We start from the raw sequence: 279,104 nt of genomic DNA, 5'->3' as shown, positions 1-279,104 counted from the left end.
AACATGAGTGCCTCTGGAGTTGGCCACTGCAGCTGGCCAGTTCAGCTGCAGGACTTTCAGGATGCAGCATGACTTTTTTGGTGAAAGAATGATGCAATTATCTCCTAAAGGGTAACGCTCTGAAATCACCCTTTGAAGCTAATTGGAGGGGGTATGCTGAGCTATTGAAAAGAGCAGAGCGTGGCCATATTTAAGGCAACACAGATTTTAAAAAATTCTTTCTCTCTCTCTAGCATTAATGATCAACAAAAAGTTACTCATGCAAATATTTTTTTTTACCTAGTATGCAAGTTGCTTGCTTGTTTATTCTTATGCAAAACTCATTTAGCTAAGAACAGAACTGCTGGGTGCTTTTTTATTAAACATCTGTTCTCAAATAGCCATATTTAGCCTAGTATTCTTATTTAGCTGATGGAAACTAAGTTTAGAAACTGCTTTGCCACTGCTTTTTTTGTCCCTCCCAGCATGAGCTGTATTGCAGTGATGGTGTTGAAAACCAAGGTGCAATTCTTTTGACAATAAAATGGCTGGTATGTTTACTGATGCTGTAATTCCTCTCACTGCGGTTACTATAATGTATTGTTAATGTAAAAACACTACAATGAACTTACTATTCTTTAAAGAACTATCAAGCTTACACACTGAAAAAAGTATGGAATATGGAGAATAAGATAGCATCTGAAATATAATGTCTCTTAAAATTTCAGTCTGGTTTGGGGCAAGGAGGAAGCATTTTAGAAAGATCCAAGGTACACTAACCACATAAGCTGCCTGAATCCATGTGTTGTCTATAGCAACATCAGCTTAAAAAACCCCAAGCCCACACATTTATGTAGAAGCATACAGAATACAGTAGATAGCTTAACTGACAGCTTGGCAGACCCGTGCATTCCAGCTTGTATGCCAGAAATGGAAAACTGAACATGGAAAAAGGGGGCAAAGACATAGCCCTAAAACTTCTGTGGACACCCAGAAAAACATTTTTTTCCACGTTCCAAACTAGTTCTGCAGTACATCCATGCCCAGTTTGTTGAAAATGGTTTGGAGAGAGTATATAAGGCCATGTTTTCCAAACCTTGATACCCTGCATTAGGACAGGTTATTAACTGTTTGAAAGTGAAGTAAAGGTATAGATTCCAATGAGATGCTAGAGAAAAGAGGAAAGAAATCTGCATTATGACTTTCTCTGCTTTTGGGTGGGTGCCAACGTTAAGGAAATTGGTCAGTTGAAAACTGATCCTGTTTAAAACACTAGGATTCTTTTTTCTCCCAAGTAGGTACTGAACTAATCTGTATTTTTTTATGTTCTGTATTTTTTTTATGTCTTGGACAATACAGAATGATTGTTTTGGTCTTGAAGTTTCATCATTGCATTTGATTTCTGACAGCAAACTAAACCTTCCGCTCTTTAATTTCTTAGCAGCATGACCACCATAGGCTAAAGCAGCTCTAATCAATTCTGGGTATCTGAAGTTGCTGTGCATGTCTAGAGTCTTGCTGGTGTTACTCAGTTATGACGTCTCCATAATGTAGATATTTTAACTTTCTCTGAGCAAAAAGTGAAACTTTTCTACTCTAATGGTTTAGGGAAAAAGCCCTGTGAATATTTTCAGTAAGTAACAAAACCCCTATTATTTTGAACTAGAAACATTCTAATACCGAAGCAAGAAGAGTTAATATTTACAAGGCAGGAGGGAATGAAAGATAAGCGCTAATAACGTGGTGATGTACGAAAGACCTTGCATCAGCAGATGTGATACACTGATTGAGTGCCTTTTGATACTATCAAGTGGCATTTTATTTAAGTGCAAAGAAGAAAACACGTACTTTTTATCAATCATGTTTCTTGTAATTCAATAAATAGCATTTCCAAAGAAAGGTACTTTCTGTAAAGAGAACTAGGAATTTCAGACTGAGCAGTGAAACAGTAACTTCTTTTTCAGAGGGATGCAAAACCACAAATCCCATAATGCTGTCCTCTGACTGTGCAAAAGTATGTAGAAAAACGTTGAAGAGAAACTTCACGTGCGCTGTGTGCACCTACCTGGGCAAATAAGTTGCTTGAATTAAAAGGGGTTTTTTCCATGTTCTTATTGTAAATGAAACATCTCTCCGATTCCTGTATCTTAAAGAAACTGGGTCAGTTGAGGTACTGAGTATATATGGGCATACAGGGGTACACCCCTCCCCTGGTGCACTGATACGCTGTCACACAGGGATTTATCGTGGTTGGCTTATGAATGACTGTCAGAAAGGTAACTTCCACTTTTCACCACCAAACGGACAAGGATGAATACCGTTTTTTTTGTGGAAAAAAACCCCTGAACTTGAGAAGACAACAGCAAACTAGTCATAGGGAAACCTGAGGATGAAATGTTTAAATGGGAGCAAGAAATCTCCCCAACTTTTATGATAGGAAAGATGTTTTTAAAAGCCAGTTGTGCTATTTTGCAGCTGCAAAAACATGGAAACTAGAGGAAAGGGTGGCCTTTCTTAATGGTGCTTGCTAGGAAAAGCCATGATCGGCATGTGAGGTTCTATTCCCAAATTTCTAATTTGAAAGGACAAATAGTAGACTCTGCCTGTTTTAGTGCAGTTTGATCTAAGACAATAGCAGACTTGAAGCAGTTTTGTATTACAAAAAGAACAAAACCTTCTCAAGTCACAATTTCCTGGGTAAAGGACTTTCCCTTGGACTTGCTGTATTTTCAGTGCTCCCTGGAATAACAGATAGATAGTAATTAATTTCCTGGCACATGAAACACAGAGACTGGCAGGAAAGGCTTCTAAAGCAAGAAGCTTGCTGTATAGTCATATTCAAGCTAACGTAACAATGAAGTTGTGGTAGTGGTATGATTAAGACCGACTGTAGACTGTAGACTGTAGTAACAATCCAGGCCTGAGTGGTGACCCCTGGCATGTATAAGAAAGGGAAATACATGCTCTAGAGCACTTCAATGAAATGCTGAGAATAAATTCGGACTGCATCTTTAAATACCTTACTAAATGATGTGGAAGTTACTGTTCATTAATTGGTTTTGTACTGAAAGATAGTCATACGGCAAATGAACCCTGGGTATCTTGGAAATGCAGGGTGATTTAGACTGTTTTTAAAATACCTTTAATCCAGAAGTAATAGGATTCTTCCACACTGGCCTCTGAGCAGACCCTTCCTGACAATTTTTAACTGGTTAAATGGCTCAAAGAAAAGTAACATAAGTGAATGCTCTGGTTTTAGTTTTAGATTTTTCTACAAACCTGAAAATTTTATAAACAGCTGTTCTATATTATTTACATAATATATTGGTCTGTATATTTTTTGACACCTAAAGTAGGCTGGCAGCTGTTAGTCACAAAGTATTTGTGGAAGGAAACCCACCTCCGGCTTACTGGCAGTGACCAAGGATTTTAAAGATTGAATGGACTCAAAAACTTGTCTTATCTTCACTGCCTATATTGAGCACAGCTCCTATTTAGATTAAGACAGTCTAACCACTGGTGAAATAAAGAAGATTCACTGTCATATCTGGCAACTGCTTTCAAGATACTTTTCTTAGTATTTGCTACCACTCTGGGTTTCTGTAACAGCTTTACATGGCATCTATTTTCTATGACCCTCAAGAAAGTATTTTCTCATACTGCCAGATAATGTTAGACATCTACCCGTACAAGCCTGAAGATGGTCATAAAGCAGTCTTCTAACAGTGAGGAACCATACTCGGAAAAGCACCATTTTCTTTCTGTTAATGCAAGTAGTTTGGGTTGTCTGCCTTAGCCTTTAAAGAAGGGAAAACTTTACCAAAGATTTGCTCATTGGTCTGCCTGTGTTCTTGAGTACGTTCTGTTCTTTTCTATTGCAGACGTTCTAAAGTGCTCAGTGAGAGTGTACCAGCAGGCTAGAACTGAACACAGCTGCGTGCAAAGGGGTGGAAGGAACCTGGCTGGATTTCAGACTAGAGGTGTCTGTCCTTGAATGCCACCCACAGATTACCAGGAAACCTGAACTGGTGGGAGGGAAAGCAAAGGTAATTAGATTGAAGGTTTATTGTTGCCTAAGTTCATATATAGTAAAACTCCATTTAGAAAGACAGAGCATTAGCTTAACCAAACATTTTAAAATCTCCTCTGAATGACTGGCTTGGGTTAAGCTTGTTTGCTAGATGGGACTAATGAAGTATCAGCCAGGGGCGAGAGCAGCAGTATTGAGAATCTGTGTCCTGATTACAGGGTGAGACTGCAGGCTACTGGATTTTGAAAGTCAAGCTTTGCTACTGCGTGCTGTCAAGTCTTTTCAACCAGCTTTCCTTCATAAAAAAGGCAGTGATACTGAACTGATCCTACAGATTTAGTTCAGTTCCATGCCTGAAAACCTCTCCCTCCCTCCTTAAGAGGGAAGTGCTAGTTTACACATATAGTGATACTGACAGTGGTTTGACTCTCAGATTCAAACTGGATTCTAGGAAGGTAGGAATGCTTTGCTGTGCTGCACAGAACACCCTGCATGGCATATGTTGCCTTTATTTCAGGGCATGAAATTGGTGATTCTGGCTATTTTGCTGTATGAATGCGAAAGCGGGCACTTCAGACGGGTATCATTTAAGCTTTGGCTGTTTTACTCATAAGAACACAATGCAGCATGCTCAAATACTGATGTTTATAAATTGTATGAAACATGAGCATGGCATTTTTATTAACTTCCTCTAAAATTTAACTAAAAATTTTCTGTCTGAAAATGAGATGAGATGGTCAGTAGGTAGAAAGATGACTTGAGACAAGACCTAAAGCAATGACTGGAGTGTTGCTGTTGGCACTTGCTAAGAAAGGTGGCAGAAAGCAAAACTGGAGAAACGTGGTAAAAGAATGGGAGAAGAAATAAAGAATGAAAATAGCTTATCTGAAGTTTTATAAGTGAGGACCAGCAATATGCTGCGAAAGTCAGAAGCCACATTAGGGGATAGAAGAAGATGATCAGTGTATGGCACAGTTACAGCGTTATGCAAATGCACGGCTAGAGAGAAAGACATTGTTAGGCCTTAGGAAACCCCTAAACATGAAGGGGAAGGTAGAGGAAACAGATCACAGTCTTAAAAGGGAGGAAGTTTCATACAGGAGAAAAATATGGACAAGAAGTGTGGCCTACTGAGGTTAGTAGGTAGCAGTGCTAGTAAATACTGGTCTGTAACAGTCAGAATCTGCACAGGTCATTCTGCTTTTTCGGGGTGGAGATGATCTGTGATGGCTGTTAGCTATGGCTCTGTCAACACCATTAAGGTCCAGAGGTCACTTTAAATGTACACTGGCTTTCCCCAACACAGTGAGGCTGGAAGCAAGAAATTCTCTAATAATATACCTTTCCCAAGATCAAGTATTCCTTCTGCCAGAGGGTTGCTTACACGGGTTAATACCTCCTGCAGCTGTCTCCAGAGTTATTTGGTTCCTATTTAGGTCTGATAATTAAAACTCTGAGCCGACTGAAAAGCCATTTAGCCAAAACCTGCAAGCTGAGAGTAGAATACCAAAGCCAATGAAATACCACCTCTTAATCTCACCATGCATCAAACCAAAATGCAGAAAGACTTAGTATTGAGCACAGTCACATTTCTATACTATATACAGCTTGAACTTGGCAGGCGGCTTATGCAAAACTAAAGCATGGCAAATTTGAAGAAAATATAATACAGACTTGAAAGCAGCTGTTCCTCTGAAGCACCAGATTTAACCAGGTCAGCTCAATTTCTTCCTTCACGTCAGTGTCTGGCATGACTTTAAGAAATGCTATTATGACTGAATACTAGGAATGAAAGAAAGGAAGAATAGCTTGAAATTGAGGAAAGCAAACACCTGGAAGGGAGAACCAGGCCGTGTATCTTCCCATAAAGGCTTTGATTAACTTCCTGGGTTTTTTTCAGACATATTGTAGAAGATGCACAGGCAGCTTCCTTACTATCACGAATGACTGTCTTGAAATACCTCTCCTAAAACAGCTTTGGGCCTCTCTACAGCCAGAAAACGCAGACAATCTTCAAGCAGAAGCTTGCTTTCTTGTCTTTCAGCTATTTCCCATTGAGATTATCCGATACTGTCTGATAGTAACACCAGACTTTTCCTTCTTTTGTGATTGTATAAACCTTTGAGTGCTCTTGGTAAGTATGATCCAGCCTCTCTGGTTGTCTTGTCCTGTGACCCAGTTGGCTATTCCTTCTGTAAACTCTTTTAATAGCACTCAAATCAAAGCCACTCCCTTAATACTGAAGCAGATTCCTGCAGCTGTGTCCCTCCTGCTAACCTAGTAAAGGTAGAAGTGCTTAACGCAGTCTGAAGGCAAAGTTGATGATAGCTTTGCACCTGGTATTATCTCCTTTGATTCACGGTGAACTGATCTTCAAAGCAGTTGAGCACTCTTTTGCTATCTGTACTGTTTTTCTCCTCTTAAGTGTAAGCAGTGTCCAGCTAGACCAGGTTTACACAAAACCAACCCAGCCAGTTGAGAAAAAGGCCATGCCTTTCCCTATAGTGAACTAAACCACTTAATGACCTATTCGTCCTATCCACAATGGCACTTTCTAGTATGCATCTGCTTTGCAATATGGTTCTACAAGCACTTCATTTAGAGATGTAAGCCTGTGGAAGTCTCAGATTTGTACCGTGATCACTGTGTTCTTCTGTTAGCAGGCAGTTACTAAGACTCAAAATGAGGCTGCTGGAACTGTAAGAGCCTAGAAAAGTCTCAATATGCCTCAGTGTCCCCTAAGATTGTGGGTTTTGACTTATTACAAGTTAATATGCAAGCTGTATGTACACCTGGCATTCAGTTACATCAAAGGAGCTATAGCAAAAAACATGTAACAATCTGGCATCCATAACATTAACCATGACACAGATGTGAAGTAGATTTTGCAAGTCTTTCAGAATTCAGAAGCCATTTAGTATCAAAAGGAGATTAATAATTTTTTATATATATTTTTATATATATGTATATAAATAAATATAAACTTAACTTTTCTACAAACATATTATAGATGACCATAGTTCTTGATCACACAGTCAAACTTCTTCAATTTATAGCTCTTCAGTCTGCATGTACTGGAGTTATGATCAAGAATAACTCAATGAAACAAGAGTTTATAGAATTACTTTATAAGAGAACTTTTATTTAACAGTAGACAGTCTCAGTAAATTAGGTTGATAGGAGCAACCAATTTCAGCATTAATGGAGCCAAGTACCTGGTGAGCTCATGACTTGACTTCAGTTTCTTCTACTTGAGGTAGTGTATCCCAAACCGGTTCTCGAATGTGTTCAGGTATCTTCTCTATCTTAGTCTAAAAGGAAAGCAAAGCAACCATTTATTATACCAACTAGTTAGCACCTAACTACCTCGCTTTCTTTAGTCTGAGATATTTATCAGATTAAAAATGCCACCTAGTGGCGTTTTCAAGCAATACAGCCTCTTTACCGTTTAGTACGTTAGAAACCATTCCTTCCAAACTACACACACCTCCTCTGCTGACTTTCTTCTAAAGACTTTTGTAGTTATTGGTACTTGCATCAGGATTTAGTCTCATGACAGTTAATAACATGAGATGGAAACTTACCTTTTTAACTTCCATGGCAACCCCTTCAGGTAAGTTTCGTTGAACATACTCCAAGTAAACTGCAGCAGTACTGCTTGTTAGGTATTTTAACTAAAACAGAAATAATGTTATTTTAATGAACTACTATTAATAATACTTCAAACAGAATACAAAAAAAATGAATTTGCCCTAGCTTCTCTAGCTCTTGCTGTGGGACCAAACATTCTAGAGGAAGGCAGCTTCCATAACACTGAACAGACAGCTAAGCTGTACGCAACTCTCATGCAAGTATAAAGTATTTCACTCCACAGAACTGCACATACTGCCTGTGATCACATGCATGAATTATGATGGAAGTGGTGGATCTTAACACTGCAGGTATCAGATGAAATTAATTACAGGTAATACAAGAATTAACAGCTTTTATACACTCTCCAAGTTCAACCTTGTTATAAATCCTGCAACTCCAAAATTCCATTGAATTTTGGTTTTCTACCTTCTCCTGGATGGCAAAAACAGTGCTTATGGTCTGTGGGCAGCCATTTGTACTGCACTGATATCTGGGGACTTAAAGCAAAGTCCCATTTTGCTAAGCACTGTGCAAATATACAGTAAGACACCCAGGAGACACAAAATGCTGGCAGTAAACCTTTCTTCTAAGAAAGTTAACCACAGCTGCATTCTAAACCATACAGAAGTCTGTGTCATCAGCCAAGAGCTAGTGGTCTGTATACACTTCCTTTCTTGTATTTCCCCCACGCAGTTTTAGTTTGCCACATGATGTTACATAGGGCAAAAGTACGTGTGTTCAAAAACGTCAGACAAGCTCACAAAGAACAGAACCCTTAGTGACTGGTAATGAGAATGACTTAGCTGCATCGCCCTCCCTTCCTGAAAAAGCTTCTATCCCACTGATTCTTGGAAACCAAGAGCATAAAATATATAAAGATAGCCCTCAATTCTACCTTAATCCCTCTTTCAGCTGTTAAGGTGATGGTCAAAACCAGCCTTCTAATTCAAAAATGATGTATGCTGTACATTCAGAATAACTTGTGGCACATTTGATGTACCTAGCTCAGCTGTTTTCTGTGATTCTCTGCACTCTCCTTCCCAATCCAAGTAAACAGGAAGTTTGTGTTCACTCCTGAACTAACATCGACTAACGTCTCTGAATTGTGCAGCTAGATCATACCTTTTCTTTTTATATCTTTCTTACCTCCAAACACACGTAATGTGTTCTCATTTCATACTGAACTCTGTGCTTCTTGTAAATGTGTACAGATTTTAAAAGTGTCAATCGTTCTATTGTCTTTGGAGGTTTATATCTGAACAAAGCACAAAAAGAAAATTTCGTTTTATATAAAGCATGGTAATACAAATTATCTGAAAGAGTATGCCGAAATCCCCATTCTTATTTGACATTTAGAAGATCTACAAGGAAGTATTAAACACTGGTACAGTTTATTATTAACCCACACGGGCATGGTTCATACTCAGGTATTACTGAGCATTAGTTCAGGGAAGCTAGAGCATTGACAAGTGTACTTAGAGATTGTCGATTTCCTTCGTGTAGTTCAAATGCACTTCTGCTATGGCAGCGCTGAGTGTAGAACTGCTGCTGCTTTCTCATCACTGTGCTGCCATCTAAGAAGTGTTAGATTTATAATCTGAGAAAAAATGCCAGATTACACCTGTTTCTTCCGAAAAAGAGAAAATACTTCTAAGCCCAGAACCTGAATTACAGTAGATGACATAAGAAGTATCTGACACCACATCACTCTACAGATCAGTTACTTACACTTTTTCAACAGAGATGCCAAGTTCTTCAGCTGCAAGCACTGCGAAATATTCATAGCTGTCCAACACAGCTTTATCGTGGCCTTTAACTAGAAGAGACAACCTCTTGTACAGTGTTTCTGGCTCATCTGAAATAGATACCTGCATTTTTAAAGAAAGATCAAGCGTTACCACTCCATGTTCTCCTTAATGCATGCACTGCATATTTTCTTAGCCTGTGCACCCCATTTGTAAGAGAGGAAAAACCCACACACTGTTAGCTGCTTATTTTAGTTTATCTGCACGAGGCTGACAGTATTACTTTGATTGACAGTTCTCACTTATCAGGGAAGGCAAAAGTGTGAAGAGATACCTAACTTCTGAAGATTTAGGTAAAACTTCTTGATAGGAAAAGGAAAGTGAATGCTGGATAAATATAAGGAGAACAACAGCAAAGGCAAGAATGAAGCGCATTGTCAAAGCAAGTCTGGAGCAGCAATATTTGTATTTTAAATAGCAGTGTGAGAATACATGAAATTCTCAGACTTCACTTGGATATGGACAGTAACCAGAACATTATGGACAGTAACCAGAATTCTCTCTTTACTATGTCAGTTATAAGGCTACTTTAAACAGAGCAGGCGTCCCAAGCATACTGTCCTTTACGTTTGACCAGGTACAAGTTTACAGCTTTCATTTACAACTTTGTGACTTCCAGTTCAAGCTTCAATTTCTGATGACCTGGGCTCACTGATCATCTGAAAAGCCCTGATGTGTCCAGGAAGCACAGGTTTACTCTGGGCAGTTTAGCACAGTAAGTCCAGCATGCACCAGACAGGGCAGGAAGGCTGTGTCTGCACTGTAGATCTAATACTGACCGTAAGATTTTGGCTTGCTTGCATGTATTGTACAGATTGAGCATGTGTTCCTCACATGCTCCTGCAGTCCTAGTCAAAATGAAGGCATTCAGAATCTAAAAGCAAGATACCCACCACATGCCTTCATGAACTCCCCACCTCATCAGCCCTGGGCTCCCAGCTTTCAAACCAGAGACAAAGGCCTTTGGCTGGTTAAGCTGGTGCAGGCACTGAACTGAGTGTAGCCAAAAAGATGGTATTTCATGGAGTCACAGTTGCATAGAGAAGGAAGAAAACAATTAAGAGGCAACTATGGGTGATAGAAATTTGCTGAAAAAAACCCCTTAAATACCAATAATCTAAATTCTTTCTTTCTCTATGGCAAATTTGACATCATTAAGACAGAACTTAAAAAAGCTGCAACAAAGGAATTCAAGATTTTCTGTACACCCTCTTTATTACTAAGACAATATATAAACTACCATTCTAATAACACTTACCAAAGGATTAGTCTTAGGCTCCTGTGTATCAACATGGGATCCAGTCAGCCGTGCTCCCATCAAGTCAGTGGTTCTAGAAATGTGGTAATGGAGAAAGCATAAAAGAAGTTGTTAAAGTTGGATTTTTTTTAGGGAGTGTGGAGGAGAAGTGGAAAGAAGGAGGGCCTTTTATACTTACGGAAAAAACCACTGCTTTTGCAGAATTCTGCTTGCATAATTGACAGAAAAAGCTGATCCCTGTATAAAACAAATAGGTTATGGGTTGTTTTTCCCCAAACTGGAAAGTAGCCAGTTAATACAGGTTTATTAAAGGTTACTTTTTTGCACACCAGAACATAACACACTCCTAGGCATTGATCTGCCAAACTACAAAGTTTGTTCTATTGGAAAACCGAGAAAAACAGAAGCATAGAAATGTATTTTAGTATACAACTGCACCTAAAAAGAGAACCACATTAAGGCAACAATGTAACAGTATGCACTTGTTATTAATAAGGCACCTGAATAGCAACCACAAAGCATTTTTTAGCAGAAATATGTATTTTGTTTGGTGTCAGATACCATTTCCCTATATAATATTTTCTCTTTTAGTTTTACTTTCACAGTACAATATATATCAGTTTTGTCAACTGACAAGCCTAAGTAGGACTTGCTGTTGTAAAAGCAATTGAAAACAGTATCCTATAAATGCAAAATTTCAACTTCTGAATTTGACTGAAAATTTTCCATTTTTTCAGCAACAAGTTCCTTATGATTTTGAATACTTGTTCTTTTGAAGAGAACGTTTAAATATAAATACTTCTAACAAGTAAATGGACTTTATTTAAAACATAAAATGGTTTTCCTGTGTTAAAAAGGGAATACAACTCTTAATTAAGGTGTAGCATTACTGTCTTTCATATTTGAATAACACTCCCTTCTGAACATTATGTGGCTTCTACCTTCCTTTCACTAATTCTCAATTTGGCAAAGTTATAGACTACTTGAGGAGAGAAAAAAAAAAAAAAGAAGCCAGAACTCTCGCTTAAGAGGAGCTCAGGGCTGCAGCTGAATGCTCTTATTTAACAGGTGCTGGAGTCATAGCTTTAAGAGAGAAGACAGATACCCCACACACCAGTTATGTAGGTGACTGTATAATCAAAACATCAGAAAACTGCCAGAATTTACACTTTTCCAGGTAATCTTAATTTAGTTGCTAAATATGCACAACTAACCATATGATGCTCTCAGGTTCCTAACCTTCTCCAGTATGCATTACATATTAGTTACAGATCAGCAGTGAATGAAGCTGTTTTCTGAAGTAATTCTGCCTCATTCGCTATTTACCCTACAACTTTTGCATCCAGTAAGGAAGATGACTGCAGGAAGAGGCAGGAGAGTTTCTGGTTTACAAAACTGACTGTTGTTTGGAGAGCACAGCTGAACGTCTCCCCTTAGGCAAGCCTTTCAAATCCAGGTGTTCAAGGAGGAGCAGCAGTGTTACATTAAGTGCATGACACAATAAGCAACTTTAAGAGCACCGAATATTTTCTACTACAGTTGATGACCATTCAGAATGTTTCAAAGTTCATGCTCGGAACTACCTGAGCCTTAATACCAAAAATGAGAAAAATGCATCTGATAAAATTATCTTTTTCTTTGCACCTCAGTTCTCTATCTCTGAAGTCAGAATACTGCCTCCCTTTCATTCAACGCCAATATGAAGCACACTAACACCACCACCTGACATCGCATCAGGGAGTATACAGGCCCATGAGTGTAAAAGACTGTATTCAGTGCAGGGCTTAAACCGTGCGTGCAAGCATATGGCAAAGAATCTGACCCCAGATGACAAATATAAGACTAGAATTGTAACTACAAGCTGTATCTGGTTTGGGGTTTTTTGTGCGTATGCAGCCTCTGCTATGCATTATTTTACTTCTAACTGCTTGACCTTGTAATACAGATTTATTACTTGTATGCAAATATATGTATGACCACAGCATATTGTTATGTGGTTTTGGATAAAGAAATTTCAGTCTTCATGTAGTAAAGATGAATAAAACAAAACATCATGCAACAGTAGAGTTCTATCCCACATACTAAGCTCTGCAGCCTTTACAATATTCTATGCTTGTGCACATTATTCCCACCACGTGTTGTCTCCTTTTGTCACTAATTTTTCGTAAAATAAAAGGTGCTCTGTGCAAATTCAGACAAAATGATATGCTGAGTACCCCAGGTAGTAAAGATGGCATTCAGCCGGCAGTAAAGTATACTTTAACAGCTTCCTTCGTTCTCTGATTTAAATGTACTTGATGCACTCCGGCCAGCATAGAAGGTAGAAAAAGACACTCAGACTGCAACACAACAGAATTCAATTTCCTGTGTAAACCAAGGCCTTGCACAAAACAAAATTATCCCTTTTCTAATGCAAAATAGCCTTCATTTTGTTTGGATGAGAGACTCCGAAGTACTCAGGAGATGGATACCTGAAATGTAAGCAAGTTCAGAACACAGCACATACACAGAAGAACCGTTTAGGGCTTCAGAAAATGAATAGGAAACCCCCAACATCGAATTTTCTCAACTTGAGAGAAAGCAATCACTCTTTATAATTCAAAACCAGCAGAAAACATCGGTAGTGTAAAAGTTTTGCTATTTGTTTACGTTATAATTTCAAGATTTGAAACAGGCTTGGGGCACGACCACCAAATCCAAACCATTTATCTGTCATCCCCTACACCCAGAGTTACCGCCACAAAAACAGGACCGCAGGAGAGTTTTGAGGGCCCGCTACGCCGATGTCGACGGGCAGAGACACAGCTGCTAAACCCCAACCCTCCCCGAAGCCAGAAAGAAGCCACCTGCGATCTCCCTCGCCCGCGGGAGCCCACCGAGGAGGGCGGGCCGGCTCCAATATAGCTCGCACCGGGGACGCGATGCCGGGGTTTACACAGCGCCGAGCATCGGCCCTCAGGCGTGCGGCCGAGCCCGCGCGGCGAGCGCTGCTCTAGCTGCCTTTTCCTTCTCCCCTCAGGCGTGAAGACGCCGAAGGAACGAAAGAGGAGGAGGAGGAGAACGGGGCGTACCCATCCCCTCTCCCGCCACACACCCCACCTGACACAGCCGCCGCCACAGCCACCCGGCCGCCATTTTGTCTCCGCCCCAATCCGCCGACCATAGCGCTCGGCCCGGAAGGAGAAGAGCGGCCTCATCCGCCACCCGCCCACCCCCCCCCCGAAGACTCAGGCGACCGAAGAGCGCCCTCGCCGCCATGGCGGAGCGAGCACCCGCGGTGAGGCGGGGGCACTGCGGAACGGTCGGGTAGGGCCGCGATCGGGGGTGGGAGAGGAGTTGGGAGCTCGTATGGCTCGTATACGAGCTCCCAACTCGTCTCCCACCCCCGTCCCCGCCTCCCCCGAGCGTTGTCTCAGCGAAGGATGCCCAGACCGTTTGCCGACAACGGTTGCCCCCCTTTCCCCTCACACACGCCTCTCCGTCCCGTTTTCTCCACTGGCGGAGGGAAGAAAGCGAGAATTGTTAATTTTTGCGATCCCGAGGCAAGGCAGGTGAGATTTATTTTTTTTGCTTAAGGGGAGAGGTAAAGGAGGTTTCTTCAGCTTTCTCCCCCTTTCCGAGAACGCTTTTTACCACACTCGTTCTTGCCAAGAGTACTCCTGTCAACCCGCACCTGTATAGAGGTGACTACATGGAATATTTCTTCTGGAACCATTCAGAAATCCTTTGAAAAATAATTACATGTGAACCTAGTTTCCAACCTTCTCCCCCTTAAAAATACTTTTTCTTTTAAAAAAAGGTATACAAGCCTATTAGCAAAACCCAGCCAACTACGTTTTACCAAAGTATAAAAGTGTCTGGAAATGTCATATAAACCCCTTTCTTCTTACACATTTACGTAGCAGTTAATGTAACAACACCGGTTCTGATCAGTACCAAACATTTAGGGTGTGTGTGCGTAAACAAGTACTAATTCATGCACTAAGCCATCTTAATACACACATCCAGTTAGGCAGTAACCTTAAATTAAGCTGTGTGCAAGTCAAATGCTAACAGCAGGAACCTGAAACCAGCATAGATCACAAGCTATATCAAATGTATATTTTTTTATTTTGTTACTTCCTCTGCCACCTAAAATTACAGTCTGCTTTTTACACTAAAGCACCTAAAATATTTACAACCATCTTCTAATAAAATAACAGTTAAATATTGAAAATAAGATTTTTCTCATAAAATATGTTTTCTATATGTACAGGTTTTATCAAAGACGACTAAGTTCAACAGTGAACAGTTTTCCATCAACCATCAGCAAAAAAACAAGTTTTCTGAAATAAAACTATGTCCGACTTATGTACAAATAGGCAGAACAGCATCTGTTTAACATTAGCCAATGCAACACTTAATAATGAAGTCGATGTTTGAGGCCTTAATCATGTACTGCTTAAGAAATGTGCATTTCTTTTTTTCCTTTATGAGTAACTTCTTTGGTTATCGTTGTTCTGTTATCTTCTTGGCCGTACAATAAAACAGCACCCCATTTACGTTACAGAACCAGGCATATATATATGTATGTGTATATATATTCATATATACTAAGTTTAGCACAGATACCTGTCCAATTGTTGCTATAAAAGTTCCACTGTAGATTCTTTAACACAGAGCTGCTCTTCAGAATCAAGCCCACAAGTTTCCACTATCTTTCACTCCATTCTTCAAGCAGAACTCTGACTTCAATTATCACCTTGCTTAAACGCTCAATTTTTTTCCCCACCATTAACAAGGGAATCTGAAAACATGTTTCCATTTACCAGTGTAGTAGCCCTTCCCAAAGATCCTTAAAAGTTCAAAATGATCCAGTGTGGAAGAGAGACTAGACTCTGCCAGGTTGTTTCTAACACTGGCTCCTAAAATCCAACACAAGTTACCGCTCACAAAAGCCTCCACTTGCAAACCACTAAGACTTGCACAAGCGTTATCAGTGGATCTAGTTGGCTGCAGCTGAACACCCAGTCTGCAGAGCCTGGGTTATGGGGCCACTGTAAAAGTAACATGTCACAGCATGGACAGGAACTGCTGGGGAGTTTGCCAACTGGCAGTTTGGGAAATAAAAGTAAAGAAGGCTGCTGCCTGATCTCCTGAAACTCACAGGTACAGTAATTGAGAACATCATCCCTTATGTAGGCAAGAGGGAGTGAAATTCCACCCGCTGGTCCAAACCAACTAAGAAAACCTTTGGAACAACCTCAAAAAACACTAAAACAAGCCACATACACAGGAACTTCACTAACAGGAAACTGAGAAGGGATTTCCATTCTCCTGAAGGGTTGTTCTTTAGTATCAGAACATTCGACCTTAAGTAAAAACTTCAGGTCATTTGGCTTCACATACGTGGCTTTGACAGAGAAGGCACCTCTCTGCCGATGAGTCCCACTGGTTTTGAACTTGTGTGGTCCAGTACTCCAGTACAAAAGTGCCGTGATTTACCCTCATTTTGCATAGTTATACAAGGAAGACAGTAGAAGGTAAGATCCACTATCTCTCAGATTCTGCTTAAGATGTTAGGAATGTGACAAAAAACCCCACTAAAATAAAACCCAACCCATAAAAAAACCTCAAACAACTCTGAAATCTGGAAGATCTAAAATCAGTCTTATAAAATACTTTATAAAGTTAGCAATACTCTTCTACTGTGCAAAATTCACAAGAAAACCAGTGCTGCTACCTGTGAAAGCTCTAAAATCAGTATTCATATTCTGTTATTAAAGCTCCACTCAACCTAACGCCAATTCATCCTTAATTCTTTAATTCTTCAATTCTTTTGAGATCCTATTTATTGAGAGAACCAAATCTAATTTTATATAGACATCCAGCATGTAGATCTGAACCTAAGGAGGAGAAACAGTAATTTAACAGCAATGTCAACTCACCTTTGGAGTATGTTTTACTAAATAAATAACATTTGAATTTGATGTAATGAGGAGGACTGAAAACGGCACCAGAATAACATTTCACGCCTACAAGTAATAACTAACATGTGCTGAAGGCATATACTCCCTCAGTCTCTGTTCCACGGGCAAGAACGTCTCCCTGTATTTGCCTGGTGGGAGAGCAAGCTCCTGCATTGCTCAAGCATACACTCTCCTAAAAACACTGAGATGGCTATTCAACAGTGTGATTTATTGTCAGAGCAAAATATATTTCCAGTGCAATCTGATTACCAAGGTGGTGTTCCTGATTCAGTGTTCCCATCAGATGATGTGAACGACAGTACAATCATCTCCTTTCTTCAACCCTTGAATTAGGTCATTTAAAAATCAGCAGATCAAAACCTTGCTAAAATGGAAGCTCTAAAATGTACAGTGTAACCAATGCTTTTACAAACTGCCCAACATGTATGCATTAAGGCAAGACAGAACTGAAAAAGTACTGCAATACTACAGATGATACAGTCACTCCTGTAACTATTTCACAGTTAAATCAGATTTTTTTTTTCCTCCACCTCCCTTAAAATGACAGCACAAAGACAAAGAACGTAATCATCTCCTTGACAGAGATGACATTTAGTCTCTAGAAGATGCTGGAAGTGATCCAGTACAGGCAAAAAAAAAAATGTTCCATTAGAAGTGTGTGAAGATCATTCTTGTAATTAGGCTAAAATGAAACTTGGAAGAGTTAAAGACTAAAGATCCTACCAGGATCATCTGGAGGGAAGTGATAGCAGAACCATGAACTTCTGTAATTAGTAGCCTTGGAAGTCATCAGCAAAATGAGCTCAGATAAAAACACCTTATAAGAATATTTGTACCAATTATTTATTTTTTCCCCCAAAACACAAATTAATTAAAAAAAGGGAAAAAAGCAGATTTCTTTCTTTTTCTAGACCTGGATAAAAGAATTATAATTTTAAACAGGTAGTTTACAATCAGTGGGGAATAAACGAGCAGTCCAGGTTTCCTGACTGATCCATTCAGGGTGCGCTCAGTAGCTGTCTTTATCAAACAACTTTATTTACAACTCAGCATCATCCTGCAGTAAATCTGCATCTTCATCATCTAATAAAAGGTCAGCATCCATGACTTCATTCTCTTCCATGACATCACCCAGCTCCTGAACAACATCGTCATCAATGTCACCAACATTTTCAACATGTTTAACCAAACTCATGTGATCCAGAGGGATCAAACTATGCCCAACTGGCCCAGTAGTTCTTGCAATAGTGGCTGCCATTTCTGCTGCCACAGCAGCTTTCTGAGCCTTCTGCCTTTGCTGTTCTTCTTGTTGTCTGTGAGTCTTCATATGAGCATTGCGGCTTTTGATTTTGAAAAATACCCTAAATTTTAAAGGAAAAAAAAAAAAACACAGATAAAAATGCATTGCTTTCGATGAAGTGAGCCAAAAAAGACTCAACAACCTATCAGTACATTTGCTTCCTTGTCCTGAAATAGAAGTCAGTGAAGTCTGCAATGCCACAGTGAGAATTTCAGGGACAGACTAACAGATTTATACATCCTGACAGTATCAAAATGGCCTCAGACTCTGCCAGAGGTATTTTGTAGCTCCCACAGGTGGTTCAGTATCTCTGCACATCCTAATTCTCCTGTACTTAGTTTCACTACAACCTTGCACAACAGGGAAAAGGTGAAGGAATCCCATATTAGGATGGACAAACTCAAGCACAGAAACAGAGAAAGTTGCCAACTGTCGCATGCAAGTCTGTGATGAAGCAGGAAGCTGGACTGTCAGATGTAGGAATTCTAGCAGGTAAATGGATTCAGTAAAACTGGAATAAATACTGCAGGGGAAACATCCAAAATATCATGCAAACCAGTCTCTGAAGGTCCTGGTAGGAGGACATGTCATCTAAAGGGAAACTTCTTTTGAGACCATCAGAGCAAAGTAAGAGTTTGTCACAACTCTATTCATCTGGAATACAAATAGGCAGATGTGATGCAATACTGCAGTCATATTCACTTACTTGCCACACTCCTTGCAAGGAAAAATTGTTGTTGGGTCGGTCTCGCCGCTTGTTGTGCTGTGGGCAGGTGAACTCTTGATGGAGCAGTATCCGCTCTGCGTACCAGATTTCTGCTTAGTGCCTGGAATGGTGCATCGTGTTTTTGTCACCTGATTCGTACCTCCATGAATGCGAGCATGGCCATTTAGCGCTTGTCGGGAACTGAACACCTGATGGGAAATGGAGTGGAGGGAAGGAAAAAAGTAAGAACCAAGAAATACTGCACTGGAACAGAAATTGCAGAAAGAAGTATGCCGAATGCGTTTTACAACAGAACAACTGTACATGTCTAATATGCACAATCTACTTGGTCAAATGCTGCTTGCTCTCAGTTATATTCCATTAGCATCAAAGAAACTTAGTCATAATAAAACAAACCCGTGAGCAAAAGGTAACAAAAAGGTAACCAAAGCTGTTACCATATAGTATTTCTAATTGATACAACACCTCAGAATTCAGTTTTATGTACAGATCAGCGTATTGCCTGTGTTTTGTGAGGTGGTAATTAAAAACAGGGAAAATGATTTGTCCAAAGATATCTAGAAGATATCACTAGATATCTAGGAGATACCACTGGCCAGGAATAGTCTAAAACCCTGACTTCCAAAATCACGATTCACTAGCATACACACATCCCCCCCCCCCCCGCTATTAAAGATACCAAACACACACGTACAGCGCCACAGTTTGGCATTTCACAGATGAAGGAGGACGAAGAAAGTGAAAGACTCTGAAGGGCAGGCAGATCTATTGGTCCAACAAGAGGGATAGCTGGTGGGTCAGGAGACTTCTGCATTTCCCTTTCTTCCTTTCTGTCTTCTTCAATCTCCTCATCTTCCTCTAACACTTCCTCTTCTCCACTTGTCTGAAACAGCACATTTAAGAAATACTAGAAATATGGTCAAAGACAGACAGTACTGGATAGTAGGACATAGACAGTACTGGAACAGCATGCCACTTAGTCAAGTCTGCTTCCAGGTTTCAGTATTTCTCCCCCATCCTGAATGAACTTCTGGGTCTTGCTGGAACTACTACCCTTAATAGACAAGCTACAGCTTCACTGCAGTGCTCAAAACAAGCCCCCATCTGTATGATATGTATCATATGCAGAGCTGTGGCTCCAAGAATCTACAGATGGCAAGGTGCAAAACCCTTCCCCAGGTGTTAGAATGGCAGTGTACACTATATTCACAGTCAAATTAAATGACTTGTTTAAAAAAACCCGAACAAACACAAAAAATTACCCACACGTCCTAAGACTACTTGGACTACTGGTAATACAGACCTTGCACACAAAGAACTGCATTGCCAGTCTGTGTAAATGGTATTTGTACTAAAATATTAGAGCACCCTTTAGGAACACACAGGTACAGGCATAATTTTCAGATGTTTACCTGCTTCATTAGTAGCAAAAGCCATAATTGCCAGACTATGGTTAGACTGAGACATCACACTAGTCAAAACACTTTTATTCCATTACAATCCAGGAACACAAAATCTCGGTAAAGCTGAGGTCACTGAATGCTCATCCAGAGTATAATTTAGTAATGGAATGATTTTGGTTGGAAGAGACCTACGTCATCTAGTTCAACCTCCTCCTCAAAACAGGACAAAAATAAAAATTATCAAGTGTTAAACTTTCTCATACTCTTTTAGACTTACCAGGCATTCCTCTCTTTTTTTCTCTAAACGTGTTCTGTGTTTCCGTCCCAAACGCAAGATTTTCTTCCAGGTATAGTAGTATTCCACACATTGTGCAACCGTCTTAGACTTAACCTGTAGTTAAGTAATTGCAGAAATAGTCCAATCTCAATTTTTTGCTTTCATTCAACACAATTTTAATACATTCCAAGAGGTAGGCTTTATTTCTCAAACATTCAGATGGAGGAAAAGACAGTTTGTCTACAACAGGAATACTTCTGTAAATTTTTTTTTTTAGTTATTGTTTTTTAGTCAAATTTGTGTTGACTATTTCAGCTTCAGTACAGTTCTCTGGGACTCTCTAGTCAGAAAATACTACTGAGAAAATACTTTTGTAACTCAAGTGTACAATACCACCAAGAGATCTAGGAATTAAGATTTGGGTCCCATAAACGCAGATGTTTTTCAACATTTGAGCTAACAAGTAAGGTATTCTGCCCTGAGATGTATACACCTTGTCTTTTCTGCTTTGTAGCAAAACATGAAAATTAGGCCCAAACACGTTCTGTCTTTATTAACAGGTTTCAACCCTTTCTGGTGCAAGGCTCAATGCCAGTGACTCTGGTACCTTTTAACAAACTGCCAGAGAACACCCAGAGGATAGCAGAGCACCATACTTGCCCCACACATGGAATGACATGACTTGGATTCCAGGTGTGAAAACATCTACATGTAATACCAAGAGGAACTGATTTTGTTTATTTATTTTTAACTGTTTTTTTATTCCTGCTGCAGTTGCATGCATAGGTACACCAAATGAAATATACCACTTCTACCGGCGTTCTCGTAACTACTGCTGGCTCTATACATGCAATAAGCTGGTCTGGCACTGGAAGGAAGATGACAGGGAATGGAATACAGCAAATGGAAAAAGTGATTAACAGAACAGAAATAACCTTACCATTTTCTGTACAAATATGAAATCTTTGCTGTAGGTGGACAGTGCCTCTTTGAACAGCCTCCTTTCTTGATGTGTCCATTTGTCCGACCCTTAAAAAAAGAATAAATTCATTATAAATGCTAAAAACCTACCACCTTTATGTTACTGTAGTATCTGAAACAAAGAGTGGGAAATCTCAAGCACATGCTAGTGATTGCTGCTACCCAAATACAAGTATGGCTGTACTGACTCAGACCTCAAGTCCATCTAACCAGTATTCGGTCTCCAGCAGCGGTCACAGGCAGTTGCCTAGGAAACTGCCTGTGATCAGGGCAAGCAAATACAATGCCTCTCCCTAATTTTTCCTAACCTCTGACCACTTTCGGCACAGGGGATTTCCTGAATCTGTTGCAATTTGCTTATTTAGTAACTACCCTTGTGAGTGCTGACCAACTCTTCCTCTCAACCAGTTAAACTTCTTGCACACAAAACATCCTCTGCTGAGGAGTTTCACAGATCAGTAGGCCCTGTGCATGAAGAGCCACCTCCTTTTCTTTGTTTCCTGGCTCACAGTAAGCTTCACTGGATGACCCTTTGTTCTTCAAGTGGAAGAGAAAGTGAATCCAATCTCGACCATCATCTCCATGCTATTCAGGATTGTATGTCCTTTCTGTCACTCCCACACCTTTGGTCATTACAGCTGTCCCTCTCTGAACATTTTCCAGTACTAAAACATTCCTATAGGGATGAACGGACCAGAAAGGCACACAATAGTCAACATATTAGCAATTCACAGACTTGCACAGTGGCATCACCATGTTCGCTATCCTCTTCGCATTTGACTTGGGTTTTTTTAGAGGTTGTAAAATACAGAGCTGATGCTTTCACAGAACTAGCATTGTAATCCCGAGGTCTCGTTTTAAATGAGAAGTAACAGTATTGTATTGCTTATTCCCATATATGCCACTTTACATTCAAGTACACAGAAGTTCATAATTTTGTTCTCCAGCCAACTCCTATAAGGTCCTTTTGCAGGTCTTCACTTGTATGGCTTAAGGAAAGAAACTCAAATCCTCTGTGACAGCAGTCACAAGTAGAGATTGTAGCAATGTGCAGTGCGCACAAAGTGCCTTCTGGTCATTTAATGGAAGCTGTATATAAAGCTTTCAAATATTGTTATTCTGTGTTTGCTTCACCAGCCTAACTGGCCATGAAAATGTAAAATCAACATTTGAATTGAAATGAATTTGTGCTTCCTCAGTATTAGTCAAACAGAAGGAACAGAGGATTGCTCTACTGCATCAAAGCAGTGTTCTGTTTGTAAGAGTGGGCAGCATTACATACATTAAAGGAAGGATATGCAAGAAGCCATAAAGCAGATGCCTTTGAAATGACTTACATTATAAGAAGATTCTGCTTCAGTCTGAGAGTTTCTGAAATATCTAAAACTTTTATCAAAAGAAACCCCTAATATTCCTGTCAATGTTACCATTCTCCATAGAAATGCTTGCCTCTGCACTGAATTCAATTAACTTGGGTTTGGCACCATGCATGGTATTGAACTCTACAGGTTACTTATGTCTATAAAAAAATATATAGATCTTTTTATTAACTGCAAGTGTTTTGCTTTTCAGTGTCAACTCCCAGGCTCACAAGCTTAGAGCAGGTATCTCACTGCTCCTTCATGTGCTGAAAACCACAAAATTAACTTTTCTGCAGCCTGTTTTCTGCAGGCTTTTCCAGTACTTGATATAAGCATGCTTTAGTTATTTCCACAGAGATTTACACTAAATCTCTCTTAAGCATCAGAGAAAGGCACTGGCTTCAAGCCACGAGTTTTATTTATTCTGTTATCACCCAAAGATCTTTTTGCTGACACACTGCCTTGCCATCTTTCCCACCCTGAACCAGCGTCATTCCCTTCTTACACAACTTGCCAGTCATTTGCATTTAGCCTCCCTTTGGGCAGGGGTAAATGCACTGATTCAGTCCAGGGGCCTGCTCTACTATGCCAAAATATAACTTTAAAAAGCATGACAACACCAAAGAAGAGATTTTAGTTTTTGACAAACCTCTCTAGTCATGCTCTCCTGCCTCCACCCCACCCTCCTGGAAAGAAAAAATATAGAATCACTTCCATGAAGTAATTTTATTGTACACCTACGAAGGATTCAGGCCTTACAGAGTTTCCCCAATAGCTGTGGTATTAGCAGAGACCCTTATAAGATTATGCGGGTTAATTGAAAGTAACCTAATTAATAGAATAAATCCTGTGTAGGAAAAGAAACAGAAGAAAAGCTGTTTTTAACTCTGGTTGCTGGGAAACCGCTTTTGCTCTTGTTAGCTTGAGGGAGATATAGAGAACGTGTATAGAGAGAGATCTGCAATGCAGCAAGAAGGAATTTTGGACTTTGGAATACAGATACAATTTTAAAGCTGATCTTTATGTTTAGACATTTATTCTACATTTTGTTTTACCTGCCATATTGTTTATGCACTGATTAACTGACAATAAATATCTTCTACAAATGTGGGGGCTTTGGGCCCAACCTGTGGGTTTCGAGGGGGCTACACCTACACCCAGGGAGCTCCCCTGAGCGGTGGCTCAAATCCATTACATACAGCCTATGCTGGGTCTGATCCACACTTATCACAGTACATACAAGAAGTTTCCAGACTGCCCAAAGCACGTTATTTCGGAGACCCTCTCTCTTGCAATTCTCACTGCAGCAGAACTTGAGACCTGAGAAATTCCACTGTTCAAATGAAAAAAATTCAAGTGTTTCCAACAGCGCTCCTCTTGTATAGCTATGTGTTCCCCCTCTCTTCCCTAAAACACCATTCTGACAGATGGCAAAGTACTGGGACAGAAATATCAGGTTGTTGTTCCAAGCAGCCCTGGGTCAGCATGCCCAGCTCTCTTGGCACACAACAGAAAAGCCTCAAGTTTTACAACTTGCTTCCCTGACAAGCCAACAGGTTTCAAACATGAGCTATTTGCTTGTACCTTCATTCAAAGGCAATGCTACGGATGAATTTAGATATTTATTGTTTGTGGTATCAGTTAATTCTCATGAGCCAGTGCCATGCTCTGTTTCAGTCTATTCCACCTTTAAATGCGGTGGTGCCTGAAAGCTGTGATTTCTGAGTATGGAGCAGAAAGCCCAGAGGGTTAACCCAAACAAATGCCATTTGAAGTTGTATTAAGCTATTCGTGTACTAGATTGTGAGAAATTTCCATATGCCTCAAATGGCTGGTTATCAACCACAAATAAGGCATTACTCAAGAGATGCTGCATGGTGCTAGAGCATGGCTGTCAATACAAGTTGCAATCACATGTTGCATTCAAGAGCATCAGTAAATAATGCTTTGTCTTGTTATTTTATGGTACTTAAATCCAGACTGGTGAGCTTTAGTTTCATGCTGCGATAAGCAGAATCAAACTTCCTTTCCTGCTTAAGAAATAGGGATACACTGATGTCCACAGGTCTCAGTGTTAGTTAACAAGAATTAGTGTCATCTCACATGAAAGACTAAACAAAACAGTCTCTCCTGGCTCCTCCCTGCATCACAATAAAACACTTTCTGAAATTACTGTGAAGTTGCTTCATAGAGACTGTTCCTCCTCCTCTGCCACACAGGCAGAAATTTCTTATCTGCTCTGCTAATTAGATCGCTCACTAAGGATGAGGCTGCTGGGGTATCTCCTCATCTTCCAGCTCTCACGCCCTGGACTGTCTCACACATACGATCTAGTGTCATCTCTTCAGAGAAGAGACCCTGGTCAAAGTTCCTGGCCAACATCCTCCTTCTCCATCCACCCCCATGTCCACCCTCTGGACTGCAACAGAGCTGTTATCAAAGGCACTAAGCATCTCCACCAGACAAGACTCAAAACCTGATCTTCACATTTAATCACTCTTATCATCAGCTGCCATCAAACATGTTTCTGTTCTTGTTCTCAGGCCAAGGGGTTAAGGAGTTGCTTACAAAAGAGTCCCTGTTACTTGGGAGTCTTTCCAGTGAACTGCTACAGCCAGGAAGCAGCTCGCTTCTAGTACTTACGTCGCACAAGGACTGTAACTGGAAATGAGTAGATGACCCCAGACACTGTGACTGACTGACCACCAGAAGATTCTTGGCTTGTTTCCTGTTGAGCCTAAACTAGTAATAAAGTCTTGAATCTCTTACGTAAAACCCCATTCTGTGTGTCCAAGTAGTTGTTAGCCACTACGATGCATTAAGCAGTAACATCAAGGGCTGCAGAGAAGAGACATTTGCCACCTATGCTTAGGTGACATACCATCTAATGGCTTAACATCACCTTCTATTTCACATCTGCTTCCTCACCAAAATGCGGTTCTTGCTGTGTTCGTTAATGAAGTCATCATCCCAGACCTGTTTCTTTTTGGCTAGATCCATGCAAAGAGAGGCTCTGCATTCAGTACTAAGACACTAGTGAGAGTTACAACACTACCTCTTTGGAAGGATGCTTATGATTATCATATTCATTTATCATGCACCATCACATCAGAAAAGGAAGGCATGATGACAGACATTTACATACCAGAAAATGAAGACCTTACTGCTAGTAAATTATAATCTACGATAGCAGCAGTTTTAAAAGTAGATCAACAAATTAAATTTTGGTTTAAGAGAGGAAAGAAATTACTCAAGGCAGTTTTAAATCTGTAGAACCCTGCACAGCAACATGGATGCAAAGTTTCTGTACATCGTCAGTCTGGCAAAAAACTGCCAAACTTGTAACAAGTCTCTGGAAGTACCACTCGGCACATCACCTGTATTAGATGCTGCCATCCCTGCAACAGACAGCAGAGAGTGCAGCGCGATCCCACGCTCCAGCCTGGGATGCCAGCCTTGGACTATAGATACCAACAGCTACAGAGATCGCAAGAAAACCTACCCGCGTAGTGGTAATTTGCCAAAGGATGACACTTCAATCTCACTGGCTTTCTCAACAGCAGCTTCTCAAGAGCAACCTAAATGAAAAAGTAGGGAAAAACAGAATTAGCAAATGCAGTCAGCTACTGCATTTACAAGACTATTTGGTACAAGGATATGAATTAATTTTCTCTCTTTTTTCTTTTCTGTCATAGGAAATCACATCAAATTACTCCAAGGCCCATTAACACTGCACCTAATGCACACCTGTCCTGCCTTAATTAGCACAAATGTGGCTATTACTTAGCAACTTCCAGCTCTTCCCTCCCTTCTGCTTGCCACATACAAATATGTTTATAGTGTTTGATTTGATAGTGTTAATTAATACTAATATTTAACGGTTGGTTTGACAGCATTAATATTTATAGCGTGAAGTCTTTTAAAATATCTGTTTAGGTCAACATCTGTCAGGAACGACAGCAAGTATAGTTAATCCTCCTTTGGATCAGGGAGACAGATGATTTGTGGATCCCTAAAATTTCCCCCCTGACAATGCAGAGCCCCCCCCGTATAGAAAATTTCGTGTCCTGACAGTAAGTTTCGTCACATGTCTCAGACCCCTCAGATACAGCTAACAGAGCCTAAGGAAACTGGGACACAAGCTAAAACACACTGTATTAGACAACCCTGTGAGATTCGTTCCAGCCCCATGTTCTGTCGCATTTTGTTTTAAATTGGCTTTCCAGGAACTGGTGCGGGGCCTTGTCTTTCCCTAACACTGGGCAAAATGGATGTTTTGCCCTAGTTAATAACATTCCCATCACTAAACTAATGCAAATATTTGAAATGCATTATTTATATGAGAACTGTGTGCAATTACCTCACAGTTCTGAGCAAGTAAGTGGATATGATTGCTGCTACAAAAAAGGGTTTTTATAAAGGGCTAGAAGAGGGCTAAGCTTTCTGTGACCAAATATAAAGCTTCTGAAATATCAGGGCTGGAGCAAGCACTGGGAGACATTCAAAGCCCCAAGGCTATAAAGTAAGTAATCTTATCTATATGAAATATACAGTAAGCCTTCAGAGAGGCACTGCTTTGAAATTTAAATTTATTAAAGAATGAAAGGGAAAAGTCATTCCCAAAAAATGTTACAGGATGTTTAAAGCATCACTGCAAATCAATCAGAAATCTCTTTTTTATATAACCATATCTAAATCCATTTAATAAAGCATGCTAATTTATCTGCAGAAGAGGATCATATCTCCCCTTTCAGTTTCTTATCTTACCATAATATCTCCTTTCGCTTCAAAGAGAGAGTGCAAAGCATATTCTGAGTTAGTTCCTCCACCAGGTAACACACTGGAACAGCTCATGTTTAAAAGGTCTTCCACTGTCAGAAACAAGTTATCCTGTCAGTTAAACATCCAGAGCCAAGGATTCTGTAATGCCACTCAAAGACAGTGTAGTTCAGGGCAGCAGCTTTCATACTCTCTCTCCCCAGCATCTCATCTCCTGGTTTTAGGATCACTCACCGAAAAGGGGATGTGATGGGATTTGCAGAGCACATCCTTGGTATGGGACAGGCTACTGCAGAGCCAGAGGCAGAAATCTGGCTGTGAGGCAGTGGCTTGCACAAGCCAGTGATGTTGCTGTGCCAAGAAGGCTCCAGCCGACACAGAGAAACAGAAATGAACCGTGCTGGAAGCAGGAACAAACTCTGCTCAGGACTGGTAGAAGCCACTGAGCCCGTCATTTCCTCTCAGTTATGGTCACAGGACAGGCCCAGGAACCACCAGCTGCCTCTCATCTGTGACCTCTGACCTTACCAGGCAGTTCAGTATCTCCCCAAAAAACCCACTTCCCAGCAAAACCACTTCCCATCTTTCCCCCTTGGCTGCCAGAAAGCAGTTAACCCAGACTTCACTTGAAGTACCACTATATAATGTTGTTACTCTGAACCTGTAACATGCAGTTCTGGTCTCTTGCTCTGCATTCTCAGTAATTAATGCTCTCTTGAATGTTTTGTACAGTATACACATGAGAAACCAATGCGAAATTCTTCAACAGGCACAGGCTGATGTATGAACTTCTAAAACAGCAAGTCATTGTACCTCTTTGTTGGAAGACTTTGTTCTCCAGTTCTGGCCATGGTTTCCAAACCAAAGTAGCCTTATGTACATCTTTCTCCATTAGCAATCTGTCCTGCAGCTCTGGAATATCAGCCTGAAACCTGGACCCGATATTGATTCGTCTATAAAGACAAATAAATAAGTACTCAACTACACAATGTGCAGAAAAAACAGAAGTCACATTAGTGTTCAATGTTTGTTTCCAGCAAAACTTTTATTACACTGGAGTGGCAGGAAATTGTGTCAGATTCCTTTACGCAATGCTTTACTCTCAGTGGGATAAGTGTCTTGAATATTAGAGAGAACCAATCTCTTGGGGGGAAACAAAAATTTCAATACACAATTTAAACTATATTGAGACATCATACCTTATGGAGAGGCCAAGCTAGTCTGTATGCGTGCTAACTAGCAAAGAGGCTAGATGCTGGAAACAGTAAGTTTCTGTTCCATAAAGAAAGGCACTCTTCAGCAGAGAGCAGAAAGAGATGTTACTGCTGAGGCACGATCCTGTTTGCAGTCTGGAACCTATCAGGTAACACCTCTCCAAAGCTCCACAGTTTATATATATATATTATATATATATATAGGTAAAAGCAAAAGTACTGGATCAGCATACGTTTTCCTCACAGCCCTCTTCCCAGCCATCACAAACTCTTGATTCACCTTCAGTGGCTCTCACCAAGCCTCTCCTAGCATTTTTGAGCCATGACATCTACATCTCCCAGAGCCATTTTGCTCCCAATGTCCTCAGCCACCACTCAGAGCAACCTTAAACGCATCCAGTCCAACATGATTTCAGGCAGTTGAACACTATCTGCCCAGTACGAAGCACTTCAGACCACATGCTCTAGGCTGGAACTAGTCTATAAAAGCAGTGACAAAAACAATATTGTTTTTCTTACGGTTCAACAGTCTGTTCTCCAGGCCCAGGTGTCACTGGAATGACACTTCCATCAATACTATCTGAAACAGAGATTGAAGTTTGAGTTTAAAAAGGGTATTTTGGCAACAACCATGTATCACTGCTGATGCTCCACCTCCCAGGCTGCATTGCCATCTCCCTATTAACATCTACATTACTCCAAGTCTATTAAGCGAAAATTACCCTTCATCAACACTTAGATAGAAACAGTCTAAATTGTTATAGGTAACAAAAATGTTCTACCTTGCAGAGGTTTCTACTGCCCTGATCATCTATGATTAGTCACCTTGTCTTGCAAAGCACTGAACAACAAATACTTAAAATGAACCCCATGTCTCAAACCAGGTCTTTTCTCTCCACTTCAGAGAGCCCAGATGTAACGAGAGGCATGGTGGTCCTTGAGGCTGACCACACTGAAAGGTCACAGCCTTACTCGCTGGTTCGGCTCCGCTAATCACTTCATGCTTTAACACCACCTCTACAAAATCCAAGGCAAAAATCCTGGTAAGGATGGACTTTTCTTGTGAGGTAGCAGAACTAGCCATGCATGTGAGCACACAAAATTCATCAATGTGGTAACACCAGAAGAGAGGACAGGGGTATTTACTACGTACTGCCACTCTGTAAATGTAATACTTACTAGACCGACACAGGAGCACCCGTGGAGTAGGTGTCAGTGGAGTAAGTGGCAGCTGAGTGTGCGAGGTGCTATGAGATGATGTGATAACACTGCTGAAGAGACCAGACCCTTGCCGAACTGGACTAAGCATCGGTGGCGGAGTGTAGGGGGGGAGCTCATGCGTCCGGTCTAGCAGATGATCTCCGAGGACACGGGGAGAGCGAAGCTGACTCTGGTACAGAGTGGCACCAGAGTGGGACATGCTGAAGTTGAAGGAAGGAGGAGGTATGAAGAGAGGTTCGGGTCTGTGCCGATACTTCTTCTTGTCCTGCAATGGTTTGAAGTTTTCTTCCAATTTTACAGCACTTTGATGAGGTTTTTTGCTAATTTCCTAAATGAAAACACGCACAACTTTAATGTTTAGGGATGCTTAAATGTGGTTTGCACACAGTCTCCTACAGCTTAGGGCAATAGCCACAGAAAAGCTGTTACCACTAGGCAGTTATTCAGGTACCACCATAATAAGCCTGGTCAGTACAGTGTCTGGTGCTACACAGAAACCTCAGGTGAGTGAGAAAAAACAGGACAAATTACCCTCAGCAAGCCCTCTGGGTCAAGGTAGGGCTGAGCCATACGCACAGGCACAGAGAGGCTGCTGCCAGCTTTTGAAGGTGCAGGGAATGGCTCTCCCAGGCCATGAGTCTCCCACACCCTTCTCCACCTCCACGTGAACACCCTGGGCACTTCTATTTGCACTGAACACATACAGGCTGTTGGGAGTTACTTTATTACCCCGTCACATTTTATTAGAAACTTTATGTGAGATGTTTTCCAATGCATTTATTTTGTTTGACTAGGAAGGACTCATGAGCTCAGTTAAATTACTGCAGTACTCAGCAGCAGGAAAGGAAGAAAAATGTAATAAATTCAAATTCTTTGCCTCTTATCACTACATTCCCATCAGCTTGAGTACAGTCCAGCTGCAACAAATCTTGAACTTAACTCTCTCCTCTTTCCTTGGAGGAAAAAAAAAAAAAAAAAAGAGTAGTAGATGACCATTTGGGAAATTCACACACTGTAACATGCCTAGAACTGCACAGAATTCATGCAAACCTGGAATCTGGATTTCTGGGGGGTGGGGGTAAGGTGGGAAGAAACAAGTTCTCAGGTTGTGCTTTAAGAACACACAGAAGCTGGTAAATGAACATGGTATTAAATATACTGCTTTCAGGTGTTCAGATTATAGATCATCTTTAGGATAAACTTGGAAAGCAGAAGCAAAGTTCTGACAGAGAGGGTTACTCCAGAATGTCTGCATCATCTGGTAAATTCTACTACTACATAAAGTAAATTACTACAATGTATGTTTAGACAACACACATCTTTACACCATGGGTGGTTCTTGAGAATCACATTCACCCAATAAAAATCATGTTAAAGAAGCATTAGCACTGTCACCCTTTATCCCTCATGTTAATATGTTCCAGCTTGTGGAAATGTTTTTGATTACAAAGGTCCTGTCCTCTGTTAGATCATGACTGTATCCTCTCCAACAGCTGTTGACATTTTTTCTCTCCAAAAAAATTGAGTTTTGGAAGAGTTTTTCTTTTGCAGAAAAAAAAAAAAAAAAGCAGCTTTACAGATAATTTTGTTGATAATGGACATTCAGAAGAGCGATGGTTACCTGTAACCACAGACATAGTCCATCACAATGGTGAACATTTAGTGTTCAAAAGGAGAAAGGGGAAAAAAAACCCTAAACTCAAGGAACAGAAAAAACCAAAAAACCAAAAAAACCCCACCCCAAAACCTAAAAAAACCCAGAAGGCCAAATCCAAGTCTTTGACTAAGGGCTCATTTTGTTCTGGTCTTTAAATGTAAAGGAGCTGGTACTCCTTTCTCACTAGTGTAAAGCAAACTAACCAAGGCAACATCTTAGAAGTCCTATACACCTCCATCTCCTATGCTGCTTCACCTACAGTATATCTTAGCCTCAGTGTGGTTATGCCAACGCTACTTCCGAAAAAGATCACACTGAATATTAAAGGAGATTGTAATGTCCATGGGGCTCTCAATGCAGAATCACCCTAATACTTTTCTGAAGCTCCAGGAACTGACTCCCCATTATCCAAGATTGAATGCATCCTTGTGGGCCCTGCTGCCACACCATGACAGATCCACTATGGGTAGATCCTGATGGACCTCACTTGACTGCTAGTTTCAGCTCACCATCCCGTAGCCTTGCTGAGTATTTAGCTACCTTCTGCTGTTTAATTTTACTGGTTCCATGACCTTTGTGGGAGCTGCTCTGGACAGCTCATAGCACAATATAAATAAATGAAACACAGTTCCAGTTCTTTGGTATTAAAAGTCTCTAATGGCACAATCTCTTTACAGAAGAGGGAACTGTAATCTTTTGATCTTTGAGCGTTTCCAATGCTGCTGCTTATATAAAAGATAGGATCCAGAGAGGAAACTGCGCAAGTTTAGTTTGCTTGAGCAATAACAAGGAGTGCAAGCATAATTTTGAGTGAATGAATGTGCATTTAGCCAAACGCTGGCAGATTTAATCACAGTCACTTTACATACGTTGCAGAAATACACAAGCCCAAGCCACCTACTCTGGTGTCTCTAGAGAAGATCTCCCACTCAGAGCTCAAGGATTGAGAAAAGACTGTCCCTTTTCTCTCCAGAAACTAGAAATAGAAAAGAAAAATTGTACTGCTGAGTTACAAGCTAAGTATTGTGAGACGCTGGCTTCCACAGTAAAGTGGAAGTTTATGTGTAAAACCTCTGTCTGAAAGGAAGAGAGTATAAGATTTTATGTATATTTAAAATTAGTGTGTATGTCTGAGTGAAGGGTCAGGAGAGGAGGTGATAAACACACAAATATCATACGGAGCCACCCACAATGGTATATACTGTCCCCTTGTTTGGCCATCAGCTTCAGGAGGAGAAGGAAAAAAAAAAAAATCACAAGAGCATTTCTCTGCATTATACAGATAATACTATATACACTTGTACTCCCCAGTAATCTCTTATCATGGCGTACTCTGCAACCATGGATTTGAAGGAACAAGCAGCATCTATTCCTACACTGGCACATGAAATAAATACTGCTTGCTCCAGGACTCTTTCAGGAAAACAATAAAGAGCATTCTCACATCTCACTCAAGCATTCAATTCCTCATGCCTGACAATTTCAGTTTTATGAGCAAAATGAAAGCACTAAGCTATTTTTCCTACATCAGAATTCTCAGTGATTAACCCTTAGATCTGATGCATGCAGATAAAAAGGGAAAAATGACTTCATTGCAAAACTCTGAGTCGGCAAGCTTCATATTGGCTTAGAGCACACACTGTAAGCACTGCACAGTGTCCTCCTATCTTCAGCTGAAATGAGAAGCACATATATCTGACTTTAAAAAACAGGAAGAAGTAAAACTGCTGAATTTAAGCAATAACATAAAAACAAAGCAGCCTGAAAAGGAAAAACAAAAACAGTAAAAAGATACTAAATCCCTTTGTTCTAGTGGGATAAAAGAATATCACATTCCAATTTCAAATGATTTATTTTCAACTGAGGTCTTGATTCCCCAGCAAAGGGAAAATTAATGTTTTCAGTTGACTAAGGAAGAAATGCTGTGATGCTACAGGCCTTTTTTGTTTATTAGGCATCATTAAGAATCCGGAAAATATTCTAAAATACGGACATTTTAGAAAGTAGTAGCACTATAAGCAAAGGGATTTAACAAGCACAGCACAGTTAGTTGCAAGAAAGGCAGCACTCACAGAGGATGAGCAGGGGTTGGCCACTTTTGGACTGCACGGTGGAGAGTAAGTCATCTTCACGAGAACAGGCATCTCATCATCTGACACAGAGTTGGCAGGCTTGTCTTTGACTGTGGCAGTGCTGGCAGAGGGCTGTGTGCTGGGCTCGGGTGACAGAAGCTTTACAGGGACAGACACTGGCATGACGATGGGCGCGAGGCTATCCACCTCTTTAGGCAGCGGCTGCTGTGGTGGTTTCTCTCCTTCATCCTGTACAGACAATTAAAGGCTTTCAGCCCAAGGGAGGGAGGGCTACTTCTGGATTGATACACTATGCAACGTATGCACTGTGGCTGAAAAGAAGTGGCCAGGGTTACAAAACACACAACAGCGTTGCTTCCTGGACTCTATTTGCCTTGAACAAAGTTGTCAGATTACTTATGACTCCTACATAGGATTCGGCCTCAGTGATAAGTAACCACATTAAGCATCTTTATAAGATAACTTGCGGAGGGTGGGGAGGAAGGGGTGAGATAAACACGTGCTCTTTTTGTCACTATAAAGACAGAATTCTCCGTCACCCACCTAAAAAAAAAAAAGACACAGATGGTGTAATCTGTTAGCTCTTTGCCTTCCTGTGATACTCCTCATTAGGCCAGAAATTCTAAAATATCAGGACAGAGAAAGACTGACTGACAGGGCAAGTTATTTTTATGCAGAACAATTCAATCCCACATTCTTGGTTTAGTATTTGTTGATACCTATAGAACTGAAACACTTGGGAAGAAAGCTGTCAAAGATTCAACAATCCTGCTCCTTCAATTAAAGCCTGGGAAGGCTTCCAATAAACATCCCTTAGTCATCCAAGTAGTCCAAATGAAAATAAGGAAGACTTGATGTTCCTGATATTTCTAATATAATAAACAAACATGAGGGGAAAAAAAATTATACACTCCTGACACAACTTTGTAGGGTGTTTTTGTAACGTACAGAGAGGGACAAACGCTGTTCTGTCCTCCACCACTGCCTCTGACTTTAAAGCAAGACTTCCGGCCTATGAACCAGCAGAATTATGTGCATTTCTATTTACACAGGGTATGACATAACAAAACAGTGCTGAGATGAACAAGTTTTGACAGCAAAGCAAAGCATGGCAAAGCAAGCAAACATCAACATGGAAAGGAGAGTGCCAAATACTGAAGTAAAATGAACTGCTACCTGTTTGAAGTTAGGAGATGCTCTCACTCCTCCATGTGACCTCATGTGACCATTTAGAGCAGGCAAACTCTTAAACTCCTTCAAGCATATTGAACACATTAGCTTGTTCTTCGCATCAGCTCTCTCAGGAAGTGTTTCTCTGTTCTGCCCACTATTTTTATTTTCATTTTTTTTTAGCATGGAACAGAAGAAGAGACATTAGTTTGGCATGTTCCCTTTGTTGCAGAGGAAGCTTTTTAGTCAAGGAAGTCAATAAAATTTTACAGCTAGATGGTTATAAAGCCACAAATAAGCATGGGGTGAGTGCTGTGGAATATGTGGGCAATAACCTAGATCAGCTGCTCCCAAGATGGAGAGAAGGAAAGTTTTGAGTAGGACATGCTCATCAAAACATGACCCTCGGTATGGAAAAGGCTGAGAACCGCAAGATCTATAGACAGACCTGTATTTCCCCACTCATGACAGCAGTTAGCAAGTACTTGGACACAATGGCCCCTACCTATGGTAGACAACCTGCTGGAGGACACCTCAGCCCTTCAGAGGTGAGACCTTAAGAAAAACAGAAGATCCCTGTTGCCAAAAGATACAAATCCAAACCACACATTGTCCACTCTCTTGCAAAGGCAACACCTAGAGCACACTGCTCTCCTGTTTTTGCCTTTTTTTGTGGTTTTCTTTTTCTTTTCTTGAAAGACAAAGCATTGCTTTGATTTTATTGCTGGTGAGGGAGGGTGAAAATCATGCAAACTTAAATTCACAAAGCACTAAAGATGTTTCTGGAAGAGCAACAACTATTACCTGCCCAAAATGCATTCCTCTCCCTCTAAACTGCAGCACTCCTTTGTATTTCCCATGTTTAAATTTTTTAATTTAAAGACAAATTAAAGGGAAAAAAATTAAATAGCTAAAGAAAAAAATCTTTTAAAAATACCTTTGCTCTGGGGACAGTGGCTGCAGTCTGCTATCTGACAGTTGCACCTGCTATCAAAGGAGGAGAGGGGAAAAGAGGGGAAAAAAGAGAAAATAATTTTTCAGGAAACATTAATGCATAAATGAAGGTCTTCACAGCATTATGTTTGCATTTTGCATATGATTTTACTAATATTAAAAGCCTTTGAGTTGAGAGCCTTACATGGCTCTACCAAATCAGTGCATCTGTGACCACAACTAGTGCAAGTTTCCTTACGCATACCTGCTGTTGGAAGCCTTTGCTCTGACCCAGAAGTATTACTTTTGGAAACAGGGAGTTCACCAACTCCTCCTGAGCAACCGAGCCCTCAGGTGTTGAAAAATTAGCAAAAGCACTTTGTTGTAACCAAATGCCTCCTCACCAGAAACTGAGGCAGAACTTGTCAAGGCCTCTCGTGAGGGAAGCAGCAGCCCTGCAGCAGCAGTAGCTCTGTGCTGCCGCCAGCCTGGCCCAAAGCCAGCCCAGCAATGTAGGCAGAAGTCTGTTAGCACAGGTCCCCAAAACATCCCAGTGACACCCGCCGCTCACATCCTAATCTTCCGGCTCTCCTGCAACTGTTTTGTTTCCACACCTCGCTACTCTTCTGCAAAACAAGTCTGGCTGAGCACAGACCTAAAAATTACCTACCTGAGGCCATGCAGCGCTGGGAGAGTCTTGCTGAGAACTTTTGTTGTTCAGATGAACTCCCGAGGGTGGCAAAAGTGTTCGATGAGGAACAGCATTACCTACAGAATTAATCTCCTGCCGTGCGGGATCCTCTGCGGTCTCTGGTGGAGTGAGGCCAACATGGGAGTTCAGAGATGGCGCCCTGCCCTCACTCGGGTATTGCTTCTGCTGATCTTGCTGCTGCTGCAGTAAACTCTGTGGGTACAAGTGCCTGTACTGTTCATGGGGATCTTGGTAGCAATATTGAGGCACTGCTCCCAACTGGATAAGCTGCACAGGATGACTTGGATCCTGAGAGTACTGATGTGGTTCATGCATAGTCTTTGGATCGGGTTCCCTGTGATATGGAGGAAGCGGCAATTGCATCTGTTGCTGCTGTTGCTGTAACTGCTGCATGACAGGTTGTGTTTGGTAATACTGAGCTATTTGCATTGGACACTGCCGCTGCTGCTGCTGCCGAGTGGGCTGTTGCTGCTGGATCTCCTGTATCGCGAGCCGCTGATGTCCCTGCTGCGGCTGAGTGTAGTATTGAGTCTGCTGCAAGTGCTGCATCTGTTGTGGTAAGAGCTGCTGGGACTGCATTTGTTGAACGTGCGTCTGTCCTTGCTGAAACGCAGAATGCATCTGCATTTGCGATAAATGCTGCTGGTAGTCATAGTACAACTGTTGGTGCTGCATGACTTGCATTTGTTGCTTTTGCTGTGTGCTTGCAAAATTCTGGTGCGTTTGCTGTGGCAGTGGTTGGTATCTTTGTACACTGGAAGTTACAGGCTGTTGCTCAACTGCTGGCTTCTGGGACAGCAGCTGCCTGAGTGCACTATCACCAGAATTATCCACCATTGAAGACTCGGTGTGCAAAACCTGAGCCATATTGTTGACTTGAATTCTCAGATTTTGGTTAGCAAATACTTGTGTAAAGGAGTCCAATTTATGCAGGACCCCACTGGTAATTTTTTGCGATCGATTTTCACTGGGTTGAGAGTAAGAATATTGGTATCCATCATGGGACTCCCCCTGCCCGAGGGGGCTCCACATTGCACTTTGATTATTCAAATTGTTCCTCACTGGGACATGGTTTCCTGAGCCAGAATGTGTCCAGCTGGTTTGTCTAGATGTATCCATTGACCCAAGACTTTTTGAACCTACAGGCAAAGCTATACTGTCTCTTGAATCTTGGGGAAACTGGGGGGAGAGAGGGGATGCCTGGGCAGCATCCATAACAGATGACCCATAGCTATGATTTAGAGATGGAAGGGAGTTCATTTGGTGTTGTTGGTAGTACAAGTTCTCATTGCTGTTGGCAGTATGATTAGTTTTATACAATTGCTGGTCCCCCATTTTTGGTCACTTCTGTTCCAAACTTACAGGCACACAAACCATTGAAATCTCTATGAACCCTGAGATAGCTGAGGGGAAGGGAGGGGAGGGGAAAAGAAGCTAGAATTACTTATAATTCAGCATGTCCATGTGCATCACAAGGACTAAGATTTCCTCCAGTCTGTCAGTAATTCCAATCTCAGACTCGACGTTGCTTCACATCTTCAATAAATGGACCACAGCACAAATTCTACACAGATCAACAGGTTCAGCGTGCCAGGCACCTGCAGAATAAGAGAAAGACAAGGTAAGCGCTGGCTCTCTGCATAAACTGTTACTGCCTCAAAGGAAACTGTAAAATCTCCTAGTTTGAAATACATAATCAGATGCAAAATTGTACCAGCTGGGCTATTGCAGAGCAGTTAGATTCTGCTCATCCCATTATCCTGCCCTCTTCTCTAGTGCTCTGATAAAAATCATTCTGCCAAACCAATAAAGGCTTATTCTTCAAAACTGCGTATGAACATTCAAGCAGTTTTAGCTGGCCACATATTGTTCTCTCATGAATAGTTTTAGCCAGACAGTTGACTATCAATCCAAGTCACTTTCCTAGTGCTACAGCCTTCCTGTCAGAAGCAACACACCCATTTTATAACACAAAATAAAGTATTGTGGACACCACGGCTGCCTCCACAAAGGCCTGAAAAGGCAGGTAAAAGAAAACCATGGCTTTGAACAAAGCTTATCACACTCCGGTATCAGCATCGAAAAGAATATACAGAAAAGTTAACTGCAATCTGGGATTTGCACAGAGCCTTCCACAGCTTCTCACAACTTCCAGGGTATCTACAGAAGGTGTCCACTGGTGGTATGAAAATAGAGCCTCACTGAAGAATAAGATACAATACTAATGCTCATTGCTGTGACAAATAAAAAAAAAAATTAAAAAAAATTACAAGCACAGTTACCCAACTGCATCTGTGCACGTAGATTTGCTTGCTACATCTATGTGGAATCTAATTAATGCTAAGACCAAACCAGTCCATAGAAACCTTTTCTGATCACTCACCTTACATCAGGAGTGCTGAATTCCAATTTGCGTTTAGCCTCTCACCCTTCCTGCTTCACTTTGCATTATTTTAATGGACTAATTTATACTGAACGCAATCTTTTATCATTTTTACTGTATGAACTGTAATTCAAAGTAACACTTTACAGATGTCTGTACTGTTTTCAATGAATAAAACAAAATACACAGGCACATTATAGCGTTGTTTTACTGTTCCACAGAATGAAGCAATCACTGTCTACAATCACACACATGCACAGAGGTACAATATGCCTACACACATATAAATACGTTTTAACATAAAAGTCGATTCTGAACTTTAACAAGAGCACAAAGATATTAGACCACAACCTTAACTCTGCCTTCTTTACATCTGCCTTTCCAAATGTAATGCTTTCCACCAAAGACTCCTGCATACTGACGTCCTTACCTTTTTAAACTTAGGAGAATCCTTGATCTAGATGGATAAATGTGAAGTCACTGATGGAGAAAATTTTAACCATTGCCAGATGCATATTAACGAGGTCTGTGCTAGCAACAGCAAATAAGGATAATACATAGCTGCAGGCAGAAAAAAACCCTTTTCCGTTCTAGCATAATGTATGACAGAAAACCATAGCTCCCAATGAAGAGGGCTTTCAGTGTGTACAGTTTTTGTGTAAACCATCTGCAGCCATTAGCATGTAACATTTTCACGTGACAAATAATGGCTAAGAATAATCGCAAGTTTATTTCCCTTTTCCAGAAATATACATTGCTTCATAGTTTCTCTGAACACCCTCCCTTCCAGATTTTTATAGCCGCACAATTAAAAAAAGATAGGAGTCAACAATGAATAGTTGGGCTGCCAACAAGATTTTTCAGCTACAATCCAACTTCAAAGCCTTCCTATTAAAAATTATGAAGGGAAGCTAAACAAAGCCTCCACAAAACATTCAAAGGGCATAAAAATAAACACCGTGTGATATTTCACACTGAAAGGCCATCACCTTTTAGAGGAAGAGGGGGATCCTACACAGGAATATGCATCTCCTCTTATGCCTGCCAAGTTAAGAAAGTTCAGCAGAGATGCTCTGAACACATCTTCCCATGAAAACAGGGTGCTATTGCATCTGTCAACACACCTTTTGTATAGGAGGTATGTTCCATTTCACCTATTAACAGTGCTGTAATTTACACCAAGTTCCTTGGTTTTGGCCCTTCTTTTTAAAGTCTGAAGTGACAAGTATTAGTCAAAGGATGAGAAAGAACAGTAATACAAACCCAGTGAATAAATGTCTCCAGAAGACAATTAAAAGACCGCAAGAATTTTGGGAGTCAGGACAGTAAGAGCACTTACTCTTAAGGCAGCAAAAAACATTATTTCAGTATAAAAATGAATCAAGCAACCAGCCAGGCCTCTGACTCCCTATGCTTCTCACAAGCAGAAGCACCATGGTGGCAGATGGTACTGTCTGTACCAGCAGCCACAGCTAGTTTTGTGGTCACCGGAGAAAATGTCAGCCCTCGGACATGCACCAAATTCTACTTACTGCACCCTTTCACCTAGGGGTTACCTCTCACAGTTCTCAAGGTACTGGAAAAGAGTCAAGAAGGTTTTATATCCGAGGCATTAGCACAAACCACTCTCTTCCCCTCTCAGAAGGAAAAAAAAAAAAAAAAAAAAAAAAGCTCATAGAAATTTCATCTCCAGCAGCTCCAGCATCCCTAACTCACCTCCAGTTTGGAAGTTGGGACATACTGCTGTTAGGTAGATTACAGAGTTATCACCACAGTTACACAGAAATACTTGTAAAAAACTGAAAAGATTATAATGGAATATTATATTAAAATACCAATCAAGCCACAAAAGGACTGGAAAGTTCAGTCACTGAGAATCACATTTGAAAAAATCTGCATTGTTTTCAAGCACCCATTCCACCCTCCCCCTGCCAAAGAAAAAGAAAAAAGAAAGATGAAAACATTCTTTTCAAAAAGCATCACTGATCTGGAGGGAGAAAAGTGCAAATGTTTAAACAGCATTGTTATTCTACCTTCAGGTAACATAGAAAAAAACCAGACAGGCACACTGATAAAAGCATAATCAGTAATAAACCAGTCCCTTAGATACCAGATTTTCTTTTAGTACTTGAACAGGCTTAAATTCAAGGGCTTGATGCTGTATACACTGAGCATTTGCTATCAGCTTTAACAAAATGCTAACAGTATACATTTCTTGTCGTATTAAAATCTAACAGAGTATTTCAGTGCTGTACACATCATCATTAAGGCTTTAGGGGCACCAAAGTTAGGCTCTGGCCAACTAAGAAGCCATTGGCAGCATACTGAGTGATTTCTATTTCTTTCAATGATAGAAATAAAAGCGTGCTTTTTCTTCTTCTTGTTTAGCAATCCCGCTTAAACACCCATCACTGCAATTTATCACAACAACTCTAACTACTAAATGGTTAAATCAAACTAAAAACAGCAGGAGTTTTAAAGCAACAATGGTTCTGCAGTTCTGTGCTTCTTCTCTTTCCAACAGTCATTTATGCTACTTAACCTATTACATTTCTGACATTACAGATATATCCCAATTATGCAATCATTACAAAGAAACATGAAAACAAATGCAAAAGGACAGAAACATTTCTGTATACTGTCTAGAAAGAGAAATACCCTACTTAAGTTTATGGATGGAATCTGGACTCTAATGGGAGTTCAATTGATTTCAACAGAGAAAAGGTTTTGCTCCAACTCTTTTCTCATCATTTCAGCGTGGTCCCCTGCACAGGTCCCTTCTCTACACTGAAAGCCAGGGACATGCCAAGCTGGCTGAAATGCCTTTACACACTCCAACTGTCTCCCTCTTCAAACACAAGCAACTGTAAGGCAATATAAGCACTAGTCTCTCCTAGAAGCAAGCCGCAACTTAATTCTGGTAAACATGAAATGGAAGAATATTCCAGCATTATCAGTCTTCAATAAAGGTGATCTGATTTTCCTCCTTCATAAACTATATCACTGGAGAGTCAGAAGAACTTAGAGAAGACAGGCAGTGAAATATCAAGGAGATGGTAGTTCTAACATAAAAAACCCACTCCCAGCTCCATCACACACCACAGAAGCTGAAACGTGCAGAATTTTTCAACTCTAGTAAACAACAGATCAAGCCACAGTCATGCTATCGAAGTGCCTAAATCCACATGAATTTCAGAGCAAGACGTCCACTCCAAATAAGTCGGTGCATGAAAGTTGGGGTGGATGTGGGCTGCAAAACCAGGACTGAATGCCAGCCAGTGCCAGTTTCAGAACTGAGTTAATGGAGAGGGATGACAAAAGACTGTAGGAGAGCAGATGCTGAAGGAAGCAGACTCATTAAAAAGCCATAAAGTTATTACAGCACTGATCTAAGTCGTCTCAGTAGGTTGCATAGCTGTGTATCAAAAGGGAAGTGGATCCTATGGTTTTTCCAACTTATTTAAAGATTTTCAGCTGTCACTTTACACAAAAATCTACATGCTTTTATAGATTAGTTACTAGTTAGCCTGAAAAAAGATGACTGGATAAAACAGCAGATGCAAAAAAGACCTCCGTGTTCAACCAGCTTCTGCAGGTCAGAGCACTTGCAGCTACTCATAAGCAACAGTATCAGCAGATGCTCATTTGCTGGGGCACCATCCCTCCTCATGTCCCTCCCTCCAGGACGGTAACACGTCAGTTAAAGCAAGTTTAACCACCACTCTTAGCAGTCTAAACTGTTTTTTATAACACTTAACTCAAGGCATGGCTGCTTACAGAAATGTGTCACTGCTATGTGTTCTCCCAACACTGCAGACACATTTTAGTCGTGCCTTACCGCCCTTCAGTCGCACAGGCTGAGACAGACCTTTCTCAAGCGGCTGTCTTTTTGCTATTAGAATATAAGCTTCTTTTTTAACTGTGGATAAGATGAAATCCAAAACCAGAAGTTCTCTGTTCCCTTCCTTCCTTTCAATTCCCCCCCCCCCCCCACCCCGCTTCAATAGAAACAAAACAGGATTTATCCTATTCAATTTTTAGTCTTTTTTATGAGAATGTTTTTATTGGTCTATTTTGTTGTTCAGAACTGTGAGATCTTCTGCTAAGCAGCTATACCTAAATCAAGACAGCTATCATTCACATCGTCTTGCTCTCTGGTTTCTTTTAGGACAGACACAGGAATATACAGCAGTTCCTTCCCTGATAGCCTCCGTTCTGCTAACACTGATGCTACCAGCAGCCCCTGCTACATGGGCTGACTATAACCCAGTCTTTAAAGCAATAGCACAGACAGGCATGATTGAGGGGGGCATGCTGGGCACTACTGACGTACAACCACCACCAAGAACCCACAGAGAAGAGCAGCTTTAAAAACCAAGAGCGCCCTACCTAAGAACAGACGCACCTGCATTACTCAAACCCAGCTCTCAGGAGCAGAGCTGGCACTACCTCTACGTCTTCAGATCTGACGACTGCGGTAATGCTGGATGGCTGAAAAGCACAGAATTGGGAGAGGAAGAGTGGCATATTTCAGAGACCTCTGTGCTCTTACAGGCTGCTTAGATACCAGGTTTACCTCTAACTCTTTGTGTAGCCACAGTTCAAGGCCCAGCTCCAGTTTTTTTGGCACAGGAAATAAGCATGTGAAAAAAAGCAGCACAGCACTGAAACAGAATGAATAATTTCTAACGCCAAGCACCGTGGCTGGGTGAACTAGCAGAGACAGAAGGGGAAAGAGAGGTGAGAAGATAATTCAAAGATCTACCTTTATTTTTTTAAATTATCTATAGAAACCCTGAAGACATCTGATATAGCAATAAAGAGAGACAGAGACTGAAAACAAGGGTGAAAAGGTATCAGGATCATGGCTATTTTGGTTAGAACAGACACCAAAATAGCAATATGGATTTCAAGGACCAACAATAATTTTCTATAGAATATTTTATGTCTCAAGGACAAATTCTTATAGGGGTGAAAACCTTTTCATCCCAATCCTGGATACAACTGCTTGCATGTTTTCTACTGCACTTCAATTTTGGCTTTCTTTGAATGGCAGAGATCTCAAATCTGCTCCCATATCTGCATACAAACCCCAAGGCTGGCATTACTCAGCAAAATCACAACAACAAAAACCCCACTTCAGTATATGAGTACATAAGCAAATAAAATCATTGCAAAAGTGAAAAGAGGATGGAAAGGAAGCAAAATATTTAGTACACTGATTTTATAGCAAGCATAGTAAGAAAGCTATAAACTCTTAAAACAGAAGGGGAAAAACAGATTAGCTGCTTTTTAATATTAATGCCCGTAATTCTTCAACAGTTGCACAAATCCTTCAAAAATTATCATTCCCTTTGCAGCTGAGCTCCTTCTGCAGTGCAGTTGGAAAGGCTGCTGAGTCTCATGTGGCTGCTCATTTAAGCTGTTCCCATTTCCACTCTTAAGAGAGACTAGAATGTCCTAATTCAGTTTAATAAGGAACACATTGGACTTGGGGGAGGGGAGAGCAATGATGGCATTGGGAGGGGAACCAAGCAATTTCTCTACTTCAATGAAGTTTAAAAAAAATGGCAACAGAAAAACCAACAGCAAAACCAACAGTTGATCATCTCAAGAAAGTCTCTAGAAAAGGGGGGAGGAGAAAGGAAGGCAAACAAGCAGAAACATTTTCCTCTCCTTTTGATCTAAGTTATAAGTTGAAAACACATTCTGAGGCGTTTGAATGAAAACTTTTTTTCCCAAAACTAACAGAATTCTGCATATTCAAGAAGAGGAGGCTGATTTTTAAATAAAGCCATTAACTCAGTTTAGTTTAAGGGATATACAGTTCCATGAGTCCCAAAGAAATGAAGAAGGTTGCTTCAGCAAACCTGATTATCTTTGCTGTCAGTGAATTGGCGTTACAGTTTTGAGGTACTTTGAAGGGTTCGGAGAACTGCAACTGAAGCAGGTATCACATTACTTCATAGAAACAGCAAATGTAAAATGATGTGATCTCCTCACAATACTGATTTAAAATAAAAATAAAATGCAAACCTTGACGAAGGCCAGAAGGGCACTTGAATTGCCTATTCCACAACTAAGCGTACAGAAGACAGCATTAAAGGGGCTGATCACCTGTGATAAACACAATGATTTTTTTAAATATTCACCAATACATTACTGCATCTTTGATCAAGGCTGAAGTTGTCTACGAAACTTGATTTGAAATCTCGTCAGTCAATCTGGGTTTACTGACTGCTTAGATGAAATAAATTGTAGTACCTTCTGCTGAGTCCTACATCAAGGGAAATACTCTCAAATGCTTCCTGGAAAATAAACACGTCCTATTACCAAAATTGCCCTCAATTTCATATTTTAGTTTACTTCTATTACTGAACTGAGTGACTTGTTTTTCCCCAGAAAGATCCTAGTTCTGCAGGTATGACAGGACCCTGGCATGAAGATATTAGGACAGAGAGGTTAGACTTTGTCCCTTTATCATATGTGACCACGTTACCACCTCTGGTCACTGCTGTTGATTTGGGGGAGGAGGGGAAATTTTTACACCTTTCCACTCAAACATCAATCTATCGGCTATTGTTGTGACTACAGCCATGACAAGCATACAGTTTTAGTATAAGGTGAGCATCCTTATAATGCACTTAACCAGTTTCTTCCTGACCTCTACAGTGTTTACGCTCTGAGGCTTGTAATGTGATTGCCTTTTTCTGTAACTGTAAATGCTGTGAAACAGTCAGAGAACATATGCTAGGATTTGCAAAAACAGGCAAGAAGGAAATATCCTGAGACAGATAAACAATTAAAAAAAAAAACAGGCAAAAGTAGTAGTATGTGGAAAATAGCATATGGCTAAGCTTTCAGTAGGGAAGGAACAGCTATTCTGAGCCCAATGTCTCCCCCAAAGCAGGCAGTTTTCAGAAATGCAGCTGCAGGAGCCTCTGAAAAGTCAATCCCTCTAAAATACATCATGTTGGTACCTAGCAATGGAGACAAGTAAAATTCAATGGCTATGCAGAACTGACCACCATAGCTGCTTTTCTTTTTTTTTTTTTTTTCCTTTTAAATTAAGGTAATACTGTGGTACATTAAATGTTTTACAGGACACAAAACCAACACACAACTAGCCATATTTGAGAAGTCCATTAATAAAGCCACAGAGACTCAGAAGCCCAAATTTTGGAAAAAAGTCAAAAAGCACTGAGCCTCATGAAACAAGCCAGCCTTATAGAAAGTGGACATATGATGCTATAACATTACCTGACTTTTGAGGATTTGTGAGACTCCTGTATCTTGCTGTGCTGTCTTTGCCATAACATTTCATGCTGCTTTCATTCTGTGATCTCAGAGTGATGTATCTAAACATAAAGCAAGAGAATGGAAATCAGTTTTTCCGCCCACTGTGATTGTCTTATAAAATATCACCAGCTTGCCCCAAACCATGAGGAGACCCACAAGAATGAGTTTCCTATCGTAACACAACCAAATACTCACTTCTATTCAATATAGTATTTCTATGCTACTCTGTTCTTCAAGTCACTATTGCAGAGGACATCTATCAGCACTGTTAACTCCCTTAAAGACAACCGAGAACCTCTTTCCCATTTCAATAGCGAACGACTGCTTCATTGTCAAATCTCTGGGATTGATACATCCATGGTCCTTCAAATTACAGACTAAAATACAAGTAAATTCATCTTTTCTTCTTACTCAGCTTGGTACCTACTGCAAAATGAGGAATTTTTGTTATGTCGATGCAATAAATAAAACAAGATTGTGCCTCTACTGCAGAGACTGCGAAGATTTCACAGCATCTTACGCTGCTTTGACAGAACCCAAAGACAGGCTGGATGTTCTCACAGAGAGATTTGCTGGGCCAGAGCTTGCAACCTACATGACAAGCATCACGCAAACAAGAGAAGGTATAGCAATCAGGAAGGGAGGGATTAATGAAAGTTAAAGATGCGGGAGATACAATCAGGTTGTCACCCAGTGCAGAGGAGATATCTAGACAAGGCATCTTAAATTATTTAAATGAAAACAACACATTTGTTTTTGTAGATGCTGCTGCCAAGACAGCTTTTAGGAAAGGCCCTGAACACATGAGGGTGTTAAGAGAGCTTTCTGAGGTTGTTGTGAGGCCACTCTCCATAATCTTTGAGAAGCCGTGGAGATCAGGCAATGTCCCAGAAGAGCGGAAGAAGGCTAATGTCACCCCCATCTACAAGAAGGGCTTAAAGGAGGATCCAGGAAGTTATAGGCCCATCAGTCTTACTTCAGTCCCTGGGAAAGCTATGGAACAAATCCTCCTGGAGGCTATCACAAGTCAAATGAAGCATGTGATTGGGAAAAGCCAGCATGGATTCACCAAGGGCAAATCATGCTTGACAAACCTGATCGCCTTCTACAACAAAGTGACCTGCTCGGTTGATGTGGGATGAGTGGTGGACATTGTCTACCTGGATTTCTCCAAGGCTTCTGACACGGTTCTTCACAGCCTCATACTAGAGAAAATTGATGCATTATGGTCTAGACAAGTGATCTGTCCAGTGGGTGGGGAACTGGCTGACAGGCCGCACCCAGGGGGTGGTAGGAAACAGCTCCTTTTCAAACTGGCAACCTGTCACAAGTGGGGTCCCCTGGGGATTGATGTTGGGTCAATGCTGTTTAATAAGTGATCTGGATAATGGGATCAAGTGTACCCTGATGAAGTTTGCCGATGATACCAAACTGAGTGGAGAAATGGACACTTAAGAAGAGAGACACACCCTGCAGGAAGACCTGGATGGGCTGGGAGAGTGGGCTAACAAGAACCTCATGAAGTTCAACAAAGACACATGTAAGGTCTTGCACCTGGGAAAACATAATCCAGGAGTGCAGCACAGGCTGGCATGTATCCAGCTAGGGAGCAGCTCTGTGGAAAGGGACCTGGGGGTCCTGGTGGACAACAAGCTCAATATGAGTGAGCAGTGTGCTCCAGCAGCAATGAAAGGCAACAGGATGCTGGGTTGCACCAACAAGGGCATCACCAGCAGAGATAAAGAAGTCATATTCCCACTCTACCCAGTGCTTCTCAGGCCACACCTGGAATACTGTGTTCAGTTTTGGTCCCACTGTACAAAAAAAAGATGTGTACAGGCTGGAGAGGGTCCAGAGGAGGGTCACAAAGACGATCAAAGGACTGGGAAGTCTGCTGTGTGAGGACAGGCTGAGAGATTTGGGTTTGTTCAGCCTTGGGAAAAGAAGGTTTAGGGGAGACCTTATCACCATGTTGCAGCATTTAAAGGGTGGCTACAAAGAAGATGGAGACTCCCTTTTTACAAGGAGTCACATGGAAAAGATGAGGGATAATGGGTACAAGTTACACCTGGGAAGATTCCAATTGGACATAAGGGGAAAATTTTTCACAATGAGAACAATTGCCCACTGGAATAATCTCCTCAGGGAAGTGGTGGATTCCCCAACACTGGACACTTAAGATTCAGCTGGACAGGATGCAGGGCCACCTTGTCTAGACCGTGCTTTTGCCAAGAAAGGTTGGACTAGATGATCCTTGAGGTCCCTTCCAACCTACTATTCTATGATTCTGTGAAACAAGCCTGGAAGCTTAAGGTGCAATTCACAGCTCACTGATGTCAATGGGAAACCCTTATATGCATGGACCCCTGCAAGGTTTTGGGAAGTTATTCCAAGCTTAAGAAGAAACTGTATAAATGACTGCTTGTGGGAGAAGGGCACGAATAACCTCAGTGACCTCGATGAGCATTTTCCTCCTCTCACCTTCTCGCTGGATTCACTTGTTTAAATTATTCTTTAAAAGTCTCTGATAATAGGTCCCAAGCATTGTGACTCTACTACATACAGCAAGAAGCCATCCCCCAAGTCCAGCAGTTCCTTGCACAGAACAAGCCCACCAACAAGCTGGGGAAAGCAAACTCATGCAGCTCCCTTGCCCTGCCCAATGCCAGCCTCTGCTTCCCCCTTCACATTCCCCCAAGCCCACAGGAAACAGACGGGTCCACAGCACAATCCAGACACAAACCCACTCCAAAACACATGCCACAGGAGACAGCAGAGCTCCTTACAAAGCCTGACCTGCCCAAAAGGTCTATCTTTGACAGAACATCTCAGCTGATGGTGAATGTTGGTAGCATCGCACAGGGACACATGGATTTTCTTGCATCCACGTGAGTTTTTACTTACAACGTTATTGCTTTGAGTCCCAGTAACTAAAACCTGTGCATGTCCATGTCTTGATACAAATGTGAACTGAAATGCTACAAACACCTCAAAAGCAAACCATTTGTTCACCTGCTTGCATCCTATCTGCTGACGGCTTTTCTCGCAAATCTCATGAATTTGCCTCTTCCTTGAAATAAGACAGGTTTTAATAAAGCATTAAGTACATGTGGGTTTATCTAAGTTGTTATCTATACAGGTATTTAACACCTTTAGGTCTGTAACAGGCATATTGAATCTTCTAGATGACTGACATGTGAATACCATCACTTTGTAACAGGAAATATTTAGACACAGGGAAAACCTGAGGTTAACATCAGTGGAGCCAAAAAAGAAAACTTTTTTTGTTGTTTTTTTTTTTCTTCTTCCCAGTTTAACACAGCTGTTTAGAACCTACGAAGATGTTTAAATTTCATTTAAAAAAATAATTGCTATATCATAAGCAGGGACTAAAGTCACAGTATATAGTTTTCCTTTCTTTTCCATTTACCCTTCTGCTCTGGAACAATGAATGCTAGTATTAAACCTAAAAATGCTGAAGTATTCTGCAGACAAACCAACACTGGCAGCTTCCTACAGAGGCCAGGCTGATGGACACTGGGAAAAGCAACAACAGGAATGCCCAGGAAAATGCTTTTCCTGTTTTTCTCATTTGTTTCAGCTGCTTTTCCCACTATATCATCAGAGCTACAATACCACCCATATGCACAGAACTACAATACCACGCACCACTATCTCATACGTGGTATGATAGTTAAAGAATAAAACCGTGGGCATTTTGGAGCCAGAGGTAGTGAGCTGATGGCTAATAAATACTAAAAACAGTCCCAGTGTAATTAACACAGGACCAAACCACAAAAGTACATAAAATTCACAAATAAGGTTTTAATTCCTTTCATTAAATTTTAATCAGCATCTCATTTTTTGAGGTTTAGATTAAAAAGCAATCTACCTTTATATTCCTTTGCCATATTCTTCAGTTTTGCTCCCAGCCCAGCGCCTAGATTTTGCATGTAAGTGAAGCACAGTAAGGAGACGCTGAGAAGCGAAGCCTACAGCAACATTTACAAATTAAGAGCTAAATCAGAGATCAGCTATCCCATACACACAATATAAATTTTTGTTCTCCTCTCCATTAGGATTGATGACACTGCTGGAAAATAAGGAGCACATAATACCTTTTATGGGAACGTAAAGCACAGACAAATTAGCAGAGAGAGAATGCAGCTAAATCAATTTCTCATCTCAAGATAGTAATGGAGGCAATTTCTTGAACTTTACTATGCTTGTAACGTATTGATCAGCAAAGCTTCACACAAAGTTAAACTAGGTATTTTTCCAGGAATAAAATGGAGGATGGCAGTAAAACTCTAGGCAACACACCGAAGAACAGGGATTTTCTCCAGCCAGGTTACAGGTCAGAAACTCAAAGCTTTCACACACCTGCAAGTTAATGCAACACATGAGAGGATGACTTCTAGATGAAGACTGAATTAGTCCTGCAGAAGCCTTCACAAGGCAGATGTAAGGAGAAGCAGAAAGACACAGTGCTGCTCTAGGAGCAGCGGCACAAACACCAGAACCGGTTACACTACCTGTGCCATGAGGCTACAGCAGCAGCTTGGGGGCAGCATTTTTGTTGCAACATTTCAGCTCCCCTTGGCTGCAGGTCACCATAAAGAGCTATTTTCCAGAGGTCTTACAGCCTCCACTGTGACTACATTGTGTTCCAAGATGCTGATCTTCTTCCCAAACTTCTGCTACTGCTCTGACTCCTAACAGCAGGTTAGGACGAGGAGAACCTTTTTCTGGCCAATGAAGATAACCCACTCAACCACCATGAAGAGCAGTGACACCAAAGAAGGCCACACACATGCTCCACGGGCTGGTCAAGTGTGCCTGACACAGGCCACGTGCTTCCAAGGACAACGCTACAGCTGCAAGGCAGATTTTAGATATTAAAAAGAACGAGACAGATCAAAGATGAGGATACACATATCCTCTATTGAAGTAAAGTGAAATGTTGGACATATACCCTTCTAGAATAGCTATATTCACTTTAACAGGATGGACTTTTCTATCATTTGACATTAAGAATTTAACTGAAGTGTTAAAATTGGGAACTCAGACTTCCTATAGATCATCATCAGAGCATCTAAAATGGGACACTGAGAGAATATATCAAAAAAAAAAGGTAATTTGGAATTTCTCTTCCCCTACCCAGTGGCCACCTACCTAACCATACACAAACACCAGCTGATAACCCTCCCATGAAATGAATAAACCTAATCTACTTTAAAACAATGAAACACAAGAGTTTTCTCCACTGTATTTGTCATTATTTCTATTACAACAAGGGTGACTGAGAGCATCCTGTTACCTAAACTGGTTGGTCATGATTAAACAGTATTTAATTATTTTTGGAGCAGAAAAGGGGAAAGTAAGCCACCTTAAAATAAGAAACATAACAACAACAACAGAGTACGTGTATTAAACAAGCAATACCAACAAAGACTGTAATATCAACTGGCAAAACCAGCAACAAAAAAGTTGACAGTACCAGAACTATCATCATCAATCATGTACCATTACTTTGGTTCACTTAACTACATCAGAGCACAGTCTTTCCCTACATGCTGGAAGTCCTCTCTTAACCATTAACTTCATGATTTTGTTGCCCTCCTGAGGTCCATGTTCAGCTTTCTGGTTGCATTTTCCTAGAAAAACTCTAGGGATTCAAATGCTCTGCTAAGGACAGGATTCTTCATGCACGCAAAATTATTTTTATATGCTCATTTCTACATCTTTGAAATTCTTCAGGAATACTGTATGACGTTTATTTCCGGACAAAATCTCTTAGACAAATGGAGCATCTTACAGATGAGATGTTATGGCACAGACAGATTATGAATTCCAAAATCTATTAGTTTTTCACATGTAGGGTCCAACTGTTCAGATAACAGATGCTGTACAATGCTAGATTATGTTTAAAGCAGTTTTGACTCGAGCTACTGGTCAGATGCCTACCATTCACACAAAGCAAACAGGTGCTCACACTAGAGGAGACCACCACAGGTGTAACCAGTGACTACCCAGGAGATGCCTGCCTTGAGTGACTACATCAAGCAGCTGCTCTGTGGCACTGGTGAGAATATAATCTAGTTCCCTCAGGCAGGGCTCAGCTTGTCCCACCCAGGAGAAAATACTCTTTCTTGTAATTCTTTGCATCTTTCATTACATAACTTCAAACAATTGCAGCAAATGAATCGTGGATCCAACACAGCCTCCCTCTACAGGAGTTTTAATTTATCTTCACAGCAAATCCATCACACGCACCAAGCTAAACAGGAGGGGGGGGGGGGGGGGAAATGCAGTTTACAGTTTTCTCATTAAATGTATTTATGTAAAACAATGCTAAAATGAAGTTATAAAAGCATATTTTCATTCTGGCATTTAATCTGAAAGAGGTTGGCTTAATATCTTATCTATGTGGTGTCATTTAAAAAGGATATTCCATTACATGGTATTGTCTAAAAGTTGGAATGGTTCTTCTATCAGTTGAACACAGCCTCTACACAGACCAGTCAAGCTGAATAAAGTAAAATTATGGCAGTGACCAGCTGTCACCCACTGGGGGAAGGCATGCTAGCAGGATGCTCATCCTAGTTGGAGAGGTATTTGCCAACAACAGAACCTCTGACAATGCTGTCTCCATCCCCACCTTGTAAGCCAGCGTGTTTGGGTAAGCAGAGGTTTGCCTGCCCATTCCTACAACTCCAGCACTTGTCTGCTTCTTCCCTTTCTCTTCTTTCCCTAAGCCAGTCCCTTCTCCAGAACTGACTCCTTTTCCAAGAAGCATTTTCTTCTCCTCTGTCATGCCAGGCATCACTCCTCTGGACCTAGCCAGTCTCCTCTCCTCAGCTCTCTTCCCTCAGGTCCATGACCTATATACTTCCTGCCACTATTTCTTGTCCTCTCCTTACTGAAGTCAGATAATATCCTGGCTGGCAGTACAAGCTTGACAGCCCCAGAGCTGCCAGAAAAGCCATCACCATCCCCTTCACAGCTCTCACACGCCTATTTCATCCTCATCTCCTGCAAAGGACACTGCACACTCACTCCCCATCTCCTTCATGACATTCATCATTTTTGCAGATCGCTTCCATGTCAAGTACTTTCCAGACCAAGGACTCCTGGTAGCTCTTTGTCACCCCATACTTTTGATTTTTCTTCTTTACAACAATTTGTGGACTGGGGGAGGTGAGATGGAAGACAGGGAGGACCAGAGCTGCACACAGTATTGAAGACAGGGAAGCACCACACATTTACACAGGGACACATTTATGCTTTCTGTTTTGTTTTCTGTTCCTTCACTAATGAGTACTGACACTTGTTTTACCAATCACTACGCTGCCATTTTTTACAGGACGACCACAGAGTCTCCTTCCAGAGCAGTAACACTGGTGCAGCACTCATCAGGGCACATTGTGACCCCCCTCCTCCTCTCGCACACATTACTTTCGTTTATCTACAAGCAATTTCCTCTGGCATTTTATCATCCAATCATTCAGTACAAGGAGTTCTGCAACACATTTCAGCTAGCCCTTCTTTTCGTTATTCTTAATACCCTAAGCCTACACTCTTGCAAAATTTCAGTTCCTTAAACTATGAGGTGACTGAAACTGTTCAAACAAAATCATCGCCAAAAATGACGTCAATAAACAACCCTGCTTCCTTGAAAAACCCTCAAACTATTCTTTCCCTTCACAAAATTACTGGAAAACAGCCACTCTCCTAAATGAAATTCCCCAATCACTCAAAAAAAAATTTCTTCAAGCAGGCACTCCCCATAATGAACTTTAGCCCCAGTTGTTTCAGTTTGGCAGAGAACACTTCACAGCAAGATCTTCTGTCAAGAGCCCGATAACCTAACGCTTGGACCTCTCATACTATGCTAGTGTGCCATCCCTGCCCTGAGAAGATGGAGCAGGAGCTTCACAGCTCAGGAAACAGCACTGCCAGGCCAAAAAAAACTCCAACCCCAAACAAATAAGCAGACAAACCTAAAAGTCTAACAGCTACTGCTTGGCTCTAGCTCTTCCATGCAGAAGGTAGGAGGGAAAAAAAGAAAAAAAAAAACATCCCAGCCCTCTGCAGACAGACTCCTATGCAGTGCCAAGATTATTTTGAAAGACACAAGATGTATAATAACTTTTCAACTGAATATTCATTTCTGAATTGAAGGGAAACATCTTAAGGGCGAGTGGGCGTAGGGAACGATTCCTTCTCAGCACCGCCGCGCTATTTATTAAAGGCTGTGAATACCCACAAGAATTCAGCTTTGGCCTTCACACTGTACACTAACAAGCTTAGTTTACCGACATTCACAGAGCATATGGAGCTCTGCTTCAAATGATCCCTTTGAAAGGGACAATTAAATCAGACAACTGGAGATTGAACGACTAACAGAGCTAATTAAATTCTTAAGTCCTGTTTGCATATTTATCCAAATCTTTCTCACCATTCTTGCTAAGAAGGGGAATGGGTTGGCTTAGGAGGTCGATGGAACAAAAGTATGCCTTTTTTTTTTTCCCCCTCCCCTCCATAGTTACAGATCTGTTTGGAACAAAACTTGACACACAAAATCAATGCAGCCAGTGGTGGAATTCATCTTATTGTGACAGAAATATTCCATTTTCCCTAGCTTATATTTTAAATTGCTTTCTGGTATAGCAGGTTATTATTTTCTTAGCCCCTTTGGTTCCTTACATAATTAAATGCCACGCCATTCAGCTTTTACAATTACTTTTACCATTTTCAGAGGAACATTGACAGTCAGCAGCTTTCTCAACTTTCTGTGAAGAATTTATTCCCCACAAGTGTTAGCTCCACTGAGTATTTTCTTCATTACATTAAAAGCTCTTAGCCATCCCTATAGAAATCTTTTCCCTTGTACAGACTTTTCTGTAGAGTAGGTAGTATTTGCCGATCCTCAGTTTCTCTTCCTAGTATTCCATGTAACCAGAAGTAGCACAGGAAAGGGGAAAAGGATGAAGCTTTTTAATACCATGGTGCCTTCAGCTTGAAGGCAAGGGAGAATGGGTAAGCACAACATTGTTTGTAACAAATTCAGATTTTGCATTTAATGCTTGCAAAAATAACAACAATGCTCCCAAAAGGTCTCCTAGCTAAGCTATGAACATTTTGCCTAATTACTCTACAGGTACAGATACACAGCCTCTGAAGCTCTGAGAACTGGCTTCTATGATTTCTCTTCGAAGAGTGCCTGAAATTTGGAACATGCATGTTCCCAGCCCCTCTAACTTCACTTCCAAGGTATTGACCACACTAAACACAGGTCCAGCAGCACAATACTCTCTCCAATTTTGCCAACTTGTGACAAAGCACACAGCACACCTTACAAAAGGTACTTCATTGATATACAAGTGACAAAGTAAACTCATATCAATCTGCAAGGAGCAAGTTCATCCTGCTTAACGCTTACCTGAGAGAAATATAAACAGAGAAACACAGATTAGGGTAATGTCTCCCTTCCCAGGTAGGCTAAGGAGAATTATTTGGCCAGTGAGGCTTTTTTGGGGTTTTTTTTTGTGTTGGTTTTTTTTGTGGGGTTTTGTTTTGGTTGGTTTTTCATGGTTTGCTTGGTTTTTTGTTTGCTTGTTATTTAATTTTGTGGACAACTGAGGGGAAAAAAAAAAACCACAACAAAAGAGCATCTTAAGGAAATGGCCTTTTAAATAAATTAATGGCTAAAGGTTATTTCTGACAAAATTGCCAGCTTGTTTCTCAGCAGAACAATAGGAAGGAGTTTCCACAGAGCACCTGACAAGCACCAGGGTGGAAGCCTTCTCTACAGCAGGCCCAGTACAACACCATAGGATCTTCTCCTGGGAATTAATTACAAGTATGAAACACTTTCAAGAAGGTAATAAACTGTCTTGTCATCTATGGCTCTACCTTACCTACCAGTTGACCAAGTCATCCTTCAGAGTTACTGGAATGTTACCAAGCATCAGACTTCCAACTGAAAGCAATGTATGCCTGACCATTTCATATAATTCTCAGCTCTATCACAGATATAGCTTGAATTATTGTCCCATACAAGAACCAAAAGGCTCTGCCCACATTTCCCCACAACCCAACTGGCATCCTGGCATGGTGCTTTGCATGAACGTGAAGGAACTGGGGGCTCAGCAACAGGAAGCCCAAGGATAATTTCTCATTTCAAGTCCCAATTTTGTCTGAGGTCACAGTGACCTGAATCTAGCATGAATTATGCATAATCGCCCTCCAAGCAAGTGGATCTGCACCAGCTGAACCTCATAAAAGTTTTGGTTGCTAGGAGGTAGCAGTGGACATATTCTAAAGTCCTGTTTACTCGAGCTGTTGAGGTTCCCCTCTGGAATAACCTTCCACAGTCTGCTCACTAGTTTCTCCTTCTCTTCTTGAGACATCACACTTCTGCTAAAATCTGTGATTTCCCATCTGCTGTCATCTAGAGAAGCCTCTATGAATTATCTCTCCAAACAGTCTGCAAAAGACCTCCAACATCTTCAGAATAAGCTCATATCTTTAAGCAAACTAGATAACATGCCTAGCATAAATTCTGCTCAGACAAGTCTTGCATTCAGACATGGTGTTGTTTAGATGCCCACGTATCAAGTTCTGAGTCGCAAACTCCACAAGCCAGCACAGCAGACAGAACCTCAGTACCACTTTAGAGAGCTTGCCTTAGCTTTTCAGCCTGCTCTCTCTCTCTCTCTCTAAAAGACTGTTATCTCAAATGGATACACAATATTTTTACATCAACATTTTTCATCAATTGTTTTACGTGGATATTAAGTTTCAGAGTGTGCTATCTGAAAATCTAGGCTGCTCCAGATCATGCTTTTAAAGACATACTCTATAATTCTCCTACCAGTTTGTAGGAGATGCATTTTTATCCTCTGATTTAGAAATGCGTAAAAGGATTTTCCAGGGTTATCTTAGCTAAGATTGGACTTAGAGTATTTATTTAGTGCATTGTTTACATGTACTGTGAGCCACCCGATGACGAAATGGAGAAATAAAAATAAAAACAACCTCCTCCTTTAGACCACATCGTTTCTGACACCATTTCTACTTAGAGATCAGCTCAGTTTTGTTTGTTTTATGGAGGAAGAGAGTAAGCAAACACAGACTTCAGTTTTTCATTATTTACTGAACCTATGGCATACAGGCTCATTTATCATCAAGCCCTAGACTCAAGCCGAAATGCTAATTACAGACAGAAAGAAAAGGTAATGTTTTTTCAATAATTAGTAAGCAAGCAATTCTCAGAACAGTGTTATCTGATCTATCACAGGATTCTGGAAAGAAGATGGTGGTGCTGACACACTCATGGTTTCCCTTCTGTTCACTTTTCACTTACAGCAGATTCAAGCCTCTCTGGAGTACCTATTTGAGAGATCTGAGCGAAAAAGTGATTTGTAACTCTGAGCAGGATGGACGCTAACCTCCCCACCGATGCATCCTTGGGAATTGCCCAAGGAACAGTGGCTACAAGCAATGTGACCAGAGGATTGAAAAGTAATGCCATGAACCTCAGGTATTTTTAGTTCCGATTGTGGACTTCATGACTAAAATATCCAACTGATAATGCCATTTCTAAAAACCCTCATCACCGCAAATACCAGCAAACATAACTTGGGGCTGTAGAAGGGGAGTGAGGAGGGATTCTGAGTTGATTTAAAAAACACAATTAAAACAGGAGGTAAAAACAACTGTAGCAGAAATGAAAGGTGAGAGACATCACAAACATGCTGAGCAAGTCGGAAGCAAAAGCAACTCATGCAATACCAGACAAACCTGAGCAGGCAGTGCTTCAGCCTCTCTTACCCAGAGTAAGCAGCTAAAGATCTCCCCAAAGCTTCAACACAGCCAGGCACAAGGGAAGGTAGAGCAGGGGCACCTGTCTCCAAGATCCCATCCCATGATGAAAAATATTCCCCCTTAGAAAGCATGGTGGCACGCTTCTGGAGTGAAGGCTGGTGTAAGCACTGCATGGCCTGAAGTGCTTGAAGAGACGCTAAGCCTTGCCCTTCTTTCCCAGCACTTGGCTCCAATGACACAACACTAGCATTCTTGTTAAGGAAGCATCATTTTTCCCCTTGGTCAAACCTCATGGTCCTTAACTTAGGTGCAGGCTGTAAAACTCTCTCTTTAGAGTGTTGGGGTTGTTGGGGAGGAGGGGTTGTGTTGGTGGTGTTTGTGGTTTGGTTGGGGCTTTTTTAGCATTCATATAAGTCACAGTAGCACAAGAAAGGCATCTCAGAAATTATTTGAATTAATTGAACAGTTGTTATTGAATATGGATACTGAAATTTGATATAATGTTACTTTTCTTGAAAACCGATATAATATTACTGAAAAATAAAAAATTATCTTTTAAAAGCATAGTAGTTGCATGTACTACACTGCACTATTTGGGAGTCAGGACTCACCAACAAACAGCAAGGTTGACAGTCAGTGTACAGTGGCTGAACCCAGCACAGCGCTGGGACATTCCAGAACAGCCTTCCCCCAAGACAACATTAAAAGGAGGAAAGCATCGACCTGCATGAACATAAGGCAGGTGTTCAAATAGCAGTCTCATCTGACAAAGATCTCAAGCAGAGACCTCATGGAAGGACTACATTATTATTAAAGAATTTTCTTCAATGTATGTACAACCTTACAATTGTTCCTTTATCTTGCAATGGAGACATTACCATGCTTCAGTTAAAAGACAGTAAGAAGGATGAATAATATGTAATGAAGGTACTGCACATATGAGTTAAAGTTGCCTCCAAATACCTAACGTACAAACATTTATTTTCCTTCAGATGCCAAGAATCAGGCCAGAACAACAGTAATGTGATTTTGGCTTGTGCAAAACAATGCTTTCTTTTTTAATAAGCAATGGTCCTACCTAAAAAAATAATTTTTATTTAAATCTGAATCTTCCATAAGGACAATTTGAGACAAGCCTTCTGGATAAGAAGTAACTACATGAGACAAAAGATAATCAAGAGAGTACTGTTTTCTGCCATGTTCTTCACATTCCTGGACTGCAAATCCAAGCTACAGAAAAAAGTCTGTATATCAGATGCTGTACCAGATCATATAACAACATCAATGTCTAAAGATTATGTTTGAAAAGTGAAGAGTTGCAGTAAGCCTAATTTTTTAAATTTTTTAAATATTGAGATCCCTGCTATAGATTTGATTTTCATTTTAGTTTTTCTAAAGGACATTAGCCTAGAGGAAGCCCATCTTACAGAAAAACCTTAAGGCATTTTTTAACTCATCTTCCCCTGCATTAATGGCTCTGGTAATGCAGGGCTCAAATAAGTCTATGTGGTCTCACACTGCCCTGCTGGTATATTTTCCACTAATCCCTAGCTATGTCAAGAGCTGTATCTCTCTCTTCATCTTCTACATACGAGTTTTACCCAGGTCTAGACTCAGTAGAGTACTGAAATTCCTTTGCACACTGAACGTTTCAGTTGTCATCTCATTAACTCCAGGCACTGAGTTCTGCAAAGCTGAAATGGTCTGAATGGACCATCTGTAATGTCCCATTCCTTTGAGATCTCCTGCCCTTACTAGAAAGACGGATGGTTACAAAGTTGTCTTCCATCACAGGGAGACCTGTGATTGAATTATCAAACTTTTTGACACTGTCTGAAGCCCTGCACGTCTGCACCATCATTCCTCAGAGACCTTCTCTTGAGCAAGCCCACTGACACACAGATCATAAAAATCACAGAATGGTTTGGGTTGGAAGGGACCTTAAAGATCATCTAGTTCAACCCCCTGCCATGGGCAGGGACACCTTCCACTAGACCAGGTTGCTCTGGCCTTGAACACTTCCAGGGAGGGGGCAGCCACAACTGCTCTGGGCAACCTGTTCCAGTGTCTCACCACCCTCACAATAAAGAATTTCTTCCTTATATCTCATCTAAATCTACCCTCTTTCAGTTTAAAAGATCTTTCAGATACCTTATCTTTCAGACAAGATAACGGTCTTTTCTCAAATACTATTACAGGGGTTTTGCACAACGCAAACAACTGTTGAAAACAGAGGAGTGCCAGTCTGATATGCCTTACTTCTAGCCAGCTCCAGCTTTCTCTTTTTGTCCCTCACGTACCAGCAGAAGCCACAACCCAGAGGCTACTCTTCCATTCAGATGCCTTTTGGAGCACTCTCCTTCCAGACATGACCTATTGCAGGCCACAAATACATCAGGAGCTGATGATGAATGTAGACAATTTTTCTGTGTTTGTACAAGAGGAGAAACATCTCTCTGGTACTTGTGCACAGCTAAAAGCAGACAGTACTGAGGCAGCTGGTGATGCCTCTCAATGTTCACCAGCATACCAGGGTACAATTACAGACCATGGTCCTGGAGATCCATCTCATAAATTATTATATATTTCCAATAGATACGCCCATTCCTGTCAGGAAAACCTGAAGATGAGATTCTGATGATTTATTCACTAGTCTGAACTATGAAGTCCTGAACAGAAAAGTATTTCTTACAATAAAACATACATCCCTAGCAATTTTCTCTGGACAACATAGGACTACTTAAGACATGAAAACCTGAGATGGATAAACCTTAGACCTCTCTAATTTGAGGCTTCCGACGAGTTTGTTGAGGAAAATGAGATCTGGAAATGCTCACTGGTCTTCACTCTTTTCAAAGTGCAAAGAATAGCGAGTGCAGTCTACACAACTTCTTCACTGGTAGCAGACATATAGCTCCACTCTACAATCTGTGGTTGATCACTATTTTTACTTCTTTAGGGAGTTACACAGTCCATGCAACCTGGGAAAAAAATGGTAGCATAACTCTGTGGACATGACTTTACAGGTCTGCTGTCCAAAGTATAGATCTTTCACACAAGCAAGAGACTGGCACATTTTATATGCCCCCAAGTATAAGATACCAAGTCAGCAAGACGTTTCTGGTTCATATTACCTGAACATTTTCAGATACCATCTTCTATGTCTAGATCTCACTTCTATTTCTCAGATTATAGGCTTTTAACAAAAAGATGATGCTCAATAAAAATAAAATACTTAGCAAGACAGTAGGCTGGTTCCTATTTTCATTTTAGCCATATCCTCAAACAGACAAACTGTCTCCTGAGTGTCAGGTTAGTATCAGAAGGAACTTGCTCTGGACTTGAGAATGTCACAATTTCCTGTGGGTTCCTGTCTTTTGGAAAGTCCTAAACTGAAAGACTTTATGCAAGATGGAAAATCTTGACACAATTCAGGCTTTTCACTCCATTCCCATGCCTAAAGGGCCACCACAGATGGCCAGTTCTGGCTTCACAGGGCTGTTAGCATCTGTTTTGTTTCTAATAAGCAGGGGGAAGGAAAGATCCTCATAGCTCCTACTCCTAAATCTGGTGAAATAGTAAGAAAAGAGTTCTCCCCCTCCCCCCTCAGGTGCTTTAAAAAATGAAAAATCATTCATGTGAATCAAATAACTTGCTGAATGATTCATGACTGTCATATCTGAACAAAAAAGTACCATGTCAATAAACAGAATCAGAAAATTTAAAATTATAACTGCAGATGTTTAGAGCGAAGCACATGAGTATTAAGAATTCTGAATCTTAAAAATGGATGACATATCTACTGCATCTCCTTAACATGGGGAGAAAAAAAAATTTAAATCTATTTAGTGGCATGGCACCAGCCTTTGCAAAAAGGGTAAAAATAACATTCATCACAAGAGGCAGGAATCCAACACATTAGATAGTCTTTGATGAGAATTTTATGAATAAGCCAGATAATATAAAATTAGCTAGCTAAAACCCCAACAAAACAGCTGTTTACAGATAAAAAGAATACTTGCCTATGAGTCTCCAAATTAACAACCAACTGGAATTATATGTATTTGCTGTTTTAAAACAACCAAAGAACCAGATACACAAAAAAATCTGGATTTGCCCACCCTCAGACACACTGGGTTTTAACATTTATGGAGTACTGAAGAAAACACCCCACCTCTTTTCTCTTGATTTGATGTTACATTTGGCACAAAACTTTCATGTTCAGAAAGAGATTTGGCTAGACAGCAGATGGAGTATTCCATTAAAACATGAGTGGCAAAATGTGCCCACCCTCCCAGTCAAAAGCAGCAAACCACTTCTCAGTAACATCTGCCTGCAGATCACAAGATTCTCACATGGATGCTTTCCCACAAAATACCTTTTCTTTACTCCTATCTAAAAGTGTTCTCCTCTGTACATGATTTTTTTTTTTTTTTAAATTACAGAAAAGGCAAAAAAGCAGCCTCAGGTGTTCTTCCTAGCACCATTCACTTACCCAGAAGAGCGTACAGAAACACTTAACAGCATCAGAGGTAGGCACACCTGCAGAAGGCTATAAATGTCAGACAGAGGTCTGGAGCACTTGGTTCAGCAAGAAGTGACTATTTCTAGTTAAGCATAACTAGGAGGAAGAGAAACTTGGTTCACTTTATAAAAAAAGATATGTGGTATTATCAGGGAAAAAAAAAAAGAGAAAAAACAGAGGGTACATTAATTGTAATGGTTCTGTGGTTCTCCTGCATTTCAATTAGAAACCACTTTATTTACAACTCTTGGCTCAGCAGCAGGCAACCCAAGAAGAACATTTTTCATGGTACAATTTCTAATGCAAATAAAAGTAAAGGTAACCCTAGAGTGGTTTGTTAACTTATATAATGAGACAGGAAACAAATGGTACAAGTGAGTAACGATCATGTCAAATGCACTCAGAAAGACCACACGACTCAAATAGTAAATTCTTTGACAAGTACTTTTACCTCAGATAACTACCTAAAATAGCTCTTTTTTCCATAAATACATAAACATTTTTCCTAAGAGATCACTTTAATAGTAATTTAAATATACATTCCATCAAAATATGAAGTTAAACCCAGGCTCTCCACCCTCAAAACCAAGAATTGACCACTAGAGATAGAAATCTGTCTTTTCTGCTCAGCAAGTCCACATTTACTGGTTTCGGACAGAGTGAAGAAGAGCCCTAAGAGTCAATGCTGGGGTCTGCCCAGGCAGCCCCTTTTGTACTAATCACAGCTAGAACAGCATACAGGAGGTGAATGGGAGGAATGGAGAAGACAAAGGGAAAAATGCGTATGTGGGAGAAACTAGTGTACACAAACAGGCAATATGCCATTATGGTCTCCCAACCATAGCTGAAACGTCTCCCTGAAACCAGGGCAGGTTCACCAAGGACTGGCCTTGCATGTTTGACCCTCAAATTTGCCACTGAATTAAGTTTGGTGACAGGGTTAAGACGCAGCCCCCCACGGATGGCACCATACACTCCTCATATAACAACAGCACAGGCTGAGGTTACACCACCTGCATCCTCTCCCCTCAGTTTATAGTTTACAGCCATAAATGACCAACTCCAGTACCAAACAGCAGATGTGCTTGTTCAGCAAAAGGGGTCATACAGACTTGCACCACACTATTTGTCCCAATATTCCCCTACGAGGACAGACTCATACTTCCACCAGTCAGCTACCAGCCCTGTCCAGTTGTTACCTTTTTACTCAAAAATGTAACATCATAGGGGAAAAACTCTTACAGCAAATTTTCATTTCATTTTTAAAATGAAAACAAAACAAGCTTTGTCCAGCTTAACAGCACTTTTCCAAATCATGCCAGATACAAAATTTTCCATTTTTTCAGATTCACAAGGTTCCGTCAAACACTCACATGCTCTCTCAAATGCTCTTCTTCTGTCTGGCTTATCACTTAGGAAAGAAATACCTACAAGAGCATTTGGGGCTTCCGTTCAGCAGAATGTTTTGAAGCAGTTTCTAATATCATAGAAAATGCCTATCAGCAGCTGTTAACAGCACAGGAGGGATCTGTCTGTATACAGATGCTCATATGCTAGCAAGCACTTCACTGAAAGGAGTAAATGATGCGTGTTACTTTCTGCAACCCATTTGACTATGGGTAGTTTCAATTTGTATTTTGCTCTTAACAGTGAGGATTCAGAAGCTGATCACAAGATCCAATTCACGATGGCCTACTGCATTTAGAAAAGCAAGAAACGCAGGTATATATATATTTCTTCAAGAAGTAAGCATTCCTTCAAGGCTGTAAAAAGCATTTTGCACTGGGCAAAGTATTTAAACAGGACTTCAGACCAATGCCTTCATTATCACCCTCCAAAGATGTCTTACTTGACAATTGTGGGTGCAACTCTGCAACTGATACCACTGCCAGCTTGGCTGGCTCATCTCTCCAGGTTGCCTATACAGGCAATAAAAAAAAGGAGGGAAAAAATAAGAAAAGAAATAAGAAAAAATAAAGTTTCCAGAAAAGAAGGTGACCCAGAGCACTGAAATTCAGTTCCTGTTGAGGTGCCCTAAAGAAAAGGTCCTCTGTCTTTACTGATTGCAAAGAGGCCTAATGAAGTCAGGAGCCTAATGACATCAACTGATCCAGTCAGAAAACTAAACTTAGGACAACTCAGATCATCCCATTATTAATACTGCTGTCTTTTGCAGTTTATATCATAAACTGCAACAGGAATAAGTTCAGTTAAACCTTTTTTATAACTAACCAGTACCAGCTTTTTAGGGACCAGCCGTCATTTGCTTTGTAGATAGGCTGCAATGCATTGCTAACGAAGACAAGGTTACAACAAAGCAGGCTGCGACAAGGCAGGTGCAATGGTACAAAACACAGAGGAGGGAAAACTTTCTGCAAGGCAAACATCAAAGATTCAACACTCTTCCACTGTTACGCTGGAGAACCACGGGAGAGCCACCTCTGGAATTGTATTCAACACTAAAACAAACCAAAGCCACCCATCCAGCTGAAAACCCCCCAGACACATAGAGCTGCCCACCCACCCACACCAAACCACCCCTAAGAACCACCTAAATCAGAACAACTGCTGAACGTACCGAAGCGCCGCATGTGCTGTTAGACCACCGTGGCAGCAAAAGCCGAACAGCACGTAGCAAATGCCCGAGCTGCACCTCCTGCACCACTTACAAGCCACCAAAATGGACAGCACCGTAAGGAAGAAATTTTGTGAGAATCTCAGCAGCCCTTAAAGCTGCTGTCGTGTGTCTGGGGGAAAAAAAAAAAAAATAAATCCTCACACACAGTACCACTCCCACCAAAAAGGGATAGAGCTTGTTCTTATATAAGTATGTATATTATTTAACACTCAAAAACAACAGTTCCATCACATCTATGCAAAACCAGAAGTGCTGAGGAGCTGAGGGAAAAAAAAAAAAAAAAAGAATTCCTACTCTATTGTATCTATCCATCTTGTTTATTTGCCTCAGGGCAAGTCAAGGGCCCTCAACATACTGCAGAACAAGGACCACTATCCATTTTCTTTCTGTTCCTTTGTTGTAGCACAAGGTGACTGATGCGAGTACAATTCACACAGTATTTGCATCTATTAGCTACTATCTCCTAGGAAATTATCTTTTGGATCTGGGAAAAAGTGATTACAAAACACCTTAAAGGTGAGATAAACAAATGTATGCCATCATCTTCTCCAGCAAACAATTGTTCCTGCTTTTGCAGTCATCTGAATGAGTTTTGCTCTTCCTTAGATTAAACAAACACATGCCGCTGAGATGCATGCATTGCTTCTGAGGTAGATGTGAAGGAGAAAGCCTAGGTGACAAAAATAACTTTCAGATAGATGTTCGTATATTCACATTGCAAAGAACATAAAAGGAGGCAGGAAGCAGGGGAGGGAAGTGTCTCTCTCATATCATATTTAAGTGACAGTACAAGTAGCAGTGACTTTTTCTCCCTGAACTGCTCACAGATATGGGACCATTGCATAATCTTGCAGTAATCTTGTAAATTCTATTCACATTTTTTCTGAACATTACAGGAATTCACAGAATTAAGAGCAAAAATCATGACTTTTTTTTTCCACTCATCACTCAAAAGAAACATGCAAAATAGAGCAAGTTTTCCTGTAAAAACAGCTTCGTCCTACTTTATGAACTAGTTATTCCTAACTGTAACCACCTCCCCTCTCACAGAATATTATGTAGTGCTAAGAAGCTCCTCCAGTCTCTACAAACCAGCCACGATAAACAAGTTCATTTATGGCAAACAGAAATCCATACACACACAGAGGAGTGTAACAGCTGGCTGATGGAAGCAGATGTGCCTGCGTATCCCAATCCTAAACTCATCTGGACATGTAGCACTAGGAAAGGACACTCAAGGGAAGGGAGAAGAGGCACAACTTGGCATAGAACTGGAAAAAAGAGGGTGAAGGGAATAAATGCATACATTTTTTGAGATTTCGCCCTGGTAAAATCTTGGACTAAGATAAATTTCACTGACATTTCTGCAGATACAGGGATAAAAATCTCAAGAGATTCAATGTGAAAAGTTATTTAAAACATGCACAAACTTAATTTGATAGTCAGCCTTTCAGTCAACCTGTTTTCTGCACTTCAGTGAGGGCAACAGGGGAAAAAGATTTAAATCTTGTAAAATAATATGGAGAAACGCATTTTCCATTTCAGAACATATTATTTTTAGGACCACATGGAAAATATCATTCAAGGACACCATCCCTTGGTGGCATCTTAGATGGCCTGCATGACAAGCATGTATCCAATAAGCAGGTAACTCAATGTCAACAATATAAAGACAAAAGCAAGTAAAAAATCGATTTTACTTAAAGATGTGGCTTTCTAAAATACCACAGAGGAAAAAAGGCATTTCTGCAGTAAAAAGACATTTGGGGTTTGCACGGCTTACTTCAAGAGCAGCAACATATAGCCTTTGTTACACTGAAAACCAAAAACATTTTGCTTGAACCTTTTCCAGATCATCTTTGTTCTCTGTCGGTTTTTCTCTACCTGATGTCTTTCCTAGTTTTTCATTCACATTCTTGATGGCTTTTGACAGTTTCAGAACATCACCCCAGAGTACTTTTTAAAAAAACCCAAGATTCGAATCAACGTACTCCTTAGTCCATCTCCAGGTCCCTTTGCTATTTATCATACCGGTACTGCCTCATCCCAAGCAGTCTCTGCAGCACATGCAACATGCTTCTCCATCCAGCTGCATTTTGCAGCTGGCAGTCCTGTAAGGGTCCTCTCTAACAGAAATCATGATTTTCACTTTAATTTAACTTCCTCTGAAGTGCCTAATGTGTATTTCGTAATCAGTTTTCCTTACCTCGCCTATGCTAATCCACTATAATCTATTGTACAAATTTCTGAGCCTACGTTTAGTAAGTCTGTGAGGCCATTAAATACACCAATTGCAGCAATATGTTTTCCTGATTCAAGATAATATCCAGGAACTAGTTAACCATCTTGCGAAATTTAGAAGAAACTTTCTTGAAATTTTGTAGAAAAGCATACTGCATCTTTTCTGTGTGAGGGATTTGTAATTTAGAAATAACGTTCACTGGAAAAATGTATTTTGAATATGTCTGAGTACACTTTTGAACACATAAAGTAGATGATACATTACAAAAGCATGGTACTTTGTGATTTCTGAAGGTAAATACACAGTGTTAGACAGTCTCCAGACAGACAAACTTCATGTCCCCTCCACAATCTTACCCCCCTTGCCACCCCAGGCTTTCAAAGCTGAACTCACAGTGCTGTTCGGGTGTGCGCGCGCACATGTGTGCGCATCCCTGAACATCTGCGTAGCATCATTTTCAAAGCACCTCTGGGGAGGCATGTCACTTTTTCTCAGGGAAAGCCACAGACTGGAAAGAATAAGCTCTTGAAGTATTAAGTTATTTAATACTTCAATACTGTAACAGATTAAAAAAATAAACAAAAAACAAACCTTGTACAAAGACCTTTTCCCACAGTGGTTTTAAGGCAGAACCAAAATTGATTTACATCAATGAAGCCCTCTAAGTGAAATCTACATAAATGGGTCAGAAATTGTGTCTTGGGAAGAAAAGTTGCTACTCCTTAACTCCTGAGCTCCAAAGAAACTTTAGGAAAGTTTCTTTGTAATGTTCCCTTCAACAGATCTCAAATCATCCTCAGATACTGCCATCTTACACTAATCCAAACAGAATGGGTGAAGGTGAATCAAACCTGCCCTAGCAACCACTTTGTAGTATTTACTTGAAAAAGTTAAACTGGCATTACTCAGTAAACTTAGTTCTAGTCAAAAGCCTGGTAAACCCCACTTTAGTGTCAGGAGAGAAACATACATTTACAAGCTAGGGTAAAACAGCATCTGTGTCAAACACCAGAAGGGTTGAAGTCTCTGTCTTGACAACAGAATAACAGCATGGCTGACAGCAAGATGGAAGAACTATGACATTTCTTCTAGGGTTCCATTATCTTTATAATCAGTCTTTAAAACATATGCAGATGTCCTGACTTCAGGTAACATGTACAGAAAGGGAACCTTTTCAGCAGAATGCAAGGGTGGAAAAGCTGAGGGACCTGCTATGAGAACCAAAATCCCCTCAATAAACCCAAACCATAATCCTTCTCCAGGTAGAAGAATAATAAGGCAGGACAATTACTGTCCCTGGAAATAGTCCGAAAGACAGTTCTCTGCATTCAAAACAGACTGATCCTAAATGAAGCATTAGGATATAACAACAAGCAATGCAAACAAAGGCTGGACCATCAGTGTCTTGAAGGTGGAAGAACTATAGACTTGGTGCACATAATTCACATATTTCTGACAGGATACAATTTTCCAAGCCTAATTTCTCCAACAGATACACACACACTTTCAAACTTTTCTCTTTGCTGTTCATGAGTATTTTTGGCTTGTCAATATAAGTATGGATTTAAAAAGACTGGGAAATTGGGCTTGCAAACAATATTTGACAAAATCCTTTTATGCTATTAAGAAAATTGAGGTTTATTAGGAACAGCATTTATGCAGATTAGAAAGCAGCAGAGACACACAGAAAATACATGAGAACAAAAGAAACAGCTTTCAATAAGGCAAAAAAAAAAAATCAAGGAAGAGATGCCCTCAGCTCTATACTGGGATAGCAATGTTTCATATATTCTTGAACAAACTGGAAAGACAGGAAGGCAACACCTCCTCTCCCCTCCCCCCAAAAAACTTGAACAGCTAAAATCCACAGATGGCAAAATTATTTACAGTTGGTCAAAACCAGAGAAGACTGGAAAGAATTCCAGATGAACCATGCAAGGCCAGGCCAAGGGGCAAATTAAATCCACTGCAGATCAATACAAAGCAAAGTGCATTTAAATGAAAAATGTGAAGCACTCAAAACTGATTGTTGGGTTTAACAGTTCTGCAGTAATTCAATATTTGAATCAAGTCTTCAGCAAATAAGTGGAAAACACTGCTAGATATGCAAAGATACAACTTAGAAATATTCTGGGTTTTCCCCATTTTAAAGATGAAAGTATTCACATGATTATCTAAAGGATAAGACCGACAACACTGTTGTACCATAGCATAAATCAGGAGCATGTTCTCCATCCGAGTACTGTGTTCAGCTCTTATCATCTGATCTCTTCTTGAGATAGCAGATGTAGTAAAAGGTTCAGAAAATGGGGACAAGAATAATTCAGGACAGACACAGATTTCTGTACAAAAAGATGAATAAGTCCGAAGAAACCACACTAACGGGAGATGGATAAATTATAAAGGATATAAAAAAAGAATTGTGGAAAGACTACAGTGCTTCTATACACTCTCCTCATGCAGAAGCAAGGGCATCTTTGAAACAGCAATACACTTAAAGCTGCTAAAAGGAAATGTGTGTTTGTTTAGTTGGTTTGGTTCTGTGGCAGTGCTCCATTGTTATTTTTTATTTTAATTCAGTGCTTATTTTGCACAATATTTTGCCACAAGCTATAATGAAGACCTCGGAAAGATTCAGAAAAAGACTACAGTTTATATAGCTCATGACAACGAGTAATTTACTTTACGTAGGGGAAAGATCAGAAACACTCACCTGCCCTCTCTGTATTTGCAAGATGTAAAATTTTCACAGTGCAGGACCAAAATAACAGAAAAGGTTCAGAATTTCCTCTTTGGGACTTTAACCTAACTGTCTACCTTAGGACAAAGGACATGTTAAAGTATTGGGTACAGCCCTTGCAAACAGTGAAGGACACACACACAGGTTGCAGATCTGGTCCACTGAGATACCTAATCCTCTGCAGAAGTGCGGAGCATTATGTCCACACAGTAAGGCAAAGGAAGCTGGGAACAAGGGATCATATAAAGCTTTGTTACGAGGCTTCAGCCTATGGATGCTAGATACAGGGTAGCTGCCCTCTCTGTTCAGAAATGGTCTCTGCAATGTTTAGAACAAGAAACTGAACTAATTTTCTCATGAGAGGGCTGACACACTGAAGTAGCTGCTGGGTTGCATCAGGGCAGTGCCATCGCAGTGGTCCGACACAAACCACATCCTTCAGACACCATCCCCTCGCAGTGTTCGCAGAAGTGCTCATACACCAAGTATTTATAACAGGAGCAAGGTATTTTTGCCATTAGTACTACAGTATGCACTCTTCACCAACTTATTCCTGAGTGTATGAGCCCTGTGTTATGCATGACAGCATGAGAGATTTTTTGCATCTAGAAACCACCCCAGAACTAGGTTAGCCTGGCAGGCTTGCAGCTCTTCATTTACATATGAGTCAATCCTTCTGCAATACAAACATTAGTGATGCATTCCCCACTGTCCTTCTATTTATACTCACTATTTAACCTGCAGGCATCCCGAGTTAATTAAGCAAATCAATCCCATTGAGATAATTGTGTCTCAAGCAAATTAACACAATTAGCCTTTTAAAAAGGAAATCCAAGTGCTACCTGCTATATTTCTTTATATAAATCATGCATGTATTCCTCTGACTCTAGGTTCACAGCTATCTAGGAATCTCCGTTAAAATGAAAAGTATAATGACACATGAGACTGGCTGACCTATGATTGTTACAGCCAGCAGCTTCTCTGCATCATTCACTTCCACTGAAGTCAGAGGGACCCAGAAGAAATAAGTGTCCTTAGAGGAGAAAGAAGCAAGGAAGGATCCCACTGCACTGAACACTTCACAGTTGTATGACTCTGAGGACGGTCCCTGCTCCAAGACAGTACATTACACTGGCACTTTCAACCACGGTGAGATAAGCAGTGAGCTAGTTAACTGGATATTCCAGGGGTTAGAAGCATTCTTAATCCTTTCTTCTCCAGCTCAAGTTTACAGAAACCCCTCTGGAACAAAACTGATGTTCTACAAATGGTATCTTGGTACACACCCTCTTCTGGAGACGCATACCTCCATCCCTCATGTGCACTGAAGCCACTGTGGCAGTTTAACAGACACCATCATCCTTGGCTACCCACTGTGTTTTCGGGGTGTTTTTGCTCCCTGGGGCAGCGTCAGATTAACTCAACACACCTTAGCCTCCCTGCTCACAGCTCTCCCTCCCTCCAAGCTCTCAACCATCCTGCACAAGCATGGCCAAGGCAGGGGCAGGCATCCTTTTCTACCAGTCCTGGTAACAGAAGAGGCCACAACTTTTGGCCGAAAGCTGGAGATGTCTCCAGCTACCACAGGAAGATTGAGCAGAGCCACTCTGTCAGAGCCTGCGAGGAAAAGTGGTGAGAAGCGCCGAGCACCCTGCAACTAAAAATGGAAAAAACTTAAGAGGCCAATGTGCAAAACCACGATCTCATCACCTGAAGCATTTAACCAACCCCACTCTTTCAAGAGATGTTAAAACATCCATGCAGTACACTTGTGATGCTGCAGACTAAAACCTTGTAGTTGCCCATGACAGTTACTGTGTTATTTTGTGTGAGCCGGTGAACAGCGAGGGTCGTGTGAATGCGGGAGACTCCATTTCACAGCTCGTGAGAAACTGCTGAGCAGAGGCAGGTAAGAGAGTGTGTGAGCGTGCAGGAAAGACTGGGGGGGGAAGATGTTAAGGAACCCAACCAGTAATAACTGCCTTCTCCTTTCTCTCAGCAGATGATTCAAGGAGGAGCGAGCCACTCCTCTCGTGCCTCCCGCCAGCTGCTAGGCAACGGCAGCAGCCGCGCAGGGGCAGGCGGGCATCCAGCATTCACTTCTTTCGCTTTTTGAGGGAATTAAAAAGGGCTTACTAGTACATTAGCCGCAAAACTGGTAACTGGTACTAAGTTCCTGACAGTAATTAAGGGGTAAAAAAAGAGGAAGAGCAATGATGGGGGGAGAGAGGAGGACAGCAGGGGACCAGGCTGGCACGCTGCTGCCTGGATACCATGCACCGAGTAGGGAGGGTATGCGGGAGGTAATTTAATGGAAGACTCCCCATCCTCTGTAAAAGGAAAAATACAGCATTTCTTTGGGCTTTTTAGCACACCAAAACTAAAGCATTTTTTCCTCTTGGCACATTTCTCATCTATGTGGCACTGTAACCACTGTATCACATCGGCTCAGCAAACATGGCTAAAATGGTAATGGTGCTGCTCCCTCTGCATTTGCTCCAAACACGCCTCTGGACCATGCTGGCCAGCAACCAGGTCGGCCAGCCTCCCACCTTGCCCAGGGCTCTGCTGCCAATCTGCCCTGCAGAGGTCCCAGCCTTGACCCCAGCCAGCTGCCCCCTCACTGAGCTAGCAGGACCCAGCCATGAACCACATGGAAAAAGACGCTACTGAAACAGGCTGGGTGACAAACTAGCCTTTTCCTTGCAGAAGATTATTTTTCCAACTTGGATCTTTTCAGTGGCTTGGTTCACTGGTCAGTGGCGCAAGTGGGTCGGGTCAGCACAGACAAGGTCGACCCCTTCAGCCACCCACTGGTGGGCCACGAATCTGCGGTCCTCCAAGGTGGCAGCTTCTCCTGCACCACCAAAATGGTCCCCATGCTCACGCAGGAGATGGCAGGCAGGAGCGGGTAAAGCAGCCTCTTCCACAACCCTGTGGCAAGAAGCAACTAGGTGGGATTGTTGAAGGGCGCTATTAACATTTTGCAGAGGATACGCAGTTTACACTCAGTGTTGCCACTGACTATCCTAAAGAGTCGGAGAAGTTTCACTAGTGTCCTGTTAAGGAATGCACTGTAGCAGGGTCCTACACAAATCAAGCCTTCAAGTGAGTCCTACTCAAACTGCACAGACAAGCAAGGGAAGAGGGTAGCCCTAAAGTCATGTACTGGGCCAAAGAGGCAATCATCCCTCATTTCTTGTATGACCATTCTGAATTGCACACTGCACTTAGCATTTTCATTACCTCTACAAACCAGTGGCATAACCAGAAACTAATTCTGATTAATTAAAAAACTAAGTACTGTCTTACAAAAATATGTACTCTTCAGCAGAGTTAGAAGTAACAAGCAGTTTATATGGCACATCAGTCTTTCACTAACCTGATTTTACACAGCACAAAAATCAGAAGGCTTACCTATAAAGATACCTACTTCTTATAATAAAATTAACACCATATCAGCTCACAACACCACAAACTTTTACATATGTACCTATCTATTTATCACTTAAGAGTCAGAGTCAAAATGAGTAACAGATATAGCAGAAATACAAAAGTACTTCATTACAGTGCAGCCTGGGAAAAGGGATAGGTATCTTAGCATAAAGTATATTTAGAGAGCCAGTTCTGTGACACAGGATCCACAGACACAGATGTCCTGTCATAAAGAATTCATTATTTACAGATATACTACAGAACACTCCATTTGCAATGAAGTACCATAAATAATTCACACTCAATACGTGTCAGAAGTGAAGACAATGGCATTTTCTCCACGTCCTCACAGAGCTCCCCATACTCAGTGACACAAAGCTTTGCCGTAACATTGCAAACACAAGTACACTGAATTTTCATTAAAACACAACATTTCATTCTCCACAACAGGTCTCCCCACTAACACAATTTAGATAGAGACTTCTACACAAGCACTGCCACTGTGGGGACAAGTGCAATTCATTCTGTTTCAAGACATTAAATGACACATGAATTCTATTTTCACCCTGGTAACTAAATCGACTTGCCAACTTGGGCCCACTGCCCAGGTGCAGCGGTGTTGCATAGCTCTGCCTTGTGTCCTCTGCTCCGGCCCAAAGAGGCAAATCCAGAGGTAGGCAAGACACTGAACAAGTGTGACCTCCATCAATACTTATTGCAAAAAGTGTGCTAGAAGTTCGACACGGCAATGGAAACATGTCTCTATTTGAAATTACATTAAGAAAAACTATATTTTATATGGGTCAATAGTCACCATAAAAAAAAAAAAAAAAAAGAGTCCAGTTGCTTCTGATATGGAATGAATCTGGAACACCTACCTAACGGTGGAGGGTCCCTAGTGCGTTAGCTTTTAATTTTCCATGACCCACACAAATTCACCTATTGCCCAAAAGATCAAGCAAAAATTGCATAAAAACCTCGATCATAAGTTAATTTTCCTCTCTATTCTACTTGTACCATTCTTTATTCCAGCAGCATACCTGCATGGATACAAAACTTCGTTTGTCTGACTCCTTTCATCTTCCTAAAAAAAAACAAAAACAAAAAACCACCAATCCCCAATTACTGAAAAAAAACCAAACAAGAGCCCCTCAGAACTCTCCCTGCTCTAACTACAGATGTCCCTCTCCACATGGATGGGTAGGCAGGACTTAAATTTGGTTTTCTCCCTTTTGAGTCATGAATCAAAAACCAGCAGATTTGTCAAAGAGAAAAGAAACAACAAAACAGAAAACCTCGCCAGCCTACTAGAGATGGTACTGGGAGTAAATACGAGCACAAACACCAGACTTAGCTGGAACATCATTTCACAGCATTGGGTGGTCTCTATTCACCTCCAACAGACCCAGAGAACAGACCATTGTGAGTCTCTGTCTGACCTTCACCCAAGGTGTGCCACAGACCTACATGCAGATGTATTACTTGTTAAAGTCCAGAACATATATATATATCAGCAATAGTCTCCCTTGCTAAAAACTGTGGTCCTAATGCACAAGCAAGTGATCAAGAATCCACCACATCCAAATGGAGTTGTTTCAGTGAGTAATTTATCCTACTTAATAATTTGTGTGTTACAACTAGCCCAGATTCATCTGGTTTCAACTTTCGGCTATTCAATCTCATTACACCTCCTCCTACTAAACTGAAGAGCTTTGTACTTCCTTTCCTCTATACATATTTGCAAAATACAACTCAGCCACTTCATGTAAAGTAAGCATGCTAGGCTTTAAAAAAAAAAAAAAAATTCTAACAGTAGAACAGGTTTTCCAACTGTAATCGATCTCTCAGCTCTTTAAAGACTTTTTTTTTTCCTAAGGCTTTTTTTCTAAAGCAGGCATGTAAGGACTGGACTCCATGTTCCCGTAATGATCCTGTGCCATCATACACTGGTAAAATACTATATATTCCTACAGGACATGTTTGCCTTTTGCATCCAAAGATCATATTCATTCTTTTAGTAGCGCTGCAAGGACTGTTTATTTTGGTAGCTTTTTACCATCACCCCAGTTCCCTTCCAATGTAAATTGCTCTCCAGAATGTAGCAAGCCCTTCCCTCTGCATAATGTACATAAGTGGACTGGCCTGTGCTAACATTCGTACTACTCAAACAAGTCCGTACCAAAAGGAAATTAATCCCCTGTGTGACAAAGGACATGTCATTATTTGCCATATCCCTGATTTTTGGTGGCATTTTCAAATTTAAAAAGAAATAACTTTGTTCAGTGTAATTATCAGTGGTCTTGAAATAAAATTATCTCAGTTCTACCAGCTAAAGGCTTGTAGTTACTTCTCCCTTTCCTTTCCAAATAATCATATTGTCTCGTTGCCCATTTATACTCGCTGCCATTATTTCTCTATTTGCTTCATACACAGACACACGTAAATGTGACAGAAGTCCCAGTATAAAATGTGTTCCTCTTTGCAGAACAGTGCTGAAGAGCACTGGGTGTATATTTGATGTCATCACAAGCAACAGCATGGCATACTGGTCCATTTTGAGCACTAGATGCAGTATTCTTAAATGTAACCTTCACCTTCTCCTCACAGAAAAGCTTCATGAGTTAAAACATATCCTGGTTAAGTGAATGCAGGATTGCAGTTTGTTGTTTTGGGTTTTTTAAAATGTAGTATCTAATAAAGCATCAGCAACATTAACATTATGGTTATTAGTTTACTTAATATGATGATGTTCCATTAGACAAAAGATAATGCAATTGTAGGCTGGAAATTAACTATGGAAACATGTTGATATGGTTATATGGAGTCATGAAACTTTTTCAAACGCAGGAGCACTGTGTCTACAATAAAGTTTAAACAAGTTAACTTATTTTAACTGTATATGCATAATAAACTTCTGCTCTACGCTGTCACATCAGATACTCATTCTTCCAACGCACAAATGTTTTTGTTTTGTTTTTTATATATAATGAACCATTTAATGACTATTAAAAAAACTGTGGTTGAAGTCAAGTCAGAACAACTTGTCAGAACATAGTGCTTCTTGTGCTTTCAGCTCAAAAAGGAGAATTCCTATCATTATCAAATAGCAGTAATATTTATAGACAGAAGTACCAATTTAGTTGTACTACTTTTGCTTTTCTAGAGTAAGATAACTTTATCTTTTAGACAAATGGCACGAGCATTGCAATAGTATGCTAGAAAAGTAACACGCATAAAGAGGAGCAGGGGCAGAAGAGCCTGAACCCACCGTCACAATGGAGCTGGATGTCAACTGATGTTACAGCCTGTATGAGAGGACTCCCTTGAAAAGCAGGGGTCTAGACGCCAAACCCAAGTACCTAGGGCAGCTCTGCCCACATGGATTTATTTAGGGGACAGAAACACCATAATGTAGACCTAAAGGTGTTTTTTTCCTAGGCTAAAGTTTAATAGAGCTTTAACTTTTTAACAAAGGTCAAAGAAGTTTCAACACATCTCCTCACGTTAGCACTGCTTAAGTAAAACCAGTGCAGCCATTTGTTGAACACTAGTTCAACAGCAGAATTAATTACCAGAATTAATTACTAGCCACAAAGCCTTCCCTAGGATATTTAAGTGATTAGCTAAGAACATATCTACCAGAGCTCATTTAAAAATAAAATGTTTCATTGGTCAGAACTAATAAATGAGGGCCAACTTGCCCAATCAGAAGAATGGCCTGATCATCACGTAGCTGTTCCTTAAGAGACAAGCTGACGACTTGCTTCTCTGAATAGGAGGGGTTTGGGGTTTTTTTGTGTTTTGACCTCCATCACAAAGTTAAAGGGTAGCAGTTTCCTCATTTCTGAGCATGCTAGTATCCCAAGCAAGGGAGAGGCAGGGCTTTCACTTCTCACCTGCTCACAGGAAGTTCACACCTCACTGTTACCAACTAAAATAACTCAAATACAGCAAGAAGCTCCAGTCATCTGAGACGAGGTGAATCTTTCCCGTTCTCTGCGAGCTGGCTTCAAGTGAACTAGGTGATTTTTGTAAGCCCAGATCAAGCCTGTGGAGAGGAGAAGTGAAGCCTGGGCAAGGCAGACAGAGGCACTGAAGCCGGGGTCAGCTCGGACAGGACAGCAAAAATCCCCCCCACTAGGAAGAGTGCCGGCATCTCAGTGTGACACCCAGCAGAGAAAATAAAGGCATCACGTGAAAGGACAATCCTACTGTGGACATGCCACTAATTGTTATTCTGCTGGCAGGCTGCGTATTGGCCTTTTTTTTCAGCTTTTGAAGTATGATCCAAATGGCAAAGGAGGCCGAGAGACCATTTCTTGTAACTTCAGATTTCTAATATAGGTTCCAGCCAGTCACTTAGCTCTGCGTTTGTGTCTTGTGGTTGCATGTATTTCCTATTTAAGAGAAGGACTATAGCAGTTCCTGGTTTGTCACATTTTCTTCAAATAAAGAGTTTGAGCAGCAGCTTCCTCTGCCTTGCATTACTCTGCATTGGTGAACACTCTCTTCCCTCTCACCCTGCTCAGAAACACTCAACCACCTACAAAGCTGATTTACAGACACGAGACAACAAGATGAGGGATTTCAAAACCACATCCATGCTGACAGTCCATGGGATTTTTTTCCTCCATACCTAAATTTCAGTCCTCCCTTCTCCATCTGTACTTTCCAGATCTTTCAAAATAACGAGCAAATGTTTCTCCAGCTTCACAGATCTGGCACATTTCATTTTCCTTGTCATTTAAGAGATACACACAAACTATTTGGTATTAATAGTAAGAACACTGTGCACTTTGTAAAGCTTTATTCAAAGCATCCTGTGATCTTCCACTGAAAGCATTAATTTAGCACCTTCCCAGTACTTCTGAGGCACATATTATAATTCATCTCACACAGGTGGAAACTCAAGAGGCACACTCAGGCTAAAGTGACTTGCTGATGGGCTAAACACCAGAACTCGTGTCACACCTCCCGAAATTCATTTTGTATTTCAGCATTTCTGGCCAACACTTGCTCCAGCACTTTCTGTCCCACATCTAACTTCAGAAGAAGTCATCCCTTCCCTCCTCTATTACCACACCTATGTAAATCCCTGGCAGAACTTCCCAGACATCTTTTTTTCCCCAAGGATTTCCTGAGATTAAGCAATTAAATCATTAAGGAAGAAGCCGATCACCTGCTAAGGAAACTACTTAGACAAACAACATTCTCACCAACAGCAACCTGTATGGCTGTGTTTCTATGTCCCATATATCAGACACACTGGCTGAAAGCAAAAAGCTGATGTTAACCCCTTCCAAATGAAAAGAATACTCCCAGGGTCTGGTCTTTAAAAATAATTTCCCTGGACAAGTGAGAGACTGCTAGTAAAATATCACATAAGTCTCAATCTGTTTTAAACAGGAGGAAAAGAACATAAGTCAGTCTTTTCCTCCCCTTCAACTTATTCTTCAGATACACTTTTATGTAACTGTATAATAGTATTTCTTTATTAAGAAGTAAATATAAGCATATACAGAAGAGGACAAGCAACCAGAAAAGGATTAACACTTTAATATTACGGCAACATCTGAAAATATAAGGAAATAATTTCAAATTTAATCAGTAGTGAAAACCAAAATCATGTATGAGAAGAAGGCAGGCTAAGCAAATGTGAATTTTCCTGCATGACAGACAGCATAGGAGCTCCTAACTGTACATGACTCACTAGTGCTTAAAAAGCATTACTTGTTTTGATTCTTGCATCAGGATCCATCAATATGACATCTGGACACACTGCCCTCTTTCTTGTTTTATTAAAAGTACTTTAATAGGGCAAAAAAATACCTTGTCATTAACCACTGCCAGCTATGGTTTTGCTGAACAGTGGCCATTGCTACTTTTACTCAAACCTCATGCAGTAACAGGTCTCAACAGAAACCAATGACAGAACTTCAGATTATCCTACAGATGACCCTGCTGAAATCTAAATTGAACAATAGTTTTCACCTCCTTTTGTGTCTCAAGTAGTCAGAGCCACAAAGCATGCCAAGATTCCACTCTTCACTAGGGTATTCAGAGCATGCCATTCGTTCCCTCTCACCATGTCTGGAAACTGGAGAAACAAGAACACACCCTCATCTAGCTCCAACCCTCAAACCAGAACTGAGGAACAACAGCTGGTTTCTCTGAGTAAGTGACACATGGAGGTCGCATCTATCAATTGCTAGGGAGATAACCCAGGTATCCCCTGATGGCTCTCCAACAGCCTCTCTTGGTAGAAATGGGAAGTTTTCTAGGCAGCATGGTCCATCCAAAAGATCATCAAAGTAAAAAGTTACACAGCAAGCTGCACAGGTACAACCCAAGCACCTTTTTCATGTTTTTCCATCAGTAAAAGTTGCTGGGTATCCTCCCAGCATTGTGTCAAAAAGCTCTAATTCAATTGAGCTTTGTTAGTGGGATTGATGGTGTAACTAGTTCAGCTTCAGAGAACGCTTCTAGTGAAGACTTCATCATCACCCCCTCTTAAGGCTACAAAAGGGGATGATATTTTAAGCTGCAAACCAGCAGAAGAAAGCAGAGAGGAAAAGGACAGGAGATAATCTGTTCCTCCAAGCTGTTGATTCAAGAAGTCCAGAGGAAGTTTAAGTGGGACACAGTCAAGTCTACTCATTTGCCTGTCTTTTTAGTACCACAGACCAGGATAAGAGCCAGAAAGTGTACACTTTTCCTTTGTGTAAGAAAAAGCACACAATCGTTAGAGTAACACTCAAGCTTTCAAACTAGCAATGCACAGGATCAAAGTGACACCACTAGTATTTATTAGAATCAAAATTCACCTGAGTCTATGACAGACAGACCAGAGTATTCCGTAACCATCAGAAGACGGCTTTGGTGGGAGGGTACCACTACTCCAGTCCCCCCAGGCTTCCCACACTGCCCTAAACAGTTTACTCAAGTCACTTCAGAAATAGGCAGTGAGATGCATAAAATAAGGCTGTGTACAACATCCCTATGGAAGTAAAGGTCTTGACCTCCTTAAATCTTGAAGACGTGTGTTCAAATACTATACTCACAGTCAACTGTAATAATAAATCATGAAAGCAGTATACTGTTAAAGCTCAGCATTTGAAAGCAAAGGGCTAATGAAGTACTAAAGCAACAAGCTTTTTTTCCTCCTGATAAAATGGAGGAGGAAAACCAAACCCAACCCTGTTGGCACACTTTGTAGACAAATTCCTTTTGACAACTTACGAACTTTTTTCTTCCTCCTGTTTAACAAAATTACTTCAACAGTATAAAAAGTTGGCAACATAGCTATCTCAGAAGAGGAAAGTTGCTCTGTTCCTTATTGGTAAGCAGTGCACACACACACAAAAAAACCCCACCCACAGGAAATTGAGAGCTATTCATTTAGTTTTAGCCAAGTCTTTGCGAGACTGTACCTTTTGACTATTAGTTCATGGTAAATGTGCAACTGTCTGGTACTTAATCTCATATAAGAACTAGACCAAAAAAGGTATCAACATTAAATTTTACCTTCAAAAAAAGAACACAAGTGGTATGAATGCAATTCTCTAGAAAAATGCTACTTAGCAAAAACAAAACAACTACTCCCCCACATACATGCAGTATTTAAAAGAAAAAATTCAAAGCTGTAATTATGTTCACACAAACACAAACTGCAAAGTACAAGAAGTTCAATTCAGGGATTCCAAATTTTGTGTTATCTCTAATGACACCATGTACCCCACTTCCTCTCATATTTTTTCTTTGGTATTTTGGGGGCCTGATGGGATGCTGTCCATTGCCATTACCAGAGATCTGAAAGAAAATATGAAATCACTTCTTGTCATCTGCACAGAACATGAAACCTGGAGCAATGGTAAGCAAAAACCGAATCAGGTTACTTTCTGGTAAAGTATATTTTTTGCTTGGTATAGTTTATCTGAACAACAGCTGGTTTTAATACAGCAATAACACAAAGTTACAAACTCCTAGGAATAAAAAAAAAAAAAAAAAAAGAACTGAGTTACCCTTGGGGAATTGCATTTGGGAAGGCAACGATACTGTAAAAAAGACTGGGGGTCATGGCAGACACAATCTAAACGCTAAACTTCCTGCACGAGTCTGCAGCTAAGCAAGGAAGTGTAGCCTCTGGATGGATAAGAACATTATTTTGTATAAGGCAAGGCAGGGAGGGAGAGTATTATCTAAAGAACAACAACAGCAAGGGCAACATGCATTTCTGGTCTATTCACTTCAGAAAAGTAAATACCACAAGAACAGCTGAAGATTCAGAAAACACATCTTACATCGAGAGTTTTCAAAGTCTGCATATTTGGCTTATCAAAGAGGATAATGGTTATCAGTGACTTACCAGCAAAATGGCTAAATGCCTCTACCAAAATTTACTCAGAAGATAAAGAATACATTAGCCACAACTGGGCCCCAAAGAGACACTGCCGGGCAGAGGAAATTGAAGAGTTCAGAATTAGTCTCCTCTGCCTGACTGTACATATTTACAGTCAATTGATATGTTTAGTATGCTCAGAAACTCCTTGACAGCAAACTCGCAAAATGCGGTATCCACAAGGACCACTTTCTATCTTATCCAGCTGACTAAAACCCCATACAATTCCTCTGGTGTTTACATCTTCCCAGCTTTGCAGCAATGCTATCCATTCAGAAATACAGACCTCTGCATTTAGGTAACTCCAACCAGTATGGCTCTTGGAACACATCTCTTCAGAAGCACTGGCTGCTCCCTATGCACTATCAGAATATTAAAATCAAAGTTTGCCTTCAAAGTGCTCCATAGCCTCAGTTCAGGGTATTCAAGGCTCTTCCCAGAGCTCCAAGACAGACTGAGATCCACTGTTCTGCTGATGATGTTAATTGGTGCTGGAGACTCACATTTTTGTGTGGCTTAAATGAGGTACGTGAAGTGATTCCCAAGGAGAAATCCCATGGCAGATCTGAGCACCAAAGCTTATGATATCCAGATCCTCCCCTTCACTTTTTAACTCATAGCAACTTGTACTAAACAAAAACACCTGGGTGATGCATCCCTATTATTACATCCCTCCATGGATAAACAAAAGAAGTTTGCTATACTAGCACTACAATCATGAACAAAATACGTAAGAATTTCTATAGCACAAAATAGAATTGCCTAAAATTCTTCCAGACACCGGGATGTGTCTCCTTCTGTCATTTAGAGTCATGAGTGGGCATCTCTAAAGTAACAACAGAAGTTATGGACTCACTCTAGAAATTACTGAGAGTTCATGATCTGCACTAGTAAGACAGGATGAACAGGTACCAGAGGCTCATTCTGGGGACAGAAGTCTATGAATGTATTTCACAGAATATGTTTTCTAAACCTAAAGCCCATTCCTTAGAGTTTATGAAGTCCACAAGTCATGAGTAGCCCCTGTAATTTCAAGGCACACTGGCTAAGCATCAAGGGGGCGACCAGAGAGTAAACAAGAGTTGCTTTGCTTCTTGGGCTGCAGACAGGCACCCACCCACCCAGCAGGAACACCAACAGCTGCCCACTCCATACAACCCCACCACCCAAATGGGTGGCCCAGGGCAAGCCCCCAGCTCCTTCACAAAGGAGCAGGAAGTTACCACCTGCAGCTGGAGGTCAATCCTGAACCAAGAGAGCACATTTTATGTGGGAGATTAACAAGCAAACAAGCTTCTGCTGTTCTCAGAGCTCTGTCTGGGTACCCTATTATCTTCCTTTAATTCAAATATCTAGGGTTTTTTAAGTTAAATTTAGTTTAATCTTATATGTGAATCTTGCAACTTTTCACTCACTGGACTACCCCCAACATTTTTTTTAGGTTTTTTTTTTAAAAAAAAAAAAAAACAGCAAGTTACTGGCATATCTCAGGTTGGCAACCAAGCCAGAGCCTGGAGACTGCACAGCCTCCACGTGGAATGGGTTTCAGAGAATAAGGCAGAACATCTCTCTATCTCGCTATGCCAGCGGCAAACCCTTAGCCTCACTGCTAGGATTTCACCTTCAGCCTCAACTAAAATTTCCCTTTTAACTCTATCTGGCACCCTGTCTTGAATTCACTTGGGAAACGTTTGATACAGAGAGTGGACAGTCAAGAAGGGAGCTGCAGAGAGGAAGGAAATAGGGAGGAGAGGGGTCCAAGATTCAAATGGTCAGTGGTGGTGGTTAGCACTTCAGTACTGAAAGTCAATCTGATCTGTTTCATAAGTAAACAGGAAAAAAGCCTAAAACAAAATAGCCCCCACAACCTGTTTTGTTCTTGGAGGCAGGGTTTCTGAACAAAAGCCAAGAGGCCTTTCCATACCCATGGTAACAATACAGAGCAGGACCTTGACATCTGAAGCACAATAATTAATCATTTCAACAGTAAGTTACAAAGGAGTATCATCCCCCTTTTTACTGACAGGGGAGCTGACTCAAAGACAACCAAGGGAGTTGCCCAAAACCACAACAGTAGTCATTAGCAGAGCTGCAGTTAGAAGTTCCTGGCTGCCAGCACTGTTTTCAAGCACTGAAATCGGCGGCCACACTGCAGCCACAGAGCTGGTATCCTGCATGCTCAGCAGGTAGAGGGTCACCTGCTCCCCACGCCATGTCTCCGAGCTCCAGTCACACCACCACCACCAGAGAAGGAAGAGAGAAGGGCGCATCCAGCCATGGTGGTGGGCTCTGTGATGAGCAGCAGCAGTGATGCCCACATCAACCTGCTGACCTGCTCCGGCAGACACCCACCCCAAAGCGGCAGCTGCAACCCCCAGGGTCTGCCCTGATGCTCCCCTCGTGCCTGTGTGCCCGTTGGAGCCCAGAGAACTTGGGTCAGGAAAACAACCCTGAGGAGAAGTCAGAACTAGTAGTTTTGCGAGGTTTAGTACCCTGCATTGGCTCACTGAGTGGGGTGGGGTAAAAGGTGGGCAACATGCATCCCAGAGACTGCAACGCTAAACTGCACCTCATCGTGTTTGTGCTTTATGTACTCCAAGGGGAACTTCAGATCAGTTCACTTCACAAGCAAAAGCTAAAATGGCTCTTTCCATCTTAGCCCTATAGCTTTAATGTGCATTTTACAGTACTGATTTTAGTTTCTCTTAATTGCTTAGTCAAGAGCATAAAGTTACTTACATTTTACAGAACCAGCCAGCTCACAATGAGGATATTCTACAGCTAGAGATGGCCTTTTTTGTAAGGGTAGTTTGAAAAGTATTACATTGGCTAATTTTCCATCTCAGGATTTATGGAAGCAGCAAAAGTCTTATAACAAGCAGCTTGGGAAACACAGTGTGACAGAGATGGGGAGGGGAAACTGAGTATCTCACTTTTACATTAAAAGCAGAACCACAGAAATTCACTTTTCCTAACATGATTAGTCTTAATTTATATATAAACTTACATCTAGGCCTCTGTTATATTAGATGAATGTATTCCCCTACTTTCTATATTCTGCCTGGTACCTGCCTATACTGAGTTCTCCAGACATTCCTTCCAACTCACTTGATCCTTTGAAGCTGACAGTTATCTACACATTCAGGCACTGAAGTAATTTATTCTTTTAGAAGTGTTAAGCATTTACAACTTGCAACATCAGATTGTGAAAATATTCAAATTTTCTGGAAGAAAAAGAAAAGGAAAAAGCATTTACCTTGATGTCTACATTTACGTAGATATTTTCTCCCCCACCCCAAACTTTGTTATCTAGAGTCTTTTCCTTATGCATGAGAGATTTCCCATTTTTCTCCCTGTGCTTTCCAGGTACTTTCCACATATTGTGACAAAACAGCTAAATATCACAAGAAAAGGAACTCAAATTACTCGTTACAGTTTTATTCAAATTAGCTTTCTTATTTTGAAAGTTCTTCTAAGATGGCTTCTGTGGAGACAAAAATATTCATAGGCAATGTCAAAGCAAGTTATTAAAACTCATCTAACAGTGATGCAAGAGTTTTGCACTGATGTGCACTAACACAAGGAGAAACCACAATGTACCAGTTTAGACAGAAATCGTTCCTGGACTTTGCCTCAGTTTGGTCTCATCAAAATCAAGTGCTACTCCCAGTAAAAGACAATAACAAAAACACCCAAAATGCAAAAAAACACAAATACTTCAACAAGTTACTGTAGTTCTGCATGTGTTAAACCAGGGTTTTCACTGCCAAGACTCATTAAAAAAGAACAACCAGAAAATGTCTGCAAAACAGATTGCTATTATAAAGTGCATTAACAGCTATTAATAATAGAATATACATCAACCTACTGATTTTCAAATAATCAATATTAATTGGCAACCTAATTTGGAACTGTTAAGACAAGCGACCTTGGAGCTAAGTCTAAGCTAACGGCGGGTGAAAATAGGCCTGATAACAGTTACTTCCTTGTCATTTCCTTCCAAAAATGACACAATGCCGTTTCAGCGATTAAAGAAATTTATATCTCATAAACGTATCTCTGAAAATAGATTAGGCCTTGTAGAACGATTTTATATTTATGATCTGAGCTATTGGGCAGACCTCACGTGAAACTTGACTTGCAGTTCACAAGGGCCCTGGGTTCTTTGGAAGGAAGCAAGATAAAGGCACAGGGAAATATGGGGAAGGAAATGAAAATATTGGGTGAGAGGTCTGGCACCTATCAACATCGCTGCAAGTTCGCCAAGTCTCATAATTTCATCGTTAGGCTTCAGGCATATTAAAAGAGCTATTATTCATTGTTTTTATTCGACCCCATCACGTAATCAACAGGATGGATGCCAAAAGCCAGCCATTACAAGGAAGTCACCATGACTAGGACTAAAACAAGATTACTCCCTGCACAGACTGGACCATCTCTCGTTGCTTTAAATGGGACTAAAAGATAGCAACCCTTTTAATTGCAATGGCAGCAAAAAACACACAAGTGCTTCAGAAGTACTCCCCCAGAAGAAGAAACAGCAGGGAACCAGTCAGGAAATTTCCATGAAAACTGTAAGCAACCAAGGTAAAAAAAAACATGGACAGGAGGCACAGACAGGACCTGAGAGTACATTTGGGGCAAGAGCCAGATGCCTGTCTGGAAAAATGGAAACCCAAATGTAAATGGGGAGAGGGAATGCATAAAGGGAGCAGGAGGTTAAAAAATAAAAGAAATAAAACAACACTGATGCCATAGTAGTAAAGGATAGTTGAAAGAATTGAGGGACACCTGACAACTGCAGCCTTGAGAAGGAACATGACCAGGACAGCTGCTTCTTGTGACACAGGAGGACTGCGAGTGCGACAGTGGCATTTCTCCAGCCCAGGCTGCTGGGGAAGGCATAAAAGAAGCCCTCTCAGAGAAAGCAAAATAAGATACACACATTCACAGTTTGGGATTAATTCCAATCCTGAGGAAGTAACACACAAAACGAGGACAGAGTATTTTCTTCTGGAGGCAAAAGACAAGAGCCAGTGGAAAGTGCTACTTCTTCCTCCCAGAATCTCATTTTAAAGCCAGTCCTGCAGTTGCTAGGGATCTGGCTCACATACGTGCCTGAGGCTGGCAATAAAGCTGTGGTGAGAGAAGGTGTTGTGGCCTGAAGCTGCAGAACTTGCTAGAAAGAGAGCCTCCTCGGTGGTTGTTTTATGAGAAAAGGGGAAAGCAAGCTTGCCCCAGGAGAGCTGGTACAACCAACAGCAGCCAGCTGTGTGTCGCAAGAGCTGCCCATGTTACAGCACACAGATTTATCAATATCCACTTCACAGAAAAAGAACAGTACTTGAAATTAAACAGTATAATATATATACACTATATAATATACTTATAATACATGAGGAGTAATGTCTTCGGAAAACACTAGCAGCTGAATGAGCACAACTGAAGTGCTGCCCCACGTGCATGCCAAAGACGTCCCCGATGTTGCACTGACATCAGACAAATACACTTCTCAGTCAACTGAATGTGCTAGAACAAACCAGCCTGAACACAAGCATTTCCACTTATCCCATCCTGCCCATGCTGCTTTTTGATGAGCCGGTGGCGATGCCACGGTGGGCGCTGCACAGCCTCCAGCCGCAGCCATGCTGGTGGCAGGCGTGCGATGGGATGGCAGCTGAACCGCCTGCGTGCGGGGGGATGCCAGCACAGGTCGGGTTGAACACGCTCTAAGAAGTCCTGAAAGCAATTTTAATTATCCATTCTTGGAGCATAGGTAGACTGGTTCCAACACGTGCAAGTGAAGAAGCTCGTTTACATAACAAACGAGGTATGCATGTGAGATGCTTTGTATAATAGCACTGCAGACTGCAAGACCTCTCACCTGAAGAGCTGGATTTTACCAACTATACACATACAAGACCACCTTCGGGTAGAGAGTAAGCTATTAAAATATTCGTAACCATTCAACAGTGGCATGAAAGAAGGTAGTCTGAATGGACAAAACGCCTAACACTTGCAAAAAAAATCTAAGCAGCATTCTTGCATACTCCACACAGTGCCACGAGCCATTCAAAGTTTTCCATTCTTGCTTGGGCAGCCACCCTCCAAAGGGTAACTCTTCTTAGCAAATAAAACTTTAATGAAGAAAAAACAAAACCACCAGAAAAGCCCCCAAAATGTCAAGACTGTCTACAACAGGTAAATCTCTGAATCCAAGGAAGAAGTCATTTAGTCCTGGTCCTTATACAATGACATCATACCTTTAGCTGTTTCCACTACATTTTCCAATCAAAGGCCAAAAAGAACAATAGGGATTTTTGAGGCCTGTAAATGGCACAGAGCTCAGGAAAACAGAGGAGACAAAAAGAAACACTTAAGTGATAGAGCTGGATAGCTGCAGGGTAGATCATAGGATGAAAGACAGTGACAATCACTATGTAATACTTCTACTGTGCTTGGCTATTTGTTGTTTGAATGTGGTTATCCCAACACCTAAGAGTTTTAAAGACATCTACTCCTCTCTATCAGTGGAACCCTCTGAACCAGAAACCGAAAGAAAAAAAATAAAGTATCTAAGCACTGCCTTTTAAAAACATTGCTATTAAAAAAAAAAAAAACAAACCCCAAAACATCGAACCTATGGCTTCCTCCAGCACACTAGTGACAGCAAACACTAATTTCAAACTCAAACCTAGAGATTTTCTACTCATATACCCTGTGTCCTAATAAAACCAATTAAATTAGAAAATAATGCAACAGGAAAAACAAGTTTTAAAGCATAGAAGTTGAAAGAGCTCAAAGATATTTTTACCTTTCAAATGTCGGGGGGGGGGGGGGCAATATCTCAAAACTGAACAAGAACTCTTCTACCTCATCTGTTACTTTATATTATATAAAGCTCTAAAATATTAGGATAAGTATGACTTATCTTGCTAACCCCCATTCCTGGAAAGGCATACATTTTTGTCTTCCGGACTTAGTACATCAGTTCATCGGGAGAAAGGACTGGGACAGAAGTTGTACAGAACAGCGGTGGTCTCTGCTTAGAGGCTCAGAGGCACATGTAACTTAAAAATAAGTATCTCAATTATTTGCAGGGTTCTGTCACGGAAAGAAACAGTTGTCTTCAACCCGAACAATTAACCAGTGAGACTGTTTTGCATAGGAACATGTTTATCTTACCCTCTCTCTTACCTTATCAGACACATCTCCTTGTCCTATTCAGAATCCAGCAAGTCATAAAATTCCATCTGTAACAAAAGGAAAAGTCCATTAATACCTCCTCATAACCTTACAACAAAAGGCTAATAAACAGTTCAAGATTTTTAAAAAGTTAAACTTCTCCTGCCATTCCAGTATAATCTACACCCCAGGCAAGTCGCCCTCCTGTCTGCAGCAATCTGGGAAACCTGGATATAAAGGTATTAAAGATGTTGTAACATGTTCTGTAAGAAGCACGCTTTTCCTCCTTCAGCAAGGATAACAGAGGTGGCCAAAGCGTACAGGTTGCCCAGCCGAGTCATAAATAAGTCTGCAGCATCCTCTCATTAAATTAAATGAGCATCAAATTACATAATGTGAATGGTTGTAAAATGAGACCAGTCGTAATGGCTAGAAATAATCACAGCGGTGTTATACATCGTGGAGACAATTTTCCATCAGTGTATCAAACCTGGGTAGGCAGCACCTTTTATCTCCAGGCCAAGAAACTGTCAGCATGCAGCCTTTCTTAAATACAGTAAAGCATGCAAGAAACAGATGGAACAAAGCTCTCATGCATTAATTTAAATGACGCCTATCCTGAACAAGTACATTTAATTTCTTAACACCTTTACAAACCAACCTTTCAATGCAACGAAGTTGTTTCTATAATATAGGTAAACATGACGCAGTCTGGCATACCTGGGATCAGCGGAAAGAGTACCATGCACCTAAACAACAAAACTGCAACGTTGGAATTGTCAATAAAATTTACAGTCACGATAGACTCAGGCATGAACAAACACTTTTCCATGGCACTATTAGGAAAAGGAGATGGGACCTGCAATCTAGCCAGTCCGTGAGTCACAAGGGCAGAAGACAGACCTCCTGTCTCGCAACTTTGAAAAGCTTAAGAACCTGCCTTAAGTGAGAAATGTGAATCAAGGATTTAAAAAAACAAACTAATCCCTCCACACACCTTTTTAGTTTTCAGCATCCTGCCCACAAGACCTAGAAGCCTGTTAGTCCAGTGCCAGGCTGGAGGCTGGAAAAGGCCAGAAATGTGTAAGAGTGAAATGGCACACTGTATGAGAGAATACTATTAAAATTTTTTTTAAAAAGTAAGAACAACCAACCCTTATTTTTTCAATCCAGTTATCCTGGGGAGATACGGCAGGAATGGAAGGATTTGAAGCAAACAGTTTTCATGTTTACTTACTTTTCCTGTAGTGATGCTACTAAGGCATCCCTGTGTCTAGAGTACAAAACCAGATGCAGAGAAAACTTTGTGTTTTAGTGGTGCGATGTCCCCGATTTGCACCTTTGCTTCATTTTCCTTGGACACTGCGCAGCCGCAATGCCAAGAGACCCCAGCGTTCAGAACCACAGGTGCTCGGCACCACAGGAAGGTGACATCCTTCACCACGCTGTGCTGCCATTTCCCTGCCAGCAAAGCAGGCACAGCAGCACATGGGTCTCCAGCCAGGAGGGTTGCCAGGGAGCCAGGGTCCAAACTGCCTGCTCCGGGATGCTTCTCTTTTTCCCCTTTAAGGATACATTAGTGTACACTTTAAGTGCTAAAAATAAATTCACTTTCATCCAGTGAATACCATTTTCTTATCTTCTACTGATGATAATTTATTTTTTGGCATTACCAGAATAATATGACAACATACTTCCACCACAATGGGGTTCTTTTGGATACTTTTGTTTTGTTTTTTCTATGAAGAAATCTTTTGTCCATGTGACAAAGATTTGAACAGAATAGAGCCACTGACCAAGAGCCCACTTGAGTATCCCTACCCCTCCCACTCCTCTGCCAACCCAGTAAAGTTTCTCAGAGCACAACCTCTTCCTGGCTATTTTCAGAGAAATTGAAGCAATCATACAAGAACAATGGGGAAGTTTGTTTTACTCAAAGAGTAAATGTTTTGCTGCTTCCAATGTAAATATTTTAATTAATGGATTTTTTTTTTTTTAACTCTCTACTGCCTTACTTGTGGCCACATTCACACAGAGCTATCAGGACAGAAGCAGCACTCGACTCCTCTAACAAGGAAGAACACAGAGATACAACACAGAAAAGTGACACGACTTCAGAAAAAGCACCTTCATAAGCAAATCAAAACTCAATGGACATTTGCCGGGGGAGATCTGGGACAAAAAGAACTAAAGAAAAAGGAGTCTGCTCATTTCCTGCGTCTGGCTGAGGGCTCATGTTAGTTCCCATCGAGATAGTGGGCCTATTTTAATAGCCAACTTGCAGAAAACCACAACCTAATCCGTTTCCAGAACAACATTACACCCAATTACCAGGCTACAAGGAAAAAGTGAGGACTATGTTTTTGCCTCAGCCATTAATACGATGGCTGCTAACCATCCCATCACTCTGCATCCACTTCACAGAAATGCTCAAATCTCCTCTCAATGATCCATAAACCAAGCGTTGTGGACTCTGTCAGCAGGATGGCACTCAGATTTGCTCTCTCTGGGCAGGACTGTTTTGGTACTACAGAAGGCAGCTGGACAGAGATGCCAAGCCATCCTGCCCCTCTGGTGGTTTCTGGGTCCAGCAGCACCCCCAGGTGCAGGCAGCTCTTCCACTCTGAACGGTGCCTCTCCCCGCAGAAACCATCTCCCTCCTCTGCCCCCAGATACAGGGATAGAGTTTCGATGCGATATCAGCAGATGGCTGGCATTCAAGTTTTTTTTAATTTTCTTTTTCAAATGAAGTGGGACACAGATGGTGCTGTTCCTGCTTTCCCAAAGCCTGACTGGAACGTGAACGTAGACCTGTCTGAGCTGGGAAGCTCAACTCCATAGTGTGTTCCTGAAGAGCTGCAGAAACTACTGCACGGACCAGTTTAGCCTGAACCAGTCCCACACGTGGCAGTGTTTCCCTTCCCCTGCTTTTATCTGAATAGGAGGTTTTGTTCCTCTTGTACTGACCTCACCACACTTGATGCCTGTTAGCAACATCCTTCCAGAAGTTCAACAAGCAGCTCTGTAAAAATTCCCTGCTGCTGTCAGCAATATGCATGCTACCCCAGGTAAAATCCTCACCATGTACTCTTCCATCACCCCATGCAACATGTTGGTTGTGTGCGCGTAAGACTTCCCAGATTCTGCAATTCTTGTGACCACCATCCACACCAGCAGCTCCGTCACCTCCAGGTAACCATGGCGGTGACACTTGGCTTGTCACATCCTGCTAAGCAGTGGCCAGCGCTGGAAAGGATGGGAAGAGGCCCACTGCCCTCTTCCCTTGCAGGGGCTACTAACTGAAGGAAAAGCAAGACCTCCTGATTGAAGTTCATTGAGAACAAACCTTCCACAGTCCTACATTAGTAAATGCTACCTATCAACTACTCCCCATTAGGATGGGGGCTGGTGGGGAGAAAGAATGCCTGGCTGTCAATTGAGAGAGATCCTCTAATTTGGTAGCAGCAGGAAATGCTGGGGACAACAAGGCAATTGCTGTTTCTGCACAGTCAGCCTGAGGCTGGTGCTCATGCAGAAGGAAGTGGACGCAAGCAAATACATCACCCTCTCATGGCGTATACCCACCTCTGTACCTGTCTCCTGTGAAGGATAAACGGATTTCAAAGGGCAATGCCAGCTGAGAGCTCACCATGTGGTAGGGTGATTTGGAAACATGTCTCTGCAAGACCTTTCCTGTCCCTGCTAATGCCACAAAATGAAACTACATCTCCCGAACCTGCATTTGAGTGTTACCAACCACTGCTATGATTGTACACACATGTGCGATATCAGCTCTAGCTTCCACACCAGCAAAGACTTGCTTTTTAAAAAACATTTATTTCCCTATATTCCTGCCTATATACACAACATTAAAACAACAAGTAAGAATCAAAGAAGTAAATATCTCTGCTCAAAACAGAGCTCTTGCAAAATAAACTCATACCACTTTTCATGAAAGACCCAAGTGAGAAGGCAGACTCTGCATTAAGCTGTCAATGTGCATGGACTCTGTAGGAGGAATCTCTTAGCAAGTGAGCAACCTAAGGCTTAGGCCAGTCCTTACATCTTCCTCTCTGATCTCTTGTAGGGAGTCACTGCACTCGGCTTCTTCATGTGCCCATTTAATCAGCAACGTGAAACTCGCACACCTTACCGGTGTCTCTGTGGTCTTCTCATCAGGGCAACGAGTAGAAACGTTCCCCAAAGCTGCAGCACATTCATAAGTCACCCATGCCCACGGGATGGAAAGAGAGAGAGGAGAGAACAGATGAATGTTAATCTCTCCTCCTTGCCTCCAGCAGCAGTTTGTACTCTCCCACGCAGAGAAAAGGGAGGCTGTACAATTTGTGGAGGCCAAACTGTCTGGAAAAATGTAGAGAGAGAAGTGATGTCAAATTCTCTTCTCTATCGATTCTCTTACTGTAAGAAAAGTGAAAGTCAGTCATTGAGTTGCTGATGGAAGATGAGACCACAGGATCTTTAAGGGGCTGTTTTTATGTAAATCGCAGAGCTGGAGTACTCAGGATTGTATCAGTTCAACATATTCACTACCTAAAATATTCTGCTCACACACTGCTTGCACCACATGAACTTCTTATGGGGATTACTTTTATTTGCAGATTACATTTTTTGTCTGATCATAGGAGCACACAAAAACTACCCAAGACCACTCTATTATGGATGTTAATTCACAAATGTAGGACTCCTCTCTAGCCCACATGACTCCAAACACCTACTTCCTAACCATGAGTAGGTAGCCAGTAAGCACATGAAATACCAAGCTTGGAGAAGTCCTACCACACACACTTCTTTAACTGATTCATGTCTCAAAAGTGTCCGTCAGCACGCAGTACTGTACATGCGCCAAATGAGAGCATGAGGGAGAAACTCTAAGCAGGAAACAGAAGCTCGTCTTAGATTTAGTGCAGCTCACTCAAGTACAGTGCTATGCTCAGATTTGGTTTTAATCTGCAAACCTTGCTGTCATTGGCCAAAAGGATGTTTGAAGTTTTGTTAAAAAAAGCCAGAAAGCTAAAACCAACACACAAATGAAGTTGCCCTGGCAGCAATCAGTACCTTTGAAACCTATGTAATATGCACCTTTCTCAGCCCCTGTTTTACAGCATCCTGCTTCTTGCTTTCCCATCTTCCCTTCCAGCTGAAGGCAGCTGCTCTGACGGGCACCTCCCAGGTCTCCAGCACATCATGTGCAAAAGCATGCAGCAGAGAGAGCAAAAAGAGCATCTCCCCACTGCAGGGGCCTGAGACAACACCAGCCACCTTTGAGCTCAAGAGTCCCTCCCCACCACCCCCGAATCCCTACAAGAGGAGCACTTTGTTGCCTGTTGAGATGTCTTACAAATAAGCAGCAAAGTCCAACACCAACTTCACTCTGAGGAAATTTTAAATGGCACCTTGATGGGCTGGCAGCAGGCTTCCAGCTCTCACCATTAATTCCAAAATTTAACAGACCTGGAGTCATCACATTGCCTGAAGATGGAAAATCCTACCCTCAAACACACGTGCGCCAGCAACTGCAGCCACAGTTTCAATTGCATTAATACCTGCCCAGTAGGAACCACTCTGAAAGAGTTCACTTGTTTACCCTAACTCATGACAAATCACTAGTTGCAGTACGTCTCTGCTACCAGAACTTGATCAAGAGCAAGGTGAAAATTTTTCTCCAGGTAATCTAATCTAGAGAAGAAATCTGAGTGTTAAAGGGAAAACTTAAATGAAGATTGAAGGGGGTAAAAAGCCTATTTAATGTTAGTATTTATTAATATTTGGGCTTCAACTGTGGATAAACAAGACAAGAATCTCTCTGCCCATGCACATATTTAAGACTGTTTACACATGAAGTCCAAAAGGATGTCCTCATTTTATAAATAATTTGATCCGATGACTACAGCAGAAAAAAGTGCAACTTGAGGCTACATACAGAGGCAAAACACTTGGCTACTGATGTCTAAACAGGGGGGATAAAGACTAAACATCAGAGTCACTAAAATTCAGCAAATGGTTTATAGTTGAAGCTAAGCACATTAATATACTGCACATTCAACACACCAAACCATGACTCTTCTTAAACTTTTAAACCTGTGCTTACCCACAAGTCATTTTAAGTATTCAACATAAGATTCTCCTAAATGTAAACACTCCATCTGTTACTTATACCTGACCACATAAGCCATCCGGCAACGCCTTACTCCTCCGATGTGGCAGGCACAACAAGTCGGAAAGAGTACTTGTGAAGTCACAGGGCCAGGTAACACACAGGCAGCACTAGGACAAGTCTCTCCCAGGAATGAGGACAAAAGGTTCCTGAAAAATTTACTGGTGGAGCTCAAACCGTGCGTTTTTGTTTTCCTTTGTCACATGTATGTGCACGTATATGGTTGTAGTTACAAGTGTATGTAATTTGCTTAAGATCAATCACTTTGCATGCCAGGGCAGCAGGGGAAACAGAAACCCTGCACACAAGAAACTCATTACCCTATGAAGAAATACTATCTCCAGCTAAAATTTGCTCTTGAGTTTGGTCAAATGCACAAACTCAGTTTCTTTTCAGTTTTTTCAACCGAGAACCTGTGAATAGCAACATAAGAATACCACAAGCTGTCTCAAAAGATGGTCAAAGATGTATTTTCTACCCAAAATTTTGGGTAGACTTCCTAAATTGAGCAAATGATGTTTTTATTGTGATGTTCCATATTGTGTGCTGCAAGCCATAATGCCAGGTCATAGTCCGAATACATTGCTCAAGGGCATGCTTTGAGTTTCAAGCGAGAGAAAATCAAGAGGTCGCTATGCAGAGGGAAGGAATAGAGGCTCCTTAGCTTTAAAAAGTATGCATGTATAGCATACACATAATTTTGGTGTATAGCTACTGATTCTGTATACACAGTATCTGATATACAGGTTCAGTAGACAGTATCTGATATACATTATCAGTAAGAAAAATCTGACAATAAAGTAGAAGTCTGTGCTTTTAAGAAGACCTACATTTTTGACCCAGAGGAGCAAGGAGGACTGCATTTAACTTAAAATCAGTGACCACATGTGGTAAGAAAGGCTTGCCAGGATGTGATCCTTAATTATGACTTCATCTTGCACAGCTCCCTTGAAAAAGGAACAGCTGAGACATCTTGCCCAAAGCAGCTCCTACAGAGTACAGCCCAAGCAAAGAGGAGACCAGGGTGCCAAAAATAACAATAAAAAAGTTTTCCCCTCAAATAATGAGGTATCCCTTATAATTCAGCCCTATAAAACCAGATTTGTCAAGTTCTAAATTGGGTTTCAGCATATTTCATTACAGCATAAATCTTCCTTACACCCTAGTAAAGATGCCTAATAATTTAATATGCTATAATATTTTTTTTAATCTTGAACTCGTCAAAAATTGCCTGAAATAGGCATCTCTTTTACAGTCCATTTTCCATAGAGGTATAGATTCCAAAATGTAACTGGTTCACATTCTGGAAAAACATTTGCAAAGTGCATTTACATGTAGACTAAGAAAGGTTGTAATTAACTCTCTTGGGTTTCTTAGGTAGGTCAGTGCACATCCTACAAAGGCTTCTGCATTATCCCATGATATTCATTGAGCATCATTTTTTTCTGAAAGCAGCAGAACCTCTTGAAAAGAATTACACCAAGTAAAAATTTCACAAGAAAGAAGTGGGATTCCAGAGCCAGAACTTTTAGAACTTTTTTTTGTTTGACTTTTTATTAAAAGTTTCACAGCCCTTTTTTTGCTGAAATGGATTACTACACAAAATGCTGAATTACAACTGTCTCACATACTACTATTTCAGTGGATAACATGCACAGACTTCACATAAAAAGAAACAAAAGGAAGGAGAAGATATTTAAATGGATAGGGAAGGAAAAAAAAAAAGATACTGCCAGTACTTGTTGTTATTAAAATTTGTAATTCCATTTCCTCCTAACTAATCAGGTCTGTAATAAAACAAACACCATTTCAAAGCAGTTACCATGTCTGTATAAACCACCACTGTAAAAAGTTAAGAATACGACCACATCAAGCACTACAGAATACATTTTTCTTCATGAAATAGATATGATGAAAACAGCTACATAAATTTAAGATTGCTCAAAGTCTGAAAAAATAGTGATGTCATTATTTTCCTGCTGCCTCTGAGAAGTAAGTACAGTTTACATCCTCGCTTCCTGCTGTCCTGCTTTACTTTTCTTAACCCACGAATCACAGGACTAGCACCGCAGCACTTCGGTGCTGGAATCATCCAAGGAAGTTGGGATAAGCCCGTTTCACATCTTGCCAAGCTTCTTCTAAGAGCAATTCGATAAAACCTGCACTGCCAGGAGTTAAAATAAAAGGTGAACTGCGCTCCTATTTACTATGTCTCTATGAGCATGTATGCTATTTTTTTTCTTTACTCTGTTCAGCCAAGCGTCACCCTCAGTGTATGGAGAAGCTAATTGACGGTCCCAATCCTGCAAAACCCTGCTAAGAGAAGGCCCCGGAAAGCATCTAAATATCTAAATCGAGTATGCAGCAATTAAGACGTGTTTGACTAGTCTGCTTATCGGATGATTGCACTCCCTGGAGTGGAGTCCTGATACAGGCTTGAGTCAAGATAGTGAGTGTCACAACCATTTCACAGCCTGCTGTCAGATCTTTGAGATGAGTTTAAAGAAGGAGGAAGAAAGGGGTGGGGGGGGGGAAGGTGGGTTGTTTTTTTTTTTTTTAAGCTTCAAATATTTTACAATGGGGCAAGGTTTTAACAAAAATGTTACTTTAGGTAACTGACTCTCTGGCTAAAGAGCCAGGCAATCTAAAAGCAGTTCCCTGCAAAAAAACTGGGTTCATACCAGCCAAGGAAGTTCCTAACTCTGTTTTTAGACTAACATACAGCCAACCCTGTTGCTTCTCTCTTGGTTCCCACAGTGAAACAGTGGGAACTTGACTTTCCTCTTTACTTCATTTACCAAACCACCAAGTTTTCTGTGCTCCAGACTCCCCTCAGGGGTGCTCAGGCTGGGGTGGCCGCAGGAGGGCAGAGGCTGTGTGCAGGGCTCAGGCAGGCTTCTGAGAGGCTGCAGGGGGTGTCTGTATTTCGCTTTTTTGGAGTCAAACACTGGGACTAAGACTGCTGACAGGAAACTCCTTAGTTAACCATTTCTCCCAGCATTCCTAGGAAACAATCTGTCTGAAAAAGATTATTTTTTTTTCCAATTAAAACAAAACACAAAAAATCCCCAACAACACAAGAACCCACTTGTCTAACATTAATGCCCAGCAAGTTTCCCAGTTTTTAAGAACTGGGTTAGCTTTTCCAGCCGAGGAGGAAGTCAGGCTAGACTCTGAGAACTGTCGGGCTGATGCCGATCTGCAGAAACTCCATGGAGCTCAGTAAAATTATTCTGCATTTATTTACAGCTCCAACAATAAATGCAAAACCTGGTAAAAATGGTTTTCAGATATTGAAACTGTACTAGCCTTAAAAATTTACTTCTAGCTGATAACTGACTTTAGAACTGCTGATAAAGGAAGGACCTGTCCCAATTCCTGTCTTTCTAAATTCACTTCCCTAGGCATCTCAGTTAATTCAGTGCATCTACTACAATTAGAGCTTACTTCTGTTCTACTCTGTGCTTTGTATTTTACAACATCTGCAGTCATATATATACATGAAATGCATACTAGAATTTGTTTGTTTTTAAACAAGTGGCAGACAATAAGTAATATAAATATCTGACCTTACATTACCAAATCACCAATACTTCAAGCAAGGGTTTTTATTCAGTTGGCATTCTTCTTTAGAAAACACACACATCCCAAAGAAAAACCACACAACACAACAAAACACAAAATAGTTCTCCCTAGTACTTACTTGCTGCGAAAAGTTAATATTTTCCTTAACTGGAACATTTTTATAGCTGGGAAAACAATGCATAAAGAAATGGCTAAGTTCACATGCTTGTACATATATTAGTTAAAATATTTCTCCAAGGAAGTTTAAGCAACAGAGTTATGTCTAACACACATAGTCACATAAATAGTGCTGTCCACAAAATACTACCAACAAAAATATCAGTATAAACAGCAGAAGATAGACATGGTAGTGTTTATTACACAGGTGGATCATCTGTATACACTTTTAACTGTTACAGCCTTGGTTAGTCTTTGTACCTGGCAGAGTTTGCATCTACTACTTCCAACGCACTTAGCCTTGATTTTGAAATCAAGGTACACCAATTAAATTATTAAAATCCTCACATTCACTACTGCCCTCCCTTTCTTCAAATCACAGAAAAAATAACAACCAAAAAACTCAACCCATCTCCAACACCTTTTCCCACAAGTATGCTTTCTAGGTTTTCATGCACAAAAGAGGTTGGAACTTGCCCCAGCTGATCTGTGCAACTTTGATAGCTGCATTTTCAAAATAAAAGCCAGGAAATCAGTCATGATAGAGTAGCATCTCTAGGGGACAGTTTGGGTGGCCATCAGCAAGATGCGCGTGGAAGGATGTGTGAGAGAGGAAGATTGGTATCTACCACTTCCTCCGTTGTGCCAAAAAAAAATTAGAAGAGGCAAGAGAGTTCTTCCTCACTTCCTCGCTCAGCCCCAGGCACACGAGAGGGCCAATACCAGTGTTCATGCACCGCCTGAACAAGGGGCAAGACCAACAGATTTGGTGGGAAATTCCTCAAAGCCAAAACCACATGGTTTCACCCGTTTGGTTAAACAGTGATTCCTTGAAGTGTCTCAGAGAGAAGTTGTTACAAAAATAAGACCACAAACCTGTAAGGAATCAGGCCACCAGGACAGTCCTTCCCAGTCACCAGCACCTACATGGTACAGTTCATCTCAGGAAGGTCATCAGAACATCCACACCCATAAAAAACCAGAGCAGCCTAAAACACACCACCTCCTGCCTATGGCAAACCCACAAAAAGAGCTCCTTTTTTTCCCCCCCTTCCACATAAAGAAAGGGGGACATCACCATGTCCCAGATCACCATAATAGGAAAAAATCACTAGGTGGAACAGGCGATTTCTTTAAGTGCTAGTCCATGCCCCAACCCCAGCGCAAAGAAATATAAGTGTCTGACTGGACTCACCCCACAGGCAGCCAGCAAAAGGCAGCACTCTCCCCAAAGAAATTTTAGATGCTAAAGCAATCAGCAACTACCCCTTTGACAAACCTGAGCAGCTTTATTTTGGGGATGACCCTGAGCCAAATCAGAGCAGTTCAGCTCTAATCCAAGAGATTTTACCAGTTACACAAAGTACGTGCTGGCTGTTTGCAGTGCCACCTTGGCACACCTTGCAAGTCTGCTGTCCTCAAGGACAGCACCAATGCTCAACAGCAACAACAAAAATTTTACCACTACCTGCAAAAGGTCAATGTTGCAGGCAAGGAGACAAGCATCAAGTTTTCCTCCAGAGGCCACTTTGTTTGCCCTGCCAGATCCGTCCAGCTTTCCAACATGACCATACCTTACAGATGGTGGGGTTTTGGGCCTCAGAGGCTGCCGAGATTCTCTGCAGCCAACGGGTCCCACATCCTCCACCACATGTCCCATCACTGAGAACAGAGACGCTACCAACATGGGCACGGAAGGAAAAGGAGGAGTGACAGCAACCCAGAATCTAGCCCTCGCTGCTGAAAGATGAGGACCTGAGCAAAGGAGTGGCTGTTACCAAGAGGGACCCACTCTTAGCACACTCCTGGAGCAGCCGCACACCACACATTGCCATATGTAGGGCCCAGCAGCCATATCCTAGTGGAAATGTTTAATAAAACCCCAATTTTCCCCACACTTCCACATCACTCAGGATAACAAAGGAGTAAAAAAAGACCCCTGAGAAACACAGGGAAAACCATGCAGAAAGGCCTTCTGCTAGGCCAAGAAGATGCCAATCTCTTGAGAGCACGAGGAGAAATGGAAACCAGCAGACTGGTTACAGAGCAGAATTACAGAGCGTTAAAAGCTTGGCAGACAGCTGCTCTGCCAATGGAGATATAGTCAGGGAGTAACTTCCACAACAGCTCTGAGGGCTCCAGGATGGCTAAAGGAGAGGAGACCCTCAATCTCCTTCAAAGACATCACAGTTCCTAAATTACCTTGAGCAACCTCAACACCACTGACCTAAACAAATGCCTTCCAAAGACCTCAGCCTAATGCACTAGCCTACATTACCTTCTTTCATTTGTCTCTTCCCACACCTCCCATCCAACTTCCCTCCCTACCTTTTGGCTTTTTACATAGGTCCGGGCACAGCAGCACTGCACAACACCAAGAGATGAGGGAGCCAATTTGCTCCTTCCCAAGCCACAGCAAACCCAGGAGAAGGAGGAGGAGGAAGAAAGAGGGGCCCTAAGCAGAAGAGCCCAGCAGGGATGCCAACATCAGCTGGCAACAATCACAATTTGGTCAAACCTGATTAACCCACCCACAACCCAGGTTTCTGGCAGACTGTTGACTCCAGATTATGAAGGCTTCACAGGAAACTCCCTCTTCCTGACTGATGTTCTACTCCTTTATCCTCATTAACATCACTTGTTTATTTTTATCATTCCTGCTCAGAGCTCTGTAACACAACTAAGTCTCCACTTTCCAAGCACTAGTGTGAGTTTTCCACAGTTTTAACCACACAGTAATTACATAGGTCCGTTTCTCTGAAACTTCAAATGTTAATTAACAGTGAAAGGTCCATGTTAATAGCTTTGCTTTTTTTAAGCTTTCTGGGATTATTACTTTACTCCAACTTCATACAGCCAGGAAAAGGGAAAACATACAAGCAATGACGGCAAGAAGTAAGGTAGAACTAGACTGTGAATTAGTAAGAAACGGAAAAAGTAATGGATGAATAATGTGGGAATGATGGACTGGGTTATTCAGTTGCATGCAGGGATATGACTATGTGACAGGGCACATATATCACACACAAATGTTTAGTGAATTGGAGTTTCTCTTTTGCCTTCTCTCATGTTCATTTATGTAGCCTGCTCCCACAGCCTCCACCAACAGCCATACTCTCCAATGGTCTGTGCTGTCTCCTAGAGATGGAAAAGCCTGCTTTTGGGTCAGTTCCACGCAGTTTCCTCATCTTTCAAGTTATACATGCTTCCATCAGAGACCATAAAACAAACCCCCCAACACACAGACCATTTCTTGCCCAAATAAGAGTTTACTTTTTTTTTGGAAGTAAATAAAGGGTATTTCCATTGGAAATAATTCTCCTCACCCCAGCATAAAAGAGGATACAACACAAAACCATATAATGCCATTTGTATTTGTAACTCGTTTCAAGATCAATCCTCTTCAGCTATTTAAAACAGGTCAGAAAGATACTGGGGGGAGGCAAAGCTTACACTTCAGGTACACTGCTTCTGGTATTTCAGAGGTTTAATACAGATACTATCCCATAAACTCTTCAGCATCGCATTTATGAGCAGAAGGACACATTTATTTCTTTGTATAGGAAAGATGGAGTAGATGACCATCACGTCACTGGTGTAAACTGCTATGTCATAAAATAACCTACAGCCATCTGAATTTGTAAGTTACCCTAACGAGGTAGCACGTGCCAAGCCAGGCAATCCTGATGAATTACATTAGAGGCCTATAGACATCTCAGAAATAATTAATCTTCTCAGAGCTGCATCTGCACAAAGGCATACGTACACTCACACTTCTGAAGGAAAATAAATTGACTTCTTACATCCACATATTTTCACTTGAGCATAAACCTGTAAGATTATTAACTATAATAAACCTCTAAAATGGATGCTAAAATGGTATTTGAGGGCAGCATCAGACATTCCAAAAACATATATAAGCTGAATTCTAGTGTATATAAAGGCAAGTTTCAACTAGAAAGCTTTACTGTGATTTGTGGTACTTTAAAAGCACTCTTGTAACAATTTTAATAGTTTAAAATATTGGACCTTAGTCCCAAAGAGATGTAGCTAGCGCTAAACTACCATTTTAATGGAATTTTTGCACCCTCTCTCCATGCTCTACTTTATAAATAAACCTCTAGAATTCTTATTGATTTTTTTAACATGACAGATTGAGCCTCTCTAGCAGAGAGGGCCAAAGAACAGCACATGAAAAATTGCAGGTTCAGAGTTTGTGAAAGGGACAACAATAACAAAACCCCCAAAGGAAAACAATTGCAACATAATGCATATATGCCTGTGTTCATTGCTTTTCAGATCTGCACTCTCTGTGTGTATATGTATCTCTTTCAAGACCTCTTTATTAAATTTACTGTCAGAAACAATTAAAAAAATATACAGTTATATCACTTTCTGTACCTCTTTCTCGGTTACAAAGCATAAACTTGACTTCAGTGTGTGACTTGAATGCACTTGCTCTGAAGTGGTATAGGACATGCCGTCAACATTATCTCAAAAAGTTCTGCAGTACTTCAAGGTCTAGGTTCTGGAGATGCGGAAATAAAAACATTCAAGAAAGTTTTTTTATGGTATATATAGCAAGAGCTAGCACAAGTTAATACAGTGAGCTGGTCTTACGGGGTCCTGTGCCAGACAGCTCATCAGGATACTGTCCCACTGACCCAAATTCTGTAACCAGCTCTGCCTGTGTGAACATCACCAAGTGCATTTGTGGTCAAGCTGTGAGATCACTACTCATCCTGCAATCCAGCTCAGAAACATACTACAGAAACACAGAGTGGCAGAATTAAAACTTACTACCCATGTGTATGGATACAAGTGTAATGGATTCATAACCCACCCACACAAAAGACACTGTTTTCTGACACAGAGAGGGACCTACTTTGGTTGTGTGATCCAATTTTCAGTTACCAACATTTTGTAAGGGATAAGCAAAACAGCCGATACCACAGGTTTCTTTCTTACACAGGGAAGAACCATGAAGGACAACAAAAAAAAAAAAGGAAACACAACAGAATGCCAGTAGCAAATCCTAAACTTAATAAATAAAGTCATAGATATTTAGCAGTCTTTTGTCTTTATCCCATTTGGTTCATCTCTCCTTACTGGAATATATATTTTTTTAAAATCTGGATCTGTTCACTATATATGTGACTGGATTAAAAAGACTCCTTGAACACATGACTGTGCAATATCGTTTGAATTCTTTGCAGGATCTTGCAAACTCCTGTGTGTTTAATTTTAGAAACAAGGACAACAAAAAAAAATTCAAAAACCCAACAACGTCTGCCATTTCCATATGTGCTCTATATTTTACTAGTTCTTTACCAGAAAAGAAAAAAAAAAAACAACTAACAAACCCCACACAAAAAGAATGTTAGGGGCATTATGTCTTCCCTGACACTCTGAAATGTAAGATACTTCTGAATTGTCAGTCTCCTAGAAATCTGTTACATCCAGCTATAAAGTTCCCCAACTGATACGCAGAAGGAATGGCAATTTATAGAGCCATTTGTGGGGGTGTGAAGATGATATGACAGCAGTATCAGGGATACTGGGGGATTCTGGCCATGCAGTGCCCTGAAATGATTTTCAGTGTACACAGCTGCATCGTTCCAAGTCCAGAGTAACTACGAGTCTCCCCACATCTTCATCTTGGTGGTTGTTCTTCAGATGATGAAAGGAGATGCAAGATCAACAATTACTATCACAGTAGTAAACAATGGGTACTTAATACATATGCATGCAATGCAACGGCAACCAGTAATACAACCAGAACAGCTCACGGGTCTCGACAAACATACAGGGAAAGGTGGGGTCAAAGAGTGGGAGAAACCAATCTAGAGATTTCATGTCACATCTCCAACCAGCCCATACCACCTAAGTCACCAAGCAGGTGCGCCACAGTCCAACACAGTGCCTGTGGGCTGGTGCACGTATCAGAAGGGCTGGTGCTTTTTCCTCTATTCAGCCAAGCCAGATAGACAAGACCCAAAACTAGACCTCCTGACTCCTTCTCGAAGGTCACACCTCTGCAGGTGAACTGTGGAGCTGAAGGACCAGCAGTGCTACGAACTGTGCTGTTGCTCTGCAAGGAATACAACCTTCAGAGGCCAACGGTTTCAACCTGGCTTTTTTGCTGGCACTAAACTCACATGATTCTTTATCCCCATTAAGAGTCTGATTTTTAAATACTGCTCCGCCTCAGCTCTCAGGCACCTGCTACTGACAATTATCAGAGAACATATGTAAGAAAAAAGAATAGCATATGGCTGTACAAATAACTACAGCGACGAAGTGCTCCTTGCAAGCTCTAAAAGGGACTAGTAATTTCACCAGCGCTTTTCAGCAGGCCACCTCCACGGCTTCTGTGAGCACCCACCACTCAAACACACGCACATGGGGTAACACCAACACGTGCCCTCCCAGGGCACCCCTCAGCACTTCCCTCTCCATCCCCTCCTCCTCGACTGCTACAGAAGAGCTGAGCCAGAAGAGACATAAAAACCAAAAGACAAAGCGTTCAAATGGATATCCATAGCTTTCATGTGCCAAGAGCCCGATCCAAAGCTGTTCCTGCAAACCTTCCTGCTGAAGGCACCCAGAGGCCTCCTCGCCTTTCTCCCAAGGCAGAGGGTGTCTGATGCAAGGCGGGACGAGAAGGGAAATCTCTCCACGTCCACTGCGGTGATGGGTGGGTTTGCTTTGCTGTATTTTTTTTGAATTGGGATCAGTCCTACACTGTCTCAGACCTCCCAAAATTGTAAAGATAAAAAAACCATTCTGCATATAGGACATTATGGCTGGAAATTTAGCAAGAGTAGAGTCAGGACATTTGTTATCTTTTTCTTTGTCTCTGTGTACATTTGGTACCACTACCATCACAGTACCAAGTCTGCTACATTCAAATGCATAAATTCCACGTCACATTTCCCCCTTTTCTTAATGTATTTATTTTTCCTCTGGGAAGTGACTTACTTTAAAAATTGCTTTATGATTAAAAAAGGCAGCAATCAACTTTTCAAAATGTCAACTTTAATTTGATTTCTGCTTCCCTCCCCCCAGCTCCTAAGGTTCTCACAGGAAACCCCCATGCCTCCATGTTACACTTTGCCACAGCTGCAGCTCTAGAGTCAACCCCAGAAGGGCAGCCCCAAAACCCTGGTGTTTCTGCTAGAGATGAGGCACTCTATTCCCTGCCACGGAGTTCAGGTTTGCATATGGGACATATCAGGCACAACCTAAGAGCTTTAGTTCAAAAACCTACTCAGCCTCAGAAGGGCAGGGGGTTTAAACCTGCACAGCTGAGGGGACATACCCGTGTGACGATGCACTGTAGCAAACTTCAGACCTGGTCACTGACAGATCCAGCAGAAGACAACGTGCCATCCCTCGCTTGTTTACACTGCACTGACGCTCCCAGGAACAACATGGCATTAGGAGGTCACCCAGTCCGGCTGCATGCACAGCAGTGCAAAAAAGTTACATTCCCACCAATTTCAAAGGGCTTTAGACCAGGTCTTTAGTTCTCTTCATTGTAAATGCCCTGAATTTTGTATGATGAAGTTATTGTACCACAGTCAGCAAGAGAAGACTCACAGCATAGAGCTAATACTCAGTTAATAACACAACAGGGAGGAGAAAAACCTCTGAATTTAGCATGGCTGACATAAGCTGTGATGTCATTTCCACACAAAGGCTAGTGAAAAAAAAAAAAAAATCTTTTTTTCAGATCCAAGATACAGAGATATGCAAATTGCTTGGCCTCCATTTCAAATAAACAGTGTGAGATAAAGCATTATTAAGTTTTTGAGTTCAGCCTTCATTCCTGCTCATCAGAGGACTCGAAGCCTATGACAGGATCAGATCACTGGGAGAGCAACGAGTCAAACCACTTGTACAGGCACGCAGTCTCAGCGCCGTCCCACCCAGCTGTGCCAGGAGAGTCTGGTTCTCACTCTTCAACAAGTTGTTTGGGGGTTTTTTTATTTTGGAGGAAGTAATTTTAAACAAACTACCAAAAAAAAAAAAAACCAACACCAGCTTGCTGTAACAACTCTAAAGGACTTTTGGTATGATTATGGCTGAAATTAATAATTTTCTAAGGACAGATTAAAAAAACTAAGCAAGCCAGGTGAAGATCAGAGAGAAAGGGTATCTAAGCATTATAAAAAATGCCCAGCTAAATTGCTAAATTAACAAAAAAATAAACTTCAGCCAAACAGAGAAGAAACCACTGAAAGAAGAGTTTAAAAGTACAAAAAAAAACCCCAACCTACTGAATTTGGGTAACTCAGAAAAGGCTGCAAAATAATTTTACCATTTTTACAAAATTTTTTTTAATTAAAAAAACCCCCCACTTTTCCCCCCAAAAAAGTAACTCCTTAATACAAACTTTGCTTTAACTGCTATGCCTACCTATTATGCCAGTAAATAATTTTAGAACTAGAGAACATATATGAGAAAATTCAACCTGGAGGGTACTTTTCCTGAAGTTTCTGCTGGGCAAATGAAAAGTTTTTCAACAGATGAATATCCTTCCCTGTAATTGTTATTCTGTTACCATCATGCAAATTATTTTACACAAATGCAGCTTGAAATGAAAAAAATAAACCAAAAATCAAACCAACCTGCACAGGACAGGGCAGAACAGCACTAATAACATGTAAGCACAGGTTTCTAAATAATAAAAAAAAACACCACCTTATTGCATAATTTATTCACTTTCCTACGAGTTTCACAGATTAAGATAGCAGCACCATGAGATAACTGAAAGACTTCTTTTGCCTTTAGCTCAGTCATTTACAAGTCTTCAGGTCTCAGTGGGTCTTGATGTTGTTGTTGAGTGGGAAAATACTGTGGAAATAACATTTACCTGCATTCCCAGTCTACAAAGCTCACTAACTGTAGCTTGATAGAGGCACATGCCTACCAAGCACCATAAAGAAAGATTTACAGTAAGTGGTGACTAATCTTTACAGCGTATACTGTATGCATATCACTGAGTCAGCTTGAAAGTTTGTTCATTCACTCGAACACCGCTTCTTCCATTCTCCTTCCTCTCTGATCTGCAGGCAGATCTGAAATCTGCCTTCCCTTCATTCAAGGAGAGCTTCTTATTGCCTTAATAGGCAATAGGTGCAGGTACAAAAACTATTGTACGGGATTGACCTAGAAAACACAGACTTGCCTACACAAAAGCATAAAAACAAACAAATAGACCAAAAAAAAAAAAAAAAGCCCTACATTTTCTTTCAGTGAGAAACTTCTGTGTATGCAAGGAAGGAGCCCTGCAGGAAGGGACTCTCTAGGGGGCATAAGCTGACCCTGCTACTGGAAAAACTTCCCAGCTCTAACATTTGGCAATCTGATCGTACAAAGCCTGCGAGAAATGCCCAGTTTAAGTGATCTGGTTTACTAGTAACAAAAGCAGTAGCAGAATAACACAGTCACATACTATAGATAGCTGGAATGGCCACATATGACTTTGCATTTGCTGAAGCCTAAAATAAGATGCCCCGCTCTTGGTTCTCTTTTTTCGTTTCTTGCAATTTACATAATTAGCAGTACGGATTTTCCAGAAATAACCTGAAAGTAAAAGTTCTACCTGGAAAAACAAAAAAAAAAAAGCTGTTTATGCTAAGGATAGTGTGGGGCTTAAATGTAAGGATTTTCTGTACATAATTGAACCCTATCATCCACTTTGTAATTACGATTCTTCAAGTAGAAGAATACAATTATTACAGAGTAAAGTAATTACAGCAAAGAGTTGCATTCATATACAGATCCAACCTTGCACCTTCTTTCAAAGTCACACAGGTAGCTCAACTGACTACAATATAAGCAGGCGTTGCTACAGATGACTAAAAATTGAGAAATTTGGCCCAATACTGAGCACACTTCATCCAACGGACATCTCTCCATCAACCAGCTTTATGTAGTAATCTATGCGCCACTGCCACAACGTCTGCACAGCAACCTTATTACTTTTGGACCATCGCCTACTTAAAACCAGATGAGCCCATGTTATTTTAATGAACCCCTACTTTAACTAACGATCAAGTATTTAGCCTAGGGATTGTATGCTGACAGACTTCCAGCATGAAAGTATAACTTCTTTCATAAATTATTGTAATTCTGTGGTATTAGTCTATCGTTTATATATTTGCATTCAACATCCAGATTAAAATTTCTTCTGAAAGTTGGAAATGGTTGAAATAAAAGTCTGCTAGGACCTTATTTTATCATCCCTGCTCATGTTAAGCAGTACCTTACTATGCAGGCAGCTACATTTGGCTTAACTTACGTTCTTTTCATTAACAAAACAGCACTTAACCCAGTGTCTTTTTTCTGTGCACCTCCCTTTTCAGGCATATTATTTCTTTAAATCTAAAGCTGTTTTTAACTTCAAAGACTAATTTTTTACTACGAGCAAAATGAAGGGTAAAATTCATCTTCTGCAATGCATCTTTGGTTTTCAAGCATATAAATGGCGAAGTCTTTTTTCGTTTTACCTGCAAGGCATATTCTCTTATTCATGCTTTTTCATTATAATAGCAGCAACTTTTTAAAAGTATTAAAGTTCATTATGAACCAGCTCTTTCAAAATTTCATAGTCCTAAAAAAACCACTTTTCCTCACTTCAGAAAAATTTTGCTTCTCATTTTCTACTTTTACCAAACACATGCAGGCAGCAGCAATACTTTTTCATCATGATCCATGCAGCTTAAATACCAATTTACTGAACTCTGACAGCATAAAACAAGCTTATCTGACAAAAAAATATAGAGAATTACTGCTCATCACCACAACTGAGAAGCCTCTTCCAGTCCTGGAAACACACAGCATCGATGCAAAAAGAGGGACAAGCTGCCTGCTGGCACTTCTGCAAACATTTTGGCTTAGAGGAATTATTGCCACCTTAAATGGAGACATGTCCCTACCATACTCAGAAATATGGGCTTAACATAGTTATGAATAGGAATCTCACTTTTCCAGACATAAATAGTCTGCTAATTTAGTAACCTCCCTCCATTCCTCTCGCTCTGTACCTGATGCTTTGCCATGCAGGCTTATTGAAACACAAGGTTTCAACGGGGGGGAGCTTCTGTGAGAAACTACTAGAAGCCTCCGCTTCCCCTATGTCCGACAGAGCCAACGTCAGCCGGCTCCAAGACGGACCTGTTACTGGCCAAGGCCGAGCCCATCAGTGACAGTGGTAGTGCCTCTGGGATACTGTATTTAAGAAGGGGAAAAAGAAAACTGCCGTCAGAGAGAGGAGTGAGAACATGTGAAAGAAACAACTCTGCAGACCCCAAGGTCAGTGAAGAAGAAGGGGGAGGAGGTGCTCCAGGTGCCGTAGCACATTCCCCTGCAGCCCGTGGTGCAGCCCATGGTGGGGCAGGCTGTGCCCCTGCAGCCCATGGAGGTGAATGGGGGAGCAGATCTCCACCCACAGCCTGGGGAGGACCCCACAACGGAGAAGGTGGATGTGCCTGAAGGAGGCTGTGACCCCCTGGGAAGCCCACGCTGGAGCAGGCTCCTGGCAGGAGTTGTGGCCCTGTGGAGCAGGTTCGCTGGCAGGACTTGTGACCCCGTGGGGGATCCCGCTGGAGCAGTTCATGAAGAACTGCAGCCCATGGAAAGACTCATGTTGGAGAAGTTTGTGGAGGACTGTCCCACACTGGAGCAGGGGAAGAGTGTGAGGAATCCTCCCCCTGAGGAGGAAGGAGCAGCAGAGACAACGGGTGATGAACTGACCACAACCCCCATTCCTTGTCCCCCTGCACCTCTTGGGGGGAAGAGAGAGAAATTGGGAGTGAAGTTGAGCCTGGGAAGAAGGGAGGGATGTGGGGAAGGTGTGTTATGATTTGGTTTTATTTCTCATTATCTTACTGTGATTTGATTGGTAATAAATTAAACTGACTTCCCCAAGTCGAGTCTGCTTTGGCCATGACAGTACTTGCTGAATGATCTCTCCTTGTTCTTATCTCAACCCACAAGCCTTTTTAGGTATTTTTCCCTCCCCTGTCCAGCTGAGGAGGGAGAGTGAAAAGAGCAGCTTTGGTGGGCACCTGGCATCCAACCAGGGTTAACCCACCACAATGGGGATGGTTCACTAGGCATTTCTACAGGTGAGGACTTAAAGGTAATTAGTGCTTCACTACTTATGTTCAGCAATACCCTCTAACAAAGCAGTTACCTGGTTCCTACAATCTGTCTTATCTTGGCATGATCAGGAGGGTGAAAGTCCTTCCAGATAGAAGCAAAAATGCCATTTCTGACACTCAAATGCCTGCCCTGTTTGGCATGCTACTGCTCGCAGCAATTGTGTTGCCAAAGAAAGTTAGAACTTCAAACAGCTTTACTCAATCCTTTATATAAAGTATCCTTGTTCAGCATCTCACCACTAAAGCACGTCAATCTCCGAGATGGTGTTCTGCCTTATTTTTGCCAGGAACTCATTAGATTATCACTGCAAGTACTTGTTTATTATCATTGCTGTGATGCTGAATTCACGTTTTTACACTGATCAATAAAAACTGAATCAACACACTACACGCCCAGCCCACACATGAAGAAAATTCATTTAACAAGAAGATCAAAGTTGTCTACCTTCTACTGTTGTAAAATCACAACCAGCCTGTTGGTTTTCGCCAGTTATCTTTGAAGAATGATTGGAAATGAACAAAAATAATTCTGGAAGCACATACTGAAATTGCAGATACAAAACAGAGATAGGAGGACACATGCAAATAACCACGTGGGAGACCTTTGCTTGAATTCGAACTGCACAGCAGGCCAAAGAGACAGCTAGAGTAACAACGCTCCTGCAAAGCCACACCATTCAATGTAGATTAACATTAACCATTCTTTTGCTTTATCAAAATACATAGGGGTTTCTTTGCAACATAAATATATAAGCTTTCAAAAACTAACCAATAAAACGCCTAAAAGCAAGCCAGCAAGTTAGCCTCTGAACTGCTTCCTCCCATTTCCCCCCAATATATTAGGGGCACAAGCAGGAACAAAGCTGCTGTGCTCAACACTGAGCTATACATGGCATAAACTTGTGGTTCAGGTGACTACAGCCTCCTGTGCTCAGCAGAGACAGCTCTGGTAATGGCCACAGAGCTCATAGTTATTTAACGTCCCACTGTGACCTAGGAGCCATTGTGCTTTCAGCCTCCAGAGAGAGCACAACAGCAGCTCTCAGCCCTGCTGAAGGTAGCGTGTCGCCAACTCAAAGGCCACCACCTCTCTGCAAGGTAAGCCCAGCTTTGATGCTCAGGACGAAACGAAACATAAAAGAGGCAGGCCAAAAAGAAGCAACTGGGAAGATATTTACGGAACTCTAAGTCAATATCATAAATATTTCAGGGCTTTGGCAGCCTCCATTTTGGGGAAAAGAAAGCTCAGTTTAGCTATGCAGGGTCTTCTAAGTATTCATACTTGTGGCAGATGTGAACCATTTAAAGACTGGTCAGCATCCATTTTTTATTTAATACACTGCTATTGTTGCTAACAATGCAAATCTTAACATTGTAAAAAGAGCAAATAACTAGCAAATTTGCTCATGAAATAACAATGACACTATTTACTAGTCAGGGTTTTATTTTCTGGTACAAACAGGATCTTCCACCAGGACATCTACTCCACCAGCAGAAAAAGAGACTGCAGGGTAGCAGCAGGGACAAAGCACTGGCGGCACGAGTCCAGCAGGCAGCACCGCCAGCAGCAGTCCTACTCCCAACACCCAGCAGCTACAGACTCTTGCCAAAGAAGCCCCATTTACCTGCTCCTTCTTCATGCACCGCTATGTTGTCCAAAGGAGTAAATAATCTTGAGTCTCTGATCAAAATGAGTATTAATAGCATCTTATCTTGTGCCTCCAAACTTTCACAAGTTTATAATGCAGGATTTCCTAATCTACAGGAATTAAAAACTGTATTAAAAATTAAATTACACGGGACACATGAATAACGTGCTTCATAACATACTTCCTGCTCACCAATAAATTGTATTCAATTCTGCATGCTGAGCAGAGGACTATTTCAACTTACGCAAAGCTCTAAGAGCATTCATTTCACTAAGACCCACTTATGATCATACTCTTGCAAGAGTGCCCATATGCATTTGTGCCATAGAACAGCAATGTTTACCCTACAGACCAGTCCAAACTACATGCCAGGACTGTACTGTGTGTTCTGTTAAGAAAATGAAAGAAGTTACTATTTAGGTCAAGTGTAAAATTGAAAAAAAAAAAAAAAAACCCACACAAAGTAAAAAGCCTTACTAATATAGCTGTAATTGGCATAACCCTTCAAGTGGATATAGAGATCCTTCCAGGAAAAGGGATTTCTAGTTGTGATTTGGCATGTGAAGCATGACAATACTGGGAAAAACACTTTTCTGCTAGTACAACTGGAACTCAGATGGGACTCTTACCCACACAGAAGTGTTGCAAAACCCCTCAATCCCCTAATATGCACTATTTTACCAGCAGAATTTTTGGTTTAAAGGGGAGGATGTATTTAAGGTCATTTCTAAACACCCCAGCATTAGCTTTTGTTTTTTCTTTTATATTTAAAAACTAGATCAGACTTCCCTTCTATCCTCCCTCACACACCCCCAAACACGCATATACTAAAAATATATAAATAAAGGAAATGAAACTTCCCCATTAATGAAAATGGGGGGGTGGGGGGAGCAGAGAACAAAGACAAAAATGGGTCTGTACAGCATCTTTTATGGCCAACGAAGAGTCAAATGACTTTTTTTTAAAAGACAGAGAACTTCAGCCATTATAAAATTTTAAACTCAATAGCCACTTGCTTCACAGGGTTGGGTACTTTTTTTTCCCCACAGTCCCATGATGAAGTTATTTAGGATTTGATATTCACTTAAAAAGAAGGTATCTGATTTAAATTCTGCAATCAAATGAACCCTGTCCTTTAAGAGCCCTGGTAAGCCTTGTTCTAGCCAGACAGTGTGAACAAAAACCTCTCGCCTTCAGAGACCTTTTTAAAAAAAAAAAAAAGAGATGCTGATAATTTAACATTTAACTTACACCTGTTTTGCTGGGTCAATCCTTCCCCAATCCATATTTTCGCAGTCTTTACACTCCAGGGTTAACTGGAGGTTTTACTACCCGAGTCTGAGCTTTTCCTCATTACTGAATATGACATTTTTGACAAATGAAAAAAAAACCAAAAAATCAAAAAAGACCATCTACAACAATCTTGCTTTGCTATAGATGCAACAAAGTCTAAACATGAAGAGAAAAAAAAAAGAAAGCAAAACAAAACCTTGCAGCACTGCACTTCAAGGACATATCACAATGCAGGCTCTATCAAAAATCTTAGCATGAGCAGTTGATGAGGGGAGGGAGGGGAAAGACAGCAACCATTTTCTTGCTGAACTAAAAAGACAGGAGAAAATTTGTGATAAGGCCCAGGATGGCTGCTTTAGAAAGCTCGAACTGGTGGGGTAGGGAAACTCAGCACTTGTGGCCATGTGCCTGGAAAGTGACCTACGCCAGCCCAGCTGGCCGGCGGATGGGAAGCTGAAGATCAGCAATTCATGTGAAATTCTAACAAAATTTGAAATATGAATTGGAGAAAGACAAACCAAAAACAATTTTTTTTTTTTTTAAATCAACTACCTTTTGAGTCTGCATCATATCAGCATTTCGGGTCTTTCCAGAGCAAATCATCAGTGAACTATGAAAACTTAGGTGGGCTGTTTGTGTGAGCCACGTTACTCTTTGTTACACAGTAAGCTGAAACCACAAGACTCGCTTCACTCAGAAGCTCAAAATATACCCAATGCTACACACCTCCTTCAAAACCCTGCAACATCCCCACTCTAATATGGAGAGTTTAAACTTTTTTTAAAAAATCCCTATTACAGGGTAACAGGGCATACATTAAAAACATGCCCTGCGTCCCTCAAACCATTTTCCTCTTGAGAAGAAAGTAACGTAAATGGTGTATTTGCCTTCTAGTTTCTACGGCAGCAGGTTGTAACCTGAGCACATTTTCCAGGTTTTCCGCACACAAATCAATGTCTTTAATTTCTGCTGCTGTTTCGAGCAGGGCCAGGTGAGCCCACACTCCCACCACCACGGAGTGACACAGCCAAACCAGAAATAGAGAAAATAAACCACTGTCAAAAATATTCTCCCTTCTGCCCACAGAAACCAACATCCAACAAGAGCCAGCATCGACACAACTCGCCGACCACCCGCGTTACCTTCTTCATCCTCCCGGCCAGGCTGGATCGTGTGCTACCTAGAGACACACATGCAATGGCAGCACCAAGGATGTGATGGTGCAAGAGTCCATCCTCAGCACCTCCAGACCTAAGGGGAAATACTCCCCCAAGCTCTACAAGATAACTTGGCACATAAATGCATGCTGCTCAAAAGCAAATCCAATGGATCTCTTAAATCTGTTTGGTTTCAAGCAAAGAGCTAAAGAACAAACCAGAACTGATAAAACTGCTGCTACCTTCATTTGAATCACAATCAGACCTACTCTTTGAAGGAAGAGCCGCCTTTCTTAAAGCATATTCGAATGCACTATTTTTGTCTTTATCTTAGAAGGCCTGATTTCCCCTCACAGCCCCACAACTGATTACAATAATAGGTTTCTCAGAGCCGGACAAGTTAAGAAGAGGTTTTATGACTTCATATGCAGCAAAACACATTTGCTGCCTTCATTTTTTTTCAGTTTCTAGTGCAGCCCCATCACTCCTCACCCTACAAATACTCACATGCACAGCAACTTCACAGCACTCCTCTAAGCAGCGCCATGGACATCAGTGTGACCACTGGTGCTGCTCACCTTACATAAATAACCAACTGTGTGTCAGCTGTGCCATGCAGAATTCATACATGCACTTAAAGGTGCTTCTGCCTACATATTACAGATGGAGGAGAGGTAAAAGGATCTGTTAATTTCAGGGACAGAAAAATCATAATTCTAATTTTTCATTGGAAGCTATGCAGCCACAAAAAAAAGCAACAGGAGGAAACAAATTGTTTCCGTATCAACAATTAATTTGTATCTATCAAACACTGCTTACTTTAAAAAAAAAAAAAAAAAACAACTTATTTCTAAGGAAGTTGAAATTACACTGCCTTATCTTGCAAGTTATTATGAGACACCATAGGAGACACAACCTTTCAGCACCAGAATCTCATGATGCCATTATGGATCCCAGGGCCCTTCTTCTTTAGTTTACTGCTGTCTCATTATAGTATTGGGAAAGGCAGAGAAGAGCCTTGTTGAGCACTTTGCTGAGTAAGTCTTTAAGCAACATATTCCCCACTTGACCAGAACAAACAAAAAAATAAAATAAGACAAAAACATTCACAGCAAAATATTATTTTACTCCTTTAGGAAACCTATAGTACATTACAGGACTGCTGCTCTTACACTTTTCTCATACTCCCTGCCAGATGCCAAGTTACAAGCTCAATTTATTAACAGCAAGCCTCACTATACCTCTGGAAGAATGAAAGTGGCCAGAACAAGAGAACTAACAGAGTTTTGAGGTTAAAATCTAGCTATTTCTTTTTCCTACCTAGGGTAGTCGAGCACTACCCAAAGGCAAAAGAAACCTGAAACGAGAACTCACCTTATGGTCTCAAATACATACTGGAGAATTCTCAGAGACAGGTCATCAGCAGTAATATAAAGGTTGAGAAAATTAAGTGGGTAAGACAAGGGGATTTTTCCAATCTCTCCAAATACAGCAGGGATGCCAATGGCAGGACATATGTTGATAGCAGTGTGATTAAGCTCCGGCCTTACCATTTCACCAAGAGGCCGATTCTCCACTCTTCACTCAGGCCAGCTTCCACAGTGAAGCGCATTACTTGCATTTGAGCTTTTTTGGCATTTTAAGATACATTGGTTTGACCACCACGCCGACAATGCTGTTCAGCTCCTCGTTGGAGTCTCCCAACTTCAGGAACACAAGCTGCTTATCAATGGTAGCGGAACAGACCATAGCAGCGTTTATTTGCGCCAAAACTTTTGAGTAGGGTATATTTAAGCCTTAAATACTTTGGAAAGTATATCAGACTACTGGTTATAGAAGAAAAATGCATACAACACATTTTATTTATATGAAAAATCACTTATCTAAAGTCTAAACAAACATATTTATTTGTTTTAAGCAAAGCTGCATAGCGTAACTTCCATGCTGCATATGCATGCACAGAGTATTGATGAAGCAGCACTTTTGTTGTTAAATACCTGCCTTGGACAAGCCTTAGGGAATAAAAAGGTAACATACCAACCAGGGCACATCACACTCCCTCACTTCAGTGGGTAACAACGCAAAATGAGTTATTTCAAGATAGATGCATCTTATTAAGGAAATGGCTCCATTCTGATCCGATTTAACACCCAAACAAGACCACCGAGTAGATGAGCAATCACAGCAAACAGCTGCCTATACCACATGCAGGAACTTCTCACGCACACACTGACACTACAAGGACGGGTCACTTCATGGTGACCCCACACCCTGAGCACGGGCAGGGGCAGGTCCCCGGGGTACAGGCAGGACGGGTACAGGCAGCAGGGTGGCCTCGCCCAGCAGCCCAGCAGGCCAGGCCCAAGCTTGCCAGGTGAACTCTCCCCTCTTCCCATACTTACAGTAAAATTATAGCTGTCAAAGACATAAAACTTCACCCCCCCAGTGATTACCTGCTTAAAACGTTAATCAAGCAGTTAAGCACTTTGCGACGTTTTCCATAAATAGTTTAGTTATGGGTCATCGTATTTATTTTGCTGCTATCCTATTAGTCTGTAAAAATCATGAACCTCACCAGTAATTACCTGAATCACGACCTGTGTTGATGCACTGGGACTGCAAGTACAGGTCAGATTTTACTGGACCAAGGTGTTAACCCCGCTAAGTTTACACCTCGACTAGTCAAGCCTGGCTAGTTGACTGGCAGACGTGAAAACCACTCTGTAAAGTCAGCAGAAGAATGAGTAGGCATTACCCATTTATTAACTGGTTAACTGCCAATTAATTTTACTTGCAAATCACCTCTCTGGTATTTAAAGACCTGGATAAGAGTTCTCGTTCGTTACCCCCCAATATTTTGACGGGCCAGAAGAAGGAAGCGCTTCTGCGCCCCGCCAGCGCCCAACCCGCCGCACATTCCTCTCCCGCGGAAAAGAAGAAGAAATGCACGTTTCCCCAAAATAAGTTCGCACCCCGCGGTGCCCCCCGGCCGCAGGGCAAGGCTGCAGAGCCCAGCCCCGCACCGCCGCGCTGCTAACACCGACCGAACCGCGTTGCCGCCGCGGGGGTGGAGGGGGGGGGGCGTGGGCCGGCCACTCGTGTCGGGGGCCGTGACGGGGACCGCGGGACCGCCGCTCGCACAACTTCCGCGGCAAGCCCCGCCGAGCCGGCCTTCCCCGCCTCCGCGGCGCGGCGCCCCGGGACCGGCCCCCCCCACCCCCCCGGGCAGGTACGGGGCAGCGCCCCGCCGCCGCCGCGCCCGCCCCCAGCCCGCTCCCGCCGCCCCGGGCGCCCCCCGCCCTGCCCGCGGCCGGCCGGCGGGGAGCGGCGGTCGCTGAGGAGGAGGAGGAGGCAGCAGGCAGGGCCTCGCCTACTCGGCGCTGCAGACCGAAAGTGAACTGCAAACTTTTTTTTTTTTCCCTTTTTTTTTTTCCCTCCTTCCAGCGCAGCCCCAGCTCTTGCAAAAATGAAACTTGCGAAGCATTCGCCTACCTGGCGTGGAGTCTGCAACAAGTGCAGGCGCGGGGGCCGGGCGCGGGGAGCGGCGGGGCCGGGCGCGGGGCTTATGTCGCTGTCGGCGAGGAGGGAACAATTGCGATATTAATTTATTACAGCGCTGCCCGGGCTGGGTCCTACTTCACTTACAGTACGGCGCTCATCCTGTAAACAAATATCGCTCCGCCAGGAAACATACTCCCCCCGGCCCGGCCCCGGCCCCGGCGGCAGCACCCACCCCGGCGGCGGCACATGGAGCAGCGCGGGGCGGGGGCCCGCCGCACCCCCCCCGCCCCGCGCCGGGGGAGGCTCCGGGCACCGGCACTTACCTCCGGCACGGCCTCCCCCGCCCGCCGCGCTGCCTGTGCCGAGTCCGTGATGCAAAAAAAAAAAAAAAAAAGAAAAAAAAAGAAAAAAAATCCCGGTGTCAGCAAATCGCTGTCAAATTATTTTCTTGCAGGAGAGCGAGGGGAGAGGGAACGGGGGGGAAAAGCAGAAGCAGAAGGGGGAGGAGGCTGCGGGAGGCGGCGGGATCCCTCCGCCGCGATGGGTCTGGCCCCGGGTAGCGAAGCAGGAAGTAAGGTGTCGGCGGCGCCGCGGCCGCGGCCGCCCGGCCCCGCGGCGGGGCGAGGGCGAGGGGCGCCCGCCGCCCCCGGGGGCCCGCCGCCGGCCCTGCGTCGCCGCCGCCTCCCGCTCCGCCGCGCCGCGGTCTCGCCGGCAGCCCCTCCTCTCAGGGCGGCGAGCGCAGCGCAGGTGCCGGGGCCACCGCCGGCGACCTGTCAGCGGCTCCCGCCGGTGCGGCGCGGCCGGGGCCGGGGCCGGGGCCGGGGCCGCGGCTCAGCGGGCGGCGGGCGAGGGGGTGCCGCGGGCTCCCGGCGCCGCCGCATGCCGCAGGGCGGTCGGGCCGGGGACGGCTCCCGCTCCCGCCCGGGCGGCGGCGCCGGGGGGTGACAGCGGCGCCGCGGGCCGACACCGCGCCAGCCCTGGGGCTGGGGAGGGGGGTCCCGCCGCCGCGGGGCTGGGGGAGGGGGAGTCTCCCCGCCGCCGTGGAGCGGGGGAGGGGGGTCTCCCCTGGCGCCGGGGGGGAGCGATCGGGGCCGGGGGTGGCGGGGGCTGCGGCCGGGCCTCCCCCCGCGCCTCCCCCCGCCCCGGGGCGCCGGGGGAGGAAAGTGGCCGCGGTAAAGGCGGTCTCTCACCGGGGAGGTCTGTGCCCTGACGGGGCTGCCGCCGGCTCCAGGGAGGCTCCTGAGCTCTGGGTTAATTTGGAAGTTAATTCTCTAATGCAGCGAGCCCTGTAGGAACTTGCTCCTGTGGTCACTGATCTTTGCCACTGGTAGTCTTAAATTATCGTTTTTTTCTTTTTTTAATTCTACATAAATGTTTTGGTGAAATACCTCATCGGTCCTGCCTCCCTCGAGCTCAGAATTTGCATTGGATTGCACCAAAATGCTCCCTTGCAGGGAAGGATTTTGCATCTTGGGGACAGAGATGTGATGCGTACGGTTTATGCAGTGCTCTGTTTAAGCTCACCGACAATGACAGACAAGTTACTGTAAGAAACTGTCGCTGGGAAGAGAGAAACTGAAAGGGGGGTGGTTATAGGGCCTACTTCTGCCTTCAGAGAGGGGAAAAAAAAAAACCAACAGACAAAACTCTCAGGGTTATAACTGGAACAGAAAAAGGTCTTTGGTGTTAGCGTTTGTGATTCAGCCTTACATTATAATGGTTACCAGCAGCCTCATTTTCTTTTTATGGTCATCCTGGTTTCCTGGTTGTATGACACTTCCATTGGGCCACTGTTCTTAATAATTTAACCTTTTATGAGATTGTTTTGATTTACAGTGTAGATTAGAGCAAGAGTAAAAAAGTATGATATCACCCACTGGCTATTGAACTCCTTTGTACTATACGCAAAGGTCTCAGTTGTTTAAAATGTCGAGAGAAAAGGTTCTTTTTTTTTCTAACCAAGCCAGCTAGTCATTTTCTAATTTTATTTTTACTTAAGTGAAAAATACCATTCAGATATTGTAACTTCTCCATGCTGAGCTATGCAAAATCTATGCTGAGTTTTGGATTCAATGGTTGGCTTGTTTGCTTGATGGAGTCCGAAGTCATATAAACTATGTTGAAAATAGAATTAAAACCACAACTCAACATGTGCCTTGCCTCTGTTTGTTTTTTGTGTCTAGTCTGAAACCCAGAATAGCCCATATTACTTGCGATTTCCAAAATGACCTTTGAAAAGCAACGGAATTTAACACAGTCTTTCTAGGTTTGTCTCAGCGTCTCAACTTGTCCAACTAATCAATTCAAACAAATCTTAGTTGAATCAGCTAGGTGTTACTTGATTTACCTGAAACACGCAGGTTTGTGCTATAACTCAAAACAGAAGCAAATGTATAATTTAAACTTGAACAAAGGATCATTATCAAGCAGCCTTCTGACATACTATAAACTGGACACATCTTACTCTGCCATAATAAGTTTAGCTACGCAAAACTCTTCTGAATAAGGTACACTAGTTTATTAGCTTTGGACAACATTTCAAGAAAACTGGGGTGCGGGTGGGGGGGGCACAGCTGGCTATAGCCAGGCTGCGTTCTTTGTACTTATCCTGCAATTTGTGAATTAGTCTGCATCAAAAGCACAAAGCCTGAATTTATGATCTCAGTTTTCTTGATGCTGCTTCTAATCTGCGAGGATTTGAGTATCAAGCTTCCCAGTTTTGAAAAACAAATCATATTACTATTTACAATATTAAACCTCAGAATAATTCTACAGGCTTGTCGTGATGTTGTTTAACAACGTTTTGGCAATGGTAACTGGCTAGTGGGTGAGTGCTGGGAGCCCCCAACGCTGGGGTGAGGTCCTGGCCGGCCAAGCCACCCGCTTGCTGCTGTCCAAAGAGGGAGACCTCTCTTCACTGTCCACTTGGCTTGCCCCGCCGAGCTGGTTCAGCTCACCAAGCCAGAAGACTATTCCGTCTCTGCCTGGGTTAATTTCCTGCCATTTTGGTGAGCTCCCTGGGAGGTCAGCTGGGTGCCGGGGGCAGCTCAAGGGGAGCCGCAGCTTGCAGCAGCAGCGAGCTGGCAGGGTGGTGGTTCAGCTGGCTCCTGAAACTTCCCACCACTCACAAACAACAGAAAAGCTCAAATGTCTTATGGTAGCTGCCATCGCTCTGTCAGATTTTTGTTAGAGATTAATGAATTTTAATTTTTTCTAAGTGGGACTGTTTTAGAAATGAAAGAATCACAGAGGTTTAGAAGTGACAGAGGTCTCTGATCATCCTCCTGGTTCATTCCTTTCCAACACAGGATTGCTGTGTCACAATCTTCCCAAACGCCTTAGTTTTTATTAGCAGGCTTTGCTTTGAATTTGTGGGCTTTCCAAGAAAGACAATGCTGAAGAAAACACAGTAAGACTGTAGAAGGCAACATACCTTTGTTCAACAGCTGGAGTTGTTAAAATAAAACCCCCTGAGACTCCTTAATCACTCGCATTTATGCAAGTATCTTACTGGTCAAAGTCACAGCAGCCAAAATACAGATGTCCATCCAGTTTCTCAGTTTTGGATGCCTGTTTCCAGATTGAATTTTGAATTGTGGATGTTATCTTGAAAAAAACAATAATCAGACCTTAATTATCCAAGTTGGTTGGACAAAACTAACGACAGGCTTAGTTTTGTTTTAATATGGAGCTTTTGAGCCATATAGCCTAGCACAGGATTTAGGATCAGAAGCAAGTTCAGTCTCAGAATCTAACATCCTACCTAATGTGAACTGTAGTATTTGTAGTTGAGATTATAACCTGCTTAGTTAAAGTTTATTTTGCAGAAAAAAAGAAAAGTAATTTTGGAGATTTCAAGAAATGGCAAATATGCCCTCTGCTACCAGTTGTTCTGGTGTATTTACTGATCACCTCCTGGTTAAATGTTTCAGCTTGGTTTTTCATTTCAATTTGTGACTTTTCCAGCATGACAGTGCTGGTTCTTTCCTTCTAAATTAGTTTCGTATCATCTGAATCCCTTGGATTTAGTCAGTCATCTACCTTTGTCTCTTTCCTGTTAGATAAATAAGAAAAACTGGGACCTTACAGGATTGACTCTAGTAGGGTCAGAATAGTTTAAAAAGCCAAACATGTGTTTTCTGTGATCTTGTTCCCTGTGCATCATAAGGGAAGTAGTGACAGCATCACACACACCTGAACACAAGAAAAATAAATGACAGTTTGGTGATGGGCTTGCTCAGAGATCAGCAAGTACATTGTTCCAGGTATCCCTGCACTCAAAAACCTCTGTATCTCTGCTCTGAAGGTAATGTTAACAACCCTGCTCTCGCCTTGGTGCTCCTTGCCTTCATGTACATTCAAGTATGGTGTTTCTCCCTCTCAGGTCCTCTCCCTGGGAAGCTCAGGACATTGAGAGCTTCCAGGATAAAACAGCTTGCGCTCCTTGGTGTCACTTCTAACCACATCCATTGCAAGTTAGGAAATATGGCCAAGGTTGAAATGGAGCTGAATAATTTTTAGTAGAAATGTATCAGGACCCCAGCTACTGCGAACTACTGCGTATTTCCCTTTGGCCGCTTCCGCTGCCTGGGTGAGGAGCAGGCCTGTGTCAGACAAGCAGCATCCCACCTTTGCTGGTCCCAGTTGCCTCTTGTCCAGTGAAGCGGCTGCTCTGATCCCAGACGTGAGGTGAAGTCATGGATTTCACTGGCAGCCTAATCTGATCTCAGGCTGTGCCACTGCCATTTGAAAACTAATACTGGAAGTAAGACTCTTTTTTTTCTTATTCTTCACTTTCAGCCAGATCGGTTTGCTGATTGCACAGCGTAAGGAATGGTGCAGAAAATGTGCTGAGGAGAGAAGAGCATGAAAGCATGCTGTTGTCACTCTGACTGCTGGTGAAAGCCCTGCCCTCTGGGTCTCTTTCCATGAAGGCTGAAACCAAAGTCAATTGTGATGGCTAAGGTCCTGCTGTCCCCCGTGCAAGTTACTGCCTCCAGCTCCGTGGTTTTGCCTCCTGTTTGCACCCAGTGCTGACACTCACCACTTCCCGGGTGAGCCAGATCATCTCCCAGGGCTGGCAGAAACCCTGCGTAATTTTTCCCCTGAACTGCTTCACTGAGTCAGCCAAACAAGTAGCAGAAAAGGAGGCAGGGTTGTGTGGCCAAAAGCGGGATTTGCAGCCTCACCAGTTTAAATTGCCTTTAATTGTCATGAAGCCATGGCTGCTATCTCATCTAGCAGATAAGATGCTCTTTAAGAAGGTCGGTCTGGGCAGTGGACTGAAAAAGAAAAAAAGGAACAGTGAACCCACATGGCTGTTTGCATTGCAGTCAGCTCTGGAAGTCCAGAAGCACTAGTTTTCTCTCAACTCGAACCTTGGGAACTTTTCAACAAAGCTTAGAAACACTCCTCTGGCACAGCCTGTGGGAGCAGCTGAGCCCCTGGGGCCCTGGCCCAGCGCTGATGAAGATGGGTGCTGCTGGATGGGGGTTACTCCTAGCGCCTCTCAGTGGGACCCAGCCTTGACCTCCCTGCGTCTCCCTGCAGTTGGGCACACGGGAGATACGACATCACTTCACAGGGATGCTCTGAAACAAATTAAAGCCTGTAAAGTACTTAGGAATGTTTTAGTAAAGAAGTTACAGATAGGCAAGCTAGAAATATGGACAACTCAGAGATTTTTTTTCAATGACACTATTACTGTTTTGCAGCTGTGTGCGAGCCCTAGAGAGGAAAATGAGCTAGAGATATTGGGAGCTTTAAAGAGGACATTCTCACTTTGTTTGGTTTGTGTAGGTTCCCGTTCCTCTTGGAAGAGTCACTTATACTATCATGCTGTCAGGAATAATCTGTGGGCATGTACATGTGTGCTCAAGAGATACAGTGACATGGACCATCTTTCAGGATCACGTCCTAGTGAGCAACACTCTAGTTTGTGGGGCTTTTTCACATGCTGGAGAAGAGGAAATGTTTTATTTTATAAAATACACTGACATATGTATTTATAAATTTACAAATGTGTATAATATATACATATTATATAAATCATATTACATGTGTTTGTAAATTGTGAATGCATAAACATATAAAACTCATGTATCTTTATAAAACTAACATAAGTGAAAATCTCATCTTTTTTAAGTTGATGGTGTGGTTTGAGCTATTCTAAACTTCAAAACCACTCACACTGTTACAGCTTTTTGTATAAATAGATCTGAGAGGGTCTTACAGTCAGGGGCCAGTAATGCTCTCCCCATTTTACAGATGGGTAAACTAGGGAACAGAGGTGGTCCAGTGTCATCCAGGAAAGTAGCTGCAGAGGTAAAGTATGAAACAGTCTTTTAAGTCTTTGCACTTGGTTATGTCTTAAAGACAGGCCAGTATTTTTCAAGTAAGTCTTATGCCCAACTTGTAATGTTTGCAGCTTTGACTGACATACAAGAAGTTTTATCTGCCTGGTTTTGCATGCACTTCAGGTGGTAACAGCTGAAAACTGCTGTATGAAGAAACACACCTTATTCTAAACGTCCTGCTGCTGTACTACTGGAAAGAAATGCACAGTTCTGTTTGCAAAGATTCAGTTCAATTACAGTATTCAATGGAAACTACCTTTACAGAGACACCATCAACTTAAAAAACAGTGAAATACAGTGACGTATTTAAGGTAGCGTCTCCTATGCCGTCAGTTGAATGCTCCCACCAATCTTTGTGAATTGTTTTTTCTTGGGTTTAAAAATCTGTTATATGGTAAAATTGACAAATACAAGAAGAGGCTTTAGGGCAGCTTGTTACACAGAGCTGTACTAATTGCTAAGGTGTTTGCTGAATGAGACAAATCATACTTTTGAGTACGAGAAGGAAAAATGAAACTGATTGTATGCAAAAATGAGTACAAGGAAGCCTGGCGTCTTAACTTTAAGTTGCAGTTAATCTAAATAATTTTCTGTAACAGAAGGATAATATCTAAATACAGATATGATTAAGTCAGTGTAGTTCCCTACCACAACATGCAACACGTTCAAGTCCACACTGACAACTGAGATCCAGATTAAAGTTTTCCAATGTATGTAGTGAGTTTCAGTGCAACGGCAGCAGTGTTATTTTTTTACGGATTTTTACTGTCAGGAGTGGATACAATATTGGCAATATCCCACTGTGTATTGTGTGAAAAGAGCTCAGGTGGCATCTCTAATCAGAACTATCCCAGTCATCACCCTTCTTTCAGCAGTTTCTCAGTTTTCTATTTCATATTCCTCAGCACAGAAGCAAATTATTTTGCTAATCTGGCCGGGAACGTCAAGGGCTACAAGAAAAGCTTCTATAGGTACGTCAGTGGTAAAAGGAAGACTAGGGAAAATGTGGGCCCTCTCCAGAAGGAAACAGGAGACCTGGTTACCCAGGATATGGAGACTTCTTTGTCTCAGTCTTCACTGACATGTACTTCAGCCACACCACCTAAGACACAGAAGGCAAAGGCAGGGACTGGGAGAATGAAGAACTGCCCACTGTAGGAGAAGACCAGGTTCAAGACCATCTAAGGAACCTGAAGGTGCACAAGTCCATGGGACCTGGTGAGATGCATCCACGGCTCCTGAGGGAACTGGCGGATGAAGTGGCTCACTATTTGAGAAGGCATGGAAGTCCAGTGAAGTTCCTGCTGACTGGAAAAGGGGAAACATAATCCCTGTTTTTAAAAAGGGAAAAAAAGAACTGGGGAACTACAGACCAGTCAGTCTCACCTCTGTGCCCAGCAAGATCATGGAGTGGGTCCTCCCAGAAACTAAACTAGGGCACCTGGAAAATAAGGAGGTGATTGGTGGTGGCCAACATGGCTTCACTGAAGACAAATTGTGCCTGACAAGTTTGGTGGCCTTCTATAACAGGGTTACAGCGCTGGTGGATAAGGGAAGAGCAGCTGATGTCATCTACTTGGACTTGTGCAAAGCATATGACACTGTCTTGCCTGACATCCTTGTCTCTAAATTGGAGTGACGTGGATTTGATGGATGGACCACTTGGTGGATAAGGAATTGGCTGGATGGCTGAACTCAGAGTTGCAGTCAATGGCTTAATGTCCAAGTGGAGAGCAGTGACAAGTGGTGTTCCTCAGGGGTTGGTGTTGGGATTAGTGCTGTTTAACATTTTTGGCAGTGGGAGGGAGTGCACCCTCATCAAGTTTACTGACGACGAAACCAGGCTTTGTGGTGTGGTCAACAGGCTGGAGGGAAGGGATGTGCCATCCAGAGGGACCTGGACAGGCTGGAGAGGTGGGACCCTGCAAATCTCATGAAGTTCAACAGGGCCAAGTGCAAAGTCCTGCACATGGGTCAGGGCAATCCCAAGTACAAATACAGGCTGGGCAAGGAGTGCATTGAGAGCAGCTCTGCCTCTGGAGAAGAGCTTGGGGGTATTAGTGGATGGAAAACTGGACATGAGCCAGCAGTGTGTGCTCACAGCCCAGAAAGCCAACCGTATCCTGGGCTGCATCAAGAGAAGTGTGGCCAGCAGGTCAAGGGAGGGGATTCTCCCCCTCTACTCTTGTGAGATGCCACCTGCAGTGCTGTGTTCAGTTCTGGGGCCCCCAGCGTAAGAAGGACACAGATCATCTCAAGCAGGTCCAGAGGAGGCCACAAAGACAATCAGGGGCCTCGAGCACCTCCCTTATGACAACAGGCTGAAAGAGTTGGGGTTTATTCAGCTGGAGAAGAGAGGGCTCTGGGGAGACCTTATAGTGGCCTTCCAGTACTTAAAGGGGGCCTGTGGAAAAGATGGGGAGGGACACTTTATCAGGGAGTGTAGTGATAGGACAAGAGGTAATGATTTTAAGCTGAAAGAGGGCAGATTTAGATTAGACATAAGGAAGAAACTCTTCACTGTGATGGTGGTGAGACACTGGAGCAGGTTGCCCAGAGAAGCTGTGGCTGCCCCCTCCCTGGAAGTGTTCAAGGCCAGGCTGGACAGGGCTTTGAGCAACCTGGTCTAGTGGAAGGTGTCCCTGCCCATGGCAGGGGGTTGGAACTGGGTGATCTTTAAGGTCCCTTCCAACCCAAACAATTCTGTGATTCTATGATTTAATGCAGAGTTGAATATACTCTGTGTAGGTTTTGTTGAAGGAGTTTAAAAGAAAACTGACATCCACATCTTATGCTCCGAACTTTCCCATTCAGAACTGTAACCTGAATTTTTATACAAGTGTTTTATAGTCATATATACCAGTCACTTTTAGGTCTCACTGTGTCTTACTTATTTTTTTCTTACATATGTGACAGTGGGCAGATACGCATTTAAACTGTAAGTATACAGCTGTCGTGATTTAAAAAATACTATTAACTAACATGGCTAGACTCATTGTATATCCAATATATATACAGTATATTCTGTTTATAGTGATGTAAGGCACTTTACATCATTAAATTGAAATAAGCTGTATCATTTCACATTTTTATAGTGATGAAAATACACTTGCAGTAGAAGACAAACATATTTGCATTTCTGTGTCAGTGTTTTTGTTGGTGGCCCCAAAACACTTGAGGAGGTGAGAGCTGCACCAAAAACCAGAAAGCAGAAAATGCGATGGAGTTACTGTATAGCTGTAGTGAGACCAGGAACTGCGGGGGACCTCTATAAAACAGGTTAACAAAATTAATAGTAGGGGAAAACCAATTTGCTCTATAGCTGAGACAGTTTTGCCAGCAGCAGCTGAAGGGCAGCAGATGACAAGTAAATCCAGGGATATGTAAATAGGTGAAGACTTTTATAGTATGTTTTGATGGACAAATTTTGATTCTAGAGATGAAGAAAGTACCTCCATCCCATTCGAATGGCCTGTGAGTCCCCAAACAAATATGGAAGTTGGGAAATTAAACAGAGGGTCCCCAAAACAATCTCTGTGTAGTGCTCAAGATGCAAGCTTAGATCTGTGAGACTAAAGGTCTCAGGCTTCTGGGTTTGTTCTGTTGAGAAGAAAGCTAATGATGCAAATTGGGAATGAGATTGTTTTCAGAGGGAAAAAAAAAACCTACTTACTTCTGGGTCACTAATGTGTGGAATTTTCCTATAAAAGTCTCTAAAGTTTTCTTCTAGCCCTGTGTAGTACCAACTTGTCCTCCCATATCTGAGGGTTCCCTGGGAACCCACCAATGATGACTAGATAACCTAGGGACCAGATGGCTCATCTTTTAGTCTGGGGTACCCACAGCATTGCCAGCTTGCTAGAAAAGCTTGAAGAAATACAGGGAGTCACATCTAGGGAGTAAAAAGAGGTTTCTCAAATCAATATTTTCTTTAGTTGATGTGTTCATCTGCAGAATCGATTTCACTTTATTCAGAAATTCTAACAGTGACAAGGCATGCATTTGTGTTTCTCTGGGTATATATTTTACAGCTTATATGTCCTCTTATCATGCAAACATCTCTTCTAAACCCCCCTGGGAGGACAGGTACAGCTCCATGACTTTTTGTTTTGAGTCCCACACCAGCTGACTAATTTAGCAGCTAGTGATAGCTAAAGATTGAGACACTGATAATTCCTCTGCACCCCAGAGAGAGGCTAAGTAGCTAATTATACACTGATTGTATATCAGTTGAGGAAGTCCCCAGATAAGGAGTTGCGGGTGTATTCCACTTTTTTTGCACTACATGAGTAATGCCCTGAGAACAAAGGAGGACAAAAAAATAAATTCAGCCCCAATTATTCATACTGAACCTGTGACCTTCTACAAACATGCTCAACCCACGGAGCAAACCCAGGCTTGAGTGAGGCTTCTTCCAGACTTGTGTTAAGACTCCACCATTAGAGGCCAGTCTCACTGAAGTGTCTGCCGGAAACCTCTTGAGTCTGCGTTTAAGGAGCAGTCCTGCGTGGAGGTCCTTCCCTTGCGGTGTGTCAGTGTTTTTCCCTTCCTATTACAAGGCTGTCTGAAGATCTTGGACCTGTTCCACACTTAAGCTCCAAGCATCTTTGTTGTCTATCTGACCTTGCAATATGATAGGCTGGAAACTTTTACTGTCTGGCTTTTCGTAAGGCTTGTTTCACAATCTGGGTAATGTGGATTTCTCTGCTTCCCATTTCCACTTCTGTTATGTTTATTATATTCAATTATATGTCTGGTTTGGTGTTAATTTCAGCAGCTCCTGCCTACGTTTCATGCAGTTCTTCATCTTATCTGCAATTTCTATCTGCACTCTCAATCAGCTCATCTCTTTTTATTAGTAATACATCCAGTTGGTTCATATGCTTGCATACGCTCTAGGATAGTAATGTCTTGTCTTGCCATCAGAGATTTTAAGGTTGTGATAACCTATATGCTTGTCTGAGGGATGTGAAAATAATGTTATGAATGTTGTTTATGAAAACTGGGTTTTGCACAGCTTCAGTAGTTTTCACGTACTGTAGTTGACTGTCCTCAAAGCAGTGACAAGTAGAACTGACAGCATTGCAAGCCCATAGTTTACATCTGATCATAACTAATTGAACAGGAAAAATCCTCAGCATTTTCCTTCTGTTACTTCTGTGTAGATACCACTGTGAGAACAGTTTTCTTTAAATTATCCTACACTTTCTTTGCTCCATTTGAACCTCTGATTATACCTTGTTTCCTCTTCCTAATTTTTTCTTCTACTGACCTTGCACTATGCTTAAACATTCTTTGTAAGGAAATCAGTGAGATATTTGTAGTTAATTTTTTATGTCTTAGATTTTGTGCCCAGTACATAATGATCCAGTTTCATCTCAACTTGCGTGCTGTAACCCCGGCTTTCCACTTCTTTCTACTGCCAACAAAGCAAGTTTATTTTCTAATAAATTAAAGTGCCTCCTTTTATCCTTAACTCTCTACAGATGCTTCCCTCCTTCTTCCTTCTTAATTCAAGTCTCTCTGTTTCCGAGGATCCTCTGCCTAGGATTGTGCCTGTCTCCTTCTGTGCCATTTTCTGCTCTGAGATGGAAGGTGACAGGTAGCCGCTTCTGTCCTCCTCCCATTTCTGAGCATCGCAGTGGAAAGACGCCAGCTTGCCTAAATCGGGCTCTCAGCCGTGCTTGTAACCAGTTTTCGAGCGAGTGTTTTGAAAACTAGTTAGGCAGTTTTCCCAGTGTAGACAGGCTCATAGAAGGACCATTAATTACTCAGCGCAGGCTTAACCGTGGGCAGAAAAAGGGGGCTTTTGTGCGATTGTCAAACGCTCACCATTATTTGTACATGTTGGTTTTGTATTTAATAGGATTACATGACTTCTTCGGTCTATATGCCAAAATGGATGGTTCCTTTCAGTAATAAAACAAAGCCAATAACCTGAAAGGAACCACAGCTCAAAAGCACAAACTTGACCTCTGGTTGACCTTGACATTTACAGACTAAAAAGAACTTTTCTTTGAACAGACAGAAGAAGTCAGGGAGCCAGCAAGAACCAGGAGAAAATGGTTTTGTTGCTTTCTGATTACATTGTTTAAACCAACATACTACATGGTTTACAATACTTCATTACAATGTATTAGGGCCTGGAGGTGATTTAGTGTCTGTTTATAACTGAGACTAATCTTGAAATAAACAAATGAATGTTTGGAAAATGGATGAAGCTGTTCTGCTGGAGACAGCGTTAAATGCATCCCTGAAGAGTAAATCATGGCTGTACAGCACTTAAATGCTTTTTATTTCTACCTTCAGTTGTATTTCTGTAATTTTATCTAACAAAATTAATCATGGGGCGGTAAAAAAATTTCTAATTGCTTAGGACTGTCTAGGAGCCATACCTTCTATAACAAATTCACAATTTAAAAACTCTTTAGCCCTTTAAAATTGGGGAAAAAGATAAACTAGAAAATGCTGTAGCATTACACTAGGCACCATGGTGATCTAAATTAAATCTGTTACAACCTGTTCTAATTTAAAATTGCTCCGTTGTGCGAATGAAGGGGAAAAGAAGAAGAGTTAGTTCACTTGTTCAAAGCATTTTCATATTCCCAGATAAATCTTTCATCCACCCTGCCTTTGCCTGTGGGCTGTGCATTCCCATTTCCACTGTGCATCCCCTGCATAACTGCACATAAACATGTTTTCAGAGCCAAGAACTCTTGCTCCAGTGGTTCAGTATCAGTTCTCATCTCCATCAGCCAAGAACAAGCAATGTCGTTGAGTGTCACCGTCGTCGTGTCCAGCTGTTCATGATACCCAGAAGCTCCTCCACGGTGCTGTAGGCCAGGGCCTTGCTAGAGGAGCTTGCTCCAGTTTTTCCGTCAGAGGATGACAGCACCTGTGCTTGTCCTGCCGTCCACCTCTGCGGGCAACTCCTTGGCCACTCCTGCTTCTCTCCCTCTCCTGCCTCTCCTACCACCCAAGGCCCTATCCATGCCCCCCCATCATTTCACAGCACATTTCTCATCTTCTAACACCTGACTCATTCCAAAAATGTCTTGAATTTTCCTAAATACCAGTCACTAACCAGTTAAAGCCTGATTTGAGAGAAAAAAAATCTGAAGTCGGATGGCTCCTCCAGTCCCACCGCCCACACCCTTCCGGTTGCAGACTGGAGTGAGTGGGAGCTGGCGAGGGCTTGGAGTGGAAGCAGCAGAAGAGGACTTCTGCACTGCCATGCCCGTGCAACGTATTGCCACCTAGTGCTGCGAATATGGAAAAGCAAGATTTTTCCTTCTGCTCAAGACAGAGACTCTTGCAAGGCAGTCGCCGAAGTGGTCGTGACTCAGAAGGCCCTCATCCGTGGTAGCAGCACTGCTTAACCTACCTACTTCACCATATCCTACACCCGTTATAACAGGTTTAGGTCTCTGAACTTTGTCAATGCACTTTCTTGCGCTGCAGTTGATGCTAAATACCATGACTACTCTTTCGTAGTGCAGGGGTTTTAAAAGTCTGGTCCTACGGCAACATAGCATACACAATTACCCTTCATATGGCTGGTTACCTGTCTGTGTACCCTTCTTTCTATCACTTTGTTTGCCACACAAGCATGAGTGGCAGAAGTCTCAAGGAAAATTGTTTATTCAAGCTTGAAAAACAGTCAGCCACATGAAAGAAGGGCCCACTAAGGGGAAGGTTGCAACGTAAGCCTGTATGTTCATCAGCATCAGTGAATAAGCGAAGGGAAAGGGCGTTAGCTACAGCAAAAATTTCAAGTGGTGCTTGCACTTCCCTAGGTGTCAAAGCTGACCACCCACATGCCACAAACATAGGCTTTTTTGGAACCGGCTCACAGACCCCTTTGTATTAACTGCTATGTCTAAATATACACTAGCAGTGGTCTGAATTTACAGTGAAAACAAATGAGATCGGGCACATTTTTGCGTATGTATTTTTTTTCCTTTGCTCCCATGTTAATTTTTTCCCCCTGTACAACTCATTACTGAGTATTATCCTAGCTTCAGTTAAATCTCTTTTAGAGGTTGGCATTTTAACTTGCCAGCTTGAGCTCTAAACTGTTGACACGTTACACTGCAGAAAGCAGTGATATTATCATGGACTGAGTTTGCACTGTATTTTTTCTAAGACACTGCATGATGAGAATAAATCATGTTGTCACCCTGACATGATCCGCTAATGAAGATGCACGCCCTCTTGCCCTGCCCTCTTACTGGATGTTAACTGAGAACCCTTCCTCTGTCTTTTTTCTTCATTTCCACTGTGGAAGAAGCCTTCTAATTCTGCACATCAGTTTGCTTAGCAATATTGCTGTTGCCTAATGCAATAAAAATCAGTTATGTAACTGCCTTTGCTAGACTTGCAGAGAGCATTCACCAGACGGGAAGATGGCCACAGTATCTTTATGCTTTCCATTATGGCTCCTAGGTTCACTGTTATTATGCAATATTCTCTGCTTTTAGCATCTTTTTAAATCCTTTTTCTTGACATGTTTAGAATATTATACACCTATCATCTAAGATCATGCAAAGACAAAGCAGGGAAAAGAAATAAGCTTATTCTGATTTATTGCTAAAAGGGCTGATATTATAGCACTCGTGCCTCCAAGGAACAAAGAATCGCCTACAGTTTGTCAGATAGTATTTTTAATACTCTAATTCTGAACCAAATTCCTAAAATAACCTGTATTTGCAGATTACCGTGTGCTCTTTTGTTCTGAAGAATGTCTTGCTTAGTGAACTATGTCTTATCAATCCACCAAGTACTGGGTGTCATTGTTCACCTCATTCACAATTCATCTTTTAATTAACATTATCACAGGCAAAATTCTATTTTAGTCAGCATAATTTGTCATTGGAATTGGCAGTACAGAAATAAAAGAATTACCATCTGAATTTATCTGAAGACGATGTAGAAGATGGTGACTACAAACCTACCTCATCCGGCACTGAAGAGGAAGGGAGGGAAACCATGTAAATGATAATGGCTTTAAAAATTATATTTGCAATGTAAAAATCACTACTTTGGTCATTCAGTATCTGCTAAGCAAACTGTTTTATCAAAATTACTGTTATTGAAAATATAAACCTGAATCCTAGACTTAGACATGTGCTTTATTTGGTGGAAAGGGTTGCTGACTTAGGGAAGATTAAAGAGATACAAATGTCTTTGCAAGATGATGATCTTAGATACAGGTACATAATATCAACTTAATGCAGCAAAACGCTGATCATTTGCTTTCATAGTTAAACTTTGAAATTAAGTTACAACTGCAGCATTGTTTTAGAGAGCAGACAAGGAAATAAATACTTCTAAAATGTTTTTCAACTGTACCAGATGAACATTTCACAGAGACTAGAAGCATTTCTGAATCCTTCTCACAAGAGTTGTCTTTCATAATGATTGCCAGAAAACTCCATCAATGGGGGGAAAATTAAATAGCATTTTATTTTTCTGAGTCTATAAAGAAGACATCTATCGCTGCAATCTAGATATGCAATATTTTTCTATTTACATTCAAATTAATACAGTGCTATTAGATTGACTGCATTTAAGGTACAATGAACATGCCAGCAAACCAGCCACTTAAAAATTCCCTCCAACATCCCTTTACTTTATGATTTCATCCATTCCTACTTGCAAATGCAACAAGGCACTGAAGACGATCACATTCAAGCAGTACTCAGCCAAGATGACAATAATTTCTGTAAGCAGAGCACCTCTTTGGAGCATGCTCTACTGGAGGCCCCTTCTCTTTCAGAACAGCTGGGCTTCATCTGGGCTGCTGTTGGTGACTTCTTTTGGACTTGCATCGAGATCCAGTCTTCTTAGTGCGAAAGATCCCGTTTCATTAGTAGCTTCTAAAACAGTTTTTAGAAAGGAACCACAGCCTCCACTGTCAAAATTAATATTTGCTGAATTGTGCCTATTTACATTGTGTTTTTAATGGACGCAGCATTTATTAAAAATACTGGAACCTAATCAAGTTAATTGACCTCCAGTCAAAGAACCATTTAGTTTTTGGCTTTTTTTTTTTTTTTTTTTTTTTTTAATGGCAGAGGCAAGCAGTGCTTAAACAGATAGGTCAGGAGGTGAAAGAGATATAGATGATGTCTGCATCTTTCTAAACCATAGTCTGTAGCATTCTGTGGACTATCTTGAGTGTTGAAAGCAAGGTGAGACCCAGAAACATATCAGCTAGAGTGGGGAAATGCTACAAAGGTTTACTATTAACCCAGTAGAAACATTGAATTCTCTGGATTTCTTTTCTTCCATTTCTATCTGATAATAGACCTGGAAGAGTTAGGCTTCTTGGCAAAAGATAAAGGCAGTCTCCTCAACGTTAATTATTGTTCCTGAATTTGAATAATATCTTCGCTTATGAAGTTAATGGCACAGGCTAAAAGTTATGGAAAATTCTACCCAAAGTTATAAAAAACGATACCCAGGAAGTTGTTATGCTCATATTGAAATAATGGCTTTGCAGTCTAACTTCTGTTTGGGTTGCCCACCTTTCTAGGTAAAATAAGATGCCTTTCACATTACTAAACCCCAGGATTTTTCTAGCATTTTCTTCAAGCAGCCGAGAAGGAGAGACAATTAAATCGTACAGCTTTCTTTCACCCTCTGCCTTCTTCCAAAGAAGCGTCATGTTCTCTATTCCTTAGGCATCAACAGCACATGAATGAGAAACAGCGTGGGCTTTACTGATCTTCTAAGGAATATATAATTATTTTTTGCGTTCTGAGAATGATTACTCAAAAAGTGGTAAATGATATAAAAATGAATACAGTAAAAAGATGTACCCTGCATATAGTAAAGGTACAATCAGACAAAAGGAAATGATCCTTATTCTTAGAATATTAGAAGGTTGGATTAATATTCTAAAGGCTGTCCTTTTACCATTCTATGATTCCCTCATAGCACTGGCTAAACCCATCTTTTTCAGTTCTCGCAATCAGTCTTTCCAGACATGTATGCTCCCTTCATCTCAAAATTCCCCAGAACTCACAAACACAGTATGTAAGTAAATGCGATGATTTATAAACCCTTGAGGTTTCAGGAACAAGTGCTTACAGAGTATGACTAATACGCGAGCGTGCGCTGCTGCCCCCTGATGCAGGGAACGTTAAAATCTCTTCCAGAGTAGCCAGGGAATGGCACGCAGCCCACCTTCATTCTTATATTAATATATGGCCAGAGATGTATGCTTGCACAGATATAAAATAATGTATCATCTCCCTTGGGTAACTCAATATTTAAATTATTAGTTGAGGAGAGAATGAAATTGAGGAAGAAAGAAATGAGACAAAAAAGGGAAAAAACAGCTATCCATGCCCACTATGAGAATGTTTAAAAACTGTTAAGGAATGTAAGCTGTGAACCGGAACTTACTTTTAATACACAGTTTTGTTGTAAGGTGAAGGTAACATTTTGTTGTTTGGCAAAGGTAACATTTATGGCTGCCTTCGGCTAGTACTTCAGGCAATTATAACTTGGTTTGTCTTTCCTGCCTGTTTATTCCCCTCCCATGCCTTGTCTAGATTTGGGAGTGTAAACTGTTTGGAGCAGATACTTCCTCAGCAGGATTTGCTGGGCTAGCCTCCTGCAGGGTGGGTCCTTACGTCTGTGAAGGCTGACACAGGGTGCAACATAGCACTAATATTTAGTTTGTGCCTGATGCTTTAGGGCCACACAGAAATTCCCAGCAAGCAAAGGAAGGTGTGGTGTGAAGCCCTCAGCACGGCTGGCGCAGCCGCTCGGGTGCCGTGTGGCCGCACACACTGTTAAGACACATCTGCTGGGTGTTTCGGCCCGGCCATAATTACAGTGGCGCAGCGCTGACATGCAGACAAGCTCGTGGGTACGACAGTGGTTCAACAGGTTTTCGGAAAGACCTTGTAAGAAGCAGCACCTGTATTAACTCAAATGAAAGAGAGTTATGGAGGATGATTGTTTGCTGGTTTTGGTGGTGGTGACTTATTTTTAAGTTGCAAAGCTGGAGCTCTACCTGACTGAGCAAGGCTGAGCTGCGACGCCACAGCTCCGGTGGTGTGTGACCCCGGTGGGAGCCAGGGGAGGAGGAGGGCTGAGCAACAGGATTTATAGCTTCTGCAATTTAGTAACGTTCATCTTAAAGCCGTAGTTGCCAGATTCGTGTAATTTACTGTTGGGTTTTTTTTCCTTTTCACCCACGCGGGGTGACCCCCGGGTCGCCCTCGCCGACCCCTCGCCCACGGGCAGCCGGGCCCGTGAGGCCGAGCGGTCTTCAGCCGTGGGGGCCACCCGGCTTTGCCAGTGAGACCGAATATGCCCCCGCTTCCCGGGCACCGCTCCTCGTTGGAGGAGATGAGAAGGGCGAACGACCGCGTCAAGGCGGCCCGTGGCGCGGGGTGCCGAGCCGCCGGCCCTCCCCGGCGCTGGGCTGGGCCCTCGCAGGGTCCCGCTCCACGGCCCCGGGCAATGGGCACCGTCTCCTAGGAGACGGGGGGAAGGGGGGGAGGCGGCGGGGAAAGACTACAGCTCCCAGCATGCCCCGCGCGAGAGGCGCCGCGGCCGGTGACGTGCCAGGCGGGGGCGGGGCGGAAGTGGGTTCCCCGGGCAGAGCGGCCGGCCGGGCCCGGTTCCGGGTGTCCCTGCCTTGGCGGCGGCGGTGCGGGCCGGGGGAGGGGGGGGCGGGGGGAAAGAAGATGGCGGCGGACTTGGAGGTGGAGGTGCAGGCCATTGACAAGAGCCTGCTGGAGTGCCCTGCTGAGGAGATCGCCGTGGTGAGGCGGCGGGCCCGGGGCGGAAGGGCGAGAAGTGCTTGAAGCGGGGAAGGAGCGGGGGACTGGCGAGGCCGGCGCCGGCCTGCCCGCCCGGCGGTGGGGCCGTGAGGGCCGGGGTGAGGCCGTGCCCGGGGGTGGGGGGCGAGCGGGCTGTGCGTGGGGGGGTGTCGCTGCCGGACTGGTGCTGAGGGCAGCCCTGGCTGGCGGCGGCGCCTCCGTCTGGCCTCAGCCCGCTGTTGTCGCCAGCCTCGCTGCTGCGGTAGCCGAGACGGGAGGCAGCGAGCAGCCAGCTTTTCCTGTTGTTCTGGCTGGCGCAGGTGGCTCCCTAGCAAGCCGCCTCGACGCCGTCAGCCCCGGCCGAGGGCGGCCGCGATTCCCCCACCGCTCGTGGGGCTCGGTGGGCGCGCACGCCGGCGGTGGGAGCGGGGCCACTTTTCCACATCTCGCTCCTTCACCTCCTGCTTCCGAGCGGCTGAGAAGTTTAGTTCTCCGACCCAGTTTGCTGCCTTTTCACATCTCTCTGCCGACAGTCGTGCCTCGGCGTGAGGAGGATCCCCCTCCCCCTATTAATTTAGGTGGATGTCTGACCCCAAATACGCTTTGTAGTGTTGAAGTTTCATGGCAGGATTCTTCCCTCCCAGTATTTAAGATGCAGTTCTGGCCAAAAGCTTGCACTAGTTAAGCTTAGGACGATTAGAAAGGGACGCTTGTAGAGAAAATACTAGTAAAATCATGTAATATTTGAAATCATCTGCTTTCGTTTATATGTTTTCCCTGCTTTTATGAAGAGTAGTTGAAAGGGAAGACAAGTGAAGTCTTGAAGGTAAAGTTTTTAGAGAAACTTTTGTTTCTGGCATAGGTGTACATTTGAAGAGCTGGATATATATGTTAAAATTTTGGGACTGCTCATGCAGGATAAGACCTTGAAGAGCTGTCTGTGTGCTTTTCAATGAGAATTACATTGGCTGCTTTCCAAAAGAAAATCAAAGGCAATGTTATGATTCAGATTATCCTCAGATTATGCTGGTATATCTACAGTGCAGACAAAGGTATGATTAGATGGACAAATGTGCATAGTTAGCTATATCCTAGCTAGTTTAGCTTCAGGATTAGTCTTCCCTCAGCAGCAAACACAGTAATTCCATCAAATGCTTTATAAAGTAGCCCAAACTGAGCTGAAACTACCTTGTCCGTGTGAGTAGCAGACAGTTTTTTCGGGTCACACTGTAGGTAAACCCAAGGCAGACGTGCATCAAGTAGAACACATTTGGGAATTCGCTATAGGTACAAGTGCCAGTTTAAATTTAGTCAATTTTTTCTCATTTTTATTCTCCGCCATCACCAGCACACAATTCTGAGATCTATCACTCTCAAAGCTACAATGTGTTAGCAACTAAATGGTGCTGGCACTGCCTGTTTGTATATATAAACAGTATACTTGGGTTTTAGCGTTGTTTTTCTCCCGCCTTTGCTGATAGCCCAGTATTGGCAAAACAAATGCCAGCACAAAGCAATAGTTATAGCACTTTAATCTTCAGTTTCTCATTGCAACAGCTTAACAGTAAACTTACAAAGAACGATAAAAAAAATAAATTGTCTGTAACAGAACATGAGCCTACATTGCAAATATTTCTTATTATAGCTAAGAAAAATATAAATTACACCTTTTAGATTTTGAAACAGTAAATGGAGTTGTTTTATGGCTTATTTGTATTACATGTTTTGTTGTCATGGTATGTCTAACTTGGATGTGGATTTAATAGAAACCCTGATGGACCATTAGGTGTTTATGTACATCAGATGTTATTTGATCAATGCTTTTTGTGTGTGTGGGTTTATTTTTCCAGGGCAGTCAGAATTTGATGCAGGAGAGTAAGGTTGTGGGGGAGGAAGTGAAGAGGAATACGCTTCCCTTTTTATTAAAACCTCTCTTGGGAGAGTAGAACATTAGCTTTTCTTACATGAGGCTTCAGGTTAGAAGATAACCACTAATTGAAAATTTGCCTAAATACAAAATACTTTTGTTAAATAACAAATTCTGAAGTTTCGAGTAGTTTTGCTGGAGCTCAGTGCTTCCCAGGTAGCTATTTAGAAAAACAGTGCAACTTATTTATGCATATGTATATATTCCTAGTAACAATTTTACAGGCACAACAGTATTTTGAGTTGCCTTCCTGGTAGCTCTTGCGGTGACATCTGTTTCCTTGTCCTAGTAGCTTGTACTTTCTTCTGATACTCTTAGCCGGGATCTGATTTGCAAAACTGTATGCACAGTTACGTGTATAGAACTTGCTCCACAAAGAGACTTAGGTGTGATGACGCTCAGTGTTGCCACACCCAACTCTCAGGCAACTACTCCCAGAATTTTTGGGACGGGAAAGCTGTTTACCCGAGGAACAAGAATTTTCTCTGGCTAGGGATTTGTCTGAGCCTGTAGTGTAGCTAATATGCACTGTCTATTTTCTAGATAGAAATTAGTAATGTACTGCTGATTAAAAGGCTGAAATTAAAGGTATTTTGCTGAGAAAAATACAGGCATAATAACTAATACGTGGGCTAGAAAATAAGAATTATAAGTGGAAGTCATGGAAGAGACTAAGTTTCACTGTGATTGGGTCAGTTCCTGGTGGTGGTAGATACTTGGCACAAATGATGATAGGAGAGGAAAAGGTTAATGAGCTAGGAAAAAAACCCCAGATCAAATTCTTAGTAAAGAAAACTTTACTTTTTTAATTTTTGTGCGGTATTCTCTGAATCCTGGTGGGAATGGTGAGATTATCTGTAAACTTCTAGATTGTTGGATATGGCTTTTTGGCAACCTTTTCCCATGGACTTCCTTGGAAAAAATCAGTGCTTTGACCATCAAAGCTAGGTCAATACAGAAAGATTTAGTAGATTGATTATGATTTTAAGAAGTCAAACTTCAGGAAAGAGAAGTGAGGAAAGCATATTATTCTCCTAAGAGCTGTACTGACAAATAAGGTTTTTTAATATGAAGTTCTCATTTAGAAAGCATAATATAGTAAATGAAAATACTACAATATATTTTTAAAAAAAGAGAAAAATGCAGCCATTCTTAAGTGGCACAAATGATCAACTGACTCTATTAGGTCTGTATCCTGAAGAACTTGCTACAACTGTGTTGTCTCAAACATAAGGTCTTTAGAGTAAGTCATAAATTATTCAGAGTAAATCAAACTGTAATATTTGATTACCAAACCCATTTATTTTGGTATAATTAATTCTTTGGTTTTCATGTTTTAGGTTGATTCTGAATTATTTTTCTGAAGTTGCCAGGGGGTATCTGGTTGTCATATTTACGATGAGAAATGGCATGCTAAGGCTGCTTATGTAACACAGGATTTAATCAGTGCACACTTGAGGCATGTGCTCGCTCAGATTTGCTTATTATAAAAAAACTTGCAGCTTAATTTACGGTTTAAATGTTTATGCAATTGTAATCCACAAGGCAGAAATAAAACAAATGTCCCAGAGGGTTTTTTTTACTCTGTGTGTGTATACAAGGGGAAAAAAAGCCTAGAAAGAGCTGTGAGTTTTTCAGTGGCTTATAGCAGGTACAGTAGTTCGATGGCTTTTAAAAACTGTTAATATTGTCTTTTACAATTGATTGACTAAGAATTGTGGTGGGTTGACCCTGGCTGGACACCAAAGGTGCCCACCAAAGCTGTTCTATCACTCCCCCTCCTCAGCTGGACAGGGGAGAGAAAATGTATAAAAAGGTTCATGGGTTGAGATGAGAGCAAGGAGAGATCATTCAGCAAGTACTGTCATGGCCAAAGCAGACTCAGCTTGGGGAAATCAGTTTAATTTATTACCAATCAAATCACAGTAGGATAATGAGAAATAAAACCAAATCTTAACACATCTTCCCCCCATCCCTCCCTTCTTCCCAGGCTCAACTTCACTCCCAATTTCTCTATCTCCACCCAAGCAGCACAGGGGGATGAGGAATGGGGGTTGTGGTCAGTTCATCACCCGTTGTCTCTGCTGCTCCCTCCTCAGGGGAAGGACTCCTCACACTCTTCACCTGCTCCAGCAGGTGGCCCCTCCCACAGGAGACAGTCCTCCACGAATTTCTCCAACATGAGTCCTTCCCACGGGCTGCAGTTCTTCATGAACTGTTCCAGCGTGGGTCCCTTCCACTGGGTGCAGTCCTTCAGGAACAGACTGCTCCAGCATGGATCCCCCACGGGGTCACAAGTCCTGCCAGCAAACCTGCTCCATGTGGGTTCCTCTTCACAGCTCCTGCCAGGAGCCTGCTCCAGTGTGGGCTTCCCACAGGGTCACAGCCTCCTTCGGGCACATCCACCTGCTTCGGCGTGGGGTCCTCCCCAGGCTGCGGGTGGAGATCTGCTCCCCCGTTAACCTCCATGGGCTGCAGGGGCACAGCCTGCCCCACCATGGGCTGCACCACCGGCTGCAGGGGAATCTCTGCTCCAGCACCTGGAGCACCTCCTCCCCCTTCTTCTTCACTGACCTTGGGGTCTGCAGAGTTTTTTTCTCTCGCATATCCTCACTCCTCTCCCTGGCTGCAATTGCGGCAGGTCCGTCTTGGAGCTGGCTGACATTGGCTCTGTTGGACATGGGGGAAGCTTCTAGTAGCTTCTCACAGAAGCCACCCCTGTAGCCCCCCCAAAACCTTGCCATGAAAACTCAATAAAATAATTCATAGATATAACATCACACTTGAAATAGTAATTCAGATAAGTTGTTTTGGTGGTAGGAGAGACCAAAACCCCCTCATTTTCATAGGTAATTTGTTGAAATTAATTGAGGGGGGACTGTTACCTAATGGAGTTTTTGCCATTCTCCTTGTACTTTTTGTCTTTGCCTGTTCCTTGCCAACTCCAAGCTTCCGCTGCTCCTCTGTGTCCCCAGCTGGCAGCATCAGTCTGCACTCCAAAAAATGCAACCAGCATAGTCTAGGCCTCATCCTAGAAATCAGTGCTAATGTTAGGGTGTTTTACTGGTCATGCATTCTGGAGGAAAATTTTTAAGAATTTTTCTCTTAAATCTTGTGGTTTTGAAAATAATTTTGTGTGTCAAAATTATTCCTTTCCTAATGTCTGTCTTCTGTGATCATCTCGATTTAACACTTAGAAGGAAGCAGAGCTTTCTAGTTTTGCAATGCCATTTTAGATTTTTGAGTTAGAAATAAAAAAGTCAACTTGGTGAGTAGAATTATGTTTGGTTTTTTTATTAATGATTTGTGTTCTCCTTCCTTTTCATTTAAAAGAAATGGCTGCAAGCAAATGACCTTCAGAAAGAAGTATACCAGCATCTGGCCTATTATGTACCAAAAATTTACTGCAGGGGTCCTAACCCTGCCCCACAAAGAGAAGACCTGCTGGCACAACACGTTTTGCTGGGACCAATGGAATGGTATCTTTGTGGCGAAGATCCTGCATTTGGCTTTCCAAAACTTGAGCAAGCAAACAAACCTTCCCATCTCTGTGGCCGTGTTTTTAAAGTGGGAGAGCCTACGTACTCTTGCAGGTAGTTCAACTTAGCACTGTAAAGTATTTATAATTTGTGAAGTCATGGAACATTTTTTGATAAGAGTATACTGTCCTATGAAAAGCTGATACCCCAAATGTATTTTTAAAGTAATCTTGTGGTGTTTTGTGACAGGTGGGGCCAGGAGAAAATTAACGCACTACAGATTTATAAATGGAAATATATTAATTCATATAATGTAGAGTGTTTTCTGTACAAAAGAAATGCAAGATTAAGGAAGTGGTTGGGGTGAACTGTCAGTGTGATTTAAGGGCATTAATCAGAAGTAAGTGGGGAGGTGTATATGTGTGTAATTCAGGTTTTTAATATCAGCTCTCAGTGTTGATCCTGTATTTTAGACCTCTTTCCATGATCTGTTAACCTAATCTTGGATACGAAAAGAGGTGTACCAGCTAGTTGGTCCTTCCCTACCTCTATTTCTAGCTCTAAAAATACCATTTTACTTGAAAGAGGACAGAAAGTTACTAACCAATTACAGATATTTTAAGCCAGTGTTTTACTAGCTGTATATTCATTATTTTATCTTCTCTTTCCTGAACTGTCTGTAGTTTGAGTTTAGTTTGTACCCTCTCTGTCACACATTCTTCTTGTTTATGGTTTCTACCACTCTCTTGGACACTTGAACGCTTGGTGGGGTGACAGTGGGAGGGAATATCAATCTTATTTTGAGGGTTTATTTTTCTGAGTTTCCATCCCTTCATTTACGAAGAGAGAATGACTGTAGAAGAATTTTACTCTTTAGTGCTCTCCTTTTCTAGAAACATGATAGCTTATTGGCCTTATTCACTGAAGTTCTGATCCAGGGTGGACTTGAGATGCTTAACTCAGCAAGCAGCCTCTTCTATTTCAGCAATCAGAATAGGTAGTTTTGGAAATGTTTTGAGACCTCTTATCTTGAGATGGATGAGATTAAACTGTGGGTACTTCAGATACTTTCAACCACTAAGAAAGCTCCATTTCCTCTCCAGTGTTCTTAGTCTCTTCCTTCACACTTGGGAAAAAGGTGAGACATCTGGGTAGGGAGGCTGTAGACTATCAGAGGCTATAAAAAGAGTTTCCACAGTTTCTTTAGTCCCTTTTCATGAAATCTGGTCCCAAAGAACTAAAAATCCAAACCTTAGAACTAGTGTTGTAATTCAAGTCAAATTGCATTGCAGCCTAGAAGTAATATGTTAATGGTCAAATACTCTTCATATGGACTAATGAAAACTGTGGGAGTTCTGTTAATTTCTTCTAAACACTTGTTTTTTCAAGACTCAGAATTCAATATATAAAGTATATCCTTGAGAATACTGTCAGGTATGATGAAAACATAGAATAATGCAATCCATTGGTGTAGAATTTAGAGAATGTGTGAAGGGACTGTTCATACTCAGGGTCTTTGTTTCAGTAAATAAATGATTTAAATACAGTAATATAATGTCATTCAGGCTAGAAAGGATGTCTTGGTAGGCCATCTTGTCAAATCTTCTGATAAGTCAGGGTCAGCAGTGAATACAGAATATTTTTGCTGTTGCTGCTATCAAGATGGAGTCTTCTTTTGATTAACTACTGACATAGACCTAAAACTGTTAATGTTTCTTGTTATAGGTTAATAATTTGCTTTGACTAATAGTTGGTAATGAAGAATAACAAGATTTAAATTAAACTTTTGTGGGATACAGAAAAGAATTGTTTCTGAGTCCATGAAATACATTAAAAGCAGTGGCTTTTCTGTCCAATTGTGAAGCTTACAGGTCTGCCTCTGCTTTAGATATAAGCACCCTTATTTGTTCGAGAAATTACTCGAGCAAATGGTACCGCGTTTGTAAGTATATTGCCATAAGTTCAGGGTTCTGAAGAATCAATGCCCAATATTGTAGAACTGATCTACCCAATCTTGTAGGCATATTGTTGCAATAAATGGTTTTGATTTTTTTAAATTTAAAAAAAAATGCATGAACATAAATTATTCTAAAACAGAAGAGCTTCATATAATTTTGCTTTGACATTTTCACCTTTTGTGGCTCCTCTGGAGTAAACAAATGTGAAAATGGTACTTTATGCATAGTAAGTCATGGTTGCCTGGTTATCTTTCAGTGATTACCTGGTTTAATTTATTTGGTGAAATGCAATTAACACAACTCTTGATAATAACTTTTCATAGGATCTCTGGTGTTTTCTTTTGAAGAAAGTTGTTTCTCTGAATTCTTGTTTTAATAATAGTGATCATAAGACATGAATTCTCTTGGTAGTTTTTCCATTGCAAAATGTGACTCCCTTAATCTTGAGGTGCCTTGAAGTCAGTTGCATTACATAGGTTCGTGTATTTTCACTGTTTCTCAGGCAGACAGTTAAATATAATGCATAATTGTCTCATTCATTTGTTTAGCCCCTTTTGCTAGAAATACTGCTTCTATCTAATATAGCAGTGCTTGTAGACAGGACCTTATTATGGTCTCTGATCTTCTGGCTGAGGAAACTGCGTTCTCAGACCTCTTGAGTGAGCTTGTAGGGCTAAACTTTGAAGCAGAGGTTTGATCTAATGTGTTGTGTGTTATCTTTCTTTTCAGTGTTCCGTCAAAAAATGTCTTTTCTGATTGCAGGAGATTGTTAATGCTTGTGCTCTATACTTGAGAGAACTCGCTTGGATTTATGCTGTTCACCTGTCTGTACTGTGTTCTGTAATTCATCTGTTTACTTGCGTATAAACTTGTCTCACCTCTTGAATGCAATGGCTATATTGCCCAAATATACATGCTACCCAGACAACGTTTTAAAGTCTCTTCTGTTATGAAAACAGGTTTTTTTTTCTCCTTCATTTTTTTCCCCCTCCTTGGAAGTCATCCCTTGCCTCTTTCAGAATAATATATACATTAGTCAGGAGGTTCATATTGCTGATATTTGAAAATTACCTGTTGTAAAATGTGTAATTAAAGGCAAAAACATTTGTTTAATGCTGCTTTTTTTTGTTGTTGTTATTGCTGTTTTCAGAGACTGTGCAGTTGACCCAACTTGTGTGTTATGCATGGAGTGCTTTCTTGGAAGTATTCATAGAGAGCACCGATACAGGGTTAGTAATACTGCTGGAATATATGATGTAGTCGTTAATAATTTTGTATGTGTATGAAACTCCGTGTTTAAAGTTCAAGAATGTATACATAACTTAGGAATGTTGGATGAACACAAAGTTTGGAGTTATGTCTGCAATAATCTTACAAGAACTTGAGTGTTTTCATCTGAGTGTAAATTCTGAAAATCAGCATTTTAAAGTATCAAGCAATTAGATTTTATGCACAACAGTTACGCTTACAAATGTATGTTATTTTTAACATGTACCTTTAGTGTATTTTACAGCATTAGAGTTGTTTCTGACTTGCTTTGATGTTGATGTTTGACTATTTTTAAAAGGTATTGAAAAAACTTTATGAAACCACTTTTATTTAAAACTTATTTCCTTTAAACATCTGAATAGTTACAAATTCTGTACAATAGCAGGGGTTTTGTTTGTTTTTAAACATAAAGTTAAAATAGAAAATTAAAAGTGTAGATGCTGGATTTTTTTACTAATATAGTACTATTAGTAGTACAGATTAGTTTTTTTAAAAAAAGCAACCTACAAATAAAACCAAGAAGGCCTTGGTATGTGTTTTTAAATAAGAAGCGAAGTGAAAACTACTGGTGCAACCTTTCTGTAAATCTGTTTTTGACAATACTGCACTGCTGTTAATGTAAATCCGATCACTGGATGGTTACACTGAGCACTAGGATTTAGGAAAAAAACCTGAGCAAATGCAGCAACTTGCCCCAAGAAAGTCAGCCCAATTTGCTGATATCAGCATACTTCTTGTATGTAGGTTTTTAGTTTGCAAGCTTAGCGAATTGACAAGTCTAGGTGACATCCAGAAGTGTAAGCAAATGTTATTTCAAATGTCCATCTAATTTTGTTGATACTGTAGCATGTACCTGTATGTACAGAATGTACCTGTATGCCCAAAATAGGTGGAAGAATTCTGCTATGAATCAGTTAATAGTTGTGAATCTAAGAGAGTATTATTACGTTTATGAATTTGAGGTGGTCTTAGCTTTAAAATAAATTTTATTAAAACAGTGTAAATACATCATTACAGTTTTCAGATACTTTGTGCTTACTAAGACTTATGTGAACAATTTACGTTTTGTCTGTAAACTTTTACTGTAAACAGCACATCTTTTACTCACTGTGTACTAGTGCTGTATGAAACAATTTACCTTTTTTTACATTAAAAAAGTGTGAGAATCTGAGATAGTACAGATGGGCATTGCAAGTAATAGATTCAGAAAAATTGAAAACCAGGAAAAACCCACCACCTTTAGGTGGGGCAGAATGGGGGTGTTGGAAATTTTGTGGTGTGTCTGTTTTTTTTTTTTTTTTCTTTTGTCGTGGGCAGACTGATGAAGTAGCTAAGCTTTCAGCTGTCATAGAAGCAGATGTGGTTTCACTTTGCTATTTTAACAGGGTACTGGCTAAAGCTATCAGGTGTTGTGATCGTACTTTTGTAGTTTAGCTAAGACTACTCTTTTTTAATGTGCGTGTATGTATATGCATATTCACATGAACTGTTTTGCTTTTAAATAATTTTAGATGACAACATCAGGTGGAGGGGGTTTCTGTGACTGTGGTGATACAGAAGCTTGGAAAGAAGGTCCTTACTGTCAAAAGCATGAACTTAACACTTCAGAGACTGCAGAAGAAGAGGTAATAACAGTTGAGGCATCATGTTTCAAAACATTAACTGTATATATATGTGCATCTATATATAAATCATTCGTATGAGGTTTTTAGTCTTGTATACCACATGTGAGAGATGGGAGGAAACTTAATAGTAATATTTGAACCACACTGTGTTAGACAAAATTGATGTCTTGTCTAACTTAAGGAGTTATTTAGAATGACATTTTCTACTTGGAGGCTTCATGTTCTTGGTCACCTCTACTGCTTTAGTTCTGTTTCTTTGTTTTTCTGTCTTATTCTGAAAGGTGAAGGGAGTCTGCCATGTGAAAAAAAATCTGTATGTAATCATGTGCATAAGAAGCCAAATTAAGCTGTCTGTGCAACATATGTTCTGATTCTTAGCAAAGTAAAGTGCACAGGTTTTTAAAATCAAAATAACTCGCTGTTACAGGAAAGCCATAATGGAGATATAAGAGAGAGATTTATAAAAGCTTGTTTGGTATGGAGAAGGTAAATAGAGAACGTATCTTCACAATTTCTGATAGCATAACAACTTGGACATATTAAATGCAAAAAGATGTGCTACTTCTTGCAGTATGAATTCAAGCTGTTAGACTTACTGTTACAAAACACCATTGTTAAAAATTTATATATGTTCAAAAGGACATGTAACGTGTTTGTGGAGGGAAGGATTGATCAATGGCCATTTAAAATTGCAGATATCGTCTTTGGTGTGGGAAGTAATAGTGTCTTAAGTTACTGGAGACCAGAGGAACATTCTGTCCTGTCCTTATACTCTTCCCTTAGTATCTGTTATTACATCTCAGGAATGAAAATGGCTAGTTGGGCTTCTGGTGTAGCCACTCGTGTCTGTTCTTAGGTAATATAATTTCTGTGAGGTTTTTTTGAAGGGAAAATGTAAGGCAAAGTTTTGTAGAAATTTTGCTGATCTGATGGTTTAAGTGAAGCAACTATAACTGTATTTGCAGTGATAGCAGTGCTGCATGGACTCAGCACTTGATCTACATGCCAGTTTACATTAGTTGGCAGCCTTAGAAAACTCTTGTTCTGAAGTCTTCTTCGGTGGTCTGCTACTTCTGTCCAAAGATACTCAAAACAGTGAGTGTGACTGACAAAAATTAGGGTACTCCGCAGGCTTTGTGTTTCTTCACTGTGAGTGATGAGGGTTGCGATCTCTTATGTTATGCAATGTTGTGTTCAAGGTAGATGAAGGATAATTTGTTGGGTATTGTTGGAGCCTGTTTTGTGCCTTGGCCAGGTGCATGTCTTTGTTGAAAGTGCTGGGAATGGAGACAGTGCTGCTTCTTAAGGTTTGTCTTTGCTTTTGGTGATTGAAAGTTCTCCATAACCTAGATAAGTTTTAAATGAAGCAAAAAAAGAGAAATGGCAGTTATTAACATTCCTGTAAAGCTTCCAAATATTCCCAATGAATCTTGGAGAGGGGGATGGATAAACTTTACTAGTACAGGTGAATTGCTGACTGTAAAGGACCTTCTGGAGATAATGCAGACTTAAATTCTGAAAGGATTGTTGTGGCCTTTTTTATACAACATGAACTGTAGTAAAACACAGAATTTGGTATTAGGTAATCCTAAACCAGAAATTGGGCTGCTGTTAAATATTTTAATTGGCTAACAATTACACATACTTCAAAATATCAAATGATCGAGTCAGTGACCCAATGCATAGTATATGTTCAGGTGACCTGCAGGTCATGCAGTGTTCCCTTTCCAGCTTTGTAGAAGAGGGACTAGTTGTTCTGAACATCAAAAATTTGAAATAGTAGAAAAATCCTTTCAGAGAAGAGGTTTTTAATGTTTTCTATTCACACACAAATCCCTTGAAATGGATTATTGGAAGGAAATGGCAGTGGTACCTGTACTACCTTATTCAGAGTTAGCAGTGGTTCACATTTGCTGCTCCAAAAAGTAGTCCTTTTGGCTTTGCAGACTGAGGCAACATTCCTCTTACTCCCCCTACTCATTTCAGTTCCCCAACGTGCAGTAGCAGCCATTCTGTTCTGGCAGAGAAGGGAGAACGAGCTGCTGCAGATTTCAAATGCAGGGCACCCTGGAGAGTGCAGAATGGGCACAAGTGGGTGCATGGCCCACATACAAAAGGGGAACAGCTGTCTGTGAACAAGTCTGAGATGTGGGCAGATCATTATGAAATACTTATAAATAATTAAAGGCTTAATTTTAACTATACCGCAGCATATAAGAGACGTGCATCATAAATCTTTATTCCAGTGCCCTGGATATTGTATAAACTTGGATGAATAAGACTTCTGCCTCTAAATGCATGCTACATATAAAACAAGGCGAGAAATGCGTAAGTTGTTTGTATTCTGCAGTCTACTAATATTGGTAAATGGAACAGAAGATAGTCATTTCAAATTACGTTTTTGAAGGCATCACAGGAAAAGCAGTTTTTAATACAGCTGAGGTTAAAAGTTCTGAAGAAGAACTATCTTAGAAGGTGTGCAGAAGTGGGAACAATGAAAGTGAAAATGGAGAAGTGTGTGAAAATTCAAGTGGATGATCAGAGGCAAGTTAACAGGTTAGATTACTGCTTGGTGATTGTCAGTGAAGAACTGGAAAAAGAAAACAGGATGATTATTGACTCTATTCCTTTCAAATGTAAAGTCATTTAAAGAAAGACATCATTAAAGATGCTTACATCATCTTTGACGAAGAGGTGCAAATTTGACAATTTCTGCTTTGAATATAATTTAATTTCTCGATTGCTATTTATATTTATTTTCCAGGATCCTCTTGTGCACTTACCAGAAGATATGGTAGTAAGAGCTTATAATATTTTTGCCATCACATTTAAATATGCGGTAGATATATTAACATGGGAAAAGGAAAATGAATTGCCTGGCCTAGAAATGATGTAAGTATGGTGTTTTTCTTCTGCCTTTTCAAGGCTTGCAGATATTTAGAACGGAAAATGCAAATTCTGATTTTAAGTATCTTTTCTGCCTTTCCTGAAATTGTCAGCAACATTTTGAGGACAATGGGCTAAAATAATTTTCATAGATTTGTTTTTCTCATATTTTTTACTTTTGTGATTATACAGTCCATTTCTCTCCATAGCGATGATAAACTATGTGTTTGTGATACTTCCTTTTCAATATTAAGACATCGAAGGTATTAGTAAAACACAATACCCTAAAAAAAGTGGCAGGTTAATTTCTTATTGTTAAAGTTGCTGAAGTTCTGATGGATCACCAAAAGTACAAAATACTTTTGCCACTTACTACAAATTTTGAAGCATTACAGAATGTTTAAGTGTGTTGTAGCATCATAGTTATCATGGATTCATTTGTGACATCTTGTATCATCGTTGTGTTGTGTGGGTAAAAATGCTGTGTAAATAAATGATGGGAATCTAAAGACTGCACTGACTCTGTGTAAGCTTAGTAAGTTGTGATTTTGAAGATTGTGGAGTTTGGGCTTTTTAAGACAACTGCCAAGTTTTTGTTGTCTAATAGACCTATATGCAATATTGGGGAAACAGGTGTGTCAAAATAATGCCAAGATGGGTGAAACCTCTAAGAAGCTATGGGAATGTATTGAGCACAGCTGCACTGGAAGGAAATGTGTTTTCCTTAGTAGGAAACTTATCAATTCATAATCAACAGATGTTCAAAAATACTACTCAGACTAAGTATTGTCTTAAGATTTTGCTCATTTTGGACTTAGTTCTGCAGGAAAGATGCACATTCCTATAGAAGTTAGGGGTGGTCAGTCCTTTCCAAATAAATCGTTGAGATATGTTGATGTATAGCAAAGGAAGCCCAGGCTTGGGTTGTCTTCTTGGTGGAAAACCTTGTTAAATTAGAAGTTGATTTTTTTTTTTAAATTACATTATTCTGAATTACATAAATTCAATCTTTGCTTTGAAGTGAGAAGAGTGACACTTACTACTGCATGCTGTTTAATGATGAAGTCCATACCTATGAACAAGTTATTTATACTCTTCAGAAGGCTGTCAACTGCACACAGAAGGAAGCTATTGGTTTTGCAACAACAGTAGATAGAGATGTAAGTAAATTAATTGCTAGAGCTTTTAATTATATTTACCCTAATGTTTATTTTCTATGACTACATTTACTTTGGTTTGTTTTCCCAAAGAGTGTGGTTAATGTGCTTGAGCCCTGTGTGTCAGGTCACCCTGAAATGTCTTAACTTGTTGGCCAGTCCAAACCAGACCTAATATTGAATATATGGTTCAGTATAACTGTATTCCAGTAAGTCTTGTGCATGTAGATAGCAGGGTGTCTCTCACTCCCCTGTCAAGGACAGGCAGTACCTTTAGCTCATCCCTTACTGTACACCAGGGAGTTGACATTTGAAAAAGCCCCTATATGTGCTCCAAGCATGGGAAGTGCTTCTCAGGGTAATACCAGTCAGCTGTGAGGGATAAAATCCATAATTGACCACTTCTGTTGCAGTGCTCATGGAACTATTTGTGTTTTTTCTTAATTTAATATTCTTTTTTGTAATTGTCAGTTGATAATGGCAGGAAGCAATAAAGCATTTCATACAACGTTTAGAAAGAACAATGACTTCAGAATCACTACATGCTGAATATAATTTTAACTAATATGTCAGTCTGAGAAGCACTGTCATCTGTGTTTGTATTCTGGCTTTTTTTTTAAAAAGTGTGCATTTTTTTAAGGAAGGGGCACTTTCTTGTTATTTGTGCCATGAGCCTGTAAACAGTTGCTGTGAAAATGAGTGTCCTTTTATATTGTTTTGTTGGCTCGTGCCTTTTTTTGGAGAGTGATGTGGGGAGAAAGTCTCTTCCGAAACGGCAATGAGAGTGTCATTTTGGGTTGTTAAAGTACTTCAGGAAGGGCAGTGGAAAAGGAAATATAACCACTTTATATTACTTACCACTGAACTGGATTTTGGTTTTGTATTATCCCTACTCTATTTTTGTGATATCAGTAACCAAAAGATTCCTGTCTGATCCCTTAAATGTGCTGATTTGAGTATGTGCTGTGTGTTGTAGGACACACTTTGGAGATTTTTCCCTACTGTTGATCCCTGTCCTACTTATAAATACATACATGAATGCATATGTGCATGTGTATATGTATGTAAAAGAAATGAGAAGGTTGTGCCTGAAACAATGATTAGGCATCAGACTAGATCTAAAATCTCAGTAAGCTATTCTGTCTATAATACACTAAATTGAATTGGCTATCTATTTTAGTGCATATATTGACAGAATAGAAAGACTGGAACCTTCCAGTTTTGAAATAAACCAAGTGCTTTAATTGAATGTTTTAGAAGACCAATTAGCTTTAATATCTATTTTTTAAAAGGCATTGAAATGCCTGAAATATATTTAAATTCTACCAAAATTAATGATTGATGCATTAATACTAAAGGTAAGTTTTCAGTTTTCTAAATAAAAAGTGTAATGGTTACATCTTAAAAACAATATTGTACACAGATTATTTATTACAACAGGTAACTGCATATATGATATTTTATTTTATTTTAAAAAGTACAGGGTGCATTTTGGAAATCCAAATATGTAACTATATACAGTACTTAAAAATGAAAATGGCATAAAAGAGTGGTTAACATGCATCTGAAACTTACTATATCTCTTATACTACTGTAAAACGCAGCATTTGAACTTCTTGTTTAGAAGCTAGTGGTGATGTTACTTCTTTACAAATTTAAAGGGACGTAGGTCTGTTCGATATGGAGACTTTCAGTACTGCGATCAAGCAAAATCAGTAATAGTGGTAAGTAATATCTACTTATTTGCTTCATCTTAAGTAAAAAGAGGCTTTGCTACACAGTTTTGTGATACTGTTACTGTAATGACTATATTTTGATAATATAAAATGTTGGAGGTACTATTTACAATACTCATCGTAGAGGTATCAAAATACAGGTTTATGCACAGTTTTTGTTTCTTCTACTATGGTCTACCCTGCACCCAAAAGAATTTCCTAAAAAGAGGTTCCTAGACAACATTTCCCTTCATAAAACAGAGTTCGATTAGGAACTTCAAATGTAATCTTTTAGAATTGTGTGTCAGTCCAGATCAGAAGTTAAGCTATTTCAGTTTTTCTTGCAGTATGGAGTTGTTTGTGTCTTTCACAGCCACAGCTGTGGAAATTCTTACTGATTGAATCCAAGTGTGAAACTACAAATACACTTTCATTTTGTGTGTGTGCATATGTGTATGTATATTCATAATATCTGTATATTACAAGGTTCTTCCATGTAAGAACGTGGGAATAATATTTTCTATTTAATTTTTCTTTATCTGCTGCAATGCAGTACTTAATCACATGAAATAAATAGTTCATGAATAATACTGATACAACTGAAAAACAAATACCACAGGTACGGTTACTGGCCTTAAACTATTTAAGGTATTTTGAAAACATGAACATGTCTTTAAAGATAAAGTTGTGCAATATTTTTAGCTTGCCACCTATGCAGTCAAAGAACAAATGGCTTTTATGTGTAATGTCTAACTTAAGGTTTTTAACAGAGATGAGGGGAAGTACTTTCTGTCTTGTTTTAACTCTGTGTGTATTTAATTTTTATTTTTGAAAATAGTCCGTGAACAATCAGTTTCTTTCCTTGGTGGGCTGCTCTGTGACCTGCATGTCATATTGTGAGGAAGAAACGTTCATGGGTGTCTTAGGTTGTGTGTGGGACTGCTTATCAGTAAAATGCAGCAAATCAGCTTGTACATTGATAAGAGGCCAAGAGTGGCAAATGGCCTAAACATGTTGATATTGCATAATAAGGTCCTTCAAATATTAGTAGGGTAAACAAAATTCAGACTTTGTTGGTTTTGTTTCTTCCTATGTAGGTGTTAGTAGCTAGAATACGTACTGATAATATAAATTATTTCAATTAATCATAGGAATGTTGTGTTTCTGTGCAGAAATATGTGCTAGTCATCACTTAAATATGCGTTACCTCCTTTTCCCTTTTCTTTTTAAGAGAAATACCAGTCGTCAGACAAAGCCATTGAAAGTACAAGTTATGCATTCATCTATTGTTGCCCATCAGAGCTTTGGTCTGAAGCTTCTAACTTGGCTTGGCAGTGTTATTGGATATTCAGGTGGGCAAACTTGAACTTTTTTGAGATAAGTTACAGAATATTTGTGAGGCAAGTTGAATTCCTGAAGCAATTTTGTCTCCTTATTTCAGATAGGTAATATATAAGGCAAAGCTATTAATAACTTGTCAGACGTCATTCTGTTTTCTCTTATTGGAGTGCTCTTCTGAGTTTTAACTTCCATATGAAAGTGCTACCAGTCTTACTTAGTCTTTTCGGATACTGTTTTCTGTGTAGCTGCTGTTGAACAGAAGCTGAGAATCGCTGTCAGATGCTGTATGCCAACAAGCTATTTTTCAGTCCCTAGTTCTTTTTAAATGCATGCAGTAAGCTGAAAATAACCTGTCTGATTAGATAAAACAAAATTATACAGAGGTAATTTGATGAATGATGATGAAAGTGATTGCTTCAGATATTTTGCTAAGTAGAGCAACAAAAAAAACACAAGGATGTGTGGAGGTTTTTGGGTTAGGATAGAAGCCAACGAAGTATTAATCAGATGTTTAGAAAGAGGTTTCTTCAAAGGGGTCAAGATGCACAGTATCATTTTTATGGGAAGGCTCTGTGTTTGTTTTGATGTGGTTCTTCCTTTGTCCTGATGAATCATAAGGTTGTGAAGGTGTCGAGTATGAGGGGAAATAAAAGGAAAATGTATTGAACTGTTGATAGATAGAAATGTACATACAGCCCCAATGCACTTTGCTCTGTGCGTCTGTAAATGTTAGTAAGGATTATTAGCAAAGCACACTCAGCTGTATTATTGCATATATGTTCTGTGTAGGTACAAGATTTCTTCAGAGATTGAGTGTTTTAATAGACTGATAGTTGAAAAACTGGCCAAGATTTCAGCCATAGGATCTCTCTATCATGTTATATTTTTTGAAAGATTAGTTTATGTTTGTATAAGTTAATTTTTAAAGGTATGTAAATCGAACTTTTGAAAAGTTATGATAGCAGTTTGTGCAACTATTTGCCAGTGCTGCTAGCAAATAATGGGTGTTAATAGAAAGGAGAGACATGAAGATATTTAATTTTGGAGATAAATTTTCCCTTCAGTGTAACGTGTAGGCACGCATTGTCTTTCTCATTTTCTTTAAACCCAGTTTTGTGCCATGTCATTTGTGCCAGGTGCCACAGTCACTGATTTTCAAGGCATAAATAACAGTTGCAAAAAAGTAACTTGAATATGTTAATGCAGTATCAAAGTACAGATGAAAGCATTAAATTTATGGCTTGTGTGTGGTGTTTCTGAAATTCTGCAGAGTTCGCTTCATTAAATGCAGTGTCCTTTATGATTCAGAAGGGCAAAAATAATATTTGATGGTAAGCATTATGCATACGTTTTGACTGTGACCTATGTGCTCAACTACTTGAAATGCCTTACGCACCTTGGGATGCAGTCTTGCAGTGTACTCTAGAGTCTGGTTTTGTAAAATGCACTTTAGAAAAAATTGGTTTCCCTTAGCTTTTTAACAAACTCACCTAAACGGCCTGTTACAGTTCATCTGTAACACGGGGTGATAGAATTGCACTGCTTAGGTGGTTACACTTAAATGTCCCTGACCAAACGGTGATCGGCAGGTGGAGGGGTCTTCTGCTGTGCCACAAAGTTATGTTGAATGATTGCTGTGAAATGGGTGTCAAACTCTTGTCAGTGATTAAAGGGAAAAACCTTACTATGGAACTTTGCCACAAGCTTGACTACCACATCCTTTCTAGCAAATGCCAGTTCTTCAGGAATAAGCATCTGTTTGCCATTTGTTGAACAATGCAGTGGTTTGCATTAATTTGTTACCCTTCATAACAGTAGTTGTATTCAAACTCTGCAAGGCAAATAAAAAACCCCAAACTGCTGTAGGGGTTCACAGACTGTATAGAACTGCACTGTGCAGCACATGGTGTGGTATACATGGCACTAAGCCATTGCCAGCTCTACCTAAGAAGCTGAGCTGGCTAAGCGACAAGCAGAAATAAGGGCTACTGTGTATAAGTCATATAGTCGCGTTAGTGGATATGCATCACCTGCAGTGCAGGGCTAGGTTGAGCATTGTTAATATGAGCATGTCTGTGTTTGTGTTCTGTTGCAGATGCAGGCTTGTCTGCAAGCATATAACTTACATGTTCATATAGTAACAATTATTACTGCTTTCCATTAGAAAAAAATATGTAGAGAAGCTTTAAAATAATAGCAGCTAGTAAAAGTAAACAAAAACCTCATATATGAGTGTATGATTTGTTTCATATATGAATTATATTCTCCTTGATAGGACTCTAAACAGGAGAAATATAACCTAGAAATTTAGCCTGCTGTGTAATTATTTCTTACATTAGTAAGCCAGCAGCATGTTAAGAAAGCATATTTTTATTTGGTAACTTTGAAATAAATCATTATGTTTGGCAATTTTCACAAGGTTCCTAATGTTCCATAAGGTTAGTGTGAAACTTGCAAGGTATAAAATATTTGTGTTTCTATTGGCAAAAGATGGGCAGTTGTATTCAGTTCTCAAGGAATAGAGGGCCCTATGGCTTCTACTGTGTCTTATGAAAATTCCAGTATGTGAAAATAATTCATATCATTTATCTTCATTAAGATGGCCTTCGTCGAATATTGTGTCAGGTTGGTTTACAGGAGGGGCCAGATGGTGAAAATTCTTCTCTTGTGGATAAGCTGATGTTGTATGATTCTAAACTGTGGAAAGGTGAGTTTTCTCAAACTTTTGGAAAATACTAAAGAATGCTATGCATAAAAGTTTTCCCTTTATCGTATCTGGTAATGTTTGATCACTTTACTGTGGTGTATTATAGATACAATTGCCTGATTTGTTATAGTCTGTCCCTTCACGAGGCACTCCAAATATACTGAAGACAAGAACATGAGGAGACCATTTGAAGATGGGACTGATTTTTAGATCTAATTTTTCCATGTAGTCTGAAATTAAAGCTGATTTGAATATGCAAATGACAGTGATAGTTAAAGGAAACTGAGTAAACATTAGTGATTTGAGGTTTGTTTGCTTTACAGAATCTGTATCATGTCTACCAAAATGACTTTTTTTGAGGAATAGGGTAGAGGTTTTCTGCTTTGACTTGTGTTTGTGTTCATGAGGTATTAAGTGTTCTGAGAACATTCAGTGAAAACTACTGTTCTGTTATTTCAGAGCCATTAAAATTCTAAAAGCCTGATTGATATAATGGGATTGGCTAGAAAGTTGTAATTCTGAGGAAGTGGAGGTAGTTAATTTTTTTCCTTCATGGATTCTGTGTCTGATTTCATATCCTGAAAGGTCAAGTAAGGCCAGGTGTAAGAAAGAGAAGCACGAAGAGAAGGCAGAGAATCACAGAGTCATCTAGGTTGGAAAAGACCTTGAAGATCATCTAGTCCAACCTTTAACCTAGCATTGGCAGTTTCCAACTACACCATATCCCTCAGCGCTATGTCAACTTTACTCTTAAACACCTCCAGGGATGGGGACTCCACCACTGCCCTGGGCAGCCCATTCCAACGCCTAACAACCTGTTCTGTAAAGAAATGCTTCCTAATATCCAGTCTAAACCTTCCCTGGCACAACTTGAGGCCAGTACCTCTTGTCCTATCCTTGTTACTTGGTTAAAGAGACTCATCCCCAGCTCTCTGCAACCTCCTTTCAGGTAGTTGTAGAGGGCGATGAGGTCTCCCCTCAGCCTCCTCTTCTCCAGACTAAACAACCCCAGTTCCCTCAGCCGCTCCCCATCAGATCTGTGCTCCAGACCCTTCACCAGCTTCATTGCCCTTCTTTGGACACGCTTGAGTCATTCAATGTCCTTTTTGTAGTGAGGGACCCAAAACTGAACACAGTAATCGAGGTGCGGCCTCACCAGTGCCGAGTCCAGGGGTAAGATCACTTCCCTGTCCCTGCTGGCCACGCTATTTCTGATGCAAGCCAGGATGTCATTGGCCTTCTTGGCTACCTGGGCACACTGCTGGCTCGTGTTCATCCGGCTGTCAGTCAGCACCCCCAGGTCCCTCTCTGACTGGCAGCTCTCCAGCCACTCCTCCCCAAGCCTGTAGCGCTGCTGGGGGTGGTTGTGGCCCAAGTGCAGCACCCGGCATTTGGCCTTATTGAAACTCCTACAGTTGGCCTTAGCCCATCGCTCCAGCCTGTCCAGGTCTCTCTGCAGAGCCTCCCTACCCTCGAGCAGATCAACACTCCCACCCAACTTGGTGTCATCTGCAAATTTACTGAGGGTGCACTCGATCCCCTCATCTAGATCATCAATAAAGATGTTAAACACGAGTGGAATGATGCTATATATATGTTAAGTATCTTTATTTAAACAGGAATATAGTATTTTGAAGGTTGCTACCCTCCCCCTAGTAACTTTTTTGTTGTTCTTCAGTTTGGAGGTACAGAAATCCTAGAGAGTAGTAACATCTTTTTGTGGTCTGTCTTGGGAACTTCTTGTGTAAGCCAAAACGGCTTTTACTGTAACACTTGGAGCATTAATAAATAAGAAATAAGGTGGAAGGTGGATGTGGTATGGAGAAAATGATTCTTTTAGATTTTGTTTATCTAATACCTTTATCTTGTGTAAATGAATTCCTGGCAGTCAGTTGTTTTTTTTTTAACCACAAATGTCATGATCTGAAAGGTAGTGCTTTTGTGGACCATTATAACATTTTTATTATGTGTTTTGTTAGGATAATGTCTTTCATGTAAGCAAGGAGTAACTTTTGCATTTCTGTTTCAACATCAATATTTCTCTACTTTTTCATGTATTCTGTAGTTACTCTGCATTAAGGAAATAGTGTAATGGCTTTTGACTTAAAAGTGACCTACAGAAAGGAATGGTACATATGTGCATGGGTTTCCAAGCTACATACAGTCAGTTCTTGCTTACATTGATGTTTTCGGGGATGCTGCTCAGACAGACTAGAAATTCAGAGAGATCTAAGCTGATTTTTTTTTTGCAGAGTTGTTCACAACTAGCAAAATTTGTTGCAGTTCCCAGGACTTCTTATAATAGTGTGTTCTTTTTTCCCTGGGCCATCCAAATCCTCTGTTTACCCTGAAGAGGAATAGAGTTCCATTATTGTTTGCCTGACTTGCCTTATATTTGAAGGTTTATGTTCCCATTCAACAACTCAGTGTTATCTTATACAGGAGTAGTAAGTAATGCCACTTGAATTTTGTTTTATGTATTCTTCTTGGTCGTTTGCTACCACCTGACAGACTTAATCGAAGCAGCTTCTGCTCTGAAATGCACACTTACCTCATTCTGTAAAAATTTACTTTTCTGTATGTTTCCATAATATGTTGACAGAAAATAGTGACATGCAATATTTCATTTTTCTTAACAGGAGCTAGAAATGTGTACCACCAGTTATTCATGAGCAGTCTCCTAATGGATTTGAAATACAAGAAACTTTTTGCTATCCGCTTTGCAAGAGTAAGTATTTTTCTTACAAAGAGCCAGTAAATGCTTAAATTGTCTAGCAAAGAGAGTTTAGCTAGCATACATTGCTTCAAATAAACTGTTACCCAGAATTTTTTTCTTTTTTTGAAAGTGAAAAGTTGAAATGAAATGCTGACTACCTTATTTCTGTCTTCAAAATATTAGTTATAACGGCATCTCATCTCCTGGGAAGAAAATGGGCTTTCCAGGCTCCTCAGAACTAAAGCAGTTCAGATGTTTTTGTCTTCACCGTCAATTATGTAGGCTATCACTTAAGAGCTAATCGCTTCTCATTGTTGAGGTGTAAGCTGTAACAGCACTACTCAGAAATAGTGCTGAAATTCAGTTATGCTGATTAGTATTTCTGCAGTAACTAGTATTTGTAAGGTCTAAATCAGCACTGCAAAATTCTGCTCACTGTGCTGAACACAAATAACTTTTTTGAGTAGAAAATAAAATATTAGCCTTTGTTGTGAAAATGAGAGTAGGTCTCACATGTGAGCAGATTAAGTTGTCATGTTCTCTGTACAAAATATGTATATAATAATCTGTAAGAGCTACTCTTCCCTTTATCATGGCATTAAAGTTCCCAGAGCAGACATTTAAATTAAAACATCAGGTCAGTATGGATTAGAGGTGAATTTCCCCTTGTTGTTTAGAATTACCGGCAGTTGCAGAGAGATTATATGGAGGATGATCACGAACGGGCAGTATCGGTGGCTGCTCTGTCTGTCCAACTCTTCACTGTACCTACTCTGGTGAGTAGTGCCTGTCTTTCTTTTAAAAACTGATAGTTGGCACTCCTTGCCTTTTTTTGCCTCCTTCTTAATAGAACTATGAGCGATTGCAGAGTGATTTTATGAAAGATGACCACGACAGAGAGTTCTCAATTGCTGACCTCTCGATACAGATATTCACAGTGCCTTCTCTTGTAAGTACTAAAAGACCAAAAAAGGAAATCTTTATTTGTTAAAAGCCACTCAAGGTTCTTGAATCAAGACTGCAGATTTCTTTAATGTTACTATGGAAATGCGGTGCACTGCTGCTGCACAGCAGTCAGACTGTTTACATACATTGCTGTGGGTTTAGAGCAATCAGCATTGCAAACTTTGAGTGTGACTTCCCAGAGTGGGATGGGTATTTTTGGTTTTTCTTTTTCCATTTTTCTTTTACTTTTTTTAGAAAGGTGCTTAAATGTTTATTTAGACACACACACACAACATTTAAATTCCTCATCCTACTTAGCCACAGTTAGTGTTTGTAGAAATAAACTTTATGGTTTGCATATCACAGTTTCAGAGCATACCATTCTGGTGCAATTTTACAAATGATCCACTTTATGTTAATTTTACAATCACATGTGCAAGCAAGAATTGTCTCATGATATTCCTTACTTCTGTTGGTACTTCTAGGCTTAGACGATGCCTTCTTTCATGTTTCCATTTAATTTTTGTTATAGTGCTTCAGGCCCTGTTACTCCTTCCAGCTCAGTAACTCTGCTGGTCTTTTACCAGCTTATGCTTGTTTGGGAAGCATTTTTTTTTTTTTTTTTCCCAGTCTCCAAATAAGTCTGTCTTTGCTTTTATTACGTACTAGACAAATTAAACTTTGGAGCTGTACTGGAAATGAGTGTCTGATTTTCATAGCCAGAATTGTTTAAAAAATGAATGCTTCTGAATCCTTCCAAATTGAATCAGCTTGATTGAGCTCTAAAATTCAATAGTATCATGGCAGTTATGATACTGAGCGAAGTTGTTTTTCAGTTTCCTAGGGGTAGATGTTATTCATGGGAATTCAACAGGACCTCAGGATTTTGTTTCCGTGGTTCAGGGCAATATTGTGTTACGTCTTTTAATTTTGATGCTGTCAATAAGAATGTTGTGAATGTTCAGACTTAACCAACTAGTATTACTCAAATGATTATGGTATTATTTCTTCCTTTGACAGATGGGGTGGCAGAATATGTGTATTAATACTTTTTTTTAAAGGAATTTAAAACACTTTGCTAGAGGAGAATAATTGCAGTGTCCCTTCTACGTATTTTCTATTTCAAAAGCATGCAAAAAAAATAAAGCAAATTGGTTTTGTCTGTTTTGTAGAAGGGTAGAATAGACTGACATGACAGTAATGATGATAAGTTCCTACCATGTGAATTAAGAATTAATTTTTATATATTTACAGCCATTCATTCTTAATGAATAAGTTGAACAATGTAAAATTTTCAAACTGATCTTAGTAATTTAAGAGCTGTCAAGTAACAGGATTTTTGGTTTGGGGAAGGATGGGTGGTTGTGTTGGTGGTGATTTTTTTGGGGGAAAATGTTAACCATGAGATACCCCCTCCCCATGACCTACAGTAGCATTTTAGAAACTGTATTTTGGAGTAATCATTAGCAGCTGTAGAACCCAGAAGCTCTAGTCAACGACCACAGTGTTGTTGCAGTAGATCAGAGTGGTCAATCTTCCTGAATCTACCAGCCACATAATAAAATCCTTGTGAGATCCAAAAGCTGCAGGACTCAACCCATTTACCTTGGAGAACCAACAAAACCGGGGAGTTCTGGAAGCGCTCACAAGTAGGAGATGGCAGTAACTTCTTAGTGCCTCCTACTCTCTTGTGGGGTTTGTGGGGTTGGGTTGGGTTAGGTTGGGTATGGGAGATGTTCTTCATCAGACTTTATGATGCCTGTTGTTTTGTTTCCTACAACACATGGATATATGCAGTAGCCCTTGAGGGGAATTGTAAGTCATTTCACATAATTTCCGTGTGGAAATTGCACTATACAGTTCTTTAGCAGTTCAGAAGATGCTCTGTTCACCACAGTGCTTGACAGTTTGTAAACAGAGAACAGAAGAGCCGTCACTCCCCTAAAGGGCTCATACTTAAATTATATGAGAGGAGACAACACATGCTTAAAGGGAGGTACAAGTTAATTATAGGACACATAATAACAGATGTCTTGTGTCATAATTATATAGGCTAGCAGGATTCTAACCATAGTCAAATTTCTGTACAGAAGGGATCTGAGGAAAGAGATCTAGTTTATGATAATTTCTGGCTAGATTACTTTTTTTTTCTTCTGTGAATGTTTGGAAGATTGGCTTTCAGTACGTTCTTCTGTTTTAATTATTGATGTACCTATTTTGGATAAAAATTCATGTATTTTATAAACTTCATGGTGCAGTGTGAAACTCTTGTTAGCTGTGTCTGTTAATTACAGCAAATTTCAATATACTTTGGCATAGGCTCGAATGCTAATAACAGAAGAAAATCTCATGACCACTATCATCAAAACTTTTATGGACCACCTAAGGCACCGTGACATCCAAGGCAGGTTTCAGTTTGAACGTTACACTGCTCTGCAGGCTTTCAAATTCAGACGTGTTCAGAGCCTTATTGTGGATCTCAAGTAAGTATATTAACTATGTGCTGCTTTGATCAATTGAGGAGGAAGAAAATAAAATAAAATAAACACTTGCATCTTTCTAATGTACCCAGGTATGTGTTGATCAGTAAGCCAACTGAGTGGTCAGATGACTTGAGACACAAGTTCCTAGAGGGTTTTGATGCCTTCTTAGAGTTACTCAAATGTATGCAGGTATGTAAATCTGAATTACAAAATTTTGCAAAATTAAAACAAGAAGTTAGCTATCATAATATAAAAATGGAAGAAATTTAATGTAATCTCCATTTATATAACTTCAGTGTAGTATAACTTTTGGAGTCATCATGTTTTCCTGAAACATAACCTCTCACCTAACTTTTTTCAATTTAGGTTGTTGTAGAGAACAATAAAAAGGAAGAGTGGTTCAAAAAGAAAAATGCCATTTTGGGCATATTTTGCAGTTGTAGAGGTGGATGAGACAATTAATTGTGTGAGTGAAATCTGGTCCATCTTAATAAACTTTCCTTCATAGTGAGAGCTTCAGTTACTACTTCAGTGTCAGCAGAGTTGTATTGAGGAATATATAGTTCCTGACATACAAATAGACCTCTTCACTGTGTTTTTTTTTTTTTCCCCAGCCTTTTCATGTGCTATGTTACCTTAAGAGGGGTATTTTAAAAGCAGTGCAACTTTTACAAGGGCAAATTTACTGTATGATCAGTAAGGTATAAGTCAGAATCACTCCCATTTTTCAGTACTTCAGTAGCATACCTTTCTCACTACTTAGCTTTTATTAGTCTGTTTATGATAGTCTCTTGAATATATTGTAATCCTCAGATCATGCTGGTTTTTTCTTCTTACGCCGGGAGCTGATTAGGTACTGTAGTACCCAGTCTTTAGTACTTAACTGCATTTAATAGCACATCCCTAGAAAATATATTCAAAACCCAGTGTCCCAGTATTCTCTTCCAATTCCTGTTTTACTTTCTTACTGTTGTTATTTTGGTGTGTATAATTCCTTTTCAGATGGTCCCAAGCTGCTTTTTCCCTTTTGTAGCAACAAAGTATTTGTAAGGACAGGTAACCTGTCTCTCACTTATGCAAACGTTGTCAACATATTTCAGTCATACATTGTTGAATTGCATAATTCTTTTTGTTCTAGGGTATGGATCCGATAACTCGTCAAGTAGGACAACACATAGAAATGGAACCAGAATGGGAAGCAGCATTTACACTGCAGATGAAATTAACGCTTGTTATTTCAATGATGCAAGACTGGTGTGCGTTAGATGTAAGTTCCTTCTGAATTGTTTTGCCATGTGAATATGTGAAGGGGGGAAAAACTCCAAACATTAATATGTGTAACAATTGAGCTAAACATATAACTGCACTATAGGCCAAGATCATCGTCTCTGAGCAAGTGGAAATCTTTTCTGTATTTAAACACATATTTTATGGCTTGAACCGTGTAAGAATGTGGTGAAGCCTCTTAAAAAATACTGCAGAGAGAGTTCTGTCACACCTGAAAGTTGTGATAATCACAACGCTATCAGGTTATGATTTTCAGAGAAGGGTGAATAGAGGAGTAGGCCCTGGATCTACCAAACTGATTATAAATGAGGGTTCTACTCCTTAAGTATTTCAGGGTTTTTTTTTCGGAAAAGTACAGAGCTTCAGCATGGTAAAATATGACTGTGTAACTAGTGATCCTAGAATATTTGAACATTCAAGCTGGCTTTAATCTGTCACTGTTAGTTAACATGCAGGTTTTGCTAGCCTAGCATGATAATTGCTCAGAAAGTTCCCATAATACCAGTTACAAAAAAAAAAAAAAATACTAGTGGGTGTTTTTCTAATCAGACATACGGGTTTGAGTTTCACGGTCTGTGCCCCCCTTAATTCATCTCCTTTTGTTGAATTCCTTATCTTAATTTTGCAGGACTGTTAATAAAGGTAAAAACCCCAAACCCATCAGACTTTTTCTGTGTTGACTGTATTATTTGCAGACCTCTTTTTTTCATCCTCTCTGTAAACTGTGATCTTTCTTTTAGGAAAAAGTGTTAATTGAAGCTTACAAGAAATGCCTGACTGTGTTGATGCAGTGTCATAGTGGTTTTACTGATGGAGAACAGCCTATTGTTCTCAGTATGTGTGGACATTCAGTTGAGACCATCAGATACTGTGTTTCTCAGGAAAAAGTTAGCATTCATCTCCCAGTTTCTCGTTTGCTTGCAGGTATGAACTAGTTTTAAAATATTTCAGGGAATGAAAAATGTTGTAGAAATGTGATTTGTATTTGTGTGTACATAAGGAACCACACTACAGTTGTTTAAAGCCTGAAGGATGCATTTTGGCCATTTTCTAGCTGTTTGATAGCCTCTAGGCAAAACATTCCCAAGCTTTGGAGAAGTTGTTATCGTTTCAGGCCTGGGGGAGATTGTCTCATGCCTCTGGATTTGTCAGTGGGGTGTGTTGTAGGCAGTTACTGATGCTTTTGTCACTTGAGTGATGCAAAAGAAATGCAACCAAATATGGACCTTAGTTGGCTGTTTTGAAATATGTTTAGTTGTCAGATTGAATAGAGTAATGAACATTCTATTAGAGAGCAGATTTATCAAACAGATGTGTCACCAGAAAATTAAGCTGTCTTTCTCTTTGATATTGTGCCTGTCTAGTTCAACAGTTGTGTTGAAAAAAGGTTGGTGAATTTTAATTTACAGAATCAGGAAGTTTTATGATAAAAATAAACTAATAGGTAATGAAGTGAAAAAGGTAATTCTTAGGTAAAATACTATGCAGCTCAGCATCAAATAACTGAATGTTTGAATCTTTAAGCAAAACCCTTAGTAGCTTTAAAACAAAGCAAACCAGAAAACCCTTACATATTTTGTAGGAGTCTCATAGTTCCTGAGGTATTTTTATAAAATCTTAAGGACTGATAGAAAGGATGAGGTATCTGTTGATAATTTGTCCTTATAGACCAAGGACTATTGGCTGTTGCTGAGTGGACATGACAGTCAAAGAAAGGCAAAATCTCATTTGTTCTGCAAGTTTTGTACAGATACAGTGGGAAAACGTCAATTCTAAAATGTCTGCTTTGTAATATGTCTCTTCAGGAAATAGCTGTGTAGTTCCAGGGTGATAAATCTGCAGACTTACTTGCAGCTGTGTCCAGAAAATGGTCAGATAGTACATTAGATCACCTTTTTGTCCTATTTGAATTAATATAAAATACTATGTGTAATATTATGTATGTATTTGTTTCATGTATTTATGTAGGCTTGCATGTTTTGCTGAGTAAAACTGAAGTGGCATATAAGTTTCCAGAGCTGCTACCCCTGGTATGTAATTAAATGTAGCATATTCATTAAATGTAATTAATGCTGAACGTGAAATTGGTCATGTAAGTGTAAGATATTATTAAATAAAATAAAGGCCCTTTTTGCTATGAATTCTTGTTTAGAGATACTATCTTTAGTAGATAAAATTACCTCTTAAAAGATCTAGATATTCATGACTGGAGCATAAGCTATCAGTATTGCTCTCTTAAACTTAAGACTCAGGTTTAAGGTTTGTATTTTGTTCTTCATGCATTACCTTCTTTTTGTAGTAGAAACTGTTTTTAGGAACTCCGGGTATGATCTGGTTTCTTCTCTTTGGCCTAGATTCTAATTTTCTTCCCTAGCTGTTTCCTGTTTCCTGCATGTTCTTACTGATATGCTGTTTCTTTTAGTGGGATGTTAAAAAGAATAAGATAAATTAAAAGAGGAGAAGATGTAACTGGGAGAAGAAATCTCGGTGTCTTTTGAAAGAAGTACTTAACCTTTGAATGAAAGAAAGCAGATGAGTTATTAAATTGGTAGTGTTAATGTTTTACAATATGAAACCTACTACTGTCTAAGAATAAGGTAAAGCTCTCGTGGAGTGCTTCTTTGGAGCAAAGAGAGAATATAAGGTTTGTTAACAACAATTGGATAGACTGTGAATAGGCTCATCAAACTTTGGTAATATGTGTGTTGGATTTGATTCTCCTTTGTATTGCCAAAATATTCGAAAGATCACAAATATCGTCCTTCTTCATTTCAGTCCCATTTTATTTTCCCCGTATATATCAAAATATTGCATTTTCTTAATGCAGAGTGAACTTAGCCCGCCCATGTTAATAGAACATCCTCTGCGATGCCTAGTCCTATGTGCCCAAGTGCATGCAGGGATGTGGAGAAGAAATGGGTTCTCTCTTGTTAATCAGGTAAGTACATAGTAGCTGTAGAATCGCTGTTTTCTGCTAACTCCCCTAAGATAATTTCAAACCTCAAAACCTCCCCTTTGTGTATTGATTTCAAATTTCACTTGTGTAAATCTTATGGAAGGCAACGTGAGGTAGGCATTTATATTGGTACTCACATCATTTGAATATTTGTGCTTTTAAACTGATCTTGGATTTCTTAGTCAGAAGTTGCTTTTTTGTTTCAGGACTACTACAGTGCTCAGTGAACTTAGTGCTCTATACGTAAAGAAGTTTTAGTATAATGCAGTTAATGACTCCTAGCATTTTTACTGTATACTGTTCAACAGCAGCATGAAGTGCAGAATTAATCTGTGCGTCTTCAGTAATGCATTCATCACCTTTACATAAAAGTGTCTCAAATTTAAAATACGCACCATTAAGATATTATTACTATTTATGTTTATGAAGTAATTGAAATCTAAAGAGCACACAAAGCATTACAACCAGTGTAGAACTGAGTGTTTCTTGGCTTTTCTCTCTCATACTACTTTCACACTTCTGGAGACTAGTTCCATCCATCTCTAAACTTATGTTCTCTCTGTTTGTACAAATTAGGTCTTGGGTGTTTCAAGCATAACAACTATAAAATGAGTACTGGAGTGTCAGTGCTGCCCACCAGGGTGATCGTCTAAAGTGATTTTCTCAGCAAGACATAGATTACAACAGAAATAGGATTTAGTACTGTGAGGTGTTAACTTGATTTATTTGCAAGAAACTTCTTTCCCTCCCACAAGCCCCCATCTTCACTAGATAATTGCAATGCATGTGTACTAGGAGACTGAATTAAGCTGCTCATATTATATTCTGACACTTCTTTCCTCTTAACCTAAAGGATCTTTATAAGGTAATGTCCTTTATTGTCATTATTAAAGGAAAAGGAGCTCTAGTTATGTACAGTTATAACAGCACCCATAAAAATCAAATTTGAAATTTCAGCATAGCTTTGGATGGAGAAATAAGTCTCTGTTAATTTCCCTGGTTGTCAGCATCTTGAAATTAAGAACCTGCTTTAGTTTAGGTAATAGGACTCCCACAGTCTGGAAGTCCTTTCTCTTTCCTTTGGCTATGGAGGGCTCATGTGTAGTCAGCTGCTTTTGGATATTTTCCCAGAAGATAGGATTGGGCATCTATATATATGGATTATTAGTGTGGGTAAGAGGGAAGGCTTGCCTAGGTCTCTTCTGTGTAATTCTGGTGAGAAATGGTGTGTCTCTAGAGGGAAGTTTAGCACGCTAAAGATTGTTCCCTGTCCGATGTAGCAAAGTGACAGCCCTCTTTATTCATCCTTAACTGGTAGAATCACCCTTTCCCACATTTCACTGCCATGCAGTGATTGCGGTGTTGCCGCTGCTTGGTGCGGTACTGTTGAGTTCACTCCCAGGATGGTTTGAGTTAAGTATGGTTCTATCACAATATTAACATTTTGCTGAAACTGGCAGTTCCTGAAAGATGGTATCTCAAATAATTGAAGAGCGATTCATGCAGCAAAGAACATTTCTCCAACTGCAAGTGATTTCTCTCCTGAGAATTTCAAACAGTTAATTGCTAAACAAGTAGATACATTAAAATGTAGCCCAAAGAGGTCCACAAGATTTTTCCTTCTGAGTGTATCTATGATCTAGACATTAGATCAATACAAGCTTGTTTTATGCTATATAAAAATGCTTTTTGCATACAAATACAATTTTTTCCAATCACAGATTCATTTTCTGTTTACTAATACTGTATAACAAAGTTTATTTTTCCAGAATGAAGATAAGTTTAGATGTTTGTTAATTATTGTGGTTTGGGGTTTTTTTTCAGATTTATTACTATCATAATGTGAAGTGCAGGAGGGAGATGTTTGACAAGGACATAGTAATGCTTCAGGTAACCACATGTACCAGTTCGCATGTTTATCAAGTATTTTCAGGATATGTGTGCATTTGTTTTTAGCTTCATCAGAACCTTTTAATGACAAGGAAAAAAGTCAATTTTTGTGGAAAGACTTCTATTTTTTTGTTGTATTTGTGTCTTTATGGGATAGTTTGTAAAGTAAATACTATGGTTGCCATCCTTGTTTTTTAAATATACTGTGGAAAGTGCAGAATTTTCTGTGTAAAGCGTATGTAATGTTACGTCTTCAAGTATGTAATATTTTAAGGGGTTGTTCTGTACATGTACGTGTTGCCTCTTCACCCTACTTTCAAAGTGGACATCTGAGACGCTGGATAGAAAGTGGAACCCCGTATAGTAGTTTTGTTTTGTTTCTTCAGAAGAGATGTTACAAATCTGGCAGTCTACTTAGCTCTGACAGAGAGATCTGATGCATTACTTCTACATTGAGGGTGATGAAAGCTAAAATTTGCAGCTTGGGGTGCGTAGTTCACTTGGACAATGAAATCTTTCTTCAGAAGTCCCTCCAATCTTACCTACAGTTAGTGATACCCAATATGATGCATATGTCCTGAGTTATTACTTCTGCTTTCTGACATACTTCCCTGAGGCTTAATCTGCCCCTAATTTTTAATGATTATCTGGAGCTGCCCATTTGGGTAGATATCCTTCAGTTTGTTGGAAATTATTCTGTCTTAAAGATGGTCCCATTAGCAATAGGAAACCAAAAACAAATATTTGTAATTGACTAATTTAGATAACGTTGTTTAATAAACAGAAAAAACTTTGGCCAGTAGTTTTCAGAGATGGGAGTAAATGTTTGTGGCTACATTGAAATATTAGTATTCTTTCCAGGAATGTTTGGGAGGTCTTGCTAAGGTCTTCAGCCTTTGTTTTGAGGATTGCAATTTGTTTTTAAAATCTATGTGCTATATACTGAGTGATATTACGCATTCTAAAAGTTGAGCCAGCAGGAACAGAATTGTAGAGACAAAACCAACCAACTAAAAGTCTTCCACTGAATTTTACTTAGAGTATTTGAGATAGAAGGAATAACCCTGAATATTTTAGACCTAAAAGGGCATCAGAAATTATTGATAAAGCATAGAATCCTGCTTGTCACTTGTGTTATTGGAATCCAAAGAGAGTAAACTTAAGTAATTAAATCTTCGTGCCCAGGATAGAGAGGGGAATGAATTCCATAAAGAATATACTGTGAACGTTGTATATAAATATACAAACATGCTGTAACATCCAATCTATTTTGTGTTTATAATAATTTTTTTCTTTAATAGACAGGTGTGTCTATGATGGATCCAAATCACTTCTTGATGATAATGCTGAGTCGCTTTGAACTTTATCAGATATTTAGTACTCCAGACTATGGCAAAAGATTTAGCACAGAAAATACTAACAAGGTATTTTATGTACTACTGCAATAGAAAATCTGCAATTTTGTTTTTGAAAGTGTATCAGATGCTGTTGTATGGAGATTGTGCAATTTCTTGATGAAAAAGCAAAACCTATCTGATTTTAATTTCGTTTGACCAGTTTGAAATATGCATAAATATTTTTACTTGTCAAACTTGTGAATGTCAAAAACTGATGCATAATTTTTTGCGTTGTGTGAGAAGTTTAAGACAGTTGTGATTGCATTTTAGCATAGCTTAATTTGGGAGTGCTAAGGGCGAAAACAGGCAGTATTTTAAAGCACTGAAAAAATATTTTCAGCATATGGAATAATTCTTTTATCCTTAATTGAAAAATGTAAATTCTTTTTTGTTTTAATTCAGGATGTTGTTCAACAAAATAACACTCTTATAGAAGAGATGCTGTACCTCATTATAATGATTGTTGGTAAGTTCAGAATACATTTAATTATTTTTTAAAATTTAGTCTCTTTAATGGTCTGGGATGAGCATTCTTGATTGTCATCTCCAGTTCAGTTCTATTTTGAACTTCCTGTAGTCCTGACTTCTTTCCTAGGAGAAAAGCCTTGAAACTAGCTTAGATTAGTGTAATGAATTTTTGAACACTGGTGGGTGAACACAGGATTTTACAGAAGAGACTTATTTTGCAGTCTTTGTCTTTAAGTAGCAAAAGAAAATAAATGTTTAAAATCCTAAAAAAGGTTATATTTTATTTTTACAGGTGAAAGATTCAGTCCTGGAATAGGACAGGTAAATGCAACAGATGAAATCAAACGGGAGATCATCCATCAGCTGAGCATCAGGCCAATGGCTCACAGTGAATTGGTAAAGGCGTTACCTGAAGATGTAAGTAACTTGGGGTGGGGGGGGAAGCAACTTCAACTTTGTAAGGCTGATTGCTGAAAATTTTTCTTACACAAGCTTATGCCACTTAATGTGGAATGGGAGCAGCATGATTATGCTAAGAGCAAGGTTAACATGAGTACAGATAATAGTTGTCATGGAGAAGGTAGGAAAGAGCTAAAGAAGAAGAGAACATAGGAAAGAGGTAGGAGCCTGAGAACTTCTTCAGCTCTTTTCTCTTTTTAATACTGTTTCTTATCAGGCCATCTGGCTGGCAGTCTCTGCAGTCTGCTTGTAAACCCTGAATAGAGGTATGGAAGTGGGTTGTTGAGCTATCGAGAGATAAAAGCTGTTATATTTAAAAGCTTAACGATAATTGAAAAGACATGGAATCAGACACGGTATAATGATTTGTGTAACAGAAATTATTCATTAGCATGGACAGAAACATTTGTCTGAATTCTGGTATGAGTGGTTTTGTAGGATAGTAAAGTTTTTTGGTGTGGTGTTTTTTTTAGAATATTTTCTAAGTAACCTTTTAAACGTAATTTCAGAAGGCAGTCAAAATTCAAAAGTTAATCTTTTACTATACTGGTAGTACTTCTAATGATAAATTCTGAAATATTTTTCATTGTTCTAAATATTTTAAACTTAAACAATTTGAAAAGTCAAATTTTAGGGTAGCATTATGATTATTTTTTTTTTTAAATAAGGTTGGATGAAAGAGCACACTAGGATTTAAGCTAGAGTTCTAAATTGTATTGTCAGTCTTAAATACTTTTTCCCTGGCCTTGTTGACTGCTGTGAATATGTATTGCAGGAAGGGGGTAGGGATGTTAAAAGGTAATTTCTATATGAAATAGTGTTACATATTTGAGCTGATTTCTCCTGCTGCCTTTTGTGGTTGTTTTTTCAGTGGCTTGTCTTTTTAGCTTTCCCATATTTCATTTTAAAGGCCTAGAAACCAGAAATACTGACTTTGATTTGAATGTATTTAATCCAAGAGCTACAGTAACACACTGTCTTGCCTTTTCACTCAATGTAGGAGAACAGAGAGACGGGAATGGAAAGTGTGATTGAAGAAGTGGCATGTTTCAAGTATGTTTCCCTTTATTCTAATATTTCAACTTTAAAAATGGAATATCTAAGTTAGTGAAAATGAGTGAAAAGAAGAAAGGGAGCTGGGTCATGGTGTTTTCCCATGGGTTTACTCATGTGCATCATTCTTAATACTGTTACTTGATTTTTAGAATGCCTATTGAGCAGTGGTTTCCAGCTGTTCTAGTAAACCATTTATGCTCAGATATTAATAACCAATGAACATACGTTGGTTTTGGTTTGTGGTTCTTTTTTTTTTTGTAGGAAACCTGGATTAACAGGCAGAGGGCTGTATGAATTAAAGCCAGAATGTGCCAGGAACTTCAATCTCTATTTCTATCACTTTTCAAGGGCAGAGCAATCAAAGGTAACTAGTAATGTAACTTTCTGGGTTTTATTATGTGTCTTTTTTTGGTTGCTTTTTTTCCAAAGCTTAATTCTGTGAAGAAGTATTATCAACTGGTTGAAAGTTAACTTTTATAAGGTAATTTGAGAATGCTAACAAAATTTGCCTGGGATTTTGAAGTGATTTCTGTGCCCTATACAGAGCTACTGAAATTTGTGGGCCTTCAGGAGCTTGTTTGTGTTTTCTCCTAAGTCTTATTTTACTGAAAGTATTTAAACAATCTGTATTTTTGCTTACCTTTATAGAAATTACTATTTTTACTATATTTACCATATTACCAAATTTACCGTATTTACCAAATCACCATATTTACCATAGCTCAGACTTGTCATACCATTTTATGCTATAAAATAATCCAGGCTGGCTCAAGATAAAAGATTAATTTTGAAGGCGCATGCCCTACTTTACAAGTAGAATGTAAGACAAACTGAAAAGGCATGGAAGCTTTCTTATTTTATTTAAGGCTGGGAAAAAGGGGGAAAAAACAGTAACGCTGTAATAAAGCATGAATGCTTTTTTAATTAGTCCTATATTTGTACAGGTTTTGATTAATATTGGCATCGTTCTTCTATTTCAGGCCGAAGAAGCACAAAGAAAGCTGAAAAGACAGAACAGAGAAGATACAGGTATTTCTCTTTGAGAGAACTTGGGAAAAGGAAGCACCTATCAAACTGTGTATTGCCCTAACATTTAGACTAACATCCTGTTCTTGGCCTAACCAGAAATTGGTTGAAAATGTATCAATTTCCCTTATGTCTCCCTGGTTGTAGACAGGAATCTGATTAGTCATGGAACCAGCCTTCTGAACAGTTTATTCCTTTGGCTTTTCTGTTACATGCAACCCATGTTGAATGGTATAGCCTGTCATCTGTAATACTGTTTTTTAAGCAACTATAAACTGTCTTGGATTAAGCTGTTAAGCTGTTTGAAAGTCAGACATTTTATATGGGTGTTGCAAATTTTAGAGGTACTGAAATATCAAACACACAAATTTCCCTTTCAGCACTTCCACCACCAGCTCTTCCTCCTTTCTGCCCACTTTTTGCAAGTCTAGTTAATATTCTGCAGTCTGATGTCATGCTGTGCATTATGGGAACTATACTGCAGTGGGCAGTAGAACACAATGGCTATGCCTGGTCAGAGTCCATGCTGCAGAGGGTATGTTTCCTTATTTAAAATTATGCTTACACTAAAGGAAGGAGTATGTATTTTAGCATTTTAACGTGGATTTATAGGTTTGGGTTGTTTGCTTGGTATCTAACATATCCAGAATACTCTGAATGAGAAATAAATGGTGTTTTCTGATATAAAAGACTAGGGAGACCCCTCTGCCTCCAATGCAATTTATTTTTTTTAAAGTGGATGGAAGATAGAGGTAAATTTCTAATGGTTTGCACACAAGAGGGAAGAATTTTGCTTGAATCGGTTGAAACAGTGTTTATTATGGTAGAGAACAGTTTATCTGAGTTGTTGCATATTAAGTAAAGCACAGTGACTTTTTCTTGATGTTCCTTTGCTTATTTTCAGGTTAAGCTAAATCACTTTAGAAAAAATCATGAAAGTTCAGAAAGGAATTTTCTAACTTGAAAATGTATCAGCTTTGGAAAATTCAACTGAGCTATTTGTTCCTCGCTATTTATAATGATCTTTAGAAACCTTGAGGGTTACTGTGGATTTTGTTGTCTATGATGGTCTTTTTCTGAAGTGTGCAAAGATAAGTGGTGAACTGCCATCAAAGAGTTATTCATATTGGTCAGGATTGTTGGTTTAGTATCCAAAACCAAACTTTTCAAAAATAGCGATGGATTTTTTTTAATAACATTTTGCAATGTAACCCCAGCTTTAAAATTATGATTTTTTTGACATTCAGTTTTAATGAGTGTATATTAATTTCTACAGCTAAGTTTAAATTAACATAAGCAGTACTGTATAACACACCGAAAGCTGAAAATAGAACAATATGTCAGTATTATAAATCACAATAAAAATTGAAGAATGTAGTTACATTTAGGTAATGTGAGAATGCTAGCCTTTGGAATAACTTTGAATAGAATAAGATTTTATTTTTATTTTTTTGAAACTGAACTGAAACATGCTCAGCCATTTGAGCGCCTCTGTGGTGTTCTCCAAAATGTGCGATTCATTAAGGACCTATCACTTGCTCAGAAACTCATGACACTGTATTGACTGGTGCTGTGCAGTTGGACCGCAGCTTTCCAAAGTCAGCCACACTCGTCTTGGAAGCACCATACAGAGGTTGATATGAGACATCTGGCAGTGGTGGCTCATATCTGATGAGACCTTGTTAGACAGCTGTGATTGAGGAACACATTAAAACAAATTAAAAACCTTCAACTCAAATCAGGTTTTACCACTTCTTCTATAGATACTTAGCCTGTTGTGTTTCAGTTCTGCTACAGATTTTCCAGTGATTATCCTTGCCTTAAATGGGTTTCTGTGTTGATTCCAGGCATTCAGTAATGCTTTTTGTCTAGAGCATCCTGCCAGTTTGTATGGGGTGACAAAAGTGGTTGATTCAGGATGACAGATTTCACCACCAAGATTTAAGTATTTAAGCTTTAAAATGCAATTCAGACTGGTTTTGTGCCAAATAGGGTAATTCCAGTTTTTAAGTTCAAGGAAATTACAGCTTTTTACTGACCTAGAAGTTAACATTATTTTAAAATGTGTTTCTAGAGTGTTAGAATAAAATCAGTTTCATAATTTTTGTCAGTTAAGTTTTATAGGTAAAAAGGGTTTAAAGTGTGCATCATGCTTCTGTCCAGAAACTTGTGATAATAACAGGCAAGTGCTAGGAAGAAAGCTAAGAAGCACTGACTTCTCACTCACTAGACAGGACAGCAAATAGAAAGATATAAGTGGTATAATGTGGTTTTTTACCTGTCAAAGTTTCAAGAATTTATAAACACACTCCGTTACTCCTGTGTAATGCTTTGGAATTATGTATATACAAATAGCTTCAAATATATTATTATTTTGTAGTTTTATTATATGACTGACTTGTCTCTTAATGCATTACCCAAACTATATGAATAGAATATATGAATTATTAAAGAAAAGAACTAAAATTTATAATTTTCATCTAGGTTTTGCATTTGCTTGGAATGGCACTACAAGAAGAAAAACAACATCTGGAGAATCTCAGTGAGGAGAATGTTGTAACATTTACCTTCACTCAGAAAATATCAAGTATGCCTTTCTTTTCAAATGTGTAGCAAATTTTAAATAACTGAAAATGCCAGTATCTCATATTTTATTCTTCTGAAACAGTATTTAGCAGATGAGTATATTTGGTTATCCATCAAAATTTTACCAAGCTGACTATACATATGTGCTTTACATATGTGTAGATTTTATGATAGTAGGAATACTAAAGGCCTTTTCTAGAGGAGAAATCAGAGTTGAATAATTCCCAGGAAATCTTATTCTTAACATCTGTAAGTAGCATCTCAACAAAGGTTGCTGTGCATGATCAGATACTACAGTTGCAAAAACTGTAGTTGCGTTCTTAAATGGTCTTTTAATCTTGACTTTCCATTGTATCTTCTGACTAGTGCCTCTATTTTTGTGAAGACATGAAAGTTGCTAAGACTTTTCCATTTAAAATAGGTGGGAAATAAAATATTGGAAGTTCCACATGGCAGGTCCCAAAATAGAAACAGCCAGGAAACACATACAGTGCATTTGTCTTGTAAGAAAATAGAGTCTGTGAGCGAGACTTTTAAGACTCTTTCCTCTAAACTTTTCAGGGTTTACAGGGTACTCATGAAAATGTTTGCAGAGGGGCGGATGAAAGTTATGTATTGTGCCTATTTGTTGAAGGAATTTTTCAGCTGCTGAACATGCACAAGTGTTGGGTTTTATTTTTTTGTTGTTTCTAATGTTAGTAAATGATTAGTTTGTCAGGTAACAGTATAATCAGTTCTCATAATTTTTTTCTCAGGACCAGGAGAGGCACCCAGTAATTCCCCTAGTATACTAGCTATGCTAGAAACACTGCAAAATGCACCTCATCTGGAAGTGCACAAGGACATGATCAGATGGATATTGAAGGTAAATCTATTTTATATAACTGCTGAAAAGCATGAGAAGATGATTTTTGAAAAATTCCTAAATGTACTGTGAGGATTTCCATATTTCCCATGTTGATTTGTTGTACCTACTCTTTTCCTCTTCTGGAATCCAACACTGCACGTTATCTGTCCAGCATTATAGTATACACAGTTATATTCACATGTCACAAATGTTGTTTTTTTCCTTACAGACTTTCAATACTATTAAGAAACTAAGAGAAAGCTCTTCTACAAGTCCTGTGGCTGAGACAGAAGGAAATATTATGGAAGAGGTAAAAGCAAGCTGTAACAGTTAGCTGATCTGGAACAGGTCTGGGTTGTGACTAGCAAAGGACTGTATTTCTAATTGCAGCTCTAAATCAACGATGGGAAACATCAGTGATTTCTGAAATTCTGTCTCACAGCTTATAGATCAAACCCATTTGTTTGAAAGACCTATTGGGACAGTCCTTGGACCATTTTTCTTTGCTTTAAAAAATTGTAGTCTTAAATACTTTGCAAGTTTACTCCTTAGAATTGTTTGTAGTACTGATTACGGCATTTAATGATTCTGCTCTTCCCATAATTTCAGACTCCTTGGGAAGTTGTTAAAAGAAATGGTATCTATGTTTTTTTACCATGCAGGTCATTCCAGATAAGCTCTGCCAATTTGTTTAATGTGGCATGACATTCTAGATAATACACAAAGATGTTGGAGCAGTGTAGTCCATTTAGGAATACAGCTAGTATGGAGGAAGAGCAGCACTAGAGACGAGACCTATCACTTACTTAACTTTTTATCTTATGAATGCTCAAAGGGAAGAGAAATACAAAATACAGGTAAAGGTTGAGGGGGAGAAGTGCCCTTCTGGATCTGTATTTCTACCTGGCATTGAACATGAGCTAAAGAAAAGAGGGCACAAAATAACTTTTTGGTAGACTTTTCTTTTGTCTCTTTATGAGATTTTCATTGTTTGGAGGTTAGTACAAGTTACACATAGCAGCAGCTAAAATAAATTGTCTGTTGCAATAAGATTTTAAAAATGACTGAGTGAACAATACATTTTCAGAGTTCACGTGATAAAGACAAAGCTGAAAGGAAGAGAAAAGCTGAGATTGCCAGATTGCGCAGGGAAAAGATCATGGCCCAGATGTCTGAGATGCAACGGCACTTCATTAATGAAAACAAAGAACTCTTTCAGCAAACTTTGGAAGAGCTAGATACTTCAACCTCTGGAGTACATGAAAATAGGTACAGGAATCTCATTTAAATTTTTTTCCTTTAACTTTTACATCAGATTGTCCTATTGTTGCCGCTTATAAAAAGCACTTTTTTTTGACTGGATGGAAAACTATTCATAAGGTTTTTTTGAGACCAAAAAAGCAGCAGTAAATAGAATGCTTTCCTCCCCCTTTCTGCCGGGATGGTGGGATAAATACTGATTCCTCCCTTCTCCCTCCTCATACAGTACTCAACAAAAACAGCCCAATAATTTTTTGTATAAAATCATCCAGTAAATTGTTAATAATACTGAAGAGACTATGCTATTAAACATAGTAAATGGGAAATAGTTGATTATATGTCTGTTGAGGATCTGAAAGAAAATCTGCTTGTAGCTAGAAATATGAATTGAAGCATGCTAATGATTTTGTGGGGAAGTGGAGAGTTTTCCAAATTTATGTCAGGCACTTGAGGGATGGTGGTGATGGAGGGTCGCAGATATAGTTTCTGTGTTAAACTGGAGTGGGTAATACTATTGGGAGACTTATGAATTTTTTCTGGAAAGCATGTTCTGTTTCTGAGGACATAGGAATTGCTGCATAAGCACCAGCATTATTTTTTGTCAGAGAACACTTATCATAAAGCTAGTAAGCTCATTAATCACATTTAAATCATGATCTGATTTGTAATTTTTTTCAAATTATTTGCTCACTAGTGTTCTTTGAATATTCTAGCCCTGTAATATCGGATGCAAAACTCACAGCTTTGGGACCAGAGCAAACTAGAGTAGCTGAACACAGACAAGTTGTTATGTGTATATTGTGTCAGGAGGAACAAGAAGTTAAAGTGGACAGCAGGGCTATGGTCTTGGCAGCATTTATTCAGCGATCAACGGTGTTGTCTAAAAATAGAAACAAAATTACTCCAGACCCTGGTAAGTAGTGTTAATAGTTGTCTTTAATATTAATGAATGTTAAAGTCACTGTAACAGCTGTGTGCTTTTGAGACAGTGACGTCACTTTCTTATGTTAACTGTATAATTGTGAATGACTTCATTGTAATCAGTGGCAAAATGCCCATATGTTTAGTGAAGTAGAAATGTGTATTCTAAAAAATGTAACATCACTGCAAAGCATTATCTAAATGTTCTGCCAGCCATTTAAAAAAGCCTTTAAAATCAGAAGTGTTTGTTCTTAAACTACACCTGTGACATTATAGAAAGAGGAGGTGTTGATGTAGTGCTGCAAAAGCACAAGATACACATTTCCTTCCTCTGAGTTATATGATCTGAAATGTCTCTTGGCAATAACGAAAAATGCTTGAATTTAGGTTACTTTGTGAAACAGATCACGATGATCAGTGGCATTGTTACAAAGGTTTCTTTAAATTCTGTATACATAAACACATAGAAAATTTCTGCACTGAATCATTTTGCACTCTCACTCTGAACATTAGTGTTTTTAGACTCATTATTTAATGGTACTAGACAACCAAAACTGCAGGGGTAGATCTTGGGGACTTTCACCAGGGCCCAGCGCCTCTGAAAGCTTGGTTTGAAGTCTCAGTACATATGCTCAAAACAAAATTACATGATACTTGTAAATGATCTAAACAGTTTAAGTTGTTGTGGATTAGTAATATGTTTTATGCTTCATCAAATGAGTCATACTTTTGTGATCAAGTTTAATAATAACACACATGTAGTAACATTTATCTGCAGTTAAGTCTTTTGATGAATGTTTATTTCAAAGTTGTTTTGTTTTAAATACAGAAAAATATGACCCTTTATTCATGCACCCGGATCTGTCGTGTGGAACACACACGGGTAGCTGTGGACATATTATGCATGCTCATTGTTGGCAAAGGTAAAAAGTTATATTTAAGTTTTTAGTCTAGATAGCATGTCATGCCATCAGTTTGCCTAATGGCACTAATTTTAATGGCAAAATTACTACCATGTAGTAAACTTCAAAAGAAATTTCATGAAGCAATTAAAACAGCTTTCTGTTGTGGAGGTGGGAAGTAGAAATCATTATAATAAATGCTGTAAACATGTTCCAAATAATTTCCATCTACTATCTGTCATCTTGGTAAAGAAGAATTCAAAGCCACACATGGCAGCTTTCATTCCCTTTGGTTGTTTATCCCTATACATAATTGTGCACATGCACCCCTGTGGTGCACATATATCTGAACACTGAAGCTCAGATGGTTTGGATTTTTTTGCAGTTCAGTAGTAGACATGTTCCTGCTGCTGCTTGTGCTCTCTACTGAAGTTTTAAATGACAGTATGTTACTGGTGCTCTTATTTCCTCCATCATACTTAATTTGAAGTAGAAACATCTGCAGTCTAGTTCATCTTCAACATAAACTCAATTTTATCCTGTGTTCTTAAGTTGGTTTTTTTATGAAACGTTTTCCAGCTATTTTTATTCTTTGATTTTTGGAGCAGGATAAATGTGCTTAGTGCCATGGGGTGCCAATGCCACGTGACAAATGAAAACCATTCAAGCCTCTAACTTCAATTAGGCCCTTGCTTTGGTCCTTGGCATGGCTCCTTAAGTGCCTGATTTCAAATTCTGCCTTTTGTGAAGATTGTTAGGAGCTTCCAGAGATTCTGTGGCGTTAATCACATGCAGGTTTTATTTGTGATTTTTAATATCACTGCTCACTGAAGATGCATTCTTAATCTTCTCCTGTAGGTGTGTGGTTGCTGTTAACTCCTGGAAATGTACTTAGATGCCTGTATTCAGACCATTTTGGGGTCATCACTGGGCACACTCTGAACCGTCCCAGAGACTTCTGGAATAGCAGTTATGTTTAGCAAAGCAAGGAATTCCATTCCTTTTCATATATAGGATTCGGAGATCAGCCACCAGTTGTTCCAGTTGCTGCTCTGTTATGGCCTGTAATGGAATATGCACATAGATAATCATGGCACTTCCCTTAAAATTTTATGTAAAACTGAAGATTTTTTTTTTAATTATTCAACTTAACCTCTTCCTCTTACCCTTTTTTACCTAAATGAAAAATTGCTAAAGGTCAGACTTAAACGTGATTTTAACGGCCCAGTGTACTTCAGCACTTTTGGGGGATTTAGGCTGCCAAAAACTGGGGATAGCCTGCAGTTAGTAATACTTTATCAGCCAGAGGGTAGAGCTTTTTCTTTCATATAATTTCTTATCTATAGCTGAGAAAAGGCAAAACAGTGTCTGTATGAGAATTCATGAGTTTATATGTTAATCTTTTAATAATTTGCCATTAATATCTTGGTCTTTTCTAAAGGTATTTTGATGCTGTTCAAGCAAAAGAGCAACGAAGGCAACAAAGATTACGAGTGCACACAAGTTACGATGTAGAAAACGGTGAATTCCTTTGCCCACTTTGTGAATGCTTAAGCAACACCGTTATTCCTCTGCTTCCTCCACCAAGAGTTTTGTTTAACAGGTCTGTTTGCTTTCTAAATGCCCTCAATAAATGTGAAAAAATCCCAAACAAGCCACACCCCAAAAATCCCTTTCAAAATGTTTATTATCTTCTGTTTTGATAATCTCAAATGGATTGTCTGCCTGCTTATTTTGGTTTATGGACCTTCCTTGGTTATTGTATAGTATGGAATTTAGAGTATGAAAGGACAGTAAAGTGTAGGACCTGCAGGAAAAGAACTGGATGTAGAGAATATGCAGATAGCAGAAACAGAAGAGAAACAGTTGAGAAACAGAAGAACATGGAATGCCTATGAAATACTAATTCTGTATATAGTTTGTTTTTAACTAATTTGTGTATTGTATTTATATATATTTCTGGACAGGTTAGACTTTTCAGGCCAACCAAACCTAACTCAGTGGATCAAAACAATATCCCAGCAAATAAAAGGGATGTATTTACTTCGAGATGAAGACAGTGCAAGTAAGTCTGAAGAAATGTGTATATTTGTATGTGAAAATATTATATTCATGGAAAAGACTGAGTGTTTTGGTTCTACCACAGTGGACTTGAGAGGTGATGGCAAAAGTGGCAAGGATAGCTTGGAATTTCAGTTTCTGGTGATGTGCTTCAGCGTCTTTTATAATGTAAAAATCAGGTATAGGTGAATAATCAGTATTTTATTACTTCTTGTTTATACAGGCAATTCTGGTAATTCAGAAAAAATGGATCAGCTGCAATTACCTGAAGGATTTAGACCAGATTTCAAACCCAAGTATGTATTTACAACTTATTAAATCATCAAAAATTCATCATGAAATGGTAACATGAAAATAGTATGAGACTTCTGTGCTATAAGGTCTCAATGATTAAGGCAAATAAATGAATTTTGCTTTAGTTACAAAAGTTGATCCTATTATTATGATGGTATTGAAATCCAACCCACAAGTAGTAAATAATGCAGTAGAATTTCAGAGGTGGATGTGCAGAGAAGATGCTGCAGTTATATAAATTTTGACATCAGGATTAAGCTTTGTTTCCCTATTACTTGTAACTGGATGAAGGATTCATCATTATAGCTCAGCACTGCAAGTAAAACCCAAAGAAAGACTATGAAACAGAGTATGTTAATATGTAATTTCAGCTATTATGGGATGTTTGTATTTGAGTCTACCCTTTCTTCACCTGAGGAGAAAGTAATAAAATTCATTGCATGGTACAGACATTTGTCTGCCAGCTGCACACAAAAATGCAAGACACTTATCCCAGCTGCTAACAGATTTTGCTATCAGTCACACACAATTCTTTTAATTTAGCTTTAATTATATTGTCTTTGAAGACTGGATATTCTTAACACTAAAAAATTAGATTGGTTCCAAGAAATAATAGAATAATAATTGGGAGTGTATCTGTTAGAGAAAAGAGGTTAAAGAATGCCAGATCCAAAGAAAGATATTGGAGTTCTCATTTAAATTTTAAAAATCCAGGTGTTCAGCTGTGGGGTGAATACTTATCATTAAAAGTGGAGGAAATAATGAGTTAGTAATAATACTGTTTTCTTTGTTTCAGGAATCCTTATTCTGAGAGCATAAAAGAGATGTTGACAACTTTTGGTACAGCAACATACAAAGTAGGCTTGAAGGTTCATCCAAATGAAGAAGATCCACGTGTACCTATAATGTGCTGGGGAAGCTGTGCTTACACGATACAGACTATAGGTACTAATGTATTCATTTTGCTCCTCTATATGTGAATTTCAGAATTTAAATAAATTAAAAGCATTGAAATATTTTGGGGTTTTGTTTTTTTCAGAACGAATTTTAGCTGATGAAGATAAACCATTATTTGGTCATTTACCTTGTCGACAGGTAAGGATCAAGGATCAATTCTTCTCTGAATTGGTGCGAAAAGATCGAATTCTGCTGCTTTAATACAAAATATCTGGTTTTTAATTTATGGTTAATTGAGAGTTTTATTTGTTGGATCCCACTGTTTAGTCAATCAGTATCTGATTATTAAATTTATTTAAAAAGAAAATCTAGCAAAACTATTACTTTTTTTCTATAAATGCATAGTTTAGTAAGGCGAGAGTTTCTCATTGTAACAGTCAAAATAAGAATACTGAAGGGAACTTGTATAATTACATAAACATCTGTCATATACTTAAACACTCAAACTGTTCCCCTAAACTACAGCTGAGGGGCCTGAAAAGAATGCTCTAAGTCAAAAGACCTTTTCATATTGAGGAATTTCATTAACTGTGGCAGTATTTCTTCTTTGTTTTTAAAGGATGACTGCCTTACATCATTAACAAGATTTGCAGCAGCTCATTGGACAGTTTCATCTCTTCCAGCAGTACAGGCTCACTTTTGTACTCTCTTAGCGTGTAAGTTCACCACCTTATGCAGTTTTTCACAAAGATACAGAAAAATGCTTACAGAATGATTGTTAGTCTTGATTATGAGAAAATCGCTTTATGTAGTGGTTTTAAGTAATAGACCAAGAGCTGGTATTTTCACATCTGTACCTACATGTATTTCGTCCTACCATGGAAAAGAACCATTTCTTCTGGTCTGCAGTTCCAAGATATATTTCCAGAGAAGCATGGATATTGTGCTGTGAAGCAGTTCTGTTGACTCTTTCTAGTATTGATATTGCTGCTTTTAGAAAGATACCTAGAGCAAAGGAGAAGGAAGTGTGGATCTTCAAGGTCTTTTCCAAACTAGGTGATTCTGTGGTTCTGTGGTCCTTCACAAAAGAAAAGTGATACACTGGAACTTCAAAGAGGAGGAAATTAAGATTAATATAGTATTGAAAGGAAACAGGATATTTGCAGAGATCTAATAAATCTGCAACTTTTTGAAAAGTAGGATCTGTGATAAGACAGGACTTACTATGTAATGTCATATATTAGTTGAGAATTTTAATGAGAACATCCAAAATGTTCCAAGCTTGAAGCATTTGTAGATACAGGTTAAAAATCTGAAGTTCAGCCTAATGCAGTAATTAGCCATGAGAGGACTGTTCTGAAAGGGTGTTATAAAATGGGATAGTTTTAATATTCACAGTCAGTAGAGCAGGGAAACTTAAAATGCTATCATATACTGAAATTACTAGTAGAATTGATACTACCTACTTCAGCAAATAGTTGGCAGCTTTATGGGGAAGACCTTAATTGACACCAGTTCATAGCAGTAATGATAGAGCCATTTTCTATGTGAAGCAGAAGAGAACATGTTGCTAGCTATTGGACTGGAACTTTGTAGTATATGGTGTTCTGCATGGTTTGGGTTTTCTTGAAACTTGAATCAGTGTTTCTTCAAAGTTGTTCTTCCTTCCAGCTGACAGAAGCAACTGTACTGCTTCTATTTTTGTGAAGGAAAAGTGTTTGATTTTTTTTTTTTTCAAGGCTAGGAATAAGGAAAATTATTAGCCGTTGGTCTGTAGTATTCTATGAACTATACATAAAGATAACTTACCAAGTAAAAGTTTGGTTTTGAAAGTCCCTTGCCCTGCTCGCATTTTTGATAGAAGCATTTTTCACACATTTGGGTTGAGTTCTGTGGCAAAAGCATTTGGAATCTGAGTGATGGTGAAATGTTTGCTTAAAGAAATAGTTTCAAAATGTCACAGATCTTCAGCTGTTAATTTTCTGGCCAGCAAGGCAGCAGTCTTCAACTGAAGTATTTTTAAGTTATTATGATAAGACTATTTTTTACTGTAGTAGTGTTTTTAAATTTGGCAGCTTAATGCTTATAGCTACATGGTTAAACTATTCTCATAGCTGCAGTTGAAACTCTTCTACTGTAAATCAGGCTTTACTGCTTGGAGTAAAGAAGTTTGCAACTGTTCCTTGATTGTTCTTTAATATTGTAACATTTTCAAGACTATTTATGTTTGCTTTTAGCTTAGAGGTACTTGGAATTTATTAATTGTGTGAATTTGTGTTGTCAACTGGAGTACTTTGGTTAATACTTTGTGGTTACTGTGAATGTGAATACTACAGAGATGGAGAGACCAGTACCTAGTTCTTTCTTAATTAGAGATAAATAATGAATTTAAGAGACTCTTTAGCAATGTATTTTTGAGTCTGAGGCAAATTTAGTGAACCTTGTAAAGTTAAGTGAATTGCAGAAGTTTCCTTTAAACAGCTGTCCAACAGACAACAATTAGTGTTTCTGTTTAGTCACTAGTGTTTGAGCTTATTTCTGGGTCAGAGCTTGAGATACTATCTCATTCTATCTCCCACTGGAGACCTAAGCAATGAAAGGAAGTCACTGTGGGAGTTGAATGACAGCACTTACTTTGTTATAGCTACTTTGGGTTTCTTTCATTTCAATACAGCATAGTTAAGTAGGCAAGAGTCTTTTCCAATAATGTTGAACAACTCTTGAATTCACACCTTTCTGACCGAAACCGGGTACATTTGTATTTTAAGTACTTTAAGTATATAAACCAAGGAGATGGCTCTCATTTTGTAACTGAAGTACACTAAAAGCTTTTCATATGTAAATGTTCAATAAATAAATTTATTTTTCTTTCAGCACTGGTGCCTAATGAAAAAAATGGAAATCTTCCTTGCATACTTGATATTGACATGTTTCATTTATTGGTAAGTATTCCATAATATATATTAATAATGTTTTGATCCAGTAGGCATGATGTAAAAACTTAATTGGAAACTTTTTTCCTACTCAGGAACCTTTCAAAATGTTCATGTTTTTAGTTTTTTTCACTAAATACAATTTAAAGATTTTTTTGTTTGTTTCAGCTATTCTTATCTGTAAATAAAAAAGGGGTAAAAATGAGGTGGAATGTATACTCTTTAGATGTTAAAACAAAACAAAAACCCAAAACCAACCTCCCCAAGAAACCCCAAACAAAAAAAAAGAAAAAAAAAATTAAAAACCAAAACCAAACAAAAACACAAAACAAAGAAAAAAAACAGACTCCCAAAACCCCCTCATAGTTAATCATTGTTCCCTTAAATAATGGCTGGCTGATTAACTTCAAAATTAACCTTATGAGGCATGTTGCCTTCAAAGGGTATAGTTGCAGCATGAGCAGAGAAAATGGCAAGATTCAGAAAGAAAAGGAATCTAACAGCTTTCTTGTTTTCTCTTACAGGTAAGCTTGGTGCTCTCTTTCCCTGCCATACATTGTCAGGATTTTTCAGGGGTTAGTCTTGGCACTGGAGATCTTCACCTGTTTCATCTAGTCACTATGGCACACATAATACAAATTTTACTTACCTCATCAACAGGTAACGCCACTTTCTTTCAACTTCTATTGAATTGATTCCTCAAATTTGTACTTGGAAAACATTGAGGTGCTATTGGTAAATGTACACAGTTTACAGTTGCAAAGTAAAATTGCTGGTGCCCTCTCTTTTAGCCCGTAGAAAGTATTTGATAAATTGTACTCATGAAAGTTCAGTCTTTTGTCTTTATTGCTTAGCACTGGAGGTTTTTTGGAGCATAGCTAGTCACAAATCGTAGCTTTCCAGCTAATGTAGCAGTGCGTAGAAGTGTTTGTTGCAGAGCTTGGCTTAGGCATTGCATGATGAATAAGTTGCAGTTAGCAGAGTAAGGAATCAGTGTGTCTTCTGACAAGAGAACTGGATAAGGTGTAGTAAGCCAAAAGCAAAGAATTCCAAGCAAGTATATTAAGAAACCCCACCAATCGACCAAGTAAATCAACACCTCACTGGAGCTGACAGTAGCATAAACTTAGCACATAAGATGTGCAGCAGAAGACTCTTTTCCAGTACATCATATCATAGTAGAGTGGAATGTTTCACTTAGTTTTGGCCTTTTTCTCAAAACTTGAAAAATTACATTCTTGCTGTAGAAACATGTATATATGAAGTAACTTGCTTATTATTTCTTTCTTCTTCAGAAGAGAATGGCATGGATCAAGAAAACACTAACAGTGAAGAGGAAGTAGCTGTGCTTACACTGTATAAATTTCTTTGCCAGTGTACAGGAAGGTAAAAGTGCGATCTTTTGATGAGGTTTTATAATGTTTTCTCCCTCCCAGACTCAACATTAACTACTGATTGAATTCTATATACTAATGCTGTCAAAGATGAGACTTTTAACTGGGGAGCTCTTACACCTTGTTTCTTATCCACTAATTCTAGTTTCACTTTACAAGTAACTATTCTTATAAATTTCTCTGTGCTCATGAAGATTATGCTCTGAAACAGTTTTTTTTAGTCAGTTTGCAGATGTATGTAATCTGAAGTTGGCAGTGTCTGAGTACAGAAAACTTGTCAGGATCTGAAATGTCTAGTGAAAATGTTCCTTAATTTACTGTCCTGGCTGGCTATATTTTTATGAATCTCTGGTTGTTTTTCTTGGAGTTAGCTTTGAAATAAACACTTTGCATAATGCTTGTTTCAACCGAAGTCAGTAATTTAATATGAAGTATGACTGAAGGCTTACTAATATAGCTCTAAAACTGAAATGATTAAATAAAAGCAAACTTTTTTATTATGTTCCCTTAAGTGCCTTGAAAGAAATTTCCTCAGGTTGGCATCTGTGGAGGAATCTAAAAGCTGGAATCATGCCTTTCCTGAGATGTTCTGCTTTGTTTTTCCATTACTTAAACGGAGTCCCAGCACCCTCAGAAATTCAAGGTACTGTCTGCTTTGTATTAGCTTTTCAAGACATAAGCATTTATGGACAAAATAAATTAGGTTTAAACTCTTTCTTCTGAAGAAGCTGATTGAATGCATGTGGGCTTGTTACCAGTGCAGAATCATATCTGCATAATGAAAAAGGCAAAAAATTGTTTCCGTTTTAAAATAGTTTTTAATATAGAGGTAAATGCTGTTCTAGATTACTTAAAACAGAAATTGACGCTCTTCTGTTAAAAAGTGAAATTTTGATTATTTCAAATCTCCTACTGACTACTGTTTTCAAATGAGACCTGCTTTTGCTTTCATTGATTTCATTCAAACCAGCATTCACTAATAATTAATCTCTCTACAAGTAAACTTTCTGGAATTCCAGCCAGTAAGTCAGGTTCATTGGGGACCCAACTTAAATGCTTCTATGCAAACGCATGTAGCATGGGGAATAAACAAGAGGAGTTGGAGACATACACAGACCTGCAGGGCTGCAGTCTTACTGGCATCATGGAGACGTGGTGGGATGGCTCCTATGACTGGAGTGTTGGAATGGAAGGATACAGGCTCTTTAGGAAGGACAGGCAGGGGAGAGGAGGTGAGGGTGTCACCCCCTATGTCAGCAGCCAGCTGGAGTGCATGGACCTCTGGCTGGGGATGGATGAGCAGCTGACCAAGAGCTTATGGGTCAGGATTAAAGAGAGGACAGGGACAAGAGATGTTATAGTGGGGGTCTGCTACAGGCCACCTGACCAGGAAGATCTAGCAGATGAGGCCCTCTAGACAAATGAAAGCAGCCTCATGTTGACAAGCCCTGGTCCTCATGGGGGACTTCAGCCACCCTGATATCTGTTGGAGGGATGACACAGCAGGGCGTAAGCAATCCAGGAGGTTCCTGGAATGCATTGATGATAACTTCCTTCTCCAAGTGATAGAGGAGCTGATGAAGAGAGGGGCTGTGCTGGACCTTGTTCTCATTAACAAGGACGGGCTGCTGGGAAGTGTGAAGCTCAAGGGCAGCCTTGGCTGCAGTGACCATGAGATGGTGGAGTTCAATATCCTTGGGGCAGCAAGCTCACTACCCTGGACTTCAGGAGAGAAGACTTTGGCCTCTTCAGGGATCTGCTTGATAGAGTAGTATGGGATAAAGCCCTGGAGGGAAGAGGGCCCAAGAAAGCTGGTTGATATTCAAGGGTCACCTCTTCCAAGCTCAGGAGCAATGCATCCTGACAAAGAGGAAGTCAGGTAAAAATGGCAGGAGGCCTGCATGGATAAACAAGGAGCTCCTGGACAAGCTGAAACACAAAAAGGAAGCCTACAGAGCGTGGAAGCAAGGACAGGTAGCCTTGGGAAGGATACAGAGAAACTGTCCAAGTAGTCAGAGATCAGGTTAGGAAGGTCAAAACCCTGATAGAATTAAATCTGGCCAGGAACACCAAGGGCTGAAAGAGGGTAGATTAAAATTAGATATAAGGGAGAAGCTCTTCACTGTGAGGGTGCTGAGACACTGGAGCAGGTTGCCCAGAGCAGTTGTGGCTGCCCCCTCCCTGGCAGTGTTCAAGGCCAGGCTGGACAGGGCTTTGAGCAACCTGGTCTAGTGGAAGGTGTCCCTGCCCATGGCAGGGGGTTGGAACTGGATGATCTTTAAGGTCCCTTCCAACTCAAACCAGTCTGTGATTCTATGTTACACCTGAAATAATTGATGTTAGGAACATATACTGTCTTCCACATAAGGTGTATGTAGTGGTAGAATGCAGATCGGAAGATGTTAATAGGTTCACACTGCTTCAGGTTTCCCATGTTTAAACAGAGTCTGATACCTGCTGCTGAGCTGACATGAGAACAGCGGTTGTCTCTGTCATGAGTATCTTCATGCTTTGGTAATACTTCTAGAACGTTTCCTTGACATGAAGCCCCTTGACAAATTGTGTTTAAAATGTAGGTTTCTTTTTCATTTAACAATTGCAATACTTAAGCATTTGGTCCAAAAGAAGAGAAGCCTCTATTCCTGAACTTTGATTTTCTGAACAAGGTTTCTCAAGTTCATAGTCTGGACCAGTAGTGACCACTTCAGTTCTTTGTTACAGATGCTCTAAAGATGAGGTACAAAGTGCAGATGTACTTCCAGAAGTAGGTCTTCAGAGAGTTAGTTGTAGGAGAAGGGAAGAGGAAGGCTTTGCTTCACTTTTCTTATACTCTCAAGTTCCAGGTGCTTGAATGGCCCTGTAGGTCCCTGCCACCAAGGGATGCCCTGACAGTGGCTGTGGCACTGGGTATTTTGCCTTCCCTTCCCACTTCCCTGCCCCAGGACCTACTGATCCCACAACTGGTCTGTATTGCCTTTCTCTGGTGTGTTACTGTGGGTTGCAGAATGGCAATCACTTGGGCATGAGAGGGGAGTGAGCACAGCTTTCACTGTCATTCTCTTCACTCCTTTATTCAGGAGCAAAAGAAGCCATGCCACAGAAGAGGTACTGGTACTCTTTGTCCTGAAAGTTTGGGAGAGCAGGGACCTAGGGAGTCAAACCAATAGACTAGGATGAACTTGGCAATCTGGTGGTTGTGTCCTGCATATGAGTTTGGCACTGCAGGCAATTGCAATCTCTGTATTTGAGGCTGTTATACTGCCTGTCACTGACAAACTGTCTCGGTTTGTGTCACAGATTCCAAGGAGCACCAAGTAGCCATTTAATGGACAACATGAAACAAAGACATACTGAGTTGTAAAGGCCATGGAACTCTCTGTTGTGGTTCTTATATGACTAGGCTTGAAATATGCTTGGGGGGAAGTTTGAGGAAAGTTGCTTTTCATTACTGGCAGTTTCCCAACATAGCTGTCTGGTGCCTTTACTAGCACTTTCATACTCCCTACCATATTTTGGGTGTTGGGGAACACAGTTTAAAAAAAAAAAAAATATATAGCTGTCCCAATATTTAGAGTTGTATTTCATTTATTGCATATAATGTAATTTAAAAAACTGTAATTATGAGAATTACACCTTTTTTTACAGTAAATGGAACAAACCAGTTTGAACACTTATGTAGCTATCTTTCCTTGCCAAACAACCTCACTTGCCTTTTTCAAGAAAATAGTGAGATTCTGAACACCTTAATAGAAAGGTAAGTTGTGGTTTTATGCTTAGTTTAAATATAATAAAGAATCCTGCACAAGATCATTAAGTATTCTCCCAGGAGTGCATATGTGGAAGTGAATTGTAGACTTTGAAAAGCATTCATGAAATAAGTGTTTTGAAAGAAATCATTTTGGTTGTAGAGGTTATCAAATAGATGTATGGTGGATTTTTTGCTTATTTATTTTTGGAAAGAATGATCCATTGAAGTCAAAAGCCAATTTTTTTCTTTCTTGTAGTTGGTGCAGTAACAGTGAAGTAAAAAGATACCTGGAAGGCAAGAGACATGCGATCAGGTAAACATGAATAAATTTTAAGCAGAGACGGGAGAAACTTTAATGTTGCCATTTTCTCCCAAGTATTTTTTCCTAAAGGCTGTTTATAATAACATAGTATCAGTTCTGCTTTATTGAATGACAAAGATATTGGGGCATAAGCAAAGAGATTTTTCAGAATTTTGTAAGGAAAGTGAAATATCGCTTAAATTAGTAGATTTTAAAGGCAATGTTAAATCTTACCGTTTTATTAAATGGATCTGCAGCAATCAGAGGCCATAATATTTCTTTTCATGTTTCCTATAGTAGATTTGTACCTTCTGATTTAAAAGATATGCTGTTGCTGAAAGATGTATACAACCTTTGTTTAAAAATACCAGGCATTGAAGAGCCTTTTAAAATTATCGTTTTAAAGAATCCAAATTCTTTAGGAAATCAACACCAAGTCAGTTTCTAACTACTTGTTAAGCAATTATTTTGAATTCAGAATGCATTTAATACTTAGTGGACGTAGAAAAGCATTTGTTTTCTTTATGAAGGCTGCATAAAAGTAGTGGTTATCAGTTATCCAGATAATTACAAATGAATATCATGCTCACAGTGCTGTCATTAAAAACATCCCTGCATGTTAATCTCCTGTGCTAAATACATAAAGTCAATCTTTCAATGTTGTACATGCAGTAAGGTTAAGTGACAAAAATAAAAATTAATCACTTCATCTGTTAAATACCAAGCTATTAACGGAATTTCTTATACAGTAAGAATACTCTGATTCCATAATTGATTCCCTGTTATGTGTGGTTGTTGGGATTTTCCCCACATGTTCCTTTTGCTTGATTAACTGTTTTTCCCAAGATCGTGTCAAACTTGGCAGTGATTTTTTTTCCTCTCAGCATGTTCTTGTACATTGCTTCTGTTACAAACATCTATTTACATTTCACAGTCTAATTTGTATTATTCCTAGAGTTGAAGATTATTAAAATTTATTTTTTTTGCCTATGCTATACACTAACTTTTAACTGTTATTTCTAAAGATACTTGGTATTAAATAGGTCCTTGTCATCGCATGAATATTTCATTCTCTTCAGGATACAAGGTCTCTGAATTTGCAAGTCAGACTATTTTCCATTCAACATTAGTGACAAAAGTCAAATACAAAGCAAACTGATAAGGGAGCAAAACAAATACTCAATTAAATCTGTAGTGACCTTATGAGGTTTTGTTAAAAGCATACATGACATGTATTTTTCTGACTTTTTGCCTGTGCATTTTATCAAATTCATAAAAAATATGACGAAGAAAACTGGAGGTGGTCTAGTTGAGAGATGTTGTGGGTTCCTTTAGGTGCTACCATTTTATTCTATGGATGGCAGAGAAGAGGAAAACTTTAAAAATTCAATTATTCACAGATGCTGTTTAAATGAGTCAGGAAAACATGAATGAGTTTGAAATCACTGTGTATTATTCATTGAAATATGAGTGGTTAATTTGATTGCTTTATTCCAGCTATGCACGAGAATCCAACAAATTAATAGATCTTCCGGACGACTACAGCTGCCTCATTAACCAAGCATCCAATTTCTCGTAAGTTGTACGCAATTATAGTGCGGACCCCCTAAAGTCTTCTGCTCCTTTTGATGAACTAGGAAACCTCTAACCTGAAAGTCTCAAAGTTGTTTATAGAATCATAAAGTTAATGGCATAAATTTGATTGTCACGTGTTCCAGCAAAACTGCCACGTATTTCAGCGAAATAGGAATTGCAAGGGTCTGTATAACTGTTAACTGTATAAATGTTCAAAAGTGCTTTTGAATCTTTTTACTATCTAGAGTTAATACATACAATGGATTTTGGTTTTTTTGCTTAACAAAAGGTGTCCGAAATCAGGTGGTGATAAAAGCAGAGCCCCAACATTGTGCCTTGTGTGTGGGACCATGCTATGTTCTCAGAGTTACTGTTGTCAAACGGAATTAGAAGGAGAAGATGTTGGAGCCTGTACTGCACATACCTACACTTGTGGTTCTGGAGTGGGCATATTCCTTAGGTAAGGAACTGAATATCTCTACTTATATTGTTAGTTAGATGGTGTGTGTAGATATGAAAGGAAAAGTTGTATAAATGTGATTGCAGGGGTGGTTTGTAGAGGCAGTGGTTGGTTAGTAACAGGGTTGCCTAAAAACTAGAGTGTATTCATCTTCCTTATACTTTGATGTAAGGTTCAGAGGTTGTTTCTTTGAAGATAAAGTATAGAAAACTTGAATTTCATTTTTAAAGTGAATTTGTTTTCTCTGTGTGTTTATTTTCAATCAAGTATTATAAAACAGTGAAGGTAAATACCTTTATTTTGTTGTTGCTGCTGCTGTTGCTGTTGTTGAAAATAAGAAAATTGGTTTTAGTTGTCTTCCGGCATACAAGGAAAGGTTAGATAATGTCTGTTTTCATTTTGGCAAAGATTAGTGAGAAGTGAATTTGGTTTATTTTTTAGTTGTGGTTCTGTTGAGTATTTTACACAGACTGCAAATAATATGACATGAAACTACACTGTTTTTAACTGCTACCGAGGAGTTATAACAGGAAGAGAATAAGATATTTGGGTTGGGTTTTTTTTCTAAAAAAAGTACCTTTAAAAATCTGTACAAGCAGATTATACAGAATAAAAATAGGTGCGAACTCGAAAAGTGGTGTCTGAAAATATGAGAAACTATTCACCTAAAAATCAATACCTAAATTCTTCTCTGTGTTTCTCTCTAGAGTACGAGAATGTCAGGTGCTATTTTTAGCTGGAAAAACAAAGGGCTGCTTTTATCCTCCTCCTTATCTTGATGACTACGGAGAGACAGACCAGGGACTCAGGTAAATATTTAAAAAATAGATCTTTTAAGGACAGGAATTCTAAAACTATTTGGTTTGTAAAATACATTTTTTATGTTACCTTTTTATTTTAATTATATAGGTAATATTTTGATATTGCAGCTGCATCTAATATCTTCAAACATTTTAATGCTAATACATGTTTTTAGGTTAAAAATACTTAACGGCAGATCTTTCCCAGATTATAAACAGTTGCCTTGAGGTGTAGAAACTTAAATCTTTTTAGCATCTGTGAAGCTGCCTAGAAGAAACTAAGGCTGAAAATTTTATTTGTGTATAGTGTGTTTATTTGTATAATCTGTGTTAATATAATACCAAGTAAAAATGCTATGAGATTATTTTATTTAATGTGGTAGTTCTTTGGCTTAACACCTGTCTGCTTCCTATGAGAATAGTTTGGGGACTTGATATTGTTAATGCTTGTTACTTCTGAAACTAGTCAAAATCACAGAACACGAACTGGGTCAGCCTGGAAAGTTCGCTGAAAATCTGTGTTCACATTTCTGTGGGCTGTACATTAGATTCTCACAGGCTGGAGGGAGCAGTGAGAGTGGGGGACTAGACAAGGTAGCACTCCAGTTCACTAGACCAAATACCTGTCGATTTGTTCTGACAAGAGAATAACGTTAAAGGGTTATCTAAGTATTTTAATATTTTGAAGAGTTATCTAATATTTAATATGTCACACTTGAGTGTTTGTGCTTAGTTGCAGCGTTTCATCATTCCTGATAAGTATTATCTCCTTTTCAGACGCGGGAACCCGTTACATCTGTGCAAAGAACGATTTAAAAAGATTCAAAGACTCTGGCAGCAGCACAGTATCACAGAGGAAATTGGACATGCACAAGAAGCAAATCAGACACTAGTTGGCATTGATTGGCAGCATTTATAATGGCTATCTGCTGAAGTCTGGAACTTTATTAAGATTTTTGTAACTCATTAAGCTTTTCAAAGGAGGGATTAGGAGAAAAAGTTTGAGGAAAAAAACCCACAAATGCAGTCCTGTTATTTAATCTTTGTTTTACAATGTATTTCATAAAGATACCAATTAAGATTAATCAAGTAAACTTCTTTCTATGTAAGCAAGTTTTATTAGTCATATAATTTGCACTGTGCTTCCTTCACAGAAATGTCTTGGGTTATAAACCTGGGCAAATGAACTTGAGCTTCTGATATAAAAAAAGAATGACTCTTTTTGGAAGTCTGACTATGATTTTTCTTACAAACTGCAAGAGAAAAAGACTGCTGAAACAGAAACTAGATAGAGCACAATTACAGATTGTGTTTTGGCCCTTGCTAGTAATCTGAGCCGTTTTATTTATTATTCTACATTTTAATACTTAAGCTGTGTGTACATGCAATGGAATGAAGTAAGGAAGCAAATAATGTAGCAAATGGATGTTTCTGTCTGCATCAGTGGATAATTCACTCTTTCACGGTGTATCTAAAATGATTTTGTCATTTGTACTCTTGCAGCTTTCCTGCTTCCATTTTTTTAACTAAAAATCCCCCTAACACTAGCTTTACAAGTAAAATAATTTAATTTTAAAGCTTTTTCCAGAGCATTGCACTCTTTAGGATTACGTAGTTTGTAATTTGAATTTAGCTGGGAAATCCTTTCACTTTCAATATGTGATTGGTTATTGGTATTTAAGGGTTGACATTGTGCTTTAGAAGATATTTTAAGAAAATGACAATACATAAAATGTCATGAAAGCTAATTTTATGTTAATTTGCAGAAGCACAGAGGATGTCTTCTTCATTTTTATTAACAGTCAACTTTTAAGGTGCAAATCCCGTCTCCTTTTTGTTGCAGACAAACTGAATGGTTTCCTCTGGCTTTGAAGGGTCACAATCACACTGCCCACATTTTTGCATCAATTCTTTTTTTTTTTTCTGTTGTCCCATCAAGTATATTTACTTTTTGGCTTGATTTAAAGCTCTGTAAAAATGTTTGCATATAGTATATTTTATAAATATATTCTATAACTGCGCAGATTTGCACTTGATATGAGGGTGCCTGAAGGCAGTGAGTTTTCTAGTTGTATGTAATTAGACCACCAAGGTGTCTCTAAAAAGTGACATTATGCTTACTGATTTAAAATAAAATCCATTACCTTTATCTCTCCTATCTTCTGACAAATTAGCAAAATCTTAATTTACATAGTTCTGTTTCCTTAATAATCTGTGGTTCTTTTAGTTAAATTTTACTTTCTGACTACATCTTCAGCCCAGATAAGCAATCCCTTTACTGTCTGCCATGTCTTCAGTTACACTTGGTCTGACTGAATTATTTCTATTTTTACAGATTTAATGCTTCAGATAAATTTTGTATATTCATGGTGTACAGGACAATTTTTCAAACATTCAGTAACAGTATTGAGTGAAGATGTGAAGTATGAAATAAAGAAACTTGGCCAATGTTTATTTCCTTTTCTTAAAAACAATACAGACTACTCTTGTCTCTACTAACTGTTGTAGATCAAATCATTTATATATTGCTGTCACTTTTTACAAAGAGACATGCAGAAGCTGCAGGAAAAAATGACATTAATGCTTCATCTCTGCCTTCCCCTACTTAAGCTGGTTGATATATCAACGATTTTCTGTGCATGGTACTTAAAAATCACACTTTTTTTGTGATGTTACGATTCCTTTGCAGAGAGTCTTGCTTCTTAAGCTGTGTGCCACAGTTTCAGATAATGTGTAACTGCATTGAAAAACTCTTTTCCTGTAAGCATAATATTAAAAAGATAATTACACAGAAGTCTGTCAGTATCATCAAAGCAAAATACTGACAGCAAGAAGGATTTTTTCCCTCTGGGATCAAAGCCAGAGGCTGCAAGGTTGAATAGGTTGGTGAAAATATGACCATAAATAATTGCAAAGTACACAATTTATAATTTTTTTTGTAATTCGGTCATTCTTTACTCAAGGCTTCTATTTTCTGATTTGTTTTGCATGTATTTATATAAATGTAGAAATATTTATATATAACATTGTTTAAGTATCAGGGAAATAATATCTGTAATAAATTGGCTATAACTTTAATATTTATGGATTATGTGTACAATCTAGAATGTATTATGTGTTTGTGGGGAGAAAATACTCAGCAACAAAAAAACCACAAAATCCCCAAACCTGAAACCATCGTAACAGAATACAAAACAAAGCTGAAAGCATTAAGTTAAATGACATTCAGTAAGTACTTTTTAAATGTTGCTGTTTAGAATTTTGCTGAGCTTGTTCCTTCAAGTGTGTCACCTTGTTAATCACAAGCTAACAAATACCTGGATGTGCAACATCTGCAATTCCCCGGCTGTAAATATAAGATGATTATATTATTAGTGTCACTTGCTTCAGTCAGCTAAACCTTTCTTGACCTCTACTAAAAAGTCTAATCGTCTTTTTAAAGGATTGTAAATTTCATTTTATAAAGGGATGAGGGTTGAGGTTCACATCAGTAATATTTTTTTACTCTGTTCATACTTCAAGATAACACTTTGTACTCCCCCCAGTCTGCATTAGGAGGCTCTTTCTTGCTCTGGTGGAAGTACATAACCAAGATAACGCCTGACGCCTTCTGACTTGTGCTTAAGAGCCAGTGCTCCTCACAGCTGTCTTAACTACTCCATCTGTAATGTTATTGGGAATTTGTTGCCAGAGATGAAGTGCTTGTGGATTCTCAGCCTATTTACATCTTCAGCTCTCCCCTAGGTCCCTACAGCTTCCTTCTGTGTCCCTCAAACTAGACTTCATGGTGATGGCTAAGCAAGTAAAATCCAGGCCTCTAGGCCTAGCGGCTAGCTTTGGGAGCAACCTGGACCGAAGGGTTCAGCGTGTTGCTGCACCATATGGTTAATGTCTTTTATTGGGACAGTGGACATTGCACGTGCAGCTGCACAGACCTTTTTCTTTTTGTTTGACATGAAGCCCTATCAGCTCTCATGCTCCAGTCTTGGCATGTCATTTTAAGAGCATTTTATTTTATGCTAAATAACTTGGTGTTTTGTTTAGAAGCTCCACCACTGTGATAATTTTCTTTATGACCTGAATGTGTAGAGGAGAAGCTGAATGTTCAACCTACTGTGCAAGTACCTTCAGCAGAAAATCACAGCTGTTTTCCTTTCTGGAAGATTAAATTGCACAAGGGGAGTTGCATCTCAAATGTCTTCACAGCAGAGTCCTGTTGTGATCAGCTGAGTATGCAATCTGCCTCCCTTCTCCCCTGGACTTCCCTTCTCTGTTCTTTTTTAGGAGATGCCTTTGGCAAGTTGTGGCTCTGTATTTCCATTCCACTCTTGAGATTATTGAGATTATTATTGCCAATCCTACATTGTAGTGGGAGTGGGATGGTGCTCTTCTTAACTGGCATTAAATGAAAACTTTCTTAGGGAAGCATCCACTTCTCTACCATTAGCTGTTCAGTTCCTCAGCTCCTTATGGTGGGTGTCCCAGAGTCCTACTTGACCCTGTGTGGAGAAGGTTGGAGACTTCATGAGAATAACACTGGATTCAGTTATTATCAAGGCTTGCCTTCTGCAGGAATGCTTCCAGCTGCTCAAGGAGTGACCCCAGCCAGGGAGCCTGCCTACATAGCTAACGTGTCACCATTTGACTGGCCACTTTCTCTGGGTAACTGGTTCAGGTTCTCTTGGTACTGCTTCAACATATCCTCAGGGACAGGCACACAGAAAGGTTGCTTACCAGTGATGGGAAGTCTTACAGACAAGTTTGTCTTTAGGGAAATATCTCTCCTTACTATGATTTTTTTTTTTTTTCCTCATGGGATTTGAATGTTTAGAAGAATGGGAAGGTGTAGAGTTGGCTGCTTCTTTTGGGCTATGTTCAAGCAAAGGTAGGAAGAGTCCCACACTGCAAGCAAGTATTGCTGAGGCAAAAAAGTCTCCATCTTTTAGTGCCTGGTGAAAGTCTTGTGTGTGTGGATAGCACATCTTAATCTCCAGTTGGTGATAACTTCTAGTTACCAGTAAGCAGCTTCACCTTGTTGAAGTGTCATTTGTGGTTTGGGGAACTAGGAGTGGTTGATGGAAGGATGTTACTATCAGCCTGGGATATCTAAGTAGAATTGGCTGCTGGGACTCCAGCAATTGCCCAGGCTGCAGGAGGCGTGCCCAGAAGGAGCTGGAGCCTCCCTGCCTCTCCTTGCTGCCAGCCACCAGTACCTGTGCAGTCTGGGGGTTTGCTGTCGTAGAAGTTTGAACTGTTGGCTAAGGGATAGTGCAGAATTCCACATCAAGTGGGTGGTTGGAGATCCCAGGCTTGATAGAGGCTCTTGGCCAGTCAGTGCTTGCCCTCAGACCTGCCTCTGGAAGTTCATCCACTGGAAAGCCCTCTGAGGCCTGACAAAGTCCCACAGAGCTGTGCTCTTCAGACTGTTAGGCAGCTCTTTCCAGTAAGAGGGAGAAGGGGGTTTATTATTATCTATTTTATTCCAAGGCTAACAATGGTCAGGGGAAAGAGCGATTGCTGGTTCTATTCTGGGAGAGTCAGCTCAGCGGTGGCTAATTCAGGTGTGACTTTTGTGCAACTGTACTGAGCTAGCTTTGTCAGTAATGGGTTTTTTACCTGGTATTAATCAATACATATTTTGTTAAATGTTACAGGCTGATACAGGAACATAAGCTACATTAAAATAGTTCAGATGTTTACAAAGCAGGGCCCTGTGAATACCACATGTTGAACATCTGTTGTACCCCTCTGATCGTGTAGGGTGTGTTTGGATGCTGTTTAGTACACCTTATCCCCAGCTGGCCCTGAGAAGTAGCTGAGTATTTATGGTGGTAGATGGAAGCTTCGTACTAAAACATCCTCTCACTTCAGCTTGAGACCCTATGGAAGGGCACGGTGATTTTATTTCTTATCTTATATCTTATTTTGAAGCTCAGTGTATCCACCTGCACACTTACACCCACAGGCACCAAGATGCATGTGTCCAAGTGGTCTGGCCAGGGCTATGTGCTACAGAGGACAGGAGTAACAGCTGCTGAGTCCTCCCTACATACCACATGGTTGGTGATGGCAGCTGCCTTTTGGAAAGGTCTTTTATTCAGCATAACTGTGGTGCTGGTGCTGTGTTTTGCCTCAGTATCCTGCTTCACCTTTCATAAATCTTAAGTAAGGCTGCCCATTGTCTTTTCTTGTTTTGGAGTGCCTTGGCTAGAATATAATAATGTGAAGAGGAATGGCACACCGCAGTCTCATTTTCTCCCTCTCGTTACCGAAGTGCAGGTCTGCTTCTGAGAAGTCAACTATACTGTGGCCATTTGGAGCTGAGGCTTCCTGGGCTGGGTGTAAACAGCATGTTTCTTAGCATCTACCCACTTTATTGCTGTCAGTCACATGTTTATCTATACATGCTGCTCTTTAAAGGCTTGCTCGATTATTTCTTCTGCTGTTTCATACATGTACGTTTCTATTCATACTTCATTTGCAGCAGTTTTAGCCTTTCTTCTACAAATTTTTGTACCAAGTATAAAAACTGCTTTGCATATTCTTATCTTGAGGCTGTTACATATTCAGCCTCTATTTTTTTCCTGCTCTTCTGCCCCCTTTCCCCCTCTCCTGCCTTGCAAACATTAGATGGCCCAAATGTTACATGTTTGTGTCTTGATGGAGGGATTTGTCAAATATTCTTCTCTTGGAGGAAAAAAGAAGAGAGAGAGTATGAGGAGTTTCGCAGTGCACCAGGTGTAGGAGCTAAGAAATGGCAAGTACTGATCTCCGTCTCCATGACAGCAATGATTAAATGTTACTTTTTTATCAGTTTGTGAATATATATTTTCACAGTCTCTTTCCAGACAGCGTGAGCTCGGAGGTGGTAAGTTTTCCAGCTTGTCCTTTGCGTAGGATCCTGGAAGGAAAGCCAGGCTGGCTAGTCAGCCCGGGGCAGGGTGGGACAGCTGAGCTCAGGTTAGCGATGGCATCTGTGCAGACCACTGTGGGGTGTATTAGTGACTTAGAAAATCAAGATGCTGATTTGAAATCAACTATGTATGTGAGGAATAATGTGTGAAACATATTTCTGTACTTGCAGTACGCTAAACATGGAGGATGCTAAAGCCTTCTAATAAATCAGAGAAAAGGTTGTATAAAAATAACAAAGGCAAGGAGATCAGCAATATGTTCTCTGATGTAATCCACTGGTGTCCTCTAACCAGAGAAACCTGCATTAGAGAGGTAATGTTTGCTTCCCATAAAGACAGCTCCAAGGAGCCTGTGTCTTCCTGCAGTGATTGTATCAGAGTCTTTTGGAATGAATGAGTAATTCAGCACAAAGTACACTAGAAGAAGAAAAAAAATCTGCAGTAATTGTTGGGCATCTATTTAATGCTGTTGAACTAGTCAGGCATCTCCTCTCTGTATTATAAATCTTTTCATGTCAAGGTCTAGTAATTCATAAAGTGCTTTAGTAGCTGAAAACTGGCATGAACTCTGAAACAAAGTAATTGATGTTATATTATTTTTTTCTGTGTACTACTTTACAATGTAGGCTTTAAGCTCTTCTCTATCTCTACCGTCAGCTTGAATAGGATGGAGCTGAAAATAAGGACTTTTTGAGTGGGTTTTTTTTAATGGAGAGGTAAATGCTGTGTGATAGCAGTGTATGTGGCACTTGGGGCATGCAGAAGGACACTGTTCAGCTGGGAGGCTAGGGGGTAACGGCTGTTAATATCAACAAGTGAGACATTTAAATAAAACATTTCAGTGTGGGTAGCATTTCAAATGGATGGGCAGATGTGGAGTAAAAGTTACACAGGTGTTGAAAGGGGTCATGTCCATCTAGGACAGCAAACCCAAGAATCAGCGTGGTTGCTTCACTGCACTGGAGTGTAACACGGGCTCAGGGTGGGAAGCTCTACTCCAGGCATAGCTGTTGAGGTGTGCAGGCTTTCCCAGCTGTGATTGCAGTGACAGGAAGATGCGGTGGTTTCCTGCTCTCAGAGCTTCAGGATCCACTTGTAAGTCTTCACCAGTGACAGAGACCTAGTTGTGAAATATTTGAGGAGGGTATGTGGCGCTGGGAATGAGTACCCACATAAGCAGCGCTCTGGTTGAGTGCCAGCTTGCAAAGAGGGAGAGGACAGAAAGTCATTTTGTCCCACTGAAGTTGGGGACATGCTGTGGTATAATTATCTGAAATCTAGACATACCATTGTGAGTCTCTTCCTGAACAAAATGCTTCCTGAAATGAATTTAACCCTTTTTTAACATCACCTAATCTCAAGAACAATCTGAAGTACTCTACAATTTTAAAAAAACTTGTCAAGTAGAGAATAAATTTAAATTTTAGGTTCTAATTACATTTAAAATTCTGGGGTAAAAACAAGAAATGCTGTCATAATTTACTTAAAATATGCCTACAGCAACATTACAGAATCAATGTTACTTCTACTCTTCATTAATATATATAATTAATGAAAGATTCATTCATATGAATTTGTGAATTCACCTTATCCTTGTTAGTATTTTCCGCCTGTATTTCCTTCATCTTTAAGCTTAGTCTGTTATTTGTGTCAGAGAAATGAGTTTATATGTGTAAATGGGAAAACTCACACCCATTTGAAAAAGCCTTTGTCTAAGGCAGAGCTGTGCTACCCTCTGAACAGGTTACTTGGGTAGCTGAGAAGGCAAAAAGCAATTCTGAAAAGGAAAACTTTGCTTTGGGGGACTATGCGTGTGTTGGATCAGATGGATCTCCTTCCAGTTTGTGTCTACTGACATTGCTGCCTGGCTGGAGAGGGGGCTCGGTGTGTCTCCAGCTGGGAGGAGCGCACAGCTGGGAGGGACAGCGGTTCTTTGACGCTGCTCTTAAATTCTGTATTGTCGCATATTTCAAAGTGACTTCTGTGGGTTTTTTTCCAAGAATTAAACTTAATTTTCATCCTCTTAACATGATTGTCAGTCTGGGGAATTGTGTGTCTCAGACTTACTGCTTTGGTCTCCTCCTTTCATCACCCCTCTAGCTGCAGTGATGGCTTACCACGTTTCGCATGCCCAAGTCTCCCCATTTCTGATTTGTGCTGCTTGACCCGGTTTTGCCTGGGAACATGATGTAAAATGTGTGGAGGCTTGGTTGCCTAGTGAAGTGGTGTGCCTTCAATCAGACAACAGGCTGCAGACCTGCCCTTTGGTCCTTGTTTTGCTGAGTTTGCCTAGTACATCTGATTCCTGCACCACCCTTTGCTCTGGAGAAATTGGCTTTGAGAACAAACTATAGAAATGCACCTCATAATGAACTTAATAGTTGACTCATGTTTATGGACTATCCTTCTTTTTAGTAGAAACAGGTTAATCAGGCAAGATTGTTCTCTGTGTGTTGCTTTGTAAGGGGCTGGTGAGATGGAAGGTGGGAGCCCTGCTCAGCTCTTCCTCTGCACCACGAGTGAGGGGGAAACTGCAAAACGAGGGTGCATTCCACAGGGAAGGGTGCTGCAGAGGTGGTGCATGTGATGGAGAGCCCACAAAGCTGAGCTCCAGGCCAGGGTTTCTTCCAGCTTTCCCACCTCACAAATGTGTGTTGGATTAAAATTCAGAAAGTGTGAAGTGTCACTGTGAAGTGACGTGGGACCTTCAAATGCAGGTGCTTGGAGAGAGATGTTTTACTACTTCAGTGTTTCTGTCAGTCACTGAACATTGTGAGTCTGATATAATTAAAAAACCAAACAAGTTTCATACACGCATTACTTCAGGTTTGAGATAGCTGCATTGCTGTTACCATAAATAAATATGCCTAAGCTTCTGTCTCCCCACAGGGGGCTGTTATCACATGGCACCATTCTATTTTTCTGGCTTTATCTCTTAATTAAGTAATCTCTAATAATGCTTTTTTTTTTTAATAAACATTTGTGATCTGTCCCCGTTTTACCTTGATTGTGGTAGTTTACAAAATGGTTTTATTTTACAAAATGGTTTACAAAACAAACAAGTCAGGTGGAAATAGTTAACTGTTTTGCCGGGATTCCTTTTCTTTATATCAGCCTTGAAAAAATCTTCCCTGGCCATTAGCTAGGAAGTGTGCAGTGCTTACAAGCTCGATATAGCATTCCCATGCTCTTTGCTAAGCTGCACGGATGCGTTTGTCTGGTATTATAAAATGTCCCAGCTCATGTAATGCATAGAGGCTAATCTTATCAATTGTATTAAGGTTACTTAGGAATTAATAGCTTTAAGGAAGCTGTTTATATTTTCTCCTTTAAAGCACTTTAGTGTGTTCTGTGTACCTTCAGATAAATGTCACCAGTAAAATAGTGCACTTCTTGCCATCTCTTTAAAAAAAAAAAAAAAAAATTCTTAAAAGTTGACACTTCAGGGCCTTGGTCTGGCTCTCAGATCTGGGTGCTTGGATTTAAGCCGGTAATCCGTATGAAGGTACCTAAAAAGAAGTGGCCTGGTTTGTATGAAATAAGCTCACATCCTCCTGAAGTTTGTTAGTTTGAAAATCAGGGCATGGCTCTGGAAGTTGTTGGATTGCTGCAAGCAGATTTGACTCATAAGCTTTAGACTTAAATTTAAAATAACAACAATGCTTTATTTTGAATGTGTGTTGTAAGTTAGATTTAAATGGGGAAAAAAGAGGTTATAAACCCAGTTTAGCTGATTGACAAAGATCCTGAGGATGACAGTGGTTTCACTTGTTGAGCACGTCTAGAAGTTAAGGCCTGTGAAGATGTTTTAATTCCTATGTACCACAAGACGATACTACTGAAATGGTCCAGCAGATTCTGTTTCTAGTAAGAGGCAAGTGATTTAGGGGTCTGTTTGCACATCCTGAGCTTAGCTGGGCACGTGAGAAGAGGAAGGTTTGCTTTCTCTCAGAGCATTATATAGAGTGGTGGAAGAGCCCCACCTATAGAAACACATAAAGTGGGTCCAAAAAAAATGAATTCAGAAGCGAAAAGTCAGCAGTAACGCAAATTAAAGAAATCTGTATTAAATTGTATATATTTAAACATTTTCTTTAAAGAGATCTTTACTTGCAATAGAATTTTTAATACCTAAATTTACATTTGCAGACAGCAGAGATAGCTTTATCTAGAACAGCATTTACGAAGTCACAAGAAAGTATATGTCAGATTGGATGAATGGTATATTACAGGTAATATTTTACAAAGCAGTCATATTACAATCTTGTAGTAATTATAAGATGTTACAGAGATTTTCATTAACCAGGAGGCTTTATTTTAGACAGCATTAGCATATACACTATTTGTTCTTATATTTATGAAGCCCTGATTCCAGTACTATTCTTCATAAACCTGTCTCAGATGGTGTCTCTACCTGCCTAATACCGTGAGACTCTTGCTCTGGGAACTCGTTTCTCCAATGTGGCATTGAAAGAGTAATTTGACAATTTGTTACATCGCTTTAGCAATAGATTGGAAAAAAAAAAAAATAGAGGCCACAAATAATTGGAGTCATCTCTAAATCAATGGCCTAAACCAGATTTCTAGGGCAGCAATAAATCTAGATCTCTTTGAAAAATCAGATGTCATCAGGTAACTGGTATAGATCACAGCACACTGAAGCCTCACAAGGAAAAACTGTAATTAATCCTTGTAATGCAGCTCCTATCCATATGTGACTCCTCTGAAAAGCTCTTCTCTGATATATGTGGCCACATCATGCTCCATCCACAATCCTGTTCTTCTCTAATGGACCAACTGAGAGGAGCAGCCAGTCGTAGCAATCTCTTACTGAGAAGAAAGGAGTTGGTCTGGTTTGTACAGTTCTGCCATGCAGAGTATCCCCTCAGTAAAACAATAGATGATAGGCTGTGGTGAGTAGCAAGTTGGCTTTTATCTTAGTGCCCTTGTTCTAGTCAGTCTTGCGCACAAAAGAAGAGTGTTGACTTTTTAATTAATTATTGTAACTAAATTCATTATTGTAACTGAAGTTAAAAGCTTTGACCAGCTTTGAAAAAGTGAAAGGATGCCACAAATACCTGTCAAAATCAAACCTTAGGTGCAGATGGCCTGAAACAGCCTGGCCACTGAGATGTAGACTATGGCTTGATGTATGGACATGTCCCTACCTGTCCTGCTGTCAACTGGTCTGTCCATCCTAGAAGGAGTTTGAACAAAAGCTGGAGGAGCTGAGTGCTGCTGGGGCAAGTGCACAAGTGATGAAGAATGAAAACTAACAGGCTGCACTATGATTAGGCAGCTGCAAACATGGCTTCATTTGAAGACTGGCCACCAGCCAGGTGGAAGGGACCTGCTGAGAAAACTCTCCCAGGTACACTGCAGAGTAGAGGATTTGCCCAGCTGGGGTGAAAAAAAAAAGTGGTGCCTGGCTTGTAGCTGAGGGACTGAGATGTCTGCAATTGTTTGTGCAGGAGGTTGGGGCTTGTTCTCAGGTTTCTTGCCCTTTAGCTGAAATTATCTAGCAGCTGCATGATACTCTGTTCCCTTACTAGAGGCCACACACCACAGCAAACTCTTTCCATGTCTTATTCCAACTTTGTATATGAGAAAGGGTCCCCCAGCTATGACAATATGTTTGGAGAAATGCAGCATATGCAAAATGTGCCTTTCCTTTGACTTAAAAGGTATAATGAAGGGTACCCTATCACTGATAACGAAAAGTAAAACTTGTAAAATTTGCACACCGGGGACTGATTTAAACTTACTTTTCCCTGGCCTCAAAGTTTGAGGCTTGATGTACTTGCAGATGAATGGTATCCATTTGCTAGGATGCTGGAAAACATTTAAAGTGTTAGTTCTAAGTAGCCTTTTTTTTTTTTTTTTCTTGTTTTAAAAATAGTTGGGCTTGAATATTGTGGAGCAAGCTATGAGATTACATACTCTTTAAAATGTTCAGAATAACTGTAGCTGGCACATGCTCATAGCATTGATTCCACCTACTACAAGTGGAATTTTCTAAGCTTCTGCTTGTTTAAATACAAGGTGAAGCGTAAGTCTACAACATACTAATTCAAGATATACAGGCTGAAAAAAACCCTGAGAAACAAAACCCATAAATCTTACCTTAATGTTGTTTTCATGATACTTGTGCTGTTTCATTAAATTACAATTTTTGCTTAGTACATAAATTCTCAGCATAAGTTTACATTTTGTTCTATGTCCATCTTAAGAATAGAGCAGAAAATACCATTGCTTAGCACATTAACAAAAATAACATTATATGAGAGGTTTGTCAAAATAACTGTATACTAAGTTATATACAATTCTGGAAATACTTCTTCCTTTGAGTTCTAAGATGTTACTCCCCAGAAAACCAATCTGTTTGCCTTCTAAAGTTGAAGTACATAAAGCATGCTGATAAAGCAACTTTAGCAAAAAATACTAACTTTTCAAATTCCACTTTTAATTTCAAAATAAGATGGAATGGATCACTGTGTGATGCCAGCAATTTTATTTTATTTTTTTAAACTAACTGTCCCTGATAAGGGAACACATAAATATTGCAAGTCCTAGAGGGGTCATTTCCCCAAGAAGATATTAATATGGTGTACTGACATTGTGGATAAATGTATTATCCCAAGGTGCACTATGTTGTATACTCCCATACACAAAAAAAAAATAAATACGTAGATATGTGTGTTCTGATGGTTGATACATAGCTTTTAAAACAGATCTTCACAATTCTCAGGTTTTTTTGATTCCTCTCTGATAAAAAGTCCACATCAATTAGAAGCTCAACTGACCGTTGTGACAGCTGGCGTCTTCCCAGCTTCCCCTCCTTCGGCCCCTTCGGCGTCTGCTTCCACCTGATTGAGCTTACCAATCTTTTTCAAACTCTCCAGCGCAGACTTCAAAGTGTCCTTCAGGCTGTTCTCCAGGATCCACCCTTCGCTTTCACATTCAGGGTCTTCGGGATTTGGAATGCTTTCCAGAGAGGTGTGCAGAAGACGCAAGCCAACCGTCACAGACATCTGTGCCATGCAATGGAAAAGACAGAGTGTCAGGCAAACCTTTATACCTTTGTCCGCATCCTCACCGTCCTCTGCTATCAGCAGCCTGGGCTGGTGACGTGAACAAAATGCCAAAGGCACCAAACAGATACAGCTTAAGCGCTGTGGGAATCCTCCACAGGAGAGGAGATCCTGAGCAGCCTTCCTGCTTTGAGATGGCCAGAAGAGGTGAAGGGGAGCTGGCAGGAGGAAAATGTCCCTTCACAAGTAGGGAAGGCGAGGGTGGAGGTCTGAAATGAGTGAGCACCACAGCAAGTGTGACAGTTGATAAGCAATGAGTGGATGCATCAACTGATGAAGGAAGCACATGCTGGCTGCTGCAAAACAGCAGCTTTGTGTGGCCATGTGCACAAGGGGCCTTTCCACGTACCCCATCACAGGCGTGGCACCTTCTGGGAGATTTTAATGAAATTTCTGCTCCTGTGCACTAGATGTCCATAAAGCTGTATGTGCAACAACATCCTCTGCCACCACTCAATTTTAACTCTAAATATTTTTACTTTACATTGACCTTAATATGTGTGGCAAGTGTATTAATCTGATCAAGGAAATATTCATGAGTGTGCAGAACTGAGCCGTATTAGGATTTAAGCCATCAGCTTGTCTACTTCAAATTCTGGTTTTGTTTTTATATAGGTATGTGCAAATAAGGAAATCAAGGCAGCAGGTGATCTGTATCTCTTGCTGGTTCCATCTAAAACAAATATCTAGTTCTGATAATATATTTATCAGGCCCAGCAGCCCTGAATGAGACTTCTTCTACTGCATTATGCTGATGTAACACCCCTGACACAGGCAACACCCCAAACCTGCCTCCAGAGATAAATAATGTTTTTAGCTAGTCTCCTGCCTTCTAACACTATGCAGAACAGTTGGAGTTCCACCATTGTGGTGCTCATGAAGGAAAGTGATGGATCTGTGAAGTAGAGAAAGAAAGAAAGAAAGAAAAGACAGTGCCGAGAAGAGCCAGCTTGATGAGATGGTAGAGGGGGTGGTCAGGATGAGGCAGCAGTAAGACTGATTTAGTCTTTCATGTGCTAGGTAAAGCTAAGATTGAGACCACTTATTGTTGTTAACAACCTCATAGGATTTGTTCTGTAAGGGAAGTACAATACCTCTGTTATCCTACCCAAATTGCCAAGGAAGTGATTGGTCTTCCTGAACCCTAATGGCTAAAGAGGTCAGCATCCCTGTGTGTTGCTTATCTAGTGTCACAGCTGAGGCCCATGGAGAGCTGCCCTGGACCTGCAAGGTGCTGCTCTCTGTTGAGGCTTTTCAACTAGAGATGGAGGAATCTTGTAAACTCTCATGCAGGATTACGGCATCGTGTAGCTGGGTAGATCTGAAGTTGGGATTCAGCCACATAGCATGGCCGATGGCAAAATTCACATCTGGCTTTTGGACTCATGGAACTGCTCAAGCATGTGCTGCTGTGGACCATTCATTAGCCTGTCTACCCTGGTCATCCTGCCTGTGTATGTCTCCAAACTCTTGGAAGACTAAAGCTACCATTGGTTACTCCCAGAATTTTCAGATGTTCATGTTTCTCTGCTTTCACTCAAGAAAGGGAAGAACATTGGTCAAACAAAAAAGCTTGATCAAATACTTCCATATTCAAAGAATATCCATACCCATATTCAGTTTAACTCACATGAATGACTCACAACACCTTGGTCCTCAAAGAAGTTTACTATTTGGTAAATTAGTCTATCTTCCTAGATGATAGCATAGAGCCTTGGGCCATCAGTTTTGTGAAGTCCTGCACCAGGGAAGGAACAACCCCATCCACCATTATATGCTGGGGGTGACTGGCTGAAAGCAGCTTGGCAATAAAGGGCATTAGGGTCCTGGTGGACACCAAGTTGAACATGAGCCAGCTTGTGGCAAAGGTGGTGAATGGTATCCATGAGCACAAATTGAAACACAGGAACTTCTGTTTGAACATCAGGAAACACTTTTTCACTGTGAGGCTGACTGAGCACTGGCACATGTTGCCCAGAAAAGTGTTGGAGTCTCCATCCTTGGAGATATTCAAATGCTGTCTTAGACTTGGTCCTGGGCAACCAGCTCCAGGTGGCCCTGCTCGAGCAGGGAGTTGTGGACAAGAGGACCTCCAGCCTCCCTTCCAACCTCAACCAGTTTGTGACTTTGAGTGGTAGACTTGTGCTTAATCACAAGCCAGCAGAGAAGGCCTGGGCATCAAGGTCTCACAGCTAGCCCAGCCTCCCTGAGTGATGATGTCCCTTAGCTGATAGACAAACTGTCATGAAAACTCTTGTCATTTTATAACAACTTTAAAGTGGCAGGAAGAACAAGGCTGCAGTGTTTCTCCAGGGCTGGGTATGGGCAGGCTGGGCTGGTGCATCCCTCTGCACCACAGCATGCTCAGCCCCTCGATCTATGCCAGCAGAGCAAACTGTGTCCTTCTGGACAGTCCCTGCTGCCTGTGGGCTGGTTTTGAAGATTATCAGGAGTTCACTCCTAGTATTCAGTGCATCAGAGTTTACTCTCCAGCACATGATGTGCAATCCACTTCCTGCTCATGTTTGATCACTCTCCTGGGTTCCCACCTCCTGGAACTCAGTGCTGGGCTCCCTCTGTGGCACCACACATGAGATGAATCTCAGGGTATCAGCCATTGCAGTGCCTGTGACCTATCAAGAGCCATGTGTTTATACAGGTGAAGGACCTGGAGCATCTCAGGAATCAGCTACTGCCCTCCCTTTTGAAATACTCTATTCAGGTCAACCCCAAACCCCCCATTTCCTCTTTTCTGGCTGAGGCAAGTCAAGAAGACAGCTAGGCTTGCTCTGCTTGGCCTTCTGCAGGGAAGCCCATATGTTTGCTAGGGTTTAGCCTGAGGCAGCTTAGCTAGAGCAGGGTGTGATATTTTTGTCACCCTCATGACTGGTTGTCACTCGTGCAAAGCCTACAGCTTTTGCTAGTAAAAGCAGTATGTGGATAATAATACATTTCCAGAAAATATGACAGGCTACATTTTTTTTCAAATAGAAGTTTTGATACTTCAGAATAGGTTCATTTTTCCTTGCACCTGATACAGAAACACTAAACCTAAATGTCCTTCCTTGAGGTCCCTACAACCATTTGGCACGTTACGTTTTTCTACAGCTCAAAGTAACAGCTGCAATTAGTATTTTCCTCCATGCTCTATCCCCCTTCCCACACCTCAGTACTACCAAGCCAGCTGGAAGAGTCCTCCATCAGCCCCCAAGAAGGGCTTTGCTAGGGAGGTGCTGTGGCTGAGTTCACAGTGGCTCCAAGTGCAAAGCAAACCAGGACGCTCCTTTGCTTTTGCACTTTTCTGTAATTTCTCATCAAGCTAGTCAAAGGGAAAATGAGAAGCACAGAGTCAGTGTGTTGACTGACTGCTGGTCAGACTGACATCTTACCTTGGCCAGGAGTTGGGACCTCTGCTGTGCTCCTACTCAGTATAAAATTGTTTCCTACCTGACTGGAATTTAAAGAAAGTACTTATATTTCAAGGGGGACTAAATTACTGTCTGCTTCCTGCTTTGCCTTAAAAGCAGAGGGAGTTTGAGACTCAGATCTGGAGCCTTTATGGTAGAACATCAGGCAAGTCATAAATATTCAGGAGGGCCAATTATTATAACCCAGGACTGTGATATTTCTTTAAAGCTTTGCCCCGAGAGTCCTCTGATTGCCTGAAAAAAAAACTCACCTTATATTTTGAAAAAGATGAAGAAAAAAGAGAAGATTGTATTTCTCATTACGCCACAGATCGAAAAAAATACCTGGGTGTACTTTGAAGAGTTAGAAATAAAATACTGCATTTCTGTTGCTGCTATTAATGTTAGCGTATCACTGTCATTAATCTCCTACAAGTCAGCAGAGGTGTTACAGGTTCCTAGTCATGATTTGTTGCAGCTGGCATTAGTATCTCTGCACATTTTTCCTCCGACTTTTTGAATTTCCTTCTGATTTTCATATATAGCTAAAATTACCGTCTCTTCAAAAACTCTATTTGAATTTGGGCTTCTCTTTCTTTTCTTACCAGAATAACAGTCCTACGAGGAGGTAGTACATTTCTCAGCCCTGCAGAGTGATTATTTTTAAAATAACACACATGAAATAACTTTATGACATTTTTTTCAGTTCACAGATTATTTGGGTAGCTGTTTATTTTCTAAAAAGCATCTTCTTTCCTGGAAGGGTGTAGGTCAGTGCTTGTATCAAAATATAATGCATCTTTTTTAATTTGCATTTATCTAAATTTTTAAAAAGCCAGCTGAATCATTTAAAATAGGCAATGTCATTTGCAGCAGCCGTTTCAAGGATTAGAAAGGGTCACACAGGGAGCTTCACCCTCCCCGTTTCCCATTCGGTCCTGCCCTACCTCTGCATCCAGCACCTCATGCGCCAGCCCTTGTGCCACTGCCAGCCCATGCTCCCTGCCTATAAGTATTGATTAAACACCCCTGCTAGAAAACTGGCCATCTCCCAGAGGCAGAAGGACATGTTTTGCTCACATTGAATGAATAGTATTTTAACAGCAAAGCTAAAATGCTATTATGGGCTATGGTCCCCACAAACATCTGCACTGGGCAGTACTGGCACCTGTTTGCATATGCATGGTCATTTTGGGAAGCAGAATAAAATAAAATTAATCCATCTGCTTCACCTAAGCCACTTCTTGTGACCTAAAAGATTGGTGGAGCTGATGATGGACCTTAAACCAAATGCTGCTCTGAAGCTGGACCCTGTGCATGGCTCTAGGTCTTACTCTCATCAGCACATAAATCCCTTAATTGCACTTTCTGTCCCACAAATTACTGCCATCTCTTTCCAATACACTGCTTTGTGTACTTTTCATTCTCCACTAATGGTGACACATGTGAAATTAATGCATCTGGATAGCTGAGCCCTCACATGCTCTTCTCTTCCCAGCACTCTGCATTTGGCAGAAAATCAGGCCCTTTTTCCCTCTTGCTGTGGGATACTTGAGGCTCTGGCCCCTTGCTCTGAAGGGGAGGACTGTAACCTAACACCCACCCCATGCTTCCCAGCTATGTCTCCAGCCTGGGACCTTTCAGGCCTTACGCAGATGTTCACTATTAGATGTTTTCTCAGCCAAAGAACAGTGACAGATGATTTATTTTAAACAGATCTGATCTTTAACTTGAAAGTCCATGCTGAGAAATGCTCTGCTCCTCTAGAGCTGGTGCTTCAACAAAGCATGGCTGAGGGGACAGGGTTACCTCAAAAAGCCAGACAAAAAGGACAACGGCACCCATGGAGGTCATGATGCTGCTGTAGTAGTGCAGGAGGGCTTCCCGACAGCCATGGCGCCAGAGGTTGAGCTCCTCCGTTTGGTAGTCGTAGCTGTAGTGAGCTGAGTTGTTGGTGACTTGGTGCTGGATGCAGGGTCTTGGGGAGCTGGGGTTGCAGCAGCTGAAAGGGACGCCGTCCACCAAGTACCTTCCGTCCACGTTGCTTTTGATCCGACTATGGGCAAGGAAAGAAGGAAGCGTGAATACACACACACACATATAAAAATATACTGAAGCAGTTTTGCACAAGAAAGGCAAGCAAAGGCAACGCGGACTTTCCACCACACCTCCTGGCCATTTCTCTGCATCCCCTGTTCATATGGCGGCATTTGTCCCAGGTGTTTTTCTTTGAAATCTTTTCCCATATCAAGGCTACACTGAGTCTATAATTAACTCTTCGTGATGGAAATGCACTCTCTTGGGTCACTTCTTCAAAGAAATTAATTTTTAAGAAAACTAAATGGCAGAGAGAAATTTCAGGAGGGGCAGTCAGAAAAGAGTGATCACAGCATAGTTAGGGTGGAAGGGAAGTGTTGGAGGTGACCTGAGCTTGGAAAAGGACCCACAACAGCCTTAGGACCCACCATATCCAGCTAGACCATTGATCCAGCAAACCTAACATCTTCTTTTTGATGATAACAGCTCCAGGAAGAGATTACGCATTTATTCTTGGATTGGGACTGTTGCCAGTGTTTAAAACATGAAATGTGCTTCAGCAACAGGATGTTGAATAATGTCTGAATTTCTGAAGGTCCCAAACTATTGTTCATTTGAGACTGTGGCTGCTCTCCATAAACAGCCATTTAGTGTGGTGCCTTATGAGATGTTTAGATGAGAGATACCTGGAAGGGAAATAGTTCCACTGACACTGCAAAAAAAGACTATAATAAGAGGACTGCAACACTGATAGATGCCATTTTGCTTAGAAAATGGCAGAATGGAGACCTCCAGTGATCTAGAAAGGTGAAAAAAATCTGAGAGTCACTTGTAGCATTCTATATTGATATTTTAAAGTTGTGTCATAGAGAGAGAGGTGATTGCAGCAGCCTGGTGAAGCAAAATTCCACTTTGCAGTCATGACCTAAATATATCTAAACATCAAATGCAGTTGAGATTTTATGTCTAGATGTAAAGTGTGCTCTGAGTTGGGTCTAATTCCTATTGATGTGTAAATGCTGCACCAGTTTCAGAGAGGTTGGATCAGGCCTTCACTCTACAAAAAATATAAAAATCGCATTGCAGGGGACAGACTCCCACCTTCCCTGGAACTAAGGCAAACTTTGCTATTGACTTCAAAGGGGCCCGAATATCCCACCAGCAATGTGAGCAGAGATTGTGCACCACCGTGTAGTTCAAACCTTGAATTCACTCATTAACATCCATTTGTGGATTTTTAATGTCCTATTTCCTGCCTCAGTTGTACAAAGAAATTGCCTTGAGTCTCAGTCCCAGACAAGACATCATTTATTAAGGACAATATAACCTTGTTTTCCCTCTGTGCTTTGCCCTTCCACTGCTGCTGGATTAAGTTACAGCTCTCAAATCTCCATATAATGCTGGCAAGGTGAACTTATTATGTTTTCAAGTAGTTATTTATACCCATGGGCATACCTTCGTAATGCAAATACTCCCTTATTAAATAGCGAATATATTTGTCATAACCCTGCAGTGCGATAGGTTAAGCCTGTAACAGTTTTCACTACAAAGTCCTACTTCAAAATTGCAAAACCAACCAGATCACCCAACAAGTAAAAACAACATTCGGAAAGACACACAAGTGAAATACCATTTACACAGCCAGGCAGGGATCCCAAGAGATACACAAAGCTTTTTGCAAAATTACTTCAGACATTTTTAACATAGGCAGTATATTTAAAAGGCAGATTTCTTCCAGTTTACAAGACCCTTTGTGCAACCACACAGTATGAATGTTAACAAGTGATGTTCCCAAAGAACTCTGAATAACGATCTCTTCCCCCGGTGCTTAATTTTTTAAAAGGCTGTGGATATTTATGCTCAATGCTCATTTTTTAATTCAGAAAGTTAATTTGTTCTCATGTTTATTTTTTACTTGCGCTTACTGCACCTAACCTGATTTTGAGATTACTGCTTCTTTGGGCACTGACATCAGAGCCATTAAGGTGTTTCTGGTCAACAATCTGCTCTGCTTTGTAAAGTTGGAATCAGTGCTTTCATGTGAGGTTTAAAAAAATTAGGCACAAGTATATATATTGAACATGTTTTTATACAGGAGAGGATTTAAAATGCATTTGGCTACAAGGGGCACTGTGTAAAGCTAGGAACGTCAGTGGATGTTGATGCTCAATATTGTCACAGCACCAGAGCAATCCATTGAGGGAATATAAAAATAAAATTCTAAATCTTAAGGGTTTAAAACACATGAGTTATTGGTAAAGCATTACTGTTTCTATTTGTTTCCATGAGACTGATTAATTGCCAGTATCTAAAGTGAAGTTTTAAAACTGGTATGAACAGTATATAGCCAAGGAAGTCTTTTTTAGAAACTTAATAAATTGCATTGAAATCTGCTTTAAGAATACTGATGTTCTGATACTTACCTGTTGATTTTGGGAGGAGGCATGTGTGGCTCAACATAATGGGTTTATAAGGAGGTAAAAGACAGTAAAAAATATTATTTTAAGTCTGTTTACATCGCACTGAGTAAGAGTGAGAATTGTATTTTGGTGCTTTATATTTTATGTTCTGGATAACAAAAGAGAAATTTGTCAGGGGAGGAAGCAATCTAGCTGATCATTTGGGATGCTTATTAATCAAGAGTAGAGAAAAAAAAAACATTTTATACAAAACCCTCTCCAGTCGGTGCCTGTTGTGATGTACATTTCTTTAGTATAATACCAATCAAAATAATGATAGTACGCGATACAAACCCCACTAAGTCACTTACTCTTTCACTTCCTTGGAGCTGAAGTCCAGGTATCTGTTGCTGATCCATTGAATTTCGAACCAATCTTTGAAGCCATTGTTCCCACAGCATTTGAACTCAATTTGGAGCATGTCAATGGTCTTCTTCATGAAGCATCTTCCAGGGGTGTCTGTGTCCCGGTAGAACTTCATGCTGTTCTTGAGCCCCTGAGCCAGTGTGCTCTCCAGATTGCCCCGCATGAGAAAGCAAATCAGAGCAACGAAGAAAATGAGAATGTTAAAGAGGAAACACAGTGCCAGATAAGGTTTCAGCAAAGGCTTCCACCTGGCAAATTTAGCGGGATCCAGAGAATCATAACAAATTTTGCCAGCAAAACCATTGGAGGCGCAGGATAATATACCCATCAATATCAAGGAATTGGGCACAAAGTGGCTTTCAGAATTGTCCATCACGTCGCTTCGCTTCCGGAGTTCAATTTTGAGGAACAAACCCATGCTAAAAACAAGGATTCCAGCAAACACTGAAAGCCAGTTCATGAGCCATAGTCCCTGCGCTAGTTTTACCCGTTTCTTCTGACTGAATTTGATTTTCAGCAGTGCCATCTTCGTAATGTGAGATGCCGGAAGATTTTGCAGCCTCTACCCCTCTTCTCGGTGCAAGTGACTTGAGGAAAAACCATTCAGGCGTTAGCAGAGACCCCGAATGGCACGGTTGGAAGCAAGCCACTGCATGGTCCTTCCATCTTGAGCTTCCCCAGTTAGTATTCAAGCAAGTAAAATATTCAAATATCCCAATTAACAATTTCACATTAATGAGAATAATGGGCAATTAGCATCTACAACTATTTCTGGTGGTTCTTTCCAAGCAAAGGAGAAACAGACTCAAGGTTTCGAATGGTTTGATCTGGATCTGCACGACGTCATTCTAATACCTTTAATCATTTGATCCAATTTGTAGAAATGTCTGTCAAGAGATGAGTGGAAATAATCCCTCATTTTACTATTTAGTAGATTTGTGCTTTCTTATGATAGGCTGCTGGGCAGAATATGAAATCACAGAGAGATAAAAAGGTCTTTTTGCCAGAAGAATATGGATCCTTTGAAGAAAAAGGAAGAGGGCTCCAAGATTAAAAAAGGCTGCTTGAATACAGATATATACTTACCCCTACAAGACCTTCATTTATTCATATCTGCAGCCAAAACCACCTTTCTAGTCCTTATCCTTCTGTGTTGACCTGGGTTGCCATTCTGTGGTTTATGTGTTCTGGAAGCAGATAAGTGTGTGGTTTACAGTGACCTAAAAAACCTAAGTTTGGTATTTTCTATTTACTTCCAGGGCTTGTACCATCTCTTGGCCTTGGCAGGAGGGAAGGAGAAAGGAAAAGTTCAGAGAAACTCAATAAATAAACCCAGGGCTGAAATCTAGAGATGCTTTTATAAAAAGTGAGCTGACATGAGCAGCTTACTGGATAATCACTGGGCCAGGGAGGGGAGAAGGGCTGCCCAAGCTGACCCAGGAGTTTACACCAGGGAGGAATTTGACCCAGCAGCTGGGGAGGGACCCTCGGGCTGTTGTCACTAGCCAGTGCAAGGGTGGCACCCCCCGGGTCCTGGGGGTCTGCTGAGGGACCTGCAGCCTGGCTCTGCTTTCACACTGTAGAGGGCAGAAAAGGAGGGATGCAACCCCTCCTCCGGCAGAGGCCTTCCTCCTTATGCCGCACTGCCATTTCAGCCAAGCATGGATGCTGGGCTTTTGCTCTTTCCAGTGCTTTAGGAGTTTTACTCACTTTGAAATATCACCTCCTGCTCACCCCTCGCCCTGCAGAGGTTCAGAGCTATTGGGAATGTCCTGCGCTGGCTCACCACCTGCTGCAGAAACGCAAAATCAGCCCCAGGCAACCTCAAGTAATGCAAAATTATTCTGCAGGTGTGTGAGAGTGTGGGTGCTAACACTGCAGGTGAGAAAGAGCAGCCCCAAGAGAGGGACTGGGCGGGGGGGCTTTGCCCTGACCTGAGCCAACTCGACTTGCTGCCACCTGAGTGCATCCTCTAGTGGCTGCCAGCAGCATGGAGCACCAACCCCCAGGGAATGGTGAAGGGGCCTGCCCAGGAGGAAGGCAAGTGTGAAAACTAATTATAATAATTTAAAAAAAAATGCACTGAAACCCATCATTTTGGTAGTGGGGTGCTGTGGATGCTGCTCAGTTACTGCTTGAGATCCTGGGACACCAGAGGTCTTTTCAGGAAGGACAAAGGCTATCAAGCTGCTACTTTTTCCAGTACTAATAGAAGGTTTTTGCCATGGACCTTTCCTGGCCCATCTGGGTGCTATCGAAGTGACCTGGAGAGCAGCTGGTAACTGGTGTTTTCCTAAAGCAGGCCTGATTTGTTCACATTGCTGCTGCCCTTGCAGGTGGAGGGTGAGTGTGCAAGAGGAAAGAGGAAGGCAATTATCCATCAGGGCCTATTCTCTCTGCTTGCCATGAAATGGATGAAAAGTGCTGTATTGTGGAAAAACCTGTTAAATACTTTTGTGTGATAAGCCATAGCACTGAAATAATATCCCTCCTGGCCTCTTGGCAAAATAGCCCACAACCATGCAGCACACATTACTATGTTTTACTGACTCCTCCGGGGCTCAACTAGGAAATATAAGATAGTCTGGAGGGTGTATTTATCTGACAGCCTGAAGTTAATTCTAGATAAATGAACCTGAAACTTTTTCCTTTCTTGTCAGTGCTGACAGAGCAAAACTCTAGTTAAAGTGGAAAAGAATTTTCTATCAGGTCTGTGGATCATGAGGATATACAGTGAAGTATGTTCTGCAGTGCAGTTAACATGACAAGAAATAGTAAACCTGCCCATGGCAGATGTAAGCCTGGTGCTGCTCTGGATATTGGGAAGCTTATATTCAGGATCACAGATAATGTCTGAATACCCATTACCTTAATTAGCATTCAGACGTCTGCAATAAATCTGATGCAGCAAAACCATGCCATTGTATACACGACAGTGTTTCCTGTTAATTCAGGAATAAAAATAGTGAAATAGAACATACAGCACATGCTTCCATTGATCCACTTAAAGGAAGGTAACAGGAGGGGTCCTAATAAACCACTCCCAAATACTTAATGTTTTCTAGGAGATGATCAGTGAAAGGACACTCAGATAGTAATTAGACCATGAACACTTCAGGTAATACCTTTCAGCAGAGAGAGCAATCAACATAACCAAAACAACACAGATTTGTAAATTTGCTGTGTTTATTTAAATAGTTTCAATAGTTCACTACCAGCTGGGGACTTAGAGTGGCACAAACTACCCACCTATCAAGTCAGCTCACCATGCTTGGAAACTTTAAAGGGGGTTGGTGACATTAAGTCATAGGCTATACTCTGAGCTTCCTTCAAAAAATGAAGTTAGTACTTTTAAAAGCGGGACGTTAATGCTTCCCAATTATCTCAGACACAGAGCTGATGAGCCCTGTGCAAGCTTCAGCACAAACTGATCACCTGAGGGCTGTCTCAAGCAAAGTAAGCTAAGGAAGAGCAAGGTTACAGGGGATCATTGAGAAGTGCTTTGGAGTGTGGACAGCACAAAAAAGAAAACTGGTTTTGCCTGGCATCTGCTTTTCTTACAAATCTTTATTTTGGCTGGGATTTGCCTTTAATTGGGCAGATTTACTACTGCTTTCTACTTCAAATAGAAAATATTGAAACTGATCCATAGCAGACAAAAGGTAATTGCAGCAAGGATGTTTGAGTTAATGGTCTCAGAGGTTGCATATTAACTCAAATGTAAAATTCATATGCCATTTCAGAGAAAAAAAAAGGTAGAATAAAATATTCAAATGGTTATTGATCTGCTAGAACTCAGCATGAATGTGTTCAAATTCAAAATATTGCTAAAAAATTATATTTTCTAAGGATGACAATACAATATTGATACCTTTCCAAAAAGCTCTGTCTGCTAACCTAAATATAAGCCAAAAACTTATCAGTTAATGTTAAGAGGGAGGAAAAAGGTTTTTTTAATGCTGATAGCTCAATCTGGTATTTGGTATACAGTCTGCTGCCCAGTCCTGGAGTAACCATGCTCTTTCCATCTTCAGGAATATGAGATATAAAAGGCAAATTCCTTTTATATAGGTATATCCTATGTGCCTAAACTATGGAAGTGCTCTTAGTTGGTAAAAAAAATAATTTCCAGGCCCAATCTTTCTTTCACACTGCTCTGTGATATGAAACATGTGGCTTTCTCTGGTTCTTTTTTTTTTTTTCTTTTGTTAGAAGGGGTTAGGTTTCATTACAAGGATGAAGATGTCTGGTTTTACCTATGATAGGAAGTTGTTATGTAGAGATAAGAGTTTGTTTATGTACTGTAGTTTATTGTTTGAGTTTATTGTTTGGCTTGCACTTGTAACTGTGTGGAGTGTACAGGGACACTCCTGAGGAACAACGTGATAAAATGGCTGTACCACACTGTATGATTAACAGCTGGAGAAAAGTCTGATTTATGACTCCTTTTTTTTTTTTTTTTTTCTCCAATGTACACTAGTAACTTGGTAGGCTACTATTTCTGTGGCATGTGAAGTGACTACAGGTCCTGAAGCTGAAAACAGAGGCAAGTTGCTAAATTCACTGCTGGAGCTGTTATACACCCTGGGAAGGGTGATTTGACCTGCTGGACCCCGTGGCATCTAAACTATGCTGGGGCACACCGCGGGGGTTTTAGTGTCATCTTGCTCTGGGTCATTCCCAGCATTTCAGCCATCCTTATCCACAGTGTGGGTAACATGTTCAGAAAATACAGTTTTCCTTTGACCCCCAAGATGCTCATTATGAGTATTTATTTGTATTACTGATGCCTAGGGTGTAGTGTTCACTGCTGAAAGGAGTTATAAATCAATGTTTGTACTTGCAGAAACAGGAAAGAAATATGTTGGGAATTGAAAGAAGCTTACAAAAGGCTCACAATAGTCATTACTGCTGGAAAACATCTCAGCACAACAGATGGACCCTCAAGCAAGTCAGATAAATCAGATCACGATGTGAATGGAAATGCTGCAATTCCACAAGTTGCACAGATCTTTTTTTTTTTCTCAGTATTCATATCTTTCCTTGTATGTGATGAAATTGGCTTTTAGTACAGTACAGGCTGTGAGCTCTCTTGTGCAGGTCCAATGGTCATAACAGGAAAGCTGCCTAGAAAAAAAACACCACAATCATAGGGGTGGGGGAGAGCCTGATGGAAAGTGGGAGGTAAGGGCACAGGGCTGAGCAGCAAAAGGATGATGCATAAAGGAGGTAAAGAAATGTATTTGTCTGTATACAGTTCTCAAATACAACAAGTCTGCCCTCAGATGCCACTCATATGCTGGGAGAAATCCACTTGGAAAGAAGTAGGATGCATATTAAGGGTGGGCTGGGGGGGAAGGATTGTATATTCACAAAAAATCCTTCCACTAAAGAATTTCTAAGTATTTTGTAACACCTGAAACAATTCCAGGTAAAGCCACTAAGATTTGATGCTTGTCTACATAGAGCTATTGCCTAAATAGGAAGAAGCTTTAAAAAAAAAAAAATAATCCCAGCCTTCAAAAATATAATGCTTAAAAATGTGTAAGAAATTGTCTTATGTACGTATTTCTTACCTGTTTTTCACACAATTTTGTTAGAGTCCACACGAGAATCTATTTAAATGAAAGAGGATTGGATAAAGAGAGGATACAAATAACTCCATTTTTGTTCCTGGTATTCAGAGTAACATGTGCCAACAGAGGGAAATGCCTGGATTCTGTTGGGAACTGAGGAGGTTGGACAGACCTCCAGGTGAGATGATGGCCTCATTGGAAGCAGCAGCAAAGCTCTCCACTGCTTCTCTGGAGGCAAGCTTTGGTTCGTGCTGCCTCTCACAGCCTCAGCAAATGCTGACACTCAAAGCTCTGTATGGTGCCGAATAATGCTCTCAATTTTCTTCTATGGGTTCATGTGTATTTTTGCACAGAACTATTTTATTTCATTCACAGACACATATGAGCTTTAAAAAGTTGAGTAACAGCACTGTGGTGAGCTCAGGATGTTTCACTGGCTCTAAAGATTTTGATCAGCTGGAGGAGGGCTGTCCCACCAAGCTGTCTTTCAAAAACCCTTAAACCAGGAGTTTGCTCTCCTGACTCCCTGTGGAAAACAGTTCTGCACCTCAATGCCCTGCACTGTTTTTAAAATTTTTATGCCAGTTAGCCCTGTATTCAGGGCCAATTTGCACCTAGTTTATGGTGCTGATGTTTCTGTTATCCTCATGTCTTCACAACCATGTCCCTGGCAGGCATTTATTTTTCAGCTCCTTCTGATGCCTCGCATAATTAATTTCTTTAGGATATGTGTTTTTTAAAGAAGTTCCTTGGTTATTCTAGCAGCAATGAGATGCAAACCAGAGCTAGGGTTCTTGAGGAGGCTTTGCTTCAGTCTTGCATTATGCATGTTACATGAATCCCACGCGGGTCACACCGACAAACTGCTGCAGACAGAAGCAAAGAGGTGATGGTGGTGCTCTTAACTGGTTGGGAAATTACCGTCCCTGAACATGCTCATTCAGTGGGCTCCTTTGAATAGTTTTCTCCCTTGCATCATGTTTTTAGTTCTCCATCTTGCTACTAGGCAAGGTAGCTTGAAAGCAGCTTGATTTCACAGCAGTCCTGACTGCTTCTGCCCTCCCTGTAGCATGGCTGTGAGCCTGATGTTACCTGCTACCTGCTCAGCCATGAAACTTGCTCACCGCACAGACTTGCACAAAGCCTCCCAGACAAAGTACCTCTGCCCCTGTGAGTCTCCTGGGAAGGGGATTTTTGGAAGCTCTCCCTAGTAGGTTAGACACAAAGCAATCCTGGCTCCTGGCCTAGAAGAGGCTGACAGGCTTTTTCTTCATGTCAGCACTGCTTATCACTCCGAGGGAAGACACTGAGCATGTGCTGTGCTCCTTTCTCCAAGATGCGATTAGCAGAGACAAAGTGGTTCTGACCAGGCTGGCATTGCAAGTCTCCTTGACCCAGGAGAACAGACAGCCTGGCAGATCTCAAATCAGATGCTGCAGAAACTCTGCTCAACCTTCCCTCTGAGTATTTCTTAGTTGCAAGCTTCAGAAGGGAAATTCAGGAGCCCGGCCACTTGCCGCTGACAGCTCAGGGCATGTCACGACACACTCCTTACTCTCTTGGAAGGAGGTTTGCTTCTGTGTGATGTATGAGATGCTCCATCATCAAGTCATCTAGAGACAGGATAGCACAAAATTCCTCACTTGTTGAAACAAGACACTCTCAGTAAAACTATTTCATTGCTTTCATACTTAAGATATGCTTTTGACCTCTTGAACAAACAGCTTAAGGCTCACCCACAGACAGGAAGCAATTTTTCTGATGCCTTGTCAGTTGATGCAAAAGGTAAAGAAATGCGATGAAGCTACAAATACTGTGGACTAGACCTTTAGTCTTCCCGTGTTTAGCATTTACTCTGTAAGTAGTTTCAGTGAAATGATCTAGACAACTCTATAGTCTAGACGTGCTAAAGTATCTCCAACATCTTATTTCCAAAACATTCATTTATGTCAACATGAAAAAAAATTTTTCCATCTAAGAAAACAGATGCTAAGAAATTAGTTTAAGAAATAGCTGAGAAATTTTAAATACAGATTATATACAACTAGCCTGTAAAACTTTTTTTCATATATATACACACACTTACTCCTACCGTGCTTTTAAATACTTTTGTAAAAATTTAATAAGTATATAATTCTCAATACATCTGAGCTATCATTTTCCACTAGATTTGACTGGAAAATGGATTCTCAAATGAGTAACTCTACTTTTTGGCATATCAGCTAATATTCTCTCACTCACATGGCATTTTACTTTTTTCCTCCCTACAAGGGCTGGCAGAATGCTGTGGGTTATAGCAGAGGTGAGTAACACACGAGCTGTCTACACTCTCGTTGTCAGGAGGAAGTGTTCTGGGGCACACAGATGACAGCCTGCTAGTGCTTATAGCAACCGTGACTTCCTTTTCCATATGTATTTTTAATAAAGAAAATATATAGTGTTGTTAAAATAGCTAACTAGATAGAAATGCTTAGGTGTTTCTTTCAGACCTGAAAAAGCTGCAATTTCTATACTGATTGAGCCTATGAATATGCTAGCAAACCTTGTCCAGTGCGTAACTGGTGTGCACACACTACATTACTATTAACATGACATACTTGTTTCAATATAGTTTTGAATTTCTGCTAGCATGAGTCTACATTAGGAAATTAACCTTTAAAAAAAGGAGCATGGAAATGTGCAAATGTGTGTGTATATATATATGAAGGTACATATTTAGAACTATAAATCACACATAAGTATTTGCCTGAACAAATGTTTTCAGACTTGCTGTCCTCAAATTAAATTTTCTTGTTTGATGTCATGCTTGAGACCAAGGTACACTTACCTGTTTGTATTACAAAGGTAACGATAAATCTTTAAGGCAAAGTAATGGTTTGGAACATCTTTAGCAGTCTCCCCTGAAGTCATGTTCCTGAAGAGTATTACCTAATAATTTTGCTTAGACAAAAATTAAGTATTTGAAGAAAACATTAGGAGCTGGGATATCAGTTACTGACCCCTGAAAAATGTCACTAGGGAAGCATTTTCAGACTTAAATTGAAGTCTAAATTTCCTTGGTTTGACTCCTGCTATTTATTCAGGCATTATTGCATGCTATGGACCAACAGCTAATACAGGAATGCACTCACAGGCCAATCTGAAGCGTATTGAGAAGCTCATATCTGGTACCTGCTACAGCCTAGTGGTAGTCTCTCCATTTCTAGATTTGCCAGTGTCCAACATAGTAAACATAAGCCTTTATAGCTTTTGGCTAGCTGAACAAAGGCATTTCTGTAGTTCCTACTGGCTGAACAATTTGCAGTCCCAGGATGAGAGGATGCCAAGGGGATTTGTCACTATGAGGGTATGTGGGGAAGAAAGATTAACTACAGAATCAGGTTTGGTACCATGATGGATGTATTAAGATACTAGAGAGCCTCCCTCTAACATCCCTCTAACAACAGGTATTAAAAATTATGTACATTAAAGCAAGACTAAGGGTGTTTAAATCATTCTACCATGCTGTCAATGCAAAGAAGAATCATTAGTAAAGGGACAACTGAAACAATTGAACAAATATATTTGAAATGCAAAATCATTAACAGAAGTAAACAAATCAAAGTTGTGAAGAATATAAAAATTCCCTTTTTCCCCCCTCCCCTTTTACATTAAATATGCTGAAAACAACTTCAATAAAGTTTCTCTGCTCAAAATCAGCCAAGTACTCGAGTGAAGTTTCAAGAACTTCCCATAGCAGTGATGCAGTCTGCTCAGCTAGTATTCATTTTCTGTTAGAGGCACATATATGATGGTAGGGCAGCATAAATACTTTGCAGTTTTAAATACAACTCTAAGCTCATTCTTAGCCAAGATAAACAGTGATTTCTTGCAAAATGCCACAAGTTAAGGAGCACACTTTATGCAAGATAACATGCGCTCTTGGAACTGGAATATAGCACCTCACTTTCCCATTTTCCTGACTCCCTCTATCAACACTGGACTTGGGCAGTAGCAGGGGGCTGTAAATTAAGATCACAGCACCACTGAGCATATTGTCTGGTGGACTGATGAAACAACTAGTAGGACATACCTGAACATTTCTCCCCTTAAGTTTCAGAACGCAGTAGAACAATTTACCTAGCTTCTGTAACATTAACCAGCACTTACTACACCCCCCCAAAAGTACACTCAAAGCACTCATTAGTCTCAGGTTAAAACTCTTTATAGAAGGAGCATCCTTTTACATAATATTTTCAGTCTGTGAAGATTTAGTATTTATATAGCCTGTATAGGTTTGTTAATTTCAAGCAATTGTTAATATACTAGGAGAGCATTAAATGTTTATTAGACTTTTTTTCCTTTAGACTTAACTCACCTGAAATAAAAGTCTAAAGACAACTTACAGATTTCACCCACATCAACAGAACCTGGCTCATAATTATACCATAGGCTAGGCTATGCTGTTCAGTTACAAATTCCTTTGAATTAACCTTTTGTCTCCATTACCTCACAGAAGTCCTCTCCTGCACTTGCTGTAATATATAGTGTACTGTTGTCTGCAACTTGAGAACCACAAAAATATGAAAAATTTGGTATTTCATCTTTTCACTCCAGTACAGCTTGTACTACTTGCAGCTAATTTAGATTCTGCCTGGGTGAGTGAAAGCAGCACAACAGCTCTAACAGAGGCTCGCTGTTGTTTGTGTATCAGTGCCTCTTGCCCCTCCTTAATTAGAAAAAGCAGTGAGGTACTGCAGTAGATGGCAACTTCCACAGTGACACACAAAGATTACAACAGCAACTTGTGTAAGCACAGCAAACTATATGTGACTGGTATTCTTCGATTGAAAAAAATCCAATCATACATTGTAATTCACAATTTAAATACCGAATGGAATCATTTAATGGCATATTGGGGACCAAACCCCAGAGTTTATGAATCGAGACCGCGTTTACGCCAGGATTTCTTGCTCAGCAGGGAGCTGCCTCTGCAGTCAGTCAGTCCCAGCAACTGATTCTCTCGTGCTCGGGGATGAGGCTCCAGTTGGGCGAAGGCTCGTCAGTCGCCAGCCAGCCAAAGTCATCCACTAGGTTCCAGTTGTTTCTGTTTCTGTCCAGCCCCGAAGACTGGAAATCTGCCTCGATGCCAGGGTAGCTCCAGGTGTAGGGGGCGAAGGAGACCTTAGTGCAGTCCTCGATCACGGCTCGGCTAGTCACCTGCACGTAGAACCGGCTGTCGCGGGTGCGATGGATGCGGAGCTGCTGGCAGGCCAGCACCAGGAGGCAATCGCTGCAGCCATCCACCAGCACGGAGGTGGAGACGGGCCCGCAGAGCACGGTGCAGCCCCGGCAGTCCCGCACCCGCAGCGTGTTGGCGTTGCCGCGGAGCCGCACCCGGCAGCCGCGCAGCCCGGCGAGCACCACGTCGCGCTGCAGCAGCTCCGCGGGGCCGAGCTCCAGCGCCTCCTCCTCGGCGCCGCTGAACCCGCACAGCGGCGGCCCTCCCGCCTCCCCTTCGGCGGGGCCGCAGCCGGGGGCCGGCGCGGCGGCCGCGGGCCGGGCGGGCTCGGCGGGGCGCGGCTTGCTGCCCGGCGCCGCTTCTTTCTTGAGGGCCCGGAAGGCGAATTTCTTCTTGGGCTGCAGCTGCTGGCGCCGGGCCGCCAGGTCCCCCTGCAGCCGCGCCACGGCCTCCTGTCCCTGCCGCACCTCGTAGGGCGCCAGGAACCGCACGCTCTCGGTCAGCAGCTTCTGCAGCCCCTGCAGGCGGGCGGCCGCCTCCTCCAGCGGCCCCGCCGCCAGCAGCGCCTCCACGGCCTCTCGCTCCCTGGCGAAGGCGGCCACCAAGAACTCGCTCTGCTCCTCCTTCACCACCTGCGCCTCCTTCTTCTGCCGCTGCCGCTCCACGCCCTGCTGCCGCTCCGCTTCCCGCCGCTGCAGCCGCTCCGGCAGCACCGCGGCGGCCATCTCGGGCTGCAGGGAAGCCACGAAGGCGGCCGGCGCCCGCAGCTCCTGGGCGGCCGCCGCCTCTCCCGCCGCCTCCATCTTGGCTCCTCGCCTCCCCTCCAGTCACTAAGCAGCCCGCCGATTGGCTGCCGGCAGCCCCGGCTGCGTCGCTGCCGCCGATTGGCGGGCTGGGGGGCTCCCGACGGGCGGGGAGGAGGGCCGGAGGGAGGGGTCTCCTGTGGTTTTAAAGGGGCCGGCGCCTCTCTGCGGGATGGGGTGAGTCCTGGCGGCAGGTGCCGCGCTCCGCGGGGCGCGTTATCCCGCTTCCCAAATTAGCAGCCGGGCTATAAATAACCCTCTGCCCTCCCCCGTCCTTCCCCCCTGCGCGCGCGCGCGTAAGTGCCCGCTCCTGCCTCCCTCCCTTCCTTCCCTCCCTTCCCCTCCCCCCTCCCAGGCCGCGCCTGCGGCGGGGAGCGCGGCGGCCCTTCCCTGGGCCGATGGCTCGGAGAGGGGGGGCCCGGCTGCCGGCACCCCCCACCCGCCGCCCTTCCTGCGGGCGGCAGAGCCAGAGCGGGGCCGGGGGCGTCTTCCCCCCGCCGCGGGGAGGGGAGGGGAGGGCGGCTCCGTGGCGGGGAGGGCGGCTGAGGGCCGCAGCCGCTTCAGCCGCCTCAGCCGGGCCGCCTGCTGCAGGCGGCGGCAGCTCTCCACCTGCTGATAAAAAGGAAAAGCCGCTGGCTGCTCGGGTCTTGTCTGAGCTGGTCGCGTATTTCTGGTGGGCGTCAGGCTACCCCGCGGGCCCGCCAGGTGCCTGGTGGTGGCGCTGCCCGCACCCAGGGAGGCGCGGAGCCCCCGGCCTGAGGCCGGCTGGCGGCTTGGCAGGCCCGATGGCCTCAGGAGGCTCTGTACATGCCGTGTTTTCATAAGCCTGCCCTGCCGTGTCCTCTTCTGCAGTGAAGTAGTGATGAAAAAGGCTGTTAAATACTTGTACGCAACTGCAAAGGTGCTGCCACAGAGGCCGTTTTTCTTCTTAGCTGCTTACTTGATTTCTTGGGTGTTTTGTTCCAGAAGAGGGTTCAGTTCTTGATGGAAAATGTGAGAGCAGCGCCTGTGGATTGCTGTGCCCTAGAGGGAGGTCTGTAGGAGAAATCCATAGAGGCTTCTATGAAAGCATGGCAAGGAAAGCTTTTCTTGCATGTTTTTTACTTTTTTTTTACAACTAGGAAATGCATTTTAAGTAAATTTGCAGCAGGAACCAGAAATGAAGTACACCTGGCTACAAAGTAGACAAGTGACCATCATTCTTACCCTTTTGAGAACTGGTCTTATGTTTCGTGGAGTGTTAATTTTTGCAAAGGTAACACAAATTAGAACACTCTTAGAAACATATGAAAATAAATTTAACTCCTCTCCAGTTCTACAAATATCTTCTCCCTTCCTTTGGCATTTCAAAGTTACCTATACTAAATTAACATAGAACCTAAAACTATCCATTGAAACAAAAAGGTGGTAAACCCAAAGCAGATACTCCAAATTTACTGTTCTCTCTTTGGTGATAGCATGAGTTTTCTGTCCAATGTTCCTGTTTGGAAGTACAGATTGCTATCAAAGAGAAAGCCATCTTATGAGGAACTCGCGCACAGCAGCCACAGAAGCAGGCTGTTAGCTGAAGGCTTGCTTGTTTTTAAACTACGAACATCGTTAGAGGGTAGGGAGTACCTGAACCTTACATGTAACAATGTCAGCCCAGTTAGCATGACAGTAGAAATGCAGTGAAATGCCTTTAATCCTTACAGTGCATAAAGGACTTGCACTAAAATAGACAATATTCTTTCCTTATCATTGTTACAATATAAAATCGTGAGATCTCAAGAGGTTGTTGTACAACAGTAGTACTTTGGAGCAGGTTGGATGGGGGGGCAGCAGGATGGGTAACATTGTGGCTAATGCATTACAGCTCTTAACTGTCACAACACGGCAATGGTAATGTGTACAGAATTTTGTTTCTGAAAAACGAGATTTTGAGTCTTAAAAATTAAAACCTCTTAGCTTGTAGAAAGGGAGAATGCTCAACTGTGAAAAAGGAAGGATAACTTGAAATATTCTCACTTGATTTTTTTTCCCTACCAGTGTGTTTAAATGGTGCATTTAGTAAGTCTTAGGCATTTTTGCTAATAAATAGTCAAAACCACTCCTGCAGTAATTGCAGTAATGTTACACTGGGCAGGAAGATAGTGCAATCAATTCACTAAAAAAATTTTTTTAAAATTTCCTTATTTCTATCTTGTTCCATAAGAAAGATGCGTAAGTTTCATTTTACATAGCAGGCATTTTTGCCTTATGCTCCCATGACTGTAGGTAATACAGGTGGTAACAGTGATGTAAGTGCTTATCCCATACATAAGAATACTAACAGAAAAAGGCTTTTGCTGTTTTTCAGTATGCACAAATGTTACTGGAGTGTGGCTTTGGTATCGTTACACAGACGTGACCTGGTAGATGAACTGCAGTGGGTAAAACAACTTTATATATGAAAAGATTACAAGAAAACACTAGTATACACAGCCCAAAATAAATGTTAAGTATTTTATGCTGCAGTATAATGATTACTTTCTATTACATTTGGGCACTTAGAAAGCTAGGTATTCTAAATTGTTTTTTTCTAGAGGTGATTGGAGGTTTAAATTAATGAGGACCAAATACTCTTGTGAATAGGAGCTTCTGGGAGAGACTGGAATCTTTCCACCTTGCTAATGTGCTCAAATGATTTTTGGGTTAGAAGCAAAATAACCCCAGATACAAGATGGTGAAGTGTATGACCATAATGAAAAATTAAAAAGGGAGCAGTAAAATTCTTCAACTATCTCATCTTGATGTTCCAAAATTACTTTCCACACTTACAATTTGAGGTTCGGTATAATTGATATTGGTATATATTTTTTTTTTTGTGGTAATACAAAGACTGACAATTTTCTTCCTGACTTTGCTGGCAGCAACTTTTATGTTTTAAGGCTGCTTAGTGAGCTCTATTATAAGCCACAGAGAACAGAAGATTTACGATTTCCCAAACAGTAACCACCTGAATAAAATATAAGCCTTCTACCTCAGGCTCGGGCTCATTTTGGTGAGCTGCAACAAGCAGTTTAGCTGTTTGAGGATATTAGATAAAAGTAAGGTACATAGTTCTGTCTGTGTTATAATTTTTTTCTACTCCCCCCCGCCCCGCCCTGGATGTGCTTTAGTTCCTCTCTGGTTTGAAAGTAGGTAGTAGTCATTTCAGTAAGACCTTTTGCTGTTGCTTGGACCGTACAGTGTCATTTGTTTTATGAGAAGTTGCTGGTTGCATGTGCTTACTTGGATCTAGCGCTGTGAAACTCCAAAACATGAGCTCCATTACGCATGCATACAGGTTTAAATCTGTGTCCTGTGGTTATCGCTCTTGAGTGCTATCTACCTGAAACATTTTGTACTGATTTAGACTAGTTCATCTCATAGCCTTTTGAAGTGAGATGGATTGCATAGTTCAGGTGAAGGTTCAAGATCCTGTCTCATTCCATCATTATTTTAAGAAGAGTGGGGAATAAAAGCAAGACCCACAGAGGCAACTGGGTGGCTGGGCTCATAATAATGGATTCTTGAAACTGAGGTTCCTGAGCTTGTTAAAGTCGAGAACCTCATAGTTGTGGTGCGATCTCAAGATGTAGATTTGCACACACGCAAGCAAAGGAAGGAAGTAAATAGAGTTATTCCTTATCATCAGAATGTATTCCCAACGCTGACATTTTTATTCCAAAGGGTGTTAAAGTATGTACGTTGCACCATCACACACACAAAAAGATGCTATTTTGTCGTTCAGCTGTGTTTTTAAGAAAAGCAGCAGCCCCTGTGTCTTGCATGGAGCTCTTATCTGATAGATGTGATCTCTGCCTGTTTGATTGAGTTTCTCCAGAAGAGATTAGCAGATGAACATAATTACTTCTGGCTACGAAGTAGGTACTTCAGTGGCTTGTGCAACCATTGTATTCTACTGCTGGTTTTAGTGAAGGCTCCTTGAACTCCTCTGGCACTGTGATCAGGCATTAAAGATGTAAGCTATATTATGATTCATTTATGATACTGTAGACTGTACATTTTTCATGGTGGAATGGGGCTTCAGTAAATGTGACTGTCAAGTCACTGTATCTCTGTGTTCTTTCGGAAAAAAAATTCCTTTAAAATTATGTTTGGCATACTGATTGTTTTTAAAAAAGCTTTTGTTTGGACTAAAACGTTGTGCTTTATATATTTGACCATATGGAAAGGCAAGACAATGTAAAATATGTGTGTTTTTAAATCACTAATTAGAGAGTTAGAGCTAAAACTATAAAACTTACTTGGTACATATTAATTACTGTGAGTAATGCAAAAGCTTTGAAATGGGAATGCTTAAGATACTAATTATATTCCAACCAGTCAAGGTGCACTTGTTTTGAAACGAGTCTGAGCTGGTCCCTTCTGAGAACCTGATATTCCCAATGCCAAAGGTAGAGAAACAAATTCATTTCTATGAAAATGAGTTATCCTCCAAAACCAGGGACGGACTTCAAAGCATAACATTTTATGACAAGAGGCCCTTCAAGATTAATAAAGGAAAGCCCAAATATGCTAAACGCAAAAGTTCAAGAACAGAAGAGCACTCAGGTTAGGTCCAGGCCTAGCTGCTAACTGGTATTTAGAATCCTAACTTGCTAATTGACATTAGTTAAATTCCAAAGACTAAGTATGTAAGCTACAGGTGCTGTCTTATGGACTCTCCCTTTGAGGTAATTATTAGTTCTGGAGTTCCTAAGAGATTTTTTTCAGTGCTTTACTTTAGACTTCAGATGCTTTTACTTTTTTTTTAAGGCATTTTATTCTATGTTTGGTTATTGGTTCAGTGAACCACCTAGGTTCAATAGTATGTCAAAGTTTTCCATTTTGGAATTGTGAATCTTAATTGCAAACTTATTCAATTTTTCTGAATAATATAAATAAAATTAACTTGAAGTCATTGTATCCAAGTTTACTGATTTTTCTGTTAGCTCTTTTCTAGTATATTCATTAGTTAACAAAACTAAACTTGCATTCTTTTTGCCTTTTATCCATCTTATGAAAAAATCTGTCAGTTATCATTTTGAAGGAGGACTGCCTCTTCCTATTATTAGCATTTGTTCTTCAGTCTAAATCTGAGAGAATAAATTCCATTCATATTGATACACTTTCTAGTGATAATATTAAAACTTATCTTACAGCAATCTTTATTCATATCCAGATCTTACCCAGCTGGTTTCTAGTAGGGCCCCAGAAATACCCAGGTAAAACCATTCTTTCTCAGAGGTTGTGAGTTTGATGGTGTTTTATTCATAATGTCCTTTCTGTTCCTCCATTTTGTCTTGTCCTGATACAAGTATAGTTTATCATGTTTGTGTTTCTTTCCTGAACATGAATGCTTTTGGTATAACTTACTATTCCACTCTGTTTCTGTTATCCCTATAGCACCTCGTTTCATGTTTTAGGCTTCCATTTTTTGTTTAGGTTTCTTCTATTAATAGTTGATTTCTTTTTCTTTTTAAAATCATCCATAGCACCTCAGTTGCATTAAGAATGGTTCTTTTGTTAGCTTCATTGTCTGACTGCTTTTTTTAGACCTTGTGTCCATCTACTCATTAACATACTCTTATGCATTTCTGTATCTTTGCTTACCTGATTTTTTTTTCCCATTCATCTATGCTAACCAAATTAACTATGAATATTATAGAAGCATCTCCCAATTTCTGCCATAATTTTTAGTTTAAATTTCTTCTATAATTCTTGGTGGTGTTAGTCATTGAAGATTATTTCTCCAGATACCGTAATAAAGTTCTGTCTCCGGAGGGGTTTTTTTCCGATACGTTTCAATGGCTGAGTATTTTAAGATTACTCTAAATTGGAAGTGAGAGCTATTAATCTTTCAAACTTAATTCTCCTTTTTAAGGTACTCTTAGCTGAAGAATATTTTTGAGCCGAGACTCTATTTAAATAACCTAGAGCATGATGTAGTTATTCTTGATCTGTTCCAATAATACTTTTGCACTGTCATTTGTTTCAATGGGAGGTCCAGTCACCACATTTTCTCTGGTTTTACTTGCCTTCTGGATGTCATATCCACATCTCAGAAGCACAGTTCTTTGGATTCATCACAGAACAGCCCTGTTAGCTTTCACACGATCTCCAGTTGTAGAAACCTGTCTGTCTTTTGGTATTGGCATAAATTTCTTGTTCTGAGGTTCACTCTTTGTTACCTCCTCTTACTACCTATGTCCTAACGTTTTGGTTAGATAGTCCTGTGTTTGGGTGTGGTGATTGATACTGGAGTCATACAGCTTTATAAGTTACATCATGCAATTATGACCCTGGTTTTGTAAGTAAGGCCTGGTATCAAGCTGAAATTGTAATATTTAGGAAATTTTTACTGGTGGGTCATCAAGGTATTGGTGGCAACTATTCAAAATTTGGTGGTTGATATGGCTATTGAACTGAATTTTTCATGTGGCATGTTGCACTTGTATTCCAAGTTAAAGCCCTTGTCTCCCTTCACATCACTGTATTTGAGTGCCCTACTTTCCAAGCATTGTCACCTCTACCTTTCTACTGCTTGTACCTTTTAATGATGACCTATTTGTTTCTGTGGCTGCAAGCTTAGAGTTATTTATTCTTATCTAAATTAGTAATTAATAAAGCAGTATGTAGTTGGATAAATGATGTGTCTGACCATGAGCTGACAAACAAGAAACATGTTAAGGGATGGAGAGAGATGGAAGCATGGGAGGAAGATGTGCCATCAATACAGCTGAGGCACTTGGTCTGAGGAAGCAAGGCTGCAGTGGAGTAAATGTCATTCCTTTCCATCCAGTACACCTCAGAGACAATGCAGTGAGTTGAGGTTACAGAACAACTATTCACGCAAGGATCTTGGGATGACTGTGGAATTCATTCCTTTAATGAAAATGGCTTAGTCCTTAAATTCTTCCTTATGAATCTGCTGCTGCTTTTGGGGTACTAATTTACAATTGCACAAGAACTGGAATGCTTGTGATGCAGACCTGGAAAAATGGGCTGCATAATAATAAAGTGACTTGATCTAGGAGAAACCTGTAGACAGAATGAATGGGGAGGGTGTTTTGTACCCCCTTATTTTCTTCCTCTCAATATCTAAGCCTAGTTTTCACTTCTGCACAATCTGTCATTTCAGGGCTAAGTATCTCAGCTCACTCCAAATGTCATTTGGTGTCTTCGCACACCTATGAGAGTGGTAGTTGTTAAATAGCATGGTCACAGTTTGACAGCTGATGTCAAAATATAGCCAAGTAGTCTGTTGTGTGATGGGTGCACATGACGTTCCCAGTAGCTGTACTTAAGAATTATTATGCCAATGTCTGTCTTCTAAAGATTTCTCCTTTTCCTTTTTGACACTGGTCTTGCCTTCTCATGCTTATTTCCCCTTACTCCTTCTGAAGCTGCTACAGGCAAATGAATGAGAAAATGAATGAATGTGAATGAGGAAACTAAGGAGAGAGAGCAACTGAATGTGCATTGTACGTAATTTGGAGGACTCTGGTTGGGGACGACAGCTTTGGGCAGGTGACCTTGGGGTAGAAGAATTTTGACATATTAGGGTCTTTTGTGTTAATGCAGTAAGGCAGTGAGAAGAGAGGGACAACCTCCTGGGGCAATGACACTCAGTTCAGACACACCATGTGATCCTCTTAAAAAGCATGAGTACCTCACGGCAAAAGCAGTATTTCTTTACAAATGTGGTCTGGAAAATTCTGTAGTACACCAGAAAGTGATAACACTACAGCTGAAGGCTGCATTCAAAGTTATTAGTATTGAAGGTAACATTAAATACATACTTCAGTCTGACCTATAAAGTCACATTCAACCCTTGATTTTTTTTTTTTAGTAACTGTTTCTACCTGAGCCAGTTTTGTTTCTGAACAGATATAGCAAATATAGAAATAAATGCAAATTTACTTCTGCAGAGGGTACAATGTGTTCTGGTTTGGCTTTGTCTACTCAGTGGCAATATGTAAAGGCTTTCATTCTTAAACTCACTGACTTCTGTAGATCTGGAGAAATCTTGTTGCTTCAGGGTGCTTCTTTGTATAGATGTTAGCTCTCCTTCCCTTTTTGTAGTGTCCCTGCTTAGCAAGGTTATTGCCAACACTACTTTGAAACATGCTTCAGGAAAAGTAAGTGTATATTATGGTACAATCACGGACAATTTGCGCAGGCTTCCTCGTGTTTCTTATGATAAGGGAATCGGTTCAAAATCATTTGTCCTCCTCCTATTCCTTCTTTGTATTGCCTACTTCGTATTTGTGGTTTCTGTAGGACTAGAAGAATAATAATATACCAGATGGTCTGCCTCGTAACCTCTGAGGCAAAGTTCCTTCCTCTTAACCCAGTCAGAGGAATGCTTGTGGGGTCCCTTCAGCTCACAAGTTCTTACATGAGCAATGTTCTCTGAAGCCAGTGATGCTGAGTGGGCTTTAATTCAGGGCAGAGTTTGGCCCCTTGAAGCATGTGCTGAAGTTAAGGACCTTGAAGTTTGGCCTTTTTGATTTTTTCTAATGCTAGTGTCAGGAGCATAGGCTGTAAGAGCAATTAGGATGCTGAGCTCTTTGACATGTGGCATTTACATCCATACTGTTGGCTATTCAGGTCCATACTGTATTTAAGAAAAGTGAAGTTAATATATTGGCTGATGGACTAGGCAGCATCAAGCTTGTGTCTGGACAGCACAAAGGATCTGTTCGACTCATGCTAAGGCCTGTTTGCTAGGGCCCAACCTTTCCATTTAAGGAGTGATTTGAAACTTCACCTAAGTTCTCTACCATGGGCATGCATGTAAACAAGAATGGCAGGTGAGTCTTGGCTTTGGCAAAGGTTTGGCATCAGGCTTAACTTTTGTTTCCCGTATTACAATCTGAATTGGTTGATTACTTAAAAAATAATATAACCAGATGCTAGTTGAAAATGATGCTGAGGTGCTGACTTTTTTTTTAAAACATAAAAAATCTGGCCAACTTCTTCAAGAAGGTCCACTTAGTACGCTGCCCGTAACTGTATTTAAAAACTAAAGACTGTAAGTGGTTTTGAGCTGTAAAGCTAATAAAGCAGAATGTGCTACTAAGTAAAGACTTCAAATCCTTGTCTCTAAGGAGTTTTAACAAAGTTACTTTTTCTTAGGAAAAAAATAGAAAGGTTGCTGTGTGCAAGTCCTTGGGAATTACCATTACTAGCACAAAAAGGGTCTTAAAGAAATTTCTTGTTTTAAAATCAATACCCCACATATCTCTACATGCTAAGAATCTAACTCTTCAATCAAAATGGTTTGGTTTTAAATAAACTAGGCCTCTCTGAATCATCTGAATAAAGACTTTTCAATTATTTTTAATGAACAAAGTGACTATTTTAAGTTGATTTAGTTTTGTATAACCAGAAAGCTTTGAACAAAATCACTATATTAATGCTTTTAGCTTAAATAAATTGTAGAATTGTATCAGTGAACTCCCAGTGCTATAAGCTTTGACTCCAAATTAGTTTTTAGGTTACCCCAAACTTTTTTTAAGCAGGTGAAATTCATGTCATTTTTTTCCACCAAGAGTGGTAAGAATGTATCTAAAAATATTCAAAATATTGCAACTTGTTAAGAGGATCAAATCTTACCTTTTTCAAGGTGACCTTGCATTTATTTTTCCGGGGACCCCCCCCACCCACCCCACGCGTGTAGTGGTTTACAGCTCTAATATGGAGGAAGTCAACCAAGTTGTTAAAATTAATGTTCTTTTTAGTGGGGAAAAACCTGTGTCGTTTTTTACTTTTCTGTCACCCAAAACACACCCCAACTTTTAACCGAAAGTAAACATCTGAGGCACGTATAGATTGCCAGATTTACGTCTTTCTCAAAAAAAAAAAAAAAAAAGAAGGCAGCTAAACTTTTTAAAGGGACTGACTGTAAAAACCGCGAAGCAAGGATCGCGTTGGAGCTGGGGACTCATCATGTCAGGGCGGCGGTGCGTGTGCCCGGGCGCCGGTCTGCGGCATTGTCTCCCGGCGGAGCTGCGCGGCCGGGCCCCGCCGGCGCGGCGCGGTGCTGCGCGGTGCGGTGCAGCGCGGTGCAGCGCGGAGCTCTGCTCTGCTCGCCTCTCCTCTCCTCTCGTCTCCTCTCCCCGTCTCTCCTCTCGTCGTCTCTCCTCTCTCGCTCTCTTTCTCTTTCCCCCTCTCTCGCTCGCTCGCTCTCTCCCCCCTCCCTCCTCGCTCTCTCGCTCTCCCTCTCTCTCTCTTACACTGCCAGCCCCTGATGTGATGGCGAAGAAACCCCGTTGACAAGGCACTGCTTTTTCATGACGGTGAGTTTCCCTTTGAGTGTATTATAATTTTGTGATAAAAATTTCAAGGAAAAAAAAAACACACAACCTCCTTCCTCCCTTCCTTCGGGGAGGGAAAAGAGAGGGGGGAAATCTATCTCCAGACAGACAGAAAAGAAAGAGGAGCAAATTAACAACCAGGAGTTGCCAAAACCAGGATATTAGGTTTCAGCCCAGAGAGCTATTGGCTCTGGGGCTATGTATATAAATATATATCTAGAGAGAGAGCGAGCGAGAGGGGAGACGAGGAGGAAGAAGAGGGATATTTTGTGGGTGGCTGTTGTTTGGGCAGATGTGGATTCACATGGAAATGAACTATATATTTATTTTTTCCGCGAGGCTGGTGGTGGTGGCTGCTGAGGGCACTTAAAAAAAAAGTTGTTTCTTAAAATAAAAGCGGGGGGGGGGGGGGGGGGGTTGAAGGGAGAGATAAGGTTTCAGGTCCAGGCTGATAGCTGCAGAGAGGGGAGAGGTTTGGGGTGGGTTTCTTTTTCTTGCTGATGCCATGCAAATTCAGGAGAGGAGGGAAGAAAAATCTCTTTTAATGACTCATTGATTGAGCCGGTTTAAAATTAGTTGTTGTTGTTGTCTTTTTTTTTTTTTTTTATTTTCCGCCCCCTTGATGGCCATCAAGAGAGGGATGGAAAGAGGAGAGGAGGGAGAGAGAGAGAGTGTGTGTGTGTATGTGTGAGTGTGAGAGAGAGAGTGAGAGGGAGAGAGGGGGATAGAGAGAGTGTGTGAGGGAGAAAGAAAAATAATCTTTTCAAATCTCCTCCCTCTTTTTTTTTCCCCCTCGTTTCTTTGCTTTTCTCTAAAGCTCTGTGGTCTGTGAAACACTCTTTCTTCCTCCTCGTCGGGAAAATGGAGACACTTCGTCTCTGTCCTGGCTGTGGAGCTGGGAAGGATTTTTCTTTTCTTTTTTCCTTTTTCACTCCTGGCTTGATTTTTTCCTTTCCCCTGTCCACTCGCCACCACCCTAATCTTGTCATTTCTTTGAGCTTATGTCTCAGATTTGTGCCTTCTGGGGATTTATTTTTCACTCGTTTCCTCGTTTTCGGTGTCGCCACTAGATTTGATTTGATTTGTTCGGTTATTTATTTGCAATTTCCTCCGAATTGCTCCGTGCCTCCTGCTTTTAACCAAGGAATGGAAACGGTGCTGCTTTTTGTGTGTGTGCGAAATGCTCGGTCGGTAGGTTTGGGCTAATGCGCTTTTTTCTCCTTTTCGGGACCGAGTTTTCAGCTGTGGGTTGGTTGTTGGTTTTTTTTTTTGTGTGTGTGTTTTTTTTTTTCTTCTCCCTTTTGGAGAGAGAATATTTAACTGTAACGCCTCTTTTTAAAATATAACAATAAACCGTCTCTTCCTGGAGTAACCCGTTTGGCTTTGCTGTAGAGTGGATGTGAATCTGATCCTTTGTGCTGCTGGGAGTATTTTCCTTAAAAGAAACAATGTTTAATAATAGTTTTTACTTGTGGCTTAAACAGTAGTTGGTTGTGAAGGGATTTTCAGAAATCCTCACAGTTCACATTGGGGGGGGGGGGGGGGGGCCTTCAGTACTTGTTATAATTTGGTTTTGCGATTAATTCCAAAATTCACTTACAGATTATGGCAGAAAGCAGGTGTGGTAATGTTAAAAACAGGACAAAATTAAACGACGTACAGAAGGCACGTTTATATTTACTTAGAACTGTTCCTAAATTATCACTGGGGGAAGGAAAGAGATGTGGAGGCCTTTACTTTTCCCCGATTCTGGGCTCCCCGCGCCTCTCCTCCTCGGGGCTCGGCAGTACGGAACGAAGCGGGATTTGAAGGAGAGGAGGGGAGAGGGTCTCCGGCGGAGGCTGCGGCCGTGCCCGGGCTCGGCGGCCAGCGCTTGCCGTGCCGCTCTCGGTGCGAGTGGGAGTGGGAGAGAGCGGGGAAGATGGCGCTGTCTGGCTTCCTGCCAGCGTTTGTTGCGCAGTTTCACTCTGACTCTCCTCCCCCACGGGCGCCATTTTAAGGCCTTTTCAGCCGTCGCCGCGCCGTGTGGGGCGTTGCCGTCGCGCCCCGCTCGGGCCATTTCTCTTTCTGTCGCGGAGGCGTTACTCTCTCGGGCCTTGAGATCCTCTCCCTGAAATCCCAGAAGCTGTTTGTTTTCTCCCTCCCTTCTTTTTCTTTCTTTGAGAAATTGCCGTAAGGGGTTTCATCTGTGTGTGCTTTGAGGAGACGTGAAGGATTCTTGGCTGTGTGTATGCAGGAGAGCAAAAAGGGTGTATTGTTCTGGGCACGGGTCTTTTTGGGAAGGGCCCCGTCAGGGTTGCGGCCCTGAATCGCTGCCTTCTCAGGCTTCCCCCATCCCCTGAGTCGTCTGGATCACGGTCCTGTGAGGTATTAAGCTGCCTCGGTTTGGAGGGGCCTGTGCTCGCAGCTTAAAGCCTGTAAACATCACTTGAGAGCTTGTTTTCATATCTCTTAAGATAGGTGTTTTTTGACATGAGATGCATTCCAAGTGTAGGAAGAAAAGAGATTTGAAAGAACATCCTCCTCTGTTGAATGATGACCAAAAAAATACACCATGTCATTAAAACAGAAATCCACCTTTAAAAAATGCTCTAGTGTAGCACATACGGTAATCTTCATTGAAGAGCCTTCAGTACCTTTAAAAGTACTTGCAAAAATACAAGGTCAAGTAACTTTTTGGTGGGTGGGTAGATAACTCATTTTGTTGCTGTTATTCTCTTGGTAATTGTTGGGGTTTTTTTGGGGGGGGGGGGTACGCTGACATATTCAAGTTTTTATCATTCTGTCTCACAGGAAGCAGTGCTTTTTGCAAATTATTAAACTCTGGCAGCACAGCTTTAATATGCTTTTAAAGTTTTGGTGCTGTTTTTTAGGGAGAGTGTTGAAATTGGTCTATTTTTGATCAAAACTTTTTTGTGTGTGTTCCATTTCTGTGTAACCTGATCAGTGCTCATGAGACTTGAGTTTAATACCAACAACATCTGTATGCAGGAACAGCAAGTATGCTGCCAGCCCCACTCGCTGTGCCCACTAAGGAGTGTGGAATGCTTGTTTAGTTCTTTGTTTTATGTTTTTTGACAGAACAGAGGAGGGCTTCCCCATGCTTCTTGCTCGTTCCTGAAAGAAGAGGGAGATTTTTTAAAATTTGTGATTAATTTTAAAGCTGTTTAATTTCTTTGCCTGTTGGTGTTGAAAGGTTTTCAATGGCATCTCTGTGAAATACACATATGTCTGGATATGAACTTTTTTTTCTAAAGACGTTTGTGGGGACGACCTTGTTAACGTTTTAGCTTTTTAAACGATACACCTGCTAAAATTAATTTTTTAAAAATCTATTGAGTGTGGAGTACAGGATTTGTTTACATATTTCAGAAATCTTATTACATGCAATTCGCTCTTTCTGGAAGTGATTATTTTGCTTTTTTGTTAACAGTAGTCTTGGGGTCAAGATAGTGAATTTTTTTTAGTGATAGTGTATTTTTATAAATAAAATTTCTTTGTTATGCACTAATGTCTGCCAGATTGTGTGTGGATTTTTTCATTAATTTGTGAAAATAATGAAGAAATTACAAAAATGGGATAAAAATGACCAGTTCATGTTCTCTCAGGGCATAATACTTGCCAAATGATTATCTGACTTGCTTGCATTAAAGCAAAATGTATTCTCATCTGGAGTTGAGATCTTTGGATAGTATTTAAATATACTAGATTTGTTCTTTTGATGTATTTCTTTGGCTGTGTCTGAGCTTAAGTTTTTTCTTTTTGTTGTTGCAAGTAGTACTTTGTACTTCCTGTAGCTTGTTGAGGTTGAGCTCACCATGTGGATAAACGAGCTTAATTGTGCTTTCATTGGTGCACCTTGGGTTATTCACTAGTATGATACTCATGTATTTTGTGTTGTTTTGTTGATACTTCGGGCACTTGCCTTGTATATTATACCTGTACTTGATAATACTCTCAGTATATGTGTGGCCTTAAGCGAGGTCAGTTGTGCCCTTAACAGAGATGGTTCCACTGTAGCTAAATACATATGCCACCTTATAGATGTGCAGTTTTCCTGCTGCCTCTGTGTCCTTTTCCAGTAGAGTTTATATATTTAGTATAATTATAGTGAGATAAAAACCCGAAGTCCTGCTAGTATAAGCTGCATTTCCAGTTTCCTCCAAGGAGCCTTTCTGTATCTATGAAGTTTTGCAACAGGGGTAAGTCTGTAGTGTAGAGTTGGAGAGGTTTGCAGTCATGGATGTGTTGGTGTGCTGCTTGGGCATTCGCTGTAGTCTAGCTGTATTTTCAGAGTTTTGCTGGTATACTTCCACATCAGTTCCAGAAAAGTTCTGTCTGCATAACTGCAGTTATGTTTTATAATGTGGCTCTAATGGTCAATGATCATGCCTTTTCACGCTGCATTAGGCTTGTGATAAGTCTAATGGCTGGTGCTTCTTAGCGTAGATATAGCAGTGAGAGCGTGAAAGTGTCATCCCTGTCTAAGTAATAGATACAGTCCAGGCATAAGAGCCTCTTTGATAATGTAGTTCATTCTGTTCAGAGAGTTGGCGTAATTTCTTGTAGTAGTTCTGCTGGAATAAGCTGCATCTGTGCTTGAAAGGTTTTTATGGTGACATACCCAGTCCAGCACAGACATGGGGATTGTCTACAAAAACAAGCATGTTTTGCTTGCTTACAGCAGAGGAAAAGCAGCAAGATTAATAAACTGTTCTTACATTCATTGTGACCTGCAACTGTTCTAGTTTGAAAGTGGGAATGAGCAGTATCAGTAAAGCCCTTGCACCAACATAAATGCATAAACACCAACCTGAACTGATGTGTTTCAAGATCGTCACGTAGTTAAGTGAACGTGTGTACCTTTATTTTTCAAACATTCATTTGCCCCTTCTTTCATTGTTGAAAAAACTACTGTGTATTATTTTTGCTTTATTTGAGCGTTGTTGAGATTTTAGACAAAAATTAACATGATTAGCACAAATAGACTATCAAATTTTTTTATTGCTTTATTTTCTTTCACTAGTTTTAAAATGTTATAGAACTACTTCTGATGTTACTTTAAGTAAGTGGATGCTTACTAAAAGGAAAAGAAAGTTAGCAAATCACTGTCAAAACTTGATACAATAGCCTTTCTTTCACAGCAGGTATTAAGAAAGGGTGGTGAAGAGAGGGGTGTCCAGGGAGAAAGTTTTAACTTCATTGCAGGAGACTGATTATTTTTGTAAGGGCTGATCTTATGCCTTGTCCCAGGTGGAACTTGTAGTAGTTTTACTGTGAACTTGATCTGAGTGTGGAGTTTAAAGATCTGGTGTTGAAGCTTGAATTTACTGAGATGTGTCAACTACAGAAAACACTTGGCCCCACTGAAGTAGGTGGCAAAATCTCCACTGGCTTCAGCAAGGCATTGGCTTCAACAAGGGCAAGATTGGCAGTGTGGAGGATTTTCAGTTTGGTTTTGGGGGTGTTGAAATGGACTGCACTGCTGAATTAATGTGCTGGTTTTGGCTGGGGTGCAGTTAGTTTTCTTCACAGTAGCTAGTATGGGGCTATGTTGTGGATTTGTGCTGGAAACAGCATTGGTCATTCAGGGATGTTTTAGTTATTGCTGAGCTGTGCTGACACAGAGTGAAGCCCTTGTCTGCTTCTCACAGCAACCCACCAGTGGGTAGACTGGGGGAGCACAAGAAGCTGGGAGGGGACAGAGCTGAGCCAGCTGACCCCAACTGACCAAAGGGATATCCCACTCCGTATGATGTCGTGCTCAGCATATAGAGCTGGGGGAAGAAGGGAGAGGGGGGGGGGGACGTTTGGAGTTACGTCATTTTGACTTCCCAAGTAACGGTTAATGCATGATGGAGCCCTGCTGTCCTGGAGATGGCCCAACACCTGCCTGACCATGGGAAGTGGTGAATGAAGTCCTTGTCTTCCTTTGCTGCGTGCGCAGCTTTTGCTTTGCTTATTAGACTGTCTTTATCTCAGCCCAGGAGTTTTCTCACTTTTACCCTTTCGATTCTCCCCCCCATCCCACTGGGAGAGTGAGCGAGCGGCTGCGTGGGGCTCAGTTGCCAGCTGGGGTTAAACCATGACAATTAGTTACACATCTGTCAATTCATTGTATTGAAATTTCAGTTAATTTCCCAAACATAATAACTGAAAGGAGTATAAATCTCCATTCAGCTTTAATTATTGGCAGTTGTTAGCTGATACTAGCTTGTGTGAATCATGCCTGTGACAAGGTAACCTTTTTTTGATGTTTGGAGTGGCAATGAAAAGGTATTCATTGGGCATTGGTTTATAAATTAATTGAGAAATGATCAGTTCATAAGGAAGTTACATTCTGGGACTGCATAAGTGTTTTTTTTAGAATCTTTGAAAATTATATGCACAGAATGAGGTGTATGATACATAGGTATTCTCTAGTAGAAACAAGGTAAAAACATCTGAAGAACTGACTCAACATTTCTTGAATACATTTGTTGCACAAATGAATATATTTGTTGCACAAATAATGTATGCTAATAGCCTGTGTTGCTGTGTACAGTAGTTTCTAGAAATACTTAAGAGCATCTAACTTCCTTTGGGCAGGTCAACATTTCTTTCCTAAGGAAATGTTGAGATGACACATTCTTCTTTTCCTGTTTTGGGATGAAACCTGAGGGGATAAAAGGACCTTTCAGAATGTTTTATGAATATTGAGATTCCTGAAGAATTGTGTATGCGGTGGAGCAGCTTAGAAGACAGAGCCCAAAATAGGCCGCAGCATAGTGATGAAGATAGTCACTGCTGAGGAAATGGGCTGAGCTGAGTGTTCAACCTGGTGAATCCCATGGGGTAGGAAAGGATCCTGACCTCCAGGCTGCAAGTTACTCTGGATTTCCTCTATGTGGTTTAAAAAAAATCTGTTTCCAGATGAAAGTCTTGTCAAGATTTTGGCCTTGCCAAGAGCAGCTCTGGAAGAAGTAGGAAAAAATTGTATTGAATAGATTAGAAATTTGATGCCAAACATGTGTGGCCGAGGGAAACCAGATTTTAGACAGCTGCACCGGGGGTTCATACATGTACTTGGTGTGCTTGACTGTAGCTGGATTAACCTTTACTATCATACATACTGTTAACAGTTGAACTGCACATTTCAATTTTTTTATTAATATATTAAAATATCACTATTTTTTGAAAGCTTGATAAGTTACCCCATTTGCCAAACTCAATAATTTTTTTTTTATGGTATACTAAAGGGAAGTAAAATTTAAGAGTTGGATAAACAACCTATTTTAGGTTGTTTGTGCTTTAATGTGTGTTTTTTTATTTGCCCTTCTGTATGTGAAGCTGGTACTTCACAGTTGTGTAAAGACTCTGCCCGCCCTCTTAGGTGTTCATCTCCTGCCAGATCTTAGAAACCGTAAGGATGCATAATGCCATGCCTAGCAATTCATGAGAGATAACACTTCTGTGTTTCTTTTCTTGTTGCTATTTGTCTGATTCCTGAATATTTCCTATTTTTTGGAATAATTTTTCATCTTTCTCTGAGTATTTAAAATTACAGATTTCTTCTTGTACTCTGTTGTATACAGATGTCTTTGAAATACTGATGATTAAATTCAGTTCCACAGCTGATTTCAAACACTGTGAGTTCATCTTAAAAGTACGACTCAAATTTAGAATCTTGGAATGAAAACACATTTTCATGTATATAGAAAGTTCACGCTTGCCTATTGCACTGTGTTACTAGGTTAGAATCCCAAACTTTGTTAGCTCTTTTTTAGAGCACAGTTCCTGGTAGATTTTGCAACAGTACAGTAGTTGCTTTTTGTTGATTACTCTGGAAGAGAAAGTATTCATAATGAATAATTACATATTGTAGAATGTAAGCAGAGAATGGTTTAAAAGTTAAATCTTCATGTTGTACATTTTTAAAATTAATTTTGCTTCCTTACTGCTGTTGTCTTGAAATGGCAACTTTCTGATAATTACGCCTTCTGTATTTTTGCCTGAGTAAAATTGAGAGTGAGATTTTAATTTGCAGTCAAGTTTTTCAATATTTACCTCTTTTCCATCGAATACTGTGTCATTATTCCGCTGCACATAATTTTTTGCAGTAATGAGGGGGGGAGGTGGAAATACCTCTTAATACTATTTTTTTGTATTGTCTGTGTAAAAATCAGTTTCTTGAAAATAAAGGGCTTGATGTGGTGAGCAGCTCTTAGGTTGGTCATAAAACACATGCTTGATTAGTTACAAGAATCTGAAATTGTCCACTTTGCAAGATACTAGATTGTTCAAAAGTAGCATGACTTGAAATTTAAGAATAAAATATATGGTAATAGGGGATTGAGTTTATATTCCTTTCTTACACTCCTGTGTGGCAGAGAATGCAAATGAGGTCTGGTTGTTCCTGTGTAGTTGAGTTTCCTTCAATGAATCCAAGGCTGCCTGTTAGGAACCGGAGAGAGAACTGAGGGTGTAAGGAAGGCAGTGGTTACAGCACCTTAGCAACCTGGAGTGCATACTGCTTAAATGGTATGCGGTACCTAATATGTGGTAAAATGCTTAAATGCCTTCTCTCCCCCCCCCAAGTTCAGAAGCACACTGAGTGAAATATTAGCACTGTGAAAATTAATGGGAGTCATGGTGTGGAAATTTGTGTGAGGAAAGGACTTTGACTCTGGGCGTTTTGTCTCTGCAGTCAGTGTGGAATCACTTAACGCTCCTGTGATCCTTTGATGTATTTTAAAAAGGGAAGGATGCTTGTATATATGCTGGTTAATAGAGTTATCTTACATCTGTATTCAAAAAAGATAAGAGGGATAAAAATGTCATAAATTTGCTGTAGCACACTCATATCATGCTCTACAGTGACTATTAGAGTAACTTTGATTTCTTCTATTTTTGTTCTGATGATTATTGTTATAGTGACAATTTATTTCTTCAGATATTCCATAGTGAAGTTACTGTTAATGTTGGGATTGTAGATTAAAATTGTGGAGAATGGTGTAGAGTAACAGAACAGTACAGAAGGTTTGATGGCTCAGATCCATTATAAAGCATGACGGAGGTGTCGTCAGAGTTCCTGCTGACTGGATGTGTACAAAGTCTTACCGATCTTGTGAGGATTAGTGGGCATGTCTCATCACTCAAACAGTAGTTGCTTCAGGTGCTACACCTGTTACCGTATGCAAGTTTGATTATCTCCCACTATAAAGCTGTAACTATAGCAGTCATTTCCTGTTCCAAAGCATTGATTTCCAAAGGGCAGTGTTCACTCTCAGAAGTCGTGGGCCAGCACAATGCCAGTCAGGAATTGATCCCGTGTAGTTGCACGGAAGCTAAGAGTCTGTAGATTTCTACAACAGTTTTGCAGTTAAATTTATTTACTTGTGGCTTACCAAGGTTTGATGTTGATCGTATCACACTTTTGGGAATTACTGCTCTAAATGTTTTTCTAAACTAGCCACTCTCTTCGGCTTTTTACAAACTGTGAAAATAATACTTTACAAATAATATTTTACTTCTTTATATCTGAAGTTATGTATTAAGGTTGTATGAAATTATAAATTACTTTGAGAAAGAAAAATGATTCTTTTGTGACAAGCTTGTATATAATTTGAGTGAATTTAAAATCCAGTATTTACAATGGTTTTGAGTACTCCTGTTTTTTAAGTTGTAAAAAAAATGTACATTATAGGAAGCCTATATGAATAGTTGGACTGTTTCTGGACAAACCCAGTTTTAATGACTCTGCAGGTTGTAGACCCTGCATGTGTTGCATGATACTGTGGATTGTGAGGCATGGTGATTAAAAATTTAGGCTGGTAAGGACCCCGGGAGGTTGTCCAGCCCCGCCCCCTGCTGTAAGCAGAACTAGCTTCAAGGTTAGGACATGTTTGTCAGGGCCATTGGAGTGAGTTTGTGAACTTCTTTTGTCCTTGTATCCGGTTGGGATTTTCTGTGTTGTATGTTTTGGCTGTTGCCTCCTGTCTTGCAGCGGCGCATTGATGAGACGAGGCTCTGCTTGTCTTAGTACCCCTTTTAGCTAGTGGCAAACTGCAGGTAGCAACTGGGTTAATGTTGTCCAAGCTGAAGAAATGTAGTTCCCTCAGAGTTTCTTAGTGTCATGTGCCTGCAGGATTTTATTGGCATTCTGCTGGACTCTTTCAAGTTTTTCTGTATTTCTTTTAAAGGGGAGTGGGGTGTGTGTGGCAAAACTGGACGCTGTATTTCAGACGGGAGCTCACAAGTGCTGAGTAGAGGGGAGTAATTGCTTCCATCGACCTACTGCCTGCACTGCAGCTAATGTGAGAGTGCTGGCCGTATTAACTGTACATGTGCAACTACAGTCCAACAATTGCTTTAAGCTGGCTGAAGCACTGCTGCCTTCCCCCATGCTTAACTACCCAGCTCCCTCATTCCTATTCCCTCTCTTGTGCTGGCACTAGCACTTTTATAGCCCTGTGGCAAGCCAGAACCAAATCAAGAAGCTAATCCAAGTGGAAACAGATCAATGTATTTTGTCAGATCAATTTTCTGTTCCAGGCAACTGTTCAAAGCCTTCAGCTGAGTCAGGGAAAGTGGATGAGAGGGGAGCAGGACTGCTCTCTTCCTCTTCTGTTGGTCTTTGCTCTGTAGTAGGTGGGAGTGTTGAAAGGGAGGCAGAGGCTTTAAGGCCAAGTAATAACAGTCCCCCAGAGGATTGGCTTGCATAGCTGGGACTTCCTTGTCAGTTTTATTACTTTCACCTTTTCTTATATTCTGTTTGGAAGTGTGTGGTAAAGGGCACTCTGGTTATTTCCCAGAAGGGATAGGCAGTGCTGCTTCCACAAGTATGTGTGACCCAAGTTGAAGTATATACTAGGTTCCCCAGTGCAGTAGCAGGGAAATGAAATAAAACAGCAGAGGCTTTGCTAATAATAAATTACAGGGAATATCTGTGCTGGGTTGTGACTAATTAGTAAGGATTGCCCTTTGTAAATTAGTTGGATGCACCAGCAGGGCTGAGTTTGGCCTACTTACGATAAACAGATTTTAAAAATTTTTTTAAAAAAAGGCACTGTAGAACAGTATTGATGATAACTAGGTATTTGTTAGGCTACATTGTAACAGCTGTCCAGCAGGCTGTGTGAATCTTCCCAACCTGTATTTTGCCCAAAATATCCCTAGTGTGGGCTCTTGTCAGGGCCTTGGGCACACTGGTAGGCCCCAGCTGCCCAGACAGGCCTCACCTGGAGCCTCTACCCACAGCCCTTGCCCACGGGCTGAACCCCCTGTCAAATGATCCAGATACAGAAGTGAGTCAATCTTAAAGAGTCTAGGCCAGTGGTCTCCAGATGTTTTTGATTGCACACCTGTATTGGTAAAAGTTTTTTACAAATTATATGCATGCACTACTGAGGTTCGGGTATTTTCTTCCTGTACCCCAGTGGATTATCTTGCACACGCTCCACTTTGGAGACCACTGGTCTAGGCTATGTAGCTCTAATACTCTAATTGCACTAATTGTGTCAAGTTTTATTTTCAAACTGTCCTGGCTTAATATGGTTTATACCCGTTTCATACACCAGTCATTGATTTGGCCCACTATATGTTAACAGTGATGAGGACAGAATTTGTGTAACTTGTGTATAGAAAAACCTGAAAAGATAGTTGGCAAGAAAAGCAGCAAACTTTTCTACCATTTGTGATGTAGAAGATTCATTAGGAGAACTTCACAGGATAGGCTTGCCTTTATTAACACACTTTTAAATGATCATCTGTGTCAAGGTCATGTGTTGCTAAAGTTGCCCTCTTTTCAAAAGAGACTGAAGGAGTAGCTGCTTTTGGGTGTGCAAGGACTTGGTCTGGTTGTGCACCTCCTCTGCTGCTCTCCTGAAGTTAACAGGACACTAATCCTCATTGAAAATCTGCATCAGTTGAAAAGGTTTAAACCTGCAGTTATGTGATCGTGTAGATCTTGGGTATATGTGACGGAACAGGAGGAGAATTTAGTCTAAATATGTAGGTTTGTGGCTTGGTTGTAGTCTTGGTTGTTCTTTCACAGGCTACGTACCCCTATGTGTGCTGTTTAAATTGCGTGTCGGTCCTGTGGTATTTTGCAGAAGCGTGTACTACATGTTAGTGTAGCGTTCCCTAGCCATCAGTTGTGGCGATGCTAAAATAGTAGTGATCTGTCTGTGCTTCATTTGCAATTTTCAAAGGTGTGGGAGCATGTAGCCCCTTAGACTGCGAATGATGATCAGAACAACTTTGGTATGTAGCAAGAGCTGTGTATGATAGGTGTGTTCAGTGGCTCTGTGACGGTACATTGATCAGCTGCATAAAAACTTGGTTTTATACAGATTAGCTCTTTGGTAAACCAGCATTAAAAAAAAAAAAAGTGACATAATATTTCTTTTTCATGTGTGTACAGAATTCTGCTAGTGATGACAAGAATGTTTTTAAAGCTTGTTAGGAAGATGCATTTCTGGAGGGGACTGGTTATGATTCTTGGTGTTTATCAAAAATGTAGCTGTTTTGGGTTTTATTGTCTACCATAAGCTGGTAGGAGTTCACAGTATATTGGGTAGATTTTTCTTGTATCATGTTTGTGAAATGAGGAAAGCCAACAGATTATTTTTTCTAATAAAACCAACTCACGTTCAGCTAAAGGATTGAATAGTGGAGAATGTGTATTACCATTAACATTTTCTCTCATTGGTGTTTTCATGAAAAAAAAAAAGTTCCTTCTGATCGTTACATGCAGGTTTTAGTGAACTTAGCAAATTTGTCTAAATTGAGTTAGTAGTTTTAATACCCACAGGACTACTGTTTGAACAAAGTTCTGTGTGGTCACTTTCGATAATGTTGAACCCTTATTGTAGCGCAATCACAGAGAATATTTGGTTTGGTAAAGCAAAGACATTTTATTTAAATAACAATGTCAGTATTGCCATAGACATATGGGATGGAATTTCCAAAAGTAGGCATGCAGTGTGAAAATGAAGATCATGTTGACTTTCGATAGAGCTGATTTTTACTTCTGGGTAGCTAGGAATCCTTGAAACCTTGTTCTTGAGAGATGGATATGCTGTTTAGCTGTTAGAGGAAATAACAGCTTTCTGTAAATAGTACTAACAGTGCAGTTAGAGCAGAATGCTAATCACTTAATGGTAATAGCTTATTAATTTGTTCTTACTAATGCCCGTTTACATTTAAATTTTGTGACATAAAATGTCATGTTATTTGCTTAGTCTTAAATCGCAGGATCAGTGCTCATGCTAGTGGCTGTGTGCAAAAGTGAGCAGATGTAACACTGAATCATGGGAGAAATTATTTTTCTTAAGACACATAATCACTTCATGAATGCTGGTTTTGTTGACACTTGAGATAGTTCTCTGTAGCTGTGCTTTGTTCTCCTGCTCTCCCAGAGAGGTGATACTGAGAGATCCTTATGGTGTGATGTATGCTCTGGTTCTACTTCTCCGTCGCTATAAGCTGAAGCACAGGAGATTGAAGAAAAAATCTGAATGAGGTTATGCAGTATAGAAGACAGGGTACCCTCTGCTAGTCTGAAGTATAAACCAGATTCAGAATCAGTGGAGTATAGAAAAATTTTAGGAAAGAGGTTACAGAATCACAGGACAGCTGAGGTGGGAAGGGAGGGCTAGAGTTCACCTCATCCAGTGTCCTTCTCACAGAGGCTCAGCCCAAGCAGGCTGCTCAGGGCTCTGTCCAGCTGGGTTCTGGGTATCTCCAAGGATGGAGACTCTATAACCTTGCTGGAAAACCTGTGCCAGTATTTGAGTACCTTCAGAATTTATTTTTTTTTTAAGTTTGTTTTTCTTATGTTTAAATAGATTTTTTTTTGTTTGTTTCAATTTGTGCCCTTTGCCTCTTGTTCATTCACTGGATACCACTGAGAAGAGTTTGGCTTGGTCTTCTTTATGCCCCCCCCCCCCTCCCCAGGTATTTATACACATGGGTAAGATTCCCCCACAGCCTTCTGTTCCCCAGTCAGAAGTCAGAACAGTCTTGGTGCTCTCAGCCTCTTGTATAACAGATGCTCTGGTCCTTTCATTGTCTTAATCATTATGGAGATCTGTATGGGGGAGAGCCTGAAGAATAATTCTAGTGGATCTGGCCAGGGAGAGCAGGTTTGTCTTTGGCAAGAAGTAAGAGAGAGAGCAAAATGAATTAAAGTCAAAACTATATTAATAAATTTGAGTGGTAAGTATGATAGCAGACTTTTTAATCGAAGTTGAGAAAAAAAACAAGCATGGAGTGCACAGTGATCAATTTGATGTGATTAGAAGATACTGTGAAGATGAGATTGGATAACTAAGTGGAAGCCGGGGTACCAAGAGGTTTAGGAAATGCTAGCGTCAATTGATAATTGAACTGGTGGATTAGATGGGATCTTTGCAGACAGAATAAGGGAGGATAAAGTGGTCCTGAGAGTTACTGACAGGGAAAAGGGAGAAGTCTCAGATGACATTCTGAGAGTTACAGTGAACAGGAGAACCACCAGGATGTGCAAACAGAAGCTTTGACGGAACGGCGATTGGAGGAAAGACTGATTGGAACATGTTTGGTACAGGCAGCACCCGACTCTGTAGCCAGTGTGCAAGAGAGTTGGTGGTCATGATACTGGGAGGCAAAACGTGCTCTGCACCCAGTGAATGGATGCTTACATTAGGTTTGGCTAATGCAAATGAATTCCCCACCCGTTGTTAAAAGAATTGTCAGAACTCTGTACTGTTAATCACAAGTTTAAGTACACTTCTGAGTATTGTTGAGGAGAAACTGGAAGTGGCCATATTGTTGCAAGCAATAGCTAAGAAAGGTCTGCTAGAAGATAGTGTTCTTTTCAGTGCTTTGTAATGTCTTGGCTATGGTTTTGGTTCTAGCCCATAACAGCACTGTCATGATACTGACTAAATTTGTTTACCTTTCTGGCTGGTCGGAATTATAGCCACTAATTTATAACAGTCTTTATAGGTTCTGTAGTGTTCGGTTATTCCCTCACTGGGATTAGCTGGGAGTAAATTCCTGTAGAAGCATTTTACATGGAGTTTTGAGATGGCATTCAGTGTTGGGTTTTTTTACTACTTCTTTTAAGTCATAGAAGTTCTGTTTAATCAGTTATCTTTGTCCAATTTAAAATTCTAAAAAAACCCCAACCCTAAATGGTAAAACATTGCACGGACTTTTGTATATCATTACACATGACTGAATTTGATTTTGAGATAAATCAGTGGACCTCTGTAGAAGGTGCAGGTTTATTTAAGAACTTTGTCGACAGTAGACATCTGTCAACTTCATAAATCACTGATAAAAAGTATTCAGATACTCTGAATTGGTTCTATTGTTGAAAGCAATCTTTTGTCTGATATGTATCAAATATCCATCTTCTCCCTTTTTGTTCTAGTTGTCATGGATGATGACGACGATGAATCCTGTCTCCTTGATCTTATTGGGTAAGTTTTCCTTAAGCAATTCTTTCAGAAAAGTTGGGAAAAATAATTTTACAAAATCACCTTCTAGGAGGTGATTCTATCTCAGTATTGTCTCAAGACTTAGATGACTTGCAAATGGAATGAGTAGCTGTGCTTCGCTTCCTCCATGTGGAGATGTGTGTATGGCAGAGCCTTCAATCCCAGTGTATACTAGCTGACAACTTTCCACTGATGGCATTCGCCTCAAGAGAGGCTGAGGAGGGAGTATGTATGGAGGTTGGATTCTCTTCTCAGCTAGTGGTAATATTAAGTCTGTGTTGAAGCGTGTTACTAGAGGTATTGTTACAAACTTAATTGCAAAGAACTATTTTTTTTTTTTTGATTAAAAAAATAAAAATCTTAATTTTTTGAGTAGTGGACCTAGATACTTTGTTAACACTATGCTTGTATTTTTAAAGGAAAAAGAATTGTTTTCTTAATGATAAATACTTAATTTCTGCTAATAACATGCATTTGCATAAAAATGTTAGAGAAACAGAACCTAATACTGTTAAGTAGTCACAATAAACAAGAATTTATCAGCATTTTGCTCAAAGATACTTGATTTTAATAAAATCGGGGATTTTAAATGGTCCTGAGGTGGTTTTGTTTTGTTCTATTTTTTCCATTATTTTCATAAGAGATTTATTTGGAGGTTTATTATTCCATATGGGAATCTCAAAAAATAATTAGTATAGAAGCATGAGCAAGATTTTTGTGGTTTGTGTAAGTGACAAGTTACCTTCCTTTGGCTAATGTTCATGTCAGTATTCAAGAACAGATAATATACCATAATGCATTTTAAACATAAGTAAATTGAACATGTCATATATGATACTTTGTTCAAACTCTGCCAGAAATTAGTATGACATCTGTCTCATAGATCATTTCCACTTCATATAAGAATTTTTTACTGTCTTAAATGTAGTAAATAAATAGGCCTTTTACCTTTCTCATACACTCAAAGCTTCCAGCAAAACCAGCGAGAGCTTTAACTTCAGAAAAAAACACAGTGGCTGCTGTAATTTGGGGGTTACTGTACCAAAACCACTGCCAGTAATGGCTTCCAGTTCTATTCTGTGAAGTATACTGTGCAAGATTACTGATGGTGGCCGCATGAAAACATCCTGCTTGGAACATCATGATGATAATTAACTGCATGGGACAGTTAAGTGCTCTGTCATGAGCATGAATCGCGAGGATCCTGGTACAAGTTCACAGGTGGTCCAGAAAATGAAGTGCTCTCTATACACATGAGTGTTTGTGTGAAAAATTACAGTGTTCTTCCTGCTGCTGGCAGCAATTACTGTCTTAAGTATCTAGAAGAATGGAAAACAGCATTTTTTTCAATTGGATCTTTGATTTTGGTAAGTGCTGTCTAAAATTTCTTCTTTACTAAAGACAATATTTGAGGTGATGAAGTGTTCTTCATTTTTAATTGCATTTTTCATAATTTAAAGCCAGTGAGTGTAATTAGTATCAAACAGCCTGATTATTGATAAAACTTGTAATCATAATAGAGCCCTATATGAGATTGAGTTCTGTTCTCCTTTATACTTGAAATTTAGTGTAATCCCCTACGAAAATGACACTTTCCTTTGAAAAGATACGTAACCACTTCTATGTTGTAAGCATAACTGTACCATAAAGTCCCTGCCAAGTGCTGTCTAACATGTCTTTTGTAAACATGTGAATGCAGTTTGTTTTTTAAATGAAAAAAAGAGGAATAGAGGTGTATTTGTGGTTTTAGAAGAGTAGTTGTAAACCTGAAAGATCTTTAACTTGTTCCTTCTTTATCTTCTAGGATGATGAAGAGAGAAGGAGCGATGTTTTGAATTAATATTTTTTTACATGAGACTCTCCTGCTTCTCAAAAATGTTTTATTATTACTTGTTAATCAATAAAGAAGTTTTAAAATAAAAAAATTCCATGTCATTTTACTCTCCATGCTAATGGACATGTTGGGAAATGCTGTATAATTGTTGTATTAAAATAATCCCATGAAACACAGCACTTTAATGTTTTTTACTTGGTCTCTATGTGCAGTTACATTAATGTATTTGTGATTTGTTTGAATTTCCAACACTCATTCTGTCAGACCAGATTTTTAATCTGAGTTTTATTTAGTGATAGTGCTAAGTTAATGAAATATTATTTCATAATATTTAATCAGTTATTTCTGTGGTTGATGTCACTTGGAAAAGGTGCTGCTTTTTTTCTCCAAGTCAAGGCACTGTTACTATGGCAAGCATAAATTTTTGTCAAATTATGTTAAGGGTAGCAGAAACCATGTTAAAGATTCAGGTTCATAAATACCCTACTGACTTAGACACTAGCTAAACAAACATTATAGTTCATCTCTGTAGAAGAGATGGTACCTGGTTTAGTTCAGATGTCATTTGGTGATAGCATTTTCCTTAGGTTTTGTGCTATGTGCTGCCATAAAATACTGTGTTTTAAGAGAATATGAATAATACCCTCATAAAGGGAAGTAAAGTAGAATGCAACTAAATTTTTGTGATGAACGTAGTTTATTTCTTGAAATGCCTTGGTACAATGACAGCAAATACAGTCAACAACTGAAAATTGTGCTGATACAGAAACACAGATCCTTACATGGTATAAACTTTCAGCTTTGCATTGGAGTCAGTGAAAGAAATGTGTTTCTATTATAAACCAGATTTATATGCATGCAATATCTGGCTTAGTTAAGTTAGCCTCATTAGTAGAAAGAGCTTCCTAAAAGTGGTAACTTTTTCTTTTTTCCCCCTTAAGGGACCCACAGGCACTGAACTATTTTCTACATGGACCTAGTAGTAAATCTGTAAGTAGCATTCCTGTGTATTAGACATACAAAAGCTTCATTTAGTGTATTATTTCTAAACATTATTTTTGTCTTTTACCAGAGCAATGAGGACTTGACTAATGCAGAATATTCTGTAGCCAACTCAAATTCAATTTTCGCCAACTCCAATGTAAGTGGTCAGGAAATAAATTGTATTTGTACTGAGATTGCATGCTTCTGTTACAGCATTACTTGGCTTTTATAAAACTGAAGTAGATGTGGATTTTGACCTTTTTTTATGAAAATTCTGAATGCTAACGTAGAACCATCTCATGCTGTTAATATTTTAAGTATTTCATTGGGTTTTCAGTGGGGAATTAATCAAAAGATACTGCACTGTTGAACTGTGTTTCGTAAATTCGTAAAACAGCTTGGTGAGCAGTGAAAATATTCTCCAGTGTTAACTGTCTCCAGTAAACTGGACTTGCAATTTTAGTGTCTGTAGATGTAGTAGTGCTCAAATGTAGACCTTAAAAGTTAGTCATTCATACATGTGCTGTGTATGTTAGGATGGTTTTGTTTCTCATTTCTAAGTAGAATCTGTGCTAGAAATTCTTTTAAATTAATGAATGGGGATCTTTTGTTCTTTGGGCTGAGTAGCTAAATTGGGATGTTTCCTTCCTGTAACTTCAGTGTTAGGGAAGTCACTTCAAATTCATTAGGTGTTGCAAGTAGTCTTCAGTATTCTTTTTTTGCCAGGAGTATGTTGCAGCCCTGGGCCAAGTTTTACCCAGTGAGGTTGTGGAATCCCCATCCTTGGAGATAAAGGCAAGGCTGATCTGCTCTAATGCTGGCCATAGTCCTGCTCTGAGTAGAAGGTTGGACTAGATGACTTCCAGAGATCCCTTCTGCCCCACATTTCTTTGATTTCATTGGTGTGTTTTTTAAAAAAACCTTGTATTTTTCATCCCACAATTCAGTTATTTGAATATGTAGAGTAGGGTTTCCTTGGTAGTTCTTCCTTCTGTTGTACTGTTATCTTGACTCTGTTTGTCCCATGTTTCTAACAGATACGTGGATATATTTGTAGGTGTGTAGGGACCTTAAATAATTGGCTTAAATAAATCCTGAAAACTGTTTATCTGTGCATAGAGAACTAGTGACTTTCCTGTAGCCACAGTAGTGTGACGTGTTTGCCCTGTCCTTCCCCTTTCAGTATCATTATTAAATATTGTAGAAGAAGCATATGTTGAGTGACAGTTCTTTATCCAGCTGGTTGACATAATGGTGGGAGACTGGGGTACAAACAGTAATGGGGTGTGCCCAATTTTCAGCTAATCAGCAACAGTGGTTTCAACTTGGTACCAGGCTCGCCATTATCAGACAGCAGCTTCCTGTGTGCAACATGGCAGAGGTGGGTTTTGAGGGCTCATCCTGAGAAAAATGAGGTTATGGGGGGGGGGGGGGGGGGGAAGGGTGACATATGGCATGCGTTTGTCATAGCCTAGACTTCCTAGTTGTTCTGTGTAGAGATTCTTCTGATAAGCATGAGTAGCTGGGCAGGAATCGTGTGTATTTCTGGTGTATTTTCAGAAAGTAAGTTTTTGGAGTAATTTTGAGGGGGAGTGGGAGATTCCTGGCCAAGGTGGAATTATTGCATAGGGAGTAGCAGTTGGAAGGAACAAATATTTGGTGAAAGCTAACAGAGCGCTCTGGTATATGAGATTGGTGGGTGGGTAATCTAGAAGGCAGGTGATCAGAGGAGCAGGGATTTCTAGTGTCTGTGCCTAGGATGGCTTACTGTATTTTCATTTTCCAGGACTTGTTCCCCTCGTGCTCTGTTCTCATTCTTTTGTATCTTCGTAATGAATACCAATGCCATCTTCTCTTCCCTCCCTCCTTTCCTCCCTCCTTTGTGTGACAGCCCTGTGCTGACCTAAGTGAAGAACGATTTGATTGCAAAGACAGATTCTTATAGTGGATTGTGAAAGAACATGGGGTATCTGAAATATAAATTGATGGTTTCACAGTCCCTGCTTATAATATAAGCTACCTGAAAAGTTAAAGGCTTCTGAGTTTTTTGTTGTTGAAGTTTTTGCAGATACTGAAAGTTCTGTCTTTGTATGTATTCAGAATTGCTACCATGAAGTAGGATTGACTGTCTTGATGCTCGTCTCATGCCTTTCAGTGGCAGAGTTTACAAATTCAGTGTCAAGGGTTCAGTGCCTCAGCTGGTAAGCATGTTCAGCCAACACCTCACACAAACAAGATTTAAGTTCTTGCTGACTGAAGGACGAGAAAGCAGTGTCTGCTCCTTACCCCCCACCCTGCCCTAAGTTGAATGGTTGCATACCACCTCTGCTGATTCTAGATTGATTTCCTTGGGTGGTTGTCAGTCTCTTGTAACCGTCATGAGAGGGTTCCTTAGCCGTTGCCCTGTTACCTGGGTTGTACTCAGTGACTGCTTCGACCTTCCTATTACAGTATAGTAGAACACCTTAAGAGAGCAGAATATTCATGGCACCAGCGGGAATAAGACTTGTTGGTAAGCAGATTCATGAAGTTACAGAGGCATGAATTTCTTACTGAAATTAATGTGGTCTGCGTGGCTGTTCTGAATCTGGGCAGCAGTGATTCAAATGTTAACTTGGAAGGTCCCTGGTTCCAGTTTATGCACATAAAATTGTTTTTGGATGTTAAACAGTCCTGGGAGCAGGGAATGAAACTTGGGATTCTTCATGCCCCTGGGAGAATTTCAAGCTATTAATCTTGATTGCATGTAATATTATTTATTATTACTAGTAATAGTTGTATTGTTAGTACTAAGTACAGTAGCATTGACTGGAGCACTCTTAAGTTACAGTCATGAAAGATTTCAGATTGGTTGTTGTTGCTGGAGACAACTTACAGATCCAATAGGGAATTCTCCACAAGAACTTGACAGTTATGAGTCCTAGTAATGCCCTAGTTAGTGACTCCTTTTTGCTCTGTCTGATGGTAGCTAGGTACAGTTGAGAACTTGATTTGTAATTTTAGGTTCATGAGGTGTAGACATGGAGACATTTAAGTACTAGTTTAATTCCTTCTGTTAACATAAATGTAAAAAAGTTTATTGTAGTTTTGTAATTGTATTTTGAAAACATTTTACTGAATTTTAAGAACAATCTTGATATTTTAAAACATGACCAAAGCTTCATAAAATAAACAGGCTGATTCAGAAACAGATTGGGGTAAAATTCTGAATAAGCATGATTGGGGAACTGAAGTTAGGGTGGGGATGTTGCTGCATGTGATAAGGCTTGCAGCATCTTCATGTTGTTTATATGAGGTGAGAACAAGTGTCTATGACCTTCAAGGAGTGAAGGCTCTGAGTATGAACATAATTGATAATTTCACAACCCACATTTTGCATTTATTTTGATCTAAAAAGAAATGGGATGTTATTTTTGAATAGTTGAGATACGATTTTGCAATTTAGAAAGGTGTACTCTGTCTAACTTAAAGCTATTGCAAGTATTACTATGTGTTTAAATTTGGTGTTCCACCTGTAGAAACCTCATACTTGTGTTCTCTAGAGTTTTTGGACATAATTTTGTTTCAGGAAAGTCTTAGTGACAGTAGGCAAGAGTAAAGTAGGTTCTGATTTTCCTTATCATAGTGTTTACGGATGTAGAGTTAAAGGATATTTTCATTCAAGGTGCCGCTTAGTATTTGCTGTAGTTTCAATGTTTATAGTTCTCCCAAATTGTTTCACTAGCATAAACCACAAAGTTGGTAGCATTGTTCTTCTTACTGCTTTGTTTCAAAAATTTTTCTAAACAAAGAATTAGCGTAATTCCTTAACCTTATGAAATTGTCACTAGTTTGCACTATGTGCCTATAGAAATGTTGGTAGGATTTTGAAGATGGATCTCATTTCATAGAGGAAGTCAGTGAAAGAGCAGCTTTCTTCTGCCTTTTCCCTGCTACTACTGTTGCTACTGAAACTGTGCCCCAGATTGAGTTACAGTGTAGGTCTTTTCGCTCCTCCTTTCTTTTATCCTTCTGCCTGTACAGTGCTCAGCTTGAGGAAGGGAAAATGGTACTTCAAGAGCATGTCACATCCTCTTGAAACAGGGCAACTGCAGAGCTGAGTGCTATGGAATTGGGACACTTGAGAAGTGAAAGGAGAGTAGTGTCTCCAGAGGTCTGTTATGAGGGCATGAGTGGGGTGTAAGTGATGCACATGTTTATGCTGGCCCACTGTATGGGATGAAAGTCACCTTATATACATACTGTGCAAAGAATATAATTTTGTAAAGAAAGTTTGCATGAAAAAAAACTTAATGGGGAAACAAGGTAGAGCTTGGAATTTCTGAAAAGGATGTGTTTTTTGTTTTGGGTTTCAGAACACTGATCCTAAGTCGTCTGTAAAAGGTGTAAGCGGTCAGCTTGGAGAGGGGCCTAGTGATGGACTGCAGCTGTCCAGTAGCCTTCAGTTTCTTGAAGATGAACTTGTATCTTCTCCTTTACCTGATCTTACTGAGGATCAGCCTTTTGATATTCTTCAGAAGTCCTTGCAGGAGGCCAATATTACTGAACAGACTTTGGCAGAAGAGGCATATTTGGATGCCAGTGTAGGTTCTAGCCAACAGTTTGCACAAGCTCAACTTCATCCTTCTTCATCAGCATCCTTTACTCAGGCTTCTAATGTTTCTAATTACTCAGGTCAGACGTTGCAACCTATAGGAGTTACTCAAGTGGTACAGCAACCTGTTGGAGCATCTTTTGCAAGCAATACAGTTGGTGTGCAACATGGCTTTATGCAACATGTCGGAATTAGCGTTCCCAGCCAGCATTTGTCTAATAGCAGCCAGATTAGTGGTTCTGGGCAGATACAGCTAATTGGTTCATTTAGTAATCAACCTTCCATGATGACCATTAATAACCTTGATGGATCTCAGATAATACTGAAAGGCAATGGTCAACAAACACCTGCAAACATGAGTAGTGGCCTCTTGGTTCATAGACAGACTCCAAATGGTAACTCACTGTTTGGTAACTCAAATTCAAGTCCAGTAGCACAACCTGTAACCGTTCCATTTAACAGCACAAATTTTCAGACGTCATTGCCTGTCCATAATATCATCATTCAAAGGGGTTTGGCACCAAACTCTAACAAAGTTCCCATTAATATCCAACCAAAGCCTATCCAGATGGGTCAGCAGACTGCTTACAATGTGAATAACTTGGGAATACAGCAGCATCATGTACAGCAAGGGATTCCGTTTGCTTCTGCAAACTCACCTCAGAGTTCAGTAGTTGGTCCTCATATGTCTGTTAATATTGTTAATCAACAAAATACAAGAAAATCAGTTACACCTCAGACAGTTAGCAATGCTGGAGGTAGTATTGTTATCCACTCTCCTATGGGACAGCCTCATGCACCTCAAAACCAGTTTCTCATACCTACAAGTTTGTCTGTTAATTCTAATTCAGTTCATCATGTCCAGACCATAAATGGACAACTTCTTCAGACTCAGCCTTCCCAGCTGGTTCCTAGCCAAGTGTCTGCCGAGCACGTAATGCTCAACAGGAACTCTACAAACATGCTAAGAGCCAACCAGTCGTATTCGGGACAGATGCTGAATAATCAGAACACAGCTGTTCAGCTTGTTTCCGGCCAGACATTCACAGCTCCTGGTAACCAAGTTATAGTAAATCATGGAACTTCACAAATTGTTGGTGGACAGGTGCCACTGCAGCAGGCGTCGCCAACGGTGTTGCATTTGTCACCCAGTCAAGCTAATGTTTCTCAAGGTAGATCGAATTTTACTACGATGTCACCTGGGCAATCTACAGTCTCAAGTATGTCAGCTTCCAATCGGTTTGCAGTTGCAAGTTCTTCTGGTTCAGTACATCCTAGCTTGGGACCATCAGTTCAGTCTGTCGCATCAGGAGGAAACTTCACTGGAGATCAGCTCACACAGAACAGAACTCAAGTTCCTGTCAGTGCATCGCATCGTCTTCCAGCATCCTCTTCCAAATCTGTCAGCACCTTTAGTCACACGTCAATTGGAGTAACACAACAACAGTTTGCCTTTGGTCAGGTATGAAAGCTGCTTAAAAATGTAGCCAAAGAAATGCTTGTAAGCTGTGCTAAAGTCTGGTTAAGAAAGTATTAAAATTGGTGTTAATCCAGAGAATGTTAGTTTTGCTAGTTTGTTTTGTTACAGATACTGTGGAACTGCTGAAAATTACTGTAACCCAGAGATGACATTTCACTTGGTATTTTCCAAAGTCTATCACTGAGTGAATGAGTCTGTCACTTCTGTGAATTCAGAAGATTTTGTTGGTGATTTATAGTAATATTTTCAGAACTGCTTAGCACTGATCTATTTCTGCTGCCATTTAAAGGAAGGGACATTGTAAGATTACACAACTATGAGCTCTCCTGAAAATCTTACCACAGAGCTAGATGTAAAGGCTTGGGTACATTCTTAGCACTTACAAGTCTTTTGACCTTACTAAAACTGTGCATGCATTTTCAAGGTTTGACCTATTCAAAATAGTTTTCTTGGGTTTCTCTTTGATATTTACCATACTGGCATTCTGCCCATTGTAGTTCTGTGTGTCTGGAGCAGCTAGAAGCTTTGAAATTTGACACAAAGACAAGGCAAGAGGTGTTTCTTAGAATCCTTAAAAGGAAATGCCTTTAGAAGTAGTTTGTAAAATTTAAAATATATTTTCTCTAAGAAGAGATCTACTTAGTAATATAAAAAAATTTTTCAGTTTACTTTTAAGGTGGGAACTGGTCTTTTTTTGTCCAGTTGACGCAGCTTCAGTATATATTCAACTCAAGTTTGGCTGTTTTCATAAGTGAACTTCCAAACTCTGCCAGTATTTAACTCGGTGACTTGTCACATGATTAGCAACAAGCTATTATTCCACTTCTGTTGTTTTTTTGCTTTTGTTTTTTTTCCTTGGTCATTATAAAATATTGATAGTAACTGTATATATTGTACTTCATTGTAAAGCATGTATCATTTAGTTGCTAAACAATGGACAGCTTGTTCCGCTGTGTATTTTTTTGTTGTGGAGACAGCTTATTTAGTCATCTTGCAGTTTTGAGACTCAGAAGCTGGGCTTTCTGAGGGCCACTTGTAATGGTAAATCATGGGTCTTCTAGAACGTAACTGGTGTATATTTGTACTGTTAGTGTAATTTCTCTTCCTCTCTGATTTTCTTTATAATATTCTTGAACTTAGGAATTGAGATGTCTGAAATTTCACCACTTAAGAGTTTGAAAAGGGATGTGTAGAGCTGAATTTTAGTTACCTTTTTTGTTTTTTTCCTCTGTTAAAAGCTTTCAGTAAATATTTGACTGTGGTTTGTTTTTTTTTTTTTTAATGTATGTGGCACAGAAAAAAGCTATGAACCAGACATCACCAGTTTCTGCATCGAAGACACAGGATAATTTGAGACAGCCTCAGCTAACAAGTCTTCTGAGCAACACACTATCAGGTCAACTAAGGTCTTTTTAAAATCATTTTCTCAATTTTCTCCAGCAACAGAAATTGGTTCTTCTTCGATGTGTCAGACTTGCATTGATGGCTCATGGTCATAGGGTCATAAAAGTTATCAGAATTCTATTTTTAGAATGCAAACTGAATTTTTCAGTATTGAATGTGTTCTTTTATTTTTCCCAACCACAACACTTCATTTTTTACAGTGAAAAGTTGAATCTCCCCAATAAGCAATTATTTCTCCACTCTATAAAATCCAAAATGGTACCTTTTTTCATTTTTCTTATTTTTTTTTTCAGCTTAGGAAAATGGAAATAAGTAATTTTCAAAATATGGACATCTGCTAAAATTCTGTGAAACTTCTAGACCCTCTCTTGTGGTGGCCGCCTTAGATACAGACAAGGAAACATAGCGATTACAATGTTATATGAAGGCTGTCATCACTCAATTTATTTTTGAATGTGTGACTTCCAATTAGAATAGTTAATGCATTGTTCATGGCAAAATACTGGGCTTTTCAAGCTGTACCATGCTACTACAAGAAAAGCAATATATTCAAAGCAAACAGGAAAATGCAGTAACCTTCATGTTCTCTTTGTACATAAGTAACCCTTTTGAATAAGGTCCCATGATCTACCTGCTTTTTTTTTTGCCTTGTGTACTGTTACGTGCAAGCTGTCCAGGCAATTCTCTACAATCAGCACATGTGGTTTTTTTGGGGGAGGGAAAAGAAAATTTCTTATTTGTCTTGGTTGTAATGTAGCATGGCTGATAAGATGCTGTTTGAATTCTTGAGCAAGGCAATTGGAGGAAGTCTTCCCATGTAGAAAATCTAGGAAAAAAATATATCATGCCTGCTGTCTGAATACTTTCATGAGTTCTAGAAAAATTGGGTTTATGTGCTTGAGGGAGAGTTAGTATTGAAGCTTCATAAAATGTACTGTATGTTTTTCAGTAAATTGTTGGGACACTCAAATTTCTTCTTACATTGCAGTACTGTGATAGGAGATGATTTATATCCGAGGATTTTTGTAGTTTGCAGTACAAAATATCAGTCCTGTTTCATTTTTACGACCTAGTTTCTCCACAGGGTAGTTGCACTAATGCTTTTAAGCACGAGACATGCATCTTTCTGCTAAAAGCTAAAAACTCAAGTAAAATGATCAGGATAGGTACATGAAATTACTCTGTTCTTGCTTAGGATGACAGAGTCTTTTTAACATGTTTTTTATAGGACAGGACTCTGGAGGAAAAATCATACAGCAGTCTCTAGGAACAACACAGCCACAAGAAAAAGTAATAGGATCATCATCAGTTCAACAGAGTATACAGGTAGAGAATACTTCTATTTATCTGTTTCCCTTTCCCTTTCCCTTAAAATTTTAGTGACATTAGGGATGTTTCAAGTCCACATTGATAATCTAGGAGTCTTTATTTGTCATACATTGACATAATAAATTAATATTTTGCAAAGTAGTATTATGAATGCTGCTTTGAGATTTAATTCAGTAAGTGGAATTTGACTGTACTGTTCCCTGAAGATAATTCTGTGTGATGTAGCAATTCTTCATTGAGTTGGACATAAGTTAGACCTACTCTTATGATTACTTCTTACAAACTCAGCTATCTTCTAGCTGATTGGAAGGGGATGGTTTGTGAGAAGTAGCAGAAAAATTCCATCTGGTCTTTGTCTGTTTTATTCCTTACTGCATTGTCTCCTTTCCTTTTTTCTTTTTTTTTCCCCCCAACCACGAAAAGTACTATATATGGCAACTATGTACAAAAATTTAACACTACATCCATGGTTTGGGGCTGGAAGGAGAGACCAGCTTTTTAGGGGAGGGAATACGAGAACTTCTGGAGGGAGGAGACATTTGTTACATTCGTGGACTGAGTAGCAGAGGGCAAGAAGTGAGGGTTTGACATAGGCTTGGAAGTGTGGGCTTCCTTGTGGATGGAACTACACTACAAAATCGCAGAAGAAAACAAGGGAGGATCTGATTTAGAATTTTTGTTCCTTGCTGTAAATGTATTTGTTAATGTAGTAGGACGTGAATGTTTTTCCCTGCCTTACTGATACGCAAGTAGACCGAAAGATAGAGTAGTGCTCAATTATGAGTTCAGCCTGGTTTTGTAATTGTTGGTCAGATGTGGTGGTGGTGAATACTTTTTGTGCTCTGAAGCTAGAGGCTTTTTGGCCAGCAGGTACCATTGTAGCGAGCCTGCTTCATGCTGCTCCTACTTTGCTAAGAAGTATGCTCTGTACCAGACTTTTTTTGTTCCTTCTAATCATGTTGTAGTTCAAAAGAGCTTTCACGCAATCTTTTTTTTAAATCGTAAGTAACTTTTGCTCTGTGAACAATTTCATTAGTAAAACTAGTTGACTGAAAAAAACCCAACAACTTCATATTAAACAAAGACTGTTTGTTCCAGAATAGCTTCTTTGGGAGAATACTTGGATTGCAGTAATGCCTCTCATACAGTAGGAACATGAGCCTTTGCCACCTCAGAGAGCCTTACATCTTAGGAAAGTGCTCCCTTGAAAAACCTTAGCTTCATAAATGTCTAAGGAAAGGAGAAGATGATGTAGATCTACCTGATGGTTGTATCTGCAGCATCGACACTGAAACAGAATTCCTAGAACCACTTTCACCCCCCACCCAGCCACCATGGCCTTTGAGAATTTAAGTATGCAACCTTAGCCTGCTTTCCTGACAGATACTCTAATCCATCAAAATTGGGTAAAATAACATCAACTGAGAAATGCCAAGACAGTTCTTGAGAACAGATTTCTTTGGAAAAGTTTTTAGTTGTACCTTTTCTTCTTTTCATCTGCTAAATTCGATAACCAATCTTTTTCCTAGTGAAGCATGTATATGCACGACAGTGGAATTTGCCTATGAACAACATTTCAGAGCTTTGGTTAATGTAAGAGAAGTGACTTCCCTATTTCATTGAAACAGTGCCCTGTGAAAGCAGGAGATAGTTGAAAGTGTTTATGCTTAGATGGTGGTTACACTTAGTATTGGTGATATACTTAATTGGCAGAAATAAATGCTGAAACTTAGGCTTTGCAAAGGAGGGGATATATTGTAATTTGTCTTTTATTTTGAACTTAGGTGGATGGTCATTTAGTTGGACAGAAAAGGCCTGCTGCTAAACAGTTAACTAAAGGAGCTTTGTAAGTTACTCTTCTTTTGTAATTCTGTTGCAGATATTTCCTCTAACCTTCATTTCTTTTTAGTTTTTTCAGTGTATAAATTTCTGTTAGAGTATGTGCTAACTATGTATAATTTATTTTCCTTGTAGTATTCTACAACAATTACAGAAGGATCAGGTGCATGCTGTGACACCAGATAAAAGTCGGTTCAGATCATTAAATGATGCAGTTCAGAGACTCCTTTCATATCATGTGTGCCAGGGATCACTGCCAACAGAGGAAGACTTAAGAAAAGGTAAATTTCTTTTTAAAAATTGGCAATAAGTTTGTAATCAATGTTTTGAGAGAATTCTTTATGTAAGTTAGAGCAATAAGAAAGGGAACATTTTAAAATTTGTGCAGGTTACTGAAGAACAGTATTTGAAAGTATACTCTTGTCTTTCTAGTGGACAGTGAATTTGAATCTGTAGCTACACAGCTTCTGAAGAGGACACAGGCTATGCTGAACAAATACAGATGTTTGCTTATAGAAGATGCAATGGTAAGGTGTATAATCTAGGTACATTTTATGTTTATAGGATGTGATTCAATTTGTTAAAAAACCCCAAAAACATCTACAGGAAGGTGAGAGCTAGCATTACAGTTCGTTTTGTTGATACTATTTATCACCTTATGAAGGCAATAAATATATATATCTGAAGGTTTTAGAGATACATAGATATAGCCAGTGTACTTGTTACTGCACTAGCAATCTGTGGCCAAGCTTCATTTTTAAGTGTATGCATGTATCTTAAAATCAGTGAAATGGGTTGAGTTTGTTTTTCACATACCGCCTAAGTAAGGGTGTTGTTCTATATAAGTTCCATAGACATTGAAGACACATGAACTTCTGCTCTCTGCTTATACTTGTGCTGAACAAGCTGTGGTAGTTAGGCAGGTGATTTCTATATATTTCTGTGGATGATAGAGCCTGAAAGAATGTTGAAAATTTCCATTCAGAGGCCTCCAGCCATATTATAATTGGAGCCAAATCATATTACAATTTAGGAAATCATTACTTCTCCTTAGAAGCTAGGTGGAGCCTCACATTTTCATCAGAAATGCTTCTGATGTAAGTGCTTTCACAATGCCAAGCATGAGGTAAAAAGAAAACTAAGTTACTTTAAGAATGTATTTCCCAAGGATCAGGAAATATCATTGCGGCTTCAGACATGCTAGTTTTCAAGCCTGGGAAAGTTTTGAATTTGAGTATAATAGACATTTAAATCACTTTGCTTAGAGACAGGAATACATAATATAAGTGTTAGAATTAATATGGTTTTGGTATCTAATATTCCCATTAAAAAAGATAACTATCAAATATTTGCAAGTAATTGCAGGCACAAAGGGGCAGTGGAGGTTAAATTCTTTTAGCATCTGGTATGTTGTATGGTAAATCCCATTCAGTCATTTTGAAGAGGTTATTTCACATAATGTTCAGGTTTGGAACAAGATGCCTGTGTTGTGGCTTAAAAGCCATTGAACTTTCCTCTGGGATGGCTGGATCCACCTGGCTTGAAGGCATCATCAGCAAAATGCAACTCAGCACCAACTAGTTAAAGGGATGAGTGAGAAGTGCAAGGAAGAAACACGATAAGGTGGTCCTGCTGCAAGATTTTTGCTGGTTTTCTCTCTGAAAGAGAAAGATACTGTATGATGTAAAAAATTGGAATGTACAGTGGTAAACATACTCAGTCCTGAAAAGGTACAATTCTTACAGTTGGAATAGTAATTCTGTGTTTTAAAATCTTTAACAAATAAAATGTACCATAAAATGTGAAGAGTGTTTTATGGTTGAGTTTCAGTAGTGGTTGGGGTCACAGTCAAGATCGCTGAAGATGCTCTGGAATTGTGCACATTCTCTGCAAATTTTCTTTTTCTCTGAAGAGTAACTACGCTATAAATGTTTTGATTTGGTACCAACATATGAGTGACTACAGAGGTAGTTGGTTTTTTTTTTCCTTTTCCTGCAGCGGATAAATCCCTCTGCAGAAATGGTTATGATTGATAGGATGTTTAACCAGGAAGAGAGGGCATCTCTGACCCGGGATAAGCGTCTTGCACTTGTGGATCCTGGTAAGTAATAGTTAACTTCTGAATCTTACAAAAGCAGCATAAGCATGGGGTGTTTAAAAAATAGTTGTCACCACAGTGAGGCACTGATTGCTAGGGATTCCAGTAATCAAAATACTTATAAGCAGGTGCAAGTTAAATTTTTATAACTCCCAAATTCAACGATCTAGAGACACTGTAAGGTTAAAGGCAGTTATTTGGGGGAAAAAATATATTTGGCCTGTTCAACAGAGAAACATTTCTGAGTTTCTTTTGACCATAGTCATGACATGGTCTTAATTCTAGTAGGGAAGAATCTGTTAGTGTGGTGGCAGCCAGAAAGAACACCACTGCATGAAGCATGAATGCTCTTGTTCACCTGAATGAAGTGTTGCTTTTGGAATGTCACAGCCACTTAAATGGCAGCATTTTTAACAGGCTGTTGAATGTAGCAACTAGAAACACATTATTTGTGTAAGGTAACAGTTACTATTTATTTAAATGTTCTGCATATTTTAAAAGATATTCAGAGGATGTATTGAAGAATGTATTAGTCTTCCAGATACCATATTGGCATATTTAGAATGCTGGGAAGTGCCCTTAGTCTGGTTTTACAGTGCACATAAGTGTGTAGTATGCTGATTAATTTGGTGATAGTCACCTACACTGGATGCAGCGTTACACTTGAGCATGTGTACGTCTCTTACAGACATGAATCTGTAGGCTGTGGATGTTATTTGAATTTTAATACTTAGAAACTACATTGGGAGTGTCTGTTATTTTGATGTATAGGTAATTTAAGTAAAATGTTGCTCCTTAATTTTCAGATGGTTATCAGGCCGATTTTTGTTGTTCTGCCAAACAATTTGATAAAACAGCTGAAGAAGCACAGTCCAGTAAAAGTGACCGTCAGTCTAGCAAAACATTACCTTCTAGAAGTCAGACTACCAAAACCCAGGCCAGAGACCGACCAAAATCCAGCTCAGCAGAGTCCACAAATCACAGTAAACTTCCTCTAGTGCCTAACAACATTCTGACACCCCAAGAAGGAATAGCTTCTACTAAAAAATCGGAGAGCCTCACTAAAGCTTTAAAGTTTGAGAAAGCTAATTGTTCTTCTGAGAGTCAATACGTGGCCCTTTCTGAAGAAAAAATGGCTGGAAAAGATCTTGCCAAGTCCACTGAGAATTCTCCGAGTTCTGAAGACTTGTCAAAAACTGTGTCAAGAGGCAGCCATGGAACACATAATAAAATATCAAGGAACACAGTTCAATCTTTCTCAAAGGTAACGTGTAATAATTCCCTCCAAGACAAAACTCTGAGGAGCTCTCCAAAGAATGAGGTTTTACATCCTGATAGCAGGAAAGGCTCTGGTGAACCCCAGCAAGACTTACTGCTCAATAAGAGTTTAGAAACTACGTTTAAAAACATCTTGGAACTTAAAAAAGCTGGGAGACAGCCACAAAATGAGGCGACAAGTAGTGGCTCAGTTGAATTAGAATTTCCTAATTTTTCACCTATTGCTTCACAGGAAAACTGCCTGGAAAAATTTATTCCAGACCACAGTGAAGGTGTTGTAGAAACTGACTCTATTTTAGAAGCAGCTGTAAATAGTATCTTAGAGTGTTAATAGTTACAGTACCATGGACAAATTATGTTTCTCTTAGCAGAAGCAAATGTGAACGACACCACAAGTACAGCCTGACATGCATTTAAGGTTAACCTTTCTAAACTAGATTCTGTTCTGTGTTTGAGAGCAATACTCATTGTGGTTACAGTGAGATATCCAAGTAAAGTTAATCCTTGTTAGAATGCAGTCTGTTAGGGCCTTACTATTTCGAGTATTATTATGATAGTGCTTTTGATAATTGTGCAGTACTGCAACATAACAAGGTTGCAGGTTGTTAGGCCCTATGTAATACGGTAATATACTGACAATCACAGTCATTTGAAAGGATATATTTATTAAGAAAATGTTTTTAAAAAGTGATGGAAGCAACAATTCTCCCCTACCCTTCTCTTCCACAAATCATCAGATTTTTAGTTTTTCTGGAAAACCCACTGTACCTCTATTCAGAAGTGATTATTTTCTTTGTTAATGAATCTGTGTTCTAGGATTCTTAAGTTGGAAGGATATCATCAGTGTGTTTACAAGGCTTCATAATTTAAACTTAAAAGTGCTTTTCTATTGCTTTCTGAGCAGAAACTAGTACTTGATGATATATTTGTAGTGGGTAACTTTAGTCTGTGGGATGATATTATATGATCTTAGTCACAGTGGCATGATAATGAAGTAATAAATGCTTGACTAAGGAAGGTAGAATGGAAGCCAGTAAATGGCAAAGTGTACAGGATGAGGCCATGATAGAGCCATGAATTTATATATATAATACATATATATGTTAACTCTTGAGGAAAAGATTTTGCATTTTATAATTGGATGTAGTCAGCCTTGAGTCTTTCTGAAGTGGTATAAATGTTTTTTTATTGTTTGGTTTTTTTTTTTAGACCAAGTGTCAAAAGCACTTTTATTTGAAAACTGTTATGATATTTGTAGCTTATATTTTAAGAGGACATTAGCCTTACTCTGATTAAATTTAAAGGCCAGTGTTTATTTTTGATTTTTTTGCTTTTTGCTGTCAGAGAATGTTAAATCATCCACCGTAGCAGTCATAATTAACAAGATATGTACAGACCAAAGTTGATCAGCAATCCCATTGTTTAAACATATCAAAAAGTGTGTAATTATTAATTCATATTATAGAGCCAAGTGAAACCATTGCATGGTTTGTATTTGGCTTGCTGTCATGTTGTTAAGAGAGAATCTTATTATTTTATTTATTTATTTTAATCTATGACATCTTTTTTTTGCTGCCCATGCTGCTTTTTCCTAGTTTACTTTGGTCATGAGTGCTTTTGTGCACATAAATGCACTGACATTTGTCATGTGCATGTAGTACATATGTCTGCTCAGGAGGATATAGCTTTTGTGGTTTCTAAGGTATGCTCATGTTTTCCCCCAGACCTTCTCCACAATTTCGTAGAAAAATTACCAGCCATTTTCCAGACTTGCTGATTACAATTGTCATGATATAGAGGCTCATTGTGACAAGCTGTGGTTGTCAGTCAGATTGCCAGGAAAGAAAACAAAAGGTTTTGCTGTCATGTAATTCAGTCCATCTGAATAGCGCAAAAGAAAGCAGAATTAGATCCTTGTGACAGCAGGAGATTACAGTGCAACTCAGTATTGAGCTATAGTCCACTGTCTGACCATTGAAGGAAACCAAATCTAGAAAGCAATGTGAGAAAGATGAACTTAGTCATTTCCCCTTCGACGTGAATGGAAATACTGCTTTTGTACATTACTAATTGCCATTTAAAAAAATTGTGCCAATTTTAAAGTACATGTTTATAAAAACCCAACATTCCCAAGTGTTGTATAAAATATTCAAGGTAATAAGTATTGCCAGTTTTAAATTTTTAGTTAGGTGTCCATAGAATAGACTCTCAGGCGGTTAGTTGTTTTCTTATTGGCAAAACTGACAATATAGTCTTCACCTATTGCCTTTTTAGATTTAATAATATGCTCATGGCTGTGTATCCTGACGCGTATTTTATGTTATCATTTTGGAAATTTAACCATTCTAAACTATCTAGGTGGGAAAACAGTTAGTTACACAGCTGTATGTTAACTAGTTGAATTATTCTTTTATAGGGAAAAAAAAGTAGAGTTGCACATTCATTAATCCACTTGCTTTTTGTACCACCTCAAAATGGGTGTGGGGTTTCCAGCCTCTCTACAGCAAATACATAATCGAAGTATCAGGCTATGTGTCTTCTACTGGATCTCATTTAGGGATGGGGGACAATGGCATATAAAAATTTACAAATTACAAGACGTAGTCATGGTTGATTTGGTCAGACACGTTTCTCTGAACTACTTATGAGAGGAACCCATTGAACAATCCTAGCAAGATTAATCTTAGATTGTTAATGTTCTGTTGTTCACTCCTTTGAATTCAATTCTAAAGGAATTCTGGTACGTGGTGAAGCAGTAAATGAAAGAATTGTATTTTTGTTGTGCTAAAAAAATAGTATGAATTTATTAATCATATGGGCTCAAGTCCAGCAAAGTATTGTGAATGTGCATGACTTGAAACATGTTTTCATTATTTTGCTGGATCAGCATTGTGATTTCAATGTTATTTAATACTGCCTAATATTAAAACAAATTTTAAACTGGCAATTAAGAAAACTATGTTCATTTTGAAGATTTTAGTATAATTTATCTGTTAGATTAGGGAGGCCTTACAGACTGACTTCACTTAAAGAGGATGTGTCACTTATTGTCAGTGTGGTATGGACTTTATTTGCTTAAATACCTTCATTTGTAAAGTATGTCTCACTTGAAATTGCTTTGTATACATTTTGTAAAAATATTTATAAAATGTTTTGTAAAAAAAAAAGTATAACAAATTGCAGTTTATTTTGTTATGTTGGATAAATACTGTTAAAAGACACAAGTCAGTAAATATATTGTTAATCCATGGATAGGAAATGTTTAGTTGGAGATTACAAATTGAAACAACCATTGCAATACAGCCAAAGATTTGGGAAAAACTGTCTATCTGTGGTTGTCTTGATTTAACCAAGTTGAATATTTACATTTCCAAAAGAGTACTGTTCTCAGTTTTAAGTAATATGGTTGCAAAATATTCTTACTCCTGTGCTTTTTGTAATGCAGCCCTGTTATAAAATATTTAATAGGCCAGCTTTCCATACTCCTCATGAATCTTTCTGGACATAACGCTATTAGGATTTGGTTCATGTGGCATTAGAACTACATATAGTAGTGTTGATCTTCAGATAACAAGATTTCCAGTGGTCCTGCTCTGTTGTCATCAGAAATCTTGCCATGGTGAGGTTGCTGAGACACGCTCTCCTTCTCTGGCATGTTTTCACAAGGTAGAGGCATCATCTTCCTGATACCTTGGGAAGATAGAAGAAAAGAGAGGGTTTTGTTAGTCAGCTGGCCACTTCATCAGGTTTCAACAGCTGTGCCAGTTATATTTGGTTATAGATACCTGTGTTTGCAGTGTTTCCCATTCCTTCCTTTTGGCTGTGAGAAGGTACTACAATTGCTGGTGACATAGCGCGTCTTCCTACTTTTAGAGGGGTGATGAACCTTTTCTTACTGTGATTGAATTTTTCAGAAAGTATGCTGAGATTCTGATGTAGTACAGATCTTATGCTTGGAACTTCAACACTTTATTTTTGGAGGCTGTGAAAATGAGGGATGGGTGAAGTACACTGCCTCTCAACTTGGAGTAGGGCCTGCAGTGTTGAAAGGTAGAAATCTTTTTGGTTAGTATTGGTTATTTTGTCAATGAGACAAAATAAACATGCCTTTTGAATGCTTCCCACATGAATTCAGACAGTAACAAATTGAATAAAATCAGTTGTGTATTATTTTAATCTCTGTTTGGGTTAGGATGGCTAAGCATCTTGGGTATTTTTTTTTTTCTCTTTATCATATCCCTGTAGAATTACTGGGCAAACTTTCTGGGTTGGGAAGCATTTGATGTCCAGTTTACCATGCAGCTGTCTTCACTTTAGAATATCTTTTCATTACAAGAACATAGTGTATTTTTTTTAACTGCCTTTCAATAGCATTTTTATGGTGGGGTTTGTTATGTTTATTCCAACATTCAGGGCAGAGTTTCTGAAGATCGGGCATGTGTGTTAATGCATAGCTTATTTAAGAAAGTCAGAACACCTTTCATTTTGAGGATCTGTACAAAGAAAAAAAAAATTGCCAAATAAACTTGGCATAAAGAAAGGTATGTAAGTAATTTTAAACCTTAGAGAAATTCCTTTCTTCAGGAGGTGTTTTCTTTGTAAGCCTTTGAATTTTTCCTTTAGAATTGTACACACTTTTTCTTGGAGTTTTCACAACAATACGTTTGTCAGACAGTTTCAAGAAATGCAAGAAATTGTCTTCATGACTTGGGGGGTCAGCTGTCATTTTGGTTAAAGAAAGTCATTGCAGAAAACAAGCAAGTTCCAGTGAAGATCGGAACAGCAGCATCTCTGGTGCACAGATACAATATACTGTACGCAGATTTCAGATTGCAGTAGTGGCGGGTATATGAAATTATTTGTTTGTAATTTATGACTCGACATTTGCCTTTCTGTGCTACTAGTCTTGCAACTGGAAGTTGAAAAAGATGTATAATAATGAGTTGCAATAGGTAAACACCAAGCAAGCTTGAGCAAACTTGCTGTACTAGGGAAGAAAAAGGACACAAAGTGCAGCTGAACCAATATTTTTGGTGTAAAAGCAAAAACCTCTAAAGTTGCCCTGTTCTGTGCTGAGCATAAAACCCTCCTTTATTTTTTTTTTCCTAGACTTGATACCATACAGTTTTGTGGGGAAAAATGTTTTACCAATGGAAGAACAAGCTAAATCAGAATTTAAGGCTCTCCTGTAGTATACTCTGCTTGGCCTTGTACGCTAGCTTTTGTTTAGGTGGGTGCCATTATTTCTGCAGATTATTAGTCTTCTGGAATGTAGTGCTCAGTCTTCATTGCTGCTTTTGCACAGCAGGATTTTTTGGAGGAATTTCTTTCATTTTTTATTTTTTTCTTGAAATCGTAGTCATTTAGGTTGGAAAAGACCCTTAAGATCATCAGGTCCAACTGTTAACCTAACACTGCCAAGTCAAATGAAGTGCTCTCATTTGAGGTAGATTGCTGCAACTATATTAATGAAACAACAGCAGTTTTAGAATTCAGTGCTTTGAAGGGAAGCAAGGTTAAGTTAGTCCCTGCTGATACATCTAGATAGCTTTTAATGTTTCACTTAGCTTTTATGTCTACATAGCTTTTCATTATGTAGTGTAGTCATACCAGAAGCCAAATTTTCAAAATTATCCCAAACTTTTGGCTATACAAGTTCCATACTGTCACATTTTTATTACAACTTGTGAAGATAGGATTGTTTCATTCTAGTTAATTTACCAAAACAGGCTTGTCCTGGTGGAGTTCCACTGTCTCTGCACACCACTAAGGTGGATGTAATATAGACCTAACTCTGACATTCCTTTGTAGACACCTGACACATAGGTCCTGATCCACAGTCTGTTGAATCAGTGGAAAGGTGATTTTTCAATAAAGGATTCTGGTAGTAATACTTCCCTTTAAAAAAAAAAAATTAAAAAAGCATGAAATGTAATTGATACAATATCCTTGGGTGGAAGGTGATGTAAGGACTCCCAGATTCTACAGCAATGACTGTCTCTGCACTTAGGTAGATAGCATTATATAATTAATGGTGTTACATGGGGTGGTGATTGAATAAAATGTTTTCCTCTTAGCATTACACACTTTTAATAATTACTGCACACTTCTCAAAAGACAAAGCTTTACTCTCTCTGACTCCCAAGTGTTCATACTGAGATGTGAAACCATGCGCAAGTCATGGTGAGAAATTATTGCAAGTAGTTAATGTTAGTAAGTGGTACAGTGACTGGAATTATAAAAGTGAGTTAAACCAGTTTACATTTATATGAGGCTAAAATCCTGTCTGGGTTATTGTGACAAAAAGGTTCAGCAGCTGAAATTAAATTCAGAAATCGTGAATTGTGAAGTTTAATTTGAGAAGTACAGGGTTGAAATCATTAAAATAATGCATGTCATTCCTGAGCTGCATCTCAACAATTGGTTTCTCCTTGCCTTCAGGCTTTGGAAATTACTTCAGAGATACTCAAAACTGACAGCTTTTTGGAATTACCAGATGGCACATAAACGACACTGGAAAAAGCTTCTTGTTTTTAAAATTTTTCATACAACTTCTAAAGGTGTAATCACAAATTACGCTATTATTTTTGTGAGTGAATTCCATTTGCTGACAAGTCAGGCAGGTTATAGGCTTCAAGAGAGCTGCAGGCAGCACGTACTTGTTTGCATACAGAAAAACCTGGTTAAAGAAAATTTGGCCTGATTTGACTTCAGTGATTATTGTTGGAAGTGAAGGGGCTAACATTATAAATATGGGTATTTAGATAGTTTTCTTACATTGTGGCATTGAGCCACTGGGCCAGCAGTGACAAAATACACGTATAAATATCTGGTTTGTTCTCTCTAGAGTACTTTAAGTGAGG

At 40.2% G+C, this 279,104-nt stretch overlaps 6 protein-coding genes across 26 annotated transcripts; 2 read left to right on the top strand and 4 right to left on the bottom strand.

Moving 5' to 3' along the window:
• Positions 1-7,121: 7,121 nt before the first annotated feature.
• Positions 7,122-13,866, bottom strand: MRPS10 (mitochondrial ribosomal protein S10). Its single transcript, XM_074863626.1, has 7 exons — positions 13,805-13,866; positions 10,884-10,942; positions 10,706-10,778; positions 9,371-9,510; positions 8,789-8,897; positions 7,594-7,683; positions 7,122-7,320 (listed from the first exon to the last, which is right to left on the bottom strand). The coding sequence occupies exons 1-7, from the start codon at positions 13,838-13,840 to the stop codon at positions 7,234-7,236; spliced, it is 594 nt and encodes a 197-aa protein (XP_074719727.1). The 5' UTR covers positions 13,841-13,866; the 3' UTR covers positions 7,122-7,233.
• A 930-nt stretch (positions 13,867-14,796) lies between these two features.
• TRERF1 (transcriptional regulating factor 1) lies at positions 14,797-119,388 on the bottom strand. Of its 8 annotated transcripts, none has more exons than XM_074863635.1 (18): positions 119,192-119,388; positions 118,860-119,027; positions 89,192-89,247; positions 46,146-46,243; positions 36,461-38,100; positions 35,795-35,844; positions 34,864-35,014; positions 33,667-33,915; positions 29,896-30,265; positions 29,236-29,296; positions 28,316-28,455; positions 27,491-27,594; positions 26,226-26,301; positions 21,322-21,410; positions 20,382-20,495; positions 19,396-19,584; positions 18,681-18,889; positions 14,797-18,035 (listed from the first exon to the last, which is right to left on the bottom strand). In XM_074863635.1, the coding sequence occupies exons 5-18, from the start codon at positions 37,835-37,837 to the stop codon at positions 17,714-17,716; spliced, it is 3,501 nt and encodes a 1,166-aa protein (XP_074719736.1). In that variant the 5' UTR covers positions 37,838-38,100; positions 46,146-46,243; positions 89,192-89,247; positions 118,860-119,027; positions 119,192-119,388; the 3' UTR covers positions 14,797-17,713. The 8 variants fall into 8 exon arrangements, with proteins under 8 accessions (XP_074719736.1, XP_074719739.1, XP_074719738.1 ...); XM_074863638.1 differs by lacking the exon at positions 118,860-119,027 and adding an exon at positions 65,120-65,288; XM_074863637.1 differs by lacking the exon at positions 119,192-119,388 and adding an exon at positions 65,120-65,288 and having other exon boundaries at positions 118,860-119,129.
• Positions 119,389-137,903: 18,515 nt separating this feature from the next.
• On the top strand, positions 137,904-198,810 carry UBR2 (ubiquitin protein ligase E3 component n-recognin 2). 6 transcript variants are annotated; one of them, XM_074863620.1, is made up of 47 exons: positions 137,904-138,009; positions 143,267-143,526; positions 146,521-146,599; positions 148,151-148,264; positions 151,029-151,156; positions 152,172-152,310; positions 153,969-154,031; positions 155,254-155,374; positions 157,963-158,070; positions 160,710-160,798; positions 161,637-161,735; positions 164,051-164,214; positions 164,304-164,403; positions 165,353-165,481; positions 166,242-166,425; positions 167,470-167,531; positions 168,329-168,439; positions 170,282-170,347; positions 171,649-171,771; positions 172,147-172,210; positions 172,505-172,629; positions 173,672-173,724; positions 173,989-174,091; positions 174,708-174,756; positions 175,134-175,288; positions 177,238-177,340; positions 178,095-178,204; positions 178,416-178,496; positions 179,274-179,455; positions 180,160-180,359; positions 181,197-181,290; positions 182,711-182,872; positions 183,237-183,334; positions 183,554-183,626; positions 184,421-184,569; positions 184,664-184,719; positions 185,141-185,237; positions 187,396-187,463; positions 187,979-188,114; positions 188,750-188,840; positions 189,361-189,491; positions 192,494-192,602; positions 192,853-192,909; positions 194,395-194,472; positions 194,762-194,932; positions 195,640-195,741; positions 196,510-198,810. In XM_074863620.1, exons 1-47 carry the CDS (start codon positions 137,932-137,934, stop codon positions 196,649-196,651), a joined length of 5,256 nt encoding a protein of 1,751 aa, XP_074719721.1. In that variant the 5' UTR covers positions 137,904-137,931; the 3' UTR covers positions 196,652-198,810. The 6 variants fall into 6 exon arrangements, 5 of the variants coding, with proteins under 5 accessions (XP_074719721.1, XP_074719722.1, XP_074719723.1 ...); XM_074863621.1 differs by lacking the exon at positions 161,637-161,735 and adding an exon at positions 161,464-161,562; XM_074863622.1 differs by lacking the exon at positions 157,963-158,070.
• Positions 198,811-206,681: 7,871 nt separating this feature from the next.
• On the bottom strand, positions 206,682-218,850 carry PRPH2 (peripherin 2). The gene is made up of 3 exons (XM_074863625.1): positions 217,952-218,850; positions 214,954-215,200; positions 206,682-209,677 (listed from the first exon to the last, which is right to left on the bottom strand). The coding sequence occupies exons 1-3, from the start codon at positions 218,530-218,532 to the stop codon at positions 209,441-209,443; spliced, it is 1,065 nt and encodes a 354-aa protein (XP_074719726.1). The 5' UTR covers positions 218,533-218,850; the 3' UTR covers positions 206,682-209,440.
• Positions 218,851-227,127: 8,277 nt separating this feature from the next.
• Positions 227,128-229,771, bottom strand: TBCC (tubulin folding cofactor C). Its single transcript, XM_074863619.1, has one exon. The coding sequence runs from the start codon at positions 229,604-229,606 to the stop codon at positions 228,563-228,565; it is 1,044 nt and encodes a 347-aa protein (XP_074719720.1). The 5' UTR covers positions 229,607-229,771; the 3' UTR covers positions 227,128-228,562.
• Positions 229,728-275,562, top strand: BICRAL (BICRA like chromatin remodeling complex associated protein). Of its 9 annotated transcripts, none has more exons than XM_074863612.1 (13): positions 229,728-229,783; positions 255,335-255,383; positions 258,177-258,225; positions 258,308-258,376; positions 258,946-259,014; positions 262,575-264,275; positions 265,590-265,689; positions 266,926-267,023; positions 268,811-268,872; positions 269,001-269,146; positions 269,298-269,392; positions 270,864-270,966; positions 271,770-275,562. In XM_074863612.1, exons 2-13 carry the CDS (start codon positions 255,340-255,342, stop codon positions 272,570-272,572), a joined length of 3,339 nt encoding a protein of 1,112 aa, XP_074719713.1. In that variant the 5' UTR covers positions 229,728-229,783; positions 255,335-255,339; the 3' UTR covers positions 272,573-275,562. The 9 variants fall into 9 exon arrangements, with proteins under 9 accessions (XP_074719713.1, XP_074719712.1, XP_074719715.1 ...); XM_074863611.1 differs by lacking the exon at positions 229,728-229,783 and adding an exon at positions 239,296-239,916; XM_074863614.1 differs by lacking the exon at positions 229,728-229,783 and adding an exon at positions 240,397-241,125.
• The last annotated feature ends 3,542 nt before the right edge of the window (positions 275,563-279,104 follow it).

Source organism: Strix uralensis, chromosome 3 (assembly GCF_047716275.1).
Source record: "Strix uralensis isolate ZFMK-TIS-50842 chromosome 3, bStrUra1, whole genome shotgun sequence".
Lineage (NCBI taxonomy): Eukaryota > Metazoa > Chordata > Aves > Strigiformes > Strigidae > Strix > Strix uralensis.
The sequence above is the reverse complement of the archived record's forward strand: the minus strand, read 5'-3'. Positions and strand labels throughout refer to the sequence as shown.

Bases quoted from the DNA above. Each gene is read 5' to 3' on its own strand.
- TRERF1 (XM_074863635.1), bottom strand. From the start codon at position 37,837: ATGGGGGACCAGCAATTGTATAAAACTAATCATACTGCCAACAGCAAT. The intron at 35,845-36,460 runs GTAGGTAATTTT...CTCCTTTGATAG, and splicing joins CCAGCGCTGCATGGCCTCAG to CAGGTGCAACTGTCAGATAG. The intron at 30,266-33,666 runs GTGAGTGCTGCC...GTTTTCATTTAG, and splicing joins CCAACCCCTGCTCATCCTCT to GAAATTAGCAAAAAACCTCA.
- MRPS10 (XM_074863626.1), bottom strand. From the start codon at position 13,840: ATGGCGGCCGGGTGGCTGTGGCGGCGGCTGTGTCAG. The intron at 10,779-10,883 runs GTAAGTATAAAA...CCACATTTCTAG, and splicing joins CAAAAGCAGTGGTTTTTTCC to AACCACTGACTTGATGGGAG. The intron at 7,684-8,788 runs GTAAGAAAGATA...TTTCTGTTTTAG, and splicing joins CACATTACGTGTGTTTGGAG to TTAAAATACCTAACAAGCAG.
- PRPH2 (XM_074863625.1), bottom strand. From the start codon at position 218,532: ATGGCACTGCTGAAAATCAAATTCAGTCAGAAGAAACGGGTAAAACTA. The intron at 215,201-217,951 runs GTAAGTGACTTA...CCTTGCCCATAG, and splicing joins AGCTCCAAGGAAGTGAAAGA to TCGGATCAAAAGCAACGTGG. The intron at 209,678-214,953 runs GTAACCCTGTCC...TGCATGGCACAG, and splicing joins TTTTTGTCTGGCTTTTTGAG to ATGTCTGTGACGGTTGGCTT.
- TBCC (XM_074863619.1), bottom strand. From the start codon at position 229,606: ATGGAGGCGGCGGGAGAGGCGGCGGCCGCCCAGGAGCTGCGGGCGCCG.
- UBR2 (XM_074863620.1), top strand. From the start codon at position 137,932: ATGGCGGCGGACTTGGAGGTGGAGGTGCAGGCCATTGACAAGAGCCTG. The intron at 143,527-146,520 runs GTAGTTCAACTT...TGCTGTTTTCAG, and splicing joins GAGCCTACGTACTCTTGCAG to AGACTGTGCAGTTGACCCAA. The intron at 164,215-164,303 runs GTAAGTATATTA...TAATGTACCCAG, and splicing joins AGCCTTATTGTGGATCTCAA to GTATGTGTTGATCAGTAAGC.
- BICRAL (XM_074863609.1), top strand. From the start codon at position 254,491: ATGTTTGGTACAGGCAGCACCCGACTCTGTAGCCAGTGTGCAAGAGAG. The intron at 265,690-266,925 runs GTCAACTAAGGT...TGTTTTTTATAG, and splicing joins TCTGAGCAACACACTATCAG to GACAGGACTCTGGAGGAAAA. The intron at 268,873-269,000 runs GTAAGTTACTCT...TTTTCCTTGTAG, and splicing joins CAGTTAACTAAAGGAGCTTT to TATTCTACAACAATTACAGA.